At 40.6% G+C, this 256,731-nt stretch overlaps 2 protein-coding genes across 3 annotated transcripts; one reads left to right on the forward strand and one right to left on the reverse strand.

The window, feature by feature from the left end:
• The first annotated feature begins 65,209 nt into the window (after positions 1–65,209).
• On the forward strand, positions 65,210–219,069 carry FREM2 (FRAS1 related extracellular matrix 2). Of its 2 annotated transcripts, none has more exons than XM_044926735.2 (24): positions 65,210–70,711; positions 76,469–76,558; positions 138,230–138,376; positions 144,392–144,622; positions 152,554–152,679; positions 153,763–154,014; positions 178,996–179,145; positions 180,994–181,242; positions 183,078–183,275; positions 184,339–184,503; positions 185,462–185,644; positions 188,977–189,107; positions 191,162–191,320; positions 193,121–193,424; positions 195,803–195,934; positions 197,476–197,807; positions 205,621–205,813; positions 207,294–207,398; positions 208,895–209,022; positions 209,117–209,251; positions 210,672–210,798; positions 213,623–213,810; positions 214,024–214,170; positions 216,339–219,069. In XM_044926735.2, the coding sequence occupies exons 1-24, from the start codon at positions 65,539–65,541 to the stop codon at positions 216,849–216,851; spliced, it is 9,558 nt and encodes a 3,185-aa protein (XP_044782670.2). In that variant the 5' UTR covers positions 65,210–65,538; the 3' UTR covers positions 216,852–219,069. The 2 variants fall into 2 exon arrangements, with proteins under 2 accessions (XP_044782670.2, XP_006055563.4); XM_006055501.4 differs by having other exon boundaries at positions 65,211–70,711; positions 181,033–181,242.
• Positions 219,070–229,553: 10,484 nt separating this feature from the next.
• STOML3 (stomatin like 3) lies at positions 229,554–256,082 on the reverse strand. The gene is made up of 7 exons (XM_006055500.4): positions 255,829–256,082; positions 241,745–241,848; positions 241,591–241,663; positions 236,496–236,578; positions 234,767–234,970; positions 232,941–233,075; positions 229,554–230,790 (listed from the first exon to the last, which is right to left on the reverse strand). The coding sequence occupies exons 1-7, from the start codon at positions 255,878–255,880 to the stop codon at positions 230,566–230,568; spliced, it is 876 nt and encodes a 291-aa protein (XP_006055562.1). The 5' UTR covers positions 255,881–256,082; the 3' UTR covers positions 229,554–230,565.
• Between the last annotated feature and the right edge of the window lie 649 nt (positions 256,083–256,731).

Below are 256,731 nucleotides of genomic sequence, written 5' to 3' on the forward strand. Positions count from 1 at the left end.
AATATGCTGTCTAAGTTGGTCATAGCTTTTCTTTCAAGGAGCAAGTATCTTTTAATTTCATGGCTACAGTCAGCATCTGCAGTGGTTCTGGAGCCCAAGAAAATTGTTTGTCACTGTTTCCATTATTTCCCCATCTATTTGCCATGAAGTGAATAGAGGTTGGATTTTGTGGAACACTTTTTCTGTATCTATTGATACTATCACATCATTTTCCTTTTTTTTTAAGCTTTATTGGGGTTAAATTGATATACAAAGGATTGTACCCACATAATGTATACATCTTGATAAGTTTGGACATATATACACCTGTGTTACCATCACCACAACCAAAGTACTAAACATATTCATAAATCACATGGCTTTATTTACTCTATGTAATTGATTAATCTAACTAATCTTTCATTCCTACAATGAATCCCACCTCCTTGTGCTGTATGATTCTTTTACACATTGTTGAGTTTCATTTGTTAACATTTGTTGATGATTTTTGCAATTCTGTTCATTAAACATAATTGGTCTATAGTGTTTCTTTCATGTAATGTCTTTATATAATTTTAGAGTAATGTCAGTCTCATAGTAAGAGCTTCTATTTTCTGGAACAGGTTATAGAGAATTGGTATAATTTCTTCCTTAAATGTTTGGTAGAATCCCATAGTGGTACGATCTGAACCTGGTGATTTCTTACTTGGAAGATTTTTTTTATACACTTTTTTTAATAGTATAGTCCTATTCAGGTGATCTATTTCTCCTTCTGTGAAATTCAGTAGTTTATGTCATTCAAGGAATCATTGAATTTCACCTTTGTTGTCAAATTGATGGGACTTCCCAGGTGACGCTAATGGTAAAGAATCTGCCTACCAACACAGGAGACATAAGAAATCTGGGTTTGATACCTGGGTCAGGAAGATTCCCTGGAGAAGGGCATGGCAATCTACTCCAGTATTATTGCCTGGAGAATCCAATGGACAGAGGAGTCAAATTGGTGGACATGGAGTTTTTCACAAGGGGACAGGGTCTGATCACTCCCTGGAGTGAGAATCTGACTCAGTCATTTGGGGTAGAATGCTTTGCTTTGCTTTTTTTGTTTCTTTAACCCACAAGTTGATTCTGATGGATTTCTAGGTTTAAGAACCACTAATGCACAAGAATGGTCAACAAGTTTAATTAATTGCCAGAGATGAATTATTTGACCATATATCTTCTCAGAAGGGTATACTCTGCTGAAGCAGATAATCTTCCTGGTATGCAGGAGTGCGCAGTGTGCAGGCAAATAACTATATACAGCTATTTTCACCTGTAGAGTCTCATAAGCTCAAGGTCCCTTCCAAGGTGCTCGGAGTATTCTCAGTTAAAGCTTTGCATTCAAAAATGCATTATGTGTAGGGTATTTTATTACATGAAGGGAAAGGCTGGAATAATCCACAAGATAATGAATTCATTTTGGAGATATCAGTATGAACTCACAGTTTAGCTTAATATAAATAGGTATGATTAAGTACAGAAATATTTATAGAAATAGAAAATGTATAGAAAATTAGAGATTTGTTTTAAATTAATTTATGTTGATGTATATTTGATGTAGGGCTTCCCAGATGGCGCTAGTGGTAAAGAAACTGCCTTTCAATACAGGTGACAAAAAGATGCCGATTTGATCCCTGGGTTAGGAAGATTCCCTGGAGGAAGGCATGGCAACCCACTCCAGCATTCTTGCCTGGAGAATCCCATAGACAGAGGAACCTGGCGGACTACAGGGTCACAAAGAGTCAGACATGAATGAAGCGACTTAGCACTCACACATATTTGATGTAGCCTCGAATCTGCAGGCTCTTTGTGATAAGCATTGATTCTTGTAAGTGTGCTGGTTAATATATATTATGAGACTCCATCTTACTTAGGTGCCTGTTTGGGAATGTTGACTTTTGGTTTACAGCCACAGAGGCATTCCTAACGGTCACGGAAAGGGCTGGACACAGGAAAGGCGGATGTAATCTTGTCTTGATCTGGACCAGGGGCACAATGATTCTGACTGAATGCATGCCTCAGCAGTTTAAAAATTCCGGTGGTGGTGGTGGTGGTGCTTTAATTGCTAAATTGTGTCCAACTCTTGTGACCCCATGGACTGTAGTCCACCAGGCTCCTCTGTCCATGGGATTCCCCAGGCAAGAATACTGGAGTGGGACTGAATGCATGCCTCAGGCAGTTTGAAAACTCTTATCACACTTAATCTGGATTTCCTTACTCTTTTACTAAGGGCATGCTTCTTAAGGGAACTTCTCTTGCTCACTCGCTCTCTCTTTCTCTCTCCTCTTCTTCTTCCCCACCCCTTCCCATTTCCTATTTGTATTTCAATGAATGACTGGGCTTCTCACACAGTGTTTGAAACTACAATCTTTATAGAGTGAAATTAACACATTTAGGGGTGGTAATTGAGCTTTTTTTCAGTTGTTAACTCTCAACATATTTATTGTTTTATAAGATTCACAAAGAATAATCTTTTTCTGCATTCATGTGGTATTCACTCACTGCTGCTGCTGCTGCTAAGTCGCTTCAGTCGTGTCCAACTCTGTGCGACCCCATAGACGGCAGCCCACCAGGCTCCCCCGTCCCTGGGATTCTCCAGGCAAGAACACTGGAGCGGGTTGCCATTTCCTTCTCCAATGCATGAAAGTGAAAAAATAAAGTGAAGTCGCTCAGTTGTGTCCGACTCCTAGCGACCCCATGGACTGCAGCCCACCAGGCCCCTCCATCCATGGGATTTTCCAGGCAAGAGTTCTGGAGTGGGGTGCCATCGCCTTCTCCAATTCACTCACTACTTTACTTGAAAGAATGAGCTGTAATTCACTACTATCACCATATACAGTCATAGCTTCAATTTCATGTAAATAACTTCACTGCTATTTATTTTCATGGTTTTCCATGTTGGATAGGACTGTGAGAAGAAACTATTTTTTAAGCTGCTGTAGACAGAGTCTCTAATCCATTCACACCTGATACATGACATAGGAAGCAGCCCGCTCCTAAACGCGCTCAGCTATTTCATACTGAGACACGTCTTTCACAGCATCTGCTTTAGCTCTCTGACCAGCTGCGGCTTACACCCACTGTCAAACAACAGAGAAAAAAATGTTTGCTGTGTCTTAGCATGTGCCATTGGGGCACAACCTATTTAACATTCATTCATTTATTAATAAGTTCAATGGACATTCATCAGCTATCTAATATATACAAGACATGATCGTAAGTGCTGCTGACTTAAATGCAGAAAACAGAAAAGGCATTTTGATCTCCTCTATCCAAACATAGACAGTTCATTCTATTTCATGTTTACATGTTAACTAAGTAACATGGAAGAAGAACATCTTGTATACACACTATTCTAATAGCTACCACTTGCTTTTGCGTTCTCTTTGAGCTTTCTCTTGACTTGTTTGAATAATAGGTATCCTACATATTAGAAACAATGGGACTGGAATTTCTGACACATTTGGGCATCCAGAAGTAGTTATTTTCCTATCTTTTATTTTTGGCCACATTTTGAATTTTAGGATCTTACTTTCCCAACCGGAATGGAACCATGCCCCCTGCAGTGGAAGTGTGACATCCTAACCACTGGACCACCAGGGAAGCCCCCAGAAATAAATATAAATAAATATGGCTTTTTATTGTCCACCAAATGTCAGGCTGGCAGTAACAGGTAGAAGAGACGATAAGACTAACTTCTAAACCAAGTAACCACATGAGTGAGATGATTGCCCAAGTTGATTCCAGGTCTAAATCAATATGCAAACTAGAGAAATATGCAATCTAGACTGCAGCTTGAAGGGTGAGAAGTGAATTCCCTGGTTATATCAAATGGGGGTTGTATTGTAGATGGGGAACACTAAGGAATGGAGGTAAAAACTGATTCCTGATCTTGGGGCAGGAGGCTGGCAAAACCAGACAAGAGATGCAGGTCCTAGCCTCATCTGTGGAGAATCAGATGATTTCTTTGTGGGCCATCAGAGATGTCATGAAGGGCTGATGAGTGCTTCTACCTCCCAATAACCCCCATCACAATATTCTCCATCATTTCAAATAAACATACTCACTAAACACACAAATGTTGGCAGCAGTTCTTTTCCATAATGTCTAAAAAACAGAAAGCCCTGGTATCCATCAGTAGGACAATGAATAAACAACTGTGGCAAGTCTGCACAACCAAATACAAGTCAGTGATCAAAAGCCATGAACTACTGACATGAACAAATTTGCTTCCCAGTTGGCTCAGTGGTAAAGAGGATACCTCCCAAGGCAGGAGACGCTGGTTTGATCCCTGGGTTGGGAAGATCCCCTGGAGAAGGAAAATGGCAACTCACTCCAGAATTCTTGCCTGGGAAATCCCATGGACAGAGGAGTCTGGCGGGCTACAGTCCATGGGGTCACAAAGAGTAGGACACGACTTAGCAACTAAACAACAACTGACACAGGCAGCAAGGTGAGCTACAAAAAAGTGGAAATGCACTCTGGCTGGACATTCATGTTTCCAACTAAAACTCAGGAGTGCTGTCCATTGAGTTTTAGTTGGAAGAGTGAGTATCAGTGGACAGCAACAGACTCTACCAGGTTGATAACGGTAAAAAGCTGCCTTGCAGATCTGTTGTGTTTCATAGGGTAATTAATGTGCGAGGCTTAGCATAGTAATTGGTACATCGTAAGTAATAAACAGCTGTAGCTTGCATTTATAATAATAAATATTATCAACTGTTTGTATGTCCTTGAGTCCAAAGGGAGACTAGGTTTCAGGCTCAGAAAAAAAACACTGTGTTGTCAACTGAAAGCCAGTTCTAGCAATAGCAAATATCTGCCCCCTGCACAGACTATTCATTACAATCCCTTTCAATAATTAAATTTTTTCAATGTATCTTGGGTGGCCTGATTTTTTTTCTTTTTTTTTTTAGTTTAAGATTCCAAAAATAGTTACATCACATTCAGAGATGCTTAGCAGGATGAAGTTTTGTTTCTGTGACTGCTCTAATGGGTTTTTTGAATGAAACAAGTGGATTATGTATACTTTGCAACAGATTTGCTAATTTGCCAACAGGAATTATTTTTGATATTTACTTCCTAAAAGCATTCCCTTAAAATAAGTGAGGTTTTGTTTCATTAGATTCAAGGTTTAATGCCAATGAATTAAAAAGAAAAATACACACACCACAAAATAAAAAAAAGGCATAAAAATAATTGTGAGAAAAAAAATTTAAGCTGAATTGCCATATGACCCAGCAAATTTCTCTTCTGTTTTAAAGACTTAAAACAGAAACTGAACAAATATTTGCACATCCATGTTCATAGAAACATTATTCACAATAGCCAAAAGGTGGAAACAACGCAAGTGTCCATCATGGGAGGAACTGATAATGAAACTGTTGTCTATACATACAATGGAATATTAGTCAGGCTTAAAAACACCAGAGTCCCAAAGGAAATCAACCCTGAATATTCTTTAAAAGGACTGGTGCTGAAGCTCCAATACTTCAGCCACCTGATGAGAACAGCCGACCCATTGGAAAAGACCCTGATGCTGGGAAAGATTGAGGGCAGGAGGAGAAGATGATGACAGAGGATGAGAGGGTTGGATGGCATCACCAACTCAATGGACTTGAGTTCGAGCAAACTCGGAGACAGTGAAGGACAGGGAAGCCTGGCATTCTGCAGCTCATGGGGCCACAAAGAGTCAGACACGACCTAGTGACTAAACAAGAACAAGAAAAGAAATTCTGACACATGTTATAACATGGATGAACCCTGAGAACATCATGCTAAGAGAAGTAAGCCAGTCACGAAAGAACATATATATGTATATGTTATGTATATACATGTATGTGTAAGTGTATAATTCTACTTACATACGGTACTTAAAGTAGTTAAATTCATAGAGACAGAGTGTAGAATGGTGATTGCCAGGGGCTGGGGGCAGGAAGGAGTGAGGAGTTACTGTTTAATGAGGTCAGAGCTCTAACTTTGGAAGATAAAAGCAGTTCTGAAGCTGGAGGGTGGTGATGGTTTCACAACATTGCAGATATACTTAATGGCATTGAGTTGTACGCTTAAACTGGTAAATTGAATATTATGCATATTTCATTATATCTTTTTTTAAAAAATTAATGACTGTGAGAGGAATATATATTTTAATTGCATTGAATTTCTTCTCCCTTAAAATCCATGAAGTGTAAAAACTCCCATACTTGATGGCTTACATCTGCTTTCATTCATTCCTTGGTTCATTCATTCAATGCACATCTGTTGGGTAACCACTCTATGACAGGCTTTCTTCCATAAAGAGAGATTTCATTCTACTCTTATGAAGCTGAAATTTTATTGGGAGAAAACCTAACAAGCATTATTAAATAATATTATGTAAAGTAGTGACATGAGTCATAAGGAACAAAAAATAAATTTTAATGTGGAGAAAGTGAAAGCCGCTCAGTCATGTCAGACTCTTTGCGACCCCGTGGACCATACAGTCCATGGAATTCTCCAGACCAGAATACTACAGTGTGTAGTCTTTCCCTTCTCCAGGGGATCTTCCTAACCCAGGGATCGAACCTAGGTCTCCCACATTGCAGGCAGATTCTGCTGCTGCTGCTGCTGCTAAGTCGCTTCAGTCATGTCTGACTCTGTGTGACCCCATAGATGGCAGCCACCAGGCTCCTCCGTCCCTGGGATTCTCCAGGCAAGAACACTGGAGTGGGTTGCCATTTCCTTTTCCAATGCATGAAAGTAAAAAGTGAAAGTGAAGTCGCTCAGTCGTGTCCGACTCTTAGCAACTTCATGGACTGCAGCCTACCAGGCTCCTCCGTCCATGAAATTTTCCAGGCAAGAATACTGGAATGGGGTGCCATTGCCTTCTCCAAGGCAGATTCTGCTGCTTCTGCTAAGTCGCTTCAGTTGTGTCCAACTCTGTGCATCCCCATAGACGGCAGCCCACCAGGCTCCGCCGTCCCTGGGATTCTCCAGGCAAGAACACTGGAGTGGGTTGCCATTTCCTTCTCCAATGCATGAAAGTGAAAAGTGAAAGTGAAGTCACTCAGTCGTGTCCAACTCTTCGAGACCCCATGGACTGCAGCCCACCAGGCTCCTCCGTCCATGAAATTTTCCAGGCAAGAGTACTGGAGTGGGGTGCCATTGCCTTCTCCAAGGCAGATTCTATACATATACAAATCAGCTAAACCACCAGGGAAGCCCAAGAATACTGGAGTGGGTACCCTTTCCCTTCTCCAGAGGATCTTCCCAACCCAGGAATCGAACCGGGATCTCCCACATTACAGGCGAATTCTTTACCAACTGAGCCACCAAGGAAGCCCACTGAGGAGAACACACTGTAATTCTGTCCTATGTGATGTTTTATCCACTTTGACAAATGGCACTGAGTGAGACTGTGTTTATATCAGGCCTCCAGAAAGGCCCTATCTCATATATGCATGTTTTATTCCCGGTGCATGGCAGTGCATGGCACATTGTCAGTGTCAGACGGACAGCAGCAGAGGCAGCGAGGTCGGGGCGGCAAAATGTGAGTGTACACGTCAAGTTATGTGAGTAGAACGAATTTCTGTTGCTGGAACTGAAACAGATATATATATTTTTTAATCAATTGGTTCATTGCTTTGCGATTCATTCTATGAAGTTGGAATCTGGAAGCACCAGTTCCACATAGTATTATAACCTTCCTTGTTTTTAAGCTGGACTGACCGCTTTCTCAAGATTTCATTTTTCCCCATGATTCCTGACTGTGAGAACAAGCACTGTCTCATGCTAATTATTTCCATGTCTAATAAGGTATTTAAAAGGCATAACTGTCCAAGAATGATAATATCCCAAGTCTCCAATTTTAATTTTTAAACTTAAAAAAATAGGTAAATTTTATACTCATTTTCTGATATTTTCATATTTAGTTCATTCCAATGTACTTGGGAGATTCAAACAATGGTAATTAAATGTGGCACTGCAATCTTTTTTAAGTTTACTTTCTCAAAAGGGCTATACAGGTCGGGGTTATTTGTTGATGCCATAGTTTTTCTAGAACTTTTCTAAGACATTTAGAGAAGAAAAGCAGGAGGACAGCTCTTTGAAATATGACTTCAAGAAATACTATTTCATACCAAAAGCACTGTGAGAGTGTGTAGGCACAAGGTCTGTTTGTCAGAGAGTCTGGATGGGCGTGTGCTTGTGTGTATTTTCATGCTGACAGCACAAGAGTAACAGAAACTTTGGGGAATGTTTTTGAAAAAGTCTTGCTCCCATGTGATAGGAAAAGACATTACATAATATTTGCTGTTGACATTTCAATCCTAATTATAAAGGCTCAGCATCTTAGGATAATTCTTTCTCGAGGCACTAGAAGAGACTCCCGTTGAAAAGAGAGACAGTTGTTCAAGCGTGTCATGTATCAAAGCAAGAAGAGAGAAAAAAAAAAAATAGGAAGGAAAGGGCTTGGCTCTAAAACTGACTTCCTTTCTACACAGGAGAATCCCAATTTATTGGCCTCCAGGGCAATGTACAAAAAGAAAACCTTTGTCTCAATTGCTGAGCATTAGCAGAAAAAGGCAACCCACTTGCTTAGAGACACACTTTCTCCTCTTATTCTGTCTGATCAATAGTTTCTTCTACCTTATATTTATGCATACAAAGGGTTACTACCTTCTTACAGGATATCTCCAAATTTCAGAGATTTCTAAATTTTCAAAGTACATAACTTTGCAAAATAAATAGAGTGCTTCCTGTAACTTTGTGACTGTCTGCTCAGCATTAAAAGTGAGAGATAGCTGACAATCATCTGTTTGTATTCATTCATCAGCTGATGGGCATTTAGCTTGTTTTCACATCTTTTTTTTTTAATTGGAGGATACTTTCTTACAATGTTGTGTTGGTCTCTGCTGTACAACAATGTGAATCAGCCACAAGGAAACATACATCCTCTCCTTCTTGAACCTCCCTCCCTATCTCACCCTTCAAGGTCATCACAGAGCACTGAGCTGAGCTCCCTGTGGTATACAGCAACTTCCCACTAGCTAGCTATTCTACACACAGTAATGTATATATTTCAATGCTACTCTCTCATTTCATCCCACCTTCTTCCCCCGTCCACAGGTCTGTTCTTGACGTTTCTGTTTTAGCTATTATGAATAATGCTGCTATGAACACTTACATATAAATTTTAGGGGACATGTGTGTTTTCAATTATCTTGGATACATACATAGAAGGAGTATTACTGGATCACGTTGTAGCTTTATGTTTAGCCTTTTCTGGAATTGGCATACTGTTTTTTTTAATGTTTTTTTTTTCTTTTTCATATTACACTCCCACGAGCAGTATACGAGGATGCCAACATCTCCACATCTTTACCAATATTCTTTATTCTCTTTTTTATTATAGCCATCCTAGTGGGGATGAAGTGGTATCTCATTGTGATTTTGTTTTTCCTAATGACTAATTGGAAGGAAAGTTATGACCAACCAAGACAGCATGTTGAAAAGCAGAGACTTATTTGCCAACAAAGGTCCTTCTAGTCAAGGCTATGGTTTTTCCAGTGGTCATGTATGGATGTGAGAGTTGGACTGTGAAGAAAGCGGAGTGCCGAAGAATTGATGCTTTTGAACTGTGGTGTTGGAGAAGACTCTTGAGAGTCCCTTGGACTGCAAGGAGATCCAATCAGTCCATCCTGAAGGAGATCAGCCCTGGGATTTCTTTGGAAGGAATGATGCTAAAGCTGAAGCTCCAGTACTTTGGCCACCTGATGCAAAGAGTTGACTCATTGGAAAAGACTCTGATGCTGGGAGGGATTGGGGGCAGGAGGAGAAGGGGACGACAGAGGATGAGATGGCTGGATGGCATCACTGACTCAATGGACATGAGTCTGAATGAACTCCGGGAGTTGGTGATGGACAGGGAGGCCTGGTGTGCTGCAATTCATGGGGTCGCAAAGAGTCGGACACGACTGAGCCACTGAATTGAACTGAACTGAACTGAACTGAATGACTAATAACATCTTTTCTTGTGCTTATTTTATATCTTCTTTGGAGAAGTGTTTATTCATAACTTCTGCCCATTTTTCAGTTGGATTATTTGCCTTTTTTCAACAGTAAGAGTTCTTTATATATTCTAGGTACAAGTCCCTTATCAAAAACATGACTTGATTTGCAAGTATTTTTTCCCACTCTAGGTTGTTTATTTACTTTCTTGATGATGTCCTTGGAAGCACAGAAGATTTTAATATTGATGATGTCCAGTCTATTTTTTTCTGGTTGGTACTTTGGTGTCATAGCTAAGAATCACTGACTACTCAAAGGTTACAAAGATTTATACCTATATTGTCTTCTGAGAGTATTATAGTTTGACCTCTTACATTCAGGGTTCTTACCTACTTTGAGTCAGTCGTTGTGTATAGGGTGAGATAAGGGTCTAATGTCATTCTTTGAAAGTGGATGCCCAGTTCTCTCAGCACCATTTTTATGAGAAGACCATTTTTTCCCAATTGACTTGTGCTGCCTCCCTGATTGCCGCATGGCTAGGCATCTGAAAGACAGCTGATACGTAAGCTTGCCAATGGCAGTGAAGTAACCTGAGTTCCAGAAAACTCCATCTAGTAAGAAAGGACTCAGTCAATGAGATTGTTCTCTCTTAGAAATTTGAAAAACACGCAAAAAAAATTTAGTACCTGAAAGAAAAACTAAAAGGTCATAAAGAAAAAAGTGTAGTTAGTCATATGATGATTATGAATGAACTGGATTATTAGTAAATAGATGCTATAGATAGTCATGTATGGATGTGAAAGTTGGACCATGAAGAAAGCTGAGCACTAAAGAACTGATGCTTTTGAACTGTGGTGTTGGAGAAGACTCTTGAGAGTCCCTTGGATAGCAAGGAGATCAAACCAGTCCATCCTAAAGGAAATCAGTCCTGAATATTCATTGCAAGGACTGATGCTGAAGCTGAAACGCCAATACTTTGGCCACCTGATGCGAAGAACTGACTCATTGGAAAAGACCTTGATGCAGGAAAGACTGAAGGCGGGAGGAGAAGGAGACAACAGAGGATGAGATGGTTGGATGGCATCACCGACTCAATGGACATGAGTTTGAGCAAGCTCCAGGAGATAGTGAAGGACAGGAAAGCTTGGCATGCTGCAGTGCATGGGGTTGCAAAGAGTCAGACATGACTGAGCCGCTGAACAACAACAACATAGATAGAGAAGGTATAGAAACAGAATGATTTGTTTGAGCTAACAACTTAGAGGAAAGTGACAAGAGATCCTGGAGAAGCAGAGCCTAAGAGGGCTGAGTCATTGTCAAGGCAGAGTGGAGATATTATATAGAAGCCATTGTTAAGGGTTTAGTGGCCTCCCAGGTGGTACAGTGGTAAAGAATCCACCTTCCAAGTCAGGAGATTCAAGAGACACAGGTTCAGTCCCTGCATCTGGAAGATTCCCTGCAGAAGGAAATGGCAACCCACTCCAGAATCCTTGCCTGGCAAATTCCATGGGCAGAGGAGCCTGATGAGCTACAATCCATGAGGTTTCAAAGAGTCAGACATGACTGAGCATGCATGCACACTATGGGTTTTATATGATATTTTTTTCTTAAATTCCTAATAACTACTACACCTTTCCTTGTGTTAGCCAGACAGATTTGCTGATCCTTGCAATTAGAATGACTGCCTATATGTGTTCTGTTAAATCTATAGTATCCATAGAATACTGTTAAATGAAATGAGACAGCTTATGACAGTAAGTTTGATACATATCTGGCTCCTAACAGAAGCTGCACAAACACCTATTTCCCTCACTTACTCCCAGACTCTCCTTGTAGGTTTTATGGGCACTATCTGAATTCTGGCAGCTATTAGAGATGCCCCAAGTCAACTTGTTGTGCTAAATCATAACTGAAATTCCTTTGACTCCTGGAGTAAACACTGTAATGAATGATATATCAAATTTAACTGATGGACAGATGGAACCTGTCCAAATAACATCTCTTTTCAGATTTCCTATTCATCCAACACAGTACTTTTTTTTTTTTAACTTGGAGCCTTTTTACCAGTTGAAAGTATTTTGGATCAGATATACTTTTTTCCCACTTAATAGGACAAATCACATTAGAAATTAATACGTATTTACCATGAATTCATAAATGACTTCACAGACACTGTACCAGTACTGATCTAAGCCACGTATTCTTTCATTTCAACTAATTGTGATCACCTTTTTGTCTTTGATTTCATGGAATGTTTAGTCTTTTTTTTTTTTTTTGAATCACTTGTCAATGAATTACACTTGAAAAGATAAGCCTGCAGCAGAGCAGCTTTGCAAGGAGGCAGTAATAGACAAAAATGATAGAGGTGGAAGGCAGATTTTAGGCAAAGTTCCAGGTAGGCTACAATAGCAACATTCTTGAAGACTTAGAACTTCTTTCAAATTTTTCTGAATGTTGACTTTGCTTCTGGGATTTAAGGCTGCATAATTATTTTCTTTCTTTATGCCTTAGATCATTCCTGACAATAAAACATGATTTACATGAAAATCTGGATTATAACAACATAATTACTGATTTTGCTAAAATGGTGTTAAAGGTTTTTTTTGCACAGTGTAAGAGTTGTGAGTTAAGTTTCATTTGGGGCAAAATGAGGACTGCAGCTTGGTAGATCCCGTTTCAAAAAGCTCTGAGAAACTCTCTGAGGACATGAGAGGAGCAGCCAGGATATACAAAATGTTTCGTGGGTAGTCAGGAACATCACAAGATTACTGTTAATTAAAGAAACCAAGTATCTCAAGTTAAGGAATTTAGTGCTTTCCTATGTTTGGGAAGATGCTAGAGTCTGGGCTCACTGAAATCATTCCTTTGATATGCGTCTCAGGTATCTGGGGCCAGTATCCTGTGTCTTCATAGCCTGAGCTTCCTCAGGGCTCACCATTTGGGAGGGGCGGCCATTGGGGTCGCACAGAGTCAGACATGACTGAAGTGACTTAGCAGCAGCAGCAGCAGCCATTTGATGGCCGCTAGATGGTAAGTATTCTTTCTGTCCTGAGTTCCCACAGGTCTCACCAGCTCACCGTCCATTGCAGCTGCAATTGCTGGTGACAGCAACATCCTTGTTTACCGATACGGCAGGAAATATTTCATTTCTCGATGGCATTAAAAAATTTCATAGAATAAATAATAAGTACAAATTATGAATGTCTTTATTATTCATTTAAACCTCATTGATCCATCAGCAGAACTTCTGTATTGGATGTAGGTCTCCATTTGGGCTCTGGCCCAAGCCCTGCAAGTATTGGGGGACAGATGCCAAAACAGAAGATAGAAATTTAAGGCAAAAATAAACTTAAAACACCAGCAAGTAGGAATGTGATGACTTTCGGTGGCTTTCAGGTGAAAAACAAGAAAGAGTAGTACTTGGAATGGAAATTTATTTGTGAGGCACATTGCACCTGTTTTTTTTTTCCTTGCTAGAATCATTTTATTTGCTTTATAACTTAAATGCCAAAATGTTAAATCCTTGGCTCAAGCTCCCCTCAAGGAGAGTGTCTTTGTCCCTGGAACATGAGATGTCCAATAATGCCCTTATTATTATTCATTTTTTAGGTTGTTATGATTTTTTCATATGGGGAAAATAACCAGAATCTTAAAATAGAAAACCCACCATGTTTTATTCTCTCACTGAAAATATAAAGACTTTACATCAATAAAGTTTAATGCAGAGATAATTCTTGTAGGTAAGACAAAAGCATGTGTACTGTAAAAGCCAAGAACATCATAAATAATGCGGAGCTAAAAGCAAGCATCATCAGAGAAACAGAGAGATGCTTTCCTTATTCATAATGCTACCTGAACTCTGCAGTGTGATTGAGAAACAATATTTCCTACCTTATCAGTAAACCAAGGATGTCATCAATGATTGAAGCCCTCCAGTGTGAGCTGGTGAGCCCTGAGGAAACTCAGGAAGGTAAGAATACATGCCACCTAGCAGCCACCAGGGAGAAGGCAATGGCACCCCACTCCGGTACTCTTGCCTGGAAAATCCCATGGATGGAGGAGCCTGGTAGGCTGCAGTCCATGGGGTTGCCAGGAGTCGGACACGACTGAGCAACTTCACTTTCACTTTTGACTTTCATGCCTTGGAGAAGGAAATGACAACTCACTCCAGTGTTCTTGTCTGGAGAATCCCAGGGACGGGGGTGCCTGGTGGGCTTCTGTCTATGGGGGTCACACAGAGTCGGACACGACTGAAGCGACTTAGCAGCAGCAGCAGCCATCAGGCTCTTGCAGCTTCCCATATACAGAAAAGGGCTAAATTCCTCAACTTGAGATATTTGTTTTTCTCTAATTAGCAATCATCTTCTGATGGTCCAGACTACCTGTCCTTTATTGCAGAATTTCTGCATAATCTAGTTACCCCCTACCCTCCTCAGAGCAGCTCTCTCAGGGTTACTTGAGATGCTGCCTCCCAGGCTTGACGTCCTAAAAATTTCCTACTGAATAAAACATAACTCTCAACTTTTAGGTGGCATGTATTTTTTTAAGTCAATAAGATTAAGGATGGTTGCAGATAGGGTCAAGTTATTTTGATAACAAAATTTAAGTGATTATTAATTCTCCATTCACTTTATCGCTTTCAAGTCACCACTTTGAATCACTTTAAGGACTCAGGATTTTTCTTTCATATGATTTTGAAGAATGTCTGCAGCAAAGCAATATTTTCATATTTGGCTTCCTAGAATGATAATATGTTCCATGAGTGCACCAAAGGCAAATTTCCTGGTGTATTATTTTGTCACCAAGGATGCCATCTTACTATCCTTCCATCAAAACTGAGACTTCGTTTTTGCAGAACGACCTTGCCTGTTCTCCAAACTAAATTTGGTCACACAGCTTAGTAGAAGTATTCCTCACTTTATTGCATTTCTGTTTATTGCACTTCACGTTGTTTACACGTTGAAGATTTGTGGCCACGCTGCCTGGAGCCGGTCTATCAGCACCATTTTTCCAACAACACTGGCCCATTTCACATCCTGGGACACATTTTGGTAATTCTAGAAATATTTCAAAACTTTCTCGTTGCTGTTGATTTGTTATGATGACCTACCGTTACTGATCTTTGATGTTAATATTGCAAAAAGATTATGGCTTGATGAAAGCTCAGATGCTGGTCGTCATTGTTAGCAATAAAGTTGTTTTTAAATTAACACATGCATTTTTGAGACCTAATATTATTGCATACTTAGTGACTACAGTATAGTATAAACACAATTTTATAGACAATAGGAAACCAAAAACGTCATGTGATTCACTTTATTCTGGTGGTCCGGAACTGCACCCGCACTCTCTCTGATTTATTCCTCTATTTCCTGTGTGTTCCTGAATAGGGATTTTTACAATCGCCATTTTCTTATGCCTTTATGAGTTTACAGTCTATTCCACTAGATGAAGTTTAACAGCTACAAGGACTACAAGGACCGTGTTTGTTAAGTTCACTATACATCCCTGTTACCTTGCACTGTTTCTGGCGAACATTACTCGCTTAAAAATGTTTGGCGCGTAAATTGTATTCATCTCATCACCATTTATGATGAAGACTTAGGGATTGCTGATGTTTGAGAGTCCCAGAGGGTCACACAGATAGAAAAAGGCTAGAAGAAGTTGAAAATGGTTTTGTTTGGGGATGAAGAAGGAGAGGAAGACCAGTAAGGTGGCCCTGGGTTTTTCCTTCTGAAGGGATGCTGGGCAACAAGGGAGAGTTTTATGGCCTCTTGTGTTTCCTTTGCTTAAGGGAGAGACGAAAGATTCAGAAGAGGGGAATCTTGATCCTGGTGTTTTCCAAAGTAGACAATATTTGCATCAGCCCCTTTAACCATGAAGGGCTTCACTGGGGACTCAGTGGTAAAGAATCCGCCTATCCAAGGTTCTATCCTTGGATCGAGAAGGTCCTCTGGAGGAAGAAATGCCAGTCCACTCCGGTATTCTTGCCTGGAAAATCCCATGGACAGGAGCCTGGAGGGCTACAGTCCATGGGGTCACAAAGAGTCAGACATGACTGTACAAACACACACACATTTATTTCAGTTGAGGTCTATCATTTATTAATTTACTGGTTCCTCTCAGGGGAAATAAGATTGTAAGACACTAGCTTGAGAGATTTTATCTATATCCTCATAGATAAAGTCATTTAAGTGTTGAAATTTTCCAGTCTTCCATTTCTGGTCCATTCTATTGGGTTTTGTACTCTCTGGGAATATATCAGGCTTTCCTTTCGTCCAACATGAGAACATGAAAAATCACATAATGTCTATAATCCACCCCCTTCCCAAACTGAAGCTTTGTGTCTTATTTGTCTTAATGTCCCTAGAGCCTAGGGCAGTCCCTGGCACATAACAGATACCTAAGGGGAAAAAAAAATCCATACAAAAGTACCTCATCTATAGGTCATTCTTCCCCACATCCCCATCCCCACCCTCTCAGTCTTATTAGATTGAAGAAACCAAACATATAGGGCCTGTCAAGCCTTCCCTGGTGGTTCAGATGGTAAAGCATCTGACTACAATGCGGGAGACCCAGGTTTGATCCCTGGGTTGGGAAGATCCTCTGGAGAAGGAAATGGCAACCCACTCCAGTACTCTTGCCTGGAAAATCCCATGGACACAGGAGCCTGGTAGGCTACAGTCCATGGGGTCGCAAAGAGTTGGACACGACTGAGCGACATCACTTTCACTTTGGAGTCAAAGAGATGGCACCATAGAAACAGGATTTGGGAGAAAGTTGCCAAGAATTTAGAGCAGCCCCTCCTCACACACATGTCCCCTGGTTAAAGATAAGGCTTAGAGGAGGTCCAAGCAGGACAAAGCAGATTTATCCATTTAACTGTGTAGACAGCTATGGGCATTTTGGATATATGATGTGAGTAGGACTAAGGTAATTCCAAGACACTGATGTTAAAAAATAACAGCCAATCAACTGGGGAATAGAACAGAGTTTTACTCTCCCAGGACAGTCTGTCCTTGGAGACGCAGAATAGCAATGCTTACCGATCAAGATGCCAGGAAGATATTACCTGCCCTAGAGGACAGTAGTTTTTTAAACTTCTGCTATCATGTACCACTTAGAGAATCTGCTAAAGGTGTTGGGCCACCTGAAGATTGATGGAAGTTCCCTGCAGTGCATGGGAAAGATTACAAAGATTAGAATATCACAGAAGAGCTTAGTATCTTACACTTCAACACAGAAATATCAGAATATTGTCAAACCCCTGTATGCGAGGCAAAGCTTTTAGAAATACTACGTAGATGACTCTTTACTGGTCCCTTAGAAAAAAAGAAATAGAAAAGGAAAAAAGCAAGAAAGAGAACAACAAGCATGGTGGTGGATTCTAACTGTGAATAACTAAGGTGGGTGGGACAGAGCCTGGTACAATACTTGGTGGTAGGGAAAATGCTTTCCCTTGTTCTTTACTTCTTCCATGCCAATTGTAAGAGAATTTCTGGGGACTTCTGGGCTTACTTTGCTCCTTTACTTAGTCAGCCTCAAGTGGAATGACTTAGATTGATAATTTTAGTAAGAATAAACATGCCCTGCCTCTTCTCCTTTGGAGCAAGCCTGGAAGCAAGCTGTTTGCTGGTGATGAGGCCAGCTCTACTCTTCTTTTATGCCTACATCTGCAAAGAGTCAGACATGACTGAGAGACTAAGCACGGCACGTGCCTACATCTTAATCTGTGCGAAACTTGCTGGGTAAGGCGCTGTATGTTGGTCCTCCTTAGAAACCTCCACTACTTGATACAAAGTGATGCTCACTGTACATGGTACTTTTTCATTTATTCACTGATTTGCACATGTTCTCACATTCAGCAAATGTGAGACATCTTAGGATTCTTCTCAAAGAATCCTTACCAAGCAGAAAGTTGGGTATGTTCTACAGAATCTTTTAAAATCCAGGAAACTAAGTCAATTCTACTTTAAATTTAAACATCATTTTGTATAGAAATTAATAACGAAGAAAAAATTATCAATGACTCCATGTTTAGACAACCTCGATGAAAGCTACTTTAGAATTTATTCAGAGCAAGAAACAGTTTATGATAGTCAAATAGCCAAGATCTTCACGTTAATGCGTGTTTATTCTACAGTAAGATGCTCTATTGTGGTTGCCATTGTCATTGCCGTGTTCTCAACATTTACTAGCCAGGATTTTTTTCTGCTAACTTACAAGGCTGCTTAAATGAAATAAATGGTAGTCAGACAAAACTAATTTTTTTCCCACATATAATTGCTGAAATAAACCTTTAGAAATCACATAAAAAAAAGAAATAAACCCAGGCTGTAGGAAGATACATATGTAGATAACGTTTTTTGGTAATCTTTGAAACCTGTAATAAACTTAAAATGCACAGTATCAACACAGACTTTGCTTAAAGAGATTCCAATAAGGTCCAAAAGGGATGGCCCATCTAAAGCATGGGTGACTGGTGAACAGGAAAACACATCAAGGAATTCCCTGGTGGTTCAATGGTTAGGATTCTGCATTTCCACAGCACAGCCTGTGGAATCAATTCCTGGTAGGGAATTAAGATCCCACATGCCGTGTGGCATGGCCAGAAAAAAGAAAAACAACAATAACAAAAACACACCAGTGTGCATCCAGCTCTTTGGATAATGTCTGGTGGACATCTGCTCTGAATGGTAAGTCATTAAGAACAAGTTGAGCAGGTCAGGCGACTCTCCATCAATGCATGTTATCAGCAAAGACCTATTAAACTTTAACTCCACATTATGAGACTTTTGTGGCTGAGAATGTTGAGGGTATGTGTAGCCCAGGAAATGCATGGTCGGAATAGTCACCACCAGATATTTGGTAAACAATGTTTGTGTCTACTCTAACACAGCGATGTAATGTTAGATGAGTGATAAGACATATGATATAGACATTGATTATCTTTAACATAGAAAAGTCTAAATGCAATTCCAAATGAAGCAAACCCTATATACATTAAGAAAAACACCTATTTCACTAATTTTTAACATATGTTACTATTCTGAACATATTACATATTAAAGAATGATTTGAGTATATTGAATTTGGGGATAAGAAAACCTTGAATCCATATATTGCTATTGAATCATTATCACAACTACAAATAGGTCATTTACAATTTGATTTTATTACCCTCTAAAAGTATAAAATGCTGCTACTGCTGCTAAGTCGCTTCAGTCGTGTCCGATTCTGTGCGACCCCATAGATGGCAGCCCACCTGGCTCCCCCGTCCCTGGGATTCTCCAGGCAAGAACACTGGAGTGGGTTGCCATTTCCTTCTCCAAAAAATATAAAATACCTTATGAGAAATATAATATTGTCTGTCATATTAGTAAACAAATGATGTCACAGTCATGTGATGTCATGATGTCAGTCACGTGATATCACAGTTGCAGCCTATAGTGTGCTGGTGAGCCCTGAGGGAATTAGGAAGGGAACAAAAAACACCTGCCTTCTAGAAGCCACCACAGGGCTTCCCTGATAGCTCAGATGTAAACCATCTGCCTATGATGCAGGAGACTTGGGTTTGATCCTTGGGTTGGGAAGATCCCCTGGAGAAGGGAATGGCAACCCATGCCAGCATTTTTGCCTGGAGAATTCCGTAGACAGAGGAGCCTGGCAGGCTACAGTCCATGGGGTTGCAAAGAGTTGGTCTCAACTGAGCAAATAACACTTTCAGCAGCAATCAGACTGCCACTCCCCATGGTGAGCCCTGAGGATACTCTGGATGAGTAAGCACAGGGCTGGCTCCGAAAGCAGAGATGCATATCAAAGGAATGATTTCAGTGAGCCCAGATTCCTGCATCTTTCCATACACAGAAAAATATTTGAAATCCCTTAGCTTAAGATGTCTAGTTTTCTTTAATTAACAGTAATCTTGGGCTTACCAAGTGGCTCACTGGTAAAGAATCTGTCTGCCAATGTAAGATATGCAGGAGACACAGGCCTGATTCCTGGGTCAGGAAGGTCCCTTGGAGAAGGAAATGGCAATCCACTCCAGTACTCTTGCCTGGAAAAAACCCCATGGACAGAGGAGCCTGGTGGGCTACAGTCCATGGGATCGCAGACAGTCAGACACGACTGAGCATTACTAGCACTTTGTGCAATCTGCTCTTTGTTGTAAAACTCATACATGCTGGTTCCCCCAATGTCGCCTCCATGGAGCAATTCTCTCTGGGTTACTTGAGATGAAATCCTAAAAATTTCCATGGACTAAAACATAGTTCTTAACTTTTAGTTTTTGTATTTATTTTTTTTAGTCAACACTTATAATGTAAAAATTAAACCAAATATTTCTTTTAGATAGTCATAAGAAAACCTGCTTCATGTATATTTCAGTTATAAAAAATAGTGAAAATAATTTATTCTGCAACGGATTTCTAAAATGCTGAATTAATTGAAATTAGCAAATTTTGATTAATATTTGGTAGTATTAAATACAGCTTGCATGTGGGTGTGTTAAGTCACTCCATTTCTGTCTGACTCTTTGTGACCCTATAGACTGTAGCCCACCAGGCTTCTCTGTCCATGGAATTCTTCAGGAAAGAATACTGGAGTGGGTTGCCATGCCCTCCTCCAGGGGAATCATTCCCAACCCAGGGATCGAACTAGCGTCTCCTGCGTCTCCTACAGTGGCAGGTTCTTTACCTCTGAGCCATCAAGGAAGCCCAGTAAATACAGTTTAACGAACAGAATTACAAAATTTCATTGCAGTTAAGCTTAAAAATTGTATGGAATTTATGAAAAAAGGAAGAAGTGGATTTTTAGGTCACAATCTTTCCCCTAGGTTATTGCAACTAATAATCCTGTTTTCTCTGCTTTCTCTTTTTTTTTTTTTTTTTTTTTTTTGACAATGAGCCAAAGCATCCAGAAGCATGGATTATAGAGTTTGAATTCATTAAATATCATTTTATTTTTAAGTCCACTAGGAGCCCATTGAGACATTTTATAAAGAAAAGCATATTCCAAAATCACTTGAGAAAGGGCCATATAGAAGAGTGAGACAGAAGAAAAAGGTAGGGATCTGGGGAAAGGATGACAGAGGTCCAGATTTAACATGGTTAAAGCCCAGGGAGAATTTCTTGATGAGATAACACATACAGTTAACTGAATGACTATGGAAAATACAGGAGAGAAACAAGAGAGAAACACAGGTAGACTGCATACAGGTATTTTCTTCTATTTCCTACTGACACTCACTCAAATGATGATAAGGGGATTTTTTTATAAAACATAAATACACAAGGATCAATGGTAGAGAAGATGTGGCAGGAGCCAATTTTTGGAAGCTAGATTCCAGTGAATTGATTAATATCTAACTTTACAGAATAGAGGGAGCCAGGACCTGAGTTGGCAGCAGAGAAAGGCCAGCAGTAAAAACCATCTGGGCTGCAGAAACCCAAAGCAGCCCAGAAATTGGAGGGACTGTGTACCTGAAAGTAAGGATTCAGTTAAAAATAAAACTAAGATAAGCTAACTGTGCACATATGTAGTGGTTAGCCCCCAGATCCTGATTCTTCCCCCACCACACTGAGTAACTGCCCCTCATCCACCCAGGCAGCAGCAGACAAGCATGCCTTCCAGAAAGGTTGAACTGGGGAGAATGTGAGAGCAGACCCCAGGCTCCACTGGCTAGAAAGTGAGCCCTTGAAACTGAGAACTGCAGATGTGGTGAAAAACCCGTGTAAGAAAAGGCTCCCACCATTTAGCCCTGTTAACCCTGAAAGTGAAAGTCACTCAGTCGTGTCCAATTCTTTATGACCTGTAGTCCATGGAATTCTCCAGGCCAGAATACTGGAGTGGGTAGCCTTTCCCTTCTGCAGGGTATCTTCCCAACCCAGGGATCGAACCCAGGTCTCCGCATTGTGGGCAGATTCTTTACCAGCTGAGCCACAGGGGAAGCTGTTAACCCTAAGGAAACACTAACTGACTTATTCTCATCCTTCTAAGAACAGAAAATCCCTTTCAGGGGAAACCATCCAGGCCAAGCAGACCAAGAGGGAACACACACATATGCTGGTTGTTGAGTGCTTCTCCAATGAAACAAACCAGCCAGATCACCCTACTCGAGACCTACCACCTGGGAGGTCCTTCCAACACACACACACACTCTTTCTCTCTAATTAATTTCTAACCAGAAAGGCAAAGGTCAAAATAATCAAAGTAACTCAGAAAACAACATAGGAAATGCAAGAGGCAGAAGAAAACATCCCAAAACTTTAATTACTATCTTCAAAAATATGAGAGAGTATATAATATTCTTAAAGTGAAAATAGAATTTTTTTTTTTTTTTTTTTTGCCAAGCCACACGCCATGCGGGATCTTATTTCTCCCACCAGGGATTTAACTTAGGCCCCATCAGTGAACGTGCAGAGTCCTAACCACTGTACCACCAGGGAACTCTAGAATGGTCTTGTTAAAAAAAAAGAACATTCTGATAAAAGAACTAGAAAATTTTGAAAAGAAGATTACAGGAATGGAAAATGTTAAAAACGATTGAAAAGCAAAGTTGAAAAAGTTTCCCAGGAAGTATAAGAAAAAATTCAAAATATATGTATATAAAGTACATAAGAAAATTAGAAAATCAATATCAAAATAGAGGCCTTTTAGAAAGACAGAGAACCAAAAAATCAACTAGAGAGGAAATGATTCCCCAGACCTGGGTATGAGCTTTTGGACTGAAAAGGCCCACGAGTTCCTAAGACAAAAAAAGACCTGTGTGAAAATACAGCATCAGAAAAAATTCAGAACTCTGTGCATAAAAGATATAAATTATAAAAATTACTGAGGAAAAAAAATGATCAAAATCAAAGGATCAAGGATCAAAGTACCATCAGGCATCTGAACTACAACATTGGAAACTAGCGGACCATGGAGTCTGAAAGAAAATTATTTCTAACCATCAAAATTATCACTCAAGTGGGAAAATACGTAAAGATTTTTTTAAGGATGCATAGCCATAATAAGTATGTGGTGGTGGTTTAGTCTCTAAGTCAAGTCTGACTCTTGCAACCCCATGAACTGTAGCCCACCACGTTCCTCTGTCCATGGGATTTTCCAGGCGAGAATACTGGATAACATTTATCCATGGCATCTGTATCAGAGGAAAACTCAAAGTTTGCAAGATAAAGGTAACGTTTCTGATTTTGGGGTTTTTTTTGGGGGGGGGGGGATCTTCTCACCTCTGAACATAAAGTTTGCCACTGAGTAAGTTACTTTCTTTAATTCAATCATGAGATTGTATTAAGCACTATATTGGGGCTTCCCAGGTGGCCCTACTGGTAAAGAATCCACCTGCCAGTGCAGGAGACATAAGAGACACGGGTTCGATCCCTGGGTCAGGAAGATCCCCTGGAATAGGAAATGGCACCTCACTCCAGTATTCTTGCCTGGAAATTCCATGCACAGAGGAGCCTCACAGACTACAGTCCCCGTGGCTTCAAAGAGTCAGACGCAACTGAAGAATGAAGCACACAATCATGTGTTGAGCTATACAAAAACATTTCTCTGGATGAGCTGAAGTAACTTCCAACTTCCAAAATTTTTAACCTTTACTTATAGATAGCATGTATAAATATCATGTTCTATTTCATTATATGAATATCAAGACATTTGAGTAAAATATTATTATCCCTACCTCAATATTTCCAATAAATCACTTAATGGGCTTGTTAATTCAATTATTAATGAATCCAATCATTATTTAAAAGAAAGCATATGTAACTGGAATAAAAGGTATTAATACAAGTAGGACTTTTTTCTTTCTCATCAAAGTTAAACTCTATTCTGTATTGCCTAGGAGTTTAGCATTTAACAATATTCAAAAAATTATAAATGAACATCTCTAAGTGCTAAAGAGTCAACAGTTAGCTAACTAAGCATGGTCCCTTCCTTTGTGACATTTTCAGGCTACTGCTAGAATTGACAGTCACATAGACATTATACCTATTTGCATGTCCTGAGAGTATGTCAAACAAGATTATGACACATGTCAACCTTAAGAATCTCAGATAAAAATTGTTATATGTGTCTATTAATTCAGTAGCTATGTGTTGATTTGTGCTATATATCAAGTACAGTGCTAGGTCCTGGTCAGACAACAATAAATTGATTACGTTTTATAATCCAAAGAGCAATCAGCATCAGTTTACATAATCATATTCAAGTTTCATGTCTTCGTTTTAAGCGCATATATGTTGAGAGAGTTCATGCGTTGCTGTGAATTTTCTAAGTTATTTAGCTTGCGTATGAGAATAAGAAATCAGTGCCCATTGACTCCTCTTCAAACTGTAACAAACATTTGTTGAGTTTTGAGATCCTCACCATGTGATAGTAGTCATGAATAATCAAATAAACACCAAGTGACAAGACTGTCATAGAAAAGCATCCAAGTACTCCTGAGTATTAGAAGATGATACAGCTAAGTATTCCAGGGGGCGCAAGAAAGGATTTATAAAAGAGAAGGCATTAGAGTTTAATCTTGAAGGTGGGTGGATGTTTCCTAAGCAGAGAAAAGCATGCCAAGCACAGAAAAAACGAGAACCTCTGGATTCAGTCTGGTGATTTAGAGCACAGAGTTCAAGAGGGAAGATGTCAAGGGAACAAGATGACATCTTTTTAGAGGGTATATTTTTGCCACGAGAAATGTATGTGTTTGAACTGAATTATCAACCAAGAGCTCTTTTATAATCTGACTCAAGGGCCAAACATCCACTTCCTCCTTTTATGTCAAGCTTTTTCACAAGAAATGTATCATTTTGAGGCATTCTATTTTGGTCAATGCTGGTTGATAGAAAGAATGTAAAAAAATCTTTAATGTATTTTTCAATTAAATTTTTCATGAACTCAACAGATATTTGAGAGCATCTACTCTACCCCAAGCACAATATACAGACCTGGAGAAACACAAGAGGTAAACAGGATGCAGTCTGCCTTTGAGAATCTGCTGTTGAATTGGAGACACAAAGGTAATCCAACATAATTACATACAAATATGACTTGCACTCTCTGATAAAGATGAGGGAATTTGGGGAGTGCAAAGATGTGACTATCTCAGGGGAAATATAGGTTATTTAACAGAAAAAGTAATATTTTCGTGTCTTTTGGAATGATTAAGGACTTGCCAGAAGGAAATGTGAGAAGAAAGTATTCTAGGCAGAGGGATAAAGATAAATGATGTCTTCTAGCTATAAATGTTCCTGGCAACCATATCTCTGCCCTAGTTTTGTATACTAAAGAAAATGTTTTCAAATTTAAGAAATTCCTGTGTTTATAAACATTTGTTGTTCAGTCACTAAGTCATTTCCAACTCTTTGCGATCCTGTGGACTACAGCATGCAAGGCTTCCCTGTCCTTCACCACCTCCCGGAGTTTGCTCAGGCTGATGCCCATTAAGTTGATGATGCCATCCAACCACCTCATCCTCTGCTGCCCCCTTCTCTTCCTGCCCTCAATCTTTCCCAGAACCAGGGTCTTTTCCAATGAGTCCGCTCTTTGCCTCAGATAGTGAAAGTATTAGAACTTCACCTTCAGTCTTTCCAATGAATATTCAGGTCGGTTTCATTTAGGATTGACTGGTTTGATCTTCTTGCTGTCCAAGGGACTCTCAGGAGTCTTCTCCAGCACCACAGTTCGAAAGCATACATATGCTGCTGCTCATGCATACATACATACATGCTCAGTTGTGTCCAACTCTGTGTGACCCCATGGACTGTAGCCCACCAGGCTCCTCTGTCCATGGGATTCTCCAGCCAAGAGTACTGGAGTGGGTTGCCATGCCCTCCTCCAGAGAAAGCATACATATTTGCCCATTATAAATGTCTATTTTGCCAGATATTATATGCAGCCAATTGGACACCATGCTTTTGAAAAATATTATTTATGAAATAAACATATCCCAAACATCAAAACCAGTGGACTCAATTTTCATCCCTCCATTATATCCTCGTGTTTAAATACATACACAAGCAATACAGAAGCTAATTATAAATTCTGTAAGATCAGTTCCCTTGGAAATACAGTAGTACTTTAAGCATGAAATAGATGCTGAAACACCAATATTACTAAAACATTTATGAAGTATTTTTTATCAGAGAAAGAATGCATATAACTATATTTATATGAATGAGTCACCAAACCAAAATAAAATTAATATCAAATATAACACCCATAAAGTAGTAGCAAAAGTAGGAAGCCAAGAAACACCTGGAGTAACAGGCAAATTTGGCCTGGGAATACACAATGAAGCAGGGCAAAGATTAATAGAGTTTTGCCAAGAAAATGCACTGGTCATAGCAAACACCCTCTTCCAACAACACAAGAGAAGACTACACATAGACATCACCAGATGGTCAACACCAAAATCAGATTGATTATGTTCTTTGTAGCCAAAGATGGAGAAACTCTACAAAGTCAACAAAAACAAGACCAGGAGCTGACTGTGGCTCAGACCATGAACTCCTTATTACCAAATTCAGACTGAAATTGAAGAAAGTAGGGAAAACCACTAGACCTAAATCAGGTATGACCTAAATCAAATCCCTTATGATTATACAGTGGAAGTAAGAAATAGATTTAAATGCCTAGATCTGACAGATAGAGTGCCTGATGAACTATGGAATGAGGTTCGTGACATTGTACAGGAGACAGGGATCAAGACCATCCCCATGGAAAAGAAATGCAAAAAAGCAAAATGGCTGTCTGGGGAGGTCTTACAAATAGCTGTGAAAAGAAGAGAAGCAAAAAGCAAAGGAGAAAAGGAAAGATATAAGCATCTGAATGCAGAGTTCCAAAGAATAGCAAGAAGAGATAAGAAAGTCTTCCTCAGCGATCAATGCAAAGAAATAGAGGAAAACAACAGAATGGGAAAGACTAGAGATCTCTTCAAGAAAATTAGAGATACCAAGGGAACATTTCATGCAAAGACGGGCTCAATAAAGGACAGAAATGGTATGGACCTAACAGAAGCAGAAGATATTAAGAAGAGGTGGCAAGAATACACAGAAGAACTGTACAAAAAAGATCTTCACGACCCAGATAATCCGATGGTGTGATCACTGACTTAGAGCCAGACATCCTGGAATGTGAAGTCAAGTGGGCCTTAGAAAGCATCACTACGAACAAAGCTAGTGGAGGTGATGGAATTCCAGTTGAGTTATTTCAAATCTTGAAAGATGATGCTGTGAAAGTGCTACACTCAAAAGCAAATTTGGAAAACTCAGCAGTGGCCACAGGACTGGAAAAGGTCAGTTTTCATTCCAATCCCAAAGAAAGGCAATGCCAAAGAATGCTCAAACTGCCACACAATTGCACTCATCTCACACTCTAGTAAAGTAATGCTCAAAATTCTCCAAGCCAGGCTTCAGCAATACGTGAACCGTGAACTTCCAGATGTTCAAGCTAGTTTTAGAAAAGGCAGAAGAACCAGAGATCAAATTGCCAACATCCGCTGGATTGTGGAAAAAGCAAGAGAGTTCCAGAAAAAGCATCTATTTCTGCTTTATTGACTATGCCAAAGCCTTTGACTGCATGGATCACAATAAACTGTGGAAAATTCTGAAAGAGATGGGAATACCAGACCACCTGACCTGCCTCTTGAGAAACCTGTATGCAGGTCAGGAAGCAACAGTTAGAACTGGACATGGAACAACAGACTGGTTCCAAATAGGAAAAGGAGTACGTCAAGGCTGTATATTGTCACCCTGTTTATTTAACTTCTATGCAGAGTACATCATGAGAAACGCTGGACTGGAAGAAACACAAGCTGGAATCAAGATTGCTGGGAGAAATATCAATAACCTCAGATATGCAGATGACACCACCATCAGGGCAGAAAGTGAAGAGGAACTAAAGAGCCTCTTGATGAAAGTGAAAGAGGAGAGTGAAAAAGTTGGCTTAAAGCTCAACATTCAGAAAACGAAGATCATGGCATCCGGTCCCATCACTTCATGGGAATTAGATGGGGAAACAGTGGAAACAGTGTCAGACTTTATTTTTCGGGGCTCCAAAATCACTGTAGATGGCAACTGCAGCCATGAAATTAAAAGACGCTTACTCCTTGGAAGGAAAGTTATGACCAACCTAGATAGCATATTGAAAAGCAGAGACATTACTTTGCCAACAAAGGTCCGTCTAGTCAAGGCTATGGTTTTTCCTGTGGTCATGTATGGATGTGAGAGTTGGACTGTGAAGAAGGCTGAGTGCTGAAGAATTGATGCTTTTAAACTGTGGTGTTGGAGAAGACTCTTGAGAGTCCCTTGGACTGCAAGGAGATCCAACCAGTCCATTCTGAAGGAGATCAGCCCTGGGATTTCTTTGGAGGGAATGATGCTGAAGCTGAAACTCCAGTACTTTGGCCACCTCATGCAAAGAGTTGACTCATTGGAAAAGACTCTGATGGTGGGAGGGATTGGGGGCAGGAGGAGAAGGGGACAACAGAGGATGAGATGGTTGGATGGCATCACTGACTCGATGGACGTGAGTCTGAGTGAACTCTGGGAGTTGGTGATGGACAGGGAGGCCTGGCATGCTGTGATTCATGGGGTCGTGAAGAGTCAGACACAACTGAGCGACTGAACTGAACTGAACTGACTGATAACACCCATATAATACATCAATGTTCTGTACAGACTTTACAGTAAATGCTTGGTTTAGAAAGAAATGAGATGTCAGCAGAATGCTATGTAAGGAAGAAAATGCAGGGACTATGAGAAAGTCATGTAGAAAATGGAGGGAGAAGCACATACAGGGGCTAATACGTGTGTGTGTTCTGGGGGCAAGTTAAAGACGGAACAGAGTCTAATTTGTGAAACATGGGGAGTTAGTAATTGCTTAATAAAAACAGTGCTTACATGAATTATAATAGATCATCAGTTCAGTTCAGTTCAGTCTCTCAGTCGTGTCCAACTCTTTGCCACCCCATGAATCGCAGCATGCCAGGCCTCCCTGTCCATCACCAACTCCCGGAGTTCACTTAGACTCACATCCATCGAGTCAGTGATGCCATCCAGCCATCTCATCCTCTGTCATCCCCTTCTCCTCCTGCCCCCAATCCTCCCAGCATCAGAGTCTTTTCCAATGAGTCAACTCTTCGCATGAGGTGGCCAAAGTACTGCAGTTTCAGCTTTAGCATCATTCCTTCCAAAGAAATCCCAGGGCTGATCTCCTTCAGACTGGACTGGTTGGATCTCCTTGCTGTCCAAGGGACTCTCAAGAGTCTTCTCCAACACCACAGTTCAAAAGCATCAATTCTTCGGTGCTCATAGAATCCATTAAATAGTTGACGTGAAAGAATGTCTGAATTTCTATGCAAATCCCTGAGACTCGCTGATCTTAAATGAACTATGGTACAAATGCTCTTGGTGTAGGAGACTTTCATCCTGACATTTGTAATGTTCTCAGCAGACAGTTGATTTGGGGAAGCTATTTTGACCTTCTGCCCTTGCATAATTCTCACCGTTAGTAGATACAATCACGCTTATTATAAATGCCCTCTAACTGGCTAAGATGATGGCATGTTTTATAGATGAAAACAAACAAAACATCTTTGTGTGTTTGCATCACTTAGAGGTGATGGTGGTTTAGTCACTAAGTCATGTCCAGCTCTGCAACCACATGGACTGTGACCCATCAGGTTCCTCTACCATGGGATTTCCCAGGCAAGAATACTGGAGTAGGTTGCCATTTCCTTCTCCAGGGGATCTTTCTGACCCAGGGATTGAACCCACACCTCCTGCACTGCAGGCAGATTCTTTACCACAGTACCACTTGGGAATTCCTTGAATCACTTACTAGTATGCTATTTATTTCTTACCATGACTCCAAGCAACCTCATACTGACACAAGAATTGGGATGGGGAACACATGTATACGGATTCATTTTGATATTTGGAAAAACTAATACAATTATGTAAAGTTTAAAAATAAAATAAAATTTAAAAAAAATTATTTGCATGAATCTTTGATTTTATTCTTATTCATCTTTCCAATATGATCTGTCTTTCCAGTTACTCTGTAAATCCCCAAATATCTTGAGCCTACATCTCTACATCATAAATATTCAATATAAGCTGAGGACAGAATGATTTTAGATGGCCACTTACAATATAAGCTCCAGATGCTTCTTAGAAGCATATAATGGATACAAGTCTTTCTTTATTACTCTAAATATATATATAGGGCCTTTTAGAAAAATATGAGATAAATTGTATTAAGTTTAGGTATATATTTATATTCACTTTTCTCTTGTTATAAATCTCAAGAAAGAAGTCACTGACTATATTTATTTCTAATGGACAAGGCTTCAGTAGAGACTTAGAATGTATTCTGAAATAATGATTATGCTATTTAGCTGAAATATAGTATTATGAGCAGAATAAGCAAGCTTTCAACAACTTTTCTTAATTGAGAAAAATAAGCCCTTTTGACAGAAACATCACATTTTAAAATCAATAAAATAGAGTATTATAAAAGGCAAAAGGACAAAAAAAAAAACCACACTAAAAGCAATAAATAAGGGGAAGGTTATTAAAAGTAAACTGAAGAGTTTCTGGGTATAATGGTCTTTTGATGGGTCTACTTGGCTAGATGATCAAGCAATCATTTAGTTGCTGATGTAATTCAAGTTCAAATCAGTCAACATTAAGTAAATAATTTGGGTCGGCCTGATTCCATCAGTTGAAAGGCCTTTAAGAGGAGAGATGAGGCTTAGGTAAAGAAGAAATTCAACTGGTAGACAGCATCTTCAGCTCCAGAGTTCTAGCCTGCCTGTCCTGACAGCCTGCCTGTCGATGTGGGACTTGTCTACCATCCCCAGGACTACATAAGCCAGTTCCTTGCAATACATGTCTTAATACACATCTCTTAATGCTGTTCCTTCTCTGATTGAACACTTTCTGATACAAGGCATGCAAATAACAATGTTAATGCTTTTATATAAAACATCTATCTCAGCCCCTCATTTTCAGTGGCAAAGGACTTGCTATAATTGCATCCTAGAAAAGAAATTTCCTAAGACCATGGACATTTTTAAAATAAATTTACTTAAAACCATTTCGGAGAGCTTTGTGTTAACAGGGGTTGAAAACTATATATTCAAATATTTTAAACAAAACACCTTAATACTTTGTAATCAGGAAACCATAACCAAGGAAAGTGTTCTTTAATTCATTTGATGTAGCAATGGCACCCCACTCCAGTACTCTTGCCCGGAAAATCCCATGGATGGAGGAGCCTGGTGGGCTGCAGTCCATGGGGTCGCTAAGAGTCGGACACGACTGAGCGACTTCACTTTCACTTTTCTCTTTCCTGCATTGGAGAAGGAAATGGCAACCCACTCCAGTGTTCTTGCCTGGAGAATCCCAGGGACGGGGAAGCCTGGTGGGCTGCCGTCTCTGGGGTCGCACAGAGTCGGACACGACTGAAGCGACTTAGCAGCAGTAGCAGCAGCAACATATAAACAATAGCCAAATAAGAAAGTTTCAGCAGAGTCTTTCAGGTCATTACTTTCATAGGTTTTAAGATAAGTACCTAAAGTGATAGTTCAGCATTCCTAGCTTATTTGTTTATGCAATGAGAGCCATTAATCATTCCCTTTGCATCCAAGTATTTGCAATTGAATCTAGAACTAGAGTGCTCATAGAGTATATACTTGAAGACTGACCCTGTGGAATTTCTTTTCTTACTTTAACAAACAATTCAGTTCAGTTCAAACATTTAGTGAATACTCATTAGTTACTAGGAACACAAATTCTTTAGGAATAAGCTTTGGTTATTTGCCTATTGAACTCGAATATAAAATGAATGTCAAGATTCAAATACTTACACGACTGAGAAATGTTACAAAATTAGAAAGTCACCATTATTCCTATTCTGAAAGTAGTTTTCTTCCACTGACACTCAAGTGAAACTATTTCTAATACTTTCCCAATCTTAAACCATACCTCTGTCCTTCCTAAGTCAGAAGAAAACATTTTAAATTGCCTTTGTAATGCCATTCGATATCTAACCTAACTACCACTAAATAATCTCTTAATGGTTAGAATAGAGGAGAAGAAAAAAGAAGTCTGGCCAGGACTTAGGGTATAAAAATAGATGACAAAATTAGAAGGAGTATAAATAGATGAATATGAAAGGAGGGCAGAGAAATGATCAAAGGAAAAGAAACACAAACAGGAAACAAAATACAAAACAGGAGTGAGAAGCAGATGACAGATGTGAATTAAACAGCTAAACATCAGGAAATAAAAGCAAGGGATATGGTTCAAGTGAAAGGAATTTTAAAAACCATACTTCTGTGGGATAATCAATTAACAATAAAAAAACATTTTAGCATCCTTAGAAGAAAGCTTATATAATAAATCTCATATGATTCGATCGTACTTTACCACCAACTAGTCAGTAGGAAGACCAAACTCTTGTTAAGTCTAAGGCAAGGAAACTGATCCTCAAGAATGCAGATTTATAACATCAGTAGAGATGATTTGGGGATACTCTCTTATTTTTCTCCTTAGAAATCTAGGAGTGGTCTAATTCCTAAATTCACTTGTGAGTGATGGATTGAGGCACAGAACTCTTTTAAAAATGTATCTGGACTCATTTTACCTTCTAATATATTAATGTTGTTCAATTGCTAACTCATGTCTGACTCTTTGCTACCCCATGGACTGTAGCCCGCCAGGCTTCTCTGTCCATGGGATTTCCCAGGCAAGAATACTGGAGCAGGTTGCCATTTCCTTCTCCAGAAGATATTCCTGGCTCAGGGCTCTTGCATTGGCAGGCAGATTCTTTACCACTGAGCCACCAGGGAAGCCCAATATATTAATAACATAAAATAATACATGTCTGTCTATCCCTACATTTAGTCCACAATGTCTGGGCAGCCAGCCTGCTTTATTAAGAACTCTTTTTGTCTTTATGGGATTGCATGGGTACAAATGCAACCTATGTGTGGAAGGAACTTCACCAAGTCTTACCAGGAATCTCTGAAGCCAAATGAGTTCTCACAATACACAGAATCGCAGTCTTCTCTCATTCCTGTAAAGTAGCAGAAGTTTTTTATGTGTAAAAGGCTGGTTGTGGGCAAATTCTACAAAGTAAAAAAAATTGAAGGACTCATGTCAACAGGTCAGTTTTGGTGGGTTTTTTCTCTTGAGGTTTCATTGAATATTTTAGTTTTAATTAGATGATAACTGATTTACAATGTTGTGTAAATCACCATGAATATACATATACCCCCTCTCTCTTGAGCCTCCCTCCCACCCCCACCCAAACCCTCACCCCTCTAGGTTATCACACTGGTACCCAGGCTGAGCGCCCTGCATTATCCAGCAGCTTCCCACTAGTTACCTACTTTACACGTGGTCGCGTATATATGTCAATGCTTCTCTCCCAGTTCATCCGGTCCTTCCCTTTCCCCGCTGTGTCCACATGTCCCTTCTCTAAAAGGTCAGTTTTATAAAAGTTGCTCCCTTGGATTGTTTCTCACCCGATACACGTCCTCTGGTGTACAGTAAGGCAAAGTGTGTGTTTCTTAAAATCAAGATGTCTGATTCTGCCAACGTGAGGACACTAGGCCAGGAGGAGTAAAAGGAGTAAAGAGACTCTAAGAGTAAAGACAGAAGATGGTAAACACATGGCTAGTTTGTTTAATGTAAATCCCGACATAAAAAAACCTTCTTTACAAAATCCCTATTTGCTATGTTAATCTTTTCATCCTTGCCACTGCTGAAGAATGTTCCTCTTCTGGTATTATAAATCCTGGATTGTTTCCAAAAGCTGCCTAACCCAAGAAAAATGTCTCAAGGCCCTAACCTATTTGCAAAGATTTATGAACATTAAAAAAAATTACAGATTTAAGTATTAAGCATGGTCTCTAGGCTTATTAAGTTGGCGTGTGTGCGCTACTTCTCTAAGACTATTTTACATGATGTGGTTTTATTGGAATCAGCAGGTTGGAAATTTCCAGGTTTGTTTACCTGAAGCATTAGTTTTTGTTTAGTCACTAAGTCACGTCCAACTCTTCCAACCCCATGAAATGTAACCTGCCAGGCTCCTCTGTCTATGGGTTTTCCAAATCCCAGGCAAGAATACTGGAGTGGGTTGCCATTTCCTTCTCCAGGGGATCTTTCTGGACTAGGGATTGAACGTGTGTCTCCTGCATTGGCGGGTGGATTCTTTACCACTGAGCCACCAGGGAAGCCCTGAAGCATTAGTTACTGACATCCTAAAATCTTTCCGTAGTATATGTACATGGCCATTTGGAGTGCATCATAAAACTATTTCAGCAACTAAAAATTAGAGAGCATTATTTTTCTCAAATCAGTTATCAAGTAAAATGCTAGAAACTGAAAGCAATGAAAGGAACATAATAAGTGGGAGAGGTATTGGACAGGAAGAAACAAAATAATGGATAGTATTTGGTGAATTCTGATGCAATCACCGTTCCATTTACATGTATTATTTCATCCAATTCCTGTAGCCATTCAGCTAAACAATACCTCAAGGAATATTCGTATTTCTATTTTACAAATGAAGACACTGAGAACTGACGAAATAAAACAATCTGTTCAGTGATCACACAAGTAGTGTATGGTGAAGGGAGGATTCAAACTCAGGCATTCTGCCTCTGATTTCTACAACTTTACACTATGCTACAGAAACTCACTTAAATTATTTTCCTGAATTATACATTGATAGCTCTATAATCTGAAGTATACCTTAGCAAGAAGTCATGAACTCCCAATACAAACACCAGAATGACATTCCAACCAGGGTTCCAGTTGCCTTACATAGATTTTACATAATACTAGGCAATGAGGCCTCCTGATTTTCTGCTCTAAAAAAAAAAATCTTTTTCCTGATTTTTCCTGTAATACACTGTAGAAAAGAAATGCTATACTTTTTGGCCCTATGGCCGCTTTGTGCTCCAAAAAATGCTCTGAAAATTTATTGAGGATCTCAAAGGCTTTTTGTTTATGTAGGCTATATCTTTTTATATTCACTGTATTAAAAATTAATTTAATTAATTAAATTTAACTTAATTAATTTAATTGAGAAATTTTTAAAAGCTGAATTTATAGCCTTATTTTAAAATACATGGGACTTCCCTAGCAGTCTGGTGGTTAAGACTTTGTCTTCCAATGAAGGGGGTGCAGGTTTGATCCCTGATTGGGGAGCTAAGATCTCACATGCCTCATCACCAAAAAAACAAAACAGAAACAATGTTGTAATGAAGTCATTAAAGACTTTGAAAATGGTCCACATTAAAAAAATCTTAATTAATTTCATTAAGCACAATGCAAATCCACTGGGTGTTATCATGCATAAAAATACTTTTATGAAAAATAACTACATTTTCTAAAAGAAAAAAAAGCAAGGAACTTCTCATTATTTTACATTTCTGGCAAATGTTTCAACATGTAGCTCCGTAGAAAGCTGCTGGATTGTATGTCTGCTTCTGTGTCAATGACATTCTTAACTCCCCATACACTGGTGGTGAAAAAAAGGAATGACCAGTAGGGTCATTTGGTACACTGTGTTGACTTGTGCTAAGGCCCAAGAGTTTTGTGTGTCATTACATTTGCTCATTCAGTGCAAAAGGCCAAGAGATCTGATATTTAAATCCCAATCATTTAAAAAAGGAAAAGCAGAACATAATCCTGACCAAATGAAGCTTTTGTTTCTACCAGCACAATAATAAAACAGTAATGGAAAAAATCATTATTTATCAGGGAATGGTTCCTATCATGCCATCTTAATCCAATGAAGAAAGTTATTGGGAAAAGAATGGAAACCTTGATCTGACTCCAAGAGCAAAAAGCAGCACCAGGCTCCTCCTTTTCAGGTGGCAGCTGTTTCTCGTAACCAAGACACATGTTTGTTTTCTAAAATAATTGTGAGGACTAAGGAATAGCTACAAATGCCTTATGTAAAATTAGAATCATATTTTTATTTGGTTTATGGAACTTTACCAAAAAAAGAGATCAAACACTGTTGAAAGGAATTGTTTGAAGTCCATTAAAAAAAAAAAAGATTAGAATGAGCCATGTTATGATACTTCATTCTTCCTTTGATACATAGTGGATACAACTCTGGCAGACATATATGTCTAGCTAAAAAGATTGGTGATGGCTGTGTGACCGAAAGCATGTAACCCGGTAACGACGAATAGATTGTGGTGAAATTGACTAGCTTTTCTCCTGGCAGTAATTAGCACCTTGACTGCTTACAAAACAACCCACCAAACTAATCTTTGTTCCAGCATTGTTATTAAAAGATGCTTTTTATTTGGTATGCCCACACCAAAGGACAGGAAAATCTTGCACTAATCAAGAGGGGTCAATAAAACTGAGTTCTCTGTTTGTTGTTCCCAGAAGGCACCTTTAAACACAGAACGAATAAAAGAATGAATTGATTCAGAATGGCAGAAACAACAGGAGCCAATGGGAAGCATAAACAAAAGTCCAGCAGAGATGTTCTAACAACTTCCTTAGGCCATAGGGCTACTGCCCAATCTCAAAAACTGAAAAAAAAAACAAGAGTTACATTAAAGTCCTGTATCAGACGTATTTCCTGAGCATCCAGAAAATACACTGTTAAATAAATGTCTCCCTCCAATGACTGAGTAATGGTTTCTGTCTTTAGTACATTATATTATTGTACTTACTTGATTGTTTATAAGTTCCTCCACCTCTGAAACTGTGATATTAAGGCTGAGAAACATCCTCCTCTGTGTTCCCAGAGCCTGGCACCCAGAAGGAATAACAGAGGAATGTATGTTACACTCTGCGAGGGCAGAGATCTTCCACTATTGCATTCCCAGTGCCTAGACCACTAGCACCCAGTAGGCACTCAGTAAACTTGGTTGACTGAGTGGCACAGCTATGACTGCACGTGTGCTCCTTTGCTCAGTCGTGTCTGACTCTTTGTGACACCATGGCTGTAGTGCCATGCCAGGCTCCTCCATCCATGGGATTTCCCGGCAAGAATACTGGAGTGGGTAGCCCTGCCCTCCTCCAGGAGATCTTCCCAACTCAGGGATCGAACCTGCAGCTCCTGCATTGCAGGCAGATTCTTTAACCTCTGGGCCACTGGGGAAGTCCACGGTTATGATTAGCAGCCACATATTTCTCCCACTGAAAGAAGAAACTATGTTCCTTTTCTTTTAGCTTATTTTAAGCTGAATTTTTCCTAATCGTGACATAGATTTCTATGGCTCTTTTTTTTTTTTTTAACTGATTTGCCCTGGGTAGGCCCTTAGATTCTCAATTCTTCAAAAGCCAGAGGCAATCGTTTTACCCATATCTGAACTCTGCACATTTTTCTTTGCAACAGTAAACTCTAATGATGTTATTCATGGTAAAATGTCATATCCTATTCTCAACTCTTCATTTTATGTTAAGAAAATGTTAAATCTATCTTCTTCATGTCTCACTTGTACATCCATCAAAAAGTTAAGAAAATCAAATAAGGTATTTTAGAAAAAGGCAATTAGTATAAGCACTTAGAATGCCCTCTGTCTTCTATCTGCTCTTGTTAGCTCTGGTCCAGGCTTGTCCTAAGACATCTCCTTGACAGACAGGATCAGGGTGTGGCACATAGCACAGACAGTGGAGTCTTCTAGTTCTTGGGCCTCATAATGGGAGGGTGTGTGTGTGTGTGTGTGTTGGTTGCTCAGTCATTTCCAACTCTTTGTGACTCCATGCACTGTAGCCTGCCAGGCTCCTCTGCCCATGGAATTCTCCAGGCAAGAATACTGGAGTGGGTAGCCATTCCCTTCGCCAGGGGATCTTCCCAACCCAGGGATCAAACCCAGGTCTCCTGCATTATGCATAAAAAAGCAAAAATTTATAGAATCCTACTTCTGTGTGATGGCTAGAAGGAGAAAAGAATTAAAGTTTAAGTCTAATGAAAAATTTAGTTTTAATACTAAAGTTGCAAATGTAATCATACCAAAGTTAGGGAAAAAGTAATTTATGAAAATGGTCTTGACATAGTAATCCCTAAAATAATTCAGTAATTGACATCAGGATTCAGTGTTCAGTTGACCATGGCAATGTGAATATGATCTAGTTAATTTTCTTGTTATCATCATAGTCTCCAGAGTGTGATTAATTTTATCTGTGATTTCCACGTGGTGTTGATGTGATTCCTCCTATAATAAAATCTTCTCCAAAGAATTTTCAATAACCCAAACAATAAAAAATACATGAGATAGAAATGAAAATAATAACCACATAACCAAATATATGAGAATGCCTTATGAAGGAATAATGTAAATTGGAACTAATAAGTTTATTTACTGAGTCATGATTGTTGCCTAGATGGCATTTGACTTAAAGCTTTGCTGTTTGGGCTAAACAAAAACCAAGAAGGAAAAGAAGTTCCTTCCAGGCTATGGTTGCTTGTGCCAGCTTCTATTAGGTTATCTCCACTCCTGATCCAAGGACCCTGGCAGCCTTACAGGAGCACGAGGCACCAGCTGCCTCCACAGCCTTCTGCACCTAGGTGTGAACGCTTCAGGCCTGATAGCTGAGGTCAGGGTGGAAATTCACAAGCAAATGTATCATAGTAAACATGGCTCTCATTCTTAATTGTAAATTGGAACTTCTTGAAAACAGTTTCTTCTATTTATATCCTGGAGTGCTCCTAAGGGAAAGGGCTCTGCCAAAGGGAAGCCCAAACATGCACGAAACTACAGGAGATCGCTGCTTGGTCTTCTTTAGGGGCAGAAGTCATGGAGTGTGGTGGATTTTCTTCTATTGACCAGCCAGACTGACAGTTCTGCCAGTACTGCCCCCCTTGTTCATAGAAGGCTCTGACCATGTTCATCCAGGGCTTCCTTTTTCCTAAAGAGTCTGGCTTCATCCTCATTCCACTACTAAATTAACTCCCCCAAAGATTGTGCATCATCTTCTGATCATCAGATCCAATGACTGATGTTCATTTCTCATCAGACAAGATCCAACTGAACCAGTCCATATCCCCTTCTACTTCTGACCATGCCTTTGCCACCTGCCCCCCGCCCCACCTTAAAAAGTGGCTCTTTGATCTTATTCTTTTCTCAACCCTGTCGTCCTTTTCCTTTGAGATCCTATTCACTCTCCCAGCCTTCATCTAAAAAACATACCACTTGGCTTTCCCTTCTTAATTTTCTGTTTGTGATGCATGCATGCTAAGTCGCTTCAGTTGTGTTGGACTCTGTGACCCTGTAGACGGACTGTAGCCCACCAGGCTCCTTGGCTCATGGGATTCTCCAGGCAACAACACTGGAGTGAGTTGCCATTCCCTCCTCCAGGAAATCTTCCCAACCTAGGGATTGAACCCACTTCTCCTATATCTCCTGCATTGGCAGGCAGGTTCCTTACCACTCGCGCCAACTGGGAAGCCTCTGTTTGTGAACAAGCATCTTTTCCCAAGTCACCTGAAACCCATGTACAGAGGAGCCCGGCAGGCTATACAGTCCATGGAGTCGCAAAGAGTGGACACAACCGATAGACTAACACAAACATATTTTGTTCAAATACTAAACTTTACTGAATCTTCACCTTATTATATTTAACCATACGAAGTTTCTATTAATGTAGGTCCAACATGGTCAAATATCAGTAATTTCACAGGATTCACTTTACCATCATACAAGTTCAAGTGCTTTTAATCTCAAATAGTCTAAGTAGTTTCCACTTTTCATTGATCACCTTACAATTTGCCCCAAACCTGTCTTTGCAGGCTTTTGGCCTTATTCATCTTCAGATTCCCTCTGTTACAATTGAACTGATATAAATAGCATCTCTCTCAGATATTTGAGCAAGCTCCAGGAGTTGGTGATGGACAGGGAAGCCTGGTGTGCTGAAGTCCATGGGGTGGCAAAGAGTCAGACATGACTGAGCAATTGAACTGAACTCAGATATATACTTCAGAAATTCCTCTATGAATAGACTTAAACATTAATCTTACATATATTAAGGTTATATAATATATAACATATAATATATACATTTCCAGTATCATTCACTTCACTTCCGATTACTGTTTTCATGACGTGTCTTTTTCTACACACTGTTTAAATGCCTTCAAAGTACAAATGGTATCTTTTATGTCTCTCTATTTCTTCATTAAGCAGACTAGAGAACTTTGTATACAGTAAGTGATCAAAAGATAGTTGCTCTTAGCGCTTTTTTAAAAGGTCTGAGATACATATCTCCTAAATACCGTCACTTAATCTTCTCATCTGAAAATAGTTCTCTGGGCCCAGAGATGGGATGTCTTTTAAAGCAATTTTTAGATGAAACTCTCCTATCAATGCTTCTGCAATTTATGCTATCATGCACTTGTGGACTGATCTATCTCCTAGGCAGACTCCTAGGTTTCATCAGAATAAAAACTGATGAAAGATAGACTCCTTTCACAGGTTTTTAGAATCTTGCACTAGACTTGAATTTCTTTAAATTGCTAGCAATGAAGCCTTGTAGAGATGGGCGGTGATACAGCTCAGAATCTATGAAATCCAAAGAGCTCGATTACTAGAGTTAAATTGAGAGCTTTGATACATGAATCCTGTCTTCATGGGACCTCATAATCTGTTATCTGGATATCCAGATAAGAACATGCCTCTTTTGTCATCAAGTCATAATTGTTTGGTTCTTCCACCACCTGCTTGATTTATTTTTAAATACCCTAATCTTAGTCTTCTCGTGGATCTAAATAAAATAATTTTTTAAAAGCCCTGCTGGGCCTCTAACATTTTCTATCCATGTTTCATTTGTGCTGCCAGACAATTGCTGAGATCAATCCAAGATGCCTTAAAAATAGTCTTGTCTTTGTGTTTAGATAACTCCCTAAAAAGGTAACTCTAGATCTTAAAGTTGTATTTCTTGAGAAATTTCTATTACATGGTCCACTTTATTGCACAAAGAATAAAAAAGGCTAAGAATGAATCATTTTGACTCGAAAATAATTCTGTCCTTCACCAATAAAGGTAAAGATAAGAAATAACTTCGTAACAGCATACTCTCTTCTGATCCTTTACACCCTTTTCAAAGACTACTTACAAAAAAAGAGTCAATAGACTTAAACAAAGATTTATACCATTAAGCTCCTATGAGGAAAAGATTCGTTTCAGAGGACCACAAAAAAAGATAATGAATAGGGAATAAAATAAATTAAATTTACTCTTTGGATGGGACATACTTAGTTAAATTTCTAAGTATCTGATATCATAGCATACAAAGTCATTTGGTTTAAATTCATGATTAAAGCAAACAAGATACCACATTTATTTAAATGTCCTGCATTCATTAATTACTGAACCACATGACTGGATTGCTATTTTACCTCGGTTAAAGATTAACTCTGGCTGTTCTTAAACTTTCCTTAAATCCTTTTACTTTGTAATTAAGTGGAAAGGTTATACCTAAAGTTAATTTCTATGTCATATTAGGAAGTAAAATTGATTGCACCAAGCAGAAAAATTTCCCTTAACTCAGATGTATTGATTTTAAAATGAGGGCCAAACAAGAAAAGATCTTGTTTCTTTTTTTTTTTTTTTTTAATTAGCCTTCGTTCTTCCTTTATTTGTCTTGGAATGGATTACAAAGCTTTCTTACAAAACATTTCATTTCTTGGTTTATATTCAATGTAATATTATTAGAAAAAAATTTACCTCTCACAGAAATGCATATGTCTGCTAGTTTTTTCTTAAGTGCTGCCATCTGCAAACTAAGTGTAATTAATGTAATTTTAAATTAAGCATCATAATGTACTTCTCCAGAAGAAAAAATTTGTATTCCTATTTACTACCTTCCAATTCAAACCCCAAAATATTTATTAAATGTCTACTATGTGAGAGTACTTTAATAATTCCAATAATACTTTATAAGAAATGCAAGCAAAATATATAGATACATTTCTTTTCTTCATAGGCAAGAATACTGGAGTGGATTGCCATTCCCTTCTCCATGGGATCTTTTTGATCCAGGGATCGAACCCATGTTTCCTGCATCTCCTGCATTGGCAGGCGGATTCTTTACCACTGAGCCAGCTGGGAAGCCTTATTGTACTATTAGAAATTTATAAATGTAATTATAGCTGTCTATTATAATCACATGCTGCTGCTGCTACTGCTGCTGCCGCCAAGTCGCTTCAGTCGTGTCCGACTCTGTGCGACCCCATAGACGGCAGCCCACCAGGCTCCCCTGTCCCTGGGATTCTCAAGGCAAGAACACTGGAGTGGGTTGCCATTTCCTCCTCCAATGCATAAGAGTGAAAAGTGAAAGTGAAGTCGCTCAGTTGTGTCCAACTCTCAGCGACCCCATGGACTGTAGCCCACTAGGCTCCTCCATCCATGGGATTTTCCAGGCAAGAGTACTGGAATGGGGTGCCGTTGTCTTCTCCGATAATCACATATATTTATGTAAATATAATTGTAATATTATAAAATTATAAATATAGTGCTTTACAAAGTTCCGTGAAACACTGTAGTGAATTATTGAACTTGAGAGGATAATAGGAAGCCTCAAATTTGTAGCCAGCGGAACAGAAGTGCAGGTGATCTGGTGTCTGAAGTTGAGGGCAGCCTTGTACGAGACTGTACCCTGAACTTGTGAAATTTAACCAAACTCAGGCAAGTTGGAGTAAGAATTGTAGTGGGCACAGTATGTTACTTCCAAGATGTAGTGGCTTCTGCTTCTGTCTCTCTCTCTCTGGGATCCCTTGCTCTGCGGAAATTAGTTGCCATGTTGTGAACAGTCCCAGAAAAAGTTCCACGGTGAGAAACTGAGACCTCCAGCCAATAGTTATGTGAGGGAGACTCGGAATTGAATCCTCCACCTTCAGTGAAGACTTTAGATGAGAGAAGGCAATGGCACCCCACTCCAGTACTCTTGCCTGGCAAATCCAATGGACGGAGGAACCTGGTAGGCTGCAGTCCATGGGGTCGCTAGGAGTCAGACATGACTGAGCGACTTCACTTTCACTTTCATGCATTGGAGAAGGAAACGGCAACCCACTCCTGTGTTCTTGCCTGGAGAATCCCAGGGACGGGGGAGCCTGGTGGCCTGCCATCTATGGGGTCACACAGAGTCAGACATGACTGAAGTGACTTAGCAGTAGCAGTAGTCCTGACTGACACTTTTGTTATAATTTCACTTGAGACCCGAGATAGCACCAATCCTAGATCCCTGAACCACAGTAACTGAAGAAAGCCGATGTTTAATTGTTTTTAACCACTAAGCTTAGGGTAATTTGTAATACTACAATAAATAACTCAAAAGGGAGGATAAAGTTACTTCTGTTTGGTTTGAAGATTCTAATCTCTTGTTTTCCAGTGCATCTCCAGGTACAAGAATACCTTGTAACTTCCCCACCTCTGTCATTGATTAATTTTTCTTTGGAATGGATCTCAGTCAATTTGCTTATACTTCCCTTAACCAGGATGACTGTCTCTCTAGACTTTAAGATAGGCTAAACCAACCCCAAAACTCAGTCGCTTATCATAGCAAAAGTATATTTCATGATCACATTGTAGTTCAGTTCAGTTCAGTCGCTCAGTCGTGTCCGACTCTTTGCGACCCCATGAATCTCAGCACGCCAGGCCTCCCTGTCCATCACCATCTCCCAGAGTTCACTCAAACTCACGTCCATCGAGTTGGTGATGCCATCCAGCCATCTTATCCTCTGTCATCCCCTTTCCACCTTCCCCCAATCCCTCTCAGCATCAGAGTCTTTTCCAATGAGTCAACTCTTTGCATCAGGTGGCCAAAGTACTGGAGTTTCAGCTTTAGCATCATTCCTTCCAAAGAACACCCAGGGCTGATCTCCCTTAGAATGGACTGGTTGGATCTCCTTGCAGTCCATGGGACTCTCAAGAGTCTTCTCCAACACCACAGTTCAAAAGCATCAATTCTTCGGTGCTCAGCTTTCTTCAGAGTCAAACTCTCGCATCCATATGTGACCACTGGAAAAACCATAGCCTTGACTAGACGGACCTTTGTTGTCAAAGTAATGTCTCTGCTTTTCAATATGCTATCTAGGTTGGTCATAACTTTCCTTCCAAAGAGTAAGCATCTTTTAATTTCATGGCTGCGAGGTGGTCTAAGCCAAGGATCAACAATGTGTTTCATTTTTTCACATCTGTACATGGGAAAAGGTGAGGAGGGTAGCACATGGGGCTCTTATTACCAGGGTTCAAAACTATGTACCTTACTCCTGCCCACATCCTGTAACCAAACTCAGTCACACAGCACCATCCCAGCTTTGAAGAAAGCTGCAAAATGTGCTTTTTATATCTGGTCAAGAAGAAAAAATGGAATTTATGACCATCAGGAGTCTTTCCTATAGAGATATACTTTCTTTAGGGTGCATTTGGTCTGGTCAGTAACATCAAAAGATATAAACAACAACATCCTCTACCCCAAATAACAAAATCTTCATAATCGACAGAAGATGGATTAGTACAGTATCAGTAAATATCTCTAGGAGGTGGCACTTGTATCATGACTTAATAGTTTCTGTTTTGGTGAAAATGTTATGCTATTTATTCACACTGTCGCAAAACAAATAATATGAAATGTGGGTTTCTCTATTTCAGCTACAATTATATTTTTTTGTTCTATCACACTTGAGACAGTTGCAATATCTGTACATTTCTATATGATCTGATTGTGAGGATTGGGTTGAAGGACACTAAAGGCAACAATGAGGGAGGGAAGGGCATCTCATATAAACCTAGAGACACACTCACCCAGGTCATTTGTTCTGACCTGGGTTGCTTCCAAGATGGACGAGTTAGTGCCTAATTTCTCCAACTCCTCTAATCTGCAGGCATTATCTTTACTGAACTTTTAAGTTTTGCTCAGCTCAGACCCTGAGCCAGTCCTCATTATGAAACTCTTCATTCCTGTGGGCTTAGACTCACCAACATGGAGCAGCAGAGTATGATGAATCCTGCTGCCCTGAGTACATGCGTATCAGATCCCTCACCTGCCTCCCTCTTCTAGCCACGCCCCTGCCTCAGTTCCTCCTGCCCTGCCATATACACACACCTGTCGTGGGTGCCCTGGCCATACACTTGGGGTTATGCTTAATTGTATGTCCATTTCCCACGCTAGAATTAAAGCACTGGGCTGAAATGTAAACTACAACATTTAAGTCTTAATATCCACTTTGTTTCTTGTTAAATATGAATCTGAAATCTCCATATCCCTTTAAGATATTTAATTTAGACTAAAATACTTGAGGGACACCTATAATATAATATTTCTAGTGTCTCTGGACCTGCTCACTACTAAATTTCTCCCTGTACCAGCAGCTTCTGATGAAGTTTCAGCATGGATGAAGGCCAAGCTTCCACAATTATGACATTATGCTGCAATTGGTTTTATCCAAGGACCTTTTGAAGAGTAAGTGAGCTAGAGAGAAAGAGAAGCTTAAAAGGACCAAAGATTTATTTTTGAAAACAATATTCTAAGCAATTTTTGGCATTTGTAAGATATTAAAGAAATCACCATAATATTATATTTTCACATATATGGATTACTACAATGAAATGAAGACTACAAAAAATAGATCTAAATATGAAAAAAAATGATTCTGTTGGAAACCAGAAAGGCAATATATATTAATACAAAACATCTTAAATCATTCTCTTTATATGCTTATTCTTGAGTTCCTGGGAACACAGAAAGGGAAAAAAAAAAAAAAATGTATTATCCAAGCTAAACAGGGCTCACTCAAAATCTACAATTTAAATTAAAATTTGAGATAAAAAGTCAGTTCTGTGGCTAATTGGCATATACCCTAAAGAAGAAAGGGATTATCCAAAGATTCAGATGCTCCCTCTCCCAAAAATCTGCCTGCAAAGCTACCTTGAACTTTAATGATAATGATAAGATTGAAATTTTATCATGTTTTATTATCTTCCTGAAATCTATAGATTAGAGAAGGAAAATTAAAAAGTAAAACAGCCACATGTGTTCTGATCTACTCTGCAAGGACTCTGAAAATATGCTTTAAATAAACAGACATGGGGTATTTTTCTTTCTCTTCTCCCTGGAAGAGGAGAGCAGGGGGCAGAAGTTTCCACTGTCCTTTCTTCTAAGCACATACTTTTAAAGAAAGGGGGCTGCTCACAAACTCAGTTCCAAATTGTCTTCTTACGATGAGAAGCTGTATGAATCATTGAACTGAAGACCTGGGCAAGACCCCAACTGCTTACAATCAGTAACTCTTACAGTTGAGATAAAAAGAAAACTGACACAGAAAAAGCTTAGAAGCACATTTAACCTTTTCCTCTCTGGAAGTAATAACTGAACCAATTCTGTCTTCACATGAACCCTGGGTGGGAAGCTTTTCTCCCAAATTAAACAAAGGAAAAAATATAATTATTTTTCATTGCAAGTATTAACTCTATGTTTAAATTCTCACATCAGATGTAACTCGCCTTTCTGGAGGGCTCCCCAGTGCATAACAGTGTTCTTCATCCTTTTTTTGTGATTTTATCTGAGAACATTAAAAGGGATGCACTAATCCCCACCCCCATCCTCACCCAAAGGGATGGGAAGCGCAGGGTGAGCTGTGTTTATTCACTAAAGTACAGGGCACTAACCCTGTGTCTGACTTATTTTAGGTTCTAGGAACAGAAAGATGAACAAGAGGGTCAAGAGAAACCATGTTTCCCTTAGGATCTGTAGGACATTCAGGTCATCTCTCTCTATTTAAAAGCTTAGTTCCCACGCTGTGAGCTGTGAGCCTTAAGGGGTACATCCCCAGCTCTAAAGATGTCTTTCTTTCTTCTTCCAAAGAAACCCAGAATGTGCATTTTCTCACAGGGCATTGAGACAAAATCAACATTGTGGACAACAGGGGTGTTCCAATCCTAAATGCATGTACAAAGTAAGGGCAGGAGTCAGCAGCAGGATCATCACAGGAAAATTAAACGAATGGTGCTCAGTGAATGGAAGGACGTTCTCTTTCCTGTCACTCTTTGCTGTCTGTTCCTGTTACTTGTCAATGAAAATTATACTGCCATGTCCCCCCAAACCCAATGTGGAACTTAGAATAAATGCTCACTTTTCCCAGCTCTTTAAACTACACAATAATTCAGTTGCCCTATTACTGTCCAGCCTTTTCACACAACTGCCTTTTCCTGTAATCTCTCAATCCATTTTACCATGCTTGTTTCACTTGCAATTTCCCACTTAAAATATTCAAATCTCACTGCCTTCCTCTCGCCCCCGTCAGTGTCAGAGTGGCTGCTCTACATGGCAACTCCACACCCTCTACAGTGTTAGGACCCAAATCAGCAGCAAAAAAACCTCTGTATTTATCAATCAGATAAAGAAGCCAATATGCAAAAACAAAAAAGTTTTTTTCTCTGTGCTTGAACTATGGAATGTGTCATTAAACCTCTACATGTCATTGCATTTCCACAGTATAATTGGGAAAACTTTTTGTAAAGTCATAAACATCATGCCACTGGGAGTATCTTGCATTTTTCCTTAATGGTGATAAAACTTGCGATTTGCTTGTTTGCCATTTGTGCTAAGTTATACATTTGTTTTGCTTCATTTCGTTTGATTTGTTGTTGCTGTTGTTGTTTTAAATTGGGGGAGCGATTGCTTTACAATGCTGTGTTGGTTTCTGCTGTACAGCAACGTGAATCGGCCGTAAGTATACATATACCCCCTCCCTCGGAACCCTCCCTCCCACCCGCTGTATCCCACCCCTCTAGGTCATCACAGAGCACCAGGCTGGGCTCCCTGTGTTATACAGCAGCGTCCCAATAGCTATCTATTTCACATATGGTAGCCTATATATGTCAATGCTAACTCTCTCAATTCGTTCCATGCTCTCCATCCCCCATCATGTCCACGAGTCTGTATTCTACATCTTCGTCTCTATTCCTGCCCTCCAAATAGGTTTGGTTTTAATTCAACAGTGTAAGCTCAGAGCCTGGCACGCCTGAGTGAGTGAATAACACGAAGTCTTGATTGGTGCGCAGAACCAAGGAGTGGCTTAGCAACCCAGCTAATTGGCTACAAAGTTAATCAACAAGCATTTCCTGCTTCCTACACCGCGTGCATGCAGCATTCTGCATCTTATCTACCTCTTGAAACATGTGCCTGCTTTTCAAACTGTCAGCATTGCTTTTCATCAGCCTAACTAAGGTAGAAAGAGGCATACCGTGGTGGAGAGAAAAATAACTCTGCTTTACATGTTCAAACTTGACGGGGTGTCGTTTTTTTGGTGTTTGCATAATAAAAATCTGCCTGAGAGGGAATTATGTCAATTATGTACGCATGGTATTTTGCCTGCAGTAGTACCAAAAATCTCAGAGCCTTCAGACTTCTGCGAATCAAAGGCAGACACACGGCGTCAGCCACCAGGTGATGTAAAGAAAAGGTTTTGTGGGAAAGTTGACGTATTTCAAGTTAAGTCATTTGCCCACAGTCATGAAGTAAATCAAAGAAAACACCAAGGTTCACACAAGGTGAGCAACAAAAGGCAACATATTCCCTGTTGAAAAAGCTCGTGTTATATCCACACACTGTTTCTCTATTTGTCATTTCCATTTGAATGTCCACATCAGTCACGCTGAAGCTGAGTGACAAGGCAAACAGATGCTGGGTTCCGGACATGTATAAAGAATCAAAGGTTATTGAGTAGGAGGTTCTGAAATCGGTCAGCCTTAGTTTGGAATTCAAAACTTCTGGAGAGGAAAGGAAGGAGAGAGAATCAGAAGAAACCAAGACAATGTGGGATGAACTTTATGATTCAGCCGAAGGGTTAAATCTGAAAAGATCCTGTTACTGGCCCCCTCTCGATCATTCCCCCTCCTGTTTCCAGGCTCTGTTCCATTTTAATCCTTCTGTTGAAATTTCAGTCTTCAGCCTGCTGTTTGCTTCTTCTGTTAGTTTCTATAGAGCAGGTGTTTTAAATCTAAGATCCATGAACTCCTGGATACCACGGATAAACTGGAGGGGTGGAAAGCTCCTCTTCATGAACTCCTTGAAACTGCAGGCAAACTTTTTATACATATAATTTTACTTTTAGTCATTTATTTATCTTGGTTGGACCAGGTCTTCACTGTGGGATGTGGGATCTAGTTCCCTGACCAGGTATCGAATTGCTGGTGGAGGGGGGTCCGCTGCATTGGGAGTGAGGAGTCTTAGCCACTGGACCACCAGGGAAGTTCCTGCTGGCAAACTTGTGGGTGAATTGTGCAGCTGTACATCTCCCAGGCACGGGGTCAACAGCCTTGATAAAATTGCCTTGAGTGTTCATACTATGCAAATATGGGTCCATTACTGCCATAAAAAGTAAAGAAGATTCACACAGCAAATCCTACTCAGAAAATTTTTTTTTAAATGTTTTGTTTAGAAACACAAGGGAAGTATTAGCTGAAAAAGTGTTGATACGAAACAGAAAATTGTAAATTGCACTACTCTTTTGCTAGCTGATGAGGGTAAATTAGAATTACACTAACAGGAACTCCCCAACTCCCCTCCCACCATGTTAAGGGTCACCCTGCCAAGCCTGCAGGACCCCTTCACTCCAGCTCTGCTTGTCATGACTCGGAGTGAGGCTTCTCTCCCAACAGCAATGCTCTGCTGATGCTGTCTGCTGCTGTGTCTTCTTTCCCTGTAAGTGCCGGCGCTCTGGCTTTACTGACGTTAAGGCTTTCCTTCGAATATTTTCTGGAGTCCTTTCTCTCAAAAAATGTATGTATGTATAAAAGAGAAACAAGTAAGTAAATAAACAGAAATGGCAACCCACTCCACTATTCTCACCTGGAAAATTCCATGGACAGAAGAGCCTGGCGAGCTACAGTCCATGGGGGTCTCAGAGTCGGATGGGACTGAGCGACTGACGCATACATACATACACATGTCTGTGTTTATTTATTTGTTTCTCTTTCTTCTGCGAGTACATCTAAAAGTATATTTCTGTTTGCTATGACATCACTGAAATCATAGAGTTTCTATGATACATCTCACCTTCCATCCTGAACAGTGATAGTTGGTTCAATGACAGGTTTAATACTGTAAAAATGCAGAGTTTTAGAAAAGTATTCACCTACACTCCATCTAAAATGTAGCATTTTCAGATTGCTATGCCCTTGTGCTAAAAATAGATGACTAACAATTGACTTATCAGGCTGATCTCAGAAAAGAGATTTTAGAACTAAGCAATCAAAAAGAGATTCTGTTTTCAACTTTTTACAGTAGTTCAACTTTATATAGTAATCAAGGTATAAGAAATAGAAAAACAAAGGACTCAGTCCTCATTTTTTTTTCTGAATACTTAACTCACAAAGAGTCTAGAGACTGAAGCAATTTACTAAAAATTTTAAAATATAAATACAAAACAGAAGCACAGCATGTGTCCAAGCTAAGTTAGAAAATATTCTGATGAAAAAAAGTGAAAAAGTGAAAGTGTTAGTCACTCAGTCATGTTCAATTCTCTGCAACCCCATGGACTATAGCCTGCCAGGCTCCTCTGTCCATGGGATTTCCGAGGCAAGAATACTGGAGTGAGTTGTCATTTCCTTCTCCAGGAGATCTTCCCAACCCAGGGATCAAACTTAGGTCTCCTGCATCTCAGGCAGATTCTTTACCATCGGAGCCACTAGGGAAGCCCCATCCCAATGAAAGAACATCCTTAACAGAATTAGGTAATAAACGCTTCTCCATTCAATGGGACTAAGTAATAATAAAATAGGTTAATAATAAGAAGGTTAATTTTATCTTGATTAGCAAGACATTTTAGATGTAATTAATAGAAAGTCACCTCAAAATAGCCCAAGAAAAAAAATTAGAGAGGGGAATTTATTGCCTTCCATAATATGCAAATGTTCTTATTTCTCCTTCAGTTCTAAGTGGCCTCCTCTTGAAAGCTTTCTTGAATCCCTACAAATCCCAAGTAGGTGATTCCACGGATGCTTTTAGATTCCATCTTGGGGGGAATTTCATTTGTGAATTATAAACAAAACCCATTTTCCTAAGAAAAGACTAATGGTTATATAGCCATGTTAATAAGTAGCCACCAGCATCGTAAAATCAATTTAATCTCTGACAGCTTGCCTCAGGGAACATACTTTTGTAAGCCAGCCAAGCAGTAACAGCTCCTCGTGGATCAGGAATTGGCCAGTCAGAAATAGGCTCAGACTCAGTCCTCTCAACTCTCCTTTAAGTGCCAACCAATTGACAGCAGTCTCCTCAAAATCTATTTCTACAGATGATGTTCAATTCATTGACATGCTTGAAATTCTGCCAGACTCTGAACTGTGTTCTTTTTCTGAACCACGTATGAGATCAACAGTCTGCTCTGTTCAGAGAGACTGTGCCTGAACAATGTAGTGCCCCCTTAGCACAGTAAGCAGCCCACTCATCTTTGAGCTTTCGATTTCTTATATTGAATCATCATCTCATAACTCTTTGACAATCTATATTGCACTAGTCTGTTTTCTTATCAGTATCCACCACTGGACACTCTCATTAGGGCAAAGACAGAATCTGTGTTTGTTGGCATTTGTTGATTAAATATGAGGATGCCTGTGGGGATGGATGAATAGATGGGTCAACTGATGGAGGTGGTATTGAAAGCGTTAGTCGCTCAGTTGTGTCCAACTCTTTGTGACCCCATGGACTGTTGCCCATCAGGGTTCTTTGTCCATGGAATTCTCCAGGCAAGAATACTGGAGTGGGTAGCCATTCTCTTCTCCAGATGGCAGTAGAAAGACACAATCATATGGTTACCTGGAAGGTTCTGGGAGATGGCCCTCTGGGGGGAAAAAAAATCAGAGGTCTCACAGGGAACATCAGTAGCAAAAGTAATGAAAGGATCCTTCCTAAAGAGATTGTGATTATATGTGAGATATTGGCAGAAATTCTCAAAATAGGTGGGGGTAAATATTAATACTAATAAAAAAAACCCTGAAGCTGGGAAAGATTGAAGGCAAAAAGACAAGGGAGTAATAGGGGACAAGATGGTTAGATAGCGTCACCAACTTAGCAGACATGAATCTGAGCTAATTCTGGGAGACAGTGGAGGACAGAGGAGCCTGGTGTGGGATCCCTGCAGTCCATGGGATTTCAAAGAGTTGGACACAACTTAGCAGCTAAACAACAAAAACAAATATTAATGGGGTCTTTTTTGGTTTTGTAGAGCAGAAAAAGGGGTCCTTGAGAGAAGAAACGGTCCAAAAACAATAGTGTCTCAATGAATATGTGATCTATTATTTGCTCATCATCAGGTGGAATCAGAAGAAACTCGGGTTACTAAGTCATCACCAAGCCACTGAGAGAGTTGAAAGATTGGAACCCATGTTATAGCATTTGATTTTATCCACATCACGTTGCCTTAGGTTGGGTTCAGTGGGAACAGAGCGTGAGATCAAGATTCTTGTTCACGTGATTTATTGACTCTCATGAGATTGGAAGTGACAGAAGCAGGACAGCGCAGGACAAAAAACAACTAAGCGAGAATGTAATCTTAACTAAAACCTAGCCTTAGTGTGATTCCTCCAGAAAGCTCTGAAGTATGAATTACTCCACAGAGTCTGTCCCACCTTGAGGCAAAGAGGCTTGCTGTTTACGTCATTAGCCTTGGTCTAATGGTGAATGAGTAGAAGGAAGTATTGGCTAATCTATTGAGGTGGTTCTCATTTGGCCAAGGACAGAAGGGAGAGGACATGAGCTGTCATGAGTCAACACTCAAAGCAGCTGTCCTATGAAAAGACCAGCAGAGAACTCAGAGTCTTTGCCCCAGCTGATTAGCATTATACAAGTAACGTATGAGTGTTGATGATGAATGCCCTCAGCGAAGAGGAATGTTATATTTGATATTCTTCTCATGGATTGCCTGATTTTTATTGCTACATTTTTTATTTTTCTTATTGCTACCTTTTAAGAACTTCTATAAATCAGAGCCATCACATCTTACAAAATTGCTGAGATTTTTCTAACATTATTAAAATTGAATATGTCGTTTCAGTGACATTCGGAAAATAATCAATTGTGCAGTATTGGAGAAGGTCAGATGGATTCTGATATTCCAATAGTTGTCTTCCTTTATTCACATCGTCTGCATTGAGGACATGCAACATAACCCCAAAAAGAAACCATACTTAGCATCTACTTTCATTTGAAGGCATTAATTAGTTCTTTTAATGGGCTATTTTCCTCTATCTAATATTATCCAGAACACTTGTGAAGTATTTCGGTTTTTATAATTGTAATGCACCAGTACTTTCCATCACATAAACTCCCAGAAGATATCATAGTAGTACTGTCTCAAAAAAATGTTTTACCAACTTTTTCTATTTCTCTGTGTGTGTATATATATATATAATCTTAGACATGTACATATTTCTATTATTCTTTTAATAGCTCTCCTATAGTCAGGCACCAGCACAGCAAAATCAGTACCTAAGGTATTGTTTTTAAGCACACACAGCAGCCTATTGGAAACATAATATGAGTATGGTGAGTTACATACTCCAGGGAAAAGAGATAGAAAGGAGAGTCAAATATTTCATCATAACGTAAAAAAAGATATTATGCTGCAGTATCTTATACCCGTATCAGCATGCCTATAAAAGCAACATGTTTCTAGATAAAACACAGAACCCAAAGATATACATATATGTTTTTCTGGGTTAAGACTCATGTAGCTTAACAGCATATTTTTACAAAAACCGTCCTACATACACTGGAAAACTATACTCATAGACACAGTCAGACAGATATCAACATGCAGGAATCTGGAGGCATTAGGAGGAGTAAGTAGGAATGTGCTGAAAAATATTAGTTTGGCTACATAATTAAAAGAAGAAGATTTCTTCTAGAATTTAAATGGCAAGTTACACTGTTTAAAATATCGTAATTATATTATTTCAAAGTCTAAAATAATAGCGCAAAGAGCTGGAAGGAAAACACTCACTGGAGTTTGAGACATTACAACTCTCTGTAACCAGAGCCCATGATGAATATCTTGGAGCATAACAGTTTTACACCAGGAATAGATCAAAGAGATGTTAACAGCCTTGTGTATATAATCACAGCCTTCCTTCCTTTGATAACAGCACAGTGGATGTGGGTGTGTACACAGACATGTATGTAAACTCGTGCTCTTTTGGAACAAGACTCCCTTGTTCAGGTCTCAGTGAGTTCCAGTTCTTTGGGTCTATGAAGTCTTCCCACATGTTAGAGATCTCACACTTTCGTTCCTATGCCTTATGAAATCTGTTTTTCCACTCTTCTGGTTAGAAACCATAAAGCTGTCTTTCATTTTTCCGTCATCTTGACACTCTATAACAATCCTGTCCATTCTTAGCATACTCCTTTGCATGTAGGAAGCATTCAACAAGTATTTCCTCAAAGTACTTGCTACGAACATATTTTCACTTCCAAACTTTCTAGCCTTACCTTTCACTCCTTATTTCTGCAGCAGCCCTACTCACCTTACCCCCGTCATTCCAATGAAATGACATCCTAAGCACTATATTCTCATTTACCACACAGGAAGTTAGCTGCCAGATTACTCTTCTTAGGACAACACTAATTATTGATCACCTTGAAAATCCCTAACAATCACTGCTAGTTTGGTTTTCAAGTCTTAATATCATCTTTTTAAATCTTTTAACTACAGTGTAATTGTTTTACAAGGTTGTGTTAGTTTCTGCTGTACAACACGTGAATCAGCCATAAATGTACATATGCCCCCTCCCCCGTGAGCCTCCCTCCCATCCCCCATCCCACCCCTCTAAGTCATCACAGAGCGCGGAGCTGAGCTCCCTGTGTTATACAGCAGCTTCCCGCTAGCTAGTTATTTTACACGTGGTAGTGTCTATATGTTAATGCTACTCTCTCAATTTGTCCCACCTTCCCCTCTAACCCCGGTGCATTTCCTCTTTTTAAAGTGACTTTCTAACATGAATGGCTACAGCAAACTCATCAATACTTTATTATATCACTAAATGGTCTATTTTTATCAGTACCATCTGCTACTAAGATGTAGGGCTTTTGTTTTTGTTTTGGCTGTGCTGTGTGGCTTGTGGGATCTTAGTTCCCTGACCAGGGATTGAACCTGGCCATGAGAGCATGAAATCCTAACTACTGGACAGCCAGGGAATTCCCTAAGGTACAGTGTACCCACACCCTTAACTTCTGATGTCCTCCTTGACCTGCAGGCTCTCCTTTCTTTATTCAGTTATCCAAGTGCATCCTTCAGCTTCTAACCCAAACCTACTCCCTTCATTAAACCTTCCTATCTTTGACTTCCAAAGAAGGCAATGTCATCCCATTCCAGTACTCTTGCCTGGAAAATTCCATGGACGGGGGAGCCTGGTGGGCAGTCCATGGTGTTGCTTGGAGTTGGACATGACTGAGCAACTTCACTTTCACTTTTCACTTTCATGCATTGGAGAAGGAAATAGCAACTCACTCCAGTGTTCTTGCCTTGAGAATCCCAGGGACGGGGGACAGTTGGACAGAGTTGGACGGGAGAGAGTGGCACAGAGTTGGACAGGGGAGAGTGTCAGACATGACTGAAGCGACTTAGCAACAGCAGCAGCAGCATCTTTGACTTCAAGTACTTCTGTTTTCCTAAACAATTACAGTCTTTAGTCTACGTTGCAAAATTCATTATTTATTTACATATTATTCTGAATTCCTTCTAATTTTCCCTTAATTTCCTTCTGGTCTATCCAATTTGATGGTTCAGTTTTTTTTTTAAGGTAAGACAGGTTTTAATCACCACCTTTAAGCTCAAAAGTCATGAGTACTAGGCTTAGAAAATAAAGTTACTTATTTTATCAATGCTATTACTGATCTTGATGCACTAAGTCAGAAAATGTCTTGAATAAAATAATTGAAAGAAACATTAAAAAAAAATCACTTTTTCCTTCCGAGAAATCAATGTCTTCAATATGATAAGCATCATATGTAAGTTATGGGAAATAGCAGGTTACATCAAGTTCAAAGTCATTAATATGAATTTGAAAAGTCTTTCAGAAAATTGCTTCAGCAGATTTTACTTTTCTTGTTCTTCCAGTTGCTGTTCTAGTTAGCTTTCTTAAGATGCAAACCAAGGAAGGTGAGAAACCTGAGTATTCTTAAAAGTAGTAGAAAAGAATGCAATTACATTTTACACAATAAGCTAACAATTAGAAAGTTTGTTTCAATTAAGTTAGTTTCTTAGATACTATTGGATTTAGTATTTAAGTTAAAATATATCCATTTATTGACAGTGAGGTGAACACATTTTGTTTTCTATAATTTATAATTTCCATTAATGAGACCGGATCTCCTTCCTTCATCCATCCAAATCCCTGCAGCTTAGCCTTGCACAGAATAAGCACTCAAAAATTATTTTTTCAAATGACCTGTGATGATATGTACTTTGCCTGGAAAATCCCATGGACAGAGGAGCCTGGTGGGCTGCAGTCCATGGGGTCACTAAGAGTCGGGCACGACTGAGCGACTTCACTTTCACTTTTCACTTTCATGCATTGGAGAAGGAAATGGCAACCCACTCCAGTGTTCTTGCCTGGAGAATCCCAGGGACGGGGGAGCCTGGTGGCTGCCGTCTATGGGGTCACACAGAGTCGGACACGACTGAAGTGACTTAGCAGCAGCAGCAGTGATGATATATTCTTACTTCCAAGTGTTCTTTTTTTCTCCTTGTTCCTACAGCCACCTGAGTCATCTGGTTCTAGGAACCATATTTAAAATATTATAAATAATTATAACAAGCACTTGTTAAATAAACATTGATCTAACATGATTTTCTGGTGGGATGGAGATCTCCTGAAAGAGGAAATGGAAGCTCACTGCAATATTTTTGCCTGGAGAATCCCACGGACAGAGGAGTCTGGTGGGCTACAGACCGTGGAATTGCAGAGTCGAACGTGACTGAGCAGCAGCAGATATAAAAAGGCGGCATATGCCTACCCTATTGTTTAAAGTGACTCCTCAAGTGATTTCTCTGTTAGTTTACTAAATTTTAATTTATCTTTCTATTTTCTTTTGGACAGTTTCTTGTGACTTTTTAAAATCTATAATATTATCATAAACATCTCTATTTGTATAGAACTCATTTTAACGTTGCATTACTTCCTAGGATAAGTTCTTAAAATGACAATAACTTCTTCAAAGGAATAAAAATATCATCTCTTCACTGGGAACCAACCAATACACTAATAAGCTAATTTCTTTCCAGAAAGTGTACACGTTTTCTATAACTTAACATCTCTTTTGTTTTTTTCTTTTCCTTTTAAATTTCTGATGTTGTGTTTGTTTCTCTAAAAACTGAAGAGGTTAAAATGGAGCTAGGGAACTTTCCAGTTAATTTCTTTCTGCTGTTTTAAATTGTGCTTAGCAGGGTAATGTGGCTTATTTTACTTTGAAATACCCTTGAAACACAAATAATGGAAGCACTGTGTTGGCAGACAAGATTGTGTAGAATAGAAAAACCCAGTCATCAGATCTATATAACCTGGATTCAAAGCCCAGCTCAGTCACTAATCAGTCATGCCATCCCAAGAAAGCTATTGTGCTTAGATCTTGGTGCCACCTTTTCAAAGAGGCACTCATAAACAGAGCAAATAAAATGGCAAGGGATCTGGAAAAGGTATCCCAAAAAAACAGTTGAGTGAAGCAGCGATATTTAGTCTGGAGAAAAGATAACTGATAGGGACACGATGGCTGACCTCAAATACCTGGGGAGCTGTCATGTGGAAGAAGGAGTAGATAGAATCCGTTTCATGCCAGCGAAGAGAATAGATGGAAACCACAAGGAGGCAGTGTTCAGCTTTATGGAAGGATGAACTTTCTAGTAATTACAGCTTTTCAGTGATAAACACGACTACCATCTGGAGTAACAAGCTTTCTGTCATTGGAGGGGCTCTAGCTGCAGCCAAATGACCATTTATCCAACTGGTGAAATTTAAATATTGAAGTCTGGCCAGGAAGGCAGGAGATGGGGGTGGAATTTGGGGGACCTGGCAAAAGATAACAGGGCTGAGCCTGGAGAGAGCAAATTAGGAATATGGCTGGAGATCCTAGGAGGGCACAGGCAGAAGCAAGGCTGGCATCTTTTAGGTGGAGGCTAGAAAATTCCTGGAAAATGGGGTCTAGAGATGGATTCATAAATAAAAAATGAAAGAAAACATTTTTGGAAACGTTTAAGTGACCTACCAATAAAATTGTTCTTAGGAACTAAGTCATCTTAAAAAATAGCTTCTGAAAATAAATCTGTAATGATTTCTGTGTTCTGACCTTATAATTATGTTTTGAAGCCGTTAAAGGGTCTTTTCCCCCTCTAGAAGTATATGCACTATTCATCTCATATTAAAATTAGACAGATTTTTTAAAACTTTTAAAAATTTGTCCCTTAGATTACTCTGTCTTTAGAACTTAATTTGTGTGAGATGTAAATGAGAAAAAGTCCTCTGCTTCAGAGGGGCTTTTGTAAAACTCATATCGTCTATTCCTAGGATACTATGCATACCTCAGTGAAGGCCTGTTAATAGGGGTCAAGAATAGTATTGTTGTAAGAAACCTACAGAAGTCATCCTATACATTTTTTTAAAAATTTAAATCCCAGTAAGAGTTTTTGCCCTTATTTGTTCTTTGTTTAGTTCTGGGTTAAGCTGAGTGGTGGTCTCTTGTTTCAACTCAAATTCCACTTCGTTCTGAGTTTTGCTTAAAACTTGTGGGTGAAAAATCCACAGCTATTCATATCCTAGGATCACTGACTTAAAAAAAGAAAAGATCATAACGTGACACAGCCAGATATTGGGGACAAGTATGATAAAGGGTGACAAGTTAAGGCATTTATGCTGAACCTCGGGCCTCACTGAGTTTTTATTGCTAGTTCAGCTCAGGTCCCCGCAAAGCACAATGACCTGGCCACTCTCTTCTCCTTCCTTCTTTGATTGCTTTCTTCAACAGGAAGAATTTTCACAATTGTATGGATTGAGTAGGTTTCCTAGTGTGTGGATCTAGTTATCCCTATTAGTGAAGCCCATCAGAAGATGATGCTGGGAGTGGGATGGGGTTGGGTGGGAGGGAGGCTCAAGAGGAAGGGGATATATGTATACTTACAGCTGATTCACGTTGTTGTATAGCAGAAACCAACACAACATTGTAAAGCAATTATCTTCCAAATTAGAAAACAAAAAATGTGATGCTATTATGCACCACTTTCTCTTCTTTGCAGTGCTCAGTAAGCCTTTGCCTGAATAATAGAAACATAGGAAGCCTTTGCCAAATGTGCTTCAAGGATTTTTGTGTTTTTTTTTAATAGCATATTTCAGAATGTAAAAGAAAAAACAAATTAGCAGTAGTCAGATGAATTGTGATTCATTTTTTTTAATCTCATCAAATTTATTTAATTCTAATTTTGTGATTAATGGCATGAACTTGGGAGGGGGGATGAACCCAGCTGTGTCTCCATCTGAGCCACCAGGGAAGAGTTTTCTCAAATATAAAATGGTAATATTGATACTTAACTACTATGATGTGCTGTGGTTGTATTTGGCTCCCTGGAGCTTCTTTGGCTTCTTTCTCCTGAGCGAGAAATTCCTGCAGTGTGAATCTTAGTGTAAAGAGAGCCCCTCAACACCAGGAGGACAAAAACGCCAGACGCACAGGTTCCCTGTGCCCTTGGCAGCTAGAATGTGGGCCTGTGACTTAAGCTGGGATAATCCCCTCCTGTCTGGATGTGTGAATTTAAAGTGACAGAGAGAGAGAATTCATTTGGTCAGTCGCTGCCGTGACATCTGGAATCTTAAAGAAGCAGAGGTGGTGTTTGCAGAGCTGCTGTCTCACACCCAGTGTTGGAAGGTCCAGTCCCTAAACAGAGTGGCTCAGTGTTACTTGCTCAATCATGTCTGACTCTTTGTGACTCCATGGACTGTAGCTCACCAGGCTCCTCTGTCCATGGAATTCTCCAGGCTAGAATCCTGGATTGGGTTGCCATTCCCTTCTCCAGGGGATCTTCCCAACCCAGGGATCAAACCTGGATCTCCCGCATGGCAGGCAGATTCTTTACCATCTGAGCCATCAGGGAAACCCAAACAATGTGGAGTTTGGCATAAAATATAGAGATGAAGATAGTGTGTCTTACTTGACAGGCAATGGGAAGCCTAGAAGAGATTTTAGCAAAATGCTTATGATCAAAGAAGAACTTTCATTTTTTTTCTGGAGCAATGTATAGAACGGCAGATACAACAGCCAGGAAACTGGGATTTGAAGAAAGTTAAAAAAAAAAAAGAAAAATAAATGGTGAACTGAACTAGGATGATGACAGATAAGAGTGGGAAGAGAGGACAGATGTGAACAGCATTGTAGAGATAGAGTCTCTACAACTTCACAGCTGTAGAGAATGAGGTGAGTCATGGTCTGGATGACTTGAGGGGTGAAGGTCACTTTGTAGCAGGTTTATAAATCTGTTAGGTGAGAAAGTTGAAACAGTAGATACAAATGATTCAAAAAATTCAGGAAGAGAGAAATGTGTGGGGCTGAGAAATGAGAGGGGCTGCTGTTTCCGAGGGACATTGTTTTTCTATAAAATAGGAAAAATTAAGCAAGATTTTAATCAAAGAGGAAGCAATTATAAAGACTGGAAATCCAAGCAAGAGAGGAAAACTAATAGAACAATTAATAGACATGGTTAGGATTTATTATTTGTTATGATCACAATCAAATGCTTCACTTTCACTAATAGGGCTTTCCTGGTGGCTCAGCTGGTAAAGAATCCACCTGCAACGCAGGAGACCTGAGTTTGATCCCTGGGTTGGGAAGATCCCCTGGAGAAGGGAACGGCTACCCACTCCAGTATTCTGGCCTGGAGAATTCCATGGACTGTATAGTCCATGGGGCTGCAAAGAGTCAGACATGACTGAGCGACTTTCACTTTCACACGGACCCAAATATTTTGGGGGGCTTCCCTGATAGCTCAGTTGGTAATGAATCTGCCTGCAATGCAGGAGACCCCAGTTCGATTCCTGGGTCAGGATATAAGACACTAAGAAGTTAGTTCAGCAAATGAGATAAGGAGAACCAAAGAGAAACTAAGAGTTTGCCATCTTTACTTAGTAAAAATTTGGAATATTATCTCTATTGATCAATCTATATACATATTTCTAGATATAGAAAGGTATTTGAAAGCAATGATCATTTTTCTTTATTTCAACTTTGCATATATACATATACATAAACACATGCATATTTTATTATTAATATTTCACCTTTCCAATAGCATCATGAGGAAAGTCTAGGCAATATTTTCATCTTCCTTCTCTCCTCTCCAATCACTTTTTTTTAGAGATGCAGACAGTGACTTGTCCAGAGCTCAAAGCAAGTAAGTGGAAAAGCCAGCTTCGAAAAAACAAGGGTTTCTGGCTTCTAGTCCATTGTTCTTTCTTGTTTCCACAGAGTAGACCCCTATTTGAGCATAGCTTTATCTAAAAGATTGGGTATATGTGACACTATGTATATCACCTTATAATAGATTCATCTTGAAAATTTATCTATTGAATTTACCTAATGAATTTTAATTTAGTTTTGTATTGCTAGGTTTTAATTTCTCTTTGATTAAAAAATATAGTTACTTAATGATGTATGTAAGCTACCCATGTCAATGAATGCAAAAATTGTTTCCTATTATATAAAAAGAAACAATTGATTCATGGGCAAAGGGCATGATCTTTGACTTCTAATTTTCTGACTAGGTAGTAGTCATATTTTTTTATTAGCCGAGTCAGTCTTTCCAGCAAGAATGATAACTCTTGCTTCTGAGCATAGAACATAAGGAAGGAACTGGAAGGTCACCCATATATTTGGTTTAAGGCACCAAATACCAAAAATCAAAATATTACCAAAGAGGAATTTTTCCACAAAGACTGAGGGCCTTGGTTTATAATTGAGGAGACTGGTTGCTAAACAAAGGGGAGCTGCTGCAAGTCACTTAGTGGATGTCAGAGCCAAGGCTGAAATCCAGCTTTTGGTCAACCGGCACAAGGCTGTTTACCCTTTCAGCACCGCTCTGAAATTAGTTAGGTTTGGATTTATAGTAAGCTGTGGTTCTGAAACTATCAAAGAATAAAATTCTATTGAGAACTATTACAGAAGTTTTACCTAAAACTTTAATCACTCATCTGTAAGTACTTTTAAGATGCCTATCAGGCAATCTCTTCTAGCAGTCTCTTGAGCCAGTAGCGGAACATAAGAGAGGTGAAATAAACTGAGAAACCAATCTGAAACAATCAAAATGTGACCATGTGTGTCTTTAGCGCATCTGACTTAAGAGCCCCAAACCTACTATCCCATTTCTACCTGAATATCTTGCCTGCATCTTTTATTTTACAACACAACAAGTTCTTGGGTGTTTAACCTTAGGTCAGAGATCCTTTGAGTTTTAACAATCAATAAACTTAGCTTTAAGTTGGTTTGAGGAGACATTCTGGTGTGTGTTCCATAGAGTAAATAAATTTAAAATTTATTGTAAAGGATATTTTCCCCAGAATATATACAGCAGGTGTTCAAAAGCTTTAAAAGGCAAGAACTGAAGACTTAAGCTTGGTATTTTTAAAAAACTACATGTTTGTCAACTTATTTTATCTCTTAAGATTTGCAAGTGTTGGTCATAAAATATTTCTTTGCCAATTTAAGTATAGAAATATTTTAACACTGAGGTATTTATCCTAATGAGGGATCACTACCATCAATAATCTTTGCTTTCAGATGAGAATTTAATATTTTACTATTTTGTCAATGATCATCAATGCAAAATACATTTAAGTAAATAAACGTATGTGTCACTTTCTATGTAATTAAAAAAACCCAAGTACCCAAGATATTTACCAAAAATAATTTCTAAGAGTCACTCTTTCACCTGAATCAAGGCAAGCTAAATTAAAAAGTCAAAAAAATCATAATTTACTGATTTCCTTTCCTTTCCAAGATTTATTTACTTGAAAATAAATGTGGACCTCTATTCTTCTTACCATGAAACAAAATATTGAACTCTGCCCTTCAGGCATACTGCCATACCTCAAATGCTGATCTTATCATTGCTTGCAAGTCAAACAGAGTTGGACTTTAAAAGGAAGAAAGGAAAGCCCTCCAGACATTGGGAAGCACCAGGGGTCAGGCTGGTGGTCTCACTGCTCAGAATGAACCCACAGTCACAATGCCTGACATTTTTCAATCAAGATCCATAACCAGGATTTGAAATACAACACATAAAGAACCATATTCTGAAAATGATGTTCCTTTTCATTTGGCATCTTCCAGTTCATTTTATTTGTGAACAGAACATCATAGAATTTTTCTTTTGAATTCTGTGCATAATAATAAACAAGGATACTAAATTATAAAATAATAATACCAAAACAGATCAGAAATTGATGAAGAGTTGGATGGGGATTTTCTCATGTTTAAAAGATTAGTCACATCCCTTCTGTGTTCCTGGATGTCCATTTTGTACTAAATTGTAAAATGCATGTATGAGTTGTACACAGGAGTTCAAAGTACAATAGGCTGAAACATATTAGGCTAACTAAATGTTATTTGTTTGGATAAGAGGCTCACTTAAACTCTCTCCCTCTCCACTCCCAGGCGCAGAGGCTGCCCAGTGGGCTTCCTGGAGCAACTCTGACATCACTCAACAATATTTATGTAGAGGTGGTGCTGGGTCCTGGAAAATAGCTCTCAATGCTGCAAGTAGGGATCAAAACCCTAAGCTGGAGGAGCTCCGGATAAAAGCACCAAACGGTTAAACGGATAAATGCTTCTCACCGAAATGTAACCCCATATGCATCTTAAAGGCTTCCCTGGTGGCTCAGGGGTAAAGAATCCACCTGCCAAACAGGAGACGCTGGTTTGATCTCTGGGTCAGAAAGATCCCCTGGAGAAGGAAATGGCAACCCACTCCAGTATTCTTGCCTGGAAAATTCCATGGGCAGAGGACAACAACAATGTATCTTACATCTTCAATTTGGACCAAATGTAAAAGGACTTAACACTGTCTTACACTCCCTCCCCACCCCCACCCCCAAATCTAAAATACCCTTGAGCAGGAAAAGGGCAGAATGACCATTATTTCAATTTGATATTCCAATTATCCGATTTGTATTATTGGAGAGAAACGAATGTGACCTAAAATAAAATATTTTGCTCAGGAAAAGCAAGACTGCTTAAAGAACAAATGTGAAAACGGTAGCGTCTTAATTGTGAGGGTTCAAGGAGGAGAGGAGCAATTAGAAAACCTTTCCGGACGGGAATCGCCGCACTTCTGAAACCTGACAAACACAAGGGGGCAGGCAGAGCTCGAGTCAGGCTTCAAAACCGGCTGCCTGAAGGGAGCTAACCTATTTTAGCTCGCCCTCCGGATATTTATCAGTTCTCTCGGCATGCCAAGAACTGTGATGCTGACAGGCGGGTTTAGTTCGTACTTGGTTTAATTACTGCAAAGAGAACAGGAACGTCTTTAATGACAGCTGCCCCAACAGCGGGCTTTGGAAGAGCCTGGGGCTACACTCCCCAGAACTTACTCTTTGGGGCGACCCTCGCGATTTCGATCTGACTGCATTTCTCACCCTTTCCAAAAGCCTCTTTCTCCTTTCGCTATGAAATTTGGTTGCAAACCGGGGGCTTGTTGAAATCTCACCAGTCCCGAGAACTGTACCCGTCATAATTTGCAAGGAGACAGCAGGGGGCGAGGGGAGGCTCCGTCTCCTCTAGTTTTGCTTTTAATTCCAGCTCTCCTTCTTATGCAAAGTTGCGCCCGAGTTTCTCCCTTTACTGCCCTGGATTTTGATTCAAACTCCAGCCACGTTGCTTCTAACTTGCCTCTTGGGTTTGCAAATTGCAGAGAGAAATAAACATTCCCTGAACGGGTTCCCATTGGATTTGGGGAGTGGGAGGTAAAACGGGGGTTCTCGTGGATCGCAGGAGGCTGAAGTCCCAACCCTAGCAGCCCAGAAAGAAGGGAGCCCCCTCACTTTCAGGACAACCTGTTGCGCCTTCTATCTCCTCCCCTGCGCGCGGTTTCCCCGCCTCGGCCCCCAGCACCTGATTGACAGGAGTCGCTACCCAACCCTGGTCTCGGGGCCTCCTCCCCGGACTCACGATTGGCCTCCTGGGAGGACTGGAGTAAGGGGGTGCGAGGGGTGGGATTTCCCTCAAAGCTCAGGGTCCCGGGACCTGGAAAGGAGGAGTGGAGGAGACTCAGTTCTCCGGGCGTCTGAGCCGCGAGCCGTGGAGCTAGGCCGGCTGAGATGGTGTAGCCTCCCAGCGCAGCTCCAGCCTGGACCGCGCCGGGCCACTTTCCCATCCTTCTGGTCCAGCCTCGGCTACAGCGAGACCCCGCGGGCGCCGTGCGGAGTTCCTGGCACTTTCCGGAGGACGCTCTCACCTCCTGCCCGGCACTGGGACTGAGTGCGCTCTCCAGGGGACCGGGCTGAGCCGTCACAACCGGACCATGCAAGCCACCGGGACCCCCGGGGTCACCGCGCGCACGCGCCCCGCAGGAAACCCCACCAAATCTGCACCGACGCCTGCGACGCCGTCCGGGCTGGTGCTGCTGCTTCTCCTGTCACTGGTAAGCCGCGTCCGGGCACAGCCACCTGACCCCGGCCGGGCCTTGCTGTCCCCGGATCTCGCGGGGGTTGCAGGGGTCCCCGCCGAAGAAGCCATAGTGCTGGCGAACCGCGGGCTCCGGGTGCCCTTCGGCCGTGAGGTCTGGCTGGATCCATTGCAGGACCTAGTGCTGCAGGTGCAACCGGGGGATCGGTGCGCAGTGACCGTGCTAGACAATGACGCGCTGGCCCAGCGGCCCGGCCGCCTGAGTCCCAAGCGCTTCCCCTGCGACTTCGGCGCGGGAGAGGTGCGCTACTCGCACCTGGGCGCGCGCAGCCCGTCGCGGGATCGAGTCCGGCTGCAGCTGCGCTACGACGCGCCGGGTGGGGCGGCCGTGCTCCCCTTGGTGCTGGAGGTGGAGGTGGTCTTCACTCAGCTGGAGGTTGTGACGCGAAACCTGCCCTTGGTCGTGGAGGAGCTGCTGGGGACCAGCAATGCCCTAGACGCGCGGAGCCTGGAATTTGCCTACCAGCCTGAGACCCAGGAGTGTCGCGTGGGCATCCTGCCTGGTTTGGGCGCGCTGCCTCGCTACGGGGAACTCCTTCACTACCCGCAGGTCCCGGGCTCGGCCAGCGAGGGGGACAGCCAGGAACCCCTCCTGATGGACTGCACAGCATTCCAGGAACTGGGCGTGCGCTACCGCCACACCGCCCCCAGTCGTTCTCCGAACAGGGACTGGGTGCCCATGGTAGTGGAGCTGCGATCGCGAGGGTCTCCTGTGGGCAGCCCGGCTTTGAAACGCGAACACTTCCAAGTGCTGGTGAGAATCCGAGGAGGGGCTGAGAACACCGCCCCCAAGCCCAGCTTTGTAGCCATGATGATGATGGAGGTGGACCAGTTTGTCCTGACCGCCCTGACCCCAGACATGCTAGCAGCCGAGGATGCGGAGTGTGCCCCAGACTTGCTGATCTTCAATCTCACCTCTCCATTCCAGCCCGGCCAGGGCTTCCTGGTGAGCACTGACGACCGCAGTTTGCCCCTCTCCTCCTTCACTCAGAGGGATTTGCACCTCCTGAAGATTGCCTATCAGCCCCCCTCTGAAGACTCTGACCAGGAGCGTCTCTTTGAACTCGAGCTGGAAGTAGTGGACCCAGAAGGCGCTGCCTCTGATCCTTTTTCCTTCATGGTAGTGGTGAAGCCCATGAACACGCTGGCTCCAGTGGTCACCCGGAACACTGGTCTTATTCTCTACGAGGGCCAATCTCGGCCCCTCACTGGCCCTGCAGGCAGTGGACCACAAAACTTGGTCATCAGTGATGAAGACGACTTAGAGGCCGTACAGCTGGAGGTGGTGGCCGGGCTCCGGCACGGTCACCTGGTCCTTCTGGGTGCCTCCAATGGCAACTCTGCCCCTAAGACCTTTACTGTAGCTGAGCTAGCCGCCGGCCGAGTGGTCTACCATCATGATGACAAAGACGGCTCACTAAGTGACAACCTCGTGCTCCGAATGGTGGACGGAGGACGCAGGCACCAGGTGCAGTTCCTGTTCCCCATCACCTTAGTGCCCGTGGATGACCAGCCACCAGTCCTCAATGCCAACACGGGGCTGACGCTGGCAGAGGGCGAAACTGTGCCCATCCTGCCCCAAGCTCTGAGTGCAACTGACATGGACTCAGAGGACTCTTTGCTGCTTTTTGTGCTTGAGTCACCTTCCTCCACAGCAGGGCATCTGCTTCTCCGCCAGACCCATCCTCCCCAGGGGGAGGAGATGCTTCTTGGGAGCCCTTGGAGAAAACAGGGAGTATTCTATGAGAAAACAGTGACACAGTGGCGGCAGCGAGACATAACAGAGGGGAGACTTTTCTACAGGCACTCTGGGCCCCACAGTCCTGGGCCAGTGATTGACCAGTTCACATTTCGTGTCCAGGATAACCATGACCCCCCTAATACGTCTGGGCTACAGAGGTTCGTGATACGCATTCATCCCGTGGACCGCCTCCCTCCCGAGCTGGGCAGCGGCTGTCCCCTTCGGATGGTGGTACAGGAATCCCAGCTCACACCACTGAGGAAGAAGTGGCTACGCTACACGGACCTGGACACGGATGACCGAGAACTCCGTTACACGGTGACCCAGCCCCCAATGGACACAGATGAAAACCACTCACCAGCCCCGTTGGGCACCTTGGTCCTGACCGATGATCCTTCGGTGGTAGTGGCCCATTTTACACAAGCGCAGGTCAACCACCATAAAATTGCTTACAGGCCTCCAGATCAGGAGCTGGGAGTGGCTGCCCGAGTGGCCCAGTTTCAATTCCAGGTGGAGGACCGAGCTGGGAACATGGCTCCAGGCACCTTCACCTTTTACTTGCAGCCAGTGGACAACCAGCCACCCGAAATCCTCAACACTGGCTTCATCGTTCAGGAGAAGGGCCATCACATCCTGAGTGAGACTGAGTTGGGTGTGAATGATGTGGACACTGATGTGGCCCACATCACCTTCACTCTCATACAGGTGCCCAAACATGGCCACATGAAGCTGTCTGGACAGGTCCTGCATGTCGGTGGGATTTTCCACTTGGAGGACATAAAACAGGGTCGGATTTCCTACACCCATAATGGGGCTGAGTCTCTGACCGATAGCTGCTCCTTGGAGGTCAGTGACAGACACCACGTGGTACCCATCACTCTCAGAGTGAATGTCCGGCCAATGGATGGTGAGCTACCCATGCTGAGCCTTCCTGCAGGCACTTTGGGGTCCTATCTAGACGTTTTAGAAAACGGGGCTACTGAAATCACGGCCAATGTTATCAGGGGGACCAATGGGGGCGCTGATGATTTGATGTTGACTTTCCTCTTGGAAGATCCACCCCTATATGGAGAAATCCTGGTCAATGGAGTTCCAGCAGAGCAGTTTACCCAAAGAGACATCTTGGAGGGCTCCGTCGTCTACGCTCACACAAGCGGGGAGATAGGTCTCTTGCCCAAAGAAGACTCTTTCAACCTAAGTCTGTCGGATATGTCTCAAGAATGGAGAATAGGTGGTAACACTATCCAAGGAGTGACCGTGTGGGTGACCATCCTCCCTGTTGACAGCCAGGCCCCAGAAATCTCTGTAGGTGAGCAGTTTATCGTTCTGGAAGGCGATAAAAGCGCTATAACCTCAATGCACATAAGTGCTGAAGACATGGATTCTCTCAATGACGACATCTTGTGCACCATCGTCATTCAGCCCACCTCGGGTTACGTGGAGAACATCTCTCCAGCCCCTGGCTCTGAAAAATCGAGAGCAGGAATTGCTATAAGTGCTTTCACTCTGAAAGATCTCAGGCAAGGTCATATAAACTACGTCCAGAGTGTCCATAAAGGAGTAGAACCGGTGGAAGACAGATTTATATTTCGCTGTTCTGATGGCATTAACTTTTCAGAGAGACATTTTTTCCCCATTGTAATCATTCCCACCAACGATGAACAGCCAGAAATATTCATCAGGGAATTTTTGGTGATGGAAGGCATGAGTCTGGTGGTTGATACACCCATTCTCAATGCCGCTGATGCTGATGTTCCCCCGGATGACTTAACTTTCACTATTACCAAGTTTCCCACCCACGGTCACATCATGAACCAGCTGATAAATGGCACGGTTTTAGTGGAAAGCTTCACCTTGGACCAGATCATAGAGAGTTCCAGCATCATTTATGAGCACGATGACTCTGAGACTCAGGAAGACAGTTTCGTGATTAAACTCACAGATGGTAAGCACTCTGTGGAAAAGACAGTCCTCATCATGGTTATTCCTGTTGATGACGAGACCCCTAGGATGGCCATCAATAATGGACTGGAAATAGAAATCGGGGAAACCAAAATTATCAACAACAGAATATTAATGGCAACTGATTTAGATTCTGAAGACAAATTCTTGGTTTACATTATTCGTTATGGGCCGGGACATGGCTTATTACAGAGACAAACACCTACGGGTGTCTTTGAAAATATCACATTGGGCATGAATTTTACCCAGGATGAAGTAGACAGAAATTTGATTCAGTATGTCCATTTTGGGCAAGAGGGCATTCGGGATCTAATTAAATTTGACGTGACTGATGGAATCAATGCCCTCATAGATCGCTACTTTTATGTCTCTATTGGAAGCCCTGACATTGTCTTCCCTGATGTGATAAGTAAAGGAGTGTCCTTGAAAGAAGGTGGTAAGGTCACCCTCACAACAGATCTACTGAGCACTAGTGACTTGAACAGTCCTGATGAAAACTTAGTTTTTACCATCACCAGGGCTCCCATGAGAGGCCACTTAGAAAGCACAGACCAGCCTCGAGTGTCTATCACATCTTTCACTCAGCTCCAACTGGCTGGCAATAAAATCTACTATATCCACACAGCTGATGATGAGGTAAAGATGGACAGTTTTGAGTTTCAAGTCACTGATGGACGTAACCCTGTCTTCCGGACATTCCGTATCTCCATCAGCGATGTGGACAACAAAAAGCCAGTGGTCACCATCCATAACCTGGTTGTCAGCGAAGGTGAAAAGAAGCTGATTACTCCCTTTGAACTCACTGTGGAAGACAGGGATACTCCAGACAAACTCTTGAAATTCACTGTCATCCAGGTGCCTGTTCATGGTCAACTCCTATTCAACAATACCAGACCCGCCATGATTTTTACCAAGCAGGACTTGAATGAAAACTTAATCAGCTACAGACATGACGGTACCGAGTCAAGTGAAGACAGCTTCTCCTTCACAGTGACTGATGGTTCCCATACAGAGTTCTATGTTTTTCCTGATACAGTATTTGAAACAAGAAGACCCCAAGTAATGAAGATCCGGATCTTAGCTGTTGACAACAGAGTCCCCCAAATTGTAGTGAACAAAGGGGCCTCTACACTTCGCACTCTGGCCACAGGCCACTTGGGGTTCATGATCACAAGTAAAATATTGAAAGCAGAGGACAGAGACAGCTTACACGTTTCTCTCCGGTTTATTGTGACGGAGGCCCCACGACATGGATATCTCCTCAACCTGGGCCAAGGCAACCACAGTGTGACTGAGTTTACACAAGGTACGGTTCACTTTGCTTTCTTTATAATCAAAGGGCACTCCAAGTCTTACTTCTTGAGATACGGCTGTCATTGATAACTTTGTAAGTAGAGCATCAAATTAGAGGCCAGGGAGGACTTCCCTGGTGGTCTAGTGGTTAAGACTCCATGCTTGCAATGCAGGCGGTGTGGGTTTGATCCCTGGTCCAGGAACTAAGATCCCACGTGCCACATAGCGCTGCCAAAAAATAATTAAATTAAAAAATAGAGTCCAAGGAAAGGGAAATAAAGGAAAGGCGAAAATACAGGGACTCTGTTTCGTAAGAGAACAGCTCCCTTCTTGCCATATGTCCCATTGTAGTGACCTTCATTAGTAGGAGTATTGTATTTTGAAAATATAAGCTAAGATGCCAAAGAAAGAGCTGAACTTCAGTGAATTAAATTTGAAACAGGCTTTTCAACTCTGTTCCATCAGCCCCACTTTCCCTCTGAGCAACCTGTTTTGTATGCGGAAGACAGTTTTCATGAAGCATGTTAGCATCTTAGAGAAGGATGTGCTTTCTAAATTTTCTGAATCCACATTATTATTATTACCAGCCACCATTCAAATAGGGGCCTCCCAGGTGGCACAGTGGTAAAGAATCCATCTGCCAATGAGGGAGACACAATAGACACAGGTTCCATCCTTGGGTCAGGAAGATCCCTTGGAGTAGGAAATAGCAACCCATTTTAGTACTCTTGCCTGGGAAATTCCACGGATAGAGGAGCCTGGCGAGCTATAGTCTGTGGAATTGCAGAGTCAAACATGACTGAGCAAATCAGTGTGTTACCATTCAAATAGACCCTTCCAATTTGTATTAATTTGATTGCTGTTTGGAGGGTTGTTCTAAGACTATTATTGTTGTTAGCAACTTTGTAATGAAAATAGAAATATGTATTTATATTTACTTTGTAGATTTTAGAATTCTTATAAGATTTTATGAGACTAACACCTGTCCAAAGATATAACGGGTAAACCCTTATCTACATTTAGAATGATTATGTACGTACAAGTGGCACTAGTGGTAAGACACGCGGGTTTGATCCCTGGGTTGGGAAGACCCCTGGAGGAGGGCATGACGACTCACTCCAGTATTCTTGCCTGGAGAACCTAACGGACAGAGGAGTCTGGGATCACGAAGAGTCAGACACGACTGAAGTGACTTAGCACAAGCAAGAAGACAGGAAGCCCATCACCAAAATATATATCCAGTTCATTGTTAAGAGCCTAAAGATGTTTTAACAAAATTCGTAGTAGGAGGAAATTATTTTCTCATTTCAGACCTCCTCTCTGCGCTATATCAAACACAGTAACAAACTGCATTGCCTCAAGCATCTGCATTCTCGGAGATGAATGCATTTTTGTAACCTCGATTTTCTTTGTGTGTCCACAGAGTCTGAGACAGGAAGGGCAGGTGACCTGTGCAGAGTTACTCAGTGACTAAAGGGAGAAGCCCATTCAATCTGCTGGCTTGGGAGTTAGACCTCTGTTTTCTAGAATGTGCAACTTTCAATTCAAAGAGCTTTGGGTTGCTTTCATGAAAATCTCACCCTTGTCAGAATGGAAACCAGATCTCTCCTGTGTGAGCTCTGTGGGTTCGAGATGGAGTTAAACCCCAGGGCTTCCCAAGGGGGAGTGTTATTGTCCTGTAACAGTGTTAGACTCTTAGATAACAAATGCTTTAATAAACATGGATGTCGCAGAGTGTAAAGTAAACTGCTTCTCTGTTTTAGATTCTGGCAAATAGCCCTACCCTTCAACCTCCTGATTCTTGGCTGAAAGCCTGAATATATATCCCAGGGCCTGCAGGGACAGGAAAACTTCTGGGTGCCAAGTGTCATGCCAGACCAGCAGGAAACTTGTGTGTGAAGGCTTTCTGAGGATAGAGATGCATGCACTCTTGCACTGGTTTCTTTTCTTGGAACGGAAAGAGGATGCAAGGAATAGTGAAAGGATATTCTTTAGAGGATCGAAAATGTTACTTCAAACGAATCCTGTGATCAGAAAAAAGAATATGATTTTAGTGATTAAAAAAAAAAAAGAATTTCTGAATGAAAATAGGGCAAGGATATTTAATTTAAATTCCATGGACCAAGTGCAACAGCTCAAAATATTGGAATATTATTTCCTGAATACTGAGCCATTAAATCATGCTATTTCAGTACAGACCATTGCTCTGTCACTGACTTGGAATCACTGTGATTGCTTTTTATAGTCATTTGTAAATATAGAGTAGCTGTGAGTTTATTATAAAAAGTGAATATAAGTGTTTAAGATTACATTTTAAGAGAAAGCATCATGTTCCAATGAGAATGTGAATACTGAACATAGGAAAATTGTTTTTATTTAATCACACAGGACTCATTTCAACAAGTTGAGGCTGGTGTTTGAGTCAGAGGAGTTTAATGGAAATTAGATGAGTGAGTAAAAACGGAGAAAGCTCCGTTATAGTGGTTACCATGGCTGCTCTTGCAGTAGAGAAAGTAATGTTGTTGTTGTTCAGTCGCTCAGTCGTGTCCTACTCTTTGCGACCCCATGGACTACAGCACACCAGGCTCCTCTGTCCTCCACTATCTCCCAGAGTTTGCTCAAATTCATGTCTATTGAGTCGGTGATGCTATCTAACCATTTCATCCTCTGCCAGAGGAAGTGGAAGCAGTGTCTGAAGTGACATCTGTGCCGTCTTTTTCTTTGTTTTTTCATGAAGGGACAAGCAGAACAATATTTTGATGGCTTTTCAATACACTAAATTAAGTCAGCTTAGCATATATGGTTTGGGAAGATCATTGCCAAATAGATTGACTGAATGGTCCCTAAGAGGAAAAAAAAACCAAAAAAAAAGTTATTAACTTTCACTATTAGGAAAAGTAACCAAGGTAGAATTAGACAAATTAGGGAAATTTTTTAGTTCTTTTCAAACTTCATATTTTGTCGAGGTATGCTTCTTTGCTCTGTCCACCGCAGGTCTCAAGTACCAGGATTTTTTTTTGTCTATGACAAATACATAGTAATATCTTATGGGAGATAATTTATTACTTTCAGAAATTTCCCTAAAGGTAACTAGGGTGTGGTTACCAGGAATGTCAATTAATTCAGAATTAAAAAAAAATGAAATGATTGTGTAGATAAACTGAAATAAATCTGATGCAAGTTTAAGAGCAAGAAGAAAATCTAGCTAATTATCCTAAGTTTACTTAAAAAGACAGTACTTTGGCTATCAGGTTTTTATCTTTTTAATACTTCTGTACCTTAAGAGGCAAGTGTTTATATATATATAAACATAATATATGCTCAGGCGCTCAGTCGTGTCTGACTCTTTGTGACCCCATGGACAGTAGCCCACCAGGCTCCTCTGTCCATGGATTTCCCAGGCAAGAATACTGGAGTGGGTTGCCATTTCCTTCTCCAGGGGATCTTCCCCACCCAGGGATTGAACCTAAGTCTCCTGCATTGCAGGTGCATTCTTTACCAACTGAGCCACCAGAGGAGCCCTATATACAATATAAACACATTTTATATATAGAGAAGTGTATATATATATACACGTATATAAATACGTATATTTAAAAGTATATATAAGTATATACATTTTATATAAAACGTATATACTTATATAAAGAGGCACCTATAGAATAACTGTTATAATCAAAGTCTTTACTTGAGATTTTGAACAGTGCATTATTAAGAAAATTATAAAACGAGTTTTCATTTGTTTCATCTAATCAATAGTTTAGGTCTAACTTGGAGGGAAAATCTAACTCTTGTGTATCTTATAACTGAATTCATGTTCTCATTACTTTAAAAAAGAAAACTTCTGAAAAATCACCCTTGAAGTGGTAATTTGTTTTAATGAAACTATCTCCCAAGTACTATAGTTTTTGTTTAGAAAACATTAATACAAGGACTGGGTGTTTTTTTCTTTTTCTTATAGTACAGCCTTTAGATTTTCTTACAGAATTAAAGATGGAATGGGAACACTGGACCAAGGTCTTTCCATGTGACCAGATGATGTTGTCTTTCTGCTAAGCACCTAATAAGAGTTCCCTTCACTCCTTCATCAATAAAACTAAAGGCTGTAAAAGTTGAGAGTTGTAAGAGTAAACTGGGAGAGAGCAATACATGAGGCTTCACTCCTTACCCTGCAGAAACATCATCCATACAAAGGGAAAAATGCAAGTGTGGGCTACCAGACCTCCAGCCTCTTTAATTTTAGATTAAGACGCATTTGAGCTTTTATTGGGTGTAAGATCCTTGAGCAAAGGACTGTGGAAACAGAAAACAGAAATTTTCAACCTTCTACTAAAGGTAACCATGCAGAAAGAGGCAAAATTTGGGGAAATTATAGTAGAGTTAGAAATGAAGCTCAAAGGGAGAACAAAACATCTTGAACTTGCTTTGTCCTTAAGTATCTTTATGCACAAGAAGGTACTGTTAACTATTAAATCAGATTTTCCCCTCTTCAGCTGTCTGATGGTAAGCAAGTCACCTTCCAAATATGTGTGAGCCAAGGTAGATTGTATGTTGGAGCTGTAGAAGTTCATGGGGTAATTGGTCGTTTCTAACAGTCTGCCTCACTTGAGGGGACTTCCCTGGCAGTCCAGTGAGTAAGGCAGGCGGTACGAGTTCAATCCCAGGTCGGGGAGCTAAGATCCCGCATGCCTCGAAGCCAGAAAACCACAAACAGAAAATAGAAACACTTTGCATCAAGTGAGACTATTCCTTTCATAAAATCATTTTCTCATATGTGATGCCTATAAACTCCATAGCTTGAACTGATTAAAGATCTTAGAAGATGAATAAACCACACACGAGACAAATCTTACTTACCACTGTTGAAGCAATCTTTAGCCATGATCTTGATATTAAGTAATCTTGAAAATAACTGCTTTCTGATTGGCCCAGATCTGTAATAATAGTGGTCCACTAATGAGTCATAGGAGTGTCTCAGGACAGAATGATGTTTGTTTTATGTTGTCTGTGTGGCATTGTTACAGAGACAAACACAAAACGGATGAATAAATTTTAAAATTGCGTATTAGTCAATACTGAAAACAAACCATACCGGTGAACTTGATAGCTAGAATAGAAAATAGCAGAAAAAAAAACACTTCTGAAGCAGAATAATTTTTCAATCTGAATAAAGGTTTCAGCTTTTACTAGATGTTTTCTAAGTTCTTTTTGGTCCTGGGTCATGATAGTAACTTCAATCTGTGGGATTTTTTTTTTTTAATTTTCATATTTTTTCTCTCAAAAATTTGGAGAGCTTAAAAACAGCCTGCTGTAACACAAGAGAAAAGAAAAATTAGCCTAAAGGGAAAGCAGAGGAACCTCTGTCCTCTCAGGGCCAGGGAGGCAAAGGGTGTGATTTCTGTAGTGCCAGGAAATCTGCCATGCCTCAAAATATCTCCCTTTCCACCTGTCATGGAGTCTGACATTCCGTATTTAGATAGTCACTCCTTTGGTGCACGAACATGCAAATACCATTGGGAGGGGCAACACCTTGCTATTATTATAGCCTAACTCTTGCACTCTATTTATCTGTGTAAGGGATCAGATTTCCAAGGGACAGCTGAAATCAAGGGGGCTTGGAGATAGGAGAAATAAGATAGCTTCTATTCCCTTAGGAGAAGAGGACCTAAACGTGGTTCAGAAGAGTAACAGCCAATAGGACTTACCATACATGATGAGTCACTGGTTTTGCCCTAGTAATTAATCATCTTGTTATTTGGTTGTTTTCTAGCTGACATTGATGATATGAAAATATGCTATGTCTTAAGAGAAGGGGCTAATGCCATAAGTGACATATTCCAGTTTACAGTTGAAGATGGGGGTAAGTATTCACTCTCCTGTTAGTGTAAACAAGGAGAGTGGCTTTTATTCATTGCTCTTTGACAACCTTCATACAAGGAATCTGTATCAAGTATCAGTTTAGGCTCACCTAAATTTATATGGAGTGAATTTGGTATTTTCTCTAGAAAATCTTACGTTCTCAATCTGACACAGTCCTACTCTGCAATGATTGTGAATACATGTTCTAGTTATATTATTTTTGTCTTGTGATTTATAGAGCACTAAAGAGAAAGATCTATATAAATAGGATCCTCATGTCCAGTTGTTCAGATTTTCCTCTGCATAAAGCTGCCTACTTGAGGCAACAAGAAGATGTTGAACCAGCCAGCCCCACTTGCAAAGCATGTCCTATCTAGCTGTGTTTGCCCAAAGTGGGTGCCTTTTTCTAATTTGCTTGGGTGCTGTGTGGACTAAGGCTGGTGGATGATACATAGCATTCACCAAGAGATCAATGCTAAGTAAATGTATGTTTCATCTCATCAAGTTCAGTATGTCTGATGATTGTCTTAGTTTGGGAAGTTTAGTGACTTAGTCTAGCTAAACTTTTCCTTAGTGGAGTCTGAATACTGCAGAGAATAGACTATGACCTGAGATCTAAGTCACCTCAGTAATTTTTTTGTCATCACTCCCTCAGTGCCCTGACAGCCACTCACATTGTTCAGTTCTCTTCCTCACTCTAGGAGGAAAACTGGCTGCTTCTAGATTGATCATAAAGATGTTTGTGTTCTTGTTTGCTCTCAGAAGAAGCAAAAGAACCTCAGAAAGAATGTGTGAATAAGACACAGGAAATGAGGGGACATGTGTGCAAGGGAAGAGAGAGAAATAATTCCAATTCAGTCACCTGTTTATGACACTTTATAAAAATGCACAGTGTTCTGTCATCTATCTCAAGATTCTGTGCTCACACTTCCTATCTTTTAAAGTATTAAATAGTTCTTGTTTAAAATATCACTGGACGTAACAGGATCGCAAGCTCTGAAAAATAACATCTGCTAAGTGTGTGCCAGAGAGGCAAAAAAAAAAAAAAGTGTCAATTTGGTTTCAACTAAATTTAGTAAGTTTAATAACTTTATTTTTTAGCAACCAAATTATACTTTACTATTTGACATATTGATAAGTGAATCTTAGTAGGAAACCAAGTTCTGAGAAGGAAATCAACTTATAGAAAACTAATCTGCTTGTTGAATCTTGCTGCTCAAATGGGAAATTTCACTGTGAGTAAACTTTAGAATGAGACTCTGAAATAATTCAAATTTGTATTTTATATACGTATATTTGTGTATATATATATACACACACACATATTTATTGGCTTCCCAGGTGGCATAGTGGTAAAGAATCTGCCTGCCATGCAGGAGACACAGGAGATATAAGAGACACAGGTTTTATCCCTGGGTCAAGAAGATCTCCTGGAGGAGGAAATGACAACCCACTGCAGTATTCTTGCCTGGAGAATCCCACGGACAGAAAGGTGTAGCAGGCTACAGTCCATAGAGTCACAAAAAGTCAGACACGACTGAGCATCTGAGCACACACACACATATTTATATATATATATATATATATATATATATATATATATGTCTTCCCTCATAGCTCAGTTGGTACACACACACATATTTATATATATATATATATATATGTCTTCCCTCATAGCTCAGTTGGTAAAGAATCCGCCTGCAATGCAGGAGACTCTGGTTCAATTTCCTGGGTCGGGAAGATCCACCAGAAAGCGGATACGCTACCCACTCCAGTATTCTTGGGCTTCCTTTGTGACTCAGCTGGTAAGGAAGTGAAGAAAGTGAAGAGAAGTCGCTCAGTCGTGTCCGACTCTTTGCAACCCCATGGACTGTAGCCCACCAGGCTCCTCAGTCCATGGAATTTTCCAGGCATGAATACTGGAGTGGGCTGCCATTTCTTTCTCCAGGGGGTCTTCCTGACCCAGGGATTGATCCCAGGTCTCCGGCATTGTAGGCAGACGCTTTACCATCCAAGCTACCAGGGAAGCCTGCAATGTGGGAGACCTGGGTTTGATTCCTGGGTTGGGAAGATCCCCTGGAGAGGGGAAAGGCTACCCACTCCAGTATTCTGGTCTGGAGAATTCCATGGACTGTATAGTCCATGGGGTCGCAAAGAGTCAGACATGACTGAGCAACTTTCACTTTTCATATATATATATATACATATATATATATAAAAAATATAAACTTAAGGACTAAATTGTTGGCTCAAAGCACCATGTATATATCTCAGAATGACAGAATAAACCTCAATAACAAAAGTATCATTTTCTTTAAAATTGCCAAAAAAGTTTGAAATCTGATGACTACAATTCCAAGACATCATAGCTTTTGCTTTTCTATATATTTTACTTTTTCTTTTTATTCACATATATGCTCTGTTATTTTGCACATTTCTTTCCTTAACTGGATGGACTTTTAGTATTTACTCTGAAATTTTGGTCTGTATTCAAATATTAGAAAACATTATACTGTATCATATTTCAAAATATTAAGTGAGGAATGACTAGCTGAAGAGACTGGGTTTATTTTTGGATTTGCTGGAAAAATGGATGAGCCTCTAAAGACTGTGTTTATGGAAACAGGAACTAAATCATTTCGGGAGCTTTTTCAGAGCTAGAGTTTCATGTGAGAGAGAAAATTTCCAGAGATATTGCCCTTTACTCTTTTCTTCCTCACTGATAATGTGTTACTTATAGGGTTCAGGCAGATTCTGGCAACTTTCGGTGGAACAGAATTTATTTTTAATTTCCCCAATGCAAGAAAACTTCTCTTTGACAGAATAATCATAGAGAGCTGCCAGGTTAAAAACTGAAAAGTCACATATGTATTTCAAAATATTTTTAGTCTGATACTTATTTTTTGCATTGTCTATAACATATCTTAATATTTGAATGAGAAGTGCAATGCTATTTAAACTTACAGAGAATATTCAGTGAAATTCTTCTGTCTGGAAAGTGTGAGGTATTTTGACAAACAGAAGTAAAACAATTTTTTTTGCAATATTTGTGAGAAAAGAAAAAAATAGTTGTCTTTCCTTTCTACAAAAATATTATACTAAGAATTTTAAATTTTTTCTGAACTAGCTATGTATCTTCTAGTTGTACAGCCAATAATTTCACCAAAATATACTCTAGAAAAGACCTATTTTATAGACTGTAATAGAAACACGTATTTTCAATATGGTCAAATGTAACAATGTAAATTTCATGAACTAGATGACTTGTTTATGAAGACACATTTATGATATCATTTAATACTTCTCAAAGATATGTATGTCTCAGGAATTATGGCAGGTACTTGAATCTTATGAACAAGGATTAGCCTTGCTTCTCAGTTGGAAGGATCTAGGTCTTGGGACGACTAGATAACTTCCCAAACACGACCATCCTTCCACAAAGTAACAAGAGCTCCTCAAGGGTATTTATTCTTCCCATCCATTTGATGACGGACTTTTACAACAGAGGGTTTGGTTATTGAATTCAGCTGTTGTGACTTATTGTCAGTTATCAATATTTCATTAACTCTCCTGGTGGCTCAGTAGTAAAGAATCTGCTTATCAATGCAGGAGATGTGGGTTCAATTCTTGGGTCGAGAATATCCCCTGGAGAAGGAAATGGCAACCCACTCCAGTATTCTTGCTTGGGAAATCCCATGGACAGAGGAGCCTAGCAGGCTACAGTCCATGGGGTCACAAAGAGTTGGACATGACTTAGCTACTAAACAACAGCAATCAATACTTAAGCAAGTCTATAAACCATTCTCATGAAATATATGAAATGCTTATAGCATTTCACATCTGGGAAGCAAGTCAAAGTCTCATGTCGTAAAACCAAGAACTCTCTACCACCAATTCTCTCTTCAACCCATTAAATTCACTTTCTTCAAATCTACCATATTTATTTTAGGATAGCAACTGTCTAAATAAATCTACTAGAGCAAACAGAATCTTCAAATAATCTTAAAAATAAAATATAGCTTTTAATTTCAGGAATCAAGACTGGGAGAAGAGAGGGAGGAGAACAGAAAACTAAAATCTTCTGTTTCTGATTTAATTATCACAAGAACCTGGCTAGCCACAGAATTCTTCTGTTAACATGTAGAAATGGACTGGGACCATCCCCTACTAATGGGTGGTGCTTAGGACAGAATTTCTACTTTTCAGTTTTTGGAGGGCTTGGGGGCAATTACCAAATGATCGGACTATAGAGTTATCTATTCAAAGAATAGACAATGTCAGAATTTTCACCTCAGGAAGTTCTACTCTGTTTGGACTTAATGAATGTTGCTTAATATAGCAGGTATATATTATACACACACACATATGTATTCATACCACATGCACACATACTCAATATGTCGTTATTCTTTAAATTATATCTTTTATCAGAACTATAATTTATGCAATTTTGCCTTCCTAGCTCCCAGCATGGTTAAATATATATATGACAGATGAGGAAACTGAATCACAGATATAGGTAACTGACCTCTTGCAAGTTGCATAATGAGGCAGCTAGAGGCCAGTTTGAATCTCGGATTCTTTCCCCAAATAGTAACTTCGACACATTCAGGAGAGACTTAAGAGGGCAGAATGCTCAAATCATCTGGATTCTCCAGACTGAGTCTTGCATGTTCGATAGATGAGACTGAAGAGCTCAGTTCGGTTCAGTTCAGTGACTCAGTCATGTCCAACTCTTTGCAACCCCATGGAGGGCAGCACATCAGGCTATCCTGTCCATCACCAACTCCTGGAGCTTGCTCAAACTCATGTCCATTGAGTCAGTGATGCCATCCAACCATCTCATCCTCTGTCATCCCCTTCTCCTCCCACCTTCAATCTTTCCTAGCATCAGGGTCTTTTCCAATGAGTCAGTTCTCATCAGGTGGCCAAAGTATTGGAGTTTCAGCTTCAGCATCAGTCCTTACAATGAGTATTCAGGACTGATTTCCTTTAGGATGGACAGGTTGGATCTCCTTGCTGTCCAAGAGTCTTCTCCAACAGCACAGTTCAAAAGCATCAATTCTTCAGTGCTCAGCTTTCTTTATAGTCCAACTCTCACATCCATACATGACTACTGGAAAAACCATAGCTTTGACTAGACAGACCTTTGTTGGCAGAATAATGTCTCTGCTTTTTAATATGCTGTCAATGTTGATCATAGTTTTCTTCTAGGGAACAAGTGTCTTTTAATTTCATGGCTGCAGTCACCATCTGCAGTGATTTTGGAGCCCCAAAAGATTAAGTCTCTCACTGTTTCCATTGTTTCCCCATCTATTTGCCATGAAATGATGGGACCAGATGCCATGATCTTCATTTTTTGAAAGTTGAGCTTTAAGCCAGCTTTTTCACTCTCCTCCTTTTACTCATCAGAAGACTGGATCTGCTGATAGGTAAAAGTTCTGCATCCTTCGGAATATTTTAGAATATCTTAAAGGTCACTGTATCCTAACATTTATAGTATTCTTTCCTAGTACCACACTGTAATTTTTCTAACTACATGTGGAGAAAAATGTATTCTTTCTAAAGGTAAACACAAATCAATCTTAAGATACCATTTTATACTTGTTTTATCAATTACAAAGAAACTTAAAAAAAATCACCTCAGGGATTATGATGAAACAGTTACACTTCCAAACTATTTGTGAAGTTGAAAACTGAGAAAATGAAGTTGAAGAAACATCTCTGAGTTGTAGATGGAGTCAGGAAGGCTGTAAGACTCCACTTGAGACATAGCTTAACAGAAGTAAAGACTTGTAGGCACAGGTGTGTCACCGTGTGAACAACAGCAATCTGGAAATTGCTCTAAATGCCAATAAAAATAAGAAGAGCTTTTTAGTAATGGCACCAAAACCAGAAAACGGTATACAGCCCTGAAAATTCATAATTATAAAGTCTGTCATAATGTAATTCTTAAAATGCTCATTTAGTAATGAAATATGTGTATTGGAATATTAATAAAGAACATGCAGCAATTCCCTGGTGATCCAGTGGTTAAGACTCTGCATTCTCATTGCTAAGGGCCCACATTCTATCCCTGGTGGGCTTCCCTGATGCCTCAGACGGTAAAGAATCCACCTGGAATACAGGAGACCTGGGTTTGATCCCTGGGTTGGGAAGATCCCCTGGAGAAGGAAATGTATTCTTGATTGAAGAGAAGAATCCCACGGACGGAGGAGCCTGGCAAGCTACAGTCCATGGGGTCACAAACAGTCAGACATGACTGAGTGACTAACGCTTTCACTGTTAGAGTACTAAAGTCCAACGAACAGCGTGGTGCAGCAAAAAAAAAAAAAAAAAAAAATGGAAATATTATATCAAAATAGGTCATCCATCCAGATTTTCTGGGGGCCAAAGAACACATGCATATGCATAGTTACAAGCTAAAAGGTCAGATTCTGGAGTTACGAAATGTGCTTCTGTTATCTGTGGCTTCTGCTGAGATTTCTTACCTGAGTGTGCGTTACAATCACCTACGTGAGTGCATGCTTGCTCTTGTCTGACTTTTTGTACCCCCATGGACTGTAGCCCACCAGACCCCTCTGTCCATGGAATTTTCCAGGCAAGAATACTGGAGTGTGTTGCCATTTCCTCCTCTAGGGGATCTTCCCAACTCAGGGATGGAACCCTGTGTCTCCTGCATTGGCAGGTGGATTCTTTACCCCTGTACCACCTGGATTTATCTAAACTGTCTTCCATGTCTTTTGTTTTTATCCTTTATGCCTTCTCAAGACTTCCCTGTAACTCAAACGGTAAAGAATCTGCCTGCCATGCAGGAGACCAGGGTTCAATTCCTGGGTTGGGAAGTTCCTCTGGAGAAGGGAATGGCAATCTACTCCAGTATTCTTGCCTGAAGAATTCCATGGACAGAGAAGCCTGGTGGGCTGTAGTCCGTGGGGTCGCAAAGAGTCGGACACGACTGAGCGACTAACACACACACACACACACACACACACACACACGCCTTCTCAAGGGTAACTGTAAAATAATAATAATACAGACTTGGAAATATATATCCTCTTTTGATAATTGCCTCTTTGAATGAAATTCCATATCTAGTACTCTGGAATTTTGTGGGAAGAAAAAAGCGTGTATTCTTTTCTTTTTCTTTTTTTTTTATTGGAGTATAGTGGCTTTACAGTGTTGCATTAATTTCTGCTGCACGGCAAAGTGAATCAGCCACGTTTTGCCTATATCCTCTCTTCCTTGGGTTTCCTTCCCACTTAGGTAATCTCAGAGCATCGAGTCGAGTTTCCCGTGCTACACAGTGGTTCTCATTAGTGATTTATTTTATACATAGTAGTTTTATGTGTCAATCCCAATGTCCCAATCCATCCCACCCCACCTTTCCCCCCTTGTTATCCACATTTGTTCTATATGTCTGTGCCTCTATTTCTGAGAAAAGCACACATTCTTTTCTCCCCTTTTTAACAGAGCATTTCTTGCCTGATTTCTTCTCAGCATTTAACTCTGTAATTTTCCTATTCTCACATTCTGTGTATATTAACATGGAAGCGCTCCTGTCCCTTTTTCGTTTTCCCTCCAATAAACTCCTGTAGCTCTTTATTATGATGTGAAACCCAGTCTCAGGTAACTGTTCAGGCATGCCCCACCCTCAGCCCTGATGACTGCTAATCACTCTTCAACTTTCGACTCAAATGTCATTCCCTCTCTAGGGCTGTTCCCAACATGTAACAAAATTTGTCATGCCTTTTGTGTGTGTGTGTGTGCTTCTGTCCCTGTCTTTATTTATAACAAAAATGTTGTATCCTGATTATTTGCTACTGTGAAGATCTTCATTAGTAGAGAAGAAACTTTTTCAAATCAAAAAGATGTCATTAATCTTTAACCACAGTGCCTACACTTGGGTGAACACAGAGTAAATATTTCACAAATATTAATATAAATGAATAGATAAATGGCAAAAAGAAGCTCTATTTTATATAAGGATTGATTAAATAGTATTCTACGAAAAGCTCCTATAAACAATTCCCCGGGGGGACCTGTGCATTCTTTTGGAACATTCTCTTATCCTAGCATTAATTTAAATCCCTGTGGCACCAAAAAAGATTTTTAGTAAAGCTTTCACATTTTTAAACACATGGAACTAACTCCTATAAAAATGCCTTTGAAATCTTCAGTGAAATATACTGAAGACTGAAGAGATTCATAGTAAACACCAGTTTAGAGCTCATGTTACTCTTAAAGAATTCTTTTCAGAAAATAAAATAGTTGACAGTATACTATAAACAATTGTATCATATAATGCAATTTTAAAATTTTAAAGAGATATAGGCATTTTTTATAAATCACTGAAATATTTAAGTCAGAACCACTGCCTAAAGTGTTTTTAGTCACCCCAATTTTTTTGCCTCATGTGAGACAACTTTATGACAAGAAGAGAAGTAGAAAGTATATTAGCATAAAATATCCTCAACTCTTATTAAAAAGTCATTAGGTACATTTTTTTCTGTTTCTTGTTTCAAGTCTCAAAGTGTCAGCATCAGATTCATCAGATTCAAGATACTTTGCTTTTTCTGTGATCTCTCTTGATTAACAATATTGTGATAGTTTCAGGTATACAGCAAAGGGATCCATGTATACACATACATATATCCATTCTTTTTCAAGTTCTTTTCCCCTTCGGTTATTACAGAATATTAGGCAAATTTCCTGTGCTACACAGTAGGTCCTTGTTGGTTGTCTGTTGTAAATATAGCAGTGTGTACATGTCAACCCCAAACTCTGACATAAATCAAAATACTTTTTGATGGGCAGAAGAAAGAACTAGGATATGTGATCATCTGGCTGGTTATACAAAGTAGGAGGGGCCCTACTCTTTCTCCATTATGAAAATTGGTTGGCCATTTCCTCATTTCAGCTCTCATATGACACGGGCACGCTGACTAAGAGAGTCTGTCTCCGGTTTCGGCCCTGAAACTGGGGTGTCAGACATAATATGTGTGTTGGCCATTGTAAAGCATCTGGTCCGTAGCCAGACGTGTGTTGCCACTGTCTTTGTGCTTTGTGGTGCCTAGTTTTTCATCCGCCAAGATCCCTAATTCATATGCTACTGAAAGATATAAATAGCTTCTTGACATAGTAAAAAAAAAAAGCTGCAAAGTCATTTCTGTATGTGAAATGTCAGTGGAAGGCGAGTCTTTCAGATTTTTAGCCCATACTTGACGATTGAATAGTCAAGACACAAGGAGACTGGACGCTTCTCATTCTGGCGAGAAGGAGCACAACTTTCTTCTGGAAGGTGACCAGTAACTTCACGGTTGAAGGCAAAGTCATTATTGATAATTAGCTTGAATTTAAAGCAAGGCTGGAAAAATATAGATAAGCGCAGTAAGTCGGAAAACGAGGTCTGAGTACAAGCATTAAAAGATTATACAAATATTCAGCTGAGAGGGGAAAAAAGCAAGCATTCTTGGCAATAAAGTTAATTGCTAGTGACATGAGAACCAGAGGAAAGATGCTAGTGTCTCAGGGAGTTATAATAAGAAAGTGAAGTAATGTCAGGCACTGATGCAAGTATTTTTTAATCTGTAAGAGAGCACAGATCCACTAGAAAACTGATCCTAGGAGGAGGTGTTGGTGACTATGGCGTAATGTTTGTAAGCCTTTCTTTTTTCATTGAGCAGTTCAGAACAGTTCAAGTCATCAAGCTCTTTCAATGCCAGACCCCTGCCTTTAAAAGCAGGAATCAGGAATTCTCCTGCAGTCCAGTCATTAGGATGCCATGCTTCCATTGCAAGGGTACTGGTTCAATCCCTGGTCAGGGAACTAAGATTCCACAAGCCACTAAAATCCCATGGCCAAAAAGAAAAAAAATAAATAAATAAAAATAAAAAATAAAAGTATGAATCTATAAAATATCTCTGCTGTATCCATGAAAGAAGTTGTACTTTTTAAATAGAAAAGTATAAACTACATTTTATTAGTTATTATTCTTTAAGTTCATTCCAAAATTTTATGGATGTACCATTTTTATTAGCTTTAGTTCAGGGGAAGCTTTTTCTAAATCGTTAAATCTTCCCATGAATATGAATCTGTATTAGATATATCATTTTTTTGTTGTTGTTTATAGCAGCTTTATTTTAACTGTCAGCAATTGGAAGCAACCAAGATAAGTATTAGACACATCTTTGAAGTTTAGCATGGTTCTGTGTTACTCTCACAACAAATGATAATCACCTTTTAAAAACTAAGCAAATGTTTCATAAGTGATTAAAATACCACAGTTTCAAATCAAATATTTATTCATGGTATATATGACATAACTCAAAAATATTCCAGTCTGTCTCTTTAAGTTTGCTCTGGGCAGTCAGGAGAAATAGAATGTGGTGTTCAATGGTCTAGTACACAGCTGTAGCTAGTATAATTGTATATTTGTTAGAACCTGTAAGAATACAATGGGGTTTCCCTAGTGGCTCAGATGGTAAAGAATGTGCCTGCAATGCAGGAGACCCAGGTTCAGTTGCTGGGTGGGGAAGATCCCATGGAGAAGGAAATGGCTACCCACTCCAGTATTCTCGCCTTGAGAATTCCATGGACAGAGGAGCCTGGTGGGCTATGTCCATGGACTTGCAAAGAGTCGGACATGACTTGAGGTGGCACTAGTGATAAAGAACCTACCAGCCAATGCAGGAGACATAAAGAGATGCGGGTTCCATCCCTGGGTCCGGAAGATCCCCTGGAGGAGGGTATGGCAACCCACTCCAGTAATCTTGCCTGGAGAATTCCTTGAACAGAGGAGCCTGGCAGGCTACAGCCCACAGGGTCGCACAGAGTCAGACACAAATAAAGTGACTTAGCACACATGCACACACTTAAGAATACAGTAAAACCAGAATGCAATGAAAGAGTTTCTATGGTGAAAGTTACTGGGTGAAGATAATTTCCTTACTCATTTGTTTATTGAATTATTCAGCAAGTACTTTTGGAGCAGCCACCGTGTTTCAGGTCTCTATTGGGATCTTGAAAAACAGTGACAGTCATGGCAATTATGATCTGATCTGAGGTTCTGATAGGTATGGATAATAGAACAGTGGACAAATACAACATGTATTCGTTGTTTAAACTATTGCAGACGTTGTCAGTAAATCCAAGATAAAGATGCACCTATCAGGAAAGGCTTCAGAAAGGTGCTGTTTAAGCTTAGACTTAGGATGAGATGAAGCTGCCACAGGTAGAAGGGAGGAAGAAATGTTCCAGGTGGGAGGAAAAGCATGTGCAAAGGCTCTGAGCTTTGTGTGTTCAAGGGACCAGAAGAGCATCAACACACCTGGAGCTGAGTTAACAAAAGAGAGAGTAGCACCAGGCCGTGGATGCCAGAGAGCTAGACGGGGGCCAGATGGTACAGAGCCTTACAAACCCAGGGTAGCAATTCAGATTTTGTTCTAAGGGAAAGAGAAGCCCCCACATCTTTTTAAAACAAGGGAGTTCACAAGTTCTAATTTATGTTTTCAGATGATGGCTCTTGTAGCTGTAGAGAGTCAAGGGGGCATTTCAAGGAGGAAGAAGGGAGACCGATGCAGGGCTGATGCAGGAAGACAGATGTGACATGGAGAAGAGGATGGGCTTGCATAATTTCACACCTCAATCTACCGGACTTACTGATGGATTGGAAAAAAGAGAATGTGAGCATGATGCTGGGTTTCTTGGCCAAAGGAGAGTGGTGCTGCATTCACTGAGATGGGAAAGACTAGAGGGGCGTGGAAACCGTCTAAGGCAGGAAATGAAGAGGTCACTTCGAACGTCTTAATTATAAGATGTCTTACTTCTTTGAAATGTGTACACAGAACGCCAGTCTCTTGACCCTGCGTATCTTCCTTTCCATCAGAGTGAGGGGAGTTAGAACTGGAATAAATAGAGGTTCTGCCTCCGACAAGAATAGGTGATATGACCCTGGGCCAGGAGACTGAGCCTTTCTCAGCCTCGGTTTCATTTGTAAAGTGGGACAATAATAGCACCTGGCTATTAGGGTTCTTTTGAAGATTTCAGTAAAATTATTCATGGAAATAGGATCATTCATGCAGTACAGTTTCTGTGGCATGGTAGCGACTGTGCAGGTAGCTGCTAAAGTGAGAGTCTCCAGAGCTTTTCTTTTTTCTTTTCCTTTTTTTTCGCCTTGCTTTTATTTTCCCTCTTTCCCTTCCTCCTTCTGTCCTTTTCTTTCCTCCTTTCTCTTGGCTTTCTCACAGTAACTGTGTGTAAAGTTTAACTGTCTGTTTTTGGTGGAAAGATGGGATAGGAGAGATGAAAGTGGAAAGATAATTAACATTTCTTCAGTGCCCACTTTAAAGGCTAAGAATGCTTCCAAAGTTATTGGACCACTAGTAAGTAGCTAAGCTAAGATTTCCATTAATCTAATAATAATGAGTTTCCACTTTGGCCAAATCATGGAAATGCAAAGCACTGTACTCCTTGAGCTCACTGTACATGTTTTATTTCTCTTTTTTGGTGCTTGGAAGTGTACATTTTATAGACTTGAACATTGCATATAGTAACTCACTTTTACCAAAACGTAGTACTCCGAAACATCTCGATTTAGCAGTTGTGGGAGTTTCGAAGGATAGTTTTGATTGCAAGTCTAATACACTGGGCTGCAACCAGCTGAAGATAGGGATAACATACCATGTTTGTCCAGGTCTTAGAATCAACTAAATATATTTAGTACAGAATGCTGTAGTCATGCAGCTGACAGACTTATAATGAAGAAAACAGTTCAATAAATACGTCTTTGAGAAAATTAGTAAATTTAAGTAATAAGGAAGCATATATTTTTAAATTCTTCATTGAGGTCATTGGAAAATAAGGGCTGTGGATAGTTAATTTTTGTTCCTAACATGTTCCTTAAAAGCTTGGTATTGCTTATGCAAATGATTTGTAGTAGACAGCTACTTCTTGATTCTGTGTAATAAAAATGTGAAATCTTATTTTCCTATGATATCTCAAGAAAACTAGTTGCTTTTTAAAACTTTGTCCCTCTAATGTTCTTATAAATAGTGTTTGAGTTATTACCTTATAGATTTTATTTGGACCACCCTTGTGGCTCAGCTGATACAGAATCTGCCTGCAATGTGGGAGACCTGGGTTGGGAAGATCCCCTGGAGAAGGGAAAGGCCACCCACTCCAGTATTCTGGCCTGGAGAATTCCATGGACCGTATAGTCCATGGGGTTACAAAGAGTCAGACACAACCGAGCAACTTTCGTACATTTTATTTAGCAGCCTCATTTATTTGTTTCTACCTTATAAGTATTAAAGCCGTGGATCTTTCTGCAATATTCCAGTGAAGTCAAAGGGCAAATGTCATACTTAATCCTGACTGCAAATCAGGGAAAATATGGTTTATTGAAGCTTAACATAGTGATAAAGTGAGGAATGTATGAACCACACGCACATACACACAAAAATATAGATGCTTTGGTTCTTGTTTGACAAATGTGGATCAATTTCATAATGTACATTTCTTGGGAGCAATAATGTTTGTGTAAATGAAGGGGAAAAGTTTTCCTGAACATTTAGTTTTAAAATAGTATAAATTAACTAAAATCATTAATTTATTGACCTGTTTCTGCCCCTAAGAATAAAAAATCAATTGCCAAGCCGTGTTGCATAAGTGATTTTCCACTTAGGGAATAAATAATATAAATATTAGGTTAAGAAAACAATGTATCTTTAGATGGTTATAGTGTTGTTATGGTAGAAGAGTCCAGAATAAATTATTCAGTTATTCCTAGTACTGTCTCGGGTAAGATTCACTTTTTGCCAATGCTACTAATATTCTTGGTACTAAGAAATTAAAAAAAAAAGATTAAGGAAACATAATTATCTCGCTATATTTAGTTTTCAGTTTAGAACTACTTTTTATCCTTCTTATTAATTGTAAAGAAAGCTTAGAAAATAGCACGTTTAGAGTGTCTTTTGATGAAGGAAGCCAGGACACAATTCTCTTCGTTTTGTTTCAAGACAGCTCCGATGACTTTCCTCCAAACTGAGACAGCAGACCTGCCTGTTTTCCATTTCTTTGCTGGTTTCCTTGGTGCAGAAAGGTCTGATCATTTCATCCTGGTAATGCCCTGCCTGTTACCTTTAACTCCATTTGTGTAGCTGTTAGAGGCATGACTGGAGAACACTGAAAACAGTGTTTTCAACCGTAGCTCAAGAGAGCCACTTCAGGAATTGAAAATAAAGTGGTAAAACTGGTCAGTAGACTTCAGAAATCCAAGAGCCAGAAAAGAACTGTTTTGTGTTCCCAAGGCAATGGCAACTCACTCCAGTACTCTTGCCTGGAAAATCCCATGGATGGAGGAGCCTGGTAGGCTGCAGTCCATGGAGTCGCTGGGAGTCGGACACGACTGAGCGACTTCACTTTCACTTTTCACTTTCATGCATTGGAGAAGGAAATGGCAACCCACTCCAGTGTTCTTGTCTGGAGAATCCCAGGGACGGGGGAGCCTGGTGGGCTGCCATCTCTGGGGTCACACAGAGTCGGACACGACTGAAGCGACTTAGCAGCAGCAGCAGCGGCAGTCTTTCTCTTGCTTTACATGTTTATGTAGAAATAGCCCCAAATTAAATGCACTGCATCATTGCTCTAGAATTAAGAAAGAAGGTAAGCTACGCTTAACCATTTAAGAAACTGTTGGCATTGAAAAAAAAGATTTGATGAGTGAGTTGTACTATAACCTTACACTTGAAACACTTTTATAAAGCACATATACATATACATAATATATTGTACTGCTTAGTATATTAACAACCTTATGCTGGTAAGTCACCTCAGTAGTGTCCGAGTCTGTGCAACCCCATAGACAGCAGCCCATCAGGCTTCCCCGTCCCTGGGATTCTCCAGGCAAGAACATTGGAGTGGGTTGCCATTTCCTTCTTCAATGCATGAACGTGAAGTCAATCAGTCATGTCCGACTCTGTGCGACCCCATGGACTGCCGCCTACCAGGCTCCTCCATCCATGGGATTTTCCAGGCAAGAGTAATGGAGTGGGGTGCCATTGCCTTCTCCGAACAACCTTATAGTATGCTATTATTATTTAATTTTGGCTGCGCTGGGTCTTCGATGCTGTGCAGGCTCTTCTCTAGCTGCAGCCAGCAGCGGCTACTCTCTAGTTGTGGTGCGCGGGCTTCTCATTGGGTGGCTTCTCTTGTGTGAGTGCAGGCTCTAGGGCACACAGGCTCAGTAGTTGTGGCACACGGGCTCAGTAGCCCCATGACATGTGGAATCTTTCTGGACCAGGGAACGAACCTGTGTCCACCGCATTGGCAGGCGGATTCTTTACCACCGGACCAGCAGGGAAGTCTTCTTATGCTATTTTTAATTATTTGTGCTGCCATTTATACAATAATTTAAAATTTTTGTTTCAATGTCATCTTTTATTTCAAGAAGCTTTTACAAGCTAAAAGATACCTTCCCTGGGCAATGATTTGACACAAGATCAAACTCTTCCCTCACTTTTGTCATTATTGTTGTTCACTGTTATTTGGTCATTCAGTCGTGTCTAACTCTTTGCGACCCCATGGACTGCAGCACACCAGGCTTCCCTGTCCTCCACTGTCTCCCAGAATTTACTCAAACTCATGTCCATTGAGTCAGTGATGCCATCCATCATTTCATCCTCTGTTGTCCCCGTTCTCCTCCTGCCTTCAATCTTTCCCAACATCAGAGTCCTTTCCAGTGAGTAGGCTCTTCACATCAGGTGGCCAAAGTATTGGAGCTCCAGCTTCATCATCAGTCCTTCCAATGAATATTCAGGACTGATTTCCTTTAGGATGGACTGGTTGGATCTCCTTGCAGTCCAAGGGACTCTCAAGAATCTTTAACAGCACCACAATTCAAAAGCATCAATTCTTCAGCACTCAGCCTCCTTTATGGTCCACTGTCACATCCAAACATGACTACTGGAAAAACCTTAACTTTGACTATATGGACTTTTGTTGGTAAAGTGATGTTTCTGCTTTTTAATATGCTGTCTAGGGTTGTTATAGCTTTTCTTCCAAGGAGCAATCATCTTTCATGGCTGCAGTCACCATCTGCAGTGATTTTGGAACCCAAGAAAATAAAATCTGCCTCTGTTTCCACATTTTATCCCATTGCCATGGGACTGTATGTCATGATCTTCATTTTTTGAATGTTGAATTTTTTTTTAATTTTATTTTATTTTTAAACTTTACATAATTTTAAGCCAGCTTTTTCACTCTCCTCTTTCACCATCATCAAGAGGCTCTTCAGCTCCTCTTTGCTTCTGCTATTAGGATGGTATCATCTGCATATCAGAGGTTACTGATATTTCTCCAGACAATCTTGATTCTAGCTTGTGATTCCTCTAGCCCAGCATTTCTCATGATGAACTCTGCATATAAGTTAAATAAGCAGAGTGACCATATACAGTCTTGACGTACTTCTTTCCAAATTTTGAACCAGTCTGTTGTTCCATGACTGGTTCTAACTGTTGCTTCTTGACCTGCATACAGATTTCTCAGGAGGCAGGTAAGGTGGTCTGGTATTCCCATCTCTTTAAGAATCTTCCAAGTGTACTGTGATCCACACAAGTCAAAAGCTTTAGTGTAGTCAGTGAAGCAGATGTTTTTTCTGGAATTCTCTCCTTTTCTATGATCCAATGGATATTGGCAATTTGATCTCTGGTTCCTCTGCTGTTTCTAAACCCAGCTTGTACATCTGGAAGTTCTTGGTTCATGTACTGTTGAAGCATGGCTTGAGGGATTTTGAGCATTACCTCGTTAGCTTGTCAAATGAGCACAAGTGTATGTGGTTTGAGCATTCTTGGGCTTCCCTGGTGGCTCACAGGGTGAAGACCCTGCTTGCAATGCAGGAGACCCTAGTTCAATCCCTGGGTGGGGAAGATCCCCTGGAGAAGGGGATGGCTACCCACTCCAGTGTACTTTCCTGGAGAATTCCATGGACAGAAGAGTCTGGTGGGCTACAGTCCATGAGTCCATGAGGTCGCAAAGAGTCAGACACGACTGAGAGACTAACACTTTGAACATTCTTATATGTGAACATGTGCTTTCCCAATATTCTTCGCATAGACTTTCATGGTGACATCAGACTCTGTCTTGGTTTTATTATAATGGAGATCCTCTTCTTGCATGTAATGCCTGGATATGATTCTAGTTTAAAGATTTAGCTTTTAGACATTTCAGCTTTTGTAGATGCTGTGATTTCTCTGGCTTAGTTATAATAATAAGCTTACTGAATCTTACTGATTTATGTTCTAGACACCACTGAGACTGGAATGAGTTTATATTCTTAATAGACTCGCTTCACTCCCCTTTTCAAGCATCATTTTGACGAAGATGAGAAAACTACTCACCCCTTCCCCTCCCTATTCCCTCTACCACCTCAAGTATGTGTGTGGTGAAAGTCAGCATTGATAAGAAAAGATACAAAGTCAATTAAATGTTACCTGATATCTGTTTCATTTAATTAAGGAGAAAAGTAACACTGTAAGAGATAAAGTGGATTAGCAGAGCATTTTATGCCAGAGATTCTTCTGAATAAATGGTGTTGCTAAGTGATGTGATAAGTAAAGGTGTCTAGAAATAAACTAGTATCTACTTTTACCTGCTTGATTAAACATTCCCTGTATGAATTTATATAGTGTATGTGGTGAAGACTGTATTTACACAATCTTCAAAATTTTAGACACAATATAGCATTTGATTTTGAGATTTCAGAGAAAAAGTTTCCTTTTAAATAGAAGATTCCTAAAAAGTTTTAATATGTTGACCAAGTCAGTAGCTTAATATATTCATGTAGAGATAGTTTTTAAAAGTCTTACTACTTAATTTAAAAATTGAAAATAATTTTAGAATTCTAAAACGATTTTTTCCATGAAAAAATGAAGTAAACTGAGTCCATGCAATTATAAAAACATGAATTAAAAAGAGCATTTGACACTTCATTATTACTATCTACAAATATCCACAGTGACCACAAACAGTTTTAATTAAATGGTTTAACTTATAGATTCCTGAAGCTAAGAATTGAGGAATTAGATGAAAATAGGGCAGACTGGAAACACAGATGTATAGACTGATTTTGAGTAAGGGCTCTTCTGTAATTCTCTAGAAAAACATGATTTTGCCTTATTAGGTAGTTGCCTAATCCATGGTGATTGAGTTACTTGGTGCAAGGTTTTTTTTTATTGTAAATAATATATACAACTAAGTTCATGATTAAGGCGCCTTTGAATCTAGCAAGATCCCTTAATACAGGTTCTGCCATATTTTTATTACTTCCTTAGGAATTATATACTGGGGCTTCCCTGGTGGCTCTGATGGTAAAGAATCTGCCTGCAGTGTAGGAAACCCAGGTTCAATCCTTGAGTCAGGAAGATTTCCTGGAGAAGGGAATGGTTACCCACTCCATTATTCTTGCCTGGAGAATTCCATGGACAGAGAAGCTTGGCAGACCAAAGTCCACAGGGTCACAAAGAGTCAGACACAACTGAGTGACTAACACTAGGGATAATATATCAATATAGACCCATTCTCATATTTTAATGATCCTTCAGTATCTTTATTAAGTAGAATTCAGAAAGCATTTTATATATGTGCTATTTTTACCCGATCAGTTACTTTGAAACAAGGCAGTACACACACATTCACTTACACACTCACACACACAGAGACTTCTCCTGTGGGATCCTAGTGTATCACTTTTTTGTCAACCAGCTTTACACTTCAGTGAATTAAAATAACATTTCCTGATATCAATTTCAAAATTGCCATCTTAAGTGATAATATGAAAAAAGGCTGAAAAATTTTTTCACATTCTGAGTTATTCCTGGATGGTAATTTGATTTGACATTTAATTCTTACAGTAGTTAGGTGGCTATTATCACACGCGATGCTTCTGTTGTCCCCATTTCTATTAATGGCATGTCTGTTCTCTCAGTGTTCTAAACATCTTTATAAAATATTTTTGGACCCATCTATATTGCTCTTCCATGTTAACAGGTGGAATCAAGCTGTATTCTTGTTACTTTTAAGAGTTGATGAGACCAAGGCCCCCTCGGCATTCCTTTTCGCTTTTTAGGATTAATGGAAAGAAAGTATGGTTTATAATAATCTTTTGAACTTTGAATTCCTGGCATGCTTATTCAGAGCGTCTACTAGCTCCGAAGTCATTTTATATCCCCCAGTGATAAGCTATACCAGAGTTTTTTTAGTATTTGCTAATAGCTCTTGTTCTACCAGTTTCTCTCTCTCTCTTAAAAAATTACACTAATACATTCAAGAGATAATTCTATTAAGTCTATTAGATGATTATCTGCTAATTACATCCCCTCAGTTTTGAATGGCGTCATCATTGCAAGATTTATGGTGGCGGGTTGGTATGGGCCAGCAGATAGAAGAGATAGGAAATAGTGTGTATTGAATACTTCCTATGTAACCAGCAATCCACCCTAGTCGATTTACTGGATTAGCAAAAGAGCAGTCAGTGATTTCTGTTATCACCATTTTGTTGCTGCTGTTCAGTCGTGTCCGACTCTGCAACCCCATGGACTGCAGCGCGCCAGGCTTCCCTCTCCTCTCTGCCACATAAGCTAATATATTCACAGATTCCCCAAGGATTAGGATGAGGCTATCTTTGGGGAGCCGTTATTCTTCCTACTAAAGTAATCCTGCTTGTAGGAAATAAACCAAGTGACAAGTCAAGTCCCAAGTTGGTCCACAAGTTATTAGAACTCAAGAGGCACAAGATAGATCATCCTATGCAAAAATATCTCACCCATTGCCTGCCATGTTACCTGAAAATCCACCATCAGAATTAGTGTCTTTGAGGTTCATATGCAAAAGTCACTAAGACTCCCCTAAGTAAAATTCAGGAGATTTGTTGACAACTTATTGAATACAAGAAACATTTCAGGAGCAGGAAGTAGGGAAAAGGGTAGCAAAGAAGGTCATTGAAAGGGGAAGCATAATGATGCTAATTTTCTTCCTAGTCTATTACATCATTTGGCCCAGAGCTTTTCTTACTGGTAAAATGTCCCCCTTACTCAAGAATATGAGGCATGTACAAACAGCATTGGAACTTTTCTTTGATATATTTTCTGTATTCTTAATCCTTATTTACTACTCTCTTGTTGATACTTGACAGTTTAAAGCTAATCAGTTGGCTCACTATCAACTAGAATGGAGATGTAGGTTTGTCTACAGAGATTGACACTAAATGTAGTCAATTCAATTGGACAAAATTTCATTGATTTCTTGGTATGTGCAAGCCACATTTCTTAAAAACATGGGCTTACATGTGCTCTACATGCGTGCATGCCAAGTCGCTTCAGTCGTGTCCGACTCTTTGCAGCCCTATGGACTGCAACCCACCAGGCTCCTCTGTCCATGGGATTCTCCAGGCAAGCATACTGGAGTGGGTTGCCATGCCCTCCTCCAGGGGATCTTCCCAACACGGGGATTGAACCCGAGTCTCCTGCATCTCCTGCATTGGCAGGCGGATTCTTTATACTAGCATCACCTGGGAAGACCACATATGCTCTCGCAGATATGAATTTTATCTCAATGCTGAGTGGATACTGACATTTGAAAACCTGGGTTTATTAATTCAGGCCAGAATGATCTATGTGAATTAAAGAAAGCTGTCTGAATCACATTCTATAAAATTAAGTATCTGGAGTATCCCATGCACAGAGGTACTGAGCCTGAGCTGGACCAGGGTAAGGATAGGCTCCCAGCCCACAGCCCAACGGGCAGAAAGCTAAAGTCCTCAGTCCAAATGAATTGAACTGAAGTGAAGATGCTGCAGAGCATTTTGTAAATACTTTATGGGACAAATAGGCACTAAGAAATCAGGATCAAGCAACCCACTTCAAAAGGGAGGAAGAAAGACTGAATCTAAATGTCATGGGGCCTCTTAACCTCCCTGGCGTGAGGGGGCAGATGTTTGGGTACCCAGAGGGTTGGGGTCCAAAAGAAGGAGACCTTTTTCTAAGATGTATTACTACTCTCCTCACTATGGATCCCATACTACTGCGGGTATCCTCAATGTGGAAGCACACAGATTTTTCTGATCATGACTGATGAAAAGAGGTGCTGTGACTATTGAAGTAACTGTGTGTTTGGTAGATCAGGAAGGAAAAAAAAATGTTTAGTAGGCTGACAGTGCATGGAAATTGACTCCAGATGTCTCTAGAACTTGAGGAAAATGAGATTAACTGATAAGACATCAGAGGGAAGAGAGTAATGGGGCGCATAGGTAGGGACCAGGAAGGCAAGAGAGAGCAACCCTGAAGAGAGGATCAGCCTTGGGTGAAGATAGCGGACTAGAGGCAGATGAGGGAGGCAGAGGGAGCCACCGGGGACAGAAAGGCATGCCAGCCACACAGCTTTATAGTCACTGGGTGCTTCTGCTGTGAAAGACATTCTGTCGTGTCCAACTCTTTGCAAACCCAATGACTGTAGCCCTCCAGGCTCCTTTGTCCATGGGATTCTCCAGGCAAGAATACTGGAGTGGGTTGCCATACCCTTCTCTAGGGGCTCTTCCCAACCCAGGTCTCCCACATTGCAGGCAGATTCTTTACCATTTGAGCTACCTGGGAAGCCCCTTTGCTGTGGGACAGTGGTAAACTGATCTTAAGAACAGTTCCGCTGGGACTTCGCTGGTGGTCCAGTGGTTAAGACTTTACCTTCCAGTGCAGAGGGTGCGATTTAGCCCCTGGTTAGGGAGCTGAGATCCTACATGCCTTGTGGGCAAAAATCCAGAGCAAAAAACAGAAGTAATATTGTAACAAATTCAATAAATGCTTTAAAAAATGGTCCACATCAGAAAAAAATCTTAGGGGGAAAAAAAATGCAGTCCCATCACTTGTACCAGAACAATGATGGATGTGTCAAAGATGACATCGACTGATGCTGATCCAAAAGGCAGGTTAATGGCACATTTTATGAGAAAGAGTATGCATATTCAAGCAACACAATTTCAACACACTGTGAAGCTGCAAGGGAAAAAATATTGACTTTTTTCATAACTCTTATTTCTGAGACTAGTTTAACTCTTAATAACATTTTAGCACTGCTGAATCCAGTCATTTGAATGAAATCTGCCAAATTTTATTCCAAGTAACAGCAAATTAAGTAATGTTTACTCTTACATTTTAGTGGAATAAATACACACTCATTATCTCCTTATGGTACCCAAAGCTACTAGTGCCAGAAAATAAAACTCTGAAAATGAAAACAGTGACCATCCTTCCTGAATACTACCTATAGCTTAGAGAGTAATTTCTTAGTCCCGGTCAGGTATCAAAAGTACACGGACAGTTTTCAAAAATCCCAAAGCCCAAGCCAATCCCAGGAGTTTGAATCTCTGGAGCTGAGACCCAAGCATTTGCTATTTTTTTAACTCCTCAAGTAATTTTAATATGCAGCCAAAGATTGAGAAACACTGACTTAGACTCTAAATTCTAAATCCTGCCTGGAATTCTGACCTCTTTTTTTTTTTTTTAACACTGATTTGACTGACTCAGCTAAGTCTACATTGCTCGAGAAGCAGTTCTCAAATTTTAGCATGCATCAAAATAACCCGTAGGGCTTGTTAAAACACTGATTAAAAGGCCCCACCCCTAGAGTATCTGATTCAGAAGCACATTTTGAGAACCTCTTTTCTAACAAGATGATGTAAAGATAGAATCAAGCAGAGTTTATATCTGGTAATATTTTTTTCATCCTACTGCCTGACTACTTGACCTCAGAGATTCAGTCTATGACCCAGAGTTAATGTCAAACATGAGATTTCAAATACGTCCTGTTTATTACTCATTTCTGACAATGTGTTGAAGAGGCTTGCAAACAGTCTTGCTGAATGTTGAAAATTTGAGCTTTGAAGTATTTAAAGGCCAGCTCAAGACGCCCAGGGGGGTGTGTTGCAGTCAATATGTTTACTCATCTTGAATCTGTTAATATCTGTGTCTGGCACACAGTAAGCAAGTAGAGCTTGTTAACACAGGCATCCATTTTTCACTTTGTCAGATATAAGAAATTTTTTATGATACCACTTACATAGAGAAAATTTCCTTTGTATCTGCCTGTGCACTGATTGCTTATCCATGTTGCTGGGGGAGAAAGAAATACATCCTGAAATGGACAGTGTTTAAATGTAAATTACACTTGTTTTGAAATATACTTTTTAGGGAAGAAAAGAAAAAGATGAAGTTATACCTAGGACTTTCGGGGAATTGTAGGTAACCCCAGCATCCATTCTGTCAGCCACAGGCAGTGATTTGGGTGTGTAAATGGATGTGCAGACACACACATTCATTTATGAATTTACTCATTCATTAGCTGTTCATTATTTAGCAATTTTGTGTCAGGTACAATACTAGGTACAGGTTTTAGACAATGAAGAAAACAAGGAATCCATGCCTTTATAGTTCTTCTAAGGGTGGGAAAAAAAACACTGGACAGGTAAATAGATACAATTTTCAAATGGTTATAGATCATAGTAAGTAGTCTAAAAATAAAAGGAAACAAATTGTGGGGGAATGGTGGGGAAATAGAGGAGATATAGGAGATATTAAAATTTTCCTAGGCAAGACCAGTGAAGACCCTCATTAAGCTGCATTTAAAGTGTTAGCTTCTCAGTCGTGTCTGACTCTTTGTAACCCCATGGACTGTAGCCTGCCAGGCTCCTCTGTCCATGGAATTCTCCAGGCAAGAATACTGGAGTGGGTTGTCATTCCCTTCTCCAGGGGGTCTTCCCAACCCAGAGATCAAAGCCAGGTCTCCTGTATTGCAGGCAGATTCTTTTCCCATCTGAACCACTAGGGAAGCCCCAAGCTGCATTTAAGCTGAGCCCTAATAGGTGAGAAGGATTTCGACCAAGGAAGACTTGGGAGAAAATGAGATACTCAGAACGAACAGTGTGGGTCATTTCTGCCAAGGCCTGAGGTAGAAAAGTCTCACCTCTTCAGAACTGAAAGAAGACCAGAATAGCTGAAGGAAAGTGAAGTAGAGGGAAAGTGAGTGGAAGCCAGATCATTCAGAGACATTAACCCTCTTAAAAGGCTTCCCAGGTGGCTCAGCTCTAAAGAATCTGCCTGCAATGCTAGACACACAGGTTCAGCCCCTGGGTCAGGAAGATCCCCTGGAGAAACAAATGGCAACCCACTCCAGTATTCTTGCCTGAGAAATCTAATGGACAGAGGAGCCTGGTGGGCTGTAGTCCATGGGATTGCAGAGTCAGTCACAACTAAGCATGCACACAACCCTCTTAATAACCATGGATTCCACCTAAAATACAGTGGATGTCATGGAGAGTTTCTGAGCAACTGAAAGCATTCATCTAATTTACTTTTGGAAATCTGTAGAGAACTGATTTGGGCATCTTTCAAGCTCAAGTAATTGGATAAATGGCAAGGCTTTTTGGTGGTGTGGGGATGTAATTTGGGGAAAATGAAAAGTTCTACTTTAAACATGGCAAGACTGAGATGTCTCCAAATGAGGTGGCAGGTGTGCAGTTTCATATGGGATATAGGACTTACTGAGGTCTGGGCCCATTTTGTAATGTGGGTTTTATTATTATTTATATATGGTGAGGCCAACAGATTAGTCTATGACTGCTATTAAAAAGATAGTTTGAGTGGTCCTGGTGGTCCAGGAGTTAAGACTTCACCGTTTAATGCAGAGGGTACAAGTTTGATCCCTGGTTGGAGAGCTAAGGTCTCACCTGCCTCTGGGCCAAAAAACCAAAACATTAAAGAAAAAAAGTTTCTTACTCACAGTTCCCAAGAGGCAGGAGTACATCATGTCATGTGGGGCCATGTGGAGAAGCACCAGGATTGGGGAAAGGGGAAAGCATGGGCAGGAACCTTTACTGTTTCTTTTGCATGGGCAAGGTGGGGTAGGCAGGCTTAGGAGAGGCCAGTTTGAAAAATTTCAGCAGTCTCTGGAGAACAGGGCTGTTTCTAGCAGTCTGGTACCTGGCCCTGGGATGATTAAGCAGAGGAGTATGCTTCCTAGAGTATAAGAACCTGATGGAGGAGTTGGTAAAGAGTACAAGCTCTGGATAAGCTGCTTTGCATATGAAAAGCCTGTGACTGGGAGCAAGACCCCAGATTCCAGAACATCAAGAATACAGAAAATCAGGGACTCCCCTGGCGGTCCAGAGGTTAAGACTCAGTGCTTGCTTCCAATGCAGGGGGTGCAGGTTCAATTCCTGGTTGGGGAACTAAGATCCCTTATGCCACAGGATGTGGCCAAAACAAACTACAGAAAATCAGAAAATATAGTTAATCTAGGACTGGAGGTATGAATTTGTAAGTGGCATCTATTATGTGTTTATGAGGGCAGGGGTACTAAATAAAGGTTGAGAATTATTCACTATTCCAGATACTGAAGTGCTAAGTCACTTCAGTCCTACTCTTTGTGACCCTATGGACTGTAGCCCACCAGGCTCATCCATCCATGGGATTCTCCAGGCAAGAATACTGGAGTGGGTTGCCATGCCCTCCTCCAGGGGATCTTCCTGACCCAGGAATCAAACAGGCATCTTTTTTGTCTCCTGCATTGGCAGGCAGATTCTTTACCACTAGCGCCACCCGAGAAGCCCCTTCCCAGATACCTTTGGTAAGTGCTAAAAATGATACCTGAAAGAGTGGTGGAAAAATACTTTTTGTTGCTTTTTTCCCCCCCTCCACTAGAAAAGAGTCTGGCTGTAGGGAGCTTAGACAAAGAAATTGCAACTGCTTTCTTGTTGCCCAAACTGTTCTTACTGATGTTTTAGCCTAGATGTGTGATTGTGGGTGAAAAAAAATAAAAATATTTACCCAGTATGCATATAATGAACTTACAGTTGTTGCTGCACCTTCATTTGGAATCTGATAGCTGTTTCTAAAAGAGTTAAGTGGTGGTTCAGTTAATCGGTAAGACTACTGCCAAGTTGCTAGGTATTTTAATTAAAATAGTTGAAATGAAAGGTGGTGATTGTCAGGTCTGACAAAGTAAGATTCTTTCCTGACTTTAATTAAGGTGCAAAGAAAGTATTGTTTTAATTCTCCAAAGATTGTCGGAGGTAGTTTTTATGGTTTAGGTACAATTTCAGCTGTACTCAACCAGAAATTTTCCTCTATTGCACCAAAACACCTCTAAATTGTAGGTATTTAGGTTTTAGCTTCTAAAGGATAGAAATCTGTACCATATCACTGATACAAGTAATTTTAAAAGAATTCCTCTGCATGGTGTACTATTTGATTCATTTATCTTAAATGCTATATAAGATACAGATCTACCTTCTGCTTTTCAAATGCATTTGAAAATGTTTCTTTTATTGATAAAATATTGCCGGCTGCCTGAAGGTGGGAACCATGTTTGGTCATCATTTTATCTAGCACTTAACATAGATAGCCCCTGGGCTTCCCAGGTGACTCAGTGGTAAAGAATCTGCCTGCAATGCAGGAGACTTGGGTTTGGTCCCCGGGTCGGGAAGATCCCCTGGAGAAGGAAATGACAACCCACTCTAGTATTCTTGCTTGGAAATCTCATGGACAGAGGAGCCTGGAGGGTACAGTCCATGGGATTGCAAAGAGTCAGACAGGACTGAGTGACTGAGCGTGCATGCAGCATAGTCCTAGGAACAGAGTGAAAGTGCAGGTCACTCAGTCGTGTCCGACTTTTGCGACCCCATAGACTGTATAGCTCATGGAATTCTCCAGGCCTGAATACTGGAGTGGGTAGCCGTTCCCTTCTCCAGGGGATCTTCCCAAGCCAGGAATCAAACTAGGGTCTCCTACATTGCAGGCAGATTCTTTACCAACTGAGCTATCAGGGAAGCCCAGGCACAGAGTAAGCTATCAGTAAAATCTAGTGAATGAATGAATGCATGGACACCAAGTAAATTAAAGCAACAGTAATTATGTGTGCTCAGTCCTTCATCTGTGTGCTCAGTCGTTCAGTCTTGCCCAACTCTTTGGGACCCTGTGGACTGGAGCCTGCCAGGCTCCTCTGTCCATGAAATTTTCCAGGCAAGAATACTACAGTGGGTTGCCATTCCCTTCTCTAATTATTATCTACTGATATGTAATAAGTGATGCCATGTACTCATGCTTTTTACACTGTGTAACCTCTCAATATCTTTCTTTCTTCAGCCCTGTTTGGCTTCTGCCAATAACATTTCATAATTTCATTATGTAATTTTAGTGATGGAAGTGGAACAATTCAGAACTATAAAATTAGTTCTATTTATCTTTAATTATAATTACAAGTGAATCCAAGTTGTTGGATGAGCATGGCTTGTGTGCAGCTGGTTACATAGCAGCAACACCACTGAGCGGTTCTTCCAAATCATATTAACCTTATAAATGCATATTGGATGTGAGGTCGGCCCATTTCTTGGATGAAGGAAATTAAGCAAGTAGAGGTTTAGGATGTACTTAGATTCACACAGAGAGTTCATGTTGCATTCAAGACTAGAATCCTCAGATAAACTTCTGGTGAGCCCATGATATCATAAATAATACAGAACATTGTATACTTTTTTCCTTTTTTTTTTCTACCTGGTGGTTTTCTGACTCTTTGATAAGGACCAGGGCACCAATGCTATTATTGGTAGGCCAGTGTTACCATTTTTCACCAAGCAGGATTAATACTGCAGGACTGAATATACAATGAGTGTGAGCTTAGGTATTCTCCATTTGAGTGACTGAGAAGGTCACATATCAATGGCTTTGTGTTTGAGATGGAACATTCACTAAAGCTCCCAACCCTATCATTTCCATGAATATGTTTCACAAGTCACTAAGCTCATGAGATAGTCCATGAAAGAAAGAACACAGAAGGCTCTATGTTTCAAAACTACTGCCTACTTTATCTTCCTCATAAAGTGCCCTAAAAGTTTGAGAGTTCTGAAGAAAAGAAACCTTTAACTCATTATTTCCCATACTCATTTGATCACAGACATTTCGTTTTTCAAGTAGCATCAATTAGGATACCGTAGAATTTTTCTTTCCAAAACATGGCTTATAGACACTATGGAGAGAATGATGAGTTTTGGTGCATGTGACATTTCCCCCCTGAATTATATATAAGATAATAGCAAGATAAGAACTTGTATGTCATTCTTGAAATGTGTTGCTACATAGCTATCCAAAAAGGTCATGTAATACTGTCATGGCCTCAGGAGCATTTTAGCATATAATTTCCATTATTGCAACATCAGCAAGATTGTAATTTTCTTAAATTTTATTTTAATCATTATCACTGAATTCTAGACCAAACTAGGAATTTAGCCTACTTTTACTTCTGTCATCTTCAGTGTTTCTAAAGGACTTGGGTTTAATCCTCACTCAACTTTATTTAGCCATGAACACTTCTTTAAGGACACTATACCTGTTTATAAGTGATGCATTTGACGAGTACAGCATTGTGATCGGTGGACTGAAGCTTTCTTTAGATGTTTGCACCACTATTAAATGTGGGCTCTATCATGCCTAGAAGTTTAATGTTTGTGGTCAAAGCTGGGCTCAATATGTTTCTTTCAAAAAAGTACATAATTATAGAGTATTTAAATTGTTTCATATACTGAATTAGTAACATCAGGAGAAATGATAGCCTTATTTATGATCTGGCAGTAAACATTAAGTTATCTTATGTTGGCTAACCATAGTTTTATCCAAATTTGTTCAATGATAAAACAGAGATGGCTGTGAGAATAAAGCTACAAATCTATGGGGTAGATAAATGAAGAGATCAAAAACACTAGGAGAGATTTCTTTTTTTGTACAAATATAGCATAGTTGTAAACAATGTGATGAGGGGAGTGAACCCTGATGGCCAAGAATTTAGAAACAGTGTTAGAATGCTGCTTTCGGTTAATGCTAAATAAACCGAGAATCCATTGTCGTGCACATCCCCTGGTACCCCTGGGTTGCAGCATGAAGATGTCTTATCTTCTGTTATACCGTTAGGATTCTCTTATTTTCGGTTGGACTGTTCCAGTATGCTGCTGGTACATTTGTTTAAAGAAAAAGTGTAGGGGAGGAGTGGATTGTTACACATTTAGCTTCTTTATAAATGGTTACTCTTTTTGTTTATAAAGGGATTCTCTCCACCATTATTCAGTGGTAAAAATGCAAGTGGCATCTAAGAACTTCATACATGGAACATGTACAGGGAAGGTGAACTTGGCAGCTTGGCAATTAGTAAAGGCACTTGGGTGCTTGCTAGAGGGAGTTCTGTGAGCTTTCGCTTTGCTATCAGTGTGAATCAGTATCCCGTTCTGGGAGAAAGGAATGCTGCCTTCCTGCAGATTCTCATTAAGACTTGGCACTTTCTTGGAAAGAGTTGTAAGAAGAAAGTAAAAGAATTATATTTGACCTATTCCTCAGGCAACTCACCCTCACTCCCCACCTCCCGAAACCTATTATTTGCACCTATGTGATTTGAGATGTGCTCATGGCTTATTCCTACAAGTTTAAAGCGCTTTTATTGAACCGTGATTTGTCATCTAGATAAGGCTCCTTGCCTTCGTTTTATAGGTGCAGATAAGATGAAGAAAATAGTCAAAAATATTATTGTTTGTGTATTAAAGAAGGGAAAGATCAAAGACACTATTTTTCTTCAAGTTTCAAAAGTGTAAATTCTAGCCAAATACACCGAAATGACTATAAAAGTATCTTTATGCAACTTAATTTTCCATAAGTTTCTCTTCTTCAAAGTCTTCATCTATGTCTTTGCTGAGAAATACTAATGCTGCTGTGAATGTTGTTTAAACTAAAGGATGCATTCATTTTGTTTTAAAATTTAAATCCAAATGCAAAGCTTAATGCTTAATGTTCCATTTCTGCCTACCGTCTTTTAAATAACAGGACTCCATTCAAAATTTTATATCACAGAACTTTTCATAAGAGTGGCAAGAAAAAGAAAATAACTTAAATAAGACTGAGAGCTCTATGTTAACTTCCAGAAATCGTAGCCTCTGAGGAAATAATTTTTGCTTCACTGACTTTATTTTACTTGGTAACTAATTTAGATATTAAATCAAGAAAATTGTAATGACTTAAGCATAAAAATTAAATGATAAAAGTTATTCTCAGATAAATTGGCTTAAAAAACATCATATGGATGTTCCTGGGGGGAGAGGGAGTAGACAGAAATTATAAGATGTCAGTGAGAAGTAGCCATAAGCAAGTCCCCCATTAGATGTATCAGCTTGTCAAATGGATCTTTTATGTCATTACAATAAGTTCCCTACATGTGAATAAGTTCTGCTCTGAAGGCACATTTGTAAGTCCAGTTTCTTCGTTAAGTCCAACAAAGTTAGCTTAGGTACCCAGCGAACACAGTCGGCCACATAGTACTATATTGCAATAGGTTTATAATACTTTTCACACAAATAACACATTAAAATAGACAAACAGAGACTGCCAAGATGTAGTCCCTGACAGGAAGAGGTGTAACAATGAGGAAAGAAATCACACTTATGGTGAGAAATATTACTGCTTTGTTGTGATATTGTCTCAGTGATTTTACAGTGGTTCAAGAACTCTTAGGGGTGAAAGCAACGTCACAAGAGGCTCTTTGACAAGGACAATACGAAAGAGCCTTCATTATGGAGTGTTTAGTTACCTGCACAGAGGATGGCAACAGATGGTGGAAAGAGGGAAAACCATCAGGCAGTTGCTAGAGTCATCAAGTAATGAGAAAGGGTGTCCTGAAGGTCTAGACAGTACTATGGACTCTGAAGAGGGGAATGGGGAGTAGAACTGCCAGTTTCTAAGAGGCACTGTGGAGGAAGGAATGGACCAGTGCCTCCTCTTCACTAGTGAATGAGTGGTCAGAACAGAGCAGCCTCTAGTGGAGACGATCTGGGGGCAATGGTTTCTCCTAGGGATGTGCAGGTGTGATGAAGACAAAACCATGGAGGGAAAAAGATAACCTCGAACGCACAGGAATGTCTGCCTCTAACAGACCAGGGATACAAAGGGCACAGCTCTTTTCCAGAGACCATACTTATCCCTGCTATCTACGGGAAACGGATATTTTCTGGTCTACCACTCTTACTAAGGCATTGGTTGCAACCCACCACTAAAATAATTTCACTAACCACTGATAACATGAATTACAGTAGAAGGTTTTTCTCATAATTTTTTTTTAAAAAGTCTTTTAGGGAATTCCCTGGTGGTCCAGTGGTTAGGGCTCCATGCTCCCACTGCCAGGAGCCCAGATTCAATCCCTGGTGAGGGAACTAAGATCCCACAAGCCACGCAGAGTGGTCCGAAAAAAAAGTTTTAAAAATCTTTAATCTACATGTATCTGCAGCAAGTGGTATAATGATTAAAATGGAGACATAATGTCATTCTTCAGTTCAAATCCCTTTCCTTTGTTTTACTGTTGTAAAAAATTATTGGACAAAATACCTCTAATATTTATCTTAGGGAAACATAAGCTGTCTGCATTTGATAAATAATTAGCTTACATAGAATTGTATTTACCACCCAGTTAATGATAAAAATAAATCTTCTAGTTTCAAGTCAGGAAAAAAAAAAAACTTCACCTAAACAAATGTTTAGGAAGCCTACTGAACAGGTTATGTAAGTAATGCAAGGAAAGCAACACTGATACTAAAAACTGGACTTTATGCCTATTTTCGTTCTTATTTAAAAAACATTTTCAAATGAACAAACCAAGTAAAATGAACTCATTCTTAAGGAGTTTCAGGACTTCCCTGGCAGTCCAGTGGTTGAGACTTCGCCTTCCAGTGTGGCAAGTGTGGGTTCAATCCCGGGTTGGAGAGCTAAGATCCCACATGCCCCATAGCCAAAAAACCAAAACAAAAAACAGAAAAAATGTTGTAACAAATTCAATAAAGGCTTTAAAATACTGGGGGTGGGGGTGGGGGTGGAAACAGTTTAAAAAAATTAAAAACTCAGCTTATATATTTTTTTTAATTTTCACTTTGTAAAAAAAATAGCATGTATTACCCTATTTTTTCAGTAATCAAATGTTTTCTGAACTTTACATGTTCAATATACATTTTTGAGCCTGGCAGGAGGCATAGAACAACATGAGAAAAGAGAACCTCAGACGGATTCAAGGGACAAAATGTATTTCTTGCTTTTGCAGCTATGAAGTATTTTATTTATATAAACAGTTAAAAGATTTTCCTTGACCCTTGAACCCTTGTGATTAAATTATTGTTTATGCATATTGTGTAGCAGCAGTTCTCAGATTATTTTGGACTTGGAACTTCTTTTTACTCTTGCACAATTCTTGAGGATTGCAAAGAACCTTTGGGAAGACATATCTATGGATATATGCCATAATTTAAACTAAGAAAATGTTAAAGTATTCATTTATTAATTCATTTAAACATAATAATAATGAACCCATTATTATTTGGCATTTTTATTAGTTAATATTTTTATTGATAATGCATATATATTGCTAAATAAAAATCTTAGTGAGAAAAGTGGCACTGCTGTACATTTCTAAAAATCTCTTTAACATTAGGTTTAATTAAAAGACAATCTGATTTTCATATCTGATTCTGCATTCAATCTGCAGTGATATGTCATTTAGGTCAAAGTATATTAAGATTATTCAGCCTCACTATTTTTCCTTATGGAGAATTTTAATATCTTCATACTATATATAATTATTAGAAACTGAGGCTAACTCTTATGTTTAAGATGTTTGTGTTGTGCTCAGTCATGTGTCTGATTCTTTGCAACCCCTTGGACTATAGCCTGCCAGGCTCCTCTGTCCATGGAATTTTCCAGGCAAGAATTTTGGAATGGGTTGCCATTTCCTACTCCAGGGGATATTCCTGATCCAGGGATTGAACCCACATCTCTTGCATCTCCTGCCTCAGCATGCTGATTCTTAACCGCTGCGCCACCGTAAGATGTTTAAATCATCTCAACTTATAACATGTATCATAATCCAATTTATAAATGTGTCCCTTAGTTTAGAAATTATATGGTCACATTTTGATAAGCAGAGACCTCTGACCACAATGCATATATATCCAATAATGGCTATATTTGCAACTGAAGTTCATTTAAGGCAAGAATGATCTGCTCTCTTTGATGGCTTTTTTCTTTTTTAGCATTTTAAAAATTCTTTGATATAAGTGATACATAATAGAATAATTACAAATAAGTAAAAGAAAAAAAATCATTCCTGAACTTACTACAATGGAAAGCAGTTATATTTTTATATACATTCATTATGATTGTATCATCATGGATATATTTCTATGTCAGTAAGATGGTTCTTTCTTAATTATATCTCTGAAAAAGAAAACTGCTCCTCTGTCATCCTATTTTCAGTTTTTACTCTTGGTTAAAAAAAAAATTATCAAAATAGAAATTACTTATCACTGTAGCAGAACATCATAGCAAGAGCTTTTGAAAAATGCTTACTCGGGAACAACTTAGGACAACTTAAATAGTTGTTGCTGGACAGCTTAACACACATTAGTGAAGAGTCCAAAAATGTTTTGGTCAGTGAGAGAATGAATGGAGTGGCTTTTAGAGTAGACCCAGAAGCTGGCTTTTCCGTTGTTGGGAACCTTGTTCAGGTGAGTGAGCGCATGGGGGACCCGTGAGCACCTGTCCAGGTGGGTAACACTGAAGGCTTCCCCTTGCGTCCCCATCCCAACTACTGTCTCCACCCCTCTTTCCAGGTGATGAAGCTAGGAAAATGGGATTTAGTTCACCGGATCCCCTCAAAGTCACAGAGATGCTGTTGCTGTGAAAACTGGAATCCCCATTTACCCAAGGAGCAGAGGGTTAGCAGTCAGTGGCAGAATGGGGAGGGGGGGATGCAGAATGGTTCTGTTTGGCTCATGAATCCACTTCTGTATATTCTAACACCCCCACCCCCAAACACACACACATATCCAGCCGCAAGCACTCTGAACCAGACTAGTTTGCACTGTTTACTCAATCAAGCTTTTCTTTGCCTCAGAGGTTCACTTAATGATACAAGATATCTCAAACCTTGAAAGATAATTTTTAACTAGAAAGTAACCTGTTTGGAAGAATGGTTTGTAGCAAGTGGTTCTAACTGGCTTGTGTTTTCTGGCCTTGGGGTGCTGCAAAATTGTTTCAAAAGAAAACATCTAAAAGCAGATGAGGGAAATAGAGGATGGAGAGACTGATCTGTGAAGGCAACTTGTTTAGAAGTTTTATGATTTTATTAATGAGTACATCCTCAAAACTGCTCTCTCTAACCAGGGACCAGGCATTGTTTTTCAAAAAACAAAAGGTACTTATGATTGATTGTAGTATTTTATGCTCTTTCAACATGTGAAAGCTTTTTGGTGGTTTGCATTGAAATGGTTCCATTTATACACTTTCCTCTTAAATGTTTATTTATATATTAGACTATATTCTCTCCATCCATAATATATAGCAAGACTCTTGATCATGGGGCTTGTAAGAGATGCAGATCCATAGATATATGGATTCAACCTCAAGCATTAGGAAAACAAAGCAGATAATAAGTGGATATTCCTAGTTTAAATAAACAGTGGAAAACCACCATGGAAAGAAATGTGTACTGATGCTCAAAACCAACACATGTCCCTGTGATGAAAACTCCAGTCACCAATAGGTAATGTTAACTTTTAGCAGAAGACACACAATTAAATGAACTGTTTATTTTCGTTACTGCTTCCATAATTCTTTTTATTTGTTTCCTCTCTTCAGTTTACTTTTAGCTCCCTTTGCATTTGACAGTCTCTCTGTCTCAAATGTCCTTACTCCCGTCTTTATCTAAACTAAATCCTCTTTGTCTTTAAAGAGTCAGCTTCTGCAGGGTCTCCTTTTGTAAACTGTTAGTGACAAAGATGACGTCACTTCCTTGTGCTCCCCACCCATGAAAGTCCTGTGTGTGTGTGTACACCTGTGTGGGCATTTCAGCAGCTGGTTCTCTTGTCCGTCTCCCTCTGGGGGCTATGCCTCCTTCATCTTGGTACTATTTACCCCTAAAACAGCCCCTTGCACATTGCACATTTTTACAGTTTGTTGAATTAATAAACCAATGAATTAGATTTCACTTTTGAATGATTAGAAATCCCAGAAGCTCCCCTGTACAGCTGTTATTTCATTGTGAGGTGTGTGGAATGCTAATGTTTTTACTTTTTAGATTTCTTTAAATTAAGAACAGTATCCAAGACCAGTCTGAAGGAAGGAATACACAGTGTTCACTTTTCTTTCAAATATCTATGGCAAAGTGCAAGCGTCAAGGCTGCCCAATGGAATTGACCTCTGAGATTTGATTGGTGATCTTGGTGAACACAGGTTTCCAGGGACCAGAGCACCTGCTGCAATAGAGGTCAGGTATTAATGAAGAAACTGGTATTTATTAGGTTGAGTCCTCCTTGACTTTTATGGGAAAGAGAAAAATGGGGTAACTTTTAGGTGTAGCCCTCTGAGCCTGACAACGCCTGATCTGTTCAGCCTGGCCCTTCATAATATTGAATGGTTCCACCTGTATTTGCCTTCCTTTCCTTATACTTTTTTCTTCCTAGAAACCAGAACCTGGTTTCAGTGTGTTTTTTCTAAACACATGCTTCTAAGTGTGTTGTGTTGGTCACTCAGTTGCGTCCAACTCTTTGTGACCCCATGGACTATAATAGCCTGCCAACCTCCTCTGTCCATGGGATTCTCCAGGCAAGAATACTGGAGTGGGTTGCCATTTTCTTCTCCAGGGGATCTTCCTGACCCAAGGATTGAACCTGGGTTTCCTGTATCTCAGGTGGATTCTTTACCCTCTGAGCCACCAGGAAAGCCCCACCCTGATCAGCCTTCTCTCTAAAACTCAGCCAAACACCCAAGCGCTCCATGAAGTCTCCTCTCATCGCCCCTTTCACTGGCTCTCCTGTGTTCCCTCCTTTCAAACAGAACCTCTGCACCATCCCTACAACAGCTAACATGAGGACTTCCCTGGTGGTCCAGTGGTTAAGAGTCCACTCTTCCATTGCAGGGAACTCAGGCCCAATCCCTGGTTGGAGAACTAAGATCTCACATGCCCTGTAGTATGGCCAAAAAATGAAAACAAAACAAAAACACCTATCACAGATCACTTTAGTGCCACTGTTTCCCAAAGAGATTCTAGCCCCTGCCTCTGAAGACACAGATTTGGAGTCTTACTTGGTTATGCAGTGCTTAGCTGGAACTTGTTTTATTGATCATGATAATGTAAATGGAATATATTATAATGTAATTTAAAGTTGCTTTTTAAAAATTAGCCATGTGATTGATATCAAGACCTCAAATTGATATACACAAAGTCTGAGAGCAATAATACCTTCAGAGAAAGGTATTATTGCCTGCTAATACCTGCATAATTTTGTCCTTCAGTTTAGAGTGGCTACATTTAAGCCCATTAAAAATAACAAGATGGATCACAGTGTTCAGCTATTCCTTCCACCTATAATTTAACTGATTCTTTTCGGCAGTTCAAAGCCAAACCACATCCATACTTTTACCAAAAGTTGTAACTGTGTTTTTATAAACTCTAAGAAAACTTTCAGTGGTGAGTTATAATAACCTATTTTAATATGTCCTCAATTAATGTTTTTGTGTAAGTAAATAAGTAATTCATTGAAACATAAGTAGTAGGCTGTTTGCTCAAACACTTAACAAGCCATAGAGAAAAAAATGATTTAAAAATAACATTTTCATTACATACTATGCTGCTGCTGCTGCTGCTTCTAAGTCGCTTCAGTCGTGTCCGACTCTATGCGACCCCATAGACAGCAGCCCACCAGGCTCCCCCGTCCCTGAGATTCTCCAGGCAAGAACACTGGAGTGGGTTGCCATTTCCTTCTCCAATGCATGAAAGTGAAAAGTGAAAGTGAAGTCGCTCAGTCGTGTCTGACTGTTAGCGACCCCATGGACTGCAGCCCACCAGGCTCCTCCATCCATGGGATTTTCCAGGCAAGAATACTGGAGTGGGGTGCCATTGCCTTCTCCGTTACATACTATAGTTTCATGCTATAGAAATGTAGTATTTTGACTTAGAAACAGTAAAGAATCATAGCAAAATAGAAAACGAGCATGAGAGTAAGCTGAGATCTTACACACGCACAAACTGAAACAGGCCTTTACCAAAACATGCACTATTAGGAACTACGACTTCTCAAATGAAAATAGTGAATTGTTGATGTGATTAATTGGAGCCAGTGGCTGAGTCTAATGATCATGTTGCTCTATGTGCTTCATTCTTTACAAAAGAAGCAAAGAAAATTACAGTATCCCATTTGCAAGCATTATTCTTCCTAAGGAAACAAACGGATCATTCTGTATTTGGTTCTCTGGTTTCGTTACAGCATCTGTCATGATGAAAAATTTAGTAGTGTTATTGGCCCTGTAGGTATCAGTAAATGCTGATGATAATTGAAATTTTAATTGCAAATAGAAGCACAGTTGCATGTGATCAATTTTTTAAAATGAGTTCTTGTATGTTAAGGTTTTAGGAAACTTTTACACAAGGCATGCCTTTGGAAGCTTGCCCCATTATTAATGGTTAGTGTTAAAAGATAGAAATGAGACTGGACTTGCAACTCTTGGCTCTTTCCTGCCTTAATAGTGAAATTAGCAGGTGAAATTAAGCTTTACCCTTCAACAATGCAATGCTCGTATGTACATGCAGGTCATCCACACACACAGGAAAAAAAAAACTTATGTAATAATATAAAGAATATATGCTTTTGCTTTATTCTTATTGACTTCAAATCCCTATCCTGCAAGGTGTTTAGCTCAAGGTTGCAAGGTACAGAGGCACAGAGGGAGAATAAGAGACCTCAAGTACCAAGGAATAGTTGGAAAAGCTGGGATTCAGACCATTGCTATATGTCTAAAAGAGAGTAGTCTGGCCACAAGCAAGACAAACAAGACTTATGTCCAACACAGCACCAGAAGGGTACAAGAGGGTGAAAGAGTGCTAGACATTATGAAATAGAAAGATGAGCAAGTGACAGAAGCATGTTATGCTCTTTTAACACATTTAAAACATGGAATCACAGCAGACAGTGAGTGCGGCCATGAAATTAAAAGACATTTACTTGCTCCTTGGAAGAAAAGCTATGACCAACCTAGACAGCATATTGAAAAGCAGAGACATTACTCTGCTGACAAAGGTTCGTCTAGTCAAAGCTATGGTTTTTCCAGTAGTCATGTATGGATGTGAGAGCTGGACCACAAAGAAGGCTGAGCACCAGAATTGAAGCTTTTGAACTGTGGTGTTGGAGAAGACTCTTGAGAGTCTCTTGGACTGCAAGGAGATCCAACCAGTCCATTCTAAAGGAAATCAGTTCTGAATATTCATTGCAAGGACTGATGTTGAAGCTGAAACTCCAATACTTTGGCCACATGATGCAAAGAACTGACTCATTGGAAAAGACCCTGATGCTGGGAAAGATTGAAGGTGGGAGGAGAAGGGGACAACAGAGGATGAGATGGTTGGATGGCATCACCAACTTAATGGACATGAGTTTGAGCAAGCTCCAGGAGGTAGTGAAGGACAGGGAAGCCTAGGGTGCTGCAGTCCATGGGTCACAAAGAGTCAGACATGAGCAACTGAACTGAAAACATGAAAGAAATATTATGGACAAACAAGCAGAGTTTCCCTCTGAAGTGAAAGTGAAAGTCGCTCAGTGGTGTCCAATTCTTTGCGATCCCATGGACTATACAGTCCATGGAATTCTCCAGGCCAGAATACTGGAGTGGGTAGCCTTTCCCTTCTCCAGGAGATCTTCCCAACCCAGGGATCGAACCCCAGTCTTCCACATTGCAGGCAGATTCTTTACCAACTGAGCCACAAGGGAAGCCCAGGAATACTGCAGTGGGTGGCCTAGTGAGGACTTTAATGCCCTGAAATTACTCACTGAATTACCACCAGTTTGAAGTTCAACACATCTTTATGAATAATCAATATACACTAACCATTGAAATCCATTCTTGAGGATGTGAAATGCAGTCTGTGGCAAACATTTACAAACATGGACCTCTGTATGGCAAGCAAATCATTGTCAGAAGTACATCAAGATGTTAAGGTTCTGTGCTTTTAGTTTTTCCTAGGAAACGGCACAAATCTGAGGTAGTTATTACCTTAATAGCACTTCGGTTCATGGGCTCCCTGACTCTTAACCTTTAGGAAGCGTTGTTTTCATTCCCTTACTTGAGTTGATGCAGCTGTCTTCATCCGTCATGGAGGGTAATTATCCACACGGATGGTTATGCAGCCACTGCTCCTGGCGCATATTTTTCTGAGGATGTGCAAATGGGAATCACTTCATCAAAATACCAGTGTAAATGTTGCCAAAGCCAAAGTGTGTAAATCTAGGGCTGAAGTCTTGATATGCTTATCTGGATAGAGGAGGCCCTGAGGATCCTTTGATTTTTTTTTTTTTCCTCTTGTTCACATAATAAATACTGAAAGTTAAAAAAAAATGCACGTTGTTTAGAGGCTGGATATACACTAGAAATAAACTGCTAAAAATATAGTTTTGAGTTATGAACCTAAAATAAGGCAAACTAGCACCTTATTTACAATAACATCTAGGTAATTATTTTCCTATCTGTCAACATTTCTTCCATGCAGTGCTCTCAACTGTTCAGGTTTTAAGGATCTCTACCAGAGATGAAGCTCACGTTTAAAGTTACTACTCTGTAGAAGTGTTTTAAAGACCCATTTAGGACAGATGGGTAGAGATGGATATACTATAAGAGTTCTACAAAAAAACATATACATGCACATCTAATAATGAGTGTTTATTTCTGCTACGTTCCATGAGGCAGGATTCCCTAATTTATACAGCACGGGGATCATGAAAGTGAGAAGTGAGATCTAATTCCTCATACAGAGAAATTTTATGGACTAGAAAAGTTATCATAATGTGAATTTTTCAGAGGGGATAAAACAGAGGTTAACTGTGAGGATCTACCTGGTACCATCAATTTCTGAGCTCAATTTTTAGTGTCTTTAGATACAAATTGGGCTTCCTAGGTGGCACTAGTGGTAAAGAACCAGCCTGCCAATGCAGAAGACATAAGAGACATGGGTTCGATCCCTGGGTTGGGAAGATCCCCGGGACGAGGGCATGGAAACCCACTCCAGTATTCTTGCCTGGAGAATTGCATGGACAGAGGAGCCTGGTGGGCTACAGTCCATATAGTTGCAAAGAGTCAGACACAACTGAAGTGATTTAGCATGCACACACGCACACATCTTCTATGTTGGCAAGAACCAACACTTGTGAATTACTGCAACTGTTAAATGACCATCAGGGCAATAGCAACCATATAACTGGTGGAAATGGCCCAATCACAAGGTCTGAATTAGGTTTGCTAGACTAACTTAGGCATTGAACAAGGACCACAAATATTGTAACATTTCACATGTGTGATACACAGCATACTTGGCAAACTTATCTATATGGAGCATTGATTTAAAAAAAAAAAAAAGGAGCAAGTAAAGCAAAACAAGTTCTGAGGAACAAAACTGATACCCCATCTCATCCGCCTTCCTTCCAGACATTCCCTTATGCTGGGGAGAGGGAAGAGCTCCTTTTGTCCAAATCTACACTCATACAATCCAGGGAGGCTTCAGCTAAGTTAATTTTTGGCATACCTGGGTCAGTTTTCTTTTCTGTCTGAATAGTATGTTCTTTATCTTTATGCTATTTCCCAAAAAAGCATTGTGCACCAAGGTTGCTCCTCTTTGCTTCGCTCGGTCTATGGAGTTCAGTTAGTCATTTATTCCAGGCCCCCAGCAAAGTTCAAAGATGATATCAGGATGGCTTGCAGAAGGAAATGGCAACTCACTCCAGTATTCTTGCCTGGAAAATCGCATGGACAGAGGAGCCTGGTGAGCTACAGTTCACGGGGTCACAAAGTGTCGGACACGACCGAGCGACTGAGCACATTAGGATGGGTGCAGAGCATCTACTTAAAAGAGGAAAGCTTTTATAACATAAATTGACAGCAAACAATTTACAATAATAGAAGAAAGAGAAAATCTATTTAAAAACAAGCCAGAAACTCAGAGGGCACAATGGACTCTATTTAGTGTTAAGTACAGAAAGCCTTGTGCTTCTCAATAAGCCAAGAGGCATTGCTTTATTACAGAGTAGTGTAATAACAGCTGTTCATAACTGTGTTCCGGAGTCTCTAAGCCAAGCACCGTAGCACCCTTTACTCTCTGATTATCTCAGTCCTTAACAAGCAGAACAATAAAGATAGCTCTCTATGCGCTTTCCCTTATTACATCATGAGGTGGCTTTTTCCATCCATGGTCACCTAGCACAATGCCTGGTTCATGGCAGCCAATTGTAATTACTTGTACAGTAAATGGCTTAACAAAATGGCTAGCAATGTAGAAAGATAGGTAGGTAGGTAGGTAGACAGAAACAATTAAATGTAAAGGTTACCTAAGACCAGAAAAATACTTACAAAAACATATAAAGACAAATTCTCCTAATTCCCACAGAAATGGGAGAGGTGGAAAAAAGACAAAGTGAACAGAGTGAACATGAAGATGTTTTGGGTTTGAAGAGTGTCAGCTAAGACCATAAACTACCAACATCTGTGAAGTCAGAAGAAAAGCATCTAAAATATTTTGTTGTTACTGCTCTAGTTTACAGATTAGTGGCAAACCTTAGTTTTTCTTTGAATGACTCCAACTTGTTTCTGAACTTAAGATAATCCCAAATAATTCTATAAAAAAGAAGCCAACTCTTCAGTTACAAAGGATGCCACCTTCCTTATCCAGGTAATTAAGCAGATTTCAACAGGACTTTTACTCATAGAGGCCATGTGATAACAAATAATCACAGTCATTATTTATTTAGCTTTATATAAACAAGCATGACACTGTGGAGTTCACTGCATCATCTGTTTTTCACTAGAAGTCAAACTGTATACATTTGGATTATATCTTGTTTTTCACTTAGGCAAACAACTTCATGGCCATTAAAATATTAGCTAGTATGAATGACCCAATAATCCTCAAATATGAAGGTGATGCCTGCATGGAAAAGAGAACTATTGTAGAAAATAGAAATTAAGGCACACATAAGGAGTACATGGAATCCCATGTTTGGGGCTAAATATTCATAAATTAAGCAGGCTTTAATCTGATTCAATTATTTTAAATTTTGTTGAAGTATGTTTTTAATCATACAGTAATAAAATGAAAGTTTTGTTGAGTGTGTTTTTCATATTTTGTGATACATCTATGAGGGACTTCCCTGGTAGTCCACTGGCTGAGACTCTGTGCTCCCAGTGAAGGGGGCTGGATTCAATCCCTGGTCAGGGAACTAGATTCCACCTGATACAACTAAGACTTGGCATGGCCAAATAAATAAATTAATTTTAGGAACAATCCTGAAACATACCTCATTTAAATACAGTTATTTGACCTTCCATCCCATACTTGTTATGGATATAGTCCCTGACATTTCATAATAGCATTCTGTGTATTTCATTCTGGGGTATGATTGCTTATAAAAGTTGAGAGGTGGTACTTAATCACCTCCCTGGAGACACCAGGCTTGCTTCTGTCTTTCCTGTGTGGTTTTCACATATTTTGTCTCTTCTTAAAAATGTTTATGAAGAAATAGAATGTAAACTTTAAAAATATTTATATTTTTCTCCCTTCTTGTCCTCTATTGACCTAAGAAGTCTAGGTTGTCGTGCTAACCCAGTTACTTTTTTTTTCTTTCTTTCTCTATTATGGGAGCACAACAAAACCAGGAAGTTAACTAGGTCACTGTTGGGGATTCTCCATATTCTTAGCAGAGATATGGGGGCAAACACAGGAATTTTCTGCCTGCATGTGTTTGCCTACCTCATTTCTTCATCTTCCTTTCCTGGCTCCCCACAGCTACCCTCTGTGCCCAGTTCACACTCTGGTAACGTACACTTTCTAGACCTCAGCATTTCTTTATACGAAGAATCAGATCCCATTTCTCACTCTCATGATCCCTGTACAAATCAGGAAATCTTGCCTCGCTGAATCAAGTTGAAATAATTATTAGATGAACAAGTGTACTTTTCATAGAGCTCTTAGACTTGCAGTCATCTCTACTCATCTGTCCTAACTTGGCTTTTGTGTGTGTGTGTTCATTGCTCAGTCATGTCTGACTCTTTGTGACCTTATGGACTGTAGCCTGCCAGGCTCCTCTGTCCATGGAATACTCCCAGGCAACAATACTGAAGTGGGTTGCCATGCTATTCTCCAGGGGATCTTCTTGATCTTAATACCACTTCTATGCTAACGAGAAGCTCTTAACATAGGCTTAATAACCATGTACTTTTGTTTTTCTTCATGACAGCATCTCCAAGCCTATTTAACTTTTGGTAAGGCAGCAAACAGAATTCATAAGTAGAGAAATGTATGCGCTTAGAAGCTTCCGTATGTCTTTAGACTGTTCCTACTGAAAGATCTGTAATACTGTCTAAATGTGTTGAGCATGAGGAGTGATAAGTCCTCATCCTGGCTTTGCCACAACACATAAGAATGTCCACATTCATTCACAACATGCAGATCACTTTTCTAACCAAAAATCTCTCCCTAGAAATGATAGGGATAAGGGATGCTGGCTGGCCAGGGGTTGGTATAAGAAAGATAAAGTGCAACAACCATGTAATTTTATGAATTTTCTCCCTGGGAGATTAAGTAAGAATAATGGTCTACAGTAGGAAACAAGTATTGAAATACATGCTTTAAAATATCTCACTATAAGAAAAATATTTGATGTTAAGAAGCTCCTCACTTATTAAAAAAAAAAACCATGAAAAAATAAAGGTCTATGTATTTTAGGCTGGTTTACTTAAGAGAAGTTGTTTAGCACCTGACTGTTTTCAGGTAAAGGGGATGAAAATGGAGGTTAGGAAGAAAGAAGGGAAATTGTAGAGCTAGAGGGCTGGCATGAAAGAGTAAGAGCTTTAAATGACTGCAGGTGATTGATTCCTCCAGAGAACAAAGGCGTAGAAGAGACACATAGAGGCAGATAGATGTTGCCTACCTGGTGGTGTTAGCTGGGTCCATGATGAAAACCAGAGCAGAGTTCCAAACACCGGGCAGGTGTAGCCTTCCAAACCAATGCAGACATCTTAACTCAGAACTTGATCACAAGCTAGGGTAATTCAGTCCAGTTCCCCCTTGTTTAAATTCATTTAGTCCAGTGCCTATAATTTCTATCAGATATTCCCTTGCTTGAGTCCCATCCCTCACCTCTCCTGACCCTCCCATATTGAGAAAAGAGAAACAAGAGCCCAAAAGAGAAGAAACAGGAGTGTTGATAACCATTTTACTCATTTTATGATTGGTAAGAGACTAAAAGATATTTATAAGATTTTCATCTCTTAAGAAAGCATCCTGGGACTTCTTTGGTGATCCGGTAGTTAAAACTCTGAACTCCCCAGATGTAGAAGATGGATTTGTGGACACAGCTGGGGGAGGAGAAGGTGGAGGAGAAGGTGCTACTGAGAGAGTAGCATTGAAATATATCCATTACCATGTTTAAAACAGATAGCTGGTGGGAAGTTGCCGTACAACACAAGGAGCTCAGTCTGGTGCTCTGTGATGACCTAGAGGGGTGGGATGGGGGATGGGCAGGAGGGTCAAGAGGAAGAGGGTACATGTATATGTATGACTGATTCATGTTGTTATACAGCAGAAACCAACATAACATTGTAAAGAAATTATCCTCCAATTAAAGATACAAACAAACTGCATTCTCAGTGCAGGGGGCATGGGTTCTGTCCTGGTCAGAGAGCTAAGATCCCAAATGCAGCATGTGCGTGCATGCTACGTAGCTTCAGTCGTGTCCGACTCTTTGCGACCCTATGGACCGTAGCCCATCAGGCTCCTCTGTCCATGGGATTCTCCAGGCGAGAATATTGGAATGGGTTGCCATGCCCTCCTCCAGGGGATCTTCCCGACCCAGGGATCAGACCACATCTCTTAAGTCTCCAGCCTTGTCACAGCGCAGACAAAAAAAAAGCATCCTGAGAGTCTTCTATATTCCTAATAGTTTTCCTATTATTATTCTTTAAAAGATACACATGGTCTGGTTTTCTGTTTGTGTGAAATTTCTCTTGTAAAGATTTTTCAGTTTCTTGAGCGTGTATCTAAGTATATATACACTTTGACATATATACTCTTCTATACATATATACCCCAATAGTGGAGTTAATTAACTATTTGCATTTCATCCTTCAGTGAGTAAACGATGTTTTCCAGGAGAGCTGGCTAGTATCATTACAACAGTCAGTTGAGATGTGAATCGATGACCCAAGGATGCTTTTCTGCTTCCTCCTGAAACTGATGAGTACAGAGCTGTCATATTGATTGATATTCTCATGAGAAATAATTACTGATCAGGGTGAGGAAGAAGTACAGACTGGGAAACAATGTGCTTTCACGTTTTTTTTTTAAATCTGTTTATCAACCTAAAAGTCTTTGTTGCAGCCTTATCCTCTTTCCAAAACCCAGCTAAGTCTGTTCTTCCCGTGCCTGTTGTTTTAATAACTTCAGAAGCATTCTCCTTAGTAAGCCTTTAAATCCCTTATCAGAGTTGGGCAGATCATCGGGTTCAAATATCCACAGTGAGTGAGATCCAACTGCAAATGGGAGGCTGACATGGGTCATTGTACATTGTTGGTGATTTTCGATGTGTTTTTTTGGAACTGATGAAAATTATAATCTTTGTCTCTTCTGACATCTGATCCCACATTTGACTAATTAAAAAACAGAGCTGAGGCATTATAGTGTGAAGCCATAAAAATGGCAAGGCATGTGTGCTTGAACAGTAAATGTGGTCTCTAGGAACAAGTTTACCAGTAATCAGTTGTATTTACTTGAGCCTAGTTTATTTTTCTTGGCATTCTGCAAGCTAACATATTTATTTTTCCACTCAGATTAGGAAATGGAAGCACCTTGAGCCAGAATTTGTATGTTGATAGTAGGAAATCCCTTAACTTTATTGGGTTTTGCTCAAGATTGTGAATTTCAATTCCAATGTTTGGTCTCAAATGTGAACAACTGAAAGCGATGTGACTTGGATGTGATTGACATTCCACAGGACTCTCTGCTTATATCTGGATTTTAAATGCTTTATGGCAACCACTCCAGTATTTTTGCCTGGAGAATCCCATAGACAGAGGAGCCTGGCAGGCTGCAATCCATGGACTCACAAAGAGCCAGACACGACTGAAGTGACTTAGCGTACCTGAAGTCAACCTATCCAAAAGTACAGTCTGCAGACCAGAATCTCACAGGCTAGCTTCAGGAATGGGTTCCCTGGTGAAATGAGATTGGGAAATTCATCACCCTCTAGCACGCTTCTTGTGCCTGCTCAGTGATGTTCACATATTAAACCCTAAGACTTGCAGCAGTGAAGAGTTCCTGTTTAGACAGTTTAATCCCAGGACATTTCTCTCCTAGTTGACTCAGGATGATTTTTTTCCAAAACAAAATGCTTATGAACAGACAGGAAATACACGATTTGAAAAAACGTATCCTGGGAAATGCTTCTCTAACTCGTTCAGCGGAAGACCTGTCAAAGGGCTGTGTGTTCTATACTTTTGGAGGACATTTTGGACAGTATTTTCATTCTTTGCATAAGCCAAAAAAATGGTATGTGTGTGTGTGCACACAAGTGTGTGCCAGCACACAGGTGCATTTGAATAGGTAGTATTTCTCTTTTCAACTACAAAACAAAAAACAAAAAAAAAGGAAAACGAGGTGACCTGTGCCCAGCTTCACCCTCCTAAAATGACCTTTGAGAGCCCTTCGACTTCATACTCTCAACTCTCAGCTGTTTCTGGTGAAGCCTCATCTGCTGAGAAGCTCCTCATGGGGAATCACTGCCCGCATACTTGATTTCATACTAAAATCCGTCATGCGTACACTGTCACTTTGATGTAGTTTGTGCATTTCTTGAGATAGTCACTCCTAACTTCCCTCATCAGCCATAAATTTTGACTGAGTAGGAAAACTACTGGCTCAACTACTTCCTGAAACAAGAGAATACACTCTTTGTACTGGAAACTTTCCACATCAGGGATGGTTTTGAGAATGTCTGCATATTCATGTGAAAAGAGAAAGCACGTTTATCATTCGACCACATGTACCATCAATTCATAGAAAGCATGGAATTTACGGAGAAAAGTAAATATGTTTATGAGAGGTTATGTTGATATGTCCGAATATAGGAAGTTTTAGACGATTGACATTAATCCTTTATTCACAGTCTTAATTCTGACTATAGGGTCCCTACCTTCCTGGCCTCTACCCACTAGATACCAGTAACCTTCCCTCTTTCTCTCCCCCATTGTGACAACCAAAAATGTCTCCCAGTGTTGACAAATGTCTCCACGAGGGCAAAATCATTAACCCTCTCTATCAGTTTAGACTAGGTTTGGAGTTGCAAAATCAATATATTGGCTCTCTAGTGAAAGTGAAAGTCACTCAGACGCGTCTGACTCTTTGAGACCCCATGAAATTCTCCATAGAATTCTCCAGGCCAGAATACTGGAGTAGGTAGCCTTTCCCTTCTCCAGAGGATCTTCCCAGCCCAGGGATCGAACACAGATCTCCTGCATTGCAGGCAGATTGTTTATCAGATGAGCCACAAGGGAAGTCCATTGGCTTTCTGTCTTCAAAGGGTTTTCTGCAACCCATAAATTCTCTGCAGTCAGCGTTGTCTCACATCCTCAGAATATTCAAATCATGCCACCAACATTGCATATTAACCAAGTGAAGAATATGTGGCTTATCTTGGCCTGAAAGAGAATCTTGTCACACTGATTGTCATTTTAAGTAGAGAGAGAGGAGTCAGAGAGAAACTTTTACCTGGGGCACTTTGGCAAAAATCTATGTTAAATCGACCAGTTCTACAAGTATATGACATTGACTGACTGTTCATGGTGGGTGTTTTGGTTAGCCATGTTATTTATTCTTGGGTAAATTTTAATATTTTAAGGACTCCTTTTTATTGTAAGCAAAACTTTTTTTTCGAATGGCAATATTCATATGCTCAGTTGTATCATACCGTCCACTGGCAGAAACCTAATATGGGGAATTCCCTGGTGGTCCAGTCATTAGAGCTCTGCTGGCTCATTGTGAGGCTGGGGGTTCAATTCTGGGTGGGGGAACTAAGATCCCCACAAGCCAGGGTGGCCAAAGATAAGTAAACAAATAAATAACGTTATTAATAACATTGCTAATGATACCTTTGATTCCCAATCCCAAGTGTAACAAGTCCTTGGATAATTCTACCAAATTAACATTTGTTAAAGCAGAATTCAGATTCTACCCTTGTCTACCCCAAATTTCCTTCTTCCGCCCCACCATCCCCAACTTGTCTCCTCCTTCCCGACTGCACTTTGGCAAACCCTACAAAGCTGGACTATTTTACTGATGCACATAACAGGCTCTCCTCCTTCTGCACCTGTTTTCCTGGGATTTCTTCCTTTCGGAGTGGCACCATCCTTCCTCCCCTCCAAGGTGTCTCTCATGCCAAGATCTTTGTGGTCCCAGTTGAATGTCCTCCCACCCCTCCTCTGAGCCCAGGTGCTGTATGTTCAGCATTTCACCTTACTTTTTTGCATTATAATTTACATATGGGTTTTGCTTTGCCCTCCTTGCTAGAGTCTAAGTCTTAACAGAAGGGACTATACATGAACCATCCTTATACTGTACAACACGTGTGTTTGTACAGGGCTCTGATTAAGCAAACACATTCGCTGGATGCTGTCTTATTTCCTTCCAAGGTCTGGTGCTTTAAACTACACAAACCTGTCTTTATACTTACTGTGTCTGTTGTCTTTTGGCAGCTATATATGACAGTAAAATCAGCAAGGGTAGCTCCGGCATAATTTTAAAGGGATCAGAGCAACCACCAAAAAGTTTGATTAATTAAATAATGCACAAGTTGAGCACAAGAGCCAACTTTGAAAAACTAATCTGAAATAAATGAACAGAAAACGTGAAAACAGACATATGACATTGATGGCATTCTACTCCACTCTCTCCTGGCTTCCCCCACCCTCTCCCTCCTTCCTTTCTTCCCTCTCTCCTTTCATCCTGGATAGACATCAATGACAAGGCTTTTTTAGTTTGTCACGGGAGCCATAACCAGGTAACCAGTTGTGATACAATTCCATACACTTCTTTTTAATTTTCAATCTAAAAATCTAAAATTTCCAAATCTCGCTTTTACTTCTGACAACAAATATATCTAAAAACGTGTTCATGACTCATATTTAAAAACAATGACAATGGGTTAACCTAAAGCTTGAATTTTCAGGGAATTCTCATGTAGCACTAACATCCTAGGACACTCAGTTAAAAATCATATTTTATGGATAGAATGCCTTTTGTGTTACCATACCACACTAATCCCTCCATCCTAGCCATCAAATTTAAATTGTGGTGATAATATAAACAAGTTAGGTTAAAGAAGGTTTCTTTTTTAATGACCAGATTAAAACACTTCTGGCTGTTTTTTTTTCCCCCCTCTTTTATATTTTTATCTCAAAAGTAGATATAACACATTTTCAAAAGACAGTCCAAAATAGAACTCAGTGTATAATCCTTGTTAATTGTTGTGGATGTGTCTTGTAGTAATGTGCATGGTCCTCTTATACAAATAGGAATTAGGGAGCCACCTCACTTCACAGGGAATTAACTAAATGGTGCTAAACCGGTTACTCCAAGAGGTACAGGAGAAAGAACGGTGGCTTTCATTTCCCTGCAGAGTCTCCCTGGGGTTGGGGGGAGGTGTCTGGCGCCACAAAAGGAATTAGGCTCCAGTTTGAACAGAAACCTGAAGGCTATTAAGTTTATTTTAAGAATGTGTTGCCAGAGATCTAATAAATTTCTCCGTTGCCGCAGGCAGTGCATGCGTGAAATCTTGCTGCACCAGGTGTTTGGTTGTGTTTTTTTTTCCTTTCCCCAAAAGCAGGAGAGGGTGTGAATCTTCTTGACAGACTTAACTGACACACTTTTGATGAAGTAGTTATTGTTTCTATGAAAGTATGGTGGTTTTTCAATTTTACTCCTATTTGTAAATGTGGAGGGGGAGAGGAAATGATAGAAAATTAATTATTCCTGGTTGCTTTTAAAAGAAATGAATAAGTCTCCCCACATTTAAATATGTATATAATATTTGATCATTTTAAACACATGACTTTTATGATTTTGTGCTTAACCACAGTATTTGAGATCACAGTCTCTTAAATGGAAAGACCAGTAGACTAGGAGTGAAAACCTCCAGGATTTATTCCTCTTCTGCAAATAGCTGCTTTGTAATCTTATTCAAATCACAGCCTTTCTGGATCTTGCAAAAACAGGGCCATGAGAAAAGATGCAATCAAGAGTTCATTCTTGCTCTAAAGTGCTTGGAGTTTCTACATGCCTTGTTCAACAACATAATTATTTCTTGAATTAGTTGATGTTCTTGATTCGAATACAGAATCCCACTTTCATTTTCAGAAAATAGTCTCCCTAGTTACTCATATTACCACTGGAAAATGATGGCACTAGTTTTTAATTTTGACTGCACGTGATCAGCTTGGAACCCGCCTGTTGTAAATGAGAGTTCATCTTGAAATTATGCATTTGCCCTGTCGTTTGTCCTCTCTAGAGCTACCTCTGAATTCCGTATCCTAGGCATACATACCAAGAGGGAAGACATTCATTCCACCAAGTTTAAACTCCTAACTAAGAAAGCAAAGTATTGCACGATTAGGTTTGATTAAGGAAGTATTTTAAGCCCTAGATTAGGAGATATAAGCTCATAGTTCTCCCCTTACTTTTTTCATTTTGTTACAGGCGCTGAAAATAAGCACATTCCTTTTTTCTCTAGAGATGGAGTTGGGGGAAGGGACATGCTTGGAGAACTCTGGAGGACTCCTGCAGGTTGGGGCTTGCTGACTGACCCAGCTGTGGCCCTGATGGAGCACATCCGTCAACCTGGAAGAAGAGTTCTCCTCCTAGCATCCCTTGCTTTGGGCTCTGGCCCCCAGTTCATTCATAAAACCAAAGGGTCATATCCTTCTTAACTTTTCTGTGATTCAATCTCAGATATTTGAAAACTGACCTTCATACTCTTGTTTCCCCACTTAATTCTCATTGTCAGCCTCACTCTGCATAACACAAGAGGGCTTCCTGATGGTCCAGGGAAGCACACTCAGACCATCAGTTTTGCTTCAGTCCACAGGCAGTCATTTAGAAATTAGGTTAAAGCAAATTAAGATTCAGCTGGAGTCACCTATACATAGAATGGTGACCTAAAGGAAGTGATCTGATTACTCAGAAGTGTAAAAGCAGTACTAGCAGGCTGTATCTGAATCCTAGGTCTATCACATACTATTGTTGCTGTTATTGCTTAGTCGCTTAGCTGTGTCTGATTCTTTGTGACCCCATGGACTGTAGCCCGCCAGGCTCCTCTGTCCATGGGTTTTCCCAGCCAAGAATACTGGAGTGGGTTGCCATTTCTTTTTCCAGGGGATTTTCCCAACACAGAAATTGAACCCACATCTCCTGTGTCTCCTGCATTGCAGGTGGGTGGATTCTTTACCATTGTTCCAACCGGGAAGCCCATGTCTCAGTGGTCAAGAATCTGCCTGCTAATGCAGGAGATGCAAGAGATGCAGGTTTGGTCTGCAGGTCAGGAAGATCCCCTGGAGAAGGAAAGAGCAACCCACTTTAGTATTCTTGCCTGGAAAATCCCATGGACAGAGGAGCCTGGCAGGCTACAGTCCATGGGGTCACAAAAGAATTGGACATGACTGAACTTGAACTGTGGTGTTGGAGAAAACTCTTGAGAGTCCCTTGGACTGCAAGGAGATCCAACCAGTCCATTCTGAAGGATATCAGCCCTGGGATTTCTTTGGAAGGAATGATGCTAAAGCTGAAACTCCTGTACTTTGGCCACCTCATGTGAAGAGTTGACTCATTGGAAAAGACTCTGATGCTGGGAGGGATTGGGGGCAGGAGGAGAAGGGGACGACAGAGGATGAGACGGCTGGGTGGCATCACTGACTCAATGGACGTGAGTCTGAGTGAACTCCGGGAGTTGGTGATGGACAGGGAGACCTGGCGTGCTGCGATTCATGGGATCGCAAAGAGTCGGACACAACTGAGCGACTGAACTGAACTGAACTAATGCATGCTAAAGCTCAATTCCACGTAGCTTATGTGATATTTACCCAGATATCACAGTGCGTGTGTGCTTTTTTCTTAGGAAGGGTGTTCGTATAAGTGCCTTTCCTAAGAATAGCCTAGAAGACCTCTGCACAAGCATATGTATCCATAGAAGTCAACATGTGCTATGCTTATTTCTCTCCCCCTCCGGGTCTTGGTCATGATACTTGTTTTTCTATACATTTCTACATATATTCTCTACATGTCTCTGTGGATCTGACCCCTTGTGCTGAGCACCCTAGTTTTTAGAACGTGTTTGATAGTGGGAGGGCTTCCCCCGTGCCTCAGCAATAAGGAGTGTGCCTCTGAATGCAGGAGATGCAGGTTCAATCCCCGGGTCTGGAAGATCTCCTGGAGAAGGGCATGGCAACCCACTCCAGTATTCTTGCATGGAGAATTCCATGGACAGAAGAGCCTGGTGGGCTACAGTCTATGGGGTAGCAAAGAGTCAGATACGACTAAGTGACTAACACTTACTTACTTACTCCCTCTTTGTCTTATAATATCCAGTTACTTCAATAGAAAAAGGAGAGGGAAATAAATATTGAGTAAATGTCCTGAGCTCCTATCAAATTCTTTGAAGTTCCCCTTTTACTGAATTTCTTATCTCTGTTCTTATACTTAATCTTCCAGGAACACTTCACCTCCCCTCCCCACCATCTCGCTGAGTATCCAAATACCTGTGCTTAAGCCTGCATTTAAACGCTATCTCTGCCGTGAATTTGTCTTTGATCCCCTCAGGTCAGCATAATCTCTCACTCTTGTGAGCTTCCCCAGCTCTTTATCAGTGCCGCTTTCCTAGCACTTGTCAACCTCTAGCTTATGCACATTATCTATGTACTCGAGCCATCTTCCATGGTTGAGTGTCAACTCCTGGGGGTGGAAGGTGGATGTTAAGAGCCAGTTGGCTCCAGCTTTGCACCTGGTGGTTTTCCATAAACAGTAGAATCCACCTGACTATAAGGGCCAGAAAACAGAATTCCAGGAACTCTCAGAGGTTCTGTTATGGAAGATTCTAAGGTCAAGCAAACTTTTTGTTCTTTTTTTTTACTAATTAATTTTTCTTATTGGATTATAGTTGATTTACAATGTTGTGTTAGTTTCTGTTTGTACAGCAAAATGAGTCACTTATATCCACTCACTTTTAGATTCTATTCCCATGTTGTTGTTCAGTCGCTAAGTCATGCCCAACTGTTTGCAAGCCCATGGACTGCAGCACACCAGGCTTCCCTTTCCTTCAGTTCAGTTCAGTTGCTCAGTCTTGTTTGATGCTTTGCGACCCCATGGACTGCAGCACATCAGGCTTCTCTGTCCATCACCAACTTCTGGAACCTACTCAAACTCCTGTCCATCGCATTGGGGATGCCATCCAACCATCTCATCTTCTGTCGTCCCCTTGTCCTCCTGCCTTCAATCTTTCCCAGCATCAGGGTCTTTTCCAAGGAGTCAGTTCTTCGTATCAGGTGGCCAAAGTATTGGAGTTTCAGCTTCAGCATCAGTCCTTCCAATGAACACCCAGGACTGATCTCCTTTAGGATGGACTGGTTTGATATCCTTGCAATCCAAGGGACTCTCAAGAGTCTTCTCCAACATCACAGTTCAAAAGCATCAATTCTTTGGCTCTCAGCTTTCTTTATAGTCCAACTTTCATATCCATACATGACTACTGGAAAAACCATAGCTTTGACTAGATGGACCTTTGTTGGTAATGTCTCTGCTTTTTAATATGCTGGCTAGGTTGGTCATAACTTTTCTTCCAAGGAGCAAGCACCTTTTAATTTCATGGCTGTAGTCACCATCTGCAGTGATTTGGGAGCCCCCCAAAAATAAAGTCTCTCACCATTTCCACTGTTTCCCTATCTATTTGCCATGAAGTGATGGGACTGGATGCCATGATCTTAGTTTTCTGAATGTTGAGTTTTAAGTCAACTTTTTCACTCTCCTCTTTTATTTTCATCAAGAGGCTCTTTAGTTCTTCTTCACTTTCTGCCATAAGGGTGGTGTCATCTGCGTATCTGAGGTTATTGATATTTCTCCCGGCAATCTTGATTCCAGCTTATGCTTCATTTAGCCCAGCATTTCTCATGATGTACTCTGCATATAAGTTAAATAAGCAAGGTGACAATATACAGCCTTGACATACTCCTTTCCTGATTTGGAACCAGTCTGTTGTTCCATGTCCAGTTCTAACTGCTTCTTGACCTGCACACAGATTTCTCAAGAGGCAGGTCAGGTGGTCTGGTATTCCCATCTCTTTCAGAATTTTCCACAGTTTATTGTGATCCACACAGTCAAAGGCTTTGGCGTAGTCAATAAAGCAAAAGTTGATGTTTTTCTGGAACTCTCTTTTTCAATGTCTTTCATTATCTCCCACAGTTTGCTCAAACTCATGTCCATTGAGTTAATGATGCTATCCAACCATCTCATCCTCTGTTGTCTGCTTCTCCTCTTGCCTTCAATCTTTTCCAGCATCATGGTCATTATAAGTATTGAGTAGAGTTCCCTGTGCTATATGATAGGTTCTTATTAGTTATCTCTTTTATATATAATAGTGGGTATATGTCAATCCCAATCTATCCCTCACCCCACTTCCTTCCTGGTAACCATAAGTTTGTTTTCCCCATCTATGACTCAATTTTTGTTTTATAAATAGGTTCATATATACCATTTTATAAGATTTGATGTATAAGTGATATCACATGATTTTTTTTCTGTCTGACTTACTTCATTCAGTATGACAATCTCAAGCAAAGTTTAAAAGTTCATCCTAACACCAAAAGGGCAATGAAATAAATCCCTTATTTTAATTTTCATTTTTGATTTTCACAATAATTAATAACATTGATGCTGATGGTAGTTGCATGGCCACTGCCCTTACTTTCTAAGAGAACAAGACTGCTTAAGAATCAAATTATCAAATTTTCCCTATAAATTAGATAATATTGTTATCTTAATCTTTTCTATATTAATATCTATCTCTACTGCTGATTTAAAGCTTGATATCCAGCTTTTTCAAACAGCCATATATTTGATTTCCAATTCACTCCCAGGCTGAACTTTATTCTAAACAAATGGAACTGTAGCAAGCTAGAGTCAGACATGACTGAGCAACTGAACTGAGAACTGAGCAAGCTAGAAAATCTTAGGGCTTCCCTGGTGGTTAAGATGGTAAAGAATCTGCCTGCAATGCTAGAGACCCAGGTTCAATAAGAAAATCTTAGCAGGTTGGAAAAATATTACCAGTGGAATTATGTTCTATTGGAAGCTAACTTTCTTCATGAAAAAAAGAAGTTGTCAGAGCTTAAACAGGCACCCAGAAATGACCGTTTATTTAAGCACAAGTCAAAGTCGAGACACTAGTTTTGTATTGAAAGCAATGTGCTTTGTCTTTACAGAAATTAGGCAGCCCTAAGTTCCTAGGGAGGGCTAATTGAAGGTTGTGACTCTTTGTTATTCTAAAAAAAATCTGTTGTGTTCCCATTGAGAAAGAAGCTGAAGATGACTGAAGACCAGCTGGAAAAGTTCAAAAGAGGTCTTTTCATCACAGCCTTAATGGCTGTGCTGTCAGGGTTTGGGGACAAAGCATTTGGGAGTGTAGTTATCAGTTGTCAGACACCTGTTGTATGGATTTATGACACCGGTTACGACTTTAATTTGTTTCCAATGGGAATAGCTTCTTGATGGCACAATCTCTTAGAAAACCAAAGAATGACGTGGAAGTGAAATTTTGTCAGTTTTTTAGGTTGTTTGCTGCTGCTGCTGCTAAGTCGCTTCAGTCATGTCCGACTCTGTGCGACCCCAGAGACCGCAGCCCACCAGGCTCCCCCGTCCCTGGGATTCTCCAGGCAAGAACACTGGAGTGGGTTGCCATTTCCTTCTCCAATGCATGAAAGTGAAAAGTGAAAGTGAAGTTGCTCAGTCGTGTCTGACTCTTAGCGACCCCATGGACTGCAGCCTACCAGGCTCCTCCATCCATGGGATTTTCCAGGCAAGAGTACTGGAGTGGGGTGCCATTTCCTTCTCTAAATTCATCTAAAATTTCACATTCAGTAAGCTGTGGCTATTATTATTAAAAGGGTCAACACTGATTATTCCTATACTTTGAGGTTTTATGGGAATCTACATGGTAGGTAACCTATAACATGTAATAAATAACATGTCTTTACATTCTTTTTCTGTGGACTAGTTTTTGAGACTTTATTGAATTTGCTACAGTATTGCTCCTGTTCTATGTTTGGGGCTCTTTTTTTTTTTTGGCCACAAGGCATGTGGGATCTTCGCTCCCCAACCAGGGATCGAACCTGCACCCCTGCATTGGAAGGCGAGGTCTTAACCACTGGACCTCCAGGGAAGTCCCTTTACATTCTTTAGATGAAGTACAGAGTTCCATGTGCAAGACCCATTTTATTTTATTTTTTTTAACCTTAAATCTTTTAATGTTGCAGATTTTCATTCCTTTGAACTAAAAATAGGAGCTGCATCAAAATGAACTTATGTGCAAGGTCAGTTTTAATAATCAGAGTTACAATAAAGTTCAGCTTAGCTCTTCAGGTCCTTATAGCACTCCTGCACAATAAGTAGTGCCTAAAATTTTGCAGATTCTGAGATGCAATATGATTTCCGTATGTAGAAATCAGAAGAGTTATGTAGTATTTAATTCTATTTAGAGTGAAGCTTTATACACTAACATTCTAGCCTCTAGTAAGATATCTACTTAAAAATCCTCAATGTAGACTGAACACTGAGCATTTAAAACAATTACCTGGACTGAGTCTTGGTCTTGTGAAGCAAAGTTTCTCAATGTTTCTTTGGAATTTTATTTCAAATAAAAGCTGAAAGTGGTGGACATATGAAGTCCTTGGTGGACTTATTCAGCTGTCTGTCACTTGAAACCCCTGATTAACCAGTAACCTGGCACTCTGATCCTTCCAGGACATAAACACCAACCAGAAAATAAGCTTTATAAATCTGTAAGTAGAGGTGAAATTGGCCACCCCTAAGACCATCTCTGCTACTTTATAATGCAACAGAAGGGTTAAACAGGGCTTTTGTCATCAATAACCTCTGGAGGTCTAATCTAGACAAATCCAAATTCCAGTAATTCACATTCATAGGCAATCATTTAAAATCTTTACATAGTGTTCATAGACGTATGCAAGACACTTTAGAAAGAGTGCTATGAAAAATAATTTTCTTTTGGAAATTCCCGGTGGTCCTGTGGTTAGGACTTGGTACTTTCATTGCCAGGGTCTCAGTTTCGATTCCTGGTTGGGGAACTAAGATCCTGCAAGCAGCATGGCACAGTCAAAAAAAGATTTTTTTAATTAAAATTTTTGTTGTTGTTTTAAAAATATACAGCGCTAAAAGGGATATGTTACATTTATATAGGATATTTATATTGCCCGATAAATGAAGCATTTCTGAACTTCTTTCGACCAAGATGTTAGAGTGTCTAACTCATTAAATCAGCATTTTTCTAACCATAAGCAAAATGAACTCCCTGCTCTCCTAGGTCATGGGTTACAATGGGAGGAGACAGAGTGAACAAATAAAAACGAAAGCGTAAATGGGATACGAGGTTGTGGAAAGCACTGTAAGGAAAAATTACCAGAATAAAGGCACTAGAAAAGGCTGGGTTTTTTATTGGTGTTTGCCATTTCATACTGAACATCAAGAAAAGGCCTCACTGACTTGAGATTCTTAAAACATACAATATTTAGGAAAAGGGTAATATTTTCCAGAGTATTTCTAGAAAGAGAATCAGATCTTAAAATTAGCTAAAAATGATTAAAGAGAAATGGTATGCTTAATGATCTCATTCTTAGACATAGGGGGAAGAGACAGTCAGAAAGAAAGTATACAGAACTATAATAAAATTCATTTGTTGAACACATTAAACACAAGAGTTACTGAATAGGTCAGATGTGATTAATCACAGTCAAGTTAAACTGTAGTATGTGTTTTATTTTTATTTTTTGTAAGCTGAGAACTTTTAAGAAATAAGGAATAAAACAGGAGTTGCACAGTATCCATTTTATAACTGAAAATCATATTTACTCCATAGGCCTTTTATCGACAGTCAAGGAGGAAGTCGGTAGACCTCACAGTGTCCCGCCATTACACTGGCTTTGGACTAGCAGATGAATTTGACCAGGGCCTGTCCTGGGGTGGGGAAGTCGGGGGGGTGTTCGGGTAGAATAAGCATGAAGATAAAGAATTACAATTACCCTGATTGAAGATACGGAAGAAGTACCCACAGCATGCTAAGCCAGGCTTCCTGAGCTGGTGATTTGGCCTTAAACAAATTAAGGAGGAGCAGGAAGCTACAGGTATTCTGAGCAGAAGACTTCCCACATGTAAAAATCACTCATCAAGTTCAGAAAACAATGAGAAGTTGGGTATGAGTGGCTGTTCCTCCCCGTGGAGAAGCGATGGGACACGAAGCTGTAGGTATTCAGATGGACTGACTGGCTTGATACAGCTGGACCAGAAGTTCGGAAGAAAGTCTAGGACTTGATGGAGCCACAATCTGAATGAGAGGGAAGTGCAGCATAAAGTTGTTTTCAAGTAATAATGAGAAATCAGAAAGCTGTTAGGTATTAATTTAGGTAATTAAATGTTATTCTATTCTTGTTGGGTATCTATGACTTTCTAGAAGAAATGTTCTCAATAATAGAACATAAAGGCAATAGTGTAAAAAAGTATTTTTAAAGACAGCAAGACCAGGTCTTGGTGATGGTAAAAGAATGAATGGCCACTCTCAGTCTCTGATGAAAATGACTACAATTAGGAAATGTGTATAACTAAACAGTAGGAGAAGATATCCAGTAAATTGCAAAACTGCCCAAAACAATCGAGAGATGAACAGATGCAGAATTACTGAGATGAGAGGGCTGGAATGATGACAGGAGGCTTCATGGAGGAGATGGTAAAGCGAGACTTTGAGTAGAAAGTTCAAGCAGAAGAGTGATGGGGACATCATCATTGTAGGCAGGAAAGTAGAAGTGACAAGAAGGGCCAGGGTGACAAATTCACGGAGCAGCAAGACTCTTGGCTAAACCTCAGAGTAAGCAGGTTAGAGGCAAATGGAATAAGAGAGGGTAGGTGAAACCAGAAATCTGCAAAGATTGCCTCATGGCTTGATGTGCGCTGCAGCTGTAGGGAGATGGGGCAAAGGAGGACTGGGGATTTAAGGCAGATTAAGAGTCAGGCAGTTGGTGAGCTGGGTAGATTTGAGAATGCTTGGTGCATCGCGAGGAACCGGCGAACTTTTGTTGAAGGAGGCTACATTTGTATCACACTGTAATGCATGCATTGGAGAAGGCAATGGCACCCCACTCCAGTACTCTTGCCTGGAAAATCCCATGGACGGAGGAGTCTGGTAGGCTGCAGTCCACGGGGTTGCGAAGAGTCGGACATGACTGAGCGACTTCACTTTCACTTTTCATGCATTGGAGAAGGAAATGGCAACCCACTTCAGTGTTCTTGCCTGGAGAATCCCAGGGACAGGGGAGCCTGCTGGGCTGCCGTCTCTGGGGTCGCACAGAGTCGGGCACGACTGAAGCGACTCAGCAGCAGCAGTAGTAATGGATGCATGTAAGACTTATCTCACTTGACCCAAGCATTAATTAACATTACCTTCATTTTACTCTCCAGATGAGGAAACAGAGGTCTAGGAAAGAAACTTGCTCAAAATCAAACAGCAGATAGAAGTGAAGTAGGCTGTGGACTCCAGGTTGGGGAGCACTCAGCCTGTGCCGCCCACCCCCTCCAGAACAGTACCCAGTATCTAGGACATGGCAGGCACAATAAGTTAAGAACAGAATGTGGAAGGAACTCCTGTTCTCCAATCTATTTATCTTACATATTAAAACTTAAATGAAAAGTTGAAACATCTTCAACCCCACCTATCTAAACATCAAGCAGCTCCCTATTTGTAACGTCTCATGTTATATTCCTGCATTGACAAGCATCAATATTGTTTCTGTATTTTAAGTGTTTTAAGTATTTCAATAAAAATTTCATATTTTTTTTGTTTAATGGCTGAATTCTCTTTTGTTTATTTTATATACCATAAAAATAATAAATTCTAAGATTTTCTATTTGGAGGCTAGTACAGAATGTATCGCAATGCACAGTCCCTTACAAATATATTTTTGCTTCTCCCATAGAAGGACTTACGAGATCACATGGTATGAACATCTTTTTGTTTTTACATGCATTGCCATGTAGCTGTCTAAATGGCTTGTGCTAATTTACTATTTAAACAGCAATAAACAAGAAAAACAATTTCCTTACGTAATCTCAGCTGTACTGGGTGTTCTCTTTCATCTTTAGCACATGTCATTTCAAAGCTCAAACATACTGCAATTAAAAAAATTTTTTTTCCAGCAAAGGTGAACATTTTTTTTCACGTGTTTGTTCACTCACTCTGTTTCTCCGTGTGCAGATTTTTTATTAAAGCCTTGATGTTTTCCTGTCTCGTTTCTCTCTCTAGCATAGCCTTGTGTGAACTCAGAAGGAAAGAAACTGAAATTAAAATTGTGCCTCTAGCTGTGTTTAGTATTTGGGCTTTTTCCCACCCTTTTACAGGAAGGCTTAAAAGCAATTATTGATGCCTTTGTTTATAAATCTCACCTTACTCTGAAATAATTGGTGTAGATCAAAGGAAATAGAAGGATACATGCATAGTGATCAGCTGATAACCACTTCTCTTTTCTTTTACCTAGCAGGGCAGCTTTCACATTATAGAGATCACACACAAGGTTTATTTTCCCCCGCATGGGAAGCCAGCTCCATTTTGAGGGGATGGTGGGAGGAGAAAGCCTTATCTTCAGTGTAGAATGAAATCAATGAAAGGAGCTGTCTGTTTGCTCTAAGGAATGGAGTGGACTCTAGTGGGGAAGGGAGGCGGAGAAGGGATATTTGTTTTTCCTTAAGTGGTTATAATTAAAGCCTTCCACCCAATTGCTCAGTGAACCAGAAAAAGGTATTTGTGAAGCTGTGTGTGTGTGTATGTTTAACACCACAAAAACGACTTGCAGCATTCTTTTTGGCAAAACTTGCTCTCTAGCGGCACCTTGTGGGGAGTGACTCATCCTTCAGCTGAAATATTTGATTTTGTGAAAAAACAGAATCACTTTTGGTAGTCCTGTGCTCCTTCCTAGTAATCCATTTCCCCTGCTAAAGACTAAGGCATTTTGCGAAGATTTATGCCAGCTATTGTGTGTCTTCGTAACAGTGGGTGGACAGTAAGCTGGTTTTCCTTGGATATATTCTAGATTGTGAATCAAGCCAAGTAACTAGAGGGATTCCTAATGCTACATCATTTGAGTCATCTTTGGAATGTCTAAGGTCATTCAGTAAACAGAGCACTAATCTGAGGCTTTACACTTTTGTTTTCCAGGTGGAAACAAATTAACCAAGCAGCATTTTCGTCTGAATTGGGCATGGATCTCCTTTGAAAAGGAATATTACTTGATCAATGAGGACTCCAAATTTCTAGATATCGTGCTTAAGCGTAGAGGTTATTTGGGAGAGACTTCCTTTATAAGTAAGTTTAATTTGCACTTCTGTCCCCATATCCCTTTTTCTATCAAAATTTCATGATTTTATAATAATTAAAAAATGTTTCATTTTTCTGGTCTAGGTTTAAAGCTTAGGGAGAGATTGACAATTAAAGGCTCTTTAAACTGCTAACGAAACATGCCAAAAGTTTTGTGTTGAGGCTAAATCAAAGAAACAAAGGTTGAAAAATAAGGAATATGTAATCAAAGTATATATCGCTTCAAAATTTCTACCTACATATGATGTTGCCCTGGTATATAAATTAACAAAAAAATGGCAATAATCGCTCATATGTGAAAATAATTTAAATGTCAATGGCACCCCACTACAGTACTCTTCACGGACGGAGGAGCCTGGTGGGCTGCAGTCCATGGGGTCGCTAAGAGTCGGACACGACTGAGTGACTTCACTTTCACTTTCCACTTTCATGCATTGGAGGAAGAAATGGCAACCCATTCCAGTACTCTTGCCTGGAGAATCCCAGGGACAGGAGAGCCTGGTGGGCTGCCGTCTATGGGGTCGCACAGAGTCGGACACGACTGAAGCGACTTAGCAGCAGCAGCAGCAGCAGCAGATCTTAGAAGGTTGTTTAGTCGCTCAGTCATGTCCGACTCTTTGCAACCCCATGGACTGTAGCCAGCCAGGCTCCTCTGTCCACAGGATTTCCCAGGCAAGAATACTGGAGTGGGTTGCCATTTCCTTCTCCAAAATCTTAGAATAGGCTCAAGCAACTCTGTAATTTATAAGATAAAAGTCTGCTGAAATATCAAATTATGAAAGCTAGTTTGATAATAAGTAAACAAAAAACCTACTTAGTGACCTATTAGGCATTGAAGTATAATTTACTATCTGTTGCTTTCAGATGTTCTGGTAGGTCACTAAAAGTTTCAAGAATCCTAACACTACATAAAAGGTATACGTTGTGACTTTTTTCCAGAATTAACAGAAAGGTGTTATTAAATATTAATCATTTTTTGCTGCTTTACCCCTTTATGTAAAACTGAGAGTCAGAAACACAAGAGTAAAACCCTTATCAGCTCTAATCTCACATTCAATTTCATGTAAGCGTAAAATAGAGAAAAGTAGGTATATTTGTACTTTTAAGCAGCCATTTTATCAGCACAAAATATTTGGCACATTAGTGAAAAGTGATTGCACCCCAGGCAGTTATATTATTTTTTAGTAGCCTATGTTATATAGGGGCTTCTCTGGTCTCTCAGTGGTAAAGAATCCACCTGCCAATGCAAGAGATGCAGGTTCAATCCCTGGGTGGGAAAGATCCCTTGGGAAAGGAAATGGCAACCCACTCCAGTATTCTTGCCTGGAGAATCCCATGGACAGAGGAGCCTGGTAGGCTACAGTCCATGGGGTCACAAAAGAGTCAGACATGATTTAGTGACTAAACAAGAACAACAATGTTATACAGACATCTAGGCTCATAGAGTTTTCATGGGGTGAAATAGCTTTCATTGAGAGTATCAACTAAGGTAAGAATCTAGGGAAATGTTGGCAAAATAAAAAAACCGATAACCCTGTGTTTGTTTCCAAAATGATTATTTGAAATTTTACTGGTCCACAAAATAAAAAACCTTAAACAGTAGATCCATATCAATGCACGTACACACACACAGACACATGCACACACATACACACAAGCCCACACATACACATTCCACACACCAAGCTTTTGCCAGGACCACTGTCCCCACCCACCTGCCATGATTCCTCCTGATGCCTGGATGCAGTATACTACTTACCCCAGATTTCAAAAACGCTTTTTGTTGTTTTAATTTTAGAGGAGGGTTTTTCACACCGTGCTTTGCCAGTTCCTCAAGATTGTTCTAGCTTCAGGAGTACTGGTCGACCCTTAGACCCATCCCCCAGCTTTGCTTTTAGCACATGCCTCTTGGTAGACAGTCATTTACAGTCTGCGTTTAACCTTCCAGAGCACAGTGAATGTTCTTATTGCCCTCAAAGACCTATGCTCTTTCCGTGCACACACAATGTGACCTTCAGATCAGAAATCTAATTAATTCTGTCTTACATAGTCAGTGAGAGATGTGCCTTAACTGTGCTTTGTGCTTGAAAATATAGCAGATAAGTTGCAGGGAAAATAATAACTAAAAAATAGAGCATCTTAGTGACTCTTCAGCAAGTTTTCATCTATTTGCATGTTACCTAAATTCCCACTCCTAGTGTGTGAATTTAATTATTCACTCACTTAGTCACTTGATAGGAATGGGAAAGTTAATAGTTGAAAAATACTTTTTCAACTATCTTTCCAGGGACTTCCCTCAAGGTCCAGTGGGTAAGACTTCACCGCCCAGTGCAGAGGGTGTGGATCGATCTCTGGTCGGGGAGCTGAAATCTCATGTGCCTTGCAGCCAAAATACCAAATGTAAAGCAGAAGCAATGTTATTACAAATTCAATAAGGACTTTAAAAATGGCCCACATCAAACAAAATATATTTTTTAAACTATCTTTTCAGATTTTTCTCTCTGTTGCACTTTTAAGCTGGATGCTAAAATACTGAATGAGTGCTCTTTTTTTTTCTCCTGCAGTTATTTTTTTCAATGAACCAGTATTTCCTTCTAGTATGGAAATCACTCACAATCCTATAAAGGCTCTATAGCTCTACTAGGTTAACCTCACCAGATAATAAATCATGAGTTTTATATATGTATTTTCCCAGAGATAATTGTTCATTTCATAACCATAATAGCCCAGTGATAAATTAAATCTGTATTTGCATTTCACAGAAGAAATTCAATTTCAAACATATAATTGCTTCCAGTTACCAAACATTTACTAAATACAAGCTATTCAGCTAAGCTCTTTAAGTACTTTACCCATCGCTTTTTACACTTTACAATCCTTTATTCACTAACTCAACTAGTATTTTATGAGTGCTTGGTAAGTGCCAGACACTGTGTTAGAAAATGGACTATAAGGTAATGACTGTAATTATGATGTTGTTGTTTAACTGCTAAGTCACGTTTAATTTTTTTGCAACCGCATGGACTATAGCCCACTAGGCTCCTCTGTCCGTGGGATTTCCCAGGCAAGAATACTGGAGTGGGTTGCCATTCCCTTCTCCAGGGTATCTTCTTGCCCCAGGGATCAAACCTGTGTCTCTTATATCTCCTGCATTGACAGGCAGGTTCTTTACCACTAGCACCACCTGGGAAGCCCAAAGTACCTTACTTAACCTCCATGCCATTTTTCCACACCACAGGAAGAGATGCAATTGTAAATTGTAAATTCAGTAAATCAGAGTAATATGTTTTCTTTAATAGTTATCTTTGAAAAAAAACATCAATTTAAGCCTAATTTGTAAGCTTTTAATTTCCAGAATTCTTTTTGCCCCGTATAATAATATTTCTATAACAGGTATGGTTTACCAGCTGAGTATTTGTATCTCCAAGTAGGAGCAAAGTTTTTGAACATTGACTCTGTGACTGTCTTGTCTATTGCATTCAAGTGTGGACCATCTCCTTTACAATCTGTACACCATTTCTTCATTCTTTATTAAAGTTAGGCACCTCTGTCTAGGGCTTCATGGAGGTATGACGTATTTCGTATGTGTCTACCCACCCGTGTGAGTCTTATGCACATTACATGAGGATCTTGTTAAAATGATTCTGATTAAGTAAGTTTGGGGTATGGATTTAAATTCTGAATTTCTGACGAGTGCCCAGGTCTTGTTCAAGCTGCTGATCCATGGACCACACTTTAAGTAACAAGGTAGACTAGCCCTGTGTTTAGAGTAGGTCCTATGTGTTAATTATGAAAAGGGAATCTTTATTTTTACTCCAAACACGTTTAATATTCCATCTGGCTCTTATTCAACCTTTTAAAAAAGATGACATGCCTTTCATTGTTTTCTCATGTTTGAGAAACATGTCAAACAGTTTAAGATGACAATCTTTTCCACAAAACAGAAATCTATTTCTCTTCATTTGATAAATCAAAGATATTGTCTGTTTATACTTCACATCCAACTGAAAATCTCTTATAAAATCCACCAGAAAATTTCTGGGTGTTTTTTTGGCAGCAACAACTGAGATTTGCTTTTGCAGTTTATTTTTTATTAGGTTGGATGACTTAATTATCAATTAGAAGCATGACTAGTTGGAACTAGTGGACATTCCTTGTGTTGTACAGAATCCTTCTGGTTTTTCACTGCCTTTTGAATCTCTGGGAAAGTAATGCATTGTTGATGAAACAAAACAAGACAGAAAAGTGGGCAGTAGCTATCAGAGGCGAAATAATAGATTCTTTTGCAGGTCGTACCACTGGGAATAAATGGGTCAATGAGCCGCGTGTGTGCTGGAACCTCAAAGAGAATGATTCCTTTCATCATCACCTTGGCAGTAAATTGTAGTGGATCTAAGAAGTGTTGACAGCCACTCTGTGTGTTCTAGGAACCAGAGAGCTAACAGGAAGTCTGAAATGCTCAATAAGATATGTAGTGCTGAAATTCCTGGTTCTGTGCCCCTTTTTTGTTGCCATTCAATAAATTATGCTTTATCTCTTATTGAATGATAGGCAATATTTCTGAGATCTATAGGAAGTGATATATTCAGATGAAGAAATAATGTTCAAATTGTTCTTGCATAAGCACCACAAGGGCAGAGGTTTTATCTGTTTTGTCTAGTACATAGTAGGTGCTCTATGTATATTGGTGGTTGAACAAATCTTACTTGGTCCACTTTTGTTTCTACTTTGAAGAACAAAGGGACTTTTTTTTCTGGAAACAAGATAATTTTTTCAATTAAATGAGAAGTGATGCAAAGAATTTATTTTCAGATTTTTTCATTCCAGTAGGCTCAAAATTTTATTTTTCTCCTTTTAAATCTGTCTTTCTACCAACTTCTCTGAAAATGACCAACATTTAAAGAAATATATTTGAAAATTATCCTATTAACATGAATCATTAAGAGGTTCTGATTCAATACCCGAAGATAGAACAAGTACTAACTGCAATTTTGTAACTTTTATGTGATGTTGAATTTGTTGACTCTTATTCATCGCTTTATAGATAATATATTTTATTATTTGAGTATGTGGCATAGTAATGGCAAACAAAGATCTTCTCATAATGTTCTTGGAGACTCAGAGATCCTTCAACCTTCCCAGCTAGTGGAAATTGACCTTGCGTGAACCCACAGAGTAAGCCAAACATACCACTCACAAAAGTCGTATATATTTAGCTCTCCAGTTCTGTTCACTTGGCTTCATGGAATTCTGGAGCGCTCCACAAAGAAAAACCTGGCAGGGGTCATGTTGACAAACAGTGAATTCGATTTTTTAAGGGTTCTAATGTTGAGTGAATATTGTAAATTTTTATTATTATTCTTGGTCATTTACAGCTCAGATTATCAAAGAATTCACTGACTCACGGAGTCTCTTGCTGGCTTATATTTTCTAGTTAGAGAATTTTTCTCAAGTTTTAAAAATATGACACATACAATACAACCCATGCAAAAAAGTAAGTGTGAAGAGTTTTTAGATTACATGAATTTGTGGGTGTACGACTGTTTCAGAGTGTGAGCATCAGTTTCCTCTATCTCACTTTACAAGCAGTTCTAATACAAACTTAACTCACAAATATATGACGGAAGGACTTCCCTACTGGTCCTGTGGCTAAGACTCTGTGCTCCCCCTGCAGGGGGCCTGGGTTCAATCCCTAGTCAGGGAACTAGATCCCATATCCCTCACCTAAAATTCCTGCTTGCCACACTAAGACCTGGAGCAGCCAAATAAATACTTTTTTTAAAAAAAGAATATGTGAAAGAACCATACTGGGGCCACAGTAGAACAGAAATCATGGACTGTTAATACCTACAGCAGGACACTTAAAATTATCCATTTCATGGAATCGAAGCAGGATTTACTTTGCACTGCAGGATATCGTAACACAGAATGTTAACAGCAAGGAAAACCTCAACAACCCAACTGAAAATGACACTGCGGCTATGATGTTATGTTTTTGTGAAGGTATTGGCACAAGAGATGGGACTGCAAAAAAAGACAAGGACTTCAAGGGCAAAGCACAGAAACAAGTGCAGTTCAACCCAGGCCAGACCCAGGCCACGTGGAGAGTGCGGATTCTGAGCGACGGGGCGCACGAGCAGTCCGAGACCTTCCAGGTGGTTCTCTCAGAGCCCGTGCTGGCTGCCCTGGAGTTCCCCGCAGTGACCACAGTGGAGATCGTGGACCCAGGAGATGGTAAGAGCGACCGGCACCTCGCTCATGTTGTCGCTGTTGGCTTTTTATGACAAAGCACTTTGCAAAGGGCATTTTTACATGTAATGTTTGGATTTCCATAGCACAGACTTTTCTAGATGAATGGGTCAGCATTCTTAGATATGCTGCTGGATTAGGGAACTCAAAAATGAAAGAAGAGAAGCTGTACTTTTCTTAAGTCAGTGAACTACGAGTATGCGTAGGATTATCGACATGTACATCACTGATCTCATTTTTCTAGAATTATTTCATGACTTTGTTGTTTAGTCGCTCAGTTGTCTCCAACTCTTTGCGACCCCGTGAACTGCAGCACACATGCCTCTGTGTCCTTCACTATGTCCCAGAGTTTGCCCAAGTTCATGTCCATTGCATTGGTGATGCCATCCAGCCATCTCATCCTCTGACACCCTCTTCGCCTTCTGCCCTCAATCTTTCCCAGCATCAGGGACTTTTTAAAGTCTTTTAAATGTTGTTTAAACAAATACTTTAAGGATTAGACGGTTTGGGGATTAATTTGTTCTCCATATAACACTTAATTATTCAAATTTCTTCATATCTTCATCAGTCAAAACTTTTCATCCTTGCCTTACATTTCCATATTTCTTACATAACCGCCAACCCACCCCCACTTTTTGGTGAAAAATCTCTTGAATCATTGCTCCTAACTTCTATGAGATCACGTTTTCTTGGCATTGCACAGCCTTGGCTGATGTTGGTAAAAATGAACCTCACTGCTTTTGAGTGTAATTTGACCTTCCCTTCCCCTGCCACACTCCTACAGTCCTGACTTGTCTCACTGCAGCCAAGAAGGAAAAAAAGGTTGAATTGGCTTTTTGAGGGCTGGCATTTATACAAAACTTGGAGAGACTCCGCTAAAGCTGAAATCCTGTCAGAAGACAGACATGACTTTCTTTTAAACTGCCAGCCTACTTTATTTCATCAGCCAGAAAACTCTTAAATGGTCTGTGAAGATACAATCTACTGAGTACATGAAATGGAGACATATGTGGAAATCTCTGGGTTTAACAACGGAGCATAATTAAAGAAAGAGGATGGGAGAACCGGAGCTCTGGCTCTGCTTGTTTAACATCTTTGTCCTTAGTTGAAAATGAAGCTCAGTTATGTTTATCATTTCCATTAAAGAACAGTTAACAATTTAATTACATTTATTTTATCTGCATTATCTAGGAATAAACAATTAAATTTTCTTTTAGTCCTGAGTTTGGGGTAAGTTTTGGGTAAGCTAGCATAATAAAGCTTCTCTCTTTGGAACAAGCCTATGACAGCTTTACTACATATAAACTGGCCCGTTAGTTAGAGCTTATTTGAAGCCATTGCTTGGTATTTGCCCATTGGTAAAATTGCCGTACTTGACCTTAAGAAATAAGACACTTAAATTCATGTGCTTTCCTATTTATAAGCCCAGCATAACACAGAATACTCTCTACTCATATTAAATCTGAGAAGTGGGATTTTAATAACAAATACACACACGCATACAAACACACACACACGTACAAACACACACACACGTACTCTTTATATAATCTTAAAGGCTACCAAATAAAAACTTGCCATAATTTCATCTTATGTAATGGTCATCTAAGCTGTCTTGGCATTTTCTGGATGAAGTTCAGCCCCATTCATTCCAGGCCATGATCATCCCTGTGATGACTGACAAATGTTCTGGTACAGCAAATGCCTGGTATGTTCCTTGCCTTGTCAAAGACCAGTGGTCTTGAAATTACAAGACCTGGCTTTGATTCCTAACTCTACCATCTCTAGTTGTCTGACCTTAATCAAGTCAAACAGCTTTTATTACTATTAATATTATTTAATTTGTTAATTATGAATTAATTATATTTTATTAATATTTTGCTTCCCAATGAACAAAAAAGAAATTCTTATGAAAGAGTTCCATAAAAACAAGAAGCACAATACAAATATGGTTGTTATTTCTCTTACCATAAATGTAATGTTTGTTAGATTTCATATTCACAGATTAAACAATCTTTTTTCTTTCCACAAAGGATTGCTTTCCTAACCATTTCAAAAGTTCAGTTGTTTCTTTCTACTCCGTCTTATAACTCTTCACCTATAAATTCACTAGCTCTAGGAACCATTGTGTCTACAAGCTCTCTTGCTGCATATTAATTCTAGAACATGTTATGAGACTGTTTTTGCATGCATTAAAAATGTATCCAACTCACACTGGTGCTGAGACAGCACTCTGTATTGGAGATGCAAAGATAATAGGATAAATCCCCTCTATCAAAGAGTGTATGGAGTAATGGGAAATAGAGCTCTATACATAAGTGATGGCAACAGAGTGTGATGTAGTAGAACAAAGAATGATGTAGAACAACAAAGAAAGTGCCTTATGGGAACAAGAAGGGGAGACCAGCAACTCTGCTTTGTCTTAGGCTGGGAACTGCTTTTACTTATGAGCCATTTAATATTATATAAACACACACAAGTACACTTTTGCCGGTTCTTTACTTACCATAACTGGCACTGATAGTGATAATAACCGAAATTCATCGAGCACTTGCCGTGTGGCAGCCAGTATCCTCAACACATTTTACACATTCTTTCATTCACTCCTTTACCTCACTACCTCTCAGTCTCCTGTACCAGTGTAGGCGTTTTACTTGATACAGTTCTTCTTTTTTAATTCAATTGCTGTGAAGCATGGGTCATTGTCTTAAGAGAAAGAAAAAATTACTAAACACTTGTTCAAAGGACCACACACATTTATACATTTCTGGTACCAAAAGGTCAATAAGAAAAAAAATGGTACAAAATAAAACTATTTCATGTGATGGAAAACTTGCCAAAATAAAAACATTTAATGATATGAAGGAAGATTACCCAAAGATTCACTCTAATCAAACTATTTGCATAGTGCTTTAGAATAATTTTTGGACCTCATGGTATCCTAATGTGAACTTACCATACTTACTATGTGACTTATATATGTTTTCATTAGTCTTATTTTTAAAGTTCCTATTAAATTAGCCTATATATCTGTTTTGGAGTTTTTAAAAAAAAAGAAACACGTTGAAGTGTAAGAAAGCTTTCCATCCATGTTCGCCTATCAGTGGCAGACTCCACATTCAGTGCCATTTGTTGGTTAGTCTGAGGGCATGCGGGCAGCCTGAAGATGTCCCAGAATATCTTCTGGGTCATTTTTGAATATGCCAAACTTCTTAAAGATAATGGACACTCAGTACCTTCATCCAGGCACTGTATTTTTCTTTCCCTTCTTTGTTCTATTATAGCAAAGAGTTTTAGGACATATTTTTTTTCTATCCTGTTTTTAGCAGTCTCTCTTTTTCAATCTGCTCAATATAGTTGAGAAAAGGACATCTTTCAGATGTAGTTACAACTGTTTTATTTCTGAGAACAGAAGTCATTTTTTGCCTGAGTTACAGCACAGTCAAAACCTAAAAATAAAATTGCTGTTAAATGAATCAAAGTACTCCTTTCAACTTAGCCACATAGGCTAATAAAGAGTACATTCATTTTATTCGACTTCATCTTTCAAAACAAAGAATAGTGAGACCAATCTGAAGATATAAAGGTAGCACATGTTCCTTGTCAGGAATTCAGAGATTTAAAGAAATGAAAGTCACTTGTGGTCCTACCATGTGAAAATAACCAGTGCTTACATCTCAAAGGATGACCCTGTGGTCACTCTTTTCTGTGTCTGTTTACTTAGTAAGGGCTTCCCAGGCGGCACAGTGATAAAGAATCCTCCTGCCAATGCAGGAGACAGGAGACGCAAGAGACACAGGTTCGATCCCTGGGTCAGGAAGATCCCCTAGAGTAGGAAATAGCAGCCCACTCCAATATTCTTGCATGAAAAATCCCATGGACACAGGAGCCTGGCAGTCTACAGTCCAAGGGGTTGCAAAGAGTTGGACACGACTGAGCCCAGCTCACACATTTACTTAGTAGAGAGTTCAACTGTTTCTCCAGTATCACCCTTGCCTTGTCTCTCGGTGTATACAGTAGTGTGTGTCTGTTAATCACAAACTCTTAATGTATTGCTCCCCCATGCTTTCCCCATTGGTAACCATAAGTTTTATTCCACAATAAAACTTTCCCCCTCCTCTGACTGCTTTGGGTCTCAGCCAAATATAAGTAATGGTGACTGACTCCCTTGCTATAGCAAAGCTCTGAATAAATCGCCTTTGCTTGTTTCATCCCGTAGGGTGGTCTTTGTTTCCACAGTATCTTGCTCTGAGTAATACCAAAGTGCTTCCAATGGACTTTAGTCCTGAAAGCTCCATGGATCCGCCTACCACCCACCTCATCACCACTTCACTGGCCCCGTGTTCTGTCCTGTCCTCCTTGCCCAGTTTACTCGAACCATGTTAGCATCCTGGTTATTCCTTGTATGAGCTTCCCTGGTGGCTCAGTGGTTAAGAATCTGCCTGCAATGCTGTAGGAGACACGGGTTCGATCCCTGGGTCAGGAAGATCCCGTGGAAAAGGAAATGGCAACACCCCGCAGTATTCTTACCTGGGAAATTCCATGGCCAGAGGAGTCTGGTAGCCCACAGTCCTTGGGGTCGCAGAGTCAGACACCACTTAGGGACTAAACCACCACCACCATTCCTTGTATATACCTGGCCCGGGGCCCTTTTCACTTGTTCATACCTTTGCCTGGAATTCTCTTCTCTGAGTTACTCACATCGGGTATTTCATTATCACTTTTCAATCTCAGCTCAAATATGACTCCATCAAAGAGACTTTCCTGTTTAATACAGACCTGCCATGGCATACACATGCCCCAACCCTCTCTACACCCTCAGCACCCTCCATCTTCTCCATATCATTTGTCACCTCCTGATATACTATGTATTTTCTTGAATATTTGTGTATTTTCTTCTTCTTCACTCCCAACTAGAATGAAAACTCCATGAGACCAGGGATTTTTTTACTTCCATATCTCCTCTGCTTAGTTCAGTGTCTGGCAAGTTGAAATCACCCCATCAACGTTTGATAAATGAATAATTAGTTGTGAAAGCTTATATCCACAGCTTTTTTATTGGTGCCATTTTTTAAACTTGTATATCAGAGTCCCAGGAGAAAACAAAAGGCACATTCAAAATTAGCAATTTTAAAATACTAGAATAACAAGACTATTTGCAAAGGTGAGGGCGAGGATTGGGAAACCACCAGGGCTTCTCAGGTGGTACTGGTGGTGAAGAATTAAGAGACGTGGGTTCCATCCCTGGGTCAGGAAGATGCCCTGGAGAAGGAAATGGCAGCCCACTCCAGTATTCTGCTTGGAGAATTCCATGGACAGCAGAGCCTGCTGGGCTATAGTCCAGGGTCCCAAAGAGTTGGACGTGACTGAGTAAATGAGCACAACACAGGTATAGTTAAGTGCCTTAAGGCTGGTAAGAGCAGGTACCATCACCACCTCTAGCCTGGGGGAACAGAGAAGGAGGAGCTAGCTGAGTCAGTGTGTGAGCTGGGGCAGCCAGTGGGCACAATGACCTTTATTTGTTGGGGTGCTGCCAGCTCTGGGACCTTGAGGGCAGGCGGGGGGAAGGTCCTGTCTGTGCTGCACTTTGGCTGGCCCAGCCGGAAGCCAGAGAACAAGGGAAACCTTTGATGTGGTTCACATTAGTCAGCCCTTGGGGTACAGGGCAGGGTGGAGAGGGGTGGAACGTGGACCTTGATGACCAGTGTCCATTATTCCAGCGTCTTTTATAATCATCCACAGCAGTGTGGCTTAGTGTTTTCAAAGTAACCAGAACATTTTCTGTGTATATGTGGGACTTCCAGTGAAACAGACTCCCAGGCAAATATCAAAGCATCTGTTTGAGGGTTTATCATGCCTAGCTATTGACCTAAACGTTTTATTGAATGTTTTATTGCTAGATGGCTCAAGCAATAAAGAATCTGCTTGCAATGCAGGAGATGCCAGTTCAATCCCTGAGCCAGGAAGGTCCCCTGGAGGAGGAAATGGCAACCTACTCCAGTATTCTTATCTGGGAAACGCCCTGGACAGAGGAGCCTGGCAACTATAGTCCATGGGGTCACAAAGAATTGGGCCTGACTGAGCACATGACGGATAGACAGTTTTACATTGAACCATAATTTTCAACAACTTCATTGTGCCATTTTTGCTATTTACTGTACCTCTCCTCTACTTTACAAAATGAATCATTGAGACTTACAATATTGTATAATGTTGTATACTCAGTATTATGGTTATTCCTCTAGGAGAGGAAGGAAATGATAGATGTGTCCATTACAGTCAATATATAGATGTATCCATTCTATAGGGATTGCTATTTAGGAAACAACAAACAAAATCACCAGGTGTTAAACAATGCATAATTATACTTTTAATCATTAATCATTTAGAAGGGACACATGGGGTTAAAAAATATAATAGAATGGCCATTACAAGATCTGAATTTTAATCTGAACTTGATCAGTAAGAGTTCTTGACAAGTAATTTCAACTCCATGGGTCCAAGTTCCCTCATCAAAGTGAGGGGTGAGACAAGAGCACTTCTACGGTCTTGTCTACATCTAAAAGCCAAACTGCTCCACTGGAGGACGGTGATCTTCACCAAGAGAATGAGGTCGGGTTTAAAGGGAGTGTGTCAGCAGCACTTACTAATTGAGAAAAAAGCAATTACTGGAGTTGAATGCAATGCTGTGTTCTATTTCTGGGTTAAGAATTCATTGGTCTGGAGCCTACCTGCATTATAGCTATTTCTTCTCCCCTCTTCCCTCCTTCCCCTCACGCTGAGCTCTTCTGAAAGAGTATGTGGGGAGGGGGAGGGGCGGGGTGCCTATATACAATGGAATATTCAGTTCAGTTCAGTTCAGTCACTCAGCCGTGTCCGACTCTTTGCAACCCCATGAATCACAGCACACCAGGCCTCCCTGTCCATCACCAACTCCCAGAGTTCACTCAGACTCATGTCCATCAAGTCAGTGATGCCATCCAGCCATCTCATCCTCTGCCATCCCCTTCTCTTCCTGCCCCTAATCCTTCCCAGCATCAGGGTCTTTTCCAGTGAGTCAGCTCTTCACATGAAGTGGCCAAAGTATTGGAGTTTCAGCTTTAGCAATGGAATATTACTCAGCCATAAAAATGAATGAAATTGGGTCATTTGCAGAGACATGGAGACTGTCATATAGAGTAAGAAATAGACAAGCAAATAGTGTATATTAACGAATATATGTGGAATCTAGAAAATGGTAAGATGGTCTATTTGCAAAGCAGAAATAGAGACAGAAATGTAGATATGTGGGGGCATGGAGGGAGGGCGGGGCAGGGAGGGTCAATGATGAATTGGGAGGTTTGGATTGACATATGTACACTACTGTGTATAAAATAGGTAACCAATGAGAACCGACAGTATAGCACAGTGCTCTGTGTTGACCAAAATGGGAAGAAAAAAAAAAAAAAAATGAGATGTTGTATACATATGGCTGATTTGCTTTACTGTGCAGCCGAAGTTGACACAGCAGCACAGAGTAACTGTACTCCAATTAAAAAAAAAAAAAGACTAAATAAGCGATCAGTATACAAATATCCCCTCCCTCTTGAACCTTCTTCCCACCTCCCCCTGTCCCACCCATCTAGGTCATCACAGAGCACCAGGCTAACAATTATGCAAATAATGATAATGATGATAAAGAGGAAGAAGAGAGCAGGAGGGTAACAATGAACCAAAATAATAATGATATTAAGAAGAAGAATAAAACTGAGATGTATAACAAATAAGTAAATAAAATTGAGATCGTACATGAGGAAAAATTTAAAAATAAAAGAATATGCAAGGGGAAATGATCAGTCACGAGAGCAGTTTTGATTTGCACAAGATCGTTTCACATATAAGAAGCTCAGACAAAAACTATTGTATTTTCTCCTTAGAATCAACTGTGTTCATCCCCCAGTCTGAATATTCCATTGAAGAGGACGTTGGCGAACTGTTCGTTCCCATCAGGAGAAGTGGAGACGTGAGCCAGGAGTTGATGGTGATCTGTTATACGCGGCAAGGTAGATTGATTTGCAAATGAAATAAAATGTCCCTGCAAAGATATAAATAAGCCTCTTATCATGTCGGAGCTATAACATTAAGCCATGAAGGTTATACTTTTTTAGTACAATTTTCAAAAAGAAAAAAAAAAGTGCATGCAGACATCCTCCTTCACTATGGCACCTTTGAGGGTCTGGAAGGACTTTGCTGCTTATTGAAAACATTTCTGATATACTTGGTTTACTCTAATACTCAAGGCCTTTGGGATTGCAGGAAATTGAAGTTCCCCTCCTCTACTCAAGCCTGCTCAAGTAGAAGGAGATTACTATCAAAAATAACAACCAAAAGAAGAGGCAAGGAAATGCATACCCAAGGAAAAGAATTAATTTTAAACTAGTTTGAGACTCATTGCAACCAAATTTAAAAAAGCTTGTCTTGCTCATTGAGTCAGCATGCTCTGAAAGGTGATTTTATGTAACACAAAATTTAGATCAAAACATAATATAATTAATATTCTAAACACCTTTCTAGGAAACAGGTAAATTTTTTCTAAGCATATAAAAGAAAAGGTCATAGGTACAGTTAACACCTTAGCAGACTTTCATTAAAATTTTCATTAATGTATATGAGTTGAAAGTCAATAAAGTATGGTGGTCAAAATGCAAATTTCAGGATCAACCTTGAGCTCTGGGTCCCAGAGCAAGTGGTTTGACTTCTATAAACCTCAGTTACTAAACGTGTAAAACCCAATAGACTGGTTAAGAGGATTAAGGAGGCAATGCATGGAAATCGCTTGGCACTTTGCCTGTACACCGCAAGCATTTGAAGAGTTGGAGCTATTATATTATATTATTGTGTTGCTTTAAAAAGACCACTGGCAGGAAGTAGAGGAGAAAACACTCGAAATGTAATATTTGTCATATGTTGGAGACCATTTTGAAGATGACTCATGATGCCAGAACAGTATGTAGGCGCTATTGCAATTTCCAGGAGTATTCATAGATACGATGGACCATGAAAATGCTACAGATGAAAATAATCGTTTCTGGAAATACTCTTATAGTATGTTTTATAAGCCCCTTTTGGATCCTCCCTGCCTCCAGGAACGGCAAGAGGAACCGTGCCAACGTCTGTGCTCTCCTATTCTGATTACATATCCCGGCCCGAGGACCACACCAGTGTTATCCGCTTTGACAAAGATGAGCGGGAGAAGATGTGCAGGGTCATTATAATTGATGACTCTTTGTTTGAAGAGGAGGAAACATTCCACGTTCTCCTGAGCATGCCGATGGGTGGGCGAATTGGATCAGAGTTCCCAGGGGCTCAGGTTACAATCAAACCCGACAAAGATGACGGTAAGTACTAATTTACCTAGAAATTATTCCTCCTACTGGGCAGACCAGCCCTCTAAACCTTCTAGAGGCAAAGCCCTCTAAACAGAAAGAATGAGAGTGTGAAAGAATTTTCATGCGCACATTTATCTTATGTTTGACTTTATAGTGTGATTAGGTTTCTAGGCTGGCTGCATGAGTCCACTGTCTTTCTCGCTTTAGTGCTTTGGAAGGGCAAAGCCACGCCTATGCGTGTTTTCTCCTGTGTACAATTTCTTTGACAATGCCATGTCCCGTTAAGTGATTAAATTTAAAAATTTCATGGCAAAGAATCGAAGCAGTTTTAATAAATGATTTGTTATTTTATTTGTTTTGCTTCAATTGTAAAAGCTTATTTTTTGTAACTTGCATCTCTGTGTTTGAATTTGTTTAACCAAGAAACTAGCAGACAATTCTATTAAACGAAAAACTAGGAAGGTGATAAGTAAATGGGAAATGATGATAAGTATATGGGAAATTAAGTCCAACAGGCTTCCAAAAAGGAGGAGAGTTTATCCTGACTTTTCTTCATGCTGCTGCTGCTAAGTCGCTTCAGTCGTGTCTGACTCTCTGCGACCCCATAGACGGCAGCCCACCAGCCTCCTCCATCCCTGGGATTCTCCAGGCAAGAACACTGGAGTGGGTTACCATTTCCTTCTCCAATGCAGAAAAGTGAAAGTGAAGTCGCTCAGACTCTTCGCGACCCCATGGACTGCAGCCCACCAGGCTCCTCCGTCCAAGGGATTTTCCAGGCAAGAGTACTGGAGTGGGATGCCATTGCCTTCTCCGTGAGGGAAACCTAATTACCATAAAATAATCCTCCCAGCCTTCCCTGGTGGCTCAGATGATAAAGAATCCACCTGCAATGCAGGAGACCTGGGTTCGATCCTTGGGATGGGAAGAGCCCCCTGGAGAAGGGAATGGCAACCCACTCCAGTATTCTTGCCTGGAGAATCCCATGGATACAGGAACCTGGCAGGCTACAGTCCATGGGGTCACAAAGAGTTAGACATGACTGAGTGACTAACACACACATACACACACACACACACACACACACACACACAGATTTGTTCATTAGGAACAGTATATTAAGTCAGTGCTAGCAATATTTCACTAATCTTTGCTGTCAATCTTTGGAAGTTAATTAAGGAACATTTCAGCTGATTCCAGTTTCTGCTTTTGTGTGCCAACCCAGGGGTTGAGGTTTTAGCTATAGTGGCTGAGGTTTTAGCTATAGTGGCTGGCTTCCTCAGCCACCCTGGAGAAATTATCACGCTGGTAGATATAAACCAGAGACATGTAAAAGGTAGAACGATGCACCCTGTGGTAAACGTAAGTCAAGTCAGTGCCATTCAAAAGCTTACTGACGTTAGAAAAGCTTTCTCAACAGCAGGAGTACCATAGAGAAGAAAATATTTCTAGTGCTAGAAAAATACATCATGGTATGGTGTGTGGGTAAAATATGGTTTATTCATTTGAACTGAACTGACAGGCCTGATCACCATCCTTTTTATTCTTGAATACTATTATTTGCATTTGGGTAAGCTCCAGTTAAGGAAGCCTTACTTAATTGGCTCAGCTGGTAAAGAATCTGCCTGCAATGCAGGAGACCTGGGTTCGATCCCTGGGTTGGGAAGATCCCCTGGAGAACGGAAAGGCTAGCCCCTCCAGTATTCTGGCCTGGAGAATTCCATGGACTATATAGTCCATGGGGTTGCAAAGAGTTGGACACGACTGAGCAGCTTTCACCTTCACCTCACCAGTTGAGTAATGCCAGGTCAATATGTAAGGAATGGCCAAACTCAGTTAAACTAACAGCTTGATGAAGTGACATTCTGCCAAGAATGACATTCTTCATCTTAGCCAAAAGGCTGAGAAATGATGACAAAGTTATGTTCTGTATTTAGTATGCTTGAGTTAGAACAATATTAAAAATCAAGAAATGGAAAAATGAGTTTCTAACTGCTCAGAATATTAATGCATTGAAGCCATTAACAGACTGTTTAATATCGTTGATAATACTAAGGATTCAGTGAAAGCTAATGGATGTTTAATGAGTTTCTAGTCTGTGGGAGGCATTGCAAGAATGCACTGAATAGTAAAGATTATACCAGTTTTTCCACATGGGAAGACTACTAGTTTAATGATGTAGATATTACACTCTTTGAAAACAAAAATAAGATAAAGGAAAACATATATGAAATGTCTTGCCTTTTAAAAAAATATTTAATCTCACATACCACACACACAGTGAATATTTATTCTGTACTTACTAAGTGTAATGTGTGGGGACTATAGAGACATTTAATGTGGAGGCCAAGATCTCACGAAGCTTAAAATCTATTTGGGGGAAATAAAACCTAAGTACATAAAAGGTTAAAGGAGAATAATTTATAAATGATCATTTGGGACCGTAAAATGGAGGCAGAAGATGGCAGTTCAGTTCAGTTCAGTCGCTCAGTCATGTCCAACTCTTTGCGACCCCATGGACTGCAGCACGCCAGGCTTCCTTGTCCTTCACCATCGCCCAAAGCTTGCTCAAACTCATGTCGGTGATGCCATCCAACCATCTCATCCTCTGTCATCCCCTTCTCCTCCTGCCTTCAATCGTTCCCAGCATCGGGGTCTTTTCTAATGAGTCAGCTCTTTGCATCAGGTGGCCAAAGTACTGGAGAAGGGACTTTAGACCTTTAAAACAAACTGGTTTTAAATGTTGCCTCTTGTTAAAATGACTAAAAACTAAAATGGTGTGGTCTACTTCCCTCATTTTGTACATCCTTTGGGTTAAACATAAACCATATTATGATAAAGGGCCACTTCATATCATTTTTCAAATTGTAATAGTTTCAGGAGAGGAGTTGTGCAATTACAGGATCAATTTATTTTTGACAAACTCATGAGTGGGAGAGGGCAGGAAGAAAAAGAGTGTTTGTGAATGTGAATGAGTGAGTCATTCCCTAAATATGATTAGGAGGGTCCAGAGAAGGGAGACTTTCCAGGCTTGACCATGGGAGGACCCACAGGGTCCCCAACCCCAGTCCTCTTTGAATTCTGGACCTGGCTGGACACAGAGCCTAGAAGGCCAGCTATTTATTGGGAACAGCTCCACGTGGAGCTGGGGTACAGGGGCATGCATTAAAATAAAAGCAAGTGAGCAAGGGTCTGAGGCTGCTGGGATGGGTTCATTAGCAATGGGGTACCTTTGACTCAAGCTGGTATGGTCATCGGCTCTAAAGGACTTTGCCACAATGCTGTTGTGAACTAGTTTTTTTGAAACTGTTGATACAGTGTACTGCTCACAGCAGGAAAGGCATTCAGAGCTTTGTTCCTTTGTACACATACGAACTTGGCAAGCAGCCACTTGAATCTCTTCTGCCAGTCGCATGAAAAAATTCACCACTATTACCAGAAAAGGCAAGAGCTCCAGAGTTCTCTATGAGAACAGCTCACCATTTTATATAATTTGCATTGAAGAGTGACCTTATGGCTCCCAAGAAAGTGAGCACAGGGAACCGTGCCAGGGCTTGGGAACGGTTCACCCAGAAGTAAGCTCTCAAACTCATGGAGTGCAAGCTAACAGCTGTGTTGTCTTCTAGACTGATTCTAAGATATTAAGGCTGCAGTATTGAATAGATCGTACTGTTTGCAGTATTAAGTCAACTCATATCTTTGTTTTTCAGGTGTCTATAGACAGCATATATGTCATATAATAATAACTATAACAAGGAAACTGAAGTGGGTTGCCATTTCCTCCTCTAGGACATCTTCCCAACCCAGGGATCAAACCCATGTCTCCTGCATTGACATTACAGGAGCCACCTGGGAAGCCCAATAACTATACCACTGAGCCACCTGAGATTCTTTACCACTGAGCCACCTGGGAAGCCCAATAACTATAATATATAGTCATTCATAGGGGCTTCCCAGGTGGCCTAGTGGTAAAAAACCCACCTGCCAATGCAGGAGACATAAGAGATGCAGGTTCAATCCCTGGGTTGGGAAGATCCCCTGGAGGAGGGCATGGCAACCCACTCCAGAATTCTTGTCTGGAGAATCCGCCTGGACAAGGAGCCTGGGCTACAGTCCATGGAGGAGCAGAGAGTCAGACATGACTGAAGCGACTTAGCATGCATGCATAGTTATATATAACTATTGTATACGATAACAGTAGCTTAGCTGTGCTAAGCCTTTTACTTAAATGATTTCATTTAATACAGAGACACACAGACTATGAGCGTGGTTCTGTTATACTCAGTTTTATTATCTTTGAGCGGCCAGGTAACCTGCTCAAGGTCAAATAGCTGAGAAGAATTTGCCAGGCTGACAATGCAGAGTCCATGGCACCAATCGATACGTTGCTCACATCATAGTGTACTGGGAGCATGTAATTTAACAGTTATTATATAGTGTATATTTTATACTGTAATATTCGAAAATAGCATGAGGCATCCTAGTAGAGATGAAACAAGCTGTATACTTTTCTATGCATGCAGCACTTGATGATCCTAGAATACTTCAAATGTTAGCAGTTACAGATATTCGGCTAACTAGTGCATGAATTATTTTGGTTCACCTTTATCAATTAAAATTCCTCCAGGATCATTAGGAGAACATACGAGTGGAGTCTGGCAGTTCAGTTGCACAAAGTAAAGCATTGCTTTTCCACACCATTTAGCAAAGTGCCTAGTGGAAGGTTTTCCCGTCTGAAGGACTGGACTTGAACTGTCTTGTCAAGCCCTGATGGAGAAATGGCATCTTGTGTTTGTTTTGTCTTTTGCACGGTAATGCTATCTGCCTCACTCCCATCTTTTCCACACGGGGGAGAGAATGTAGATGTCGAAGGATAAATATTGCTGATTTATTATCACTAAATCCCTGGAAGCAAGTCACTAAGAACATTAGAAACCTCAAGATCTCAGTCACAGGTGAACTCCATGTTAGTGCTAAAAATCACATAAATGTGAGAAGCCACTTCTCAGATCCTAGACTTCAGATTTTAATAAGCCCAATTTCAATAAGCTTGAAATTATTATTAAAAGAGATATTACAATTTAAAAAACAACACACTTCATTAGAGATCAAACCGTTAGAAAAGATCTCTTAGTAAATCTTAGTGCCAGCATCAGAAACTCCAAATGATTCACCAGCAACAGAGTATCCTTTTGTCTAAATCATAAAACACAAAGAAAATGCCGATAAGTTGAGGCTACAGCTTAGCTGAAAACAGGACTTTTAAAGCCTTGACCTGCATGCTCCATGATGTAAACAGAGGTCAGAATCTATGAAATACTACAGTGAAATCACAGAGGTCTGAGTGTTTATTTAGTAAGTCCAGACAGTGCACATATATGTACCTGTGGTCTGTTGAAAATATATGCTTCATAAAATCGATTACTAATTAGACAACAGCATCCTCTTTAATTGTTTTAGAATGAAAAGTTAAGAAAGTGTTTTGGAATTTATATACTGTTTTCTGAGACATTTGGTTGAGCAACTGGTCACTGTAGAAATATGACACTTGTTAGTTTGGTTTTCTACGACACTTGCCACCAAATGAAGGTAGATCTCAGATTAGCATGTTCTCTGGATGTCTTCCTTGCTCTGCACAGGTAGATGTTACCTTTCACAGGAGGCTCATGAATTTTATGATTTCCCTAAGAAGCAGGTCTTCATTCTGCCTTACTGAAGCAGACGTTTGCATCTCTTCTCTCCCTTTATTCCCAGCTTATCAGTCATATACATACCTTTTTTTGTCATTGGCCTTTTAAATCTGCCTTTAAATGACGTCAAGAAACTTGCTACTAACATCGAGAGATACTAAATTACCCAATAAAGAATAATACAGGTAATATCATTTGATAAAACCAGTGAGCTACATTGTGCTACAAAGAATCACAATGATAATGTATGTTAGGATTATAAAGTGTAGCTAAAACTAAAAAAAACCTCTTTTCTTTGGGCCATTTGTAGCAATTTGAAGCCCTTAAAATTATGGATAAAACTTTCCCCTTCACACTTCTAGAGACATAAAGCATTGCTTCATCCTTTTCCTAAGGAACAGGTCTTCATTCTATGTAGTGAGACAGATGGCTGAAATAATATATATTCAGACATTTGCTTATTTAAAACATTTTCTGAGCATCTGTAATGCCCCAGATGTTGTGTTAGGGTGAAGGAGAGAAAGAATTTCTCCTGCCCTCACTCACTCACTCTCTCTATATATATATTATATATATGTGTGTATAGATATGTATATGTATGTATATATATATATACATCAACACCACATAACACTTACTAGTACCTTTTCTCAGTAGCAGGCACCCCTGAAGGCACCAAGGACACCCTGATGAACAAGACAGGCCCAATCTATAGAGGATTTCCACAAGAAAATAGGCAAAGCGATACAAGATAGCCACTGATAAAAACAGGCTCTACATGCAATGAAGTGAAGTGAAGTAGCTCAGTCATGTCCGACTCTGCAACCCCGTTGACAGTAGCCTACCAGGCTCCTCCCTCCATAGGATTCTCCAGGCAAGAATACTGGAGTGGGTTGCCATTTCCTCCTCCAGGGGATCTTCCCGACCCAGGGATCGAACCCGGGTCTCCCACATTGCAGGCAGGCTCTTTAACCTCTGAGCCACCAGGGAAGCCACATGCAATGGGTGCTTTCAAAACAACATCGAGTGCGGCCTGAGGTTCCAGAAAAGCCACACCAAGAATCAGGAAGACTGAGTCATGGGAGTTGGCAGCCCAGAAATTGATGCGCATTGTCACACATCCCCTCGGGCTGTGACAGGCTCATCACCGTGAAGACCACTACAGTGTCCAGATGAGCCAAATCACAGAGCAGGTCAGCAGTCATGTAGTTAAACACAGTCCTGGGGAAAGAAATCAAACGACTGGTAGAGCTTTACTGCTGCTGCTGCTAAGTCGCTTCAGTCGTGTCCGACTCTGTGTGACCCCATAGACGGCAGCCCACCAGGCTCCCCCATCCCTGGGATTCTCCAGGCAAGAACACTGGAGTGGGTTGCCATTTCCTTCTCCAATGCAGGAAAGTGAAAAGTGAAAGTGAAGTCCCTCAGTCATGTCCGACTCTTAGTGACCCCATGGACCGCAGCCCACCAGGCTCCTCCGTCCATGGGATTTTCCAGGCAAGTGTACTGGAGTGGGGTGCGAAGAGCTTTACTAGTCAGTACTTAAAACTCAGAAGAGTCAGTATATTGACACTGTGAGAGAAAAATAGCTTTCACTTTACACTTCATAGGGCTGAAATACATCTCAGCTTCCATTTCCCTGAGGGTGTTTCACAAACAACCTGCTTTACAATCTCAGGAAGGATGCCACAAAGCTGGAACACTGTGGTCAAAATGCCAACAAGAAACCCGTTCTTCTTTTGTTGTCATTGTTTGAGAATCACGCTTATTCAGAAGGGTGATTTTTCAGGATTGCACCCACCACCAGGGAAAGCTTTAAAAAGCTTTGCATTCTCAGTGCTGCAAGGTGATCCTCTAAGTACAGAAGAAAATTGTAGAGAGTATAGATGCCACTTCTACACTTTGTGGGTCTGTGGTGTGTGGTCCCGAGCTCAGTAAACTGGTAAAATACTATCTACACTACACAATGGGCTTTCCCAATGGCTCAGTGGTCAAGAATCCACCTGTCAATGCAAGGAGCTGCAGGAGATACATGTTTGATCCTTGGGTCGGGAAAATCCCCTGGAGAAGGAAATGACTACCCACCCCAGTATTCTTGCCTGGAGAATCCCATGGACAGAGGAGCCTTGTGGGCTACAGTCCTTGTGGGCTACAGTCATGTCCAGAGTCAGACATGACTGAAGTGACTTACCGTGCGAGCACACACTCTGCGCAACAGGGATGTAGTGAGAGTTGTACCCACTTTCCAAGGGGTCATTATCCTCCCAATGCATCTAGCTTGCTTGCCTTAACTGACATTGGTCCAGAATATATAAAGTTCTGTAAAATGTCAGGACATCTTAACAGCTCTATATACCAGACTTACTTCACTATACTGAGAGGACAAATAAACTATTAGCAGGAGAGGTTTGATTAATTCTCTGAGGACAATTTCATTACCGTGTTCAAAACATGATATCCCTTGACATTTCTGTGAAGAGGGAAACTCCATTAAACTCTTGTGTTATCATTGTGGGGGACCCGATAATTAAGTTATGTGAGGGGTCTGTTTCTTATTTTTCTTTTGAAACAAGGAAAGTATATAAGTGTATGAGTCACCATGGCCCTAGTGCCTTAGCTTCTGAAAGAAATCAATGCAAATCAAGGGAAAAAATAGAGAACAGTAGTCCTTGCTCTAACCTGGTTTTCCTCCTGTATTTTTTAAAAATTACTTTGTTTGCTATTTATTTGGCTACACCAAGTCTTAGTCACTGCACGCAGGCTCTTTAGTTGCTGGCATGTGGGATTTAGTTCCCAGACCAGGGATTGAAACTGGGACCCTGCATGGGGAATGTGGAGTCTTAGCCACTGGACCACCAGGGAAGTCCCTCCTCCCGAATTTTTAATCTTGGTGACTAGTTCTACCATGACTAGACTTTCTTCTTCCACTCTCCACCCCAAATCCTTCATTCTGTTTCCTTTATACCTCCAAATGTGATGTGTTTGCTGTCTTTTACACCCATCAGAACTGCTCCCATCTTGTGCTAGGCAGCTTTACGTGCGGGCATGCGTGCCAAGTCGCTTCAGTCATGTCTGACTCTTTGTGACCCCATGGACTGTAGCCCGTAAAGCTCCCCTGTCCGTGGAATTCTCCAGGCAAGAATACTGGAGTGGGTTCCCATGCCCTCCTCCAGGGGATCTTCCTGACTCAGGGATCAAACCTGAGGCTCCTGCATTGCAGGCGGATTCTTTACTGCTGAGCCACTGGAGAAGCACCCAGCCAGCTTCATTATCTGGCCTAAATTACTGAGATTGCTAACTAGTCTCTCTGCTTCCAGTTTGCCCACCTGCCATGGGCATCCATTCTCCAGACCCTGTACATGCATGTTTCATCACATCCCTCCCCTTCTTGAAACTGAACCCACTTGTCATGGGATAACTTCTAGAGTAAGCTTCCAACCCCTTGGCATAGCACACGTGACCTGCCATTGCCTTCTTTTCTATTTGTATTTATTTGACTGCACTGGGTCTTAGTTGTGGCATGTGGGATCTAGTTCCCTGACCAGGGATTGAACCTGGGTCCCCTGCACTGGGTGCTCAGAATTTTCACCACTGGACCACCAGGGAAGTCCCTGGCTGATGCCTTCTGTTTTCCCTTTTCCCCCATCTCCTCACCCCAAGTAGCATACCAGCCATGCCAAATGCTTCCTAAGCCCCCAGACACTTGAAGCTGTCCCTTTTATCCCAGGAGGTTTTATGGCTTTATTTTTTTTAATCTTGCTTTTTAAAAATATCAGACAGCTCTTCTCTATAAATTAAGACAAAGCACAAATTGAAAGGGTGAAATACGATGTTATCTTGGGACTCAGATATATTACTGAGTAAATTTTATCTGAATATGACAAATCGTTTGAAAATCATAATGTCTATATTTTTATCTTCTGTGCTTATGGTTTCTCCTTACTGTGCAAACCATTTATAAGAAAGAATGATTTTCTGACTCCTGTTTTTCCTTGAGAGGAAGCAACTGTTTTCCTTGCAATAAAGAATGGGGATAGTCAGCATAAACAGGTCACATGGATGTTAAATGAGAGAAATAGCTGCCAACTAGTATCATTATCAACAAGAAAAGCACCAACCTGAGAAGGCCAGGAAGGGGATGTGCAGAGACCCGAGAGCTTAGTGACCTGACTGCACAGCTGGGCTGGATTTTCTCCATATTGCAGACCAGAAACCTAAGAACCAAAGAGGTTGACTTCCCCAGTGGCAGGCATTTCTGAAATGACTGAAAGGGGCCTTCACTCATGGCTTGTAGGAGAGCTTCTTTTGTTTTTTGTATTTTTTCCTCATCACACTACAAGAGGATGGAAGAGTCCTGGACCACTTTTGAGGGTCTACACTAAGAAGCAATAGAGCAGAATCACCCACTGCTACTGAGTAATACAGGGGAAAACGGGGAAGGAGGATTCTTACACAAAAGGAGCCCATTGTCTCGGCTGGAAATGGAATGGCTTTAGCTATTTATTCTAGAATCCCTTTCTTTGCTGCCTGCAGGCGTGTTTCAAGTGTCAATTATTGAACAGTCTGTGGTCAAGGTTATTTGTTTTTCCAGTGTCAACCACATGCCTTTATTCCCGAGACCTCACACAGACTGTGTTTGACACCATGTTGGCCATACTCTTTCTCTGTTCAGCTGTTGGGATTCCCACATAAATCATCCTGATGTCAAAGTCTCTATGGATTCTGAAATCTTACTTATGAAATTCTCTTTAGTCAGCATGAATAAAAATGTACATGCCTGCCTTCTGATGGGTGATTTGGGGAGCAGTAACAATTTTAAAGGAATGGAGAAATTAAGCATAACGTGACATCTTATTTTTCTTTTCTTTCTATAAAGGTCTGATCTTGTTTTTATTTTTAATAAAGACATTTTTCTTCATAACTGAAAAATATTGATCTATAACATATTCTAATTTTTCTCTTACATGGAATATGCTGGCTCTGTCTTTACAGATGCTCATTAAGCTTCTTTTTAAAAAAATATTCTTAAAGTGCAAACTTTTCCATTATTTAATTATTTTCAGAGACAGCACTACATCATGAAAAGAAACACAGCTTTTGCAGTCTTAGAGACTTAGGCTTGAATCCTGCATCTACTACATCCACGCTATGTAACCTTAAGATAATTATTTAATCTAAGTCTACATTTCATTTGGTTTGTAAACAGCAGATAAAAACAATGACCTTAGAAGCCTATTAACCTATAGGTTGTTGGGAGCACCATAGGTTAATATAACAAGATTCTAGAGATTCTGATGTGACCTAAAGAGGCAGACACTCAGCAAAAGTAGCGATTACGTCATAATATTACTCTTACACTAACTGTAATATTTATTGGTGTGTTTTCACAAGATGAGATTTAGAAACATAATGAATACTTTGGTTTTTTTCTATTTATTTATTTATAATTTATTTCTGGCCATGCTGGGTCTTCCTTGCTTTCTCTAGTTGCAGCAAGCTAGGCCTACTCTTTAGTCGCGGTGGCTCTTCTCATTGCAGTGGCTTTTCTTGCTGTGGAGCACAGGCTCTAGGGCATGCAGATTTCAACAGGTGCAGCACGTGGGCTCAGTCATTGTTGGCCCACAGGCTTAGTTGCCCTGAGGTATGTGGGATCTTCCCAGACCAAGGATCGAACCAATGTCCCCTGAATTGAAAGGCATATTCTTAGCCACTGGACCACCAGGGAAGCCCTAAATGTGATGATTTGTATTGGTAACACTGGAAGCAGTCTGCATACTTTTTTTTTTTTTTTATCTCATGTGTCAGGCTCTATGCTTCTCATTGGAGTTTACAGATGATTACAGATGAACAATACTTGATTTCTGCCTTTGGGGGTGTCTCTGCCTAATGAGGGAGAGGAGTGAGTGAGTGAACAGAGTGTGAAAAGTGTGACATGAGAAGTGTGAGCCGGCTGGACGTGCTTAACTGTCAACTGGATATGTGGATATATGAATATCTACATGGATATATGTCAACTGGATTCACAACTTCCATATGTGAATATGGAAAGACACCAACTCTGTAGGGCCTTGCAAACTCTTAGATAATGATTTTCTGAAAAGCACAATAACTACTCAGTTCCCTGGAAAGCACACTCCTCCACAGCACTGCAAAATACTGCAGCAAGGTGGTAAAGAGGCCAGAATCTGTTGAGTTTAAAATGTTTCCGATCTTAACAAGAGAAAAGAGACTCTCTGCTTTGTCATAAATACTTTTCTTAAATCTAATATTTCTTAAAATTTAGTATTTTGAGGCTGTGGTTCATGGAGGTATGTTATGCAGATTAACTCTTGCTTAGTATTAACATTTTTATTACAAAATTATTGCATGAGAACCAAATAGAAGTACATCAACTAAATGGCAGTAGCCTTAGCTCCCTCGTCAAACCCATCCGTCTCCCTTGAGGTCACCTGAGTACCGTGTGTGGCTTTTCTGTATACACAGTCACGTGCGCACATTTCTTTTGACTTTGACTAGAATTAATTGTTGTTATAGCAAAGAAGCAACAAGCACATATTTCCTAGAATATGGGAGACAGTCTGTCTTCCTTCCCACTTACGGGCTATTGATCTTGAATTCCTGGACTTCAGTTTCTTTATCTGTATAGTAGAGATGAAAACAAACCTACCTCAAAGGGTTATTAATCCTTAAAACAATTCAGGCACACTAAAAATACTCAATTAATGTTTGCTATTTTACTTGTCCTTTCCTTGCTGGTTCAGATGGTAAAAGAATCTGCTTGCAATGCGGGAGACCCAGGTTTGATCCCTGGGTTGGGAAGATCCCCTGGAGAAGGGGAATAGCAACCCACTCCAGTATCCTTGCCTGGAGAATTCAGTGGACGGAGGAGCCTGGCGGGCTACAGTCCATGGGATCACAAAGAGTCAGACACGACTGAATGACTGTGTTATGAATATTATTTTATGTTATGCTTACTTCACGGAACAGTGTATCATGAAAAACTTTATGATGGTACCCATAAACCCGACTAATTCTTTTCAATGGCTACACAATATTTCACAGTGTGGCTGTAATGTATTTTAAAAATTCCCTACTGATGAGCATTTAAGTTGTTTTCAGATCTTTTTTATGTTACACATATGAGATAGTAAATATCTTCTTCACATATACAAAATATCTTTTATTTCTCTAGTGTTTATCATTATATTAGGTTTTAGATGCCATAAAGAATAGTGGTTAGGGAATTGTACATTGAATCCATTGAGTTGAGAAATCAATTAGTGAGTTATGATCAGCTTTCCTTCCTGTCCCTTGTTTATATGAAACAAATATTAAAAGTCTTAAAAACACTCTTCTAGAGGTGGGTTCTCAACAGTGTTTGTTGAATAAATAATATTCAGGAAGCCTTCTTCAGAGGCTACTGGATGGTAGAAAACTCTAATGACCTTGACATTTAAATTTTATTTTAAACTTACAGCAACCCTGAAAATGACAAAATCAGAATTTGGGAGTAAAACCAGATTGACAGTAGAATCTCTCATAACATTGTCTTTTCTGGAGAAAAGCTCCCCACATATTCTCAGCTGAAATCTTGGAAAGTTTCAGTCCTTAAGTTATAAGCATTTTTAGACATGTCCTGTCTTTTCTTTCTTCTTTCTGAGGCAATTATAGTTGGCAAGGGAAAGAAATGTCAAAACATGCCTTTAAACTGATATATACTAAACCTATATTTGAACTTTATTTTTCCAACAGAAATTTTGAAAATGCTTGTTAAAGACTAAATATGAAGTTGTTCTTAAGAATGTTTATGTATTTTTTGAAAGAAAAGTACAGAAAGGCCCAGTCAAAATTATTTAACACTAGTTTTTTTAAAGATATCATTTATAGAAGGAAGTTAACCTGATTTTGTTTTTCTTCCTATTTATAAAAGTAATACATGCTACTTGGGAAAAAAAAAAAAAAGTAAACTATAGCAAATTAGTGTGTGGAAGAAACGCGTAGCAAAGGAGGTAAAACTTCCTCCTAATCCCATCTCTAGGAAATAACGAATCAGCAGTTTGATATATAGTCTATATATATTCTACACCACCTTGCTTTTTCCTTATTGGCTTAATATAGCCTTCTTGCATCCTTTTTTTTCTTTCATCCAGTCTATCAGTTTTAAATAAGAAAAGTTAAACAGTTTACCTTATTCTAATTAAGTAATATATTTGTGCTTTTTATTTGGCATCTGTCTGTATGGATTTTTCCTTTACAGCTTCTTCTTTTGTCCAGAAAGTTTTCTGTATCCTTTGTGAAACGTTTATTTTCTGCTGGTTTCTGTCCTATTGGTGGCAAATCATAATTTTAATGAAGATAATTTACTATCTGCCTAACAAAGTTTACTCTCTTGAAAAAGACAAGGACATAGAAGAGTTTAGAGACCCACTGAACTCCTCCATTTATAACTTCCTCTCTGTTTTTTCAAGTTTCAGTTTCAGCATTAGTTGAAAATATCATTTATGATGATCATTTATACTTGCAATAAGTAGTTGGATTTACCAGCATATTTTATCCATTGCTCAGCCAAGTCTCTTTCATTCAGTTCTTCTCTTTGATTTTACTCAACGTATATCTATAAGTGAGTAAAACCTTTGTCTTTGATCACTGAAAATATCTATATTTTGCCCTTGAATTCTGTTTTCATTTGGTTTCTTTGATTCCAGTATTGGTTCACAGCCTTAAAATACCAGCAGAAGAATTCACTTCTGGCTCCACTCACCACTATGAAGTCCTGTTGTTCTATTACATTTTTAGATCACAGAAATGCTTACCTGCTTTTGAGCACAGCTGTCCCATTCCTTATCAAGTATAATAATGATAAGTGAAAATCTTCAAAGCTACCAAAAAGAAATGTCATGCTGTCTTTCATTTTTAATCTCTCATTACTGCTGATGAAGCCAAGTAGAGGGTGTAAAATCACAAAACTGTCTTTAACCAGACATCAATGTCTTACTAGCTTTTATGTATACATAAATACCTTTAAAAAAGGAAAGGAAAAAAATCAACTTCCTAGCTTGGTGTTTCAGTTTATGAATGAACTTAATACAGTCAGTCTCCTTCTGGGAGAATTTGCACTTGTTTTCAGTTTTGCCCTAGTATACATGAAGTACAACATATACCTGTGTATGTGTCTTTGTACATTTATGTTAACACTTCTGTACGATAAACTCCCATTTATTGAACTGTGGGGTGAACGTTATGTTCGTTAAAATCTTGTGACCACCTTTTGTATTATGACCTCTCTCTTGCCTTAAAGTTAGCTTAAGGGCACACAGGGCTTCCCAGGTGGCTCCGTGGTAAAGAATCCATCTGTCAATGCAAGAGACAAAAACGTGGGGTCGATCCCTGTGTTGGGAAGATCCCCTGGAGGAGGGCGTGGCAACCCACTGCAGTATTCTTGCCTGAAGGATTCCATGGACGGAAGAGCTTGGCGGGCTACAGTCCATGGGGTCGCAAAGAGTTGAACACAACTGAATCAACTGAGCATAGACACAAGGACACACACTTTTTCTTGGTCTGGATCGCAATCCACCATTTCCCTGATGCATGGTTTTAGGCAGATCTCTTAATTTCCCTAATCCTTAGTTTCCTTGTCTGTGAAAACAGGACTCACATACCTCACAGGGTGGCTGTAAGGATGAAGGAAGATAGTGTTGTATCTCACCACGAATCACTGTTTGCGAAAACACTGACATAAGCAAAAACAACCTGCAGATTGCCGAGACTTGTAGAGGTTTTCAAAAACACTGGTGCGATGCGTGGATGGAGCGGGGGGTATATGTAAACCTCTGTACCTTCTGCACAATTTTGCTGTGAATTGAAAACTACTCTAAAAAATATAGTCCACTGAAAAATGAGAAAGAAGAAGAGACAGTGCTGGTGTCTGGGAGTCACCCACCGGAAATTCTGATTCGATAAATGGGAGGTGAGACCGAGCCTCGGTATCTTTAAATTTCCTTGGATAAATCTGATGCACATCTAACTTGGAAAAGCCTGCAGGCAAAGTATTTTAAAAGTGAAAGTAAAAAAATCTCTTGGCGTTCATGGTGGTGGCTTTCCCTCGCCCCTGTGGGCATGCTCCAGATTCAAATGGCTGCCCTCCACAGTCATTTTAGTGCAAAGACATCTTCTTCATCCTCCTGAGGCTTTGTAACCCCCACTCCCTGCTGCTAAGGACTGTGGTCTTCTAACTCACCCACCACAAAGACACACAGTCAGTTCCCTGCATACGAACGATTCCATTCTGACAGCAAACTGGTGAGTCCAGTTTGTTCCTAAGTCCAACAAAGTTAACCTTGGTAAGCAGTGATGGCTCAGATGGTAAAGAATTCATCTGCAATGCAGGAAACCTGGGTCCAACCCCTGGGTTAGGAAGATCCTCTGGAGAAGGAAATGGCAACCCTGAAAATTTTTCTTGCCTGGAAAATTCTGTGGACAGAAGAGCCTGGTGGGCTACAGTCCATGGTGTCCCAAAGAGTCAGACGTGACTGAGCAACTAACACGTTTCACCCAACTTACACAATTTGCCATATAGTACTATAATAGGTTTATAACTGTAACTGTGCTATAATGTTAATAATATATACAAAACACAAAAACAAAAAATTAAGAAAACGTTTTTATTTATTTAATTTCCCACCCTGCCTTCTCCCACAGAGTCCAAAAGACTGTTCTATACATCTGTGTCTCTTTTGCTGTCTCACATATAGGGTTGTCATTACCATCTTTCTAAATTCCATATATGTGCAATTGTATACTGTATTGGTGTTTTTCTTTCTGGCTTACTTCACCCTGTATAATAGGCTCCAGTTTCATCCACCTCATTAGAACTGACACAAATGTATTCTTTTTAATGGCTGAGTAATACTCCATTGTGAATATGTACCACAGCTTTCTTATCCATTCGTCTGCTGATGGACATCTAGGTTGCTTCCGTGTCCTGGCTATTATAAACAGTGCTGCGATGAACATTGGGGTACATGTGTCTCTTTCAATTCTGGTTTCCTCAGTGTGTATGCCCAGCAGTGGGATTGCTGGGTCATAAGGCAGTTCTATTTCCAGAAGATGGCACCCCACTCCAGTACTCTTGCCTGGAAAATCCCATGGATGGAGGAGCCTGGTGGGCTGCAGTCTGTGGGGTCGCTAAGAGTCGGACACAACTGAGCGACTTCACTTTCATGCATTGGAAAAGGAAATGGCAACCCACTCCGGTGTTCTTGCCTGGAGAATCCCAGGGACAGGGGAGCCTGGTGGGCTGCCGTCTCTGGGGTCGCACAGAGTCGGACACGACTGAAGCGACTTAGCAGCAGCAACAGCACAGTCATATCAGCTGCCTTTATACCTGCTTCAGGACACTCTGGGTTCAAAATAAAGATACTGTATTCCTGTACTCTGTACAGTGCGTGTGTGCATGCTTAGTTGCTCGGTCGTGTCTGACTCTTTTGTGACCCCATGGACTGTAGCCCGCCAGGCTCCTCTGTCCATGGGATTTCCCAGGCAAGAATACTGGAGTGGGTTATCATTTCGTCATCCAAGGAATCTTCCCCTGCCCAGGGATCGAACCTGTATCTCCTGCACTGGCAGGCTGATTCATTACCACTGAGCCACCTGGAAAGCCCGCTCTACATAGCACTGTATAATAAAGTACACAAAAGCACAACCACTTGTAGAGGCTGCACACACATGACAATTCAGACGTGTGAACTAACTTTTGTGTCTGGACACACGAATGCGCGTTCGCAGCTTTGAAAGTTCACAACTTGAAGGTTCATGTGTAGGGGGACTTCCTGTATTTGTTCATTTGCTCTGGCGAATCAACGGTCCTATTTTACAGGATGTTCATTCATTCCGCAAATGTTAATGGAGCACCCTATGGCCAGGCATTGTTAGGAAAACATCAGTGAATAAAGGAAGTTGAACTCCCCCTCTTAGAGAGCTCAGAGCCTATGGGAGATGCAAGCCTGCCGTGGCTGGAGGGAGGGAGGGCTCTGATGGAGAAGACAGGAGACTCCCTGGCACAAGGGACTTCTAAACAGAAACCCAAGAGGAGCAAGAGTTATCCCAGTGAGGAGGAGTGAAGAGTGTTCAAGGCAATGGCGATGGCATAGTGAAGACTGGGCATGCCACATTTGACATTTAAGACACTGGATTGTTGGATAGAAAGGAGGCCAAAATGCAGTTTAAAAGGCAAATGTTTTTCAAACCAAATGTTTTGTGTTTTACAAACCAGCGTTTTTAATTAATGAAATGATGGTTAGGGAGTTTGGGATGGGCATGTATACACTGCTATATGTAAAATGAATAACCAGCAAGATCCTATTATATAGCACAGGGAACTCTGCTCAGTGTTGTGTGGCAGCCTGGATGGGAGAGGAGTTTGGTGGAGAATGGACACGTGTATGTGCATGGCTGAGTCTCTCTGCTGTCCACCTGAAACTATCACAGCATTGTTAACTGGCTATTGATCAGTCACTAAGTCGTGTCCGACTCTGTGACCCTGTGGACTGCAGCACGCCCGGCTTTCCTGTCCTTCTCTGTCTTCCAGAGTTTGCTCAAATTCCTGCCCACTGAGTCGATGATGCTGTCTAATCATTTTATCCTCTGCCGCCCCTTCTCCTTTCCCTGCATCAGGGTCTTTTCCAGTGAGTCAGTTCTTCGCATCAGGTGGCCAAAGTACTGGAGCTTCAGCTTCAGCTTCAGCATCAGTCCTTCCAATGAATATTCAAGGTTGATTTCCTTTGGTATTAACTGGTTTGATCTTCTTGCTGTCCAAAGGGCTCTCAAGAGTCTTCTCCAGCACCACTGTTCGAAAGCATCAATTCTTGAGCATTCAACCTTCTTTATGGCCCAACTCTCACATCCATACACAATCATTTGAAAAACCATCGCTTTGACTGTATGGATCTTTGTCAGCAAAGTAACATCCCTGTTTTTTAATACTCTGTCTAGGTTTGTCATAGCTTTCCTTACAAGGAGCAAGCATCTTTTAATTTCATGACTCCACAATCATGGTCCACAGTGATTTTGGAGCGCAAGAAAAGAAAATTTGTCACTGCTTCCGTTTCTTCCCCCATCTATTAACATGAAATGATGGGACTGGATGCCATGATCTTAGTTTTTTGAGCGTTGAGTTTTAAGCCAGCTCTCTCCTCTTTCACCCTCATCAGGAGGCTCTTTAGTTCCTCTTCAGTTTCTGCCATCAGAGTGATATCACCTGCATATCTGAGGTTGTTGGTATTTCTTCCAGCTATATGCCAATATAAAATAAAATATTTAAAATAAAAAAGCCTGTTTCCAATCCTAAGAGCACTGAAACACTTGACAGGCTTTCCACAAAGGCATTACCACGATGGGATTTTCTTTGGTGGATGGCTTCTGGTTAAGAACCTGGCTGAGTGGCTGCTAGAGGGGTTCAATGGTGGGTGATGCTGGCTGTATCTAGGGTAGTGGCCGTGACAGAGAGAAGCCAGGGGCGGGGCAGTGGTGGTGTGTCTACTGCGAGTTTGCCTGGAGGGGCTCGTGGCATGGGACTGTATAGGCAGCTGGTTATCAAGGTCCAAAGCTCAGAAGGGAGATCTGAGTTGGAAATAATTTAGGGAGGTTCCTTTCTATTGTTTGCAGCACTGAACCAAAAGACGGCATACAAGTTTTTGTGTTTTTTTCTTTTCATTCAGTTGTAAGCAAACATCTTAGAGCTACAACGCCTACTTGACTGATAGTCCAGGTACACGTGAGTAAATAAGATTTGGCTCCAGATAGCAATTACTCCAGGCACTTCTTCCTTTCATCTCCTGAGACACAAAGTAATTGTAAACATCAATCTAGACACCACAGACTCAGCAAGGGAAAAAAGTTCACTTTTTCCCTGTGGGGAAAAACTTGAGTTATTTTCCCTTTGTCTTCACTGCAGGTGTGTGTGTTGTGCGACTTGTCGAGCCGTCCTCATCAGCTTTGTTTGTAAGAAATAGACATGATCCTATCTGTGTTGTTTGTGTTGAAAGTCTCTCCAACCTTGAAAGGCATATTAATGTTTAATGAACTAAAACAGACTTTTCTGTAGTCATTGCCTTGATCTGTGCCCTTTATTTCAAAGTGTTAATACCACCACAAAGGATACAGAGAGTAAAGTTTGGCTTCCCTTAATTTCACACTATGTCATGTGGCCAAGTTAAAACTTTCCTTGTGGTGCTCACACACTATTTGGATGTAACTTATCTTTTGTCTCCAGAAGGAATAAAAATGCATTCTGCCGTGTTTTCTGTGGATGATGGAGTGGTGAAGAATGACTGTTTTATGGCATTTTGTGGATGTGGGCTGTGGCATACATGACTTTAATTGATCGTTCTCTCATTCCAGGTAGTAATATCAGCCGCTGACTTTTCTTTATTAAGACTGTGAACTTACAAGACACAGCGTGTATTTAAGATCTGACTCTAGGGACTTTCCTAGTGGTCCAGTGGTTAAGACTCGTTGCTTCCAATGCAGGGGGCACGGATTCAATCCCTGCTTGGGGAACTAAGATCCATGCCATAGGGCATGACAAAAAAAATTTTTTGTGTTCACAAAATTAAATGGGTCTTTTTTTTCTGATTTGCTTGAAGTTGTAATGTGGACATTTATAAAACTAATAGACAAAGGTTTACAGTTTACTTAACTTTTTAGAGAAACCAAGTGCCCATATAAAAACAAACAAGCATTGTACCAAAGAAAGGTGAGTTAAAATCTTACTTATAAATTATAATAGTTTTGCAAGAACAAGCAATTTTTTTGGATTTTGCCCAGATGTCTTTCAGCTGTTGACAGTTTTCATGCATCTATTCTTTCTTCCTTTTACTTGATTATTATCTATGCATTAAAATGTCCAGTAACCTCTTGCCAGTTATTTTGAGTGATTATTTATAACTCAACTCATTGCTTGAGAATGTTTAAGTCCTTCATATTACATGAGATTCTGTCCAAATGATGACAATTATAAATAGTATTTAAGTTTTAGAGACGGATGATGAGGTATTGAGAAATTGAAACTAGGCAGTTAACAAGAGCTGTTTCTCTTCTAAAAATATTCAATTGTGTTTTAATTTCATTATAGTCACTTTATACTTTAATCACAAAGATTTCAAATTGATTAGACCAATTTTCCAGTCATCATGAATAGAGCACAGAGAGGAAGAGAAATTACATAAATAACTCAAATCCATAGATATGCAAAAGTCCATCTTAAGGAAAGAAATCTTTCTTAATGCCTTCTATTACCTGTGATAGTAAAATTGAGAGATTTAGGATTAAAATCCTTCTTCCATCTTCCCTCTTTCTTTCTGCTGGAGGTTACTACATACTACACAATGGTGATATGAAAATGTTGTTTGCATTATTCCCATAAATCTTATTATGTATTGTTATATGCACCGTTACCTCCGACTTGTCTCTCTTCTTCTCTCTTGTTTTCTCTCTCTCTCACACACACGGAACCTAGGTCAGACACATAATAAATGTCCTACATATGGTAACTGTTATCATTACTCTTCATTCTTAACAACAATTAGGATTAAAATTTTTCAGAGTACTATGTAAAACATTTTTTCTTACTGAAATGCACATTGAGCGATACCATAAAAACATGTGACCTACAGTTGACGGAGTGAGTCTGAACACACACAGGGAAAACAGAGCTTTGGCTCTGCAGAGCCCATGTGGTGATTGATGATCACCTTCCCTCACATGATTTTATTCTGTTCCACCTCTAGTATGTGTCTGGGAGGAGTAGAGAGACAGGGGGACAGGAGGGATCATGATTAAATAGGGGGTCTTCCTTACTGCACTTCCCAGATCTCCCCCATAACCCATATCTAATCTGCACAATGATGTGGTTTGTCAGAAATGTCAAGAGCCTTAGATTACTCTCTGGATGCCGATGATCAGGCCTCTGCCATAATTATGTTAATAAAAGCCTTTTAAAAGATGTACAGATGTGCTTGGTGCAGCTGTCTGGTCCAAGTAAGCATTTTCAGGGTTCTGTCTTCACCTTTGCCCCCTCCTCAGGTGTGAGAAATGTAAGGAATTTATTGGCTTGTAGTTGAGGTCCACCTTGGCTGAGGTGAATAAGATAATCTTCATCCGCACACATCCAGTGACATGCCCAGGCACCCTCCAAGTCTAAAGGATGAGAGGCCGGTGAAAGTATGCTATGGGCAGATTTATCGTTTCGTGAACCAAAGGGTGCAGGCAAAATGTCCAAGGTTGGTTGTGTATTATTCAAGAGTCCACGGAGCTCTATGCTTTTTATTATACACCCCTTAGGAAGAAATAAAGAAAACACCAGTGTCAATGAAGATGATTTATCTTGCGGACAGGAAAATAAAGAATCTTTACTGCACTTGAGCAGTGCCCCAAACTGGCTTTCCTGTGTGGCTGTGAGCCACAGTTGCAGAGTTTTGTCTGATTTTTGTGTTTGTTAATTCAATTAGACGCTCTGAAATGGGATAGTCATCTCCTGAATGGCCCTGCCTTTTAGGAAACACTGATGTGAGTTGTGTGACCTTTTAGACTTAGTCCTTTGGAGTCTTGTAAAACCAAACACAGATGACTAAAATGTCTCGAGCCAAAGGCTGTTTGCCTTATTAAGTGAATATATGCAATTAATTTATCTTTGTTAATGGTTGCTTATAAAATAAGCTCACAGTGGGTAAAATATATGCTTTATATGCTATTTTTGCCTTTTCTCATGAGCCTATAAATATTTCAGAATAAGTCTGGGGAATTTTTAAAGCAAACTCACAAATTATCTCTCTACTTTCTTCATTAGTCAGCTAACTGCAGTCCCTCAGACTTCCGGCTGTTTTGCAAGGTAAACTCCTGGTCACAAGGGGAATTCATCATCAGTACTGAAGAAAAATATAAAGTCTCCAATGTATGTGTCTATTTTAATGACCTGAGTCACACAATTTTCATACATGTTTAAGATAAATGTAAACTCCTTGGTATGAGATTATTTCTCTAGTGGAACCTCCATTGGTATAGAGTACCCTCAAAACCTTATCAGTTCAGTTCAGACACTCAGTCGTGTCCAACTCTTTGCAACCCCATGAACTGCAGCACACCAGGCCTCCCTGTCCATCACCAACTCCCAGAGTTCACTCAAACTCATGTCCATTGAGTCGGTGATGCCATCCAACCATCTCATCCTCTGTCATCCCCTTCTCCTCCTGCCTTCAATCTTTCCCAGCATCAGGGTCTTTTCCAATGAGTCAGTTCTTCACATCAGGTAGCCAAAGGATTGGAGTTTCAGCTTCAGTGTCAGTCCTTCCAATGAATATTCAGGACTGATTTCCTTTAAGATTGACTGGTTGGATCTCCTTGCAGTCCAAGGGACTCTCAAGAGTCTTCTCCAACACCACAGTCCAAAACATAAATTCTTCAGTGCTCAGCTTTCTTTATAGTCCAACTCTCACATCCATACATGACCACTGGAAAAACCTTGACTAGACGGACCTTTGACTAGCCTTGACTAGACGGACCTTTGTTGACAAAGTAATGTCTCTGCTTTTAATATGCTATCTAGGTTGGTCATAACTTTCCTTCCAAGGAGTAAGCATCTTTTAATTTCATGGCTGCAATCACCATCTGCAGTGATTTTGGAGCCCCAAAAAATAAAGTCAGCCACTGTTTCCACTGTTTCCCCATCTATTTGCCATGAAGTGATGGGACTAGAAGCCATGATCTTAGTTTTCTGAATGTTGAGCTTTAAGCCAACTTTTTCACTCTCCTCTTTCACTTTCATCAAGAGGCTCTTTAGTTCCTCTTCACTTTCTGCCATGAGGGTGGTGTCATCTGCATATCTGAGTTTATTGATATTTCTGCTGGCAATCTTGATTCCAGCTTGTGCTTCATCCAGCCCAGCATTTCTCATGATGTACTCTGCATATAAGTTAAATGAGCAGGATGACAATATACAGCCTTGACGTACTCCTTTTCCTATTTGGAACCAGTCTGTTGTTCCATGTCCAGTTCTAACTGTTGCTTCCTGATCTGCATACAAGTTTCTTAAGAGGCACGGTGGTCTGGTATTCCCAACTCTTTCAGAATTTTCCACATTTATTGTGATCCACACAGTCAAAGGCTTTGGCATAGTCAATAAAGCAGAAATAGATGTTTTTCTGAAACTCTCTTGCTTTTTCGACGATCCAGCAAATGTTGGCAATTTGATTTCTGGTTCCTCTGCCTTTTCTAAAACCAGCTTGAACATCTGGAAGTTCATGGTTCATATATTGCCGAGACCCCGATTCAATTCTTGGGTCAGGAAGATCCTCTGGAGAAGGGACAGGCTACCCACTCCAGTATTCTTGGGCTTCCCTGGTGGCTCAGCAGGTAAAGAACCTGCCTGCAATGCGGGAGACCTGAGTTTGATCCCTGGGTTGGGAAGATCCCCTGGAGAAGGGAATAGTTACCCACTCCAGTATTCTGGCCTGGAGAATTTCATGGACTATATAGTCCATGGGTTCAGAAAGAAACAGGGCTGAGCAACTTTCACTTTCAGTGGACTAGAAGATGTCATTATGCAAATAGTCTCCAAAGTGATAACTCAGTAGGAGACACTTTGACCAGTCAGGCCAAATTTATAAAATTTCAGTCTTATTTGTTTTGTTTCATTTTGTTGCTATTTTACCAGCTAAATGTTTAGGAAATGCATTTAGGAACCATTCATAATTCCACGTACAGGGGACAAAGTAACTCATATGCCTCAAAAGAAGAATGTTCCATTAGAGGGACGTCCCTGGCAGTCCAGTGGTTAAGACTCCGAGCTTCCACTGCAGGGGGCACTGATTCAACCCCTGGTCTGGGAATTAAGCTCCAGCAAGCTGCAAGGCAAGGCCAAAAAAACCCAAAACAAGCCATAAAAAAGTTCCATTAGACACTTTACCATGTGTATTTCTGTTTTTCAACAGAGACATTTTAATCTGAAGCCTTGTATAAGTCTAGACATTAAAGAGATGTCATCAGGACCTCCCTGGTGGTCCACTGGCTAAGATGCAGCGCTCCCAAAGCAGAGGGCACTGGTTTGGTCCCTGGTCAGGGTTCTAGGACTCTGGCTCCGCATGGCATGGCCAAAATAAATTAAATACAGAGGTGTTATCTTGCTAAAAGGAAATAATATGACCTTCTAAGGATGTCTGTGAGATGAGGCTAACTATTCTTGGTAATTACGTATGTAGAGTTTGATGTGGAAAAGCAAATGTAACAGAAGTGGTTTCTGTTTCCTTCTTCACAGAACCCGTCTTCTACTTTGGTGACGTCGAGTACTCTGTGGATGAGAGTGCGGGCTCGGTGGAGGTGCGGGTGTGGAGGAGCGGCACTGACCTGTCCCAGGCTTCTAGTGTCACCGTGACATCGCAGAAAACAGACCCTCCCTCAGCCGATGGTGAGCAGTTTCCTACAATGATTCCTTTTGATTAATCTACAATTTTCAATTTTTTATGACAAAATACCTTAAAGCACAAATACTTCACTTCTGTTGAAGCAGTCTGATTGAATGTACTTTTTTCCTGACGTTATTGCTATATAGTAGGTAAATTTACACTCTGTTTACTATTGTGAGAAAAGGCACCCCAGGGCCTCAAATCGAAAGCTAAGTTATAAACATGTAAGTCAAGAACTCTAACTTTGAATGCCTTTTTTTGCCTGAACGGGTTCTATCTATACCTGGCAAATCTACCATGGTTGAATCCTATGGCGTCATTTGCACAACAGGAATAATCTTGCTGGCCACCCTTACAGAATCTAGTGACATTTAAGTGTCATGCAGGTGTGGATCTCTGGCTTAGCTCCCTCTTCATTTTAAACAAACATCCCCATAAGTACTTGAGCCCCAAAGACTTTTTCTACCTTTCATTATATAATCTGTCCTAGCTGACATGTGGATGCCTTTGATTCTGGAATCTACATGTGCAAAAAGTTGATCATGAAACTTAGAACAAGCATAAGATATGAAATTTTCTTCTCTTTGTCTCATTTAAATGACCAATAAAGGACTTCCCTGGTGGCCCAGTGGCTAAGACTCCATGATCCCAATGCAAGAGGTCCAGTTATCAAACTGGTCAGGGAACTAGATCCCATGTGCTGAAACCATGAGATCTGCAACTAAGACCCAGCGCAGCCCAATAAATAAGTAAATGAGAATACTTCAAAAAAAATAAATGAACAATAGTACAATTTACCTCTTTCTCATTCATACACACGTAAGACACATATCACATGCTCATCACACAAAGCAAGTAGTGGCCATTCCATTTTAAAAGTCACCCTTAAGTTTTCACTTTTTAAACGTCGTAGAACCAGTAGAGTGCTTTGAATGTGGTCCGTGTCCAATAAACCTTTGTTTAGCCAAATTAGTCATTTCTTTAGAGAAAATTCCAATCAGAGAGATGAGAATAAAGATGTAGAAGCAGAGGACAAGAAAAATACAAAAGGAAACACAATGAGATACAGAGATTTTAAAAAATAAAGACATGTACTTAATTATAGTTGCATAATCAGAGGTAAATAGATACAAATGAGAGTTAGAAGAGCATTAGATATGAAAACAAAGAGATAATACTGAACTGTCTCCCCTATTCCCAGTCATCATGGATGTCATGCCTAAAGATTAAAGGAAATTTTTGTTTCTTAAATACTTTAGACATATATGGAGGTGTCAACATTAGTATGCACCCCACAGTCTGAAAAATAATACACTAAAAGCGAAATATGTCTTTGAGAATAAAAGATTGCTCTCTTTGCCAGGGATAGGAATGGGTGAAGTGTGTTGGACAAACCTTATATCTGAAATATGTTGCTATAACCAGCAGGCAATCACACACCTAAATAAGATGTTCTGTAGTAACTTCTGAAAATAAAAAATGGTTTTTTAACTAAGGTTAACTATTTCCATGTTTATATTTCATAACTTATTATGATCAAATACTTGATTGATATGCTGATTATTTTTAGACCTGATTTTTGTTAGCTCTAATTGAGAATTCCAAAATAGATAAACTACAAGACAGAAAGCTAAAATAACAGAAAAGTAAAATAACCTTAGACATAGATAAGACAGAGTTAGGAACCTGATCTTTGAGCTACCATCTCATATCCAATGTAAATGCTAATCTTTTACATTTCATTAAATATACTTCTCTGTAATGTTATGCTAGTCAGTATATTTTTAAAAGAATTATAAACAAGTCTGTTGAATACATAGTTTTCATCTCGTAATTTTGTGTGCACTTAGCCAGTCCACAGCTGAAAAATTCTTTTGTTCCTGTCACAGCTGGAACAGACTACGTGGGAATCAGCCGTAATTTAGATTTTGCACCTGGAGTCAACATGCAAACCATTCGTGTTATCATTTTGGATGATCTCGGACAACCAATGCTGGAGGGTATTGAGCAATTTGAATTGGTGCTCCGAATGCCTATGAATGCAGCCCTTGGGGACCCCAACAAAGCCACGGTGACCATAAATGATTCTGTCTCAGATTGTGAGTGTTTATTAATTGATGAAGATAAGTAAAAAGATGGCTAGTGTTTACATAAATGTTAAGTAAAATGATAAACTAGGCTTTATATGGATGTGAATTTGAGCAAACCCCAGGAGATAGTGAAGAACAGGGGAGCCTAGAGTGCGGCAGTCCACGGGGTCACAAAGAGTCAGACACGACTGAGTGACTGAGTAACAGCAACAACCTTTTTGAAGGGATGTGAGGGAAAGATCGGTTCCAGCTCTCAGTTTGTAGATAGCCATCTTTTCTGTGTCTTTACATCACCTTCTATGTGTATTTATGTGTTTAAATTTCCCCTTTGGTATAAGGGCACCGGTCATATTGAATTAAGGCCCACGCTGATGCCCTCATTTTTCCTTCGTTAGTTCTGTAAAGACCCTTTCTCCATATGAAGTCATATTCTCAGGTATTGGGTGTTAGGACTTCACTCTATGAACGGGGGGCAGAGAGGGAGGTGTGGACAGACAGTCCATCCCATAATAATACCTTAGCTGACAAAGTCTGTCTTTCTTCTCCTGATTGTTTTCTTATTGTTTTGATAGAATTAGTAGTCTCAGAAGAAAAACTTTTAGTCTTCCTTTCAAATTAAAATAAAAGTGAGATTGTTATCATTACCTTGCTTGTGTGTCAAGAACTCCCTCCCACAGATTGGTGCAACTGCGTGAGATTGCACAAACCCTCAAGTATTAATGGTCTTTTCCCACTTCTCAACACCAGACACTTCCTGTTATCTCCTTACACACACACAGTTCTGAAATTACTCCTAACGATATGCCAAAAGCGAGGCTCTCTGACTCATCATCGAAAGGAAATTCTAAATAAGCTTCTACCATGATGATCTTGGCGCTACTTGGAGGAGTCTAACCTATTGTCAATGAGATCTGTAGTTAATTGACCCAGTATACGTGTCACCTGTGTTTTCTATAAAGGCTTCCCTGGTGGCTCAGATGGTAAAGAATCTACCTGCAATGCAGGAGACCGGGGTTCAATCCCTGGGTCAGGAAGACCCCCTGCAGAAGGGAATGGCAACCCACTCCAATATTCTTGCCTAGAGAATCCCATGGACAGAGAAGCCTGGTGGGCTCCAGTCCATGGGGTCGCAAAGAGTCAGACATGACTGAGCAACTAACACTTCTTGATGCAATTCCACATGTATTATGTAATATATATATATATATTATAGCCATTGTCATCTTTTCCATTATGGTCTGGGTAACTATGCTTGTAATTATGTACACAATCTTTAATGTTTTTCATATGAAGAAATTTTGAAAGGCTCTTGATTAAGCAATATATATAGATGGTGGTGGTTTAGTGGCTAAGTCATGTCCAACTCTTGCAAACCCATGGACTGTAGCCCATCAGGCTTCTCTGTCCATGGGATTCTCCAGGCAAGAATAGTGGAGTGGGTTGCCATTTCCTTCTCCAGGGGATCGTCCTGACCCAAGAATTGAACCCCGGTCTCCTGCATTGCAGGCAGATTCTTTACTGAGTGAGCTATCAGGGAAACCCAATGTATATAGATACAGATACCGTAAGGTCTCTGGTTTTATCTACTTTTTCCCATTTCATTGCATCTGCCTACTCCACAAAAGAGGCAGAGCGAAATGTCAAGGATAAGGAAATCAGAACTCTGGGTTAAGTGGTTAGCTCAAGCCCAAAACACCGGCCAGTAACTGAGCAGGGACTGGGATCCAGTTCTTCTTGTTGTTGTTCTGATATTCTTCCCACTGAACCATGTTTTCTGAAATTCCATTTTCCTCAAATTTCTGTTCACTTTGATTCAGGTATTTATGTTCTTGTGTTTTCTGCAGTACCTAAGATGCAATTCAAAGAACGAGTATATACTGGCAATGAACATGATGGGCAGATAGTCGCCACGATCCACCGGAGTGGGGATATCCAGTACAGGTCTTCAGTGAGATGCTACACGCGACAGGGCTCTGCACAGGTGATGATGGACTTTGAAGAACGCCCTAATACTGACATCTCCATCATCACATTCCTCCCTGGTACGTTTCAGCTTGAAGTTTTTGAGTTTGCAGAAGCCGAGTTTTGGGTGTGAAGTATCTATCAAGGATACTTGATTCTACAAGTTCTTGATTCCCTCAAGCTTCTGACATGGTTTAATGTGCACTAGATGATAATGAAGTGAGGTTGATTTTAACAGGTTGAATGCATTTTCCTTTGGTTTCTGTGTCAGCGTGTTGATTAGTTTCTAGTGATGTGCTGTATTGTTTGGGCTTCCCTCCTGGATCAGTGGTTAAGAACCCACCTGCCAATGCAGGAGGTACAAGTTTGATCCCTGGGTCAGGGAGATCCCCCTGGAGGAGGAAATGGCAACCCATTCCAGTATTCTTGCTGGGAGAATCCCATGAACAGAGGAGCCCGGCAGACTACAGTCCATGGGGTCGCAAAGAGTCAGACACGACTGAGCACACATGCTATATGGTTTATTCAAAACTTATTCAGCAGAAAATGGCATGTACAGATTTTACAATAGTAGGAAAGACTTAGTGTTCAAATGATAGAAATGAAAAGAAATAGGTGTCACGTTTTCAATATGGATTCAATGTCTTAAAATACTTGACTACTTTGATCCAATAATTGTGTGAGAAACATGTGAAAAGTGAAAGTGAAAGTCGCTCAGTCATGTCTGACTCTTTGTGACCCCATGGACTATACAGTCTAAGAAACATGTACTGTGATCCATTTGACAATGACCAACTGGTACAAATTTGCTAAATTTGCATCCTGATCATAATGTTAGAAATTTGTAAATGACATTGCCATTTGCTCTTTTCCCCTTGTTTTCAGGCATGAGTGACAAAACTTAAAGACAGAAGAAATTCCCTGTACAAATAGGAACCTGTCATTGCATACGTTCAAACGTCGTTGTTCATTCAGCAAATAGTAACTGAAGGCTTATTACATGCCAGACATTGCTCTTTGTACTATTGATGCAGCAAGGGACAAAACAACATCCCCGTCCTCGTAGTGTTTACCTTCTACTGCAGAGGTATCCGTTATGGCTTAAGGGATGTGACTGACCTGCTTTCATGATTATTGTTCCAGGGGAGATCGAAAAGCCTTGCATCCTGGAGCTGATGGATGACGTATTGTACGAGGAGGTAGAGGAGCTCCGACTGGTTCTTGGCACCCCACAAAGCAACTCTCCTTTTGGAGCTGCAGTTGGGGAACAAAATGAAACTCTGATAAGGATCCGAGATGATGCTGATAGTAAGAAGCCGTGTCTTATGCTCAGCTGTAAATTGGGAACTGAAATCCATCTGTGTTCAAGTTTTAGGTAGCTCAGAAAATAAGCCCCTCTTCCCGACTAGGCTTTTTAAGTGGTTGAGAAATAGGAAAAAGGGGTCTTCCCAGGCGGTCCAGTGGTTAAGTCTCCACCTTCAATGCAGATGGTGCAGGTTCAAACCCTATTTGGAGACTCGAGATCCCACATGCTGTGTGGTACAGCTAAATAAATAAAAAGAACTTTAAAAAAAAAGATTGTTAAAAAGAAATAGGAAAAAGACTAAGATAAATGGAGAATGCAGTAAACCGTTTAAACCGTAAGTTGATGTTGAAGAACATTGTTTATACGTAAATGCTGAATCCAGAGCACTCATACCTGCTTGCTCCTCCTCCTGCCTTCAGTGCAGGTAATTCTGGAGCAACAGTTTCTTCCCTTCCCTCCCGCAGTCAGTGGCCCGCTCATGTAAAAATTTTTGGCACACAGAGACAGCCCAGAGCACGCGATTTCTGGGGGCTGGTTAATTTCCAAGTAAGGAGCTGGGCCACACATGCCCAGTTTCTCCTGGCACACTCACCAGTTATACTGAGTGAGGGGACAGAGGGAAGCCCAGCATATGATATAATTAAGCTCCTCCCACATGAAAAAGGGGCTTCCCAGGAGGCACTAGTGGTAAAGAACCCGTCTGTCAATGCAGGAGACATGGGTTCAATCCCTGGGTCAGGAAGATCTCCTGAAGAAGGGCATAGCAACCCACTCCAGTATTCTTGCCTGGAGAATCCCATAGACAGAGGAGCCTGGCGGGCTGCAGTCCATAGTGTCCCAAAGAGTTGGATATGACTGAAACAACTTAACATGCACACACATGGGAAAAAAAACTGTCAGAAATGGAGGAAAAAGCATTCCCTTTACAAACTAATTTGCCCATGTTTCCTACTGTTTCAGAGACAATTATTAAATTTGGAGAAACCAAATTCAGCGTCAGTGAACCCAAAGAACCAGGACAGTCAGAGGTTATAAAAATTCCAGTGATTCGCCAAGGAGACACTTCAAAAGTTTCCATCGTGAGAGTTCACACCAAGGATGGCTCGGCCACTTCTGGCGAGGACTATCACCCTGTGTCGGAAGGTATGGGGGCTCTCGGGATGTCCGGATGAGTTGTACTCGCACTGCGTTGGTGCTGGTGTCCTTGAGAAAAAGAAGAGAAATATCCATTTACCTGAAATACAGATGCACATACTCCTTTAAGTTAACTTCCCGTCAGAAAAACAAAGTCAATGGAATTTATTTCCAGGCGTTTCCTTTTTGATTTACAGAGTATATGTCTTAGGATTTAAGGAAATTTTGAGTAAAGTTGCTAGATGTTTTGAGTCTACTTTCATTTTCAACAATCTTTACCTTCATTATGGTCATTCGATATTAAATAATAACTTTCCTGAATATTCTATTACATGGAAAATGTATGTCATAGCCAAGAAGATAGTCTTTTTTAGTTTATAGAATACCAACAATCCAAAACGTCAAGCTTGAAAATTTTGTGTTAATGTAAGGCAGTGAAAAGGGGAACAGATGGCCAACTATAGAGACCATGAATTCTCTGGGCTTCAGGAGCTTGTCATAAACACATTTCATCCATCCCTTTTCTTCTTCAAACTTTTGAATCATTTCACCATTTATTTTTAGAAGTATAAAACAAATCAATTAGTCTCTCTGTCTCTCTCTCTCTGGATTATTTACTGGCAAAATAGACATAAAATGATGTCCAAAATTAAGTTTATGAATTATTTGTAGTTAGTTGTCCTTATCCAGAGAAGGCAATGGCACCCCACTCCAGTACTCTTGCCTGGAAAATCCCATGGACAGAGGAGCCTGGTAGGCTGCTGTCCATGGGGTCGCGAAGAGTCGGACACGACTGAAGCGACTTAGTAGTAGTAGTAGTTGTCCTTATCCACTTTGTTTCTAGTTTTCTACCTGCCACAGCCAACAGTTTTTGGTGATCATAGACTTCAGGCATTCATCTTGGTCTGCTAACTTCAGAACAGTTTAGAAAGTGACTAGTAGTTACTATCAGTCATTAACTGAGTTAATGAGACAGTAGGAAAAAACAGCATCTTCTACAAAGAACCATGTATTTTCTTTGCATATATGGTAAAAGTTTGACGAACTGCTATAGAGCTTCAAAGTTATCCTCATATTATTTCCTATGTAAAGAATGATAATCTATTTGAAATAAATCACATAAAACTGAAAAGGAGAGGAAAAAACTGATCAGCTATGAAATTATAAAATCTGAAATAAGTATTTCTAACATAAGCATGTTTTACGTGAAGGAAGCATCTTCTAAATATGTACAATATGACCTTTAACAGAAAATATTTTTCTTAGAAATAAAACCATTCTTTTTGCTAAAACAAAAACAAAATCATATGATATAGTAAATTGACAAATGAAGTCAGAGAAAACATAAAATGTTAAATCAACCTGTGTCTCTTTTGTCCTATAAATATTAGCATGCTATTTATAAATGTTTATAATAAAAATTTAATCTTTCCTGAAACATAACATCTTCTTATGGACCAAATTGTGGTCAGTCCTTTGCAATAAACAAAAAATTAAACATAGAATAAAAGTTGAAATAGTTTTGTGTTATAAATGTCTGGGGACTTTTGTGGCAGTCCAATGATTAAGACTTTGCCTTCCATTTCAAGGACTGCAGGTTCAATCCCTCATCAGGGAGCTAAGATTCCACATGCCTTTTTGCCAAAAAACCAGTACATCACAGATGCAATATTATAACAAAGTCAATAAAGATTTTTTAAATGTTCCACATCAAAAAAAAGAAACCCTAAAAAAATGACTAAAGTGGCAGATAAAGACTATAAATTGATTGAAGGAAGAACTGTCATTTAGCATGTATATGTAAGAAGACAGTAATCTAAGCATTTAAAATAAATACTGAAGTTTTCGACTTCTTAGAAACTGGGTCTGTATAATTCACAGCACTGCAGAACTCAAATGCTTATAAGGCTAAGATAAGCAATGAAAATGAGTAGATCAAGGAGGGTATGAGGGAAAGATGGAATAATGGAAATCTTCTTCAACCAGAAAGTTCATTCCCTGCTGAGCAAAACTTGTATGGTCATAGCCAGATGACAGTGTGCAGTCAGAAAAGTGCAAAAGATATGAAAAATCTGTATTTTCCTGTGAAATCCCCGGATATTGAAGGATTAGAAACTAACTTAACATTGCAACATCACCTCGGGTCAAGCCAAACAAATTGATGACCCGGAAGTGATCAACTATTTTCACCCTCTGGAACAAGAAGCATAAGCCCTCCTGGGGTGGGAGAAATATAAGACTGATGGACTCAAATTATAGGCTAAGGCCAATGTGAGAAATGACTATACTGAGAAACAGAACTGATTTGAAAGATGAGTCTGGCTTACTAACACAATTTTAAAGAAAAAATCTTTTTCATAATTGATGGAAGTAGGCAAAGAAAGATACATTAAAGACACATTTTCTTCTGTTACATTTTAAAGGACTTCTTAATTTAGAATTATAATGATCAAATACTGCAGCATCTGTTATCTTCTCAGATTGGAATGATTATGCATTATAGTCTTTATTTTCTCTCCTGAACCAGTTTCTTAAAAGGCATTGTAAAGCCCACAAAGTTGTTTATCCAACTTTGGTCAGCTGCTTATTCGTGAGTTCAATAAAATCAATTAATTTTTTAATATCTTGAGAATTTTAGAATAAATGATTAAAAAGGGATTATTATGATGGGTTTAATTTTCATAACAATGAAGGAATTATTTTTAGTGAGGAGGAACAGGGTGAGAGCAAAAACACCATTAACGCTTTTGTTAATAAAATGTTCTGCATTTCTAAGATTAATATCAACAACCAAAAGAAGTCTTTTTAAAATATAATTTGACATGATGTTAAAAATTGCAACCATTTTATGTCCAGCTTTTCTAGATACATACATAATGAAAATACTATTCACACTCAGTAATACCTGTGTGATCATATATTTGACACACGTCGTATTGGTCTGGAAATTCTGGGAAATGAGAGGTGAGTTTGTCTGGTTGTTCCAGTATTAGAATTATGAATTGCCTATTCCATCACTCTGCATTTTTTCAAACTGTGAATCAAAAAAATCAATTTAGTAGCTTATGATTAGAGTTTTCTTCTGGATAAAATGGAATGGAAAAATATTAGCATGCAATGCATATAGTGAGAATAGATGATGTTTTAAAAACTTTATTCATTTTATTCACACCCACATGTGCACACAAACATGTGCAAGATATGTGAGTATCTTTACATAGCCTAAGCATACCGGGCCACAATATAAAATGTATTTCTCATTGTGGGTCATTGTCACAGGTTACCAGAAGCTTCTCATATTCCTATGTAAAGGATTTAAACCTGTGATTTTGCATTTGTAGAAATTGAGTTTAAGGAGGGAGAAACCCAGCACATTGTTGAAATTGAAGTAATATTCGATGGCGTAAGAGAGATGAGAGAGGCCTTCACTGTCCACCTAAAACCTGATGAAAATATGATAGCAGAGACACAGGTAAGTAATCAGATACGGACATAAAGTCATGGCCAACATTTTATCAGGGAAAATGCGTGTAACCATCCCAAGTATACAGCTAAGTCATAGACTTTAGACTTGTATAAATAAGATGCACATAATCTGTTTTCACCTCCTAAATAAATGTTGCTTCCATTGGAAAACAAGAATGAAGAAATTCCTAAATTCCCTGGTTGTTCAATGGTTAGGGCTGTATGCCTTTACTGCCAAGGACCTGCATTCAATCCCTGGTCAGAGAACTAAGATCCCACAAGACAAGTGACACGGCCAAAAAAAAAAAAAGAGAGAGAAAAGATTCCTCTTTCTTGAAAAATCATGTCTGTAGGAAGTCAAGGACTAGAGTCTCTGAGTCCTACAGCAGCCCAGTTTACCCTTCCCATTTCAGTCAATAATGATGGAATCTGGGATTAACCTTTGTGCTTGGTAGTCTCAGCACAAAGATGAGGCTATTAGTTTAGTGCCACAACTCATTAAAACACACATTTTTAACCCATGAAACTGTTTTCTAACCCTCAAAATCCCCACCTGTTCATCATAACTATTAAATTGATGTCCAGAGGCTCAAAGACTCAAATGTTATGGTCCTAACAATTCTTTTCTGTTTTCATTTTATTTTATATTGTATCATCGACCAGATTTTCTTCAAGATAAACATAATTTCCATAGAATTTTGACCTTTAAGCCTAATTTTTAAAACTAAAAGATTTTTAAATCTTTATTTTATATTGGAGAATAGTTAATGAACAATGTTGTGTGATTTCCAGGCTTACAGCAAAGTGATTCAGTTATGCATATAGGTGTATCTGTTATTTTTCAAGCTCTTTACCCATTTAAGTTATTACAGAATATTGAGCAAAGTTCCCTGTGCTATACAGTAGGTCTTTGTTGTTTATCTATTTTAAATATAGCAGTTTGTACATGTCAGCCCCAAACTCCCATTCTATCGCTCCCCACCACCCTTCCCCTCTAGTAACCATAAATTCATTCTCTAAATCTGTGAATCTGTTTCTGTTTTATAAATAGGTTCATTTGTATGGTTTTCTTAAAATTTTTGCATATAAGTGATACCGTAAGATTTAAGAAACTGACCAATGTTTATATTATCTGTGCTTACATTTATTCTATTTCTTTTATATATTAGTGACTTCACTATTAGTATATTTTTCCCTTAAGTACAGGAATTTTTAATATTTTATAATTTTTGCTACTTGGCTTTTTTTTCAAGTTATAGTTAAAATTCAAGTAGTAAGAACAGCAAATCTTTTTCAAATGTAAGTCTTGATCACCTAAGAAACGAGTCTTTAATTTTTATGGAGCACTGTATTAACCTCTCCTGAGTAAGAGGAACAGAGATTCACTCAAATGACTTTAAGTGATCAAAGCCTCTTTTAAGAGGACATCGGTAAGTATAGGCTTAGAAACTGTGAGGTGTCATCAGATATTGGAAGATGGTTCAGAAGCTAAGACAAATTTATCAGCAAGGTGTTCTTATCACCCTACGAGCAGTAGATATTCACAGGACCCTCTCCTGTCTGTGACTCAGCTTCTCCCTCTGCCCTTGCTTCACAGTGTGCTTCTGCCCGTCTAAAGCTTCACTTTGCACGGCCATCACCTTCAGCAGGATCCACAATATCACGTGACCCCTAGAATCCACCTTCTCCCATGGTTCCTTCAGCTTTCCTCCCACTATTCATTAATTGACTTTGTCATCGTCTTCCACTTTACAACCCCAACACTTCAAACCAAGTTAGATTTAGCCAGTATCATTACCATTTGGAGAAAAATGTACAACCACATACTTTGTGGACCACTGGCCAAGAGACTGCCCTGGGCGCTGGTCCCCTCCCTTGTACACGCTAGGGTCATTAGAAACAAGCCACATAGGGCCTGTCACACCACAGGGTCTCTGGGTCTGACAGTTGCTATTATATTGAAACCATGTACTTGCCTACTTGTCGGTATTGTTCTGCACAGTAGAAGCATCAGGAGTCTGATATTTCAATAATCATGGGTAACTTATCTTTTCCTTCAAGGCGACCAAAGCCATTGTGTATATAGAAGAAATGAACAGCATGGCCGATGTCACTTTTCCTTCTGTCCCTCAAGTTGTGTCCTTGCTGATGTACGATGACTCTTCCAGGGCCAAAGAGAGTGCTGGGCCTGTGTCTGGTTATCCTGTTGTCTGTATCACAGTGAGTAGGAAATGGAGGAAAATTGTGAAATAGTTAAAACAGTTATGAACATTAACCAAGGTCGCATGGGCTTTGCCCTGATGAGATAAAAGTGGGAAAATACTGCAGGATTTACTCTTTGGTCTTTGGAGAAGAAAATATTACTCGAGTGAAGCTCCCATTTTTCTCCCTTCATCTGACAGAGGTTTACTAACTGATGTGCCTGTAGTGTGTATCTCATATTATCTCAGGATCTGTCACTGGGAGAAAAATTAGTAAGATATAAACTTTGTGCTCGAGGAATTTAAAAATAAGGAAGAGGAAAATGTGTAAGACTCCGTCACTCTACTATAAGGCAAGGTGAGCATTATCATGATACAAACTAGGAAACAGAACCACAGCTCTACCTGTGAGGGAAGGTTTGGGACGGTCTGATGGAGGGTCACTAGTCTGAGTCACATAGGGAAACATTATTCCAAAATGATGGTTGCATTACAAATGGCATATTATCATTACTTTTTTAGTTACCCTCTCTTTGCTATAAATTATAAGCACCTTGTGAGCAAAAATCAGGACACATTTACTTATTTTATATTGCTTTACAATGTTCTGCTAGTTTCTGCTGTACAACAAAGTGAATCAGCTATATGTCCATATACATATATCTCCTCTCTCTAGTGCCTCCCTCCCACCTCTCTAAGTCATCACAGGGCCCTGAGCTGAGCTCCCTGCACTCTACAGCAGCTTCCCACTAGCTATCTATTTTATACATGGTAGTGTATGTATCAGAGAAGGCACTGGCATCCCACTTCAGTACTCCTGCCTGGAAAATCCCATGGATGGAGGAGCCTGGAAGGCTGCAGTCCATGGGGTCGCTGGGAGTCGGACACGACTGAGCGACTTCACTTTCATTTTTCACTTTCATGCATAGGAGAAGGAAATGGCAACCCACTCCAGTGTTCTTGCCTGGAGAATCCCAGGGACGGGGGAGCCTGGTGGGCTGCCGTCTATGGGGTCACACAGAGTCAGACATGACTGAAGTGACTTAGCAGCAGCAGCAGCAGTGTATGTATCGGGCTTCCCTGGTGGCTGAGACAGTAAAGAATTTGCCTGCAATGCAGGAGATATGGGTTTGATCCCTGGGTTGGGAAGATGCCCTGGAGAAGGAAGTGGCAACCCATTCCAGTATTCTTGCCTGGAGAATCCCATAGACAGAGGAGCCTGGTAGGCTGCAGTCCATGGGGTCGCACAGAGTCAGACACGACTGAAGGGACTTAGCAGCAGCAGCAGCAGCAGGGAGCTCTTGCCCGGAAGAATGACATGAGCAGAGGGGTTGTATTGAAGTGTTACCATGGCAGCAATGGTCCCCTGACTAGAAAGGCTCTGAGTTAGATAGAAAGGTGATGCTGGGAATGGGAAGAAGGGACCAACTTCCGAGACAGTGCACAAAAAGAATCAACCAAGTTCACTGACCTACTGGACATGGGGGACAAAATAAAAAGAGGAAAGTGAGGGAGCGAGAAAGAACAGGGATGATCCGACAACTCTAAAGATGCGAGAGATGATGAAATGAGTGTCACTTTTACTCAAGTTACCAAGTTAAAGGTGGAAAAGCCCCATAAGCTGTTTGAAATGCAAGATCAGAGTTCCTGAAAGCTAGCATGGCTAGGAACAGGAATTTGAAAGTTGCATGAATAGCATTGTTGACTTAGGGGAAAAAAAAAAGTAGCACCAAAGATACTAAAGTAGAGAGAATTTAAGAGGAATAATTTCCACCTTGTTCTATCCTGTGGCCCTAACATAGTTATTTGTTTCCCATAGGCTTGCAACCCTAAATATTCAGACTATGAAAAAACAGGCTCTATTTGTGCAAGTGAGAACATCAATGACACTTTGACCCGGTACCGATGGCTGATCAGCGCCCCCGCGGGCCCCGACGGCGTGACCGGCCCCATGAGAGAAGTGGACTTTGACACCTTTTTCACTTCGTCCAAGATGATCACTTTAGACTCCATATACTTCCAGCCTGGCTCCAGAGTGCAGTGTGCAGCTCGAGCTGTGAATGCTGACGGCAGTGAAGGCTTGGAGCTGACGAGTCCTATTGTGACCATCGGCAGAGAAGAAGGTAGTTTTCACATCATGTTCACTGGAATACCGAGGAATGTTATATATGTCTAATTTCTAGTTATGCATTCCTCCAAATGCCCCATGTATTCTGTGATACGTTGATAATTTCAAATGATAAAGTGAAAGTGTTAGTCACTCAGTTGTGTCTGACTCTCTGCAACCCTATGGACCGTAGCCCACCAGGTTCCTCTGTCCATGGGATTTTCCAAGCAAGAATACTGGAGCGGGTTACCATTCCCTTCTCCAGGGAATCTTCCCAACCCAGGAATCGAACCCTGGTTTCCTGCATTGCAGGAGGATTCTTTACCATCTGAGCCATTGCTGCTCTTAAAATGATAGGTATTTTGAAGTGATTATTTATTTTCCAAAAATAGTCATTAGAAAACAAATATATACTCATTGTTCATTGTTCAGTCACCGCACAAATGTCACAGTTTTGCTGGAATATGAAAAATAAGGCAGGATTCCTGCCCTCCCAGAGTTCACACTCGAGTTGAAGACAGACACCTTTTAGTCTGGCCAGGGCTTAGAAATGCAAAAGTCATCATGATGCGTTCTAATCTGAATGGATCACGAAAGGTTTCATCAAAGAGGAGATGCTTAAGCTGAATCTTGAAAACAGGAGTGGGGGAAAGGCATGAGCAATGACTCATAGACGCATGAGGAAACCTAGAGTGTTCTGGGAACTGCAAGCAGAGAAATAAGGCAGCATGTGGGGGAGAGGAGCGGAGATCAGATGAAGCAGATGGTACACGCGGGTCGGATCTGGGCAGGGTGGCTCATGTGAAGGTGTGAAGCCAGGGCACTCCCAGCTGGTTGTTGGATGAGCAGGAGCTTGCTGGGCCAGGAGGGGAAGGACAGTCCAAGAACAGAGGTATGTAAGAGTGTCTATACTTTATTATTACAAGGGAGTTAATAAAGGAAGTACATACTGTAAGAAATCATATATAGAGAGAACACTATGTATTTTGGTCTCTTTAAGATTCTCTGATTCTAGTTTTCATTTCTAAAATGAGTACATTTTTAACTTTATTTTATTATAAATAATGTATATTTTATGACTAGTCAAGTATTTAATTCTAGGATAACAATCTCATTCACTTAGTTAAGTCACAGTTACTTTTTCCCTGTTGTTTCTCAATCGTTTTTACTATGTCTGTTTATATTAAAATGATCTTGTGAATTTGACTGTAACTGATGATTAGGCAGGACTGGAGCCCAGACACAGTGGAGGTGGGAAATAGATGTGGCTGGAGACCACACTGAAAAGACAGGAAATCCACTTTATAAACTAACCCTCTACTCTGCAGAATTTTTAACCTAGAGCTTTAAAATAACTCTTTTTATAAGATTCTATTTCTAAAAATTCCATTTGTATACAATTCTTCAGAAGTATGTTTGTTGCATCAAGAAAGGTTATATGGACCATCTCCCACCCTTATATATTCAGGGTCAATATATATTGATAAACAGTGTAGTAAACATGTTCTTTTATCAGGATTAAAATGTATGATTTTTAAGTTTCTTTTAAAGCCGAAGTATTGTGTTGATGCCAAAAAAATTAAACAATGACTTTAAATTAATCACCCTTAATTAATAAAACAGACATGCCTGATACTAGGGCCTGATTCTGATTTTGTTGACATTCTCATAAATACCTTTTGAACTGTGGTGTTAGAGAAGACTCTTGAGAATCCCTTGGACTGTAAGGAGATCAAACCAGTCCATCCTAAAGGAAATCAGTCCTGAATATACATTGGAAGAACTGACGCTGAAGCTGAAACTCCAATACTTTGGCCACCTGATGCGAAGAACTGACTCGTTGGAAAATACTCTGATGCTGGGAAAGATTGAGGGCAGGAGAAGGGGATGACAGGGGATGAGATGGTTGGATTGCATCACCAACTCGATAGATATGAGTTTGAGCAAGTTCCAGGAGTTGGTGATGGACAGGGAAGCCTGGTGTACCACAGTTCATGGGGTCGCAGAGTCAGACACAACTGAGTAAATGAACTGACACTTTTCTCCTATTGTTTTTCAGTCATTTTTACTGTATCTGTTTATATTAAAATGATCTTGTGAATATGACCATAACCAATGATGTACAGCATATATTAAATCACATTGAACAATAACTATTTTTTCTCAAACTTTAGAAGATACTCCAAGTCTTAAGAAGTAGCCATTGGACTGTCTGCTGGAATTACTTCTCACACCATGGTCTTTTGATTCCTCATAGTATCTACTCTCAGCAATGCCGTGGTCCACAGAGAAATTTAAAGTATAGAGAAAAATAATAGTGCCTATTAAAAATGTATATACTTTAGGTGTCAACCATTATCTTCTTTTAGCATAAGTGTCTTCACTGTGCCTTAGGTCTTTGCCAGCCCCGAGTGCCAGGGATAGTGGGAGCAGAGCCCTTCTCAGCTAAACTGCGCTACACGGGCCCTGAAGATTCAGAGTACATGAATCTCATCAAGCTCACCGTCACGATGCCCCACATAGACGGTAGGTGACTGCGTAAGCAAAGCTGTGGAGATAGTAAAATAAACCCCTGGTTTATTTTACTGAATACAGGCAGAGCTCATTTCATTGCACTTCGCAGATACTGCGGTTTTTACAAGTTGAAGGTGGGTGGCAACCCTGCTTCCAGCAATGTTGGCACCGTTTTCCCAACAGCACCTGCTTGCTTCACATCTCTATGCCACATTTTGGTAATTCTCTCAATATTTCAAACCCTCTGCCAGCAGAAAGATTTTGATTCGCTGAAGGCTCAGGTGATGGTTAGCATTTTTCAACAATAAAATATTTTTCGGTGAAGGTGGGTCCCTTGTGTTTTAGACGTGACGCTATTACACACTTTACAGTATAGTTGCACTGGGAAGCAAAAAAATTCATGGAACTCACTTCATTTTGATATTTACTTTATTGCGGTGATCTAGAACCAAACCTGTGGTATCTCTGAGGTCTGCCTGTTTTCTGAATAACCAAGTGTACAATAAATGCTCAGTTTACATTAAGTTTCAAGTCTTGCTTCTTTTGAGTGTTTTTTGCTATCTGTCTGCCCAGTTTTATTTTTTCTGACAATTTCAGTGTTTAAAATTAGGTAAATGTCATACATGTCACAACACAATGAAACAAAGCTTTGGTTTATGTGCTACCTTTTACTAAATGGCATAGTGTACCTTCAAAACTCTTGAACTTGGACTTACATTAAAGCACATGGTATCTCAGTCCCTGCCTTCAGCATCTTTTTGGTTTTTCATAGCAAGAATCTCATAAATCTCTGCCAATATTTATTGCAACAACTAAGACATTTCTTAGGCATTAAAATAAGATAAAAATACCCCTAACAAAGTTAAATTCTGTGTTCATTTTCTCTGGATAGCGAAGTGCAGCCAGAATTTCTGAGTCAGTAACTTTATCCACACTTTAGGAACATTTCCCAATGTACAGAAGACATTTTCACATTCTATTCCTCTTAATTCACTTTATATCTAAAGTATATAAACATTAATTCTATTACTTGGTACATTAGTTATAGTTTAAGTAGCTAATGGAGAGGAAGCATTAGGCAATATTTATTTATTTATATATATATGCTGCTGCTAAGTCACTTCAGTCATGTCCGACTCTGTGCGACCCCATAGACGGCAGCCCACCAGGCTCCGCCATCCCTGGGATTCTCCAGACAAGAACACTGGAGTGGGTTGCCATTTCCTTCTCCAATGCATGAAAGTGAAAAGTGAAAGTGAAGTCACTCAGTCGTGTCCGACTCTTAGCGACCCCATGGACTGCAGCCCACCAGGCTGCTCTGTCCATGGGATTTTCCAAGCAAGAGTACTGGAGTGGGCTGCCATTGCCTTCTCCAGGGGATCTTCCCAACCCAGGGACTGAACCCTGGTTTCCTGCATGGCAGGCAATTCTTTACCATCTGAACTGTCACTGCTCACTTAGCTTTTCAAGAGATAAAGAGATTATAAAGTAAGTGTTCAAAGCCCTTTGCTGTTGGTGAAAATGGTAACAGTGATTATCACAATTCCTTGTAGGCATGCTCCCTGTAATCTCTACCAAAGAGCTTTCCAACTTTGAGCTCACACTCAGCCCTGATGGCACCCGTGTTGGAAACCACAAGTGCTCCAACCTCTTGGATTACACCGAAGTAAAGACCCACCACGGTTTCTTGACTGATGCTACCAAAAATCCAGAAATAATTGGAGAGACTTATCCTTACCAGTACAGCTCATCTATCAGAGGTTCCAATACCTTACGCTTCTACCGAAACCTGAACCTAGAAGCCTGCTTATGGGAGTTTGTTAGCTACTACGACATGTCTGAGCTGCTCACTGACTGTGGAGGGACCATTGGAACCGATGGACAGGTATGGACGTTTAACATCTGAGCTTTGGTCAGTGGACAAACCGGTTGGACAGAAGTCCCAGCTTCTGTTTTCCATCTTGGTGATGTAGGTTATTGGGCACAAGAAAGAGTAGGTGATTGGCACGAGTGCTATAAAAATCCATGTCTATTTCTAGAAATCTATTGCCTTTTTTTAGGCAATGGGTCAGTAGCATTATCTTTGGATTGAAAGGACACCATAGAACTATGCTGTAAGCTCCAAATCTACTCTGATATTATAAAACTGCAAATACTAATTTCTCTTCAAAGTATACATTTGCATTTTTTGTGTTGTGTTCCAGATGCCTGGGATGTAGCATGAACCATCTAAAATAAGGATTTAGTCCTCAGAATCAATTCAGTTTTTCTCCCTCCTTACTTTCTTCTTTACCTGCCGTCTATCTTTCTCTCCTTCTACCTCCATTTTGCCTCCTTTATCTTTCTAGTTTCTCCCCTTTTCTTCTTTATCTGGATCATCACTAACATAGTCCATCACTAACATAGTCAAAAGTATTTTCATTTAAAGCTTACTGTTATTTCTACTCTACAATTACTTATTCCTCTTCATACTACCCAGGCAGACATTTACACATAAAAATACACACACATACACACAGTCCACCCCCCATCACCACCATCAGCAGCAGCAAAGTTGTTGTTAAAATGGTGGTAAAGCAAGGTCTTCATTAGCAGTTATAATAGAGAATCTAAAATCTATATACACCTATATAGGGTGTAGCTTAGATTTGAAATGAGTATTTGAATTAAAACTCTTGCTCCATCCTACCTGGCTGAACAAAAAGTTTATATAAGTAGGCTTATACATTAAACTAGGGCTTCTCAGGTGGCGCTAGTGGTAAAGACCCTGCCTGCTAATGCAGTAGATGTAAGAGATGTGGGTTCGATCCCTGGATCGGGAAAATCCCCTGGAAGAGGGCACAGCAACCCAATCCAGTATTCTTGACTGAAGAATCCCATGGACAGAGGAACCTGGCAGGCTTAGCACACGTGCATACATTAAAATGTCAAATGGTATTCAGAATATATCTTGTCTTTCAAAATTTAACCATGAGTCTATAGTTCTTTCTGTGCTATATTCCTGTGATGTTAAAATATAAGAAAACTAGTAGCAAGGGAAACGTAGATCATAACTATGGGTTTACCCCCAGAGCAAAGCTGTAAACCTGGACCAGTTCTGCTGGTGTTGATGTCGAATGGCCATGTATTTTATGTCTGGGATCTGTTGGACTCCAAGGATGTGAGACTTTATCTCTACATCCTCTAAAAGCAACAAATGCCCAGAAACTTGCTTGAATTACTAAAAATCCCAAGTAAGAACACCAACAGCAAGACAGTATAGAAGGGTGTAAAGAGCCTGCATATTGAAATTTAGCAAATGCAGACCTAAAGTTGGCTCTGACATTTTCTAGCTCCGTCTTCTTGGGCAGGTTACTTAAACCCTCATAAGTGTTACCTCTTCAAGTCCCTCTTTGCCACCTGGAAGAAACACAAAAGAAACAAAGTCCTATCCCCAGAATAAAGACTCACATTGACACATCTACATCAGCCTTTTTCTTTAGAGGACAAGTATCTCCAGTCTTTTGATTGTTCCTTACAGAGCCTGTTTTCGATGCATTATTAAATCATTCCTGTGTTCTGTCTGGATGGTCTTCTCTCAGGATCTTGCCAGAGTCATGGGTTCTACTGGCATAAACACAATGGGACATAGTAATAGGATTCCATTGTTGTTCTGATTCTTGTTTTTTAAAAAGCTTTTCGTACCATGGAGCTTCTCTGTAGATCTTATCTAGTCTATGGTCACTTTTTAGTCTCAAGAATGTTTTCTATCTTCTCTGCAAAATGGCAGTACTTTTCTGTCTTTTATGCATGCAATCCAGACAGGCTTCCCTCCTGAAAAGCCTGCAGTTACCCTGGCTCAGTCACGTCAGTTGTGTCCAACTCTTTGGGACGCCATGGACTGCAGCTCGCCAGGCTCCTCTGTTTATGGGATTTTCCCAGCAAGAATACCGGAGTGGGTTGTCATTTCGTACTCCAAGGGATCTTCCTAAGCCATGGATCGACCCTGCATCTCCTGCATTGTAGGCGGATTCTTTACCAACTGAGCCGTCAGGGAAGACAATAATAGTATAGCTAACATCTGTTTAATGTTCACTATATACCTGTCATCATGTCTAAGTACCTTACATATTCCCACTAAATCTGCCCTCACAACAACACTATGAGACAAATACGAATTTTTTTTCTCTCTTTGGAGATGCTGAAGCAAAGAGAATTCAAATAACTCATCCCAATTCAATTCATTTGTAAGTCTCTGCTCTTAACCACATCATGATACTTATCTGGACATTAAATTGAGTGAGTTCAGTGTCATTTAGTTGGGTGAATATGAGGAATGGTTATGGTCACAGATGAAATTGCAAGAAAGGCAAATAAACTTTGTTCTCTGTTCCTGATACAAGAACAGAAATAACCCCAGGTCTGTTTGTCTTCTGCCAATACCGCATCTCCCTGGCCAAGCAGCAAATAGATGTGCCTTTCTCTCTTCTAGTCCTTTTCTAGGCTTGCCAACTGAGATCAAGGTAATCACTATGCAAACAAATTTTACTAAGTGGTAATTGCTTCTGCCAAGAGCAACATGAAGAAGGACCGATTTTTATCTTTCACGTTCTTAGTAGCAAGAGCTACTGCCTGGAAATATTGCCAGGTCTCTGCATTTTTCTTTGTGATTAAAAAGCTCTTTTGTAGCACACTCTTAAAGGTTTCTGGCTTGTCTAACCTCCCAGCTTCAAATTATTTAACTTACAAGACAGAGTTGCCAAACTGAAGGAATCACATGAAATACCCAAGATAGGTCTCTGTTAACAGCAAATGAAGTTTTATTAAGTTTTATTCAGTTTGACTACAACTAGTTTTAACTAATATTAAGACTGGTTCTGCTTTTTGTATCTAATTTATTGCCCACTTATTCATTCAAGAAATATTCAATAAGCACCTACTCTGTGCCAGGGTCTGTATGGGTACCCGGTGAGGACATCAAACACAGACGTTAAACTCCCTCCAAGTCGAGTTACAGGAGTTAAATACTCACTCTTATAAAAGTTAACAATTTACTTTCCAACAAAAAGAAATTTGGAATTTCTCTAATAATAGTCAACGCTAAAATCCCTCTTAATAGTTTCTAAAATGTAAAAGCAGATTCAGCAGGAAGAGAGAAATAGAGATAAATTGAAAGTTATTCTGCTCCATCGTTTTGTGTGACCTCGTTTATGAATAAACTTTTAACAATGAAAAACACTAGTGATGCAAAATAATCATTAAAGTTGAACTAAATTTTTAAACTGTTGGATTCTTTGGAGACTTTCTCTTGTAAACAACTTCTCTTAAGACTAAAAGATCTCAGTTCATTCCACCTTTCACAGCCTGGTCAGCAGTATTGAAAAGGTCAGAGGTTTAACTCTCACCTTATTAGCAACAGATAACATTGTTCAAGGAGAATGAACAAGTTGCAGAAATTCAACCTCAATCACATGAAATGGCAGTTTACTCATGAAAAGACACAATATAATTCTGGAAAAGTATGCATGTTTTTTCTTAGTTATTTTGATCAGTGGAATAATTTTCCTTTAAAAAAAAACAACCTATCTGTTTGATTTAGAAACATACACCTCTGAGGCTAGAATCTACTTTAGAAGTAATCTCTTTCTATCCCATTATTTTCCATTTAGCACACCAATTTACTCTTTAAAAAAAAAATGTAAGCCACTCTAAATCATTTTGCGAGAAATAGCAAGAAGAATCCAAAATGTATAACTTTCATGAAGTACATTGCTTCCTATGCTGTCAAGTTTGTCAATATGTTTAGTGATGTAGGTTTTTTTGTTAGTGAAAGTAAGGATAGTTCTATGGAAAGCTGGGAAACCAAAAGTTTACAAAAGAACTCCTTATTCCACAATCACTGTACACAGGCATATTTTCTAGTCTCTTTTCAATATGTATATGCATTTTTAATAGTAACGGCATATTATTTATACTCTTTGGTTATGGCTTTTTAATTTAATATATTATAATCATTTTCCCCCTTGACAAGGAAAATTCATCACATACATGATTTTTTCTATGTTTTTAAATTTTACTTATTTATTGGCTGTTCTGGGTCCTTGTCGCTGTGCGGGCTTTTCTCTAGTTGCAGCGAGCAGGGCTCCTCTCTTGCTGCGGAGCACAGGCTCCGGAGCGTGCAGGCTTCAGTAGTTGAGGCGCGCTGGCTTAGTTGCTCCACAGCATGTGGGGTCTTCCTGGACCAGGGATCGAACTCGTGTCTCCTGCATTGGCAGGCAGATTCTTTACCACTGAGTCCCCAGGGAAGCCCTTATATTTATTTATGTATTTTCAGCTGCACTGGGTCTTCGTTGCGGCGCACAGGCTTTCTCTTGTTGCAGCGAATGGGGGCGACTCTCTAGTTGCAGTGTGTGGGCTTCTCGTTGCAGTGGCTTCTGTTGTTGCAGAGCACAGGCTCTAGGGTGCACAGGCTCAGTAGTTGTAGTGCCTGGGCTTAGCTGCCCTGTGGCATGTGGAATCTTCCTGAACCAGAAATCGAACCCGTGTCACCTGCATTGGCAGGCCGATTCTTAACTACCAGATCACCAAGGGAGTCCTTCATAAACATGATTTTTGGTTACTACTTGATCTTTCATATTAAAAAACAGAGACCTTTGTCAACAAAGGTCCATCTAGTCAAGGCCATGGTTTTTCCAGTGGTCATGTATGGATGTGAGAGTTGGACTATAAAGAAAGCTGAGCACCGAAGAATTGATGCTTTTGAACTGTGGTGTTGGAGAAGACGCTTGAGAGTCCCTTGGACTGCAAGGAGATCCAACCAGTCCATCCTAAAGGAGATTAGTCCTGGGTGTTCATTGGAAGGACTGATGCTGAAGCTGAAACTCCAATACTTTGGCCACCTGATGTGAAGAGCTGACTCATTGGAAAAGACCCTGATGCTGGAAAAGATTGAGGGCAGGAGGAGAAGAGATGACAGAGGATGAGATGGTTGAATGGCATCACAGACTCAATGGACATGAGTTTGGGTGGACTCTGGGAGTTGGTGATGGACAGGGAGGCCTGGTGTGCTGCGGTTCATGGGGTCACAAAAAGTCAGACACGACTGAGCGACTGAACTGAACTGAACTTGATCTTTCACCTTGTTGGTGTGCCGTCATAATTATTTAACCATTCTTCTATTATTGGTCATTTAGATTATTTCTGATTCTACTATTGTAATGTCCTATAGAGTTGTCCTAAAGAATTTGTGGACTAGTATTGACTCCTCCTTGTTTCAAGGTCCCTCATTCATCTCTGATACCACAGTTGTTCAGAAAGGCGTCTAATGGGACAGATGCCAAGATCTCCGTCCAAGTGTTCCTGGATGTGTAGACTGCTATTACTCAAGAGACCTTGGCTAAGAGTTCTGACTTGTTCAAACAATGTCCTCCACTGAGTAGCTAAGTACACACTTTATTGAGACTTAAAGCTATTGAGATCTATGAGCTGTTCTTACACATTCACACACACCACCATCTTGATGATATAGACATGTGTCTGTCAACAAAAGCAGCAACAGAAAAAAAATCTCAACCAGTGGGAAATCCTCAAGTAAGATTCTAACAACTCTGGCTCAGTTTCCTTTGACATAAGCACAAGTCACATATCCCACACAGAATATCATGGCTATCACGTATCCCACATAGAGTATCATGACTATTGATACATGACTATCAAACATTTTTAAATGATTATTGTTTTCAATGTGTGCTCTAATTAAAAGACCTCATGTAGAAGAGTCTAATCTGTGCTGTCCAATATGGCAGTCATTAGCCATGTGTAGCCATTGAGCATTCAGAATGGGGTTAGTCCAAAATGGGATGTGCTGTGCATGTAAAATTATACCAGGTTTCAAAGACTTGGTGCAAAAATAATAATAATAATTTAAAATATTACATTAAAATTATGTTTATTGATGGCATATTAAAATGTAGTATGTTTGATGTATTGGATTAAGAAAATTAACTGCTCATTCACATGACATTTAGAAGTTAAATGAATGCATTGCATTCTTCATTTTTATAGGAATGAACAGGTAAATGACCTGAATGATCTACCTAGTTCCATTTAGGTTCCAATTCCTTTAGACAGAGATTCTAAGCTGAGAAGAAGATGCAATAAGATGCTGATTCCACATCCAGAAACAATTAAACTCTAGTTTACCAGTGAAGTCAAATTAAATCAAGAAGAAATAGTAAGGGAGCTGTACACCAAGTAACTTGTCCCTAGGACATCAATGTTAGTTTTCTCCAAAATAGCACACTCGGTAACATTTGATGGATAGTGTGTAATGTAGGCAAAATTATTCTTTTAGTTTAATTGGGAATCCATGTCTGCAGCCTATTTTTTAATGAGTGTTTATTAAAATCACAGGATGAAAGAGTCATCTTAATTACTCGTGGCATATGGATTAGCAATCACTCTCCATTACACTGTCAGGGTGTTAAAACTGCACTTCAAGATCCATTTCTCAATGACTGCAAGAATAGCAAGTCCTAGAAAATGCTATCTTAAAAGACCTCGACGTAAAGCCCCTCTTCTGCTGGCTACATTAGCAGATAATGGGGAGTGTTAGCTACTACACAGCTGAGAATCAAATAATCCACAGCTTGGTGGATAGTTTTCTTCTATTTATTTTGGATTGTGCTTGGTCTTCACTCCTGGGCAGGCTTTCTTTAGTTGCAATGCAAGGGCTTCTCATTGAGGTGGTTTTTCTTGTTGTGAAACACAGACTGTAGGGCACAGGCTCCATAGTTGTGGTGCACGGGCTTAGTTACTCCACAGCACACGGGATCTTTTCTTTCTGGATCGGGGATCGAACCTGTGTCCCCTGCATTGGCAGGTGGATTCTTTACCATGAGGGAAGCCCCAGATGGTTTTCATTTGATATATTTTTGTTAGTGATTCAGGTGGTCATTTTGTGATTTGAGGAGTTTACTTTTAACTCCATGAAAACATGATAAATGAGAGTTTATCATGTTTTTAATTATTCAATAACTCACATGTGTGATTCCTGTTGCCAGCTCAACATAGAAGGAGAAATAGATATATCAGAAAACCTGACTCAAACTTGTGAGCAGTATGATCTGACCTAAGCCCATTTCCTCATGTGTAAGAAGAAGATAGTTGTCTTCACCCTGCTATTCTTCAGAGCTATTCTGAGAATTAAGGATGATAACCTTTGGTAGGTGATCATAAGACAACGCTCAGCTTTGGAATATAATCAAGTGTGAAAGAGTAGAACAAGCATGGGCCAAAGACTGGTATCTGTTACTGGCAGGGCTATTCCAGGAGGACGTGGGAAATTTCTGTTGGGAAATTTGCTTTATTTCTTTTAGTCTTGACTCTCCTGTCTCTATCCTTCACCCCCTATCCATTCATTCAGTCATTCACACATACCTATAAATACAATTATGGGAGAGAATGAAAATATTGAGTAGCTTTATTTGGGAACCCAACACAATGTCAGTGGTAGGTGCTCAGTACATAATTATTTATCCTCCATGACCCCAATCCAAAATTAAGCAAGGGGGCAGTAGTGTGGTAAATGCTCTCATTTCTTTTCCTCCATGATTAACTCAAAATCTTCAGATAAGTGAAAGGAGAAAATGGCTTGTACAAAATTAAGTGTGTTTAATTAACCCCAGATGGTGCTGATAGATATAAGTGTATTGTTTTAGGTCCTAAACCTCGTGCAGTCCTACGTGACTCTTCGAGTCCCTCTGTATGTCTCCTACGTGTTCCACTCCCCCGCTGGGGTCGGAGGCTGGCAGCATTTTGACTTGAAGTCCGAACTCCGTCTGACATTCGTGTATGACACTGCCATCTTGTGGACCGATGGAATTGGCAGCCCCCCAGAAGCTGAACTCCAGGGTGAGTTAACAGAGACTTGGGAAATTAAAATTTTTCTTACCTATATGAATGACTTAAGTGACATTTCTACTGCAGCTAAAAATAAGAGAAGCAACTTTCAATAATTTTACTGTTATAGTTCATACTTTAAAATAATTTCATTTTGTCATGGAAAAATCTATTTTAACTAAATTATATCAATGCCTCAAAATTTTGCATTTGGACTGTTAAATATAATGTCCATTTAAGGTAATTAATTGCTCATGCGGTACTCAACACAAACTATCTCTCCCTCTAGATTTTAGATAATGGATGGAGGAAGTTCCAATTGAAAGAAAGGAATGAATTCAGAGAAAAACTTCCACATTTTTGTTTCTGAAAGTGGGAGAGGCATTTTAAAGCCTAGTATAAATTGTGTCCCCGATTCTATTTCTGGGTTTACACCTAACTAGCTGTGTGATCTCAAACATATTGCTTAATCTCTGGCACTCAACTTCTTATGAAAGATAGACTAGACTTCTAATATTCTTTCAGTTTAAAAATTCTATTATTTTGTAATACTTAAGCTGAATGCCTTGGAAGAGTGGTAGTGTGAGCCACTAACTGTTGGGCCCCAAAATCATTTGCCCCAAACAATAACTTAGTTTCAATCTCAGTGTCAGAATCATAATTCAAAGTCCATAAACATAAAGTGAATTACTCCATTGGTAGAATTAATGCTGTTTCTTTTCAGGCACATACTACTGTTCTGGTACCTTGCATGTCTGACCATCATTACCTTTTATGAGCCAGAGAGAAAATACTGTTGATATTTTCTCAAAAATCTCAAAATCTATTATCTTAAACAGATTAAGATTACCTTAAGGCTATGTGAAAGGCTATGTGAAAGGCTATCTGAATAAACCTTTTAGATCACTGCAAATGTTTTAATCCCATATCTTGCCTTAGAGATGTATATTTAAGTGAATCTTGCTGCAGATTCGTCTTTCAGTTCTCAGCTTCCACATAAGAATCTCATGTTTCCTTCTTATACCTGGAGCCAACTTTGATCAACTTGCTAAATTTCTTAGGAAGGCTTTGGAGTTTTCATTAAGCCGATAACATTTGGAATTATTCTGGAGAACAAAAACCTGTTTCCACCTACATGTGCAGATCTTCAAAGTTTGACCAGTTCATTTTGGCTCTCAATTTACAGTTTAATTTATGTAGACTAAAGCTTCAAAAATACCTTGGCCTATTGTCGTGAATCCTTATATTTCATATGGACCTCACTCGTATGACCTGATTCTATTTTGCCTGCCTTCCAGACAGTTCTTGTTAGAAAAACAGAACAAAATAAGAATACTTCTGTCTCTCTGATCACTTAGAATTTTTCTGATAATACCCTTTGGCTAGAATGCTTAAAGATGAGATGAATCTGAATTTGGTTTTGGAAGAAATGCCATACATTAGGAGCTGCTGGTCACCAATATTTCCACCCTTGTGCATCATCCCATCCTAGGTTCTCTCTACCCAACCAGCATGCGCATCGGTGAAGAGGGGCGTTTGGTCGTGAACTTCAAGACGGAGGCTCAGTTCCATGGCTTGTTTGTGCTGTCACATCCTGGTAAGCCCCATTACCCACAAACAGCCACTCTCCAGACAAGAAGATAGGTTTTCCATATTTGCGTGTGTTTCCACATGCTTACCTATGAGCTTTGAAGCCCTTAATTTCAAATGAATTGCACATGTGCAAGTATCTACACGAGGGCTTGATCGATGTTCAGCTATATGTCTCATAAGCTACAAAATCACCACTGTAGACTTTTAGAGACAATACCAAAAGATTAAAGTTAATTTAAAAGAAAATTCTATCGGGAGTTCCCTAGTGGCCAAGATCCAACATTTTCACTTTCGTGGCCCGGGTTCAATCCCTAGACAAGGAACAGAGATCACAAGCCACGTGGTACGGCCAAAAGAATAAATTAATTAAATAAAAGAAAAATCTACCAAGTTAATTAAGAGGAATTTTCTTTGGATAGAGAGCATACTTATAACATTCTCATTCTCTACTTGAAATGCATTGTTCAGAAATTTGAATTTTGATCATTTATTCAGCAAGCACGGCTCTTTTCCAGGTATTGTAAGAGACCGTTATAATGGTGTCAGAAGTAGCATTTCACTATGATACCTAGTTTCAGACATGTTAACTTTCTAAAGTATTAGCTACGTAATTTTACTAATTTGGCAGATTGTGCTATGCATATCAATTATGTGGCAGTCACTAATGTCCCATGTTTAAGCTTTTCTAAAAATTCCATTTCATCAGAAATAACTTCTTATTCGACTTCACATTACTAAACTGGCTTGCACATTTTACTGGTGTGCCAACTCATGTCATATTGGAAGGGGGAAATAGTTCACGTGCTGTCTTCTGTGTCCTTCCTTTTTCTGGATCCAAGCTCTAAACAAAAGAGAGGCTAAGGCTGAAGACACAGGAAGAGAAAGATGGTTTGCTGTAATTTTGTGAGTCTGAGTTCCGAAATACAGAACCAAAAAGAATCATTTAGCTTTATTGCAGCTGACTGTTTTGCAAAATGAGGATTTCCTGGTCTTTACAGTGTCCTTCTGCATGTCTACCTTTCTAATAAACTGAGTCTTTGTTTAGACACGATTGAGGCAATCTAATTAAAATTAGACTCCATTTATAAATTGGGTTTTCCCGGATCTGTCTACCCAGATGTGAGTAGACTGAGGTTCACTTCATAGCTTCAGTGCACAGTGAATGCATTCACATCAGCCCTTATTGAACTGCTGTGCCTCCATGGAAAGTAGCCTTGAACCATCTGAGCATTTCTGTACAATTATTTTTTGGCAGAATGATAGAGTGGAAAAAGCACTGCATTAGGAATGAGAAGGCACATATGCCAGCTGTGTGATCCGGAGAGAGTCACACAGTCACTCTTAGTCCAGTTTCTTTATCTGAGAAATGAGGATAATTATACCAACTTTGTAGGCTTATTATAAGAATACATGCAAATAAGGTATCATAAGGCACTTTGAACACTCTAAACTGTTATGATCCTTTTAACCACTAGACCATTATTGTTGGCACTTTTCTAGCATCCGTCACAAGCTCAATGATCATGTCAGTCGATCATCCAGGTCTAACGTTTTCCCTGCGTCTCATAAGAAGTGAACCAACCTATAACCAGCCAGTCCAGCAGTGGAGCTTCGTATCTGACTTTGCAGTAAGTGACTAAGACTCTTCATTTATCTTTGTTACTGCCTTTGACTGTGCCTCAGATTTTTAAGTGAAAAACACAAACTCTCTGCTCCTTAAAGGTCCGTGACTACTCGGGGACTTACACAGTAAAACTGCTGCCATGCACCACTCCATCCCATCAGGAATTCCGCCTGCCTGTCACCTGCAACCCCAGAGAGCCTATCACTTTTGACCTTGACATCCGCTTCCAACAGGTGTGTCTCATAGAATGCTTTTTCCCGTGTGTAGGTGTGTGTGTTAGTTGCTCAGTCATGTCTGACTCTGCGGCCCCATGGACTGTATCCTGCCAGGCTCCTCTGTCCATGGGATTCTCCAGGCAAGAATACTGGAGTGAATTGCCATTCCCTTCTCCAGAGGATCTTCCAGACCCAGGGATCAAACCCTGGTCTCCTTCATTGCGGGCAGATTCTTTACGGTTTGAGTTATAGGGAAGTCCCTTTTCCCATGTAGAAGCCCACTTTGTTAAAGGCATGCTGCTGCTGCTGCTGCTGCTGCTAAGTCGCTTCAGTCGTGTCCAACTCTGTGTGACCCCATAGACGGCAGCCCACCAGGCTCCCCCGTCCCTGGGATTCTCCAGGCAAGAATACTGGAGTGGGTTGCCATTTCCTTCTCCAATGCTTGAAAGTGAAAAGTGAAAGTGAAGTCGCTCAGTCGTGTCTGACTCCTAGTGACCCCATGGACTGCAGCCCACCAGGCTCCTCCATCCATGGGATTTTTATCAGTTAAAAAAAAAAAATTTCTCACCCAGTGACTTCAATTCTTGCATGCTGAGAAAAAAGGAAGTCAGGCAGGAAGGGAGCAAGAGGGGAAAGAAAGAGGAAAGAATTGCCCTTTATTCCTTACTGGTTCAGTATATCAAATCCACAGTTTAAGAGTCTGTAAGGATTACTGTTTCTTATGTGATCTGGTCTCCTCTGGAGTCTGCTGCCTTGGAGATTTGAGGCTTTTCCCCAGAGTTCTGCACTTCTTTGTCTTGCTCTTGATCATTGAGGAGAATGAATATCCTGTCGTTTACGCCACCTCAAAGTACCAAATTGTCAATATGCATTAAAAGAAATATGATAAAATCTTTTGCCTGAGAACTTACACTAAATGTTGGCCTTCCACTGACCATGATATTTACACATCCTTTATATACCCTAATAAATCAGTGGAGAGAAGCTCAAGCAATGCTAGTTAATCCCATTCAAAAAATGATTTAACCTTGGAACCTCCCTGGTGGTCCAGTGGTTAAGGCTTCAGCTTCCAATGCAGGGGATGCAGGTTTGATCCCTGGTCAGGAAGCTAAGATCTCACATGCCTAGCAGCCAAAAAAACCAGAACATAAAAAAACAGAAGCAGCATTGTAACGAATTCAATGAAGACTTTAAAAATGATCCACATCAAAAAAAAGTTTTAAAAAATGGTTTAATGACCATTTTGCCTTCTTAAGAAGGACAAAGCCAGTGTCATAATTCCTTAGGTCGGTTTGGTTGGACATGAAAACTGATCACAGTACAGTGTTTAGTGTTTTTTATGCCAGAGTACAGCGCATGTGTGTTTCTGCAAATAATGTGTTTGTGCGCCACCAGAACCATCAACAACACATAAGAGGGCTTTTACACTTGCTTTTAGGTCAGTGACCCAGTGGCAGCTGAGTTTAGCTTGAACACCCAGATGTACCTCCTCTCCAAGAAAAGCCTCTGGTTGTCTGACGGATCCATGGGGTTTGGGCAGGACAGCGACGTTGCCTTTGCAGAAGGTATCACTTTTACAAACGAGAGGCCTGCTCTGTCTGTTTGCCATTGTGTCTGTTGTCCTTTGCTTTATTGGGATTGTGACTGAGGGGGACAATTACAAATTATTTTATGCTTTTGAGAATGTAACTGGGTCTTTATCATTTTGGCAGGGATGGGGGAGGGGGTCATTGAAACTGGATATGTATTTAATGTGCTTTGCGACCCCATAGACTATAGCCTTCCAGGCTTCTCTGTCCATGGGCTTCTCCAGGCAAGAATACTGGAGTAGGTTGCCATTTCCTTCTCCATGGGATCTTCCTGACCCAAGGATCGAACCTACATCTCCTGCATTGGCAGGTGGATTCTTTACCACTGAGCCACTGGGGGATCCAGATATATGTTACAGGATGATTTTTATTCTCAGAAAATCAACCTTTATTTCCCTTGGTGAAGTGAAAGTCTCTCACCATGTCTGACTCTTTGCAACCTCATGGACTACACAGTCTATGGAATTCTCCAGGCCAGAATACTGGAGTGGGTAGCCTTTTCTTTCCCCAGGGGATCTTCGCAACCCAGGGATCGAACCCAGATCTCCTGCACTGAAGGTGGATTCTTTACCACCTGAGCCACCAGGGAAGCCTACGAATACTGGAGTGGGTAGCCTATCATGTTTTCAGGGGATCTTCCTGACCCAGAAATCAAATCGGGGTCTCCTGCATTGCAGGCATATTCTTTACCAACTGAGATTTCCCTTAACTAAGCTGAACGCCAAAGAATTGATGCTTTTGAACTGTGGTGTTGGAGAAGACTCTTGAGAGTCCCATGGACTGCAAGGAGATCCAACCAGTCCATTCTAAAGGAGATCAGTCCTGGGTGTTCTTTGGAAGGAATGATGCTAAAGCTGAAACTCCAGTACTTTGGCCACCTCATGTGAAGAGTTGACTCATTGGAAAAGACTCTGATGCTGGGAGGTATTGGGGGCAGGAGGAAAAGGGGATGACAGAGGATGCGATGGCTGGATGGCATCACCGACTCGATGGACGTGGGTTTGGGTGAACTCTGGGAGTTGGTGATGGACAGGGAGGCCTGGTGTGCTGCAGTCCATGGGGTCGCAAAGAATCAGACACCACTGAGCAACTGAACTGAAGTGATTTTTGAAACAAGTCTGGAATTTTTCCCTTGGATATTTTTTGTTTTTCAAGTTCAGATCAGTTCAGTCGCTCAGTCATGTCTTTGCGACCCCATGGGCTGCAGCACTCCAGCCCTCCCTGTCCATCATCAACTCCCGGAGTTCACTCAGACTCACGTCCATCGAGTCAGTGATGCCATCCAGCCATCTCATCCTCTGTCGTCCCCTTCCCCTCCTGCCCCCAATCTCTCCCAGCATCAGAGTCTTTTCCAAGGAGTCAACTCTTTGCATGAGTTGGCCAAAGTACTGGAGTCTCAGCTTTAGCATCATTCCTTCCAAAGAACACCCAGGACTGATCTCCTTCAGAATGGACTGGTTGGATCTCCTTGCAGTCCAAGGGACTCTCAAGAGTCTTCTCCAACACCACAGTTCAAAAGCATCAATTCTTCGGCGCTCAGCTTTCTTCACAGTCCAACTCTCACATCCATACATGACCACTGGAAAAACCATAGCCTTGACTAGACGGACCTTTGTTGGCAAAGTAATGTCTCTGCTTTTCAATATGCTATCTAGGTTGGTCATAACTTTCCTTCCAAGGAGTAAGCGTCTTTTAATTTCATGGCTGCAATCACCATCTGCAGTGATTTTGGAGCCTGAAAAAATAAAGTCTGACCCTGTTTCCACTGTTTCCCCATCTATTTCCCATGAAGTGATGGGACTGGAAGCCATGATCTTAGTTTTCTGAATGTTGAGCTTTAAGCCAACTTTTTCACTCTCCTCTTTCACTTTCATCAAGAGGCTTTTTAGTTCCTCTTCACTTTCTTCCATAAGGGTGGTGTCATCTGCATATCTGAGGTTATTGATATTTTTTGCCGGCAATCTTGATTCCAGCTTGTGCTTCTTCCAGTCCAGCTTCTCATGATGTACTCTGCATATAAGTTAAACAAGCAGGGTGACAATATACAGCCTTGACGTACTCCTTTTCCTATTTGGAAGCAGTCTGTTGTTCCATGTCCAATTCTAACTGTTGCTTCCTGACCTGCATACAGGTTTCTCAAGAGGCAGGTCAGGTGGTCTGGTATTCCCATCTCTTTCAGAATTTTCTACAGTTTACTGTGTGTTGCATACACTCAATATTTCATACACTCAAGTACATGAGAATGTAGCTCATGGGTTAGGGTTGTGCCTGTCTTGTTTAGTGATATATTCCCAGAACCTAGCAAAATGCCTAGTACACACAGTAGGTGTTCAGTAGTGGCCATGAAATAGATGAGGAAATACCAGGGAGTTTCATTAAACCCTCCTTTAAAAGCAAATAAAGCTAATTCGGCTTTTTATTGGTGTTTTCATTTTTGTGTTATCCTATAATGATTTTCCTACATCTTGCCAACTAATAATGTATTGTGTAAACTGGACTTGAATTACAACGGGATGTTATCAATGTTAAGTTATAAGCCATGCCTGGAGGTTATTCCCACTGGCATGTAAGGGTCAATAAATCTTCAGTACTTGTGGTCATCTGCCAAGTGGTCCTATCTGAGTCCTGGGAGTGGACGAGACCCTGAAGCTCGTGCAGGAAGTTCTTCAACATTTGATACCAGATTAGAAAGAGAAGGGAATACTATTATTAGCATCATTATTGTCATAAAGTGTTTGCTGCGTCACATAGACACACCGTACCCCTTAATAGAAAGGACATTTCCACATGTCTGTTGCAGGTGATATCATTTATGGTCGGGTCATGGTGGATCCAGTCCAGAATCTAGGTGATTCCTTTTACTGCAGCATTGAGAAGGTGTTTCTGTGCACCGGGGCTGACGGCTACGTTCCCAAGTACAATCCAACGAACGCAGAATACGGCTGCTTGGCTGATTCACCTTCACTCTTATATAGATTTAAAATTGTGGTAAGTGCTCTGACCCAGACAATGCACCAGATTAGACAGTCAAAGTTAATTGTTTCTGTCTTCTATTTTAAAACAAAAGCATCTTTTAAAAATGAAACCAAATGGTGATCTTTTATGGTAAAGGGTACTTGCACAAAACTAATAGGAAAACCTCCTGTGTTCACAAACGTTGGCATTATCCACAGCAATCCTCGTTTTCCTTATTGCCTAAAGGACAAAGCTCAACCAGAGACACAAGCCACCAGCTTTGGAAATGTCCTGTTTAATGCCAAACTGGCAGTGGATGACCCTGAAGCTATCCTCTTAGTGAATCAGCCTGGATCTGATGGATTTAAAGTTGACTCAACACCACTCTTTCAGGTGAGCCAGAAACAAGGTTCCCTACAATAGCTGTGCAATCACATGCAAGCCACTTAACATCGGAATGCCTCAGGCATTTCCCAGGTAAGAGGCAGTAATTGCCATATTGCGTAGAGTTCATGTGAACTTTGAGTAAGATAATGCATGAAAACCCTCCGGACCGTCCTGAGTGCATCATGCTGCTGCTGCTGCTAAGTCACTTCAGTCGTGTCCGACTCTGTGCGACCCCATAGACAGCAGCCCACCAGGGTCCTCTGTCCCTGGGATTCTCCAGGCAAGAACACTGGTGTGGGTTGCCATTTCCTTCTCTAATGCATGAAAGTGAAAAGTGAAAGTGAAGTCGCTCAGTTGTGCCCAACTCTTAATGACCCCATGGACTGCAGCCTACCAGGCTTTTCCGCCCATGGGATTTTCCAGGCAAGAGTAATAGAGTGAGGTGCCATTGCCTTCTCCGAGTGCATCATGAACATTCCATAAACGTTAGCTATTATTATGTTTATCAATATATTCATCGTGTTTTATGTCCATGTGTAATGAAGACCCTTATTCAGCCCAGAGTATAAATCTAAACTTGTTGGTTAGGAACTCTGGTAGTCTTCTTCAAAATCTCCTTTCATTTGACTTTTTATGACTATCTTTATTAGAGTGATCTTAAATGAACAGCTGGACTCAGAAAAACAATTGTGCAGAGCACAGAAATCTCCATTCTTCATAGACCAAAATAGGAAGAGCGAACCTAGAGACAGAAGGTAGAAAGATACCCAGGAGACCATAACACTGAGCAGACAAATGACACAAATTCAGAGATGTGTTCATATTGTGAATCCTTGGGGTAGCAAGTGCATCTTTCAGGATGTTTACTTAAAATTGACCAAATAGGATGGGCTGGAGAAATATATTACCCTTATTCCACTAAGGGTTTCTCTTGTGGCTCAGCTGGTAAAGAATTCACCTGCAATGCTAAAGACCTGGGTTCGGTCCGTGGGTTAGGAAGATCCCCCAGAGAAGGGAAAGACTACCCACTCCAGTATTCTGGCCTGGAGAATTGAATGAACTCTGTAGTTCATGGGGTCGCAAAGAGTTGGACACGACTGAGCAACTCTCACTTCACTATTTTGCTAAAGAGGGAATTTAAGGAAGCATGTCTGTTATCCTGAATCTTTTCAAATAGGAAGTTGAAGTATGATTTTTTAAGAATATTTACTTGTTAATTTATTTATTTGACTGTGCCAGGTCTTAACTGTAGCAAACAGGATCTTTAGTTCCAGCACGTGAACTCTGAGTTGCGGCATGCAGGATGTAGTTCCCGGACCAGGGACTGAACTCAGGGCCCTGCATTGGGAGCACATAAACTGAGCCACCAGGACCAGGACCACCAGGGAAATCCTGACTTTTTGTTTGTTTGTTTTTATTGTTAGCCCTCAAAGCATTTGACCTGAAGTCAAATCCTGAAGTCTTTGAAGAACCTTCTTTTCACAGACCCTGAAAAAAGCAGAAAAAGTTTTCTATGGCCTTATATGTAAATACATAGCAAGACACACTAGAAAAAGAGTTCTGAGCTTCAGAAAGTCTTACCTCTAGCCCTGCCTCTGATTTTAACTAGTTCAATGATATTGGGCAAGTCACTTAACTGCTATGTATTCTCATTTGCTCATTTTTAAACTTTTTTTAATTTTTAAATTTTTATACGTTTTTAAAGGTTACTGTCTCATTTACAGGTATTAATATTACAAGATATTGGCTCTATCTCCATGTCATACAGTACATCCTTATTGCCTATCTTGCATCCAATAGTTTTTTTATCTCCCACTTCCCCATCCTTATGTTGACCATCCCCTCTGCTGGTAACCACTCATTTATTCTCTGTATCTGTGTCATCCACTCATTTTTTAAGTGACTACGTTAGACTGTGTGGTCTGGAGTTCTCTGCAGCCCTGACAAATATTTACCAGCACATGCTCCCTTAAGAGCTGCACAGAGTATTTTACAGAGTGCTTTACACAAAGCCTTGCACAGACTACACATGTAATGATATTAAATATATTAATTCTGCAGACTAAATTAAATGATTATTCATGATCTCTGTTATGAATTTCTCTTGCAGAGAGTCGTGAATTTTTAGATTGCCCTAGGATTAAATTTTCTAATGAGTAGAATTGTGTTTCTAGGTTGCTCTGGGTCGAGAATGGTACGTACACACCATCTACACAGTAAGATCAAAAGACAATGCCAACCGAGGCATTGGCAAACGCAGCGTGGAGTACCAGTACCACTCTTTGGTGGGTCAAGGGAAGCCCCAGGCAGCTACCAAGAGCCGGAAGAAGAGGGAGATCAGAAGCAGCCCTCCGCTGGCGTGGGAAATCGGGGCTGAGAACAACCGGGGAACAAACATCCAGCACGTCGCCCTGGACCGCAGCAGCAGGAAGCAGATCCTTCACGGGAGGGTTTCCCCTGACGGCGTCCTCCCCCGGGAGCTCAGCAGTCCCAGCTCTGAGGTCAGCCTGCTCACAGTGGCGGGGGGCGTCGTGGTGGGACTCCTGGCCGTCATCCTCACCGCCGTCGCGGTGAGGATGCACCAGGGCAAGAAGGGTGCCAGGAGGAAGGACGCGCCCAAGGAGCCCGGCAGCCGTGAGCCCATGATGCCCTCGGTGAGCCGCCACAGCGACGGCTCGGAGGTTTGATGGCTGCAGGGGAAACCCAGCCTTTTCCTCCAGTGCCCAAGAAAAGACAGTCAAAACCCAGTGCTTCTGTCGACAGCAGAGAATTGGGGACTTCTGTGACAAAGCTGCTCAGAGGACCTGCCTGTACTAGTGAACATTGACTGGCATTCTGTCTACTCATTCAGGCATCAGAGGACACCTTCAGACCATAGACCACATCCTTCCTCTTGTCCAGAAGGCATCAAGTATATATCCAGGTGTACGCAGAGCCATGGTAGGCGGCGACGAATGTACTCACCTTAGGCATTTTCTCTACGCAGTGGAGATGAACCTGGTGCTCACAGACTCCTTCAGAAACTTAACAGGAGTCTCTTGTTGCTATATTGGTGTGAATCTTGAAGGTGCAATTATCACACTGTTTATTCATTATATAACATTTTAGTACTCGAAAGGTTTTCATCAGTAGTCTTGAAGAATGATAAACACATTGTTTATGGTGACAAGTTTTCTAATAGGCGAAGACAGCATGGAATTATGACCAAGGGTAGCTCAACCCACAAATCACCTTTTTTTCCTACTTGAGAGGGAGTGGAAGGAAAGATAGAGGGCAAGTAGCTCAGCCGCTTGCATTTGCTTTATTCCTCATCTTCGTCGGATCCTGCTTGTTTCATTTGCTTATTTAATTTTAAATTAAACCAAAGAATATGTTGAGTCTGGAGAAGATGGTTGAAGAGAGACTGCTCTGTTTGGGTACATAGTAAGAAATAGTAGAGTTCTTGTGTGATAATATACCTTATTGGTGCTCATTTGTGGGACATGAGAAGGATGGTGACAGTTTGATGATGAAGAAATGCCATAGAGTTAGATCCCCATTTACAAGACAATGTTCTCGAAGAACTGAGCCTAGATGTTTGCAGTATTTAACCCGTAAATGATAAGGAGAAATGTCATTATGATGGTGAAGGGAGAAAGTGGTATTTATTAATATAATATGTTTAACCAAAGTGCCTCTTACGTATACTTTATAGAATAAAAGAACATTTTGACAATGACACATGAGGTTAACCCTCACAATAGCATTACACAATGAGGTCCTAAATGTAAATTGTCCAGAAGGCATTTTATTAGCTTCCTAAGCAGCACCTGGTCCAAACAATGGGAATCCCTTCAACCGTCATTCCAGAGATGATCTTAGAGATGGCCAGCATCACTGATCATATTCTTCTTCTTCTTTTTTTGGCCATGCCACAAGGCATGCAAGATCTTACTTCCCCAACCGAGGATCGAACCTGTGCCCCCTGCAGTGGAAGCTCAGAGTTCTAACCACTGGACCACCAGGGAATCACCAATCATATTCTTTGATCAAAGAAGAAAGCTTCAGCTCTCTGACATCTTCAGTTCTGTGAAATGAACTGCATTGCAGTCCATCTCAGTATCTAAAAATGCTGTTTCCAGGGTTAAAAACCAAGGAACTTGAGTGAACTTATTTGAAAAGCCTCCCATTGTCTTTCTGAGAAATGTGCTTTCACCAAATAGCGGAATTTTCAGTTGATAAGGGAATATGTCAGTAGTTTAGTGATCAATCTTCCAAAAGTTAGTACATGTATTTCAAGCGGAAATAGGTCAGCAGGAAAAGAACCTGACCTAAAGACTCCCTCCCAAGTGCTGCCTGGGATTCCCTCTCATGCCTAGGTATAACCTGGCCAAGCTGGACATCCTGGTGGACTGGAGATTTTTAGCAGGTCAATGACTCAGTCAGTAAAGAAACCGCCTGCAATGCAGGAGATGCAGGTTCAATCCCTGGGTCGGGTAGATCCTCTGGAGCAGGGCATGGCAACCCACTTGCCTGGGAAATCCCATGGATAGAGGAGGCTGGTGGGCTGCAGTCCATGGGTGGCAAAGAGTCAGACATGACTGACTAACACAGTCACAGAGGCCTCCTCAGGTCATTCAGGCACTTTCAAGTTGGCATCTGTGAGCCCCAGTCATTTCGCTTCACTGGAGAAAAGAAGTGACATTGGTGCTGGGAGAGAGGCCACAAGTAACCAGTGCGTCCCTCTCTTCTTCGGGGCAGCCCTGAACTTGACATTCAAAGTCTTTTAAATAGGGTAGACTGTAGTCTTCTTCCATTTGGGGAATACATAAATGTCACCTACAACTCCAGTGTAGGTGGTCCCTGGGAGGACTTGATGACCCAGGAGATCACTTATCAAATAAACATTAATACTTTCTTAATGGATCACTTTCCCTTTTATTTTGCTTTCTGGTAGATGCTTAGCGACTTCTTTGGCTACCTCGTGACTTGCATAAGAATGGGCATTTCTTAAGCAACTTTAAATAGCGTGTGGACTTTTTTTACAACTTAGCATTGGATTCAGTTTTATGGAAACTTAGAGCAAGTACTCTCAATTGACTTTATATTATGTTTTATTAAGATGCTCTGAGCCTGATTGTCAAACAGCCTTGGGGGTTTCTGTCACTGACTATGTTATCAGGCAAGCGTCATTTCAAGAAGGCTATTGTAAACCTTTGGGCTGGGCTGGTTTTATACCAAATTTCTCTCTACAATGAGTTGTTCTGGTGAGATGACTTTGGATAAATTAGAGAGCTCACGTAATATAGAAAATGCCCTTTCTAGAAAAATCTCTTCCTCTCTGCCCATCTCCTTCTCTATTTCCCTTTCTCTTCTTCTTCCTTCCCCATGGGGGTGGAGGGAAAAAAGCCTATGAGAAATAGACAGGTATAGCTTTCTTAAGTATGAACTACTTGGACTTCTGCATCATTTTTTAATATATGTATACTTAATATGTGATTTAATAGATGTCTAATCATTAAAAAACTCTTTAGTGGGAAAAAAAAGGCATCAGACATATGCTTTTCTGTACAGTAAGACAGACCCTTATAGAATAGTTTCAATATTCTAGTTTTAGAGAATCATTCTAGTAAAATAAATTCCCATATATACATAAAATAAATACCTAAAATAAATTCCCACAGAGGACAGGGTGTAAGCAGTAATCACTCCTTAGATCTCAGTAGCTCTGACTCCAACAAAACAAGGTCTGTTGACATTGCATAGGAAACACAAAACTCAATATTAAGCATTAACTGCTCACCTGACATATGAACCATGAAACATTAAAATGCATAAGTGTGTTTTAACATATGGTTTTATTTATTTCAGTTCATTCCCTCAGTTAATGTTTACGGAATGTTCCTCTAGGATTAGCCCAAGCTACTGTTCTTACCCTGGGGCAGGTTACAATCAAATGCGGCTGTTTCTTTGGACTGAAGGGATCAAGATTTGCATTTATTTCCCTCTTGGATGAAGAAGACACTAAGCCTATCTGTGAACTATAGTTTAACAATCTCTCTCCACAGGAGCAGAGGAGTCAGCTCCTCTCCATCTAAAGAACCCCACATGTTATGGATCATTCTGAATGCAGATCTAACACCAAATATTTCAAATAAGAAATTTGATGGAATCATCCTTTACACAACTGTGCAGAGAAAGCATGTTGCAGAGATATGGGTCGCTGAGTCGAGGCCAACTCTTTGTGACCCCATGGACTGTAGCCCGCCAGGCTCCTCTATCCATGGAATTTCCCAGGCCAGAATACTGGAGTGGGTTGCCATTTCCTTCTCCAGGGGATCTTCCTGACCCAGAGACTGAACCCCCATCTCCTGCATTAGCAGGCAAATTCTTTACTACTGAGGCACCAGGGAAGCCCCAGTGATGTGGGAGGCCCGGCGTATTTTTTCTTTTTCATGGAAGATAGGTCTACTTTATTCCAAGGATGTGGTGTAACAGCTAAGCTCTTCTGGTTCTTTAACATCAACCGCATGTCCTAAAGTTGCACACTGTGATTCACACAAGCATCACGATTTGCGAATGATATGAAGAAAGGCCACTAGTAATCCGCTGCCATTCTATTGCAGAGTGTTTGTGACAAGAGGATTGACTCTGGGCTCAATGCCAAGGGATTCAGTTCTGGAAGCAACAAAGAGCCTCTTTATCAAGTCATCTTACCTCTTATTATTTTCCAAGTTACCAACTCCAAAGTGTTAGTCATTCAGTCATGTCCAACCCTTTGCAACCCCATGGACTGTATCCTGCCTGGTGTCCATGGAATTCTCCAGACAAGAATACTGGAGTGGATTGCCACTTCCTTCTCCAGGGGATCTTCCCAACCCAGGGATCGAACCGGTGTCTCCTGTGTCTCTTGCATTGCAGGCAGATTTTTAACCATCTGAGCCACCAGCCTACTCACCAACTCCAAAGTCAATTTTCAAAATGAAAACAGAACTGAGTAAAAACCACAGAGAGCCCTTCCTCAGACAAATTGGTGCTAGGGGTTAAAATAGCCCCAGCCTGAGAAATGTTAGGGTAACAATAACAGTGAAATGGAATGACATCTAGATTTTAAGAGTTGGAAATTTGATTTCAGCTATTGCTTTGAAAATATCTATTTAGGATTAACTTAGAAATCAATGTTATACTTTAATAGGAAAAAGAAAAGAAATATTTTTAAAGATGCAAATAATTTACAAATTAGAATTTACATAATTGTACTAATTTGAAAGCCAGAATATTATGGATCTTTGAAACTTTCATTTTTTTTCTAGCCATGATAGCAATAATAAAAGGATGGAAACAGGTGTCTTCACTGACCATATGGCAAATGAATAGAACACACATGCTCAACAGCCCAACTTGTCAAGGCTTTAAAAAGTATAATTTGGCCAGAAACTATAAATACTACTCTTAACACACACAGAGGCTCACATGCATTACCAAAAAAAAATTCACACTTCTAGGAAATAATGACCCGAAAACCATAGTTTTAACTGGAATTGCCCATTATGAAGATTTTCAAGGTCAACACAATGCTCATTTGTAAAAACAGACCATAGTGGGAGTTTCTTTGATACTAATTCAAAGGTTAATGTGTTTCCTTAAGAGATCGTTTCCCTAGAACTGATTCTAGTATTATTAATACATAGTTGGACTGTGAAGAAAGCTGAGCGCTGAAGAATTGATGCTTTTGAACTGTGGTGTTGGAGGAGACTCTTGAGAGTCCCTTGGACTGCAAGGAGATCCAACCAGTCCATTCTGAAGGAGATCAGCCCTGGGATTTCTTTGGAAGGAATGGTGCTAAAGCTGAAACTCCAGTACTTTGGCCACCTCATGCAAAGAGTTGACTCATTGGAAAAGACCCTGATGCTGGGAGGGATTGGGGGCAGGAGGAGAACGGAACGCTAGAGGATGAGATGGCTGGATGGCATCACTGACTCCATGGACATGAGTCTGCGTGAACTCCGGGAGTTGGTGATGGACAGGGAGGCCTGGCGTGCTGCGATTCATGGGGTCGCAGAGTCGGACACGACTGAGCGACTGAACTGAACTGAACTGAATGACATAGGTTTCTAGTTTCTTCTTAGAAACTATCCATATGTTCAAGGTAACCCTGTTGAATTCTCTCTGTTTCCATATCCTTGGATATTAAGAACATAGTACTTTGAGATTTTGGTAGTTATTTTGATAAGAGATTCTAAAACAGAAATGCATGATATTTTCCTACAGTTTTTACTAAAAAAATTACAAAGAAACCTTTAAAATAGGGAAAGAAAGCTGATTCTTTTAGAACTAAAGTTGATAAACAATACAGACTAATGTGAGACTCTTTGTTTTCATGGAAGAAAAATGAGAATGTTGAACTTAACAAACTTTTAAACAAGAAAGGTGTTTGTTTTTTTTTTTTTTTCCTTTCCTGTCTTTCAAGTGCATTTGCTTTCTGTTCCTTAATATTTGTTTACATTTTTTTCAATATTGTGTTTTGCTAAAGAACAAATGCAACGACATCTACTTTCACTTTGTTTTCTTTCCGTTTTCCCTCCTTTATGTCCTTGTTTCTCTCGTGGGCTTGTTTTTTACCCTCTCTGAGATCTGTCATTTTTTCAGTAATGCTTCCCTTTTAGTTTTGAAACCGTTACTGTTTTCACTAAATCGTTAGTGTTCTCAGTCATCTGAAAGCTGGCAAGTGAGCGCAGGGCTTGTGTAGTGTCCCTTCTTTAGAAAACGTTAAGGCTTTTGGATGAAGGAGGAGAAAAGAACTTCCTGCAAAAGATCAAAGGCATCATTGAATAATGTGATGACAATCTGTGTCTTGATTTTTCTCTCAGTGGAGATTCAACATTGACATTTAAAATGTAAAAAACATCCCTTTAAGAATTTAATTGAGCAAGAATAAAAGGTCAAAGATCACAAGATGAGGTTGTTTTGGATGATGGAATACCTTGGAATGAAATGAATGGCCAGAAACTTTGTTGAAATGTTAACAGTGTTGAAGTATTTAAAATTACAGTCATCAAATGCACAAAACTCTTTTACTGCTGCCCAGATGTGGCTTCCACTGAGTACATGATTGTTTAGACAGTCTCAGTGAATTTCTGCTACAGATATTTATTTTTTCTGATGTTTGAGTGATCCTGTAACAGGAAATCTCAGTGCTATTGCTAAAAAGAAGAAGAAAGAAAAGAGAAACGTGTAAACTTTAAAAACTAATATTAAAAACAAAGACCATTATAATAAAAATCACTTAAAATATAAGAAGATAATTATTAGTAAGACTAAAAGAAAATTTCTGCATGGGCCCACATTAAGCACATTACAAAAAGAAGTACAAAGCAGAGTCTTTGTCTGTGGCTTTAGGAATTCAAACTTTTGGCAAGATATTTTTTAAGTCCATTTGTCTATACAAAAAACTTTATCCTGGACAAAGAATTGTGTCCTTTATAATCATTTTAAGTGTCTGCTTGTGTATCAAGTGCCCTCCAAAACACTCAACAAATTTGTATTTATCTAGCCACCATGTGACATAACTGTGTGTAATAGAATTATTTGAGAACTTAATAGCCTTTGTGAGTTTTCCCATGGGAATTCTTCACACAAAGTCTAGGTTTTCTTTCTATTTACTAAGGCACTGCATATTTGCTGGATATTGAAGTTTACCCCTGGGAATTCAATTATGCAAACAATTTGGAGTTATTCAGTCTTAAGTCCATGTCTAAATGAATTCTTGCTCCCCTTGTGTTTTATAACTGCACCTGTTTTCCTTTACAACATATCACATGTTGAATATAAATAAAACCCGTATAATCATAAAGTGTTCAAACGGCTAAATTATTGGGGTGTATTCTATACCTTTTAGCCACACAAAAATCACGGGATCCCTGTAGTCTGCAATGACTGGCAGTTGTTTTCCATTCTAATTCTACAGCCTTGAGCATGTGTAGGTTTTCACCCTGGGACCTACAGGTCTGTCTACCCCATGACTTCCTTAATGCTGGTGGTAAAATACTGCTGCTCCTCAGGGTCTTAGCGCCTGCCTACCCATTGTAACAGGTGCAGACACGGCCAGAGGGCTGCCAGGGCAATGGATATTTAGAGACAACAACATACTTAAGTGACTAACATTTCACGGGATGGGGCCGTGGCAGGTGAGAGGGAAGGTTGACTAGACCTGGCTAAGCTCTGAAACCCTGCCCAGCTGCACTGGTGAAGATGAACCAACTCATCTGATCTGTTGCCAAGGGTCTTTACTGCCAAGGAGATTAGTCACTTCTTTGCAAAGTTAACTTAGGTTAATAGGCTTCCATGGTGCCTCGGTGCAAAGAATCCACCTGCCAATGCAGGAGACTCAATGCAGGTTCTATCCCTGGGTTGAGAAGCTCCCCTGGAGTAAGAAATGGCTACCCACTCCAGAATTCTGGCCGGGAAAATCCCAGGAACAGAGGAGACTGGTGGGCTACAGTCCACGGGGTCGCAGAGTCGGACAAGACTTAGCAACTAAACAACAGCAACAAACCTAAGTCAATAATCTCATTTGGTTTAATATCATTTGATTATTTTAAATCAGTCATTTATTAATTTTACATTAGTTTGTATTTATTTTATTTTTGTTGTTGTTGACCACACTGCAGGATCTTAGTTTCCTTGACCAGGGATTGAACCCGCACCCTTGGCAGTGAAAGCACAGAATCTTAACCACTGGACCACCAGGGAATTCCCTAATATTTTAATGCCAAAAGGAAACAAAAAGACAGCCCTTTATTGGTACTGAAGTAGTGAAAGTGAAAGTCACTCAGCCATGTCTGACTATTTTGTGACCCCGTGACTATACAGTCCACAGAATTCTCCAGGCCAGAATACTGGAGTAGGTAGCCTTTCCCTTCTCCAGGGGATCTTCCCAACCCAGGGATTGAACCCAGGTCTCCTGCATTGCAGGCGAATTCTTTACCAGCTGAGCCACAAGGGAAGCCCAAGAATACTGGAGTGGGTAGCCTATCCCTTCTCCAGCGGATCTTCCCAACCCAGGGATTGAACCAGGGTCTCTTGCATTGCAGGTGGATTCTTTACCAACTGAGCTATCAGGGAAGCCCTGCTATTGAAGAATTACCCCCCTAAAATGGGCAAAATACACAGAATTATTGGAGCTGGGGAGACAGGAAACTCCTGTGTCAAAGTTCTCCCAACACTTTCAAGAGTCAGGGGAGAAAAGGTTGTGTTTTAGCAGAAAGGTTGTGATCAGCAACAGAGATATGTGGATGGATATGTCAGTCCCCGCCACAGAAGAAAAAGAAGGTCTGTGCGCTGGAAATTTCCAAGCTGTGAGGGAGAAAGCCTGGCCTTCAGGAGCTTGGGGAATGGAACCAAGAAAGGGAAGACTGACCATCCAGCTCCACGAGGATGTTGACAGTTAGAACTAAGATCTCCCTGCCAGAAAGTCACAACCACCCCCAGAGGTGCTCAATTTCAAGGAAACGTCCCCAAGCCAGAATTAGTCAAAGGGGACCTGACTAGAGAAAAAAGCCATCAGGAGACGAGTCAGGCCCATTTGAGCTGACCCTATACAGACTCCTGCCTAACCACCAGCTGCCATATCTTAAATAGAAAGTGAAAGTTCTAGTCTCTCTGCTGCTGCTGCTGCTGAGTCGCTTCAGTCATGTCCGACTCTGTGCGACCCCATAGACGGCAGCCCACCAGGCGCCCCCGTCCCTAGGATTCTCCAGGCAAGAACACTGGAGCGGGTTGCCATTTCCTTCTCCATTGCAGGAAAGTGAAATGTGAAAGTGAAGTTGCTCAGTTGTGTCCGACTCTTCGCGACCCCATGGACTGCAGCCTACCAGGCTCCTCCGTCCATGGGATTTTCCAGGCAAGAGTACTGGAGTGGGTTGCCATCGCTCATCTCTTTCAGTTGTGTCCAACTCTTTGCGACCCCATGGACTGTAGCCCGTCCCACTCCTCTGTCCATGGGATTCTCCAGGCAAGAATACTGAATTGGGTTGCCATTCCTTCTCCAGGGGATCTTCCCCACCCAGGGATCAAACCTGGATCTCCTGCATTGCAGGCAGATTCTTTACTCTCTGAGCCACCAGGGAAGCCCAATAAAACTCTTAAATGTAAGTTGTATTATAATTCGGGTATGACAAGGCCAACAGATTAAGAGATAATTGCCATTGAAAAGATACTTATTATACTCAGCTCCCAAAATGAACACCAGGGGAGCAACAGTGTCCATCAGAGGCAAAAGGAGTGAAGGTGAAGTGTAGGCAAGAGCCACTACTGTGGTTTCCATGGGAAGGGATGGATAAGGCAGGTGAACTTGTGTAGGATGAGCTGAATACTGAGCTGAAATTATTAGGTTTCAATCATTTCACTGGGCTCTAGACAGAGTTGTCTCTGCTTATCTAGTGCCTGGCGCTGGGGTGATTGGAGCACATAGATCTGGACCAGAGTGTTAGAGCCAGAGAAAGGAGGCGGGTGGGGTAGGAGCTCTGAATTGCTTGGTTTGCATATGAAAGACACACAGATCTAGGAATTGGTTAGCCTTCTTGGACTCTATGGCTTCCTTAGTGGCTCAGAAGGTAAAGAATCTTCTGCCTATGGTGCAAGAGACATGTGGCTTGATCCCTGAGACAGGAAAGATACCTGGAGGAAGAAATGGCAACCCACTCCAGTATCCTCTCTTGGAGAATTCCATGAACAGAAGACCCTAGTGGGTTCCAGTCCACAGGGTTGCAAAGAGTCAGATGCAACACTTTCACTCGAGTTATAGAGTCAGTTGAATCTACTGAAAAATTTGTAAGTTGTGAGTTGTCCAAAAATCATATAAAGCATGATATGGCTTCATGGGGAAAAAACAGGTTAGAAAATCAAAAGTAGAGTGGGATCTCCGTTTCACATTTATATGCAGATAGTCCCTTACAAATAGCTGTGAAAAGAAGAGAAGCAAAAAGCAAAGGAGAAAAGGAAAGATATAAACATCTGAGTGCAGAGTGCCAAGGAATAGCAAGAAGAGATAAGAAAGCCTTCCTCAGCGATCAATGCAAAGAAATAGAGGAAAACAACAGAATGGGAAAAACTAGAGATCTCTTCAAAAAAATTAGAGATACCAAAGGAACATTTCATGCAAAGATGGGCTCGATAAAGGACAGAAATGGTATGAACCTAACAGAAGCAGAAGATATTAAGAAGAGGTGGCAAGAATACACAGAAGAACTGTACAAAAAAGATCTTCACAACCCAGATAATCACGATGGTGTGATCACTCACCTAGAGCCAGATATCCTGGAATGTGAAGTCAAGTGGGCCTTAGAAAGCATCACTACGAACAAAGCTAGTGGAGGTGATAGAATTCCAGTTGAGCTATTTCCAATCCTGAAAGATGATGCTGTGAAAGTGCTGCACTCAATTTGCCAGCAAATTTGGAAAACTCAGCAGTGGCCACAGACCTGGAAAAGGTCAGTTTTCATTCCAATCCCAAAGAAAGGCAATGCCAAAGAATGCTCAAACTACCGCACAATTGCACTCATCTCACACTCTAGTAAAGTAATGCTCAAAATTCTCCAAGCCAGGCTTCAGCAATACATGAACCGTGAACTTCCTGATGTTCAAGCTGGTTTGAGAAAAGGCAGAGGAACCAGAGATCAAATTGCCAACATCCACTGGATCATGGAAAAAGCAAGAGAGATCCAGAAAAACATCTATTTCTGCTTTATTGATTATGCCAAAGCCTTTGACTGTGTGGATCACAATAAACTGTGGAAAATTCTGAAAGAGATGGGAATACCAGACCACCTGACCTGCCTCTTGAGAAATCTGTATGCAGGTCAGGAAGCAACAGTTAGAACTGGACATGGAACAACAGACTGGTTCCAAATAGGAAAAGGAGTACGTCAAGGCTGTATATTGTCACCCTGCTTATTTAACTTCTATGCAGAGTACATCATGAGAAACGCTGGGCTGGAAGAAGCACAAGCTGGACTCAAGATTGCTGGGAGAAATCTCAATAACCTCAGATATGCAGATGACACCACCCTTATGGCAGAAAGTGAAGAGGAACTCAAAAGCCTCTTGATGAAAGTGAAAGTGGAAAGTGAAAAAGTTGGCTCAAAGCTCAACATTCAGAAGGTGAAGATCATGGCATCCGGTCCCATCACTTCATGGGAAATAGATGGGGAAACAGTGGAAACAGTGTCAGACTTTATTTTTTGGGGCTCCAAAATCACTGCAGATGGTGATTGCAGCCATGAAATTAAAAGATGCTTACTCCTTGGGAGGAAAGTTATGACCAATCTAGATACTATATTGAAAAGCAGAGGCATTACTTTGCCAACAAAGCTCTGTCTAGTCAAGGCTATGGTTTTTCCAGTGGTCATGTATGGATGTGAGAGTTGGACTGTGAAGAAGGCTGAGCGCCGAAGACTTGATGCTTTTGAACTGTGGTGTTGGAGAAGACTCTTGAGAGTCCCTTGGACTGCAAGGAGATCCAACCAGTCCATTCTGAAGGAGATCAGTCCTGGGATTTCTTTGGAAGGAATGGTGCTAAAGCTGAAACTCCAGTACTTTGGCCACCTCATGCGAAGAGTTGACTCATTGGAAAAGACTCTGATGCTGGGAGAGATTGGGGGCAGGAGGGGAAGGGGACGACAGAGGATGAGATGGCTGGATAGCATCACTGACTCGATGGACGTGAATCTGCGTGAACTCCGGGAGTTGGTGATGGACAGAGAGGCCTGGTGTGCTGAGATTCATGGGGTCGCAAAGAGTCGGACATGACAGAGTGACTGAACTGAACTGAACTGAGTCCCTGTGTGTTGAGGGGAGCACGGGGAGGAGATGTGAGTGGAGATGGGGGTAGGTGGAGGGGGAGAAAGTAAGTGTGGGCATTACATGGGGAGTATGGGTAGAGTGTGAAAAGGAGTTTTAGTGTATGAGGATTTGTGTGCACACGTGTGTGCAAGCTCTGAAGAGTCCTAGACACAGTGGAAAACTATAGTGAGCACCCAGACTTCTAGAACCCAAAAGATTGGAATTGAAGGCAAAAAAGCAATGGAAGGGTTCCATCGTCTCCTCCACTCACCTCTCCCCAGGAAAACTCAATGATATTTAAGAGCAAGAACTTTGGAGGCAGATCTGATTTCCAATCCCAATCTATCACTCACAGGCTAAGGGACTCTGCATAAGTCATTCAACTTTTTGACACCACTTTCTCCTTTATAATGTAAGAATACTTCTTAGCATCCATGCAGGACGGAACACAGTGTCACACACAGCAGACATTCAATAAAGGGTAACTTTTAAAAATTCTATCCCGTTGCTCAAAATGGCTCCCAAAAGAAAACTACACCATGGCAACAAAATAATCTCCAAAAAAGCAATTTTTAAAATACATTCACATTCTATGGCGTCTTTATTTTTGAGAGGTTTGGGGACATGGGTTAGAGAGGAAGAATCATTACAAGCAATCCTTGATGACTTGTGACTCTTGGGACTAAGGATAGATTGAAAACATGAAGTTCGCAGGCTACTGTTCCCCAGTGATTTCAAATAACACAGCCTTTTGCCAGCTTCTCATTTGTGAACAAATAAGCAGACTGGAGCCTGCAGGATCACAGTGTCTTATCTCACCCTCTGACAAAGGTGCTGGGAGGCCGGGATAGGCCACAGTCCCAGGAGGAGGACTCGCAGCCAAGGAGCTGAGGGCAATCTGCCTGGAAGAGGGAGGTGGTGATAAATTTGCAGCCAGAAGCCTCAGTACCTCTTTAGTCCTTAACATCAAAATCAATCATAATTTTAAGCATTCTGGGGGTTTGTTGTCACAATTAGAAATTTAGCTAATAACTACTTTGGAATTACAAAGCAGATAGCTAGAAATGGTAAGTGAGCAAATAATCACTTTCAATTGATAAGGCAAATAGCTAGTAAAAATGTGTTACTTTGTCGATTATCTAGAGTGCCAGGGGAATCTTCCCAACCCAGGGATTGAATCCAAGTCTCTTTGCATTGCAGGCAGATTCTTAACCATCTGAGCTACCAGGGAAGCCCTGCTTAACCTCATTAAAAAACAATTCTGAAATCGTAATCACGGTCACCCAAAGATCACCCCAGCCACAGCAAGAAAGTTCCTGTTCTAAGTCAGCGATGCCTACTTACTGATTATCCTAAGACTAATACAAAGTTTTCTTTCCTTTCTTAAAAATAAAAGTAGCATACAACCCTTCTTTTTTTTTTCTTTTTTCTTTTGTAGCCTCTATGCCTTTTTCTGCTAATGCTGATCCAGCTGTAAAGTTACTCTGCTTGAATAGTGTTGACATTCTCAACACTTCTAACTGCTGGGGTTGCCATAGGAACAGATATGTCTAAGTGATGGCCAGAGGCAGCAGGAGGACCTCAAGCTCTGTTGGGGACCTTCTTGTGGTTGTCGTAGGTGATGCCATCAATGCCCTCTAGCATATTTATGGGCAGAGGAAACACAATGGTGGAATTCTTCTCTGTGGCCACGGTGGCTAAGGTCTGCAGGTAACGCAGCTGGAGGGCTGCCGGGGACTCGGCCAGCACCATGGAGGCGGACTTCAGAGCTTTAGAAGCATTCATTTCTCCTTCCGCTGCAAGGACCTACACCAACAGAAAGAAAAGACTTTAGAAATAAAGGTTTCCAATTGTGACTAGTGCTTTCTTTATCTGGGTCTGCAATGATGTTTCTCTCCCAGCCCCTACTTGGCCACCCATGTTTCACCCATGTTTCGGCAAGGATTAGAGTTTCATATCCTTATGTGATTAGAGAAATTTGAGGAGGTTGCAGGAAACAGGGAGATAACTTACAAATTATGAGTCCCTACTTTTCATTCCAAACAAAATAAAAGCCCTGCCTTTAACCCAAACAAATACAGGTCCAGCCACCATAGTGATGCTCTTGAATCTGTGCTCCCCATCTGCTGCTTTCATTTGCGGAGAAGTCTGAAATTCAAGGCTTCCAACTGGCTTTTTCTTCTGTGAGTTTCATTTATCACAGATTTTTTTTTAAATTTTCATTCTGTTGCCAATTTTGTTTCATTTTTTAATTGGAGTATAATTGCTTTACATTGTAATAGTTTCTGTGTACAAGGAAGTGAACCAGCGATATGTATACATATATCCCCTCCCTTTTGGACCTCCTTCCCACCACACCCCCCATCCCACCATCTAGGTCATCACAGAGCACCGAGCTGAGCTCCCTGTGCTATTCACTAACAATGAAAGATCAGAAAGAGAAACTAAGGAAACAATCCCATTTACCATTGCAACAAAAAGAATAAAATGCCTACCTATGGAGGCAAAAGACCTGTACTCAGAAAACTTTAAAACACTCATGAAAGAAATCAAAGATAACACAAACAGATGGAGAGCTATACCATGTTCTTGGAGTGGAAGAATCAACACTGTGAAAACGACTATACTACTTAAAGCAATCTGCAGTTTCAATGCAGCCCCTAATAAACTACCAATGGCACTTTTCACAGAATTAGAGCAAAAAAATTTCCAATTTTGTTTCCTTCTTTCAGTGTAAGAATTGTTTCCAGTTCCGCCTGCTCTTGATTACAAGCAGCAGCTAGTGCAGTCTGCAAACCCTCTTTGGAACCCTCCTAAGCACCCTGCACCTCCTCTGGTTCTCAAGCTGCCCAGGAATGACTTGGAACTCAACTCCCCCGTCGTGGGCACTCACTGCCCATGTGCAAAAGTGCCTCCCAAGTCCACTGCTTAGAAGCTGCTGGAGCTCAACAGAGAAGTCAGAGATAAGCAGAGGGAATCTTCCTGGACTCCCAAGTAAGATTCCAAAGAGGATAGTTGGAGGCTTCTAATCTCAACTGCTTTCTGATACTTCAGGAAATTCCTCCACACAGACAAGAAGGCTATGAATCCAATAGATTCAAGAACACTTGAGACCAAGTTGTGCTCATGTTTTGTAACTCTAACCTGGATTGTAGGCACCTGGTCCTCTTAATCTAGTGTGTTCATTTAACATACTAGAGGGTTAACGCTCGAAAGACAGGCACCAGGTTGCTACATCAGAATCACCAGCTACATGAGAATGTAGGTTCCTCGGCCCACTGGAGCCTCTGCTTCACTGAGTCGGAGGTGAGACCTGGGAATTGGTGTTTGCCTTGCTCATGTCTCTCAAGGGGACCCACCTTGCTAAGTCACTGTGTATAATATAAGTATATATTTATATTATAATATTTTGCATTGGGGTAGAGATGATTAATGTGAGTTTGAGCAAACTCCGTGAGATAGTGAAGGACAGGGAAGTCTGGCATTGCAGAGTCCAACACAACTGACTGACTAACTGAACGACAACAACATTGCTGATTAACAATGATGTGACAGTTTCAGATGGACAGCAGAAGAACTCAGCCACACATATACATGTATCCGTTCTCCCCCAACTTCCCCTCCCATCCAGGCTGCCACATAACATTGAGCAGAGTTGCCTGTGCTCTACCCTAGGTCCTTGTTGGTTACCCATTTTCAATATAGCAGATGTACATGTTCATTTCAAACTCCCTTAATATGCCTTCCCCCATCCTTCCCCTCAAAGTTGCCCATGACCTTTTAATTCAGGAAAAAATTCTCGGTAAAACTTCTAAAAAAAAAAAAAACAAAGGGAGAAAAAGAAGCAGCTCTCTTCTTATTGAAATCACTGAGGAAGCCTGAGCTTCCATTCAAGCTCCATCCTCATGGTCTCCAGGGTGGGGGGCTCGCCCTCCACCGACTGGAGTCGCCCTTACCTTGGCCCTGGCTTCCCGGGTGGCCTCGGCCTCAGCGGCCATGGACCTCTGCAACTGCACGGGAATCCGGACGTCTTTGATTTCCACCCGGGCCACCCGGATCCCCCACAGCTCAGTGGCATCATCAAGTAAGGTCTGTTTCCAAGTCAAAAGAAAGGACGTCAATCAGAATACAGGCAATGCGATAAAAGATTCTGCTATATTTCACATATGCAAGAGAAACACTCTTTTCTCCTTTTGAATTTACAGCATTTGGAGTGAGACCATTTGGGAAGAAAATAGGAGTTCTTATCGCTCCCTTCCTGGAATTGAAGTAAATCCCAGGAAGGATTCAGAAACAAAAGTTGGTATTTCTTTTAAGAGGGGGTTACTCAGCAGATGCACCCAAACCATTCCTAAGGAACATACACTGTTCATCTAGATTTGAGCAGATACCCCACATTTTCTTGTCACTGACACCAAGCAGGCAGCAATGGCTTTTGTCCTGGTTCTTCCATTTACAGCTGTGAATCATCGGGCTCACTCCTTAACCTTTCTGATTCTCAGTCTTCATACCTATGAAAGGTTTTCTTTCAGGATTGGCATGAGGTTTGGATAGAATACACGTAAGATATCTATCATGGCCCAGCAATAATTCAATACATATTAACATTATCACTGGGTACTTTTTGAGATACGCTTTTTCTTGCTCTGTTTAACCTCTGATCTGTGGCTCAGTTTTAAACAGGTAGCAAGGCATACATGTTTTTTTAGGGCAGAAGAAGCCTAAAACCAAAGACATCCTCATCCTTCGTTAGAGCTTCAGACAACTGAAGATAGCTTGCTGGTTATCCTGGAGGGGTATGGATGAGAAAGAATGCCTCAAGAAATAGCGAGAGTAGATGAATAGTTCTCCTAAAGCGTAAAGGGCAGAGATCTCCGTGCTACCAAATAGCAAGTGAGCCCTTGCTTTCCTGTGATCCCTGCAGAGAGCCGGGAGATGGGGAGAACTCCCAAGAAGCCACTGACCTGACTGTGATGGGGAAATATCTGAGTCATTGAACTTGTGAAGCTCTTAAAATGGCATGGAGCATTATCATGCAGAACTGATATTATCTTATAAAGCCTCAGGGACTTTGCGCTACCTTAGAGACTGGAGGAGAAGCCAAGAAGGACCAAAGATGAATTTCCCTCTTAGAGAAGGCAGGCTCAGAATAAAAACATAATTGATTCCAAAAACACAGAAATGTGATTGTCTATAATCTAGGGCTTCCCAGGTGGCACAGTGGTAAAGAATCTGCCTGCCAATGCAGGAGACACAAGAGATGCAGGTTCAATCCCTGGGTCAGGAAGTAGGAGTAGGAAATAGCAACCCATTCCAGTATTCTTGTCTGGAAAATTCCACAGAGGAGCCTGGTAGGCTACAGTCCATGGAGTTGGACAAGACTTAGCACACATACACACATATACATAATCTAGGGTGAACAAGAGGTTAGAGGGCTACCTGTTACATCCTCATCAATAGTATAACTACGATTACTATTCATATCTTTATTGACATTGGGAGCATGAAGTCAGCTTTCCTAGGAGGAAGAAGCTGAAGTGTATGATGTCAATTCAACATTTTGAGTTCCAAAAGCAATTCCAGCGGCTCCCTCTTCCCACCTACATATTTAAATCTGGACCTCATGATTGTTTTAAAAAAAAAAGAAATGCTAAACTGAAGCCCATCTGTTAAGAGCAGCAGGGCACATGTGTGTGTGCGCACGTGGAGGAGGTGCTTTGAACTGCTGATATTTGATTATCACCGATAATTAAAATGAATGGATTAACAACGCAGGCTTTACCTGGATGCTATGGGCGATCTCTTCTCGGCCAGCTAGGATCTGGGACAAGGTCCGTGTCCCCAAGACATTTCTCAGAGTGGTCTGGGCCAGCAGAAACGTGGCTTGATGGACATCGTTGACATTAGCCACTGCCGAGACGGCGCTATAGATCCTGTAATAGACCACTCCATCCACCTGAGTGGTCACAGAGTCTCTGGTGAGGATCTGGAGAGCAAGAACACGGAAAATCACATGCATATGACTTTCACACAAAGAGTCAGACACGACTGAGCAACTGAGCACAGAGACACATGACTTTCACAACGACCAAAACAGCGGCAGACTACCTCAGAGTCCACTCCACAGAAGAAGAGCGCTCAGCACAACTCATGCCAGCATCACCAAAAATCTGCCCTGACTTGAATCTACTATCATCCTAATTAGTAACCAAATTCCTACATAGGTGTGATATGTACCTATCCCTGTAACTGCATCTTATGGAAGTTTCACATCCCCTACTCAGAGGTGAAGCAGGTGTTTCCACTTTAAAATGTAGACCCCCTGCTGAAATTCTACCTTCTAAATAGAGGTAGAAAAATCATTTCCCTGATACTTGAAATCTTTTCGGTTCTCAGTTTCATCAGTTTGATGAATAGCAATGCTTCTTAGAAAACATAGATGGCACCAGAGATCCGTGTTCTATATTCAGATAAAGAAAAACCCATTTAACTTTATAGAGGCTCTGCATTAGTTATTCTGAACTAACATGACGAGGGACTTCAGAAAAAATCAGATTTCTGGGCGTACCACGGAAGTAGACCCTAGAACTCCATTCTCCCACCTAGAACTATTTACCATGGAACCATAAAAAGCCTATGGTAGGTCCCTAGGCATCCCAAGGTCTCTTATGATTAGGGCTGAATTCTAAGGTAAGGACTCTGTAACTCCTGCCAGTGGTATGAAGACATCATGGCTGGGTCTTGATTCAGTTTTCTGGACCAGAGAGAGGAAAATTATCATTTATCCAAAGATGTTGATTGTTCTCTCTTCTAATCCCCTTTGCTCTTCCACACACTTTCTTTTCTCTGTCTGGATTGTTTTTGTTTATTAGAAAGTTGCATGACGATTAATAACTCTGTTTCTCTCCCCTGTCCCCCAGTCACTGGCTTGGTTCATTCAGTTTCAGTACTTCAGGAACTGAAAAGAATTATTTGAAATCCAACTGCAGGTGAGCCCTGTGCCCTGTGTGTTCTTTCTCCATGCCCATCTCACATTGCTGGATCCAAACAGATAAAAAAATTTAGAGCAGAGGTGAGAGATATAGATGACACTAAAGCATTTTCTGAAAAGGTGATGAAAAGGATAATATCATAACCAGTGAGTGCCATCTACCAAATTACTTTCAGCTCCTTCTTAAAATGATTTATCAGATTCTCCCAAGCATCTTCTTGCCATTCTCCATCTCAGCTTCTCTGCCTTCTGTATCCATTCTCTCTCTTCTTCCAGACTTTCTCCCACCCAGTCATTCCACGTTTTATAGCTTTGCAGCCCTTGCTCTTGGCTCCATTCTCATCTGGCAAAACAAGGCCCCAAAGTTTCAGGAGCCACCTAGGACTCCTCCAGCAGGTCTCTAAGAATTCGGTTCATCTTTCCCTTTATCGTTTGAAAACATATTATGAATTCTCAAATGTCCATGTAACAGGGAAGAGATTGGCTTTATTTCCAGAAACGTATCTTTAGTCAGCGTTACCTCCTGGGGAGGAATGTTGCAAGTAACGGTCCGGAGATCAACTTTGACAAACACATCTATGCAGGGCAAGATCAGAATCAGACCTGTGCAAAAGTAAATACAGTTTAAAATTTGACCCAACTGAAAATAACTGCAATAGATTGTCTCCTAGATATACAGTACATTGTTTTTGTGGGAGTATAAATGCTTCTCAGATAATCTTCAATAAGTACATCTTTAACTTTGGGGTAATTATTTCCTATCCTAAAGAAAGGCAATGCCAAGGAATGCTCAAGTTCAGTTCAGTTCAGTTCAGTGGCTCAGTCGTGTCCGACTCTTTGCGACCCCATGGATCGCAGCATGCCAGACCTCCCTGTCCATCACCAACTCCTGGAGTTCACTCAGACTCATGTCCATCAAGTCGGTGATGCCATCCAGCCATCTCATCCTCTGTCGTTCCCTTCTCCTCCTGCCCCAAATCCCTCCCAGCATCAGGGTCTTTTCCAATGAGTCAACTCTTCTCATGAGGTGGCCAAAGTACTGGAGTTTCAGCTTTAGCATCATTCCTTCCAAAGAAAACCCAGGACTGATCTCCTTTAGAATGGACTGGTTGGATCTCCTTACAGTCCAAGGGATTCTCAAGAGTCTTCTCCAACACCACAGTTCAAAAGCATCAATTCTTCGGCACTCAGCTTTCTTCACAGTCCAACTCTCACATCCATACATGACCACTGGAAAAAACCATAGCCTTGACTAGACGGACCTTTGTTGGCAAAGTAATGTCTCTGCTTTTGAATATGCTATCGAGGTTGGTCATAACTTTCCTTCCAAGGAGTAAGCGTCTTTTAATTTCATGGCTGCAGTCACCATCTGCAGTGATTTTGGAGCCCAAAAAAATAAAGTCTGACACTGAATGCTCAAACTACCACACAATTGCACTCATCTCACATGCTAGTAAAGTAATGCTCAAAATTCTCCAAGCCAGGCTTCAGCGATACGTCAACCGTGAAATTCCAGATATTCAAGCTGGTTTTAGAAAAGGCAGAGGAACCAGAGATCAAATTGCCAACATCCGCTGGATCATCAAAAAAGCAAGAGAGTTCCAGAAAACCATCTATTTCTGCTTTATTGACTATGCCAAAGCCTTTGACTGTGTGGATCACAATAAACTGTGGAAAATTCTGAAAGAGATGGGAATACCAGACCACCTGATCTGCCTCTTGAGAAATTTGTATGCAGGTCAGGAAGCAACAGTTAGAACTGGACATGGAACAATAAACTGATTCCAAATAGGAAAAGGAGTACGTCAAGGCTGTATATTGTCACCCTGCTTATTTAACTTAGATGCAGAGTACATCATGAGAAATGCTGGACTGGAAGAAACACAAGCTGGAATCAAGATTGCCGGGAGAAATATCAATAACCTCAGATATGCAGATGACACCACCCTTATGGCAGAAAGTGAAGAGGAACTAAAAAGCCTCTTGATGAAAGTGAAAGAGGAGAGTGAAAAAGTTGGCTTAAAGCACAACATTCAGAAAACAAAGATCATGGCATCTGGTCCCATCACTTCATGGCAAATAGATGGGGAAACAGTGGAAACAGTGTCAGACTTTATTTTTTGGGGCTCCAAAATCACTGCAGATGGTGACTGCAGCCATGAAATTAAAAGACGCTTGCTCCTTGGAAGGAAAATTATGACCAACCTCGATAGCATATTCAAAAGCAGAGATATTACTTTGCCAACAAAGGTCCGTCTAGTCAAGGCTATGGTTTTTCCAGTGGTCATGTATGGATGTGAGAGTTGGACAGTGAAAAAGCTGAGCACCGAAGAATTGATGCTTTTGAACTGTGGTGTTGGAGAAGACTCTTGAGAATCCCTTGGACTGTAAGGAGATCCAACCAGTCCATCCTAAAGGAGATCAGTCCTGGGTTTTCTTTGGATGGAATGATGCTAAAGCTGAAACTCCAGTACTTTGGCCACCTCATGAGAAGAGTTGACTCATTGGAAAAGACCCTGATGCTGGGAGGGATTCGGGGCAGGAGGAGGAGGGGACGACAGAGGATGAGATAGCTGGATGGCATCACCGACTCGATGGACATGAGTCTGAGTGAACTCCAGGAGTTGGTGATGGACAGGGAGGTCTGGCGTGCTGCGATCCATGGGGTCGCAAAGAGTTGGACATGACTGAGCGAGTGAACTGAACTCACTGATGAGTTAAGGACTAAAGGAAAGTTATTCCCTAGAAATTAAAATCTTTTGTTAAGAAACTAAAGATTCTCAGCATATAATTTTGATTTTTTTCAATATTTTTTCTGTGGACCATTTTTTTAAATCCTCATTAAAGCAATACAGTATTATAAACCAATTATCCTCCAATTGAAATTAGAAATTAAAAAACATTGGACCTACTTCTATTCAAGTATTGAGTTAGACATTTATTTATAAGAATATTTTGGAAATTGGTTTTTCCCTGGGTTAAAGCTATCTGTACAAAGATTCAAGCATAGACTTTAGGCCTTGAATATCAATGTCTGTCCACATTCTCATTTATATTCTTCAGGACTGAAGGAATGTTAGCATTAAAATCTTCCCAGGATTTCAGTGTCCCTAAAACTAATGTATTACAACATTTACAGTTTCTCTATAACTGTGTTCTAGCTCATATACAACAACTTTCCTCAATTGTGAATACTCTTACTTCTCTCTGAGCTGTCAAGTATTAGACTGGGGAGCAGGGAGGGCTGAGGACACTGCTTTGAGGATTCCATGATGCCTTAACTTTGCTCTGGTGAAGCTTCTCTATAGCAAGAGTGACCAAGACTAGAACCACAAGCATGTCAGCACGATGGGGACACCCATCCTTTTCCATTTACCAAAAATATTCTGTTTTTGTTTTCAAAGAAGAAACAAGTTTTTGCATTGAGAACCTTGCAAAGGGCAAGTAGCATCAACAGAAAACACTGCTAAGGTGCTTTCTTTCTTTTGGTCTCTAAGCCTTTCTGAGGTAAGGATTACTTCCTAATTTACTCCTTTTTGGGGTGCTAAGTCACCGGTTAAAATCATGGCCCTTAGAACTAGTCAAAGGTAAGTCCCAGCCCTATTGGTTACTAGCTTGTGACCTAGAAACATTCATCTAGCTTTTCTGAGCATCAGTCACCCAATTCCTATAAGATGATAGTGAAGATTAAGCATGATTAGGGCTTCCCTGGTGGCTCAGATGGCAAAAGAATCTGCCTGCAATATGGGAGACCTGGGTTCAACCCTTGGGTCAGGAAGATCCCCTAGAGAAGGGAATGGCAACCCTTTCCAGTATTCTTGCCTGAGAAATCCCATGGACAGAGGAGCCTGGCCGGCTACAGTCCATGGGATGGAAAAGAGTCAGATACAAATGAGCGACCAGTACACACACAACATGATAATGAAATAAAATGCTAAACATAGTGCCCTTGTGGCTCAGTGGTAAAGAATCCACCTGTCAATGCAGGAGACACAGGTTTGATCCCTGGTCCGGGAAGATCCCACAGGCCACGGGGCAACTAAGCCCATGCACCACAACTCTTGAGCCTGTGCTCTGGAGCCCAGGAACTGCAACTCCTGAAGCCTGCATGCCCTAGAGCCCTGCTCCACCATGAGAGGCCACTGTAATGAGAACTCCGCACACCACAATTAGAGAGTAGCCCCCACTTGCCACAACTAAAGAAAAGCCCACACAGCAAGCAGGATGCAGAAGAAACACAAATAAAAATAAATAAATAAAATTATTAAAAAAAAAATCATAGTGCCAGGCATGTATTAAGTGCTCAAGAAGTAGCAGCTCTTGTTATGAATACTTTTATTATTAAAGAATAGTTTACAATTTACAGAAGTGGAGAGGTTCTCTGTTAGCAATTTGGCCTGTTTCCCTCTGGCTCTTGTGACATTCTGAGTTAACTCCTCAGCCCCAGAGACGTGTATGACGAGATTTGTTACCCTGGGACATTTAGTGGTAAACTCTTCTGGGAAAATTCATTTAGAAGAGACTTTTCTCCAGAGTCCTTCAAGCTGTGGTTATTCGACCTCTCTCAAATCCAATTTTTTTTCTAAGTTATAATCTTGGCTCCACCATGTGAAACATGACTAGAAAGGGTTTACCTTTGCTCTGTAATTCCTCAGTTGGATAATTCCATCACCGCTATTTGGATGAACTCATAAAAATACCCATTAACAAGCATTTCTTGCTTTCTTTCCCTTAGGTTCCTTACTAGACAATGCACAGGGCCTTCATTGAGGCATGCAAGTTAAGCATGTGGGATCTAGCTCCCTGATCAGGGATTGAACCCAGGTCCTCTGCATTGGGAGCTCGGAGACTTAGCCACTGGACCACCAGTGTGAACGTGTTAGTCCTCAGTCATGCCTGACTCTTTGTGAACCCATAGACTGCAGCCCACCAGGGTCCTCTGTCCATGGGATTTTCCGGGCAAGGATACTGGAGTGGTTTGCCATTTCCTTCTCCAGGGGATCGTCCCAACCCAGGGATCAAACCTGAGCCTCCTGCACTGCAGGCAGATTCTTTACAGACTGAGCTACCAGGGAAGCCCTAGTATTCTGGCCTAGAGAATTCCATGGACTGTATAGTCCATGGGGGTCACAAAGAGTCAGACACGACTGTGCGACTTTCACTTTCACTAGACCACAGGGGAAGTCTATATTAGACAAGTAGGATCATACTACTTGAAATGGCCAAGTCTCTGTAACAAGCTTCTCCTTTTGAAGTTTCTCATATGTTTAAAAATGTAACAGACACCTGAGTGCCTGCTTTAGTACATGGCCAAGTGCAGAGCACACAGAGTGAATAAGGAAGCTCCCCAGAGACTCCACAGTGCAGTTGAACAGAGAATGGTTTTACTTAAATACATGTTATTAGGGGGCAGACAACAGATGTTACTAGAGAGGTATAGCAGATAACCATTCTCCTCCAGGTGCCTTTTAAGTTACTGTTTGAATAGACTCTTCTTTCAAGAATATTAGAATCTGTCCTATGAAATTGCCATTTCGGTGAGTTGAAAACAAATATTAGCAATGTCATAGAGTTCAAGTAAACCTGATGATAGTTCAACGAAACCAGTGTTATACCTGGCCCCTTGGCTTTGTCAGCTTGGATGCGTCCCAGTCGGAATACAACAGCACGTTCATACTCCTTAATGATCTAAGAGATGAAGGGAGAGCATTTAGTGTTAATGGTTCATCAACTCACACAGAGAGACCAAACTCTTTCCCAGGGTATTACCTTCAAGCACATCCATATGGAGATCGGGAAGGTAATGACCATCAGCAGGAAAGAAAGGAAAAGCAGGATCCAGCCACATACACCAAGCCCTTTACTCTTGATGCCTAGGTAACAGGAAGGAGGCACGCCTGTAACTGACATGGTTCTTAGGAAAGCGATTCAGCGACATGCATGAAAAAACCATCCAGGGAGCTGGCCAAGCTGGAATGGGGCTGAGGAAGCAACCTGAATCCACACACACTCTTGATAGCAGTAACACCACACACACACATACACACACACACACACACACACACACACAGAAAATATTCCTTCATGTTTTTAGATGAAGATGGACCTGTCCCTCCCAAGACACATCTCATAGCAATCAATAATAATAATAACCATAGCATTTACATAGGGCTGCCGTGGTTTATTACTCTCAAAACACATAAAACCACCCACATGAAAATCACCAGGGTGCCGTCTTAAAAGACAGATTCCTGAGGACTTCCCCGGTGGTCCAGGGGTGCAGGTCCAGCCTGCATGTCAAAAATAATAAAAATGAAATAAATAAATAAAAGACAGATTCCCAGGGCCTCAGAATTCCCCAGGTGAAATCAAGACAACCTCTGAGGCAGAGAGGTAGGTACTATTATCCCAAAGGAGATTTTGTAGTGCAAGGAAAAACATTTTCAAGAGTGCTTACATTTGAGTTTCTATGAGAGTCTTTAACTCCCTAGGGCTCTGGTCTCAGAAAAACCACTCAGTCTTTCTGAGCCTCAATTTCTTCATCTATAGGATGGGAACAGATATTACCTACCTTGAAGAACTTGATGAGGATTAAATGGGATCATTTACATAAGGCACCTAACCCATACATTAGTATCTACCTTCATGTTTGTGCATAGTCGCTCAGTCGTGTCCAACTCTTTGTGACCCTTTGAACTATAGCCCACCAGGCTCCTCTGTCCATGGGATTTTTCAGGCAAGAATACTGGAGTGGGTTGCCATGTTTTTCCTCCAGGGGATCTTTCCGACCCAGGGACTGAACCTGTGTCACCTGTGTCTCCTATATTTCAAGCTGATTTACCCGCTGAGCCATCAGAAAAGGCCCTATATCTATCTTAGCAAAAGTCTATTACTACCATTATCCCCATGTTACAGATTGATGAATATTACAGAGACTTGTCAGGCACTGATATTAGATAATTTTGTTTTTTCATAGAATTTTGTTACATCAGCTCACTACATTCAGTGTCTTTTTGCTAATCACATATTACCACAACAGGGGCATTTTAGCTTAATATCACCTGGGAAGAGATGGAACTAAATTCAAATCATATTTCAGCCACTTAAAGCTTTATAGCTTTAATCACACCAATTACATAATTTCTCAAGTGCTATGATTCTTGTTTGTAAAGCATCAAGGTCTGCTGGATCCCTGTACTTTAGAATTATTTATATTCACTATTTCACCTTGTTTTAAATCCTTACTGCTTCTTGTTCTCTTCTCCTTGACAACCAACCATACCCTCACCCCAAACTTCCTCTGATTAATGTCACATTCCACACAGGCACTGGAACTAATAATACTTGCTGGTATCTTCACTCAGATGATGTACAAACACCTTATGCTACCTTTGTCTCAATGAATGCCTTAACCATCCACACTGTTGTCCAGGCCAACCACAGAATCACTAAGCCTCACTAATACCATCTTAAATTCATCCTCACTTATCCATTTTACTGCTACCAGTGCTTTGACAAACATGTATTTATGAATATTTACAAGGATCCTTAAAAGCTGGCTTAAAACTCAACATTCAAAAAACGAAGATCATGGCACTCAATCCCATTACCTCACAGCAAATAGATGGCAAAACCATGGAAACAGTGAGAGACTTTATTTTCTTGGGCTCCATAATCAGTGCAGATGATGACTGCAGCCACAAAATTAAAAGATGCTTGCTCCTTGGAAGAAAAGCTATGACCAACCTGGACAGCACATTAAAAAACAGAGACATTACCAACAAAGGTCCGTCTAGTCAGAGCTATGGTTTTTTCCCAGTAGTCATGCATGGACGTGAGAGCTGAACTATACAGAAAGCTGAGCACTGAAGAATTGATGCTTTTGAACTGTGGTGTTGGAGAAGACTCTTGAGAGTCCCTTGGACTGCAAGGAGATCCAACTAGTCCATTCTGAAGGAGATCAGTCCTAAATATTCATTGGAAGGACTGATGCTGAAGCTGAAGCTCCAATGCTTTGGCTACCTGATGGGAAGAACTGACTCATTGGAAAAAACCCTGATGCTGGGAAAGATTGAAGGCGGGAGGAGAAGGGGACAACAGAAGATGAGATGGTTGGATGGCATCACTGACTCGATGGACATGAGTTTGAGCTAGCTCCAGGAGTTGGCGGTGGACAGGGAGGCCTGGCGTGCTGCAGTCCATGGGGTTGCAAAGAGTCAGACATGACTGAGCAACTGAACTGAGACAAGATTCTAGGATTTTGCTCTTAGAGATAATTCTGTGAGGAGTCCTAATGTGTATCTTTGTGGACTTGTGTAGGAGAATTCCCAGCAGTGGAAGTGTTAGGTCAAGGGGATTAGTATTTACAATTTTGATAGATGGTAAGGGCCCTTGAAAGAGTTTGTACCCTGTGTCTATTCCCACACACCCTGTCCTCACCATTTATTTGCAGTCTTTTCAGTTGCTGCATTCTAATAAATGAAAAGCATCTAAGTTTCAGATACATATTTCATGTGGAAAACTTCTGAGTGCAAATATTCTTTTATAGGCTTTAAATGCACATCAAGATCTACTCCATAACAATAAGGGTTTGCCTGCATACGTCAAAGTTTAAATTTCCAAAATATCACCTTCCAAAACTTTGGACCACATCGGGGTGGATCAGACTATTATTATGCAGGATAAAAAGTCATTTTGTGCCTTCTCATAGAATCTTTGTTGTTTTATTTATTAGCACTTTTAAAGTTATTACTAATGACATACCTTGTATATGTACATTCTCATTAATAAAAAATCCAAGAAATATGAATAAAACTGGAGTCCCCCCAACCATCCTCTCCTCAGTCCACTTAGTTTGGTATATGTCCTTAGAGACCCATTGCTGTGTATTTACATACTTGTATCTACAGTTAGAAAATCCTGGTTTTGATTTGTAGATTTTATGAGAAATGGCATCACACTGTTTCTACTTTTTTTTTTTAACTGAATATTGTTGTTCAGTTTTTAAGTCATGTCTGACTCTTTGCGACCCCATGGACTGTGGCATGCCAGGCTTCCCTGTCTTTCACTATCTCCTGGAGTTTGCTGAAATTCACGTCCACTGGCTGGTGAAGCTATCTAACCATCTCATCCTCTGCCCTCCTCTTCTCCTTTTGCCTTCAAAATATATGAACTGAATACATTTTGGAGATATTTCCATGGCATTACATCTGGATCTACCTTATTCTTCTTCATTGTTGCCTCGTATACTAAATGTGTGACTCAAAAAAAAAAAAAAAAAGTTTTATTTAGCTGTTCTCCTATTGATGGATATTATGGTTACTGGCAATTTTGCTTTTACAAACAAGGCTGCAATAACCTTGCTTGGACACGACTCTCCCAGATGATGCGCACCCTGCCGGCATCTTGAGGAAAGCTTTGAGAACGCAGCTCAGTCCTTGCCCCTTTGGTATGTTTCCGCCCTGCTGACACTGCCAAAGTTGGTGCTCAGAAACCTAGGGGTGTTGGGGGCCGTGACTTTACACTGCCACACGCACAGGGAGCTGGGACTCCAACAAGGACCTCAGCTACACTATGCCGTGAGCAAGCCCTTTGCTGTGCTTAGTCGTTCAGTTGTATCCAACTCTTTGCGATCCCATGGACTGTAGCCCGCCAGGCTCCTCTGTCCATGGGATTCTCCAGACAAGAACACTGGAGTGGGTTGTCACGCCCTCCTCCAGGGGATTTTCCTAACCCAGGGATAGAACCCAGGTCTCCCGCATTGCAGGTGAATTCTTTACTGTTTGAGCCACCAGAGGAGCCCAAGCAAGCCCTAGACACGTCCAGACTCTCTACAGCCTTAACACCAAGCTGTAATAGAAAGCGCTGCTCACAAAGAAAACTGCCTTGACCTCCATGAACTCCGCCGCAATCCCTAGCATCATTACCTGGGAGCATGGCTCTGTTAAGTACTAAATGTGCTGAGAGAGAGGCCAGAGATGAGGACATGATTAGGACATGATTAATCTTCCAAGATTTACACCTGAGCATTAGAATTACCCAGGCCACTGCCCCTGGGAGGATCGGTGGAGCCTGGGGTGTCATTAGCTGCGGTTAAAGCGGGGCTGTCGCCTTCCCCTCAGGGCTGTGCAGCTCAGCCTTGTGAGCACAGAAGCTCTGGGGGAGCACCAAGCTGCTTTTGCAGCCTCCTGTAGAATCAGCCTTCTTCCTCCCCACCTCCCCCACAGCTAAAACCAGGACGGTGAGCTGAGAAGTGGATTTGAGGATTACAATTCCAATTCAAAGGAAATACTGAGATTGTATTACAAAGGCTCTTCATACATCTCCCATACCCACCCTTTACCTTATCCTATACAAGGATCTTCCAGAGCCTTCCCTGAGCCATTCCCTTGAGGGGGTGGTAGAAAGAAAAGGGGCCATACCCTCTCTGATCATCTGCTTTAGCCATCTGTTCATCTCCTGCTTTATCCTAATCTGTGGAGGGGTGTTTTCTCTCAGTAATTGTCAGTTCAGTTCAGTTCAGTCGCTCAGTCGTGTCTGACTCTTTGCGACCCCATGAACCACAGCACACCGGGCCTTCCTGTCCATCACCAACTCCCAGAGTTTTCCCAAACTTATGTCCATTGAGTCAGTGATGCCATCCAACTGCGTAATTGCCACCATGCCATGAAGTTGCCATCATATCACTCCCTGGTAGAGAACTGGACTTTGCTGGGGGAAGCAAATTGACCCCGATTTCTCTTTCATCCGTCTAACAGATATTTTACCAGCTTGGGGCTTCCATGATGGCTCAGACGGTAAAGAAGTTGCCTGCAAAGCAGGAGACCTGGGTTCAATCCCTGGGTCATAAAGATCCCCTGGAGAAGGGAATGGCAACCCACTCCAGTATTCTTGCCTGGGAAATTCCTTGGACAGACGAGCCTGGCTACAGTCCATAGGGTTGCTAAGAATCAGACATGACTGACTAACACTTCACTTTTTTCACTTTTTAACAGTTATATGTCAGGCACACGGTGTTAGAGCTGCAGATACAAGAGAATAAGATGGGGAACTTTCCAATAAGAGTTCACATCTAACAGGGAAATTGACAACAGGACAGTGTGCTAACAGGGTCCCGGCTCTGCTGCACTTCCCTCTCAGATACGCACAGCTGGTGACGTGAGTGGGGATGAAGAACAGCACAGTGTCTAGTGAACATCTTCCCTCGATTGGCGAAACAAAAGACGAGCCGTACGGCACAGACACCGGCGTCTCAGCACTGCTGACTCTGGGGAGAAGGACTCTGGGATTTTAGGTGGAAGGGTTTGGGGATAACTGAGGCCAACTCTTCATTTTGCAGCCAGAAAACATCCTGGTTGGCTCTGTCACCATCACCTTAATCTCTGTTTAAGTAAAATGGTACCCACAAGTTCCACAATCTTTGGCACTGAGGCAAAACTAAGCTTCAAGTTGTAGGTGCAAGCCTCTGGGGCTTTGTTCCTGGAGCTTAGATGCAGCCCATAGCACCAGAGGAGACTTAAATACCCTCCAGGACTAAGTGTAAACACTCAAGGCAAGATGTTAACTCCTATGAGGCTAGGAAGTAGGGAAGGAATATTCTAGATCACTAACCCCACTTAGATGGCATTATAAGTAGAAACAAATTTTAGGAAATCAAATAGTTTAGATGACTTGCTTGCTTATTTCCCAATTTTGTCTTGATCTGCTGCTGCTGCTGCTAAGTCACTTCAGTCGAGATCAGTACTATATACAATTCAAGCCCACAGATATGTGTTACTATACATAGTCATTTCCTCTCTAAGCAGAAATAGCCATTTAGGTAATGACATTGTTTAAAAACACCAAAACAATGATGTACAGTATACATCAGGGAAATGAAAACCACAATTAGATAATAATACACAGTTTCCAGAATGGCAAACAATTAAAGACTGATAACGCCACATTTTCAGAGAAGGCGATGGTACCCCACTCCAGTACTCTTGCCTGGAAAATCCCATGGATGGAGGAGCCTGGTGGGCTTTAGTCCATGGGGTCGCGAAGAGTCGGACACGACTGAGCGACTTCACTTTCACTTTTCACTTTCCTGCATTGGAGAAGGAAATGGCAACCCACTCCAGTATTCTTGCCTGGAGAATCCCAGGGACGGGGAAGCCTGGTGAGCTGATGTCTATGGGGTTGCACAGAGTCGGACACGACTGAAGCAACTTAGCAGCAGCAGCAGGAGCAATGCCACATTTTATTAAGGTTGTGGGGCAATCGGAGGTCTCATAGATGCAAATTGATAAAATCACCTTGAAAAACTATTTGGAAGTATCTATTAAAGCCAAACACACACTTACTTTATGACTTAGTATTCAACTTCTAAGTAATATCTCAGAGAAATGAAGGCTGATTATGGAGAAAAGCATATTCATGAATGTTGATTGCAATTTTATTCATAAAATCCAAGAAATAAAGAACCACCCAGACCCATCAACAGTAGAATGAATAAAATTGTTTTATGTTCATATAAAAGATTACTCAGGAAAAAAGACAAAAGCTATACTCCTATAGCATTCAAAATATGAATTCAAAATATGAATGAATCTCATAGACAAAATATTGGGCAAAATAAGCTAGGCATAAGAGTACATACTTTCTGATTCCATGTATAAGAATGCATGAGCTCCCCTGGTGGTTTGGCGGTAAAGAATCTGCCTGCCAGGGCAGGATGTGCAGGTTTGACCCCTGGGTCAGGAAGATCCCCTGGAGAAGGAAATGGCAACCCACTCCAGTATTCTTGCCTGGGAAATCCCATGGACAGAGGAGCCTGGTGGGCTACAGTCCACGGGGTCTCAAAAGAGTCAGACTCGACTTAGCAACTAAACAACAACATAAGAATACATACTGCATAATCTCGTATCGTATCATTTAATTCAATAAGAGGCAAAACTAATCTATTATGTTTGAAGTCATAGTAGACTGTCTCTGGGTAATGGAGTTTGGGCAGTTGAGTATTATCTGGGAAGAGATGAGAGAGCTTTTCAGGGTGCTGGAAATGTTCCGTATCTTGATCTGGGTGGTGATTACATAGACTTACACATATTGAGCCTGTGGGAATGAAAACCAGCCAGCAAAGAGAAAAGCAAAGGCTATTTATTCAGGATTTGCTATCACAAAAGAGTCAATTTCTATCATTAGCATTTTGGCAGAGACTCAAAGGTAGGCAGAGGAGTGGGAAAGCTTTATAGTGGGGAAAAATGGAAGGCTCCAGGTGTGCCTTGATTGGAGGCTGTCACCCTGGTGAAGCTACGCGTGGACAAACTAGAGGCAGAGCATCCTATGTGATGGTCTAGGAGAACCATCACAGAGGAGTGCCGTGTGGTTTTCTTCTGTTGATCCTAAGTTGCAATCAGAGACAGAAAGCAGGAGAGCTGTCAGTTATTAATCAAGCCCTGGCCACTGGGGGTTGATCATTACAGAAGTAATTGTTCAGCTTCCTGAACTGTTGTTAGAGATAACAATCTGACTCCCTGCAAATCTGCCATCTAGCAGGCTGGCTTCCTGGGCTTGGTTATTATAGATAAAGGGTTGGTCTTCTGGGCTGGTTGCTGCAGGTTGGTGGTCAGAGTCCTATTTTTAGATATGCTCCAGCCTTTTGTCTGTTTGTGTATTCAGTCTCTCAAGCCAAGGGTTTAAGACTTATGCACTGTATTATATGTATCTCATACTACATAAAAAATGATTCACATAGAGACCAGAGGATACCCATGGGCAGGATAGTACTGAGGATGGAAAGCTCACCGCTTGCTCTGCAAACTCAGAAAAAAAAGAGGATGGGGAGAATGGAAGAGCTTTAGTACAACCAGCCTGTGGACAGTGCTTACAGGGATGGAAACTGTAGGTCCCAGGTCCCGTGACCCTGCGTTCTAATCGAGACACTGCCACATGAAAGCTAGATGACGCCTTCCAAGTTACTCAGCCTGTTGGGGTCATAGTTTCCTTCTCTGTTAGCACAATCATAGCTAGCCTTGAGGATTAAATAAATTACATGTAAAGGAATTAATAGGACTTCCCCAGTGGCTTAGTGGTAAATGATCTGCCTGGAGTGAAAGAGACACAGGAGATGTGGGTTTGATCCCTGGCTTGGGAAGATGCCCTGGAGGAGGGCCTGGCAACCCACTCCAGTATTCTTGCCTGAAAAATCCCATGGACAGAGGAGCCTGGCAGGCTCCAGTCCATGGGGTTGCAGAGTCGGACACCACTGAAGTGACTGAGCACACACGCACACAAAGAAATTATTAACCTCATTAGGAAGCCCCCTAGTGAGCTAGGCCACTGACTAGGAATTTCCTCAAGTTTTGAACATTTCCTTCAGCTTGATGAACCTTTAAAGAGATTCTTCTTGACTCAAGGCCCCTGATTTCCCTTTTCCATGAGCACTTCCTTTGGAACATTTATCCTTGTAAATTCTTTCTCTGCCCCTTTGAGATGTAAGCCTTTTTCAAAACCTCTTGCCAGTTTTTGCAATCTGGAACTATCTTTCTCAAGGACCTGGGAGACCTTCTCTTGAAATGCAACTGCTAAGAAGACAGCACCCCTCACTCCCAGTCTCTGTGGGCGGTAGGAGACTGACTTCAGTAGACACCACGCTGCAAGTTGTAAAATATACCGCCTGTCATAAAGATGTGGGAAGTTTATTAGCAAACCAAACCCAGATGGTCTATGACCACCCTGCAAAGTCCTTCATACTTTTCCAGTAGAGCACTTCAGCCTTTAAAAACGCCACACCCTGGGGAATTTGCCGGTGGTCTAGTGGATAAGACTGGGCAATTTCACTTCCCGGGCCTGAGTTCCATCTGTGGTTGGGGAACTAAGATCCCACAAGCCAAACAACAACAACCAAAATTGTATAAAAACAAACAAGAAACACCCTACACCTCTTCGTTTTGGTGGTGCTGGTTCAGATTGAGTTTTGACCTCTCTCCTCGATGGCAATAGGCTTGAGTAAGGTTTTCCTTTTTTGCCTATTTAATTTTGTCCAGGTCAGTGTGTGCTTTGACAACTGACATTTGTTGTTTTCTTTTTCTTCCCCCAAACTTTAAACTTTTTATTTTGTATTGGGGTATAGTCATCTAGCAATGTTGTGGTAGTTTCAGGCGAACAGTGAAGGGACTCAGCCATCCATATACGTGTATCCATATTTTTCTTAATTTATTTATTTTTACCGTAGAATTCTAAATATCAGCTGTGGGTATTCTGGCCCACCCAGTGGATGGCTCCTCTCCATGTGCAAAAACTATATTTTAAAAGAGGACATACAATAAAACCCTAACTCCTGCAGATTTCTACCTCCTAAAAAGTGGCTTGGTCACTGACTCTGTAAGTTCTTTCAGATCCCTTTTAGATCCTTAAGAAGGAGAAGGAGAGAGAGAGACAGAGAGACACTGAGAGACACAACCAGATCTTTGCTGTGAAACTGCCAAATCAGTGTAGGTGATGATTTAATCATCATCGCTAGTCCTTAGGGCCACAAAATTCCATAACCCCAAGATTTTTCTAAACTGAGATTTACTTCTCAACTACAGACACGAACTTCATGACACATTTATATTAATACTAAGTTTCTTTTTAACCATTTGGTCTTTTAAAGAAAGAGTTAAGATATATTTTGAAATGGAATGTTCAAAAAGGTGTAAAAATGTTTTTAGTACTGTGCACGCTCCCTTTCAGCCCAAGAATGTAAGCGTTGCTAACACAAAGCCATGCTTGCGTGCCCCTCTTTATATGACCTTCTCCCACCCTGGGCAGCCTGGCCCACAGCCTCTAACGGGACTCCATCCATCGCCATGGGTCAAACGCAGTAGCCACTCCCACGCCTGCCATTCAGAGACCAGGCTTGACACATGGGCTCTTAGAGCATCTTCGATCCAGTTTTTCAAGTGGCAGTGCCTTCTCTTCTCAGTTCTGTTTTTTTTCTTTTGGGGGATGGAGTTGTTTGTTTATCGGTTTTTGTTTGTTTTAGTTTTGTGACCTTGCTGCACAACATGTGGGGTTTCAGTTCCTGGATGAGGGATGGAACCCACACCCCCTGCATTAGAAGTGCAGAGTCTCAACCACTGGATCCCCAGGGAACTCCCAGTCTCTCTCACTTCTGGATCTAGGTGACTAGATCACACGCTAACAGGACATAAACATCCCCTTTGGTAGAGAAAACACCAAAGTCCTCACGCGTTCTTTTGCTTTATGTGGGCTTCTGTGTTCCCTAGACCCCCTGCACACTCTACATTCTCCTTTCTCTCACTTTCTTTTCTAGGAAGACTTTCCAATCTTACCTTCACCTCCAGGGGCTCCTCTTCTGAGTTTCTACAACACCCTCTACCATCTCTTTTCATAGTACATTGTCATTTTTAGTTAACTTTCCTGTGAATTTTTACTGCTCTGAGAGCAGGCATTTTATTTTGACATCTTCATCTCCTGAAACACAGTGGCTTCTGGATTCATTCATTGAATGAATGAAGTGGGCGATGCTCTCAACACTTGGACTATCAAAAACGATGCTCAGCAACAGGACGGATAGATGTATTGATACGTTTGAAGTTTCTTGTTTGGAAATAATGATCCATCAGAGGAGATTCTGTTTGCTCTCAAGAGAGTCAATTAACCTGAGAACCACAGGTCCTCAAGTTTTCTCCTTCATAGGTGTTATCTCTCAACTCCCACCATTATAGGAATAAAATAAAGAGAAAACATTTTCCTTAAAATCATTCTCATCTCTCCCTTTCCTTTTTCTGTCTGAAATAACTACCCATAATAAATACAAATACTTTGTCCTTCAGATTTATGCCCAAACATTCTCATGATACTGTTATTTATAAGAGCGGTAAACCAAAACACCCTGAAAGTACAATGGAGGGATAATTAAGTGAACCATGACATATCGCCACAAAACCATAAAAAATTTTAAAGTTACAAAAACATGAAAAAATTGCTATGTGTGTAAGTCACTTAGTCGTGTCCGACTCTGTGACCCCATGGACTTAGTCTGCCAGACTCCTTTGTCCATGGAATTCTCCAGGCAAGAATACTGGAGTGGGTTGCCATTCCCTTCTCCAGGGGATCTTCACAACCCAGGGATCGAACCTGGGTCTCCAGCATTGCCGGCAGATTCTTTACCATCTGAGCCACCAGGGAAGCTGAAAATTGCTGTGGTATATTGTTAAAAGAAAAAAAATCATAAGATGTAAAATTATATGGGCAGTATAATCCTTCTTAGTAAAAAAGTATGCTTAGAAAAAATATTGGATGGGGACTTCCTGGTGGTCCAGTGGTTAAAACTTCACCTTCCAATGCTGGGAGCAGGGAGAGCTAAAATCCCACATGCCTTGTGGGCAAAAAAAACCAAAACATAAAACAGAAGCAGTATTGTAACAAAATCAATAAAAGCTTTAAAAATGGTCCACATTAAAAAAACAACAATAACTATATTGGATGAAAATTAACCAAAATATTAACAGTGGTTAATTCTGAGTGTTGGAAGTATGACTGGTTTATACTGCTCAGAATTTTCTTATTTTTTGCTACCATTATAATTTTAAAAAGCACTTTAAAAATAAAAATCTACCCATCTGCATGGTAAGTCTCTTCAGTCGTGTCTGACTATGTGCAACCCTATGGACTGTAGCCTGCCAGGCTCCTCTGTCCATGGGACTCTCTATGCAAAAAAACTACTCAAGTCTTGTGTATTTTCAGAGCAGGAAAGACCAGATGCTTCTTGCTGGGTGGGGAATAAGATGTCTGTGGAATAAGAACAATCGCTTTCTCTGGGCCTGGCAAAGAGTGTTACAAATTCTTTCCCCTTTTCTGTTTACTTCTGATCCTGGGGAGAGATAGCCAGTAAAACAGAGTCTCAGCAACTTCCTGGTCCTTTCTCTAATGAAACAAGGATTTTAAGTACTGAACATAAAATGTAAAGTGAAACCCAACAGGTAAACACTATTTTTTCATCACCTGCAATTTGTCTGTCCTCCTCCCTTTTTCTCTCAAATATCCACACAGATTGTTGTATCAAGAGCTTTTTTTCCTTAAGTAAAAATGCAGAATTGCTAAATTTAAGAAACCAAATTTAAATTAAATCACTCAAAGTATGATCTTAATCTGGCAACCTCACTAGCTTAGGAATTTACTTGGAGGCAAACTTCTAATTTCATCTCAGACTCAGAAGGTCTGAGAAGGATGAAAACTTCTAGAGGTGAGGACCAGATCTGTGTTTTAAAAACAATCCCCAGGAAGATTCTTTTGCATGTTGACGTTGAGAAGAATTTCTAAGATGGAGATGACCGAGATGCCAATTAACTTCACTTAATCTCTTAAAGAAAAACAAGAAAGAAAAAAAGGAAGGGGTAGGGTTTTCTGTCCAAGGCTAATGAGAAGTGCTAATGAGGTCCCTGGGTGGGGGAGGGAAAGCCCTAGTTTATAGCATTCTGTACATTCTGATTTATCCTTGTGACGTCACGGAACTTGGAGTCAGGATGAAATGTACCCTTGGGGCTTTCGAAATTTGGTCCAAGCCTGAGGCACATTCTGCAGAGGGCTTTTACTGGGGGTGATAACTAGGACACAGTTATTCATTTAATTCTCCCAACATTGTGTGTGGAATTTCCTATACAGCTTAAAAGACCAAATGGTGGTGTTTTCTCAATGTGTCCAAGATGGAGGAGGGCAAAGGCAAACACATCCCACACATCTCAGAGAAGGACCGACATTGCACCTCATAAACTGCCTAGAGCACATGAAATCAAAAGTTGTGTATAAGCCCTACTTCTGTTTGTTCTGTGATAGGGCAGGTTGTTCCTTGTAGTCAAAAATCAAAACCAAGTAGACCCACGAATGCTTTAAAATATTTCACTGGTGATACAGCTTCAGCCGTGCCCTTTATCCAGTTGATGTCTTAACCTGTTAAGTGGAAGCTAAAAAGTCTCATGAAACTTCTTCCTTAAAAAAATAATCAAGGGTTCACTGGAAGAGTCCTCCCACGTGCACCTTCCAAATGATGTCCATGGTCTTCAATATATCTTGTTGTTAGGTCTACTTCAAGAGAAAAGTCTCTTTTCCAATTCAGGTAGGTATCTCTAAATGTATATTTTCTTTTTTACAAAATGATCATACCGAATGTGTCCCACATTTCTAACTGGTGTCATGGAGCACAGGTTACTTATATAGAGCACAGGTTAGGACTCACACACACACACACACACACACACACACACACACATACCAACATCATCACCATCATCACCATCACCATTTTCTGAACCTCGAAGTTTTCAAACTCTCGAAGGCTCAGTTTTCTCCACCATAAAATGAAGTTATAGAAGAATCTACTTTAGAAATATCCTAAGATTTAAAATAATGCAAACAAAATGCTCTGCAATACAGAAGAACATTAGTATTCAAGCTACACTTCATATTTACAGGCTGTTCTATTTTCCTCAACTTGAGAGATCAGTATATCAGACATGGTGCAGCTCAAACCAACTTTTATATTTAATCAAACCATCATCAAATGATATTTAAGAATGAATAAATTTTAGCCTGCACAACATAACTTTGCTAGCTAATGCCAAAAAAGGAATATAAAGATAAACACAAATTCTATCTAACACTTAAGAAAAAGAGCAAGTCATAGACTGGTTTTCAAGAAGCAAATAAAAACCACAATATGCCGTGACTTCAAAATTCTGGGCTCTAAATGAAATTGAAGCCAATTTAAATATGCATTAATCCACCTCGTGCTCACTCTCTGCAATGATACAACTCCCATTTTGTGTAATATACATAAAATAAACTTAAGGCAGGAAAAATGAACTTACCCACTAAGTTCTCTTTATCCAGCTTCTCTGGAGAGGACGCCCCGGGATCCATCTCATTCTTGAGAAGCTTTTATACTTGGCAAATTTTCATGGGTTTGGAGCCAGACCTAGGCTCCAGGAAGCACCCAGATGTGCTTGAGAGAAGAAAGAGCAGAGAGGCAGAGTGAGAGAGTGAGAGAAGTTCCTCTTCTTTCATGAGCACCCTAAGGATTAGTTACCCTGGTGAAGGAAGTCTGTTCACATAAACAAAACGATCTCCTTCCTGAGTTCAGACTGCCACTGTTCATAGAGAAAATTCAAAGGTATGTGTAGGACCTTCTGATTGCGCTGCTTCTTTTAGATTATCCCCATGTAGTTGTCTGTATCATTGATATAAAACACATCTATATCACATGTAATTTGCTTATCATAATGAACTGTCCAATCCACAGGGCACGCATCTCCACCCTTAAGTTTCCGATGAGGAAATTTCATCCAATGCCTTGTACACACTGCAGTGAGTGATCTTCTGACACTCGAATCTGGTATCTCCATCCTGCTTAAAATAATCCAATGATTGCCAATGGTTAATACGTAAAGATGAAAATCGTATGTGCCCTAAAAGAACTGCTGGTCTGTTTCTCCCTCCTTTTCTAGCCACACTCACATGATCTGTCATTTAGCAAGAGCCCCATTGGCCTCGATCAACCCTACTAAACTAAACCCTACTAAAACTCTACTAAACCCATGTGTCCTCTGTGCCACAGGGCCTTTGCACATGTTACCATACATATCATTATTTGGTTAATGTTTGTTTCTTCCTCTGGATCAGGGGTTGGCTAATTGCAGTCAGCTGGGCAAATTTGTCCTACCACTGAGTTTTTGTAAATAAACTGTTACTGGAACATGGCCATGTCTTTTTGT

Source organism: Bubalus bubalis, chromosome 13 (assembly GCF_019923935.1).
Source record: "Bubalus bubalis isolate 160015118507 breed Murrah chromosome 13, NDDB_SH_1, whole genome shotgun sequence".
NCBI classification, from domain to species: Eukaryota; Metazoa; Chordata; class Mammalia; order Artiodactyla; family Bovidae; genus Bubalus; species Bubalus bubalis.

Bases quoted from the DNA above. Each gene is read 5' to 3' on its own strand.
- STOML3 (XM_006055500.4), bottom strand. From the start codon at position 255,880: ATGGATCCCGGGGCGTCCTCTCCAGAGAAGCTGGATAAAGAGAACTTA. The intron at 236,579-241,590 runs GTATAACACTGG...ACTTTTGCACAG, and splicing joins TGACAAAGCCAAGGGGCCAG to GTCTGATTCTGATCTTGCCC. The intron at 234,971-236,495 runs GTAACGCTGACT...CTTGCTCTCCAG, and splicing joins GCAACATTCCTCCCCAGGAG to ATCCTCACCAGAGACTCTGT.
- FREM2 (XM_044926735.2), top strand. From the start codon at position 65,539: ATGCAAGCCACCGGGACCCCCGGGGTCACCGCGCGCACGCGCCCCGCA. The intron at 138,377-144,391 runs GTAAGTTTAATT...GTTTTTGTGAAG, and splicing joins GGGAGAGACTTCCTTTATAA to GTATTGGCACAAGAGATGGG. The intron at 189,108-191,161 runs GTAAGTAATCAG...TTTTCCTTCAAG, and splicing joins ATATGATAGCAGAGACACAG to GCGACCAAAGCCATTGTGTA.